Here is a 288,358-nt window from a genome sequence, read left to right as displayed (position 1 = left end):
GATCTAGTGGCCTATTCTGAGGTGCAGAGGGACTTATAGAGAATAGCATACATTATACAGTTGTACATAAGAAGGTTGAAGAAGAAGAAAGAGATAGAAATATATACCCGATGTGCAATTCAGTGAATAATCAACCAAATCAAAATGCAAACTTATATGACTTCAGAAGCTTTTTAAATGATTCAGTGGTTTCTGCTGATCGGATCCTCAGTGGAAGAGCATTCCAGAGAGATGGAACGCTATAGAGATATATCAATACATGTATCAAAGTATATTAATGTATCAAAAAAAAATTGAGAACATTGATGAAGATTTCCACTTGGAAGCACGGTTTGGCACTGTCTGATAAGACAGCACATACATTGTGCCTGTGGTAAAAAGGGAGCTCAAAACAGATAGGGAGTAGCATGGATTGTCATCATTTTTGTTTTAGAGTGGAATTATGCATTGTTTTCATTTGTTCTCCATGTTATCTCTGTATTCTGTAGCAAGGAGGATTCCAGTGAGAGGAAGGAGGAGAAGGAGAAGGAAATCCTTGAGGAAGCCGACTTCACCGGACTCGACTGGAAGCTCCAAGGCCAGTACGTCAACCCCGACCTCAAGGAACTCCTCTACAAACTATGAGCACAGTGCCAAAACTCTTGCCTCCTCTGTCTGTGTGTGTGTGTGTTTATGTCTGTCTGTCTATGTGTATGCATGTACGTACATGTGTGTGTCTCTGTGCATGGTGTGCATGTGTCTGTCTGTATGTATGCATGTATGTACATGAGTGTGTCTGTTTGCGTGTGTATGCTTGTGTGCTATGTACTAGTACTTGGTGCTGGTCATGATTGTAGTTTGTCAGTTTAGAGCTAAAATAAAGTTGTGCTCTGCAAACTTTGGACAGTGGTGTCATCCTTAACTATTTTTCAGTCAATCACAACCTCAAACTGAAAACCAGTAAAGTTAAAGGTAAAGACTCACATTTAAAGCATTTTAACTCTTTGCATGCCACAATGTAAACCCCCTGAGGACCACATTATTCTGAGACTGCAACACATGAGCACTTTGGGGAAAAAATTCTGTTTTTTAAAGCCATGTAACCTTTTTATAAAATTGAATATGCTAGGAAGGCAACAAAGCAAAATTGGAGAAAAGCTTTGATGTGATGTAAATTTTTTGATAACAAAGCTATGGCTATTTTTCTCACAAATAGGGAGTCTATGGCCATTTGCATTTTATACAGAAGACAAAAACATGAAATTTTTAATGCAATTCAATATGGTACGAGACAATGCTAGAGATGGGCTCTTTAGTATCACTTCATCTAGGTTGACTTTAATGGAAGATTCTCTATGTGCAAGATGAGAGAAAGTCAATCTCTTTGTGTGCTTACTGATACAGTGTATTTGGATAGAAATATGCATTTCATGAAATGGAGAAGAACATCTCTAACTGCTATGTATTCTTCAGGAATATTTATTTATTGTAACAAACAAAATAATCATGTAACCAAATACATATCGAAGCATTCTAAAGAGAGTTAGCAGGCATGAGTGCTGAAAGAGGGAATGAATAATAGTAATATTTGCAAGAAGAGCTACACGTCCCTGTACTTCATCCAATACGCATATTTTCCTTCTTGATTACTCTAAATGAAATAATGATGAAGAGAACTTGATACTGGGGTATGGTTCGAGTATGGGGTATGTAGGGCATGTCACTCACATGGACGTAAGGTCAACTATCTTGTTGCTGATTTCTAAATCAGTTTGGACTTAGGCTTTGTTTCAGAATATTTATGTTCAGGTCTGACCCCTTCCTTTAATACTTCATCATCTTTAGTCTTATCTTGTGGGAGATGCAGTCCTTGTCAGTGATATCACTCGCTCCAGCCTTAAATTTTGAAGTTCCACTTTTCATCAATATATTAGAATCACTAGCTGGCATAAGAATGAAATAAGAACCTTGTAAATATATTCAGTAATTTTTTTTTTTTTGTCTCTGCTCTGAAGGGAGATATTATATACCAATTAAATACCAAATTGAATACTAAAATGACTACAAATATTGAGTGTAGTGAACTACCAGACCTTTCATGTTTCACAAAAATCTGTTCCAGCAAACATATACATGTACGACTCACATATCAATTCTTAAGTGCTATTTTAGATTGTAGACTTCGTTGCATTTGAATACAGATACTTTGGAAATTAAATTCACGCAAGCTGCGTATCCTCTTTCATATTTTCTGATATAGCTAATATGTGAACATTCCATTTGGTCAAGTTTTGTTAAAGAAAGGGAACTATGTGATGTACGACTCAAGATTAATGTTGGAAATTTGCTTCCCTTGTACTGCTGTCGCATTTCGCACACTAGTAGATCTTGTCAGAAAGTTGTGTATCGCTGATGTAAAGATGCCTTGTGCTTTTCTCTCATTCCTGAGAGCTGGTTTTCTGTGTGATGAAAGGGACGTTTTGTGTTCACAAGGAAGTGAAAAAAAAGCAATCTATAGACAATTGTGAAAGGGAACAGGAGTCACAATGGTGCACCAGATACCAATAGGAGCGCTGTGTTTGTCTGAAGGAAGTAATTTGAGTATTAAAACACTGTAGGTGCTGGTGCCCAGACATATGGAATTTCAGTGTTTAATCCCTTGCCCCATTTCTGGTCAGTGATACGGACTCTAAGATGACCATTGCTGCTTTATAATATAACTGATTATAAGGTGATTGTTGTTGTTGTTGTTTTTTTTCCAGGGTGTTACTGGGTATGAAGGATATTCAGTTGATGTGTTGTAGCTGCTGGCCAGCTCAGTGTGTGTAAATATTTGAGAGTTTATTGCCTGGAAAATTAATGCTATAGCACAAAGAGGGAAATAGAGATATGATAATTAACACTTGTGATAGAATCTGAAGCTTTTGTACATCGCGAGGGTAAGTTAATTATTATGTCAAACAAGGGTTTTATATTTTGCAAAACATTGCAGTTGACAGTTTGGGTTTGTTGAGTGCACAGTGTGCTACTGAATTGCGGTTGATCTATGTCTTTCAGTTGTTTGCAACTCTCCGTGCTATGGATCAGGGTCATGAGTTGTGCTGTGGGACTCATCAGTTGTTTTGCTAAAGGCACTTGGGCCTTTTTATCACTGCCACAATTTCTGTAGCCTGCCCTCGCTTGTTGAACTCATCTTTTTGCGTGCAGTAAGACTTGAATGAGCAATAGCTTGCTTTAGACTCTTCTTTTTGTTTTGTTTTTAATAGATAATCTGTGTGAATAATCTTGTTGTACACCTAAAATGCCTCTTGTCATTAGAACAATGTGCTGACCATGAAGACATGATTATATGTGAAGAGAAGCAAACACATTGAGCTGACTACATTGTAGTTCAGGGTTTTTCCTCCTTTTTTCCCCCGAAGATTATATCCATGTATAAAATTGTACCTTGTATTTCGTTATGTAATGAACAGATGGTTGTTCACAATTGATGCATTTTACTGTGATTGTTTCTTTGCTTTTAAACTTTGTTCATTGGAAATTATGAGTTGTGATTTCATATTTTTTAATTTATTTTTACACTCAAATATTGAACAGTCTTGAGAGCAATATTGTTTGTTAGATGAACAACTCTATCTCAGTTTCTTATCTTTTTTAAAATCATTTCATGCAAGTGCCTCTATAGCAACAGATAAGTTGATTAGTAAAAGTGTTGTGAGGCAAACTCTGATGATAACCATTACGACTTCACCACAAAGAGAGGACTAAGTGTGGTGTGATCAGTGCCTTAATCTTGAAATGATCGTTGTTGAACTTGCAATGTGTGAAATTCCAGCTGTTTATTTTTCATACATATGCCATGGCGGTTTCTCAGTCATTGAGCTTATGGCATTTTGTTTTTGTATGTGTGCTCTACGATAATGTCATAGTTGATAGTATATCTCAGAATTGGGGGAAAGAAGATTAAAATAACAGTTGTATTATTGTCTCATCCAGTTCCTCTCCACTCTCAATCACATTATTCTCGGTTATAAGGGAAGACCTGCGGAGAAATTTGTACTTCATGTTTTTTTTTTTTGAGGGGGGGGGGGGTTTGGAGGAATTAATAGAAATGAACTTTAGAATGCTGAATTATTCATTATACTTACTAGCTGTTTCGTGCATTTGTTGGGAAGATCTTAAATACTACAACAACAGATGCTGAGCATGAGTAAGATTACTATCCGTCCACTGCATGTTAATATATTTCAGGTATTTATTGTGAGCAGCTGTTGCCAGCACATTTCTAAGATTTAATAAAGTATGAGCACACCAATAAATTACAAGTGTCACAGTTGATTTTTTTTCTTTTACAATTTGTATGTGCTTTCATTTAACTATGCCATGTGTTACTATGAGATTATCCTTTTTGTTTGTTTGGTTGTTGCTGTTGTTGCTTTTTTTCTTTTTGTTTGGTCATGTATCATTGTGACAACATCAACAGATTAATGAGCTGTGCAAGAAAAGATTTAACATAGAGACACAAAGACATACCAAGAGACATCCACAAAGACATACCAAGAGACATCCACACTCCTTGTTAGGAGACACGTGCCACTATTGCAGATTATACCATTGTCCATCAATTAATTTATGTCAATTCAACAATATCCTATTGTAACTCAGATATGTTTTTTTTCTCCACATTTCTGTTTATTCATGAGAAAGATAACTGAGTTTAAATTATCAATAATCAGTAATAACTTCACTGTATGCTGTACCTTATTATGAAGCACAGTGAAATGTATTTGCGATATGAAGTATACATATGTGACCGTGCACCTCAAAACGAACATAAAGTCGCACACACTGATTTTGCGTGAGGACTGAAAATAAGTGAAATGGGTCAACCTAGCCGAACTTGACTTTTTCATATTTTCTGAAAGAACGGGTCTTCTTTTACATTATGCTAAAATTTGGTATCATAAAACGGGCAGGAAAGTGTGTTTTTTTAGCAGTTTATCTCGAACATTTTTGGTAGAATAGTGTGATTAGGTGTGTCTTTAGAATCCCTTTTTCATTTCTGAAAAACCCTGTCCACACTCTTCACTTTCAACTCTAATTACTTTTGAAATGATAGTGCTACTGCTTTGAAAGTTGGCATTAATTATGGACAAAATGTGTTAATGAGGCATGCTTAATTTCAGTTTAATCTGATAATCCCTTCATTGTTGTTACTCTGGTGGTTTACTTCCTGTTTTTTGTCCCATTCATCGCACAGCCAGCACGGTTTGGTAAAGATTAAGCGCTTGAATAGACACTGTACTTCAGAGTCTCTTTTCTCAGTTCACGCTTTTCCTGAGTTTGTGCTTTCTTTCCAATATTTAGATAGGTTAGGAGAGTCCATATGATTTGAGTTATACATCATTTTAAAGCTTAAAGTCTGCTCTTTCAGAATATGGTCTTAATTAAAAATTCATGTCTGGCGACTTTGTGGTTGTTTTGAGGTGCAGGGTCACATATCATCTTTAAGGTTACACAACATTTTATAGGTCATTAAATTGTTTGCATTATATAACCTGGAGATGTTGATAACCATAAAAAAGGATTCATGTGTCAAATTTTTCCTATTTCCACAGATCTTTGAAATTACACATAATATACTGCAACAGACACAGACACACATGCACAAAGTAAAAAACAAACAAATGCATTCTTCACATTCTTCAATTCCATTAATCTAAAGAAGAAAATAATATACACATTTGTATTAAGGAAAGTATCAGGTATATACCTAATAACAAGTTGTAAAATGTATCTTGGACATGGCATCCCATTTACTCAAGAAAATTCACAAGCACTGGAGTTTCCTATCTCTTGTAAGGAACTCAGATTTCCCACAATCTGTAAAAAAGTAAGCTGCCATTAAAAAGTATGTTTCAATTTCTGTGCTGCACATAATACAGGTACTGCTAGAAATTTCTCATCAAAATTTTAGTCACCTCTGTCCAGCGTCTGAAAGTTAGTAGCCCAGAGTTACACAACATTGTGAGAGGTCTATGTAAGAATTGAATGGACTCGCTCATCCATTAACGTATTACTGGTATCAGTATAAACAGGCTCATTCTATTTTAAAGGTACTGTTTACCATTAGGAACAGTGATTTAAAAGATATTTGAGACATCATATTTGATGCATATGTGTAGGTCAGTTGTATCACAAAACATCCTACCATGTACAAATTTCACATCACAATAGAGCCTAAAATATAAAATATAAGGAAATATCACCATTTTCTGAATAAACTCTAACTGTAGATGGTATAGTCTAGATACATTTTTATTATAAGATTTGTTCACATATTGTATATTTAAAAATACTTGATATTGATTATACTGATTCAAATTTTACCATTGGTTGTTTTATTCCTAACTCACATTTTAGAACTATATTAAAGCACTAAAGCTGGGTTTTTGTTTTGTCTGCAAATGGTAAATTATGTCTTTAAAGTGATTTCTAAGTTTTAGAGAGAGGGGAGGGGAGATGGGTGGGGGGGGGGGGGGTGTTTGAGGTAGGCCTATCCAACATGGTGCTGTCCTGGATAGGCCTAATGTCATCAAACTCACAATATCAAGAAAAATTAGAAAGAATTAAACTATGGTGCATGTTTTCACTTGTAAGTGAAATTTTGCCTATGCTTTCACTTTGACCCATGAAACCATGAAACAATAACAATTAACTTGCATATGTGTGCCATTGCAATTGTTACCCAACTGAAAGCAGAAAAGGAAAAGTGCTGGAATTAAGGCCTAGCTTTTATTGTGATCATCAATAGATACCAAAACTAAAATGTGACACACTTGCAATTATTCTTATTAGCATTTTTGTTTTATAATGCAATTTTTGCCAACAGCATAGTATTGATTTTGTTGAACTTTGGAGATGTTATATGCAGTCAGCAGTATTCGAGGTGTGATGAAATTCCAGCTGATCACAGGATGATTTATGTTTTATTTGATTTATTTACCATTTATTCATGTGTTTTGCATATTTGGCAGGTGTATAGTCATGAAGGCTATATGCTTGAATTTTATCTAATTTCCACATGAAGATTCAGGGATTGCAGTTTTGGTACTGTATCAATACTCATAGTTTAGTAGGGCTTTAGTATTTTGTAGCTATATATAGGGCTAACATAAAAATTGTTCTGAATTTCCTAGAATTACAATTGTCTATTTTTGAGTTGTTGTTCCTCTACTTCTTTTCCAGTTTTGTAGCCCCCCCCCCTTCTTTCTGTTTCTGTAGTAAGACGTGGTTATTAATTACTACAGCACAGTAGGCCTATGTACCAAACTACTAGTAAATCACAGCCCATAAAAATGTAGATCTGTAAGGTCTCGAGACCCCTCCCCCTTTTTGCTCAGGATCGATGGGTTTACACGTAATCGATCACACATTCTTACAAGTTGTTTACGGATGTAACCACGAACGTGAGCACAGCCAGTAGCTGCAGCTACGTCTACAGTGCTAAAAACCTATCGAGAGTGCAGTGGCGTACCGTAACGTAGGAAGCGAAGCCTAGCCCCCAATCAGTATTTGAATTGAATTGCTGTTGTCTGAGGAGCGATTCAATATATTCAACGGCGAGGATCGGGAAGACCAACGCGGAAAAGGAGTTCTAGTAATCGTACTTATAGATCCTAGACGATACTTGTGGATATTTTGTGCTACGTAAGTATCTACACAGTATTTGAACAATCTAAATTCTATAACTGCTGTCATTATTAATGAACAAGGAAATAAGTGAGACGCGTACGCGAGAATGGAGTGTCGATATGTACAGCGTCGACAGGCACACATCAGTCTCACCACAGTCCCAAACGTGCGCGATAATGTTAGGTAACTTTGAGACAGTAATTATGTGATGCTTACCCTTTACAGATAATGAGATATTGAAGAATAGACAATTTATCAGTCAAAGTCAGGTAAGTAATTACAACTGTGAACCAGGATTATGTATTACGTTATCAATAAATATGATAAGACTGTCACCTAAAAGGGTCATGCTCTTTCACAATCATCATTGACATCATCGCACTCGTGAGAACAGAATCATGAGATTGCATTGCATTTGCCATTGCCTTTCTATTGGGAAGAAGAATTCATCGACCATGTTGACATGGTTATTTGTAATCGTATTTAGAATCTGATTGTGATGTTGGGGGCTATAGAAATCTTGATAGGTTCCTAGATTTCTATATGTAAATTTTACAGAAGACAGGCCAGCCAGTTTAAAACACTGCGTCTCTGCCAGAGACTGGTAAAGTTTACAGTTATTATTTATGTAATTCCCATTATTTTCTCCCTGATGTTAGCCGTTAGTCCATGGTAGGCCATGCTAGTTAATCCTCTCTAACCTATCGTTACCACAGAAATTTCTGAATAAAAAGAATTTCATTTTTTTTCTTCAAAACTTTTTTTTTTCAAAACTTTTTTTCTTTTTTAAACCTTGGAGAAGTTCCCTTTTGCGTGTGTGTGTGCTGTATGAGCTAGAAAAATTGGAAACATTAGCAGCTTTATGGAGGAAACTCATTGCCTGTGCCTAGTTATAGAGGCTGCAGAGCTAAACAAGTGGCATTCATTCGGTTTTTAGCATACATGTATCGACCTGAGTTTCTTGTTTCATGGCATTGGATTGTTATTTTCAACATGATACCGAAAACATGAAAAATGACATCTTGTATTGAAAGGCAAACACCAAAGCCTACGCCGATCAGATTATGTGAATAGAAAAAAATCATGGAAATAGGATGCTGAAAATTTAAGGATATAGATTACCTATCTAAAAATCTAAGAAAGTAAAGATGTTGTGAAGTTTTATAGATCAGGCAAACATAAATTTGCAATTTTATGATGTCACATGTATGCAGGTTCACTCCCATTTGCTCTCAGGTACATAGGCCCTTCATTAGAATAAGAAATGTTTGTGTTTCCCTTCAAGTAAGTTTACCATTGTAAAACTTATTACATGCATTGTCCATAGATAACGTACAATCATTGTAAAACATTTTTCCACAGTTAACCCTTGCAAACATTTGTTACTCAATACTTAAAGAGTTGATGCAATAATCCCTTGATGCAGCTCAAATGCGAAGCTACGTATGATGTACACTGGGCTGATGAAATTAGACTGTGTGTCATTTATAAGCAGGTGCCATTCTGTTATCCCAAATGAATAATAAAAAAATAAATAATAGAGAATTTTTGCACTTACTTTGTAGTAAGTACCAGTATGTACATGACACATGGAGTCAATTTGTATGTGATTGGTTTCACCCTCAAAATTTCATTACTTTCTTACTGTAAAACATGATATATTCGCGACATGAAAATTTTGCAAATTGGAGCCGACGGCCTTTCTCACAGCATGAAATTTTCGCGACTTACCACTGGCATCCATTGAATATTGTGTAGGTAAGAACTTTCGCATGCATTTTAATTTCGCGAATGTTGCTGCTCGCGAAATTCGCGAAATTTAAATGCACATGAACATTCCTCGTTTTACGATATATTCAGTAGAATGTGGTCAAACTTTCACTCTATTCCTTTCATTTTTTTTTCTATTCAACAGACCTATTTTTATGGTGGACTTCACCTATACATAAGTATGTATAAGTCAATCGTTCAGAACAATGTCAATTCTTTTTTTTCTCTTATCCTACAACTGTAGTTTTGTTTCCAAAACTGTATTTCTACACTTAAGTTAAGTGAAGTGAACTCAAAAAGAAGAAATTATGCCATTGGCATAAAAATTTTCTGAGATACAATGTTAAGTATCATTCAAGTTCTAATGGTCAACAGTTCAATCACCTTGCTCACACAACTGTATAGTGTCAATATATCATCATTGACAGCTGTCTTTGATGTACAAATTAGAAAATTGTGAGGCCATGATATCATTGCCCTAGCTAATTTGCATGGTGCTGTGCTTCAGTGCTTCATGAATATGCATGTATGTACTATAAAATTCCATAAAGTTCTGTCTTATTCCCCATATGTGCTGATATAAATGTCAATCCTGTCAACTAACTAAAAAAAAAAAAAATGTGCCAGAAGGGCAAGAAAAAAAAATTTGATAGTGATATTTGAGTGTACAAGTATGATCTGTTGACTGTTCAAAAAAAAATCATTATTCAGATCAAATTATCATCATTTTTTGTGATTAATTTGTTGTAAGATTTTCTTTCTTTTTTCACGGCATTTTAGAGTACTCTGAGTGATACTTACACAATGTATACAATATTCAAACCATTCACCTCATTTCATAAAGCCTGAACACAATAGGATATATTTGATACCATTACACAAATAATTTTACTAAAATAGATTGATCTATAAAATTAATTGAGTCTACAGTTTTCACTGCAATCACATGCGTTGTCTCAAGATCTGATGTTTTGAACACTTTAAAGATGATGTATTCCATAGAATTGAGGCATTGTATCCGAAAATGAAGGCTGCCTCATCCAAAGAAAATCTTTGGCTCCGTTTCAAGGCAATTTAACCGCTGCCAAGAGACTGCCTGGCTTCTAAATAAAGCATGATACAATTCAAAAACAAAACGTTAAGCTTACATTGCAGGATCAGTAACAACTTCGTCACCAAGTCGGGAGCATAGTATTAAATTTCATTCAAGGATAAACTTGTGCTATGTGAGAAGAATGTGGAGATCTTTCACACCCACTCTGTTAGTTGTGCCAGTAGATATTACTTTTATATTTATGCCTCCGCAACGAAGTGGCCGGAGGCATTATGTTTTCGGGTCGTCCGTCCGTCCGTCCGTCCCGTTTTGTTTTTGTCGATATCTCAAGAACCGTGTGGTGGTTTTACATCAAACTTGGTATGAGGGTATATCCTTGGGGGATAATACTTTGTGTGGATTTTAGGGTCACAGGGTCAAAGGTCAAAGGTCACAGGTTATTTTGTGGGGAAAAAAAATTGAAATTTCATGTTTTTCTCCATATCTCGCAAATGGTTCAAGGTATCTTCATGGAACTTAGTATATATGCTTGTACCAATGGGCAGTGATTATCTAGGGAAGTTGGGGGTCATGGGTCAAAGGTCAGGGGGTCAAAGGTCAAGGTCAACTCCTCAGAATATCACTACTTTCCTTAAAATGCAATATGCCTGAAGTTTTTTTTTTTTAACTTGATGTATGGCATGTATTACCCAATATATATTTTTGGGGAAGTTTCTTGCCAAAAGGTCAAAGGTAAAAAGGTAAAAGGTCAAGTGAAAGTGCTAAATTGCACTTTTTCCTCCATATCTCGAAAGTAACTCAAGGTATCATCATGAAACTTACATATTTATGCATGTTCAACCTAACAGTGATTCTCTTTGGAACTGTGAGGTCAAAGGTCAAAGGCCAGGTTTAGATAAAATGCTATTTTCCCATTTGATACTGAAATTATACTTTTTCTCAATACCTTGAAAATTACTCAATGCATAAACTTATAAAAGGGTCAAAAGTCAAGTAAAAATCATCTGTTCCCCAAATACCTGCACTCTGACATTTTAATCATTCATCCAATTGAACCTACAATGTGTAGTTCTAGGAAAGTGAACATTCAGCACATTTGTGTCAAACCTGTCATTTTAATATTTTGCCAATTGTGTGAAACTGTCATCACACATTGTCAAGACATTGTACTATAGACCTATTAGGAGAACCATGCATTATGGCGGAGGCATATCAGTAGCCGTAGCGATATATCTAGTTATTTTTTTGAAAGCCGAGTTTAGAACACTGTACATCTCACATTTGAACATGAGATGGCTGTAATGAAGAGGAGACATGAAATATGGAATTACTGTAAAACGAGGAATGTTCACATGCGTTTTAATTTCACGAATTTTGTGAGCGCCAAGATTTGCAAAATTTAGATGCACGTGAAAGTTCTTGTCTACACTATACGCATTGAATGTTAGAGGCAACTCGCGAAAATTTCATGCCGCGAAAAAGGCCGTCGGCACCAATTCGCGAAAATATCATGCCGTGAAAATATCGTGTTTTAGAGTATCGAATTATGTCAATGTAGTTTTTCTTCTTTTTTTATCGGACAAATATCTTTTGTGATGTACTGATTGTTAGGAAATATAAATATATTGACATTAATTTTATTTATGTGACAGAGATAATTATTTAGGTTTTTGAATTCATTTGTGCATGTCAAGTTTTCTGGCATGTGATAATGTTTTACAAGTTTACATTTTGTCTCAATTTTATGAAGACTGATTTTGATCTTACATTGTACATTGGCACTCCATACAAATTGTAATTCACTGTTTTCATGGTATACTCAGTCAGGCCTCTATCACTTGGTAGTAAGTCCTTGTAACTCGTTTAAAGCTTTATGACAGCTGTTCACCTGTTCAGTTGCAGTACGATTGATACTTAAATTTCAAAGATTGACAAAATAGTGAACACACTGTAGAAGATAGCACATACAATTTGAGCATTGATACATATGCATACTGTATGTATCATTATTTTTATCTTCAAATTAGTCTCCAGGAGCATAAAAACAAATTAAAGAAACTTTGAGTGCATACAAAACAATGTGGCCAAACAACAACTTAATGCCTGAGAATTATAGTGAAAGTATTAAAGAGAAATGGTGTACAGTATGATTGTGTATTAAATGTCAAAGTACTGACAAATGTTTTTTTAATCATTCTTTAGCAAAGATATTGTGTATTATAAATGTGTTTAGATTTCTTCGAGGTGGCTACATTTAATTTGATTTCTGGGATTTCTCACCTGAGCACCAGATACTGTATGCACTATGTGCAATTGGCAAAGATTGTGGACATTGCATACATTGTATTCAATCTGCATGCATTTGTATTCGAAAGTTAATTAGCATAATGGTAGATTTCGTCAGTCTGTAGTGGACTTGCTGAGTAGTGATTGCATGGCCATCAGTAAAACGCTGCTCCTTTGTATGCCGAGATGTTCTGAATCATTAGTTTAATCCTGTAGTCACTGAAGACTTAAAACAATCAATATTTCCCCATCTAAAGAAATGTACTGTTTAATGTAACCAGACGCCCTGAGTGATTATTGATTAGAGCCTTAAGTCAGAATGCTGTGGCATCAACTCGCATTCATTGATTTCAGATAAATAGTGATCTAGTTGTTTTTCACTCTCTCCATCAATAAACAGCTACATTTGTACATTGTACATCACACCTGTGGCAGGTACAGTAGTAGATGTTTATTTGCTTTATCAATACCAAGCCAAAGAAATATTTTCAGTGATCACATGGACCTTTTTGAAGAGTTTTGTTTTCTCAGTTGTTGATACTGTTATGATAATAAGATACACTCGGTTTGCGGTTCACCCTGTATAGTCCTGAGAAGGACTGTTGGAATGACAGGAGAAAGATAGAAAGAAAGGTCGGATAAGAGGTAAGAAATTGAGTAGGAGTATTCTTTCTTGAGTGAGTGTAGTCCTGAAAAGGACTGTGAACCAAGGAAATTAGAAGAGTTTAGGAAGGGACTCAACGTTTTGGACAGTTGACTGTCCGTCCTCAGGAGTACATGGTGAACCACAAACCGAGTGTATCTTATACTAATGATGCACAGGATAGAGTGTGTTAGTGAAGTGCGCCTCGTGCATGTCACACCATTGTCAATACTCTCGAGCGCGCCGCACCTTCACTAACGCCACGAAATAATCCTGTGCATCATTTGTTTTATAAAATGGGTCGAAAACTAACAGCATTATTCACGTACCTTTGTGGGTCAATACCAGTCAGCTACATGTAGCACTCGCTCAAAAGTCAAGATGTCCGAAGATGTTCGTCCCAAACATTTACGCACGTCGCACTCGGAAATCCCGCACATAAGTACTGTACGTACGTATAAGAGTATACGTACGCCACGTACTGTTATGCACAAGAAAGGCCGCCGGCTGTTGTGGCAGCCCGCGGCCCGAACTAGAAGTTGTTTACAGGATTGACAGCGCGTATACAGTAGTAGCGCGTGACGCACTTGTAACAACTGATTGAGTGCGCACTGCTAGTGTAAAACATTGTGACGTACGTCAGGCCAGGGAGGTGGAAGAGAGACTCTTCTTAGTGCATACCTGAAGAAAATAATGCACGCACTCGTGACTCATTTCAGCGCTTCCAATTGGCTACATTCTTGAACCCATTTTATAATATGTACTACACCATGCAAACACCTTCCTTCAAAAATCATCTGTTATAATAATGTATAGGGCCCACACTACACATCATATCTTTATCTCTCTCTCTGTCTTTCTTTATCTGCACATTGTAATTAATGTATAAACACATTCAATGATACAAATATGCATCAATATATTTGAATTATATGTTTTTATGTTTTTTTTTAAATACAAAAATTGTAAGTTTTTGTGTCATCCTGAACACAATGTACAGTGTCTGGCCCACAAGCCTATTTATAAAACTTGTGTTCAGAGATTATAACTTCCCAGTTTTCCCTCCCTTCACTTCGTGTCTTGCTGCACTGACACAACATCATGTGTATACAGTAGGGAGGGGGAAGAGGTCAAAGTCAAAAGTGTCTTCAGAGACCCACCCATTCAAAACCAAAAGATAGTCAAGGTTTGTTTTTCCTTTTTTCTCCCTTGCCTTTGTATTTTTTTTAAATCTTTCATTTCTTTACATAATATTTTACCTATTCTTTTGTTCTGTTAAAGCTATTATTTCTTCACCCTGCTGTGGCCAAGCTACAGGAATTTTTACAATGTACGTATAATACATTGTGTACAACATGTAATCTACCGAGGTTACTTGCCAAATTTGCCTTCCATAGGACCCCAAAAACAAAACAACAACCGAAAAACAAGAAACATGCAAGAATGAAATTTGTGGTTTGAAGTACAGGTTGTACATTGCAGAGGTACCATGTACTTTATAGATTTTTACCCACTCATTATTCATTGCACCAACTTTGCTCATTCTGTCTTTAAAATGATTGTTAAATTGTTGCCTCTCATGAGTCAAATTAATGGCCTTGAAGGTTGGAGACTTTATTCCTCCTGAGGGCATCCAGGTGGATACCCCATTGCCTATTATTTTTGTTGTCAGCCTAAAGCAGCATTTTAGAGCATACTCAATGTACAACTTGCAGTGCGAACATTTAAAAGGGCTCAGACTTCTTACATGTAGACTCTGCTGTAGACTGAAACTACACGGAAGATAAATTTCCTCTCAATGTTTTATTTTAAGGATTTAACAGAGGCCATTTCCAGTACCTTTCTCAATGGTTTAGACAAATTTCCTGTATGATCCAATGTACATTGTATATTTACATAGTCATACATTGTACCTGTCGAGTTGTAGTATAGATAACATCCCAAACAAATTTACGGAGACCGTTTGTATTTAATGAATGCAAATATACATGTATGTCACCTCCGGCTCACCAATCCCCCAATATCTAAATTTTCTGACAGTGATACACCATGATGTCTTCACTGTTCATAGTGCTCATCTGTATGATGTGCTCAAAAAAATAAAACTCACAATTTGCACTTGATATCATAACTATTTTCTCAGATACAGTCATTAATTAAGTATTAATTTGTCACCTTTGGTCCCAGAGCAGTTGTAAATCCATCGAGAAAAGTAACCGTATAATATATGCAGGTAATTTGTATATCGTGTCATTTGTGTCCTGGTATTTCATAGTCACTGAGGAAATGTTCAATAGTCTACTTGGCTGAATAGCAGGGATTTGGATTGCTTGGCATTCAGCCAATGATGCTGATAATTACTGGGACACGTTGCGCAGTCAGTCACACTCACTGTCCTTTTGTGTTCCCACTCAGGTGTGCGTGAAGCCTATACTAGCTCAGTGCTCGCCCTCGACGACCTGATGACACATTGCCGGTAAGCCTCCCCTCCCCCGTCCCCATCCCCATCCACATGCCACTGACACACCAGGCCTTCATGCTGTGCAGTCATTTGTCTCTTGGGATTCCATCATGTTTGGATGGAAGAAGAAGAAGAAGGAGGCCAACAATAAGAGTGGCTCATCTCCCTCTGGCTTCCCGTCCCTCAACAACCTTCTGAAGGGTGGACCACGGGCCAAGAAGTCCAACAAGAATGGCAAGACGGACGTTTACGTCGACGGCCAGACGTCCGGCAGCAGCTCCCCGCTCTCCACCGCCACGGGCTCTCCGGCGTCGTTCATCCGTAACGGCCCCGCTTCGCGCTCACCCAGCGTGGAGTCCGGACGCATTACGTCCACCTACGTGCACTCGCTGCCCCCACCGGAATACACGGAGCACATTCCGCCGGATCACAGCTCCCTGCAACCCCTGTCGAGCACGCCGAATCATCCCACCCTCCGTGCCACGTACACGCCGCCCCCGGGGTATGGCGTCTTGAAGCAGGTCAGCCGACCGAACTCGGCAGTTTCCCGTTCCTCCTCCATCCCAGTCACCTCATTTCGTGATGGGGAGGAAGATGTGGATTTTGCTGGAAAGGCGGCAAACAGCACCCCGGGGCGCCAGGATAGGAGCGGTTATGCCAGCAAGGCTATTGAGGTGTGGTCGGAGGAGGAGGTGCTAAAATGGTTGAATGACAGCGATTTGGAGTATTTTGCTGACCTCTTTGATGGTGAGTGTGTGATATCATTTGAAATGTTTAGATTTGTCTGATAATTTTGTCATGATTATGTCTGAAAGGAAAAAAAAATTATGATTATTTCAGTATTTTTTCTTTCTAGTGCAAACATTCCCATCATGTTTTAAGTACACTAAAAAAGTTTTATTTTCATTTCATAGTTTGTTGTGGAATAGATGATATTATTTGTATATTTGTGTTTTTTGTTGCTGATGCCGTGGGAAAGGAATACTGTCAGATGAAATCATCAGTGCATAATATACAAACATACAATAACCTCCTGCAGATATCTGTGCACAGGCCATAAATGATAAAAATATAAGCATACATATCCTTGTAGGTCTCTGCTCTGTGTTGGTTAGTGTACACACTGTACGGAGTATCATAAGATTCATGCATGAGCACACAAGGTCAAGTGTGTTGCTTAGGTGCCTGAAGTCCACAAGCATTGAAATTTATATGGCTGCCTTTGAATTATTGAAAAAAAAAATACATGTACCTCCACTACTGACAAATACAGTGTGGAGGTCTGTTAAATGTGTGAGGTCTATAAGAGCTTTGTGTATGTGTGTGTCTGTTTTGTATGTTCAGTTTAGCAATTTATTTGACAGAATGAAATATTATTCATTAAGCTGTGCAAAGTTGGATACTTTTGAAATACAATGTATCTGCTTTACTTCAAGGGCAATATAGAGCATGTTTTCAAAAGAAAAAAAAAGGAGGAAGATGGAGCTATTTCCAGCAAGTACAATCAACCAAAAATAAAGCTCTCCCGTCTATGACCCAATCCTTGTCCAGTATCCACAACTGTAATACTGACTCAAATAAAATGTTTATGTTATCATTATTACTGATGCATTGTGAGAATTAATCATTTTCCCATTCTGATAGGGGCTACACACATTGGGTCACAAAGTGTTCCATAGTTAGATACGTTACCCATCTTACACACTGTACTTGAAGTGAAGATAATCTGTGTATGAACATACAAAGCTAAAGAAACATTCTAATAACAAATGGCAATAACTATTTAAAGCTTCATTGGCCGTGAATGAAGAGAATTCATTTAATGGAGAGTAAAGTTGCACAGGTTTGTTTTTCTGAACTGCTTCTTCTTTCTTGTACTCTCTGTGAATAAGATCATTAATGCTTAATACATGTATCTGCCATGAGTAAGATTGTATGCTCAATCTGTATTTTTGTTATAATGATTTGATCTTTAATATTGACCGAGAGTAATACAGCATACATGTGTACATTCATACAGTCATGGAGAGTAATCATCAGAATAGAAAACATCTGAAACTGTCCTTTGAGCAGAAAAGAAAGAAAAGGATCAGATAATAGAAACTGGGAAAATATGGGAAATGCAACTTCTGTCTATTATTTTTCCAGACTGAATTATCAGTGTAGGGACCTTATAATACGTGCTTCCTCACCAATATGCAGCAGTGACGCCAGTTTAGGTGACAAATTATCAAGTGTTGTGTTCACTCCCTCAAAACACCACCACTCCCCAACCACCATGATACTTCCTTGATATTTCTGATAGTCATTGTCTTTCAGACTATTAAATGTTAAAGTGTACCAGTATCCTGGAAATCAATTTTGTGTACAGCTAGAATGTACACAAAAACAGGTTACCTGTGATATCCCCTAAAAGTATGTACACATTTCAATAGATCTAATCATATCATCTCTATATAAACAATGTGGCACTTGTGCTCCGCGCGTTACTTAAGTTCTGCTCCGTAAGCGCTGATACTAATGTTAGCTATACGCATACAATGTACATTTTTACTAATACTGGGATCCATTTTGATGGTTACCTGATCACGTGCACACATTGCATAGTATCACGTTCAGTCAAGATGTATAGTGATTACAATAAATATCTTGCATCAGAAAAACATGTAGAATTTAAAAGAAATTAACTTGAAATCTTGTTTAATATCCAACTCCAGTGAAACGTACATACTTTTTGTTTGTATAAATTTTCCTCTACGTATTGTATTAAAGTAAAGTTTGAATAACGAATGGCATGGTACACAACGCTAGGCATGAGCACATGTACATGTGTACCGGTATACACTTACTGTGCATTTGTATTGTATAATGCATTTTGTGTACCGGGTACATGGTATTGCTTCAAAAAGACCCCCGATTATACTGAAGCCAATAGAAACTACATTTTGTATGCCCAAGAAAAAATAAAGTTAGGAAAGGTGACCTCCCATAATTAACTACTTATGTATAATATTTAATAAGTAAGAAAAAAGTACGTCCTTGCCTGACATTGCCATTAAAGCGAATGAGTCTACAAATTGTATAATGCATGATTTGAAACAACAAAAAGAAATACAGATTTCCCCCAACACACATCAAAACGTAAGAACTGTATTGATACCCCTAATTCATCATAGATCTGTGAATATAGTTGAAGATTGTAAGCAAAATCATTATAGAGTGCCGAAGTGATGATGTCACAGTCTTTTGCCTTCTGAAATAAATAGCTTGGGTTGAAATCAAGTCCGAGCATGGTTTTGAAAGAAGCAATTGCTGTAATTCCTCATAGACGAGGGCAGGTGTGTTTTAACCAGTTTCCATGGTGATGAATGGCCATGACATCACACTTTTGGTACTCCACTCAAAGCCAGTCATCTTATCTTAAATCCTGACCTCTGGCTCATAATACTCCATTTTTCTTTTTTATACCGTATCTACACTTTGTATAAATTTAGTTTAAACAGTGTGAACATGTCAAGATAACCTGTTTTTCCCCCCAAATGACTGAAGTACAATGTACATCAAGGCTATTATGGTTTGGGCATCCCACACTGTGACGGATTTTTAAAGTATCTTCCTGTACATCTTAAAGCACCATCACATTCAAGGTGACATTAAATACTGTACAAACAGTGCATTTTTTTATGTAGAATGAAATGAACCCAAACTGACAAGATGGTGAATGTTTCATTAGAATCGGACGCTAAATAAGGAAGTAACAGGATTTCCAAAGTTCTGCATGTTTTCACGTAGCGGTGGTAATTAGTACAATAACCACAAAGTCAAACTGGATGAGTTGACGATGTCATCAACTGTCTCATCCCACTTATATTCACATACAAGTAATGTGCTTGGTCATATGCTACCCACATGAATAATGTACAGAATGCATCCCTTGTTAGGGTAGGGAAAAAGTCGAGACTTAAAGGGGAAAAAAAAATCTTGAGCTGGCCAAAGGGTGGAGGGATTAGCCCAATGTGTCCTTGAATGGAATAAGCTTGGTGTCCCAGAGATAATCTCATCTTTCAGTGGCTCCTGGAATACTGGTCCAAACATCGGCAAGGAAGCCGTGTAGGTACTCTAATCCTTAAAGCTGCAGTGTGAGGATGGTGCTATTTTCTGCTTTCCATTTCAGATTCTACATCTACATTTTGTGAAACATGTTTTTAAATGTTTTGATGACATAAATATGTATGAGTTGTGTTGTACAGTAGGTAATTTTCAGATTCTTCTTCTTAACATGAGACACTTTGTATACAAACACTATGTGCTGGTCTAGAATTGGTGTCTGATATCTTATTGCTTCAAATGGGGATTTTATTTTTATTTTTTATTTTTGATCTACATTTGTACAACATGTATGTAGTGAAGGATTTACATTGTGTATTTGTTCTCTCTCTGTGACTTACAGTGTAAAATCTTTTTTTTTCCCCTCACCCTGGTATAAATTTATCAATCAAAGATTTCTTTTCCTTTTTACAACTGCATCTTAATGCAAAATAAAAAAAGAAAAGAAAAAATAAAGAAGATTTTTTTTTTTTTTTTTAAATTTAGGCAGCAGAATCACAGCTAAGGAAGAACTTTGAAGAACAAGTTTTGGTGATTAAATGTGATATTGTACTTCATGCAAATGTGGATACCATTACACAAAAATGCAGATGATGTTGCATTGTGCAGTGAACTTACTTTTTTAAGCTTTGAATAAAGGATGATTCTGCCTTTTAAAATGCTCGATCAGCAGAGCGCGTGCGATGGAAGTTCACCTAGAAGTGAGTAAGCCGTCTGGTTTAGCCACTGATGGCTAAGAGGGGGATTAGAGTGAATACGTGAGTAAGTTTGGGCTGTAATCCTCGCAGTGATCCATGCAGCGGGCTGCCGTTAGCTCAGACGACAACAGACCCAGACTTGGATGTTAGCAGGATGTAGACTGGATAAAGATGTATAAAAGTTACAAGGCATGATGGAAATTTCAGAAATTTCAGTAGCAATTTAGTCTAGTGTTTTGAGTTTGGAGAACATGGATTATTTTAGGTGCTTTTATACATATATTATGTCTTCAGGATCATAACTGAATGTGCATTGTATTATTTCTAGACCATTAGATTGTGTGAGATTTGCACTCGTAGGTGAATGATTTTCAGAAGTCATGCAGGATACATTAGCTTTGACGGAAGTCAAAAACTGCTCATAATTCATTCTTCCCTAGGATAGCACAGCTTGAAAAATAAGTGCTCCACATGAGTGGTAATGAGTAATGTCCCCTTGAAGTTGACTGAAAGAGAATGTACAACTGTTTATTAGAAAGACCACATTTTAAAAATTTTTCATGCTGATTTGTTGATTAATCATTTCAGTTACATACCCAAAGGAGGTAAATTATTAAGGTACAAACATGCAGTTTTGCTCTACTCGCAGTAAAATGCTTTTGTAGAGGGTTTAAAAAGCACAAATTATGTTTCTAATTAATCATTTCTTAATATAATTTCATGCTGCCAGGCATTGAACTACTTGTACACTAATTGCAATAATAACAATTTGTATGTTCTGGTAAATCAAAACAAAAATTAATCCACAAAAATATGAACAAGTGAAGTTTATCAGATTGGCCTATTGCAAGAAAAAAATAACAATCTTGCAAAAGTTTCCACTTTCATTGTACTAAGAACACTTTCCGCCTGTCTTTTTCTATTGCAGGTTGTGACATCGATGGAGATTATCTGTCTCAACTCACGGAGGATGATTTGAGTAAGGACATCTTCATTAATACCAGTTATATTCTTATGAAAGAAGAGGTTATAGACCTACTGTTGAGCTCTAGGTTGAGTTTGATAGGATTAGGGAGAGAAATAGTTTCTCTGTTAGAAACTAAGCACCTAATATGTATGATACGAGTAATTCCTACATGAATGTTGATTTCATTCTTGGCACAGTCGTGATAAGATATATTCCCATATCAATGCAACCTTGCATCACAATTCAGAAAATGAAATTGTTTCATTATCAATCAGGGTTTTGTTGTTGTTGTTGTTGTTGTTGTTTTTAAAGGCATCCATGAAGGGATAACTAGATTATTTTGCAACTTTGTATACTCATTAAGCCCATCATATTCATGGTTATCTCAAGCAAATATTAGTGCTGCTGATAGATGAAAGATTGTGTACATTGTAGGGTTTTTCTGTACATTTTTCTGTCCTCTTTTATGTGCTTCATTGGTGGAAAATGAATACCCCTAATTACCTAATTTATTCTTTCAAATTCCTGGTCTAAATGGAAGGACTCCTTCTTGATGAAATTGCAGAAGAAAAAAAAAAGATCAACAGCATTAATCCATATCATGTGTTTTTAGGCCTTCCAGAAAATTGGTCCGTGCGACTTGGACTACGTGTGTATGTGCATAAATGCAGGTTCACATTCATAGCATGAACTTCAGATGCAGATGATGTTTTGATTGAAGTTTTAGTTCAAAAGTGTTTCCCCCGTACCGGATCTCCTGTAAGTACTGGTAAATGATATATGTCATGATTTTCGTGATGCAGAACAAGGTGAAAAATTGTAATTTGTGGCAATTCGTTTATACTTTCCTTTTTTTTTCATCAGTTTTCTGTGTCATAGTGACTTGGAGAAAATACTTTTGATATAAGATATAATTCAATGAGCATACATGTTTTGATTGAAGAGAGTGCGCTATCCTAGTAACATACTTGCCAACTAATAAGATTTTATCTGATTCAGTAAGATTTTTTACATTAGAAATAGCAAAATAAGATTTTTTGTCAGAGAAATAAGATTTTAAAAAAATATTTAGATATACCTTTCATGTGTATTTTCTGAAGATTTGACTGAAAGTAAGATTTTTAACTTCAGTTTGCATATAAAATAAGATTTTTGCTATCCACGAGTAAGATATTTCATCTTGAAATGTTGGCAGGTATGTAGTAAGGTATGTAATGGTTTCTTAGAATATCTGTACAATGAATATATTGAAAAAAACAACAACTCTTCTTTCTGTCTCTCTTTTGCTTCACAGTCGACTTAGAAGTTGAAGAAGCTAGTCTTCGACAAAGACTCTTGAAAGAAATTGCCAACATCAAAGAACAGAAACCAACCTCTCCTAATCAACAGGTACTGTATGCAACTGAGACTTCAGTAGCTAACTTCCATTCTTATCAAAGAAAATACAGTTTAGAATGCCTCTGTTTGTTTTTTATTCAGGTTTTTTTTTTCCATGAATCTATTCTTCATTTTGAGACAAGAGTACTATTTTTTCATTAAAGGAAAAAGAGCAAATTCTTTATATTAATGACAAAGGGAATGCTAATGTGATGACTCAAGACAGCACAATATCATCTTTTTACACTGAGTGTGTTTACGTAAACAGATGCCCAGAGGTCATTGACCAGCCCACCTGTCCGTATCTCATTGACTCATGGTCTTGTCACCTGGGAAGTGGTTTGTTGTCCCCTCCCACAGGATCATATTCTACACAAACACTTGCAACATTGGGATTAATGTCCAATAGTCAGTCTGCCCCCTAGCTACTGGCTTGCCACCAAGTCAATGTAAAACTCTTCTCTGTCTAGAGAGTTAAATCTTTTGGATTTAACTGTCGCCACCAGGTGCATGTAAGTATCTAATATCAGTCATGACTACCTGTTGCTGATTCTCCCTGGCATGGTTTTGGTGTATAATGACATGAATTGTATCACCAAATTCAGAACACATCCTTGAAGTTCAAGAATTTTCCAATGTTGGTGAAATCCATTTGTTTGTTGTTGTTTGATGGCAAGGGTACAATAGTTTATGATGTCACGGTTACACAATACTTTCTTATGAGAAATAGAAAGAAAATTCCACACAGTTTGATTTTTCTAGTATAATGAAAGAGCACTGGACTTTCCTCCCACAAGGCAGAGAGAGTATTAGCCTTGATTTGTGTCAGTAAAAAGTCAAGGGATTGTTAATTTTACATTTGTGATGAATTCTTTGGGATTCTATTGATATATTTCTTTTGTTGCTTTACTATCGTGACATCACAAAATGTTGCAGCGTGCCCATCCAATTATAACATAACAGGGATTCAACCAAGATTATTATTAAAAGCATTGTAATTTTTGAACAGATTGCCCAATTTTCCTCAAATTGCACTGACATGTTCTACAAGAATTTCTGTATTCAGTGAGTGACCCCTTTAAAGTTTGAGAGGATGAGATGTAAGCTGTCAATCAAATATTCTAGAAGCACAATATGCCGTCAGACAGGTGTGACGGACTTGTTCAGTAACGTGATGGGCCGGAGAGGTAGTTCAATCAGTCGTGCATCTGCCTTGATACTATCAGATGGCTTGGGTTTGAGGCCTAGTGAGTCTCTAAGCAGTGTTGTGTGTTTTCAAGCAATTTCTCTTCTAAGAGGCAAAGCACTCTGATTTGATGCAGTATGACATAAAATGGAGGCACCATTTTTGAGAGAGTAACAACCTACACACATAAAAGATTTATTCAGTGCAAGAGCATGGTGTATATAAAACCCAGTGAAGTGGTCTGTCCCAAACACACACAGAGTGTGCACTTTACACACCTGCCTTGTTGGTTTCATTGGGAAAGTTGCATATTAGTCCAGAAGAATATAGAGGTTAATAGCTTAAATCGACCTGATCACTGTGAACAACTCAATTGCTTTGTTACAGTTTAGAACTGCCCTGGCAGAGTTGAGCATGGCAGAAATTATTTAATTTGCAGTGTACAGAAACAGGCAAAGCTATTTAACACAATGAGGACGGACTGATTTTGCTACAACATGCATTTCCCGTTAGACACGTGCCCGAGTATACTTGGGACTCATCCTCAACGGGGTAAAGACATTTAGATATCAGCCTTCATGTCTTATTTTTTTGAAGTACAAATTATTGCATTCATTATTTTGACTTCTAGAGATGTTATCATATGTTCAAAAGAATTACACATCTTACTCCCAAGTGATATCAATCGCAACATTTGTGTTGTTATGTGTCTCAGTTTGCACTACCAGTCATACAAATAATATTGCTCTTATTGAGCAATGAAATTTTCTTGCTGGTAATCTTTTCTACTCTCTTTATTTTACCAGGCTGTTGATTCAGAAGGAGACGATTCCAGCTCCGTCCATTTTGGTGACACATCAGATGATGACCTCTTTCCCGATTCTCCCAAGTCGCCCACTCTGTCGCCGACGCCCAAACAGCACCCTCCCCCCTCGGCAGCAGGTGCATCCCCCTCCAAAAAGCTGATGGAGGAGAGAGAGAAGAATCAAAAGAAGGATGATAGGGTGGAGGCCCAGAGGGGTAGAAAGGACAGTGATCTGATGTCCGTCCTGAGTGGAGCATCTGTGGCGTCATCTGAATCGCGGTCGGGATCGGGGTCCGGTGCGGATGGTCTGGGCGTTCCTCTGCCACCAGAGCGGAGAAATGGCCGCAAGTTCAAATCACCACCAGGTTGGTGTTCAAGCAGAAGAATTAACTTGAAAAGACAAAAAATGTTCAGAGTGACGTCAGTGAAATCAAAGTAACATGTATATTTTGTTTGGCAAAGAATAAGTGTTAATAAGTGTGATAACAGTTTAAAATATGTATAACATTTGAGTTCTTTAATTGCACTTCCATTCAAAAGAGGCATAATTACAACATTTCCTGTCCAGAAAATTAATGTTCTGTGTCACTCTATCAAAGATAGAACAAAATACCAGTAATGATTTTTTTTTTTTTACAGTTTATGTGAAATAATCAACTTCCTCTGTGCTGAATGAAGTCTGATTGATAGAACATGTAATACCACACAAATTGGATAAATTGGATACAGTCATGATGTCAAAAGTTTCTGTCACAAATATGTAAACTCACTGACATTTCATGACCAAAGCAAACGAAGGACTTAGCATGTCAATGAAGTCAGGTTTATGCGACTATTTTGAGCTACTCATGGAATGCTATGTTTGCTAACTCAGTAATGTTGAATGACAGTAACTACCGTCTTATCAGTAGAATCATGGTTGTGCAATAACTCATCGATGAGTTGTTTCTATTTCACTGGTTTCATCGTGTATCATCTACCTGTGGTGCATGGTCATTGAGATGTTTCACAGAGGATTTAAGATGATCTTAAAGTTCAGATCAACTGAGGGATGCCATTAGCTTCCTGTTCAATTTTTTATGTAATGATTTCATAATCCACTACGAATTGGCATCTAGATTTCTAAAAAAAAATACTTTGTCACTTACACTTTTGTACTTCAATTTGTATGATCATGGCTAAATGATAAAGTCTCCAAACTTGTCATTGTCAGAAAGGAGTAAGAATTTCATCAAAGACGCGCACAGCATATCATTATCTTAGATTGATCTTAACTTTAAAGATCAATTTGAATCCTTTGTGAAACACCCCCTGTAATTAATTAGTCACATTGACTGCCATGTTGAATGATAGAGATGATGAAAGAAGGAGGGAATTTTATGTCATCAAAGAGCAGTCATCAGTGCAAGAAAAACAGGAGGAGTGAAAAAAAATTCTTAAAGTTCCAAACATTAATTTAAAAAAAAAAAGAGTAAATGCCTTTTGATGTGTCAGTTTGTGTATATAGATTTCACAAACATGAAAGAATACATGCCTGAAAGACATGTATGTATAGACATGTGAGCAGTTTGGTTGTACAGTACCTCTGTTCTGAGGAAAATGAATTCGTACATGTAGTATGCAGTCAAATTTGTTGTGCCATATTATACATATCATATGGTTTCATGTACCCATTATGTCCTCAAGTTCATGTCCCCATGATGACTAACTAGTTATTGTCAAGATCATTGGATCATGTGCTCTGGAACAACATTCATGACTAAAGTCTCTTGTTTGAATCTGCATGTAATTGCTCTGTCAAATGTAATGACCATGTGCTGTTGTTTTCTTTATTCAGTGGACACATCTTCCAAGCCAGTTGTCGTACCACAGGATAATCTTCCTTTTAGCAAGAAGAAGGTAGCCCAGTGGAATGAGCGTGACATCATCCACTGGTTGGATTCCATCCACCTGGGGCATCTTGCCCAAGTGTTTCTGGGTGAGTTGGGGGGTGGAATACTTCTCTGCCTGCATCCCCATACAATGCCTCTGTTGCTACTTCTATGGAATACATGATGAGGTCTGTCTGTACATAATGAGATACGTAATAAATGCAAACAAAGGGAAACTGACCAGAAATGTATGTAATTCATAGGTAACAAAGTTGGATTTTCTTTGTTCAATTTTTTACTGATTAGATACATATGACATTTCTGAGTAATAATCTGGCCTAAGAGGAGATGGTCTCTAGGGCCATCCAGCTACTTGTACCTACCAGATTATAACTTTGCCTATGACATGTGTCTGTGTGTGTTATGTGATTGTTGTAGCTCAACCCATGCATTGTATTGTTAAAAGTCCAAGTTCAAATGAAGGTGTATATCAAACAGTGTCATAATGAGATCTGTTGCAAAGATACTGTTTTAACAGAGTTGTTCACAGGAAACCTCAATTCTTCAGTTAAAGTTGTTATGATCAAGGTTTTCCATCTTACTATAGATGCACAATTTGGTCAGTTATTTGCTATTATAGTTCTGGCAAGCGTGTGAAGCAATATGTTAATTAGTTGTCTCTGTAATAGTTTTCTCAGTCCTTTCTAGTATCTTAATGAGCTGACATCAATACCATAGAAGAAGGGAGGTGCTGATTATTTGATTTAAAATGTTTGAAGAACATTGTATGTCAATGTACTGATCACCTCGGATAAACAATTTAAATCTTTTCATATTATACTGTGAAAGAGGTTTGCTGATGTTGTCAGAACTGATTGGATCTTTTCTACCTTCTGCCACATCTTAACTACATCTATTTGCCACTTACCTTATATTCAATCCTCTTTTTGAAATGGACCACTAGTAACTGAGACTGAATCAATAGATTGTTACATCACCCTGCCATTGAAACATATTGGTTTCTAATTTATCTTTGTCTGTTTTAGATCACAGGATATCTGGGAAGGAATTAGCAGATATTGATATGACTCTATTAGGTGAGTATCAAACAAGCATTTTAAAAGAACTTTAAAGAAAAATGAAAACAAGCCTGTTATGTTTGGGTTGTTAGCTTAGAGAGAACTTACCTAAAAGTGGATCAACCTTTTTCCGAATGAGCACATTCTCAATGAGTTCTGCTATACTGCAATCTGTGCACTTGAATGTTACAGTAACTGTTTCAAGTTGTGTACCATTAATGTTCTTTACAAACTCGCTCCCCACTCCCCGCAGTTGTTCATGTATTTGTAAATCACTTGTGTTGCTCTCAGCATTCAAATATGATTACGCTGAAACATGGTTACGATACTTGCATGGACTGCATGGCACACATCATTTGTGATACTATCAATGCAAGTAGTTTTCCTGTCACAGTGGAGCAAGTTTAACTTTATGAAGCTGTGTGTTGATTCCTCTGCTACAATGTATGTCCATTCTGTTGAGATTTTCTCTTGTTCTCAATCACCCCTTGCAGATGAAATGGAAATTGACTCTTCTTCGGAGAGGGAGAAACTTCTGTCAACCTTGTATGACCTGACAAACCCTCCGTCCACCACGGCGAGGGAAGATGTTATGAGTGAGTACTGATAATAATCATGCCGCAGCGCAAGTTTTAGTCCAAAAGGAGAACCTTTGTGGCACAGACATGTTTGGCGTAACTGACATTGATGAGGTTGGCAAATTCTTCTAGCAAAATTAGACAGGTGTTAAGAAAATTAACCCGTTGAAGATGAGTCCCAAGAATGCTTGGCAGGTGTCTATGGGAAGTGTGTGTTATAGCAAAATCAGCCCGTCCTCAACAGGTTAAAGTCCCAACACCTGTATGATCTATGAGTCTTCAAATATGGCCTCCTATGTAGAGTGCCGGATTCTTGTCATACTCTGTCCTAATCATATGACCCTGGTGTTGCTTGCCAAGAATTTCTAATGTTTTCTTCACAAAGCCACCCCCTCCCCCCCCCTCCAAAAAAACAACAACAACAATAACAACAACAACAAGGGCAAAAATGATGTGCATCTATACGTGTTATGTGTGGTGATGGTGATAATTGCTGGCTCATGTGAAATATCTTGTTTCTAAAGTAGTTATTATCCATACATCCTAAATTTTGTAGGTGTGATTAGCAACGCCAGCGGCTATGAGAGGCAAAAGTACATGGCAGCAGTCAGCATCCTCCATTCGGACGACCCTGACGACGTCCACTTCCTCCCGCCGGAGGACAGAGACAGCCTCCTGTCCAGTCCGGAGAAGATGGACGGCAGGATAGATGAAGGGGAGAAGCAAGAGGAGAAGGATGACAACAAGAAAGAGAGAGTGAAAGAAGAGACTCCTGATTACAGGGTAAAGAGGATCAGCAAGGATGAAGAGGAGGACTCGGACTCGGATGATGACTGGGAGGATGATGATGATGATGAAGATGAAGATGATGACTTTGTCATACAGGCAATTCTTGGGATGGATGAGAAGAAGGGGCAGAACCAGAAGACTGCTCCTGCGGTGAAAAAAGAAACTGAGAGTGGTAAAGCTAAACAGATGCCTGAGCCATCAAAGGAATCAAAAACAAGGAGGAGGAGCTCTGAAATTGACAGTGACTTTGATTTTGATGACAGCGATGATAGTGACCACGATGAGGATGAAGAAGGGGAGGAAGAAGATGAAGCAAAGGTCTTTGAAGAGACACAACAAGTGGAGGTTGTCAAGACGGCAATCAATCATACTGCCGAGTCTAATCCAAATATCACAGATGATGCAAAGAATAAGTCTAAAGCAGCCACACAAGATTCCAAACCTGCACCATTCACCAAACAGGGATCAAGAGACAGTATGGATGATAAGATGAGCTCTAAGGCCAACAACAAGGTCTTGAAGCAGTCATCAGTCGAAAGCAGTGATGGCAGCGGTAGCAAAGCAGTCGGTGGTGTTAGGGGTGTGGCCATTACTACGCAAGATGCAGTAGGTGGGACTAAGAATAGTAGCACCAGAAAGAATTCAACTAGTGCTAAGATGGAGGATACATCGGGGGATCTTCAAAGGCAAGATAAGAAAGCCTCCAGGACTGAAAGCAGCAGGAGTTCTGGAAGTGAAAAGGAAGAGAAAAAGAAGAAGGGAGGGTAAGTGAAAAACTTCAATTTAGCTTTGGTATTATATGGTAAATTTGTTTTTGCTTGTTTTGTGGGAAGTTTGTTTGTATGTTGTTTTTTCAAATCTAGATTGAGTGTCTGATATTTGATTGATAAGTTATCGTGCAATAAAGATCCCATTGTTCCAGCGTAGTTTTGGTTGTAGTGGATTAAACATTAAGAGAGCAAAGCTGCAGAAATTGGCTTGAGAAACTACATCATAGAGACATACTTACAGAAGTTTTGTTACAAGTGATGGTAGATTGTGAGCTAGATTGATGAACATTAAAAAAAGAGAAAAAGTTGTTATTTATTCACTTGTATATCACATATGTGGTCTTGTTTTATGTAGAACCTTCCTGTCTGTGATACAATCCATACCATCATATTGAAATAATAACAGAACACTGCACTAATTGGAAGTTGGGTATTAAAGGGATGGAGCAATTTCCCAAAGCTGTGCATGGGAAATATAAGGAATGCTACTATTCTAACATGCAACATTATGTATATGTACATTATATCTCCATGTTTTACTTCATGAGCTATACTCAACAGACTATTGCTGGATTTTTTTCTTTCTTTATAGATCTTATAGGCTAATCCAGGAATTAAAGACATCTTACCAAAATCTTGTTTTTGATTTCTAGTGTCATTTTGTGACTCTTGATGGATTATATTTCCCTGATTTCTTCCTGAATTCCACCCACCAGCCTCCACAAACTGAAGGAGGCTATCTCTCCATCCAACTGGAAGAAGAGTCCAAGAGACAGCAGCACAGTTCAGGTTTGGACTGACGTCGGACACTCCTCAGGTATGTAGCAGTCATCACCAATGGATGGATGGATGGATGGATGAATAGAGAGATGAAGGGTTGTAGTAATTTGCAATTATGTGTATATGTGTGTATGAAATGTACATTACTGCCTCTGAAATCTACCAATTGTATTGTCTCATGGCAATTTGTTATACCATGAAGTGTGTGAGTGATGATTATGATTTTTACATTAACTTAAACCCTATTCTAACTGGGCTATTTGAGACCAAGTTTTTATGGGGGGGGGGGGGGGTCAAATTTGACCCCCCCTTCAGATCTCGGCCGCCGATCGCGCGATTGCCGCAAAATTTTGCCTTAACATAGAGCCGGATGTCAACTACAAGATTACATGGTCATACAATAGAAAAATGTTGATTTTATATTTTTTGATAAATTATGCAAATTTACGCATGAAATCATATTTTTCATATTTTCACATATAACTCCATCAAAAAGATTGAAGGATTGCTAAATTTTTGTGTCAGAGTTCCTCAAGACACATCGAACAATTTTCTCGTAAAAAAATAGTGCAATCAAAATCAGTTTCGTTTTCTTTTTTATTGTTTCATTAATTTCTTATGTATTTTACTGTTTTTTCGATCTTTTGTTTTCTATTGTTTATTTGCCAAAATTTGTTGTAGGCACTTTTTCAAGCTTATCTACATTATTTATTAATTTATTAATTTCAATGGTTTAAAGTTGAAATAATCTAATTTATATCAATTAAACAAAAAAACAAAATTTGCATTGAATTTGCACTCGAAATCATGAATTTGAGCTGTTTTCGGGTTGACATGTATATGCAAAACATTGTGTAACTTCAGAATGGTGTACCCAGACGTCACAAATTTGGTCTCAAAATATGCGGGAGACTTCAATGAAAAAAGTCATGAAAGGACGCGGCAAAATCTTTGCGCGTTGCGGATTCGTGGCGCGAAATGTCGAGTTAGAATAGGGTTAGAATAGTTAGAATAGGGTTAATCGAGAAAAAGGATTCCTGAAACAGTAACAACTCTGATTCAAATTGTGATATGACAGGAGTACTTAAAGACCTTTCATTGCCAATCCTTATGAATCCATAATGAAATGGCTTTTTTTTTCATACCTTTCCCCTGCAGTGAAAGTTTAAAAAGCTCACAGTGAGAAATCAACACCAAGATTTTATTCAGTTACAATATGGAGAAGGGCTCTATGGACTTTATAAAAAAAAACAAAGAGAAAAAAGGAGAAGGAAAAATGACACTCTCTATTTTTTTTGTGTGTATGTGTTTGTATTGCTTTATGTTGTTTGCAAAGATATGTATTGTGTCCATTCATTTGTATCCAGGAGAGTCAGTCAGAATGAAGTGTGTGGTACAAGTACAATTGTACGTTGTCATTGATTGTTTCTGAGAGTATGACCGGTGTATACAGAGACCGACAGTGTCCCTATATACCTGTTTCTAGGGAGTGGTTCCAAGACCCTCATCATCAGACTGGAGGAGGAGACTATCACCCAATCTGTTGCGGTGTATTTTGTATAGTTGTCTCTATTAGTCTCTGGGAGTATGATCAATAAATGTTGAGACTCACAGTGGTTCTATACACTTATTTGTAGGGAGTGGTTCCAAGACCCTCATCATCAGACTGGAGGAAGAGTCTACCACCCAGTCCCTTATCGAGCTCTGTCTGAATCAGCTGGACCTTGCCGAGGATCCCAGACTCTACCGCCTGCTGCAGGCGCCCTCGCATGGCAAAAACAAGGGTATGTTTTCCTATATATGTAGTCAGTCGAGAACCAGAGTGATGTAACTCCATGGACAGTTTGTTGCATTAATGCCGTTTGTTTCCAAAATGATAATGTATACTTTTTTTCTCTCTCTCACCCTGCAGTGGAGCAGTGTGTATTGTTCTTCTATATGGTCAAATGATAAAATGATGGAAGCTATAATGTTGCTAATGTCAAATGATGAGAATGAAAATTATGATGATCATATTAAATATCAAAAACAAAAGCTTTCTAAGTTGTCAGAAATTAATTCATATTTTGATCTCTATCCTTTGATGCACTTCAAGAATGATTACATGTAGTTCTCTGTCAATGCCGTTAATTTGTTGACCAGGTAATGATAGAGAGCTGGAACTTGATGAGTGTCCACTTGCTGTCCAGCGTGGCTGGACGGACCCTGGAAACACACGCTTTGAGTTCAGACACAGGACCGGTCAAGGAGGTGCCATCAAGGTTAGTGTGTACAAACTGGTCAGTGGATGCAAAGGACAATTAATTTTTTTTTAGTATTATTGTTATGTTTTTTATTACAATGATTGGACCTTAATCCCATTCAATGCAAACATGTTGATAACTGGCAGTCACTCTTATGACTCATTACTTAGAGCATTTTAGTTGGTGTTATGGTAACTGCAAATATTGTAACTTGCTGTACCTGCAAACCTTTGTATGAAGTGGCTGCTTGTGGGACCATAATGTCATGAGGAGTTTTGCAGCCAGTCTTAAGGAAATGTGACCTCTCTGTGAACAGCAAGGAAATTGGCGACAAGAATAACCACCTCCTTATGAAACAAATCCCAGGCAGAGGAAGCTTGTCATAAAGAAATATGCAGCTGTTGTGGGTTACCATCAATGATGGCAGAATTTAGGCACAGATTTGTGAAGTTTTACAAGGTTTAGAGCATGTCCAGGACACTGGGAAAATTGAAATGTAAATGTAGTCATCGTTATAGTTTACAAGGTATGAGTCTTCAGTATACGTGTCCATTCCAAATGACCCCCAAGCTACCTGGTAGTAGCATTTGCATTCAACTGATTTCATCTTCCTTTTCTCTAACAGTTTAATCATTCTCTTACTGTCTGTTTCCCCACTGTTCATTACATCACCCAGCCCATTACCTACCTGTCACTTGCACTGTGCCCATTTGAAATAAATAGTCCCTTTTTGCACTTGTCTTGTTCTGTCCAGATTGTCCTTAGACTGCCCAGCCAGCAGCCAAAGGGCAAACTGGTCCACATCTCCCTCTCCACGCCGGCCATCGAGGTGGTCAGACTGGCCCTGAGGAAGTTCTCCATGAAGAATGCAGATCCTGGGCTTTTTTGTCTCCTGGAAGTGGACAAGGATGGTGGTGAGTGCAGAGTCCAGGATTGGCTAGAGTGCCTCATTTCAGCTATTCATTTGAGTGTTTACATGTACTAGCCCATTAGCCTAACCTACCCTGCACAACATAATTCTAGAGGGAGTAAACTGACGTTTACTGGAGACAGTTTGATTGCATTCAATACAGAGTTGTGTATTTATGTGTCACAGCTGTACTCTCCAAATATGTGACATACATTCCGTCATCCAGCCACTCGACATGATATCTATATGTGGCAGCTTTTTTGGGAAAAATATACCTTGCCACAAAAACAAAAACATGCAGAATCTATGCATGGTGATATGATGAAAACATGACTAGTTCTCTCTGATTTCCTTCTTGCTCTCTTACTGTTGATGGCAAGAATAATATGATGGATCTGACTATGAGATATATAAATATATTATTATTTCTCACTGAGACTCATCAAATTATTCATGATGTATGTTCATTATCACTGTTTTTAACTCTTACCTCCCAATTGCTACTTTTTTTCCTCCTTAATGCCAATAGTTCTTCCAGATTGAAGTTGGATCCAATTATACAGATAAATAGTTCGTACAGCTATAGTCCTTAGGTAAGGAAAAGGGAAGATCAATGTTTTTCCAGGAAATTTCTTCAAGACCTGTTGGTACTCCACATGATGTCATTTTATGCCCTCCATCATGTATTGTATCTGTTCCATCCCTGCACAGATGTTAGCGATGTAGCAGACGAAGCCATACCACTCCAGCTGGACTCTCATGCCTTTGTCCTCTGTGACCGTAGCAACCGTGAGCTCCACTGGACCACACAGGAGGAGGAGGAAGCTAACGCCAGAGAGCCAAAGGTCAAGCGACAGGACTCCCTCACGTCGAGGGCGTCCTCCAGGATGTCTTCTGCTGTGAGTTTTTACATCCTTCCTCTATATTGATGTGTGTATGATAGTAAGGGTAATGGTAATGATGATAATGATAACTGTGATTTTTATACTGAATAATTGCCATTGATTAATTTTTTTATGCACTTTACATGCATTTGTTATAAAAGTCATTGACACATGCTAGTGTATTACAGCACTAAAATAACTACAATCGTATGAGTTAAAGTCGTGGAATGAATGTGTGTATATATGTATGTGAGATGTTCGAAAGATATGTGTCAAAGTATTTTGCGTGTGTGGTGTGTCTCAAAAGATATGCTGTGAAGTACTTTCCTTTTTAACATAAGCATACTTATGTTGGTGTTGTTGAGTGTGTGCATATATGATCGACTGGTGTGTATTATCAAACAACTTGACACAAAGGCAGGGCATTTCTTCTCCCACTTGTCTAAATGTGCATTTTGGCAAGGGCCCTAGATATACCTGCCCAACAGAGAAATTAAGTAGCCTAAGGCAAGCATCCAAGTGATTTTGTAGAGCCCTGCCCAAATGGATGATGTACCGGTATGTGATGCAACCCTATTATGGCACATTATTTGAGTGGGTTGCCATGGTCCTTTCTGTGACCTCGTGGTAAATAATTGTATAGAAATCACAACAACAATGGTATTACTGTAATGCAGGAATGTTACAGGTACAGGTTAAAAGACTTCCTTCCCTATCAATTTTAAGCAGACTTTTCCAAATGGCAGTCATAGTGATGCCTTTACCTTCGATAAGAAAGCTTTAATAGGAAGTGTTGTACTATTGCAAGTAATGTACAATGTACCAATCATAGCAAATTAAATATTGTTTGAAGAGTTAAGTATTAGGGCTGGAATTTTCAAGTAAGTGTTTCTAAGCAACATACAGTGTAGTACAATGTATTTGTACTTTTATGGCTGTTTTGTCAGGGCTGCCTATACTACCACTTCACAATTTTATACCCAGGGTAAGACCACATGTACATAATAAACCAAGTCTTTTTTTGGTCGTCTGTGGGTTTTTTATTTGAGAATATGGAATGTGGAAATTTCCTACCCCAACAGATTAGCATTGGTTCATCCTTTGGGTCATCTGAGCTTCTGTCTTCCACTCGCATCGACAATGAAAAACTTTCCAAACTAGAACTGGAGGTATGCTACATCGTGAATATGCAAATCTATGTAAACACACATGTGTACATCATTGACCGGCTTACACCCACCCCTATGAATATTCATTCATTAAGCATTCATATCATATTCATGAAGGAGGCTAACCCCAGACACACATGCTCAGCTCGCATTAATCATTCTAACACATTCCTGTGCATAGTTACATGTACATGTACCCCAGTAAAATTTATTTTATACATTCTGATCCTCTGTTGTAACCTGTGGAACAGTTTGGGTTGTCCAGAGTTATGTACTTGATTATACACTCATTTAATACTGTATATCATCAGTACTGTAGCCCACTCACAAAGATGTATCATGATAACCAGTTACTGCCAGAAGGTAGTAATAATTTTGGGGTCACCTTCCACAATCCAACTCATCGTGCTAATTTGGAGATGTGCAGCATAGCACCATCTTCAGATATTGTATTAATATCAATATGAAGTACTCATCAATTGGACATAATTCTTTACCTATGATATACTATGCAGTCTCAATTTTCTTAATGAAACCATCATGCCTTGTTTGGTATTTTCAATACTGATTAAACACCATCGTAAATGACTTACAATGTATTTTAATTCTCGATGTTGCATGATTTGTCCTTAATTTTTCACTGCAATGTGTAGAAGTCTCTGTAGCAAAAAAAAAAAAAAAAGGATCATAAAAAAAAAATGTAGCTTTGCGTCTTCTGTAATGTTTATTCAAATTCACATCACCTTTGTCATCTTGTAGGTTAGCTTGTAGAATACTTGCATGATCCATGTCACACAGTAGCAAGTAAGCGCAAAAATAATTTCTCCTATAGCAGCATGCATGAAGCAACTCTTTCAAACATGGCAAAGACTTGCATTTAAGAAATTAATATAATTCAGTCTCTCTTACAGAGAAGAATGCTTGCCCAATTTTGCTGTATGATTGTATTTTGCTATGAATGTTTGTTACTAAAAGTCTTTTTTGAAGTTTAGAATTCTTCCATGAATGCTTTATAGATCATTTCTGCAATCTGTCACATAAGGCACGGTCAGACTGGCAAAAGATCGAGAAGTTTAAGATCGCCAAGTCTTTCTGTTCTTTTGTTGTCTGATCACACTTGCAAAAGATTGAGAAGTTTGGTGGGGAACGGCACAGGGGGAAATACTCCTAGTTGGAGTTGGAAGTTTCGCCAGAAGTTTCGCAGGAAGTTTTGCCAGAAGTTTGCAGTCACACTGGCAAAACTTCAAGATCTTTTGCCAGTCTGACCACGCCTAATGAGTCCACCTGTCTGTTTAATAGCTTGTTTGTTTTTCTGAGATACCTCTTGTATACTCACCCCTTGGTAGCTGAAGTTTACTTGTAAAACGGTGTCAGCTTCATGACCATTCATGCACAGAAAATTAGTATACAAATAGTGAATGGTCACGAGTGCAATGGTACGAGATTTCGCACGAGGTGAAAGATAGAGGCGCTCTATTCAACGAGGCGAAGCCAAGTTGAATAGTGCGCCTCATCTTTCACCGAGTGCAAAATCTCGTTCCATTGCACGAGTAAAGACCATACACTATTTGTTTTATACAATGTCCAAGTAGATCTTTTTGATTGGAGGATTGTTGGGTAGGTCTAAGTAGGCCTAGAAGTCTATATATGTATGAAAAATATAGCCATACTTACATGTGGATCCACTGCGATTCTCTTTCTGGCTGGCTTGTGCAATCAGTGTAGATTCAGGTCGCTCATACACATATATACACTAGCACTACGTTGGCCTACATACGCGCATGCATGTACCGCACACGTACACTGCGCTAGCTGCATGCGATCTCCAATATGCAACACACAGTACATGCAGTATGTAGGGGTACCACCTATATCTTGGCAGGGTACCTTCCCATTGGCACCCTGCGTATCATGGCTGTTTGCGTATAGAACAAAAATTGCGTGGGATTAAGCGTCATTAGCTATAAAAACAATAAAAACGAAGAAACGAAAATCAAACTCAAAAACAAACTAACAAACCAAACTAAACACGTTTCAATTACACATCCGCTCAGTGGCTGTGAAATTCACATGTATTACCTATGGAGGGGAGGGGGTGCCGATCGCAAGGTACCCTTTTAAGCTGCGCGAAGAAAACGGAACGCACGCACTAAAATTGCGCTAATTTAAAACAGAGATTCATAATCAACGAGACGGTCACGACATTTAAAACTGCAGTATTTATGGCATATTTGATGTAAGAATTAGGCGAATTTGTGTTATATTTTTAGAATAAACAAGCTACAGATCCTTAGGGTGACAATAGGTGGTACCCCCAATGCTACCGTACAATTTCTCGAACCATGGAATAGAACGAAAAAATTGAACCAAGTTGCACGCAAAAATAGAACCAAAATTGCACGGCGCGTTGAATGGAGTACTTATTGAATATCACGTCACCAACAATCCTCCAATCAGATTACAAGGATCTACTTGGACGTTGTATAAAGTCAGCTAGATATATGTTACTAGTAACAGAATCAATTAATTTAAAGGGGTGTGTGGAATTCAATAGATAGAGAAATGCAGCTATATATAATTACATTCATGGCTACAATGTGTACAGAAATAGTGAATTACATTGTGTTTGCCATGGCCTGTGTTTGACCTGTGGAGTTAGGTTTTGGCTATTGTTCGTGCTCATTGCAGTGTGGTCCTGAAAAGTACTGTGAATGCATAATACTGATGGATTTTCCTCTGCTTATTTGTTTGTTTGCTTGTTTGTTTTTTGTTTGTTTGTTTTTGTTGGAGAGGGTTGTATACAGATTTTTACTCCAGCTCTCCCTATTCCTCTCATGAATATTGTTTTAACTAGCAGCACCCGTGGAAATCCACGGGTCTGAGGGTTTTTTTTTTCTCTCATAATACGATTTTGCACATTTTTATTGAAGAAATAAAAAGAAAAGTCTTCTCATTCTTTCGTTAATTGTGCTGTCTTCTAAATGACCACCCTTCCCAGAAATTTTATAATACATTTTTGTAGTATATGCCAGGCGATCCGGTCCATTGGTAGGGATCATTCCCGCCACTACTTGCTTTTATTATAGAACTTGAGTTTCGAGGGGTTATTTGCACCCGTTGAAGTCCAACAGTTGTCTTGTTGCCCCTCACCCCTCCCCCCCCCCTCACGCACACACACATTTCCACCTCCGCAGGGCAAAAAACAAAAACATTCAGGGAAAAATTACCAAAAACGCAAATGAGATTCCCCGAAAGTTCTGCCCACAGGTTGTTCCCGTCGAAACGGGAAGATATTAACACTATGACTTTGATTACCCCCTGCTCTTGCATCCACGCGGGCACCCGCGGGAATCCACGGCTGGTCTCAAGGCCTCGGTTTGTTTTGTGTGTTTTTTTTTCATGTTTCTTTTCCCCACGTTATGAGAGAAAAATAAGATATTTTCGTCTTCATAATTTTGCTCCCTCCTTTTTGTTTTTAATCACCAAAACTTGGCTTGATATATCATATTAATATAGAACTACATCTGCTTCAGATTGTACATTATCATAATTAATATTAAGCCTACAATTATTGCTCCTATTATTGTTATTATTATATCATTATTATCATTATCCTTATCATTATTATTATTATTATTATTATTATTATTATTATTATCATCATTGTTATTATTTGGGGAGGGGGAGATCATAGTCATCAGGTATAATAGGCACCCGTGGGAGTAGGTTCTCACGACCTCGTATTTTTTTTCTTTAATATTTTTCCCATGTTATGGAAGAAAGAAGAATATATACATCACTGCATTCGTCTTCATTGCTCCCTCTTTTTTTTGTCACCAAAACTTGGTTTGATAGACCATAGAACCACACATTCTATTTCCACTTGCAATTTTAAAAATAGGCGGTCGGCAAAGCGAGGTTTTCCTCTACGTCCGCTCATCTTATGAATATGTATGATTACAGCAGCTCTGCAGTAAACGAATGGACACAGCTGCGCGTGTAATCTGATATGCAAGGGTACGATCGGCAAATATATTTAGCCGCGTCCTAAACAGTCTGCGTACAATGACACCGGACTTGAGAGCAAACGGCGAGCAAACTAAATGACGTACCTGAGCTGCATATAGTATTCTGCAGTTGTGCAAAATACAATTACAAATTAATTGTACATAACCAACGTTCGTTGTTTTCATTTTGGGACGCCAATAATGGCGAACTGTACGTAAATGCCCTTGTAGTCCATATATCACGCACACACAGATTCGTGTAACCATCGTCAATACATTCAGTACACGTAACAGGCGGAGGCAAAGGTACATCACAGAACTATATACACACAGTGTAGAGTGTGTATAGAGTTCTGCGATGTACATTGTGTGTGTGCGTGCGCGTCCGCCGGAAGATGTCAGAGATTTCGCTGCACCATCATCTTTAGTATCCCCCAGTGTCTCTGCAAGCTAAAAGATGGAAGATCGAGAAAGCAGGAGGCCAGCGCAGGTTCCGTGAATATTGAAACACTCGGCTCTTTCGTCACGCACAAAAATGCATTATGCATGTAGCTAATTAATTTTTCTTTTTCGTCCTCGACGTCGACACGGAGGCGGAGAGGGGACGAAACCCGCGCCATTCGATGTAGGATACTCTCCTGCGGCCGACGGCACCGGTCGCAACTGCCCGGAGCCGACGGCTCGGGAGGAGATAGAGAAACCAGCAACGCCTAAATAAAACAGGAAATACATAAGGCCGCGACAACAACAACAACTTCGAGTATTATAGTATAGGACTACAAATTAGATGCTTGATTCTCATTTTTGCCACTTGTAGAGTGTGAACATCTCCACTGTTGTTGCTCGTGATGATTGCATGTTCACACTCCACTACATCTCAAAACATCAATTAAAAAAAAGAAAAGAAGAAGAGTGTTTTGAAACAATTTTAAAGCAGATTGTCACTGATGCATACACTTAACCTCTTTAACACATTGAATTTGTAATATCAGGGAGGTGGAATATCCACCTCCTTTGTAATATTGTTAAGATCAGACCATGCCATTATTCAAGGACAACTTCACCTTCATAGACATGTGGGTTGCGTGTATGCAGCAAAATCAGTAGAGCACATCATTGAGAGTTTGAGGAAATTCGGACAATCCGTTCAAAAGTTATGAATTTTTGAAGTTTCTGCTCACTCAAGGCTGGATGAGAAGACTACTATAGCTTGTGATGTCACATGAGTACAACGATATAAAGAAAGAATAAAGAAAATTCAACATATTTTCACTTTTCTCACATAACAAAAGAACACTTGACTTCTCTCTTTCAGAAGGAAGGGGTAATAAAATTACCCTCAACATATGTCAGAAGCAAGTCGAAGAAATGTGCACTTTATTCAAAAAGTAAAGTTTTGTGAAATTCTCTTTTTATTTTCTTTATATGGTTGTACGCATATGACATCATACACTGTAGTAGTCTTCTCATCCAGCAATGAATACGCAGATACTTTAAAAATTCATAACTTTTGAACGGATTGTCCGATTTTCCCCAAACTTTCACTGATGTGTTCTACTGATATTGTTGCATTCACTCAATCCACATGTATATGAAGGTGGACTTGTCCTTTAAGGTGTAAACATGCATATTACTCCCCCTTATCTGACAAACTTTACAGTATATACATCATTTTTGCAACATGGCCAGTATTTATTGACAGGACTGTATTCATATTCCATGTCGATAGTGAGTTCTGCTTGCTGCAGTAGCATAGAAATTGTGACTTGTGTGGCATGATGTTTTGTTTGTTTGCAACTGCTTTGCTTTACAGTAGAGTAACTATTGTGACAAAAAAAAAAAAAAATGAAAAAGTAGTTCTGGGGTATGTTGAAGCTGTGTAGTGAACGATCAGATCTCTCTGACTGTTCCAAATGAAATGTTGCAACTAGTCCATGGGCCAGGCCAGATATTGGTACCACCTGAGGTGGCAAAACCTTTTTGGTGTCATTTTGTTTGTCGGGCATAGATATGCTTATCAAGCTATGATAGCATTTCCAAATAAGTAGCTTAGTCATAATAAATTAATTTTAAACCAATTTGGTCTCGTTGTTATATCCCCATACTTCTGAATCGAGACTAACCTCTATACAAAGAAGAGCACTGTCTTCTGTATGTTCACAGGTGTTCAGTTGTAAACGCGGTGCGCTTAGTCTTATTCAAGGCAGTGAAGGGAATATAGCGGTTAGTTTCGATTCAGAAGTATAGGGATATAAAAAGGAGACCAAATTGGTTAAAAATTCATTTATTATGACTAAGCTACTCATTTGGAAATGCTATCATACACAATGTAGCTTGATAAGCATCTATGCCCGACAAACAAAATGACACCAAGAAGGTTTTGCCACCTCAGGTGGTACCAATACCCCATTTTTCGGGTCTTGGCCCATGGTCTAAGCCACTCATGAGCAGCAGCAACTAGTAGCAGCACTGAGTCTTGTGCCAACCATCAAGTTGTATGTACTGTCTTAGCACTCACTGGCAAATCATGACAGGTATGTATGTGAGAAGGATAGAATCGATGGAACCATTCATGTTGCGTTTAGTAGGTACAAAAGCTTTAAGATGGTGCCACCTGGTATATAAGTCTTTATAAAAGGAGAATTTGAAATTGGAGCTGTGAAGGGTAGATGTGTGCATGAATGCCATTTCATATATTATTGTATAGTAACATCTTCTATCTTTTTCTATTTCTATCACTTTTTCTTTTTCTCTCTCTATTTCTCTCTATCTTCAATCTTTAATTTATATGTAATGTGACCCTCAGATGGCCAGTATAGAAGAGTCTCTTGTCCCAGCAAAGGATGTACCCAAACCTGTTGAACCAGTGGCCAATGTGTCCATTAGCCCCATACCTGAAATACAAGTAAGTTTAGAAGCATATTCTTAATTTTGACATTGAATTGCCATACAATTTCCAAGCCAAGCAACTTGCTGTGTGAATTATATTATCTGTGTGTTGTCTGAAAAACATGTTTGCTGGTATACTTTCGATAGGTTTTGACCCCAAAGTCCGTTGACCTGCACAAAGAGTTTGAAGCAGTGTGTGCGTTTGTGTGTGCCATCTTTCTCTGTATAAAGTCAATGATGTCAACCCCTTGAACTCTGCTGAGTGTGTTGAGTTTGTTGACCCCACACACGGTGAATGACCTCATGGTTTCTGCACACTTGCTGTAATGCTTGAATAATCATGTGCATTCAAGAGAGGCTGAAGAATGCATTGTCATGAACTTTACTCCAGGTGAAACTGTATTGATTTTTTGATAGTTGGCACAGGTGTGAAATGTTTTTATACAAAGGACCTGTAGATTTCTGTGCTATTATTAGAAGTAGTTGCACCTGGTTTAGCCTTGATTGTTTTGAAGTAAACAAGAAATACATGGTTATAATTGGCTGATGAATAGTATGAGGGGCTTTATTATTCATATTCTTAAGCTTGTGTTGCCTTCACTATAGAATAAACATGTTATTGCTGTGAAAGTCTTCATCATCACAAACGAAAAAATTATGGGGATTAGTTTTACACCCCAGAACTGTTGTGGTGTCTGTTTCACCATTTCCAACCTGCATATCAAGAGATAAATTGATGTGTAATGCCAAACAAATGCTCTGGAATAATTGCAGCCTGTCCCATTGAACTAATGTGGATTATTTTTTTAGTGTTAGAGAACCTGTGGATATGTGTTATGTGCAATGCAAAAAGTAAAAATATATAATATAAGATAAGATTTATATATTCTATGATAAAGTTTACAAATGTCTGTCTGGTTTAACATGGCTACTAGTACTCCCTATTGTAATTTGTCAACATTTGTCAGAACCTCAGCATTGTCAAGCATTTTTATGTCTTGTTTTTTCCCAGGTTAATAATGAAGTCTACAACTCAGAGACCCATGATATCTCAAAAGAACTGGAAGAAAAGAATAAGGAGGTATGTACACTGCAGATATGGACAGTGGAATATAGTTACTAGAGACTAGATTTTAAACTACACTCCTGCAGTGGTTTTATGAAAATTATTGGTGGAAAGTTCAAATCTTTATCCTTTACAGGTCGTCCACCCTTGAGTTTAGGGATCGTCACTGGCCTGACATTACCCTTCCTTTGTGCCTGTCACTCCATTGCTATAATCCCCCTTTTATGCCTGAATGACTCCCTGCTTTTGACACCCAACTGGACAATTTTCTCATCTTTGTTCTGTGTCCCTAGCTCCTCTGTTATAGTGTATGTTATGCTGTTATATCTGCAGTCTACACATTTTTTTTATGTATATGTATGGCTACTTTTCTATGTTATTGTCATTTTGCCTCTGACAAAGATTCTGGCAGATCCACAAAGTTCAGCCCTTTCTTTTTTACTCAAATCCTGAATTAGATGAAAAAGAAAACACTTTATGGTAGCTGCTATTTTTCTGTTTGTTTTTGAACAACTTGAAATCTTATGATAAACTCCTCCTCTCCACTTATTCAAGTTGAGGGCGCTGCAAGATGCCCTCGTTGATCTGGGGAACTCATACAGCCAGAAGAATATAGATGCCAGGTTACAGGCCCTGGAGCAGAGGTTGGCCTCTTGCCCAGTCACAGGTAAGGCTTTGATTTTTTGTTGGTGTCTTGTGTAAATCCGGGTCCGGGGCCAATGAAAATTAATGTGTGGCCACCAAATTTCCCAAAAGGTTATCTTTTGGTTGCCTGATGGGGCAGCTGAAATTTGAAACGAAATTTCATATTTCCTTTTATTTTGAGCCACTTTGTTTCTTTTTGGGACACCAAAATGTCAAACTCAATATATATTAATAGTGGCTCGAACAAGAGAGAAATGTTAGTGTCGAGCCCTGTAAATAATTGCTTGCATTTCATCTGTTGATAGTACATGTATTTACAGTGCAAAAGAATGAAAAAAAAGTGTGAAAAGAATGTCTGTAATCTTACGCCTGACTTTGCACCGTTACAGACTCCCTACCAGCCCAGCTGACTGAGCTGCTGGCAGCCCTGGAGGCAGCCAGCGTGGCTGTGGATGAGAGACAGAGGGAGGTGGAGGAGATGAGACAAGAGATTGAAGAGCTTGGTGGGGGTCTCGGAGACAGGTACGGCTAGGTCCCCCCCCCCCCCCCTTCCCCTTCCCTATTCTTTGAGAAATCATGGTCATTATAAACACTCTAGAATCTTCAGTGTATACATCCCAAAAGAGCTGGGAGGAGGTCTTGAAGACATGTATGGCTTGCCCAGCCCCACCTCCCCCCTATCTTTTCACTCAGAACAAAAACTCAGCTAGTAAATGTGTAAACTAAAATTGATGTTAACGGTTCACATGACACAGCAAGATGTCCTCAACAAGACAATTGTAAAATGTGTTCTGATGCAAGCAGAAAAATGACTTCAAGCTTGCCTTCTTAAGATTCATATACGCAGGTTGATTTTGGCAACTCCTGGTTTAATGAAATCGTAAGGACCAGCATTTTTTTTTGTTACACTGAATTTTCATTATAGCCAAACTATGAAACGTGTATATAAAGATATGTAGATAATTTTTGGACCTAAATTTTTACTTTGTTGTAACAAGAGTTTCATTATAACCGTGTTCATTATAACGGGAGTGCACTGTACTATCAAAGTTTCAAAGAATAGCTCACTTTTAATGGGGATGAACATCTGTCATGCACAAACTTTTTCAATATTGACATTGACATGTTAAAGTCACCAGTGAATGGTACAGGTATGGGTTGTATACAAGTTTGAATCTGTGTCAGAGTTTCTCATTTCGGTGTCATTGGTTCTTCTGTGCAGTGCATCAACTGGATACGACCTGACCCTGGCAGAGGTTGCACTCCTCAAGGCACAGTATGACCACAGCTCTCTCCTGGCTAGCATGGAAACGGCTGTAGCAGATTACCAGCTGCAAGCACAGAAGGTATGGACAGGATGGGTCAGACAATGAACACATATAATGAGGATCTTTCAACAGTTATGAATAATAGTCATAATTCATTTCATTATAAATAGTTGCAAAGAGAAAGATTTGTCCTTGTATAGTGTGAGGATATTGGTGACAAGACAAACTTTATCACAATATTTGTTTATTAAGTAATTTTTTTGGTTGTGATCTAATTGATCATTGTTATCACACAATCTTGTACTATTCACATCTTTTCTTCTCTTGGTATCATTACGAACTCTTAATTTCTGCAATTCCTGGAGAAATATCTGTAGCGTGGCCATAGTTGATGCATTCAAAAAACAAAAAACAAAATATACATAAAGAAAATAAGAGTATGGCATTTTGCAGTCCCTTGGAATTTGTTGCCATTCCATTCCCCAAAGCTATATCTCGGCTTTCATTTTTCTGCTTTCTTTTTCTTGGCATCCTTTCTTTCCTGTTTGTTTGTCTGTGTCTGTCTGTCTGTCTGTCTGTCTGTCTGTCTGTGTGTTTCATCTTGTGACTATCTCACACTCCCCCGTTCTCTACCCAAGGTGGATGATGCTAAGAAGAAGGCGGCCATGTCCCCGCGGGGCGTGCCCAGCTTCTACAACTCAATGCCCCTCCACCAGCAGTTCTCTCTGCTGGCCCTCCAGGCCAACGCTGGCTCTCAGGGCTTCCACTTCCAGCTGGCTGAGAGGGGCCCAAAGGGCGGGGTCTACATCCAGGGCTGCATGCCCGCTGGAGTGATGCGTGTCGGAGACAGGTTAGTTACTTTAACCCGTTGAGGACAGGCTGATTTTGCTGCAACAGTCATTTCCCATAGACACCTGCCCGAGTATTCTTGGGACTCGTCTTCAATGGGTTAATAAGTTGAATTCAACCCCTTGTTTGAGTTGACGTTGATAAACAGAATATGGTATTTAAGCCGTTATTTTTGCAAATTTTCGCGAATCACTTGGTCCGTGAAATTAACCACACATGAAAATGTCGCCATACACGAAGATGATAGTGCACTTACAATATCCTCGATGTCAATTCATGAAACAACATGTCTGTGACAAAATGTCTGTGACATCCTCTTTCACAAAAATATCTGTATGCAACAATAACAGCTTATGCAGTAAAATTAGACAAACAAAAAATTAGAGGTTTTATCAAAACTTGACTTAGAATAAAACGGTATAGAATTTTAGGACAAGAAAATTAGAAGAGGCAATGACCTCACATCTCTCATGTTGATTGGTAAATATCTTCCTTCTAAAAGCCATGCCAAATCATACCACTTCGTCAAACCATTTCTGAAGGAATTGTTAAAGTAAAAGTGAAAAAGTGAAGAAGCTTTTTTGAAGTTGACAGTTTAGGTGACATATCATATCATTCATATTCAATTGATTGACATTGAGTAATTTTGAATTTTTAGAGCTGCTAACAAATGATGTATGTCTTATTCATGTATTTTTAGAAATTTCTGGCCAATGGAAACCTGGCAAAGTTAGTACACAAAATAAACTAATGCCATTTGATAATGCTAGATTAGTGTGAGTGTGATTCTTACCCTTTATGTGAGTGACAATCAGAGTTTTTGAATGATTTCATGTTGCCTTGTTGATATGCAGGCTGGTGGAGGTCAACGGTCACAGCGTGCTGGCTTCAAGCATCCTGGAGGTCAACACGCTGCTCAACCGCTCCCGGAAGGCCCAGCTGGTCCTGATGCGGGAAGGGAGCAGTGACCACATGGGGACGGAGGTTGACCGGCTGACCATGCAGCTGGCCACGGCCTCCGAGCACTACGAGGCGTGCTGGCAGGAGAACAAGAGACTGTCGGAGACTGTGCAGAGGTGAGAGTTCAACCCAAAGTACGCCTTCCGTACCTTTCCCGTAGAGGGGCATTCCTCTAGTTTTAGAACTATCAAAATTACTTTGGCATTTATCTCTCTTCATTAACCTTCACTTTACATCAGTTGAAGAGAAGCATGCTGGCTAAAATATCTTTCATATCACTTCATGTCTTTTAACCCGTTGAGGATGGTTTGATTTTGCTACAACGCGCATTTCCCATAGACACTTGCCCGAGTATACTCGGTACTCGTCCTTAACGGGTTAATAGCTTGCTTGAAGTTTAGTTATATTCTGATTGAATATTCCAGAGCTGTCAGGATGTCAATGCTTTGAGTCAAAAAATCGAATGATTTTGAGAATCACCCCTGCTAATTAAGGCATCGAATTTAGCATTTATCTCAAAGAAAAGTGATCATAGCATGAGTCCCAAAGAAACGTGATCATTGCATGAGTGGTGGATAGTTGATTGTTGTTGGGTTTTTTTCAGCAGAAATTTTGTGCAGCTTATGATGATTACACAAGTTTGTATCCAGCTGGAAACAAAAGGGTGTGGACATGAATCAAGGTTGATCCCTCTATAGGGATTGATTTAATGTCAAGTAAACATCTTCGTTTTCACTTTCAGATTGCGACCCCTGCAGCACCAAGTCTTGGAGCTGTCTCAGCAGAAGACGACGATGCAGCAGCTACATCAGAAGGTTAGTTTCAGTATCGTGAGAAAATTTATTTAGAATGACTATAAGAGATGGAACATATATTACGCATATAGTGATATGTCCAACCTGTAGGCACTTTAATATATGTACACGTAGGTTCTTGCAAGAGAGTTTGACAAAAAATGTTTTATCAGTCGGACCAATGCCTATAATCATATGCTACAAAGTTCTTTATAAATTTAGATTGAGCATACTTGAAAAGTCTAAAAAATGAACCTCAAAATGTTCATGCAGCAAGAACAGAGTTTTTGTGTCATATTTATAAAATATGTCATACTTTCTGATTACATGTGTCATTTTCAATCCAATCCAATTCAATGACTCCATTCAGTTAATTTGTTAAACCTATCACAATTTAATAGTTTTTTTTTATATACATGTATATATAACTTCAAGTAGATATCAATGTAACACTTGTGCATCAATCAGTTATATCTTTATTTTACAGCTGCAAACCCACTAGCCTGTTTGCCCTGGGCTACTAAAGCTTGCTGTCTGGCAAGTAAAATAAATGGCCACCTGTCTGCTAAAAGTACAAAGATCTTGATATGATGCATCATGTGTTACCCCGGGGTACCATAGTACCCCGGGGTACCATGTTGTGTAGCGCCACCTCACGTCCACTCGAGGACAGCCGCAGAGAATGCATGCACTGTGTGTGCGTGTACAGTCATTCCCATGCCACACTGCATGTGATACTACGCATGCATAGTATACAGGTACTGTGCTGGCAATATAGCGTGTGCTTCAGTGCAGTGCAGTGCAGTGGCTAGTGTGCGGTAGCTCCCAACATCAAAATAATTTCCCACTTTTAGGCACCCAGGGTACAACCTTTAAAACAAAAATAAATAATGCAACAAAATGGCTGATTTTTATTTGGTACCCCGGGATGTATATCGACCATTCTGGCAAGTGGAGGGAATTTTGTTGTTGTTGTTGTTGTACTAATAACCTGAGATGTCTATCACAAGTGATTAGAAGACATCTATGTTTTTGTTTGTGTGTCCTTGTATGTTTGGACAGATTGAGGCGCTAGAAGCCAGGAACCAAGCCATATCAGAGGAGCTGAGGATGGCCCATGAGGGGAACGTCAACCAATCAAATCAAGCCATCAGTAGACTACAGGGGGACAAGGAGAGGTTGGAGGTCTGCTGCCAACAATTTTACTTCCCATTTATTTCTGTTATTCCTCTTTATCACATAATTTTTACACACATTATAATGCATTTTTTTTTTTTTTTTGTACTGGTGAGCCAATCTGTGGATGTACTTGTAGTTCTTTTATGTTTTCACAATGAGAGTATGTTTTCTTTTACAAAATTTGACATATCCCAAATTATATTCTTGATTGTAATTTTGCCCATAGTTGAGACAAACACAAAATTTGTGGATATATCCACACTACTTTCACATTTATAGTAGGACATTGAAAAAAAAAGAGCAAAAGAAAACAGAAGGCTCTATTGTAGATAGAATGTTAAAGGACAAAATAACATGCAGACAAAAATGTGAAAGAAGAGTTAATGGGTAGGAGGAGGAAGAAAAAAGTAGTTGTTTATCAGGAAGGGTTAGTAAATAGGCACAGCAATGCAAGGACAGAAATGTAGAGAAAATTATTTTAAAAATTGGAAATATAGACATGTAAAAAGGATGGAAAATGTGATTTTAAGGACATAGAAGTGCGCATGAGGCCTTGTCATCATTATTCACACATTTCATATTTTCATCGTCTTCATGAACTGTCACTATGCATTTTACATCTTGTAATATCAAAATCATTTTTTTTTTAATTTTCACCTACAGGCAAAGGTATGGCAACAAGACCAGAAGCTAAAGAAACTGGAGGCCGCCCTCGCCCAAAAGGTAATTACCAACCAGACGGGAATTCTATGCACATATGCATACTATTCAGTCAGTGTGAATAGCTTCTCTCTGAAGTGTTTACAAACTGCACCCTAATGTGATTTGAGATTGTGGATTTAACATTTGAAGACCAAGAAACATTTTGAAAGCATATGTGTGACGGCTATTGGCGAGTGAACCTAAACTTGATTCCATGGCCAGCCTGCCCATTTACTGCTGGTGCAAACAAAGGCCTGCCTTAATTCCAGTCTGTCATCTAAACAACTTCCCATGAAGGCCTGGTCAGTTGCCAAGATAGAACCTGCCCTCCCTAGATGCAGACTTAGCCATTTACATGGATGAATTAAACCTCACCCTGACTTGTGCCAGTGCAGGGCTGAGTTGAAACCAAGTGGTCATGTGAAAAGGGTAAGTGTGTTTACACAGTCATGCTACATGTCTGTAAATACTACTGGCTCTCTACTGATACATATGCAAATTCATTTTTGTTGCATTTTACAGAATGCAGAGATTACCACACTCTCTCAGGAGAAGGACCAAATCCAGAGCAAGAAGAAGGTCATTGACCTCAACCTCAATGCAGGGGTCAAGGCCGTTGACCTCATCGCCAATGCAGACAATGACACTCCATTGTGGGAGGTGCTCAAACCTGCTGAGAAAGTAAGAATTTTTCTACGGTTTATATGTGATAACTTTATTTCTACCTTTTTTACCACTGCTCCTTTATCGTCTTCTTCCATCAGTGGTTAAGGTTTGCATGGTGATATGATAATAACAATAATGCATTTACATAGCACATTTTCCATGTACATACATGTACATGTTCATTTGTGCTTTTTAAAGGGATTTTTCATGAAACACATGAGTTTGGGAATATTTTTTGAAGATGATGACGGATTTTTGGTTAAGGAGAGTTTGGTGTAGTTGATTCCACAGTTTGGGACAAGCAGATGACTGCTTTTTATATTCCAGGGTGTGGCCAGCATTTTTGAAGTTGGATGGGATGGTAATGATATGACAGAATATAGCTGTGATAAGGATTAGTCTGTAGTCTTGTTAGGTGGTCTTTCAGTGTACATGACGTCTTGACAGAGTGAATTATCAATTCTAAAGGAAATGAGCAATCCTCCAAATTGCTGGGTATTCATTATATTTCCGATGCCACACAGTTTGCTGCATAAACAGCCGCTGTACAAATTCAAACATTTGTTTTTAAAAAGCACACAGTTATTAAAAGTGACAACGGTCCGCTGTCACTATCGCTCACACTAAGCACAAACCAGAGAAATAGTAATTCAAAGCTTGTTTCCTTCTTTCGTTTTTGCATATTCCATTGGTATTTTTTTTTCCATTTTAATGATTACCATAGTTACCATAAGTCATCTCTTCCTCACAATTTGTTGGAATAGTAGTATGTTCCTCTCTCTCTCTTTATCTCTCTCCATTCCTCACACTACCTCCCTCACTTTCTCTTTTTCTCATCTCTCGCTTGCCATATCTCTCTCTCTACATTCTCTCACCTTCATTGTTTTATATCTCCTTTCTGTCTCTTTTATCTCTCACCCTCATTGTTTTATATCTCCTTTCTGTCTCTTTTATCTCTCACCCTCATTGTTTTATATCTCCTTTCTGTCTCTTTTATCTCTCACCCTCATTGTTTTATATCTCCTTTCTGTCTCTTTTATCTCTCACCCTCATTGTTTTATATCTCCTTTCTGTCTCTTTTATCTCTCACCCTCATTGTTTTATATCTCCTTTCTGTCTCTTTTATCTCTCACCCTCATTGTTTTATATCTCCTTTCTGTCTCTTTTATCTCTCACCCTCATTGTTTTATATCTCCTTTCTGTCTCTTTTATCTCTCACCCTCATTGTTTTATATCTCCTTTCTGTCTCTTTTATCTCTTATCCTCATTGTTTTATATCTCCTTTCTGTCTCTTTTATCTCTCACCCTCATTGTTTTATATCTCCTTTCTGTCTCTTTTATCTCTCACCCTCATTGTTTTATATCTCCTTTCTGTCTCTTTTATCTCTCACCCTCATTGTTTTATATCTCCTTTCTGTCTCTTTTATCTCTCACCCTCATTGTTTTATATCTCCTTTCTGTCTCTTTTATCTCTCACCCTCATTGTTTTATATCTCCTTTCTGTCTCTTTTATCTCTCACCCTCATTGTTTTATATCTCCTTTCTGTCTATTTCATCTCATTCCTACTCTTTCTCTCTTTTCTGTCTCTTTTATCTCTCACCCTGTTTCTCTCTGTCTCTAGGATGAGATCCTCCATGTCCTACAGGAGGAGCTAGAGGAGTCTAGCAGACAGAAGCAGTACCTGGACCAGCTCTACACACTCATGCTGGAGAGGGCGCCAGAGCTGTTAGAACACCTTGAGCAGGACTTTGAAGCAAGGTAGGAAGGGATACACTACAATGGCCTATTTGTCATGTAATGATAAGGTCTTATATATCGAGGATTATCAGTGTTGCCACTGCTCTATCAGAGGGCCCTGTACCATCATTGATACGGCTACAGGTTACTTAGAGTGCTGTTTGTGTATTTGTTGGGTATCTTCCACCCAAACTTTTTAATTTGGAGTTTAATTTGGTTTATCCATCCTTGTTGATATGCTCAAGTCTGTATCATTTGAATTTTACCAGATTGTCCATGTCAGAGTCACATTATCAACTTTATTCCAGAATCAGATCCCCCTCACCATTCTTTCTATGCCTCTGCCTGGAAAGGAGGTGGGAATATTCTGTTTTTTGCGATGTCAGTCTGTTTGTTCCTCTCTTATCTCATTACAGCCATTTGAGAAAATGAAAAATGCCAAATGAATACATGTGATTCCATTTTTGTCAAATGTCAGTGAACTTTTGCTTTTTTAAAAAAAATTAAATCAAATGTCCTTTCATTACCTGCCATTTGTATGTGTGCACATTTCCATCGAAAATGATATCATTTCCCCTAACTTTGTTGGCATTATCATAACAGCAAAAGCTACTAAACTGGCTGGGATAATATTTGTAGCAGTGGCATTCTTATTATTAATATTGATTGTGTAGTGAAGAACGTGTGCATCAAAATGTTCAATATCCTTCTCCCATTTCCTATAAAACAAAATGTGCTTTCATACATCTCTTCATAGAAGGGTATCATTTACTTGCTAGATACGAACTAGTCGGTGGACACACCGTGTTGTTCCTTGTTGCATAACGCTGATTGATTATCCTGCAAGTTTTCTGTGTGTTCCCCCCCCCCCCCCCCCCCCCCCAATGTCTGCAGTGAGCTGTCAGGTAGTGAGGAATTCTGCTGATCGTTGCTGTGGGGGCCAACTCTCTGAGAGAAGAGCATACTACATACAACTCTATTCCCAGGAAATTAAGTACATGGTGGATATCCTAGCATAATCCTCAGCAGTGGCAAATCCAGGCGGGGGTGCATTGCCCCCCCCCCCCCCCCCCCCCCTTTACGGAATTCCTGGATCCGCCCCTGCACAGCTTCACATTCCAGACTTCCTTAAGTCTCCCTGATTCTGCTGGAGGCACTCTGAAGAATTCATTTCTTCGTCATGTCCATACCAAAGAACATAAAGATGTCCCCAATTAGGGAATTATATTTGCCTATTGAGATGAGTGTAGCACTCAACTATTTATCTCTTCAGAATCTGCCTGATTTTGAAGTGTGAATGTTGGCAGCCCCGATCTTCTAATCCCAAAATTTTCATTTCTGTCAATCCAGCACAAATACATACATGTATGTTGCCTGAGTAGAGCAACAGTAGTAGCTTTTTTCACATTGAAAATATTCAGTGCCATCATTTAGAGGCCTGCATGTTTGATTTACTCTAAACAGCTTCTTGCTTTTTGTAACTTCAAAGTTAAGTGTTATAAGTTTGTCAGTACATATAACAGGGTATCTAAATGTGAAGTGTGTTGGTAATCCAACTATGTAATGTTGCTACAGAAAGAGGAACTGAATATAGTGTTAGCTGCTTTATGATATCTTCTTTTCTTCAGACATATTTTGTATAGATTTTGCTGATAGATACCAAGTCAAATATCTCCTGAGCCCTGCCTTGAACACGATATCATCCAATCATTGCATCGCATCAAAGCGATTAACCAAAGTCTTTTAACACTGCTTTCTCATTTGTCAAACTGGGAACAGGAGATGATTACTTTTTATTTGCAATTTATCACAATATTACATGTTATGCACCCAAAGGACCAAAATCTTATTCTGATTGTCGGACGTCACTTTTATTGATATCTGCCTTGTGTTTGTGTGGCATTCTATTGCTAGACAGAAAAATTAGATTAGCAAAGTCACACACCTTATTTAGGCAGACACAGACGCACATTCATGATAAATTCACACATATACACATATTTTTGGTGTTTCTATTGTTTGTATCGTGAAAGATACTGGGGAAAGTCTGATCATACATGCATGGACTGTTTATGAGGTGAACACACATTTCTAATTATGCTATGTGAGCGTAATAGATATGATGTCACAAAACAGGTAAAGTGGCAGTTGAATGGAACAGAATATGGAAGACAATATCTCAAGGTACTCTTATTTATGGATGGCCTCTTTCAGGTGATCTGATTAATTTGCGAGTCCTTTACTGTTTTGCTCTTAAGCTTCTGTGAATCTCGTGTTGACAGCTAAAGCCTGAACCAGTGTGCATTCAGTCATTGTTGCTAGGTGGGGCAAGGTTGCGCTAGCTTTCTGGTTGCCAAGGAATTTCTTTTGTTAACAGGTTATACATCAAAGTTCAATGACATAGGAAGTTTTCCTTGTTGCAAAACAGAAGCAATTCTATAATCTCAAGTCTGTAGAAAGTCAGAAAAAAAGAACACTCGAAAGAGTGATAGCAATATTTTCAAATCATATTGAGTTGATGCGTTTAGTTTAATGAAATGAACAGCCATACAAATACACAGCATTCACCACTGACAAAGTTATACTCAAGGAAAGAATGTGACATTGTGTAAATGCCACTGCTTTGTAAAAATATTGTTTGAAATTTGTGAATATCTTTGTTGAAGATGTTATTTATAAGAGCATGGGTTGTGTGTTTGTGGCTATTTAAGGTATTTCTATTGGGTTTCCTGTTGCATTGCTCTGTTCTAAGTGTGCTGAAATATTGATTTCTTTTCTTTTTCCCACCTAGTTCGTACATGTAGTTAGAAATTTAAAATGTGATACAGCGTATTCATTTCCCTCTTGCCTACTTGAAGGCTGTTGTATTTTGGGTTCATCTGGATTTAAGGCTTTTTTGTAGATCTCTTATTTATCCACACGGAGTTTATGTATTTTCATGAGCTACATCTTGTAGAAGGAAGCAACATCTTGAGAGTAGGTGTTATGCTGATAGGTAAATGGAGAAAGTATTTTGTGATATTGGTCATATTTGTGAGTGACTGAGAGAAATTATGCCAAATTCGTTGTGTAAATAAATTTTGAAGCTCAATCATGATACTGCCACAGTGACCATAGTATTTCAAAGTGGATGAGAACTGGAAAGTGATGAATATTGAAGCGGGTATATGTTTTCCATGACATACATACTGTTCTTTGTTTCCTATGATATGAAAAAGATGAGAGCAAAAATTTACAGATGTTTGTCGACTGTATGATATCATTTATCAGAAATATTATTGGATGTTCAAAACTTGCCCCGATTGTTTTAAGAGAAATTCGCATCTTGAATGATACATGCACAGAAATCTGTCATTAACCTGGTGTGCATGTAGAATTTTAGTATGAAATGTCCTAATCTATGCACTCAGTCTGAGATTATTTGATTGAACACCAATGGATTATAAATCTGCCAACAGTGTATTCTCAGTATTATGAAAATACGGCAATTTGGATATGAAATGTTTTGCAGAAACTGAAAAAAAAAGAAGAGATACATGTGAGCGATTTAGTTTTGCCAAGGGCATAACATTATTTTCTACAATCCACATCATTTAAAAAAAGAAAGCAAACAAAAAAGCTTTTCTTTAAGTGGAATTTGTGGGTATTTATTCACACAGCATCATCAAATACGATGATACACTGTGGGATAAGCTCTGTTCCAGAGACATAAATGTTGCACTGAAAATCAGGAAGAAGTGATGCAACTAAGACCCAGTTGAGTTTCAGGCGTCTTTGGCTGATTGACATCGATCAAGACTTGAGCTTATCATAGACCCATCTATGCTGCCATCTCCTCAGGAAATAATATTGGTATTTATGAAGCCGTTTTGATCGCTCCTTGTGGTGTTGCTTGCAAATGCTGAAAGAAAAAAAAATTGTCATGCCTGCTACCAAATTAGCTAACGTTTGGTAAGATGGCGTGAAAGTTATACATCGGGATTTTCCCATTTTTGACCAGCACACTGATATGGAAAAGTAATTGGAAAGGCTTATCAATAATGGAAAAACTGTGATGTAAACTACCCTGTAGTTCCGCTAGATTTGATTTTTGTGAGTAAAACAAATCAACTCCTCTCTTTCTGCAACTCTTTTTGACACATGCAGCCTACCTTGGTATGTTGGTGATGGTTGCTATGGTGCATACTTCCATGTAGGTGACTTCATTCATTTTCAAGTGGAATTTTTATTAGATTTATTGTATTCTTATAGACTTCCACTGCCATGAAGGAAATGCATCTGGCATTGAATTGTATTTATTTATTCATTTATTTTGTCCTTATTGCTTTTGTATAATTTGCAATGTATACATGATACTGTAAAATAAACGATATATGAGCAGACACTTGCTTTACTTGCAATCAATGTATGGTTATTGTGGCTTTAATTACATTTGAATCTAGGAACAGGGAAGGAGTGTGTATTTGTGCATGCATATAGATGGTAGCAAATGCATTGTGTGTATGTGTGAAAGCAAGGCAAAGAATTATATGGATGATGGCAAATTGTACAGAAATGCTTATACAAAGGTGTAAATGAAGGGTGGAGAGTTTTTTTGCAATAACAGGTCTCCAAGATTACAGTGCATAGGAGGAGTTTCATTCAGATCAGCCATAGTCTGCTGCTTGGACCATCTCCGGAATTCTTAATATGGAATATAAACCATCCTGGAATATGATTTTGCAGTCGCATTTTCTCACTGCAACTATGCACTTAAAGAAAAGGCATGAGAAGCAGCAGTAGTGGAGCAGCTGATGACATCATAGTATCTTACAGAGATGGCACAATAGCAGATTTAATAGGATATGACACAGGATGTCCAACAGTTACAATTATAGTGGCATTGACAGCATTTACATACTGTACTTTATGGAAAGTTGAGAAGACAATATTGCACATTTACAAGACAACAGGTCTCAATATAACAAGCTGCTTGGGATTACTGAAACTGCCTCATTATATCAGGGACAAAAACAACAGAATATGTGTAAAAACTACTGGGGCCTGCAAAATTACCTGTTATCTGATATCTCGCTATACAACTGTAGCTAACCTCGTTATAACAAGGTTCCACCATACTCACTATAATATTATGTATATGTCTCTGCAAGAACAAATACACAGTTACACACACGCACGCACGCACACACACACACACACACACACACACACACACACACTTATTTGACGTGAAACAATCCAAACTAAAATGTTACAAGTTTCCATTTCTTTATTCTCCACATTCAGATGTGATTGTGTTACATCAAACACGTTGATATTCAGATTTCTTTATACAAAAGCAACAGCAAATGGGCAATTTGCGCACAGAAGAGAAAAAAAATTGGTACAAAACAAAAAATCTACTTGATCGATGTTCTAAAAAATCAGTCTTCAACAGGTATTCATGAAACACTGTAATATGTAGGTAAAGCAGAGAAGAAAACTGCAGGAGACCTTCTAAAAATATCACATGATTGCAGAATGCAAGTTTCTTGTAGATAACAATGTGTGTTTTCTCAGTATGAAAACATAATGTTGATTACAAATCTTCACACAATATTCTCAAAATATATTGGAGCTAAACCAAGACATTGACTTAAAGCAGTTGAGGGGGAAAAAAAAAAGCAGACACATTAAGATTAACCCATTGAGGATGAATCCCCAGTATACTCGAGCAAGTATCTATGGGAAATGCGTATTGTAGCAAAATCAGCTTGTCCTCAATGGTTTAAGTCTATACTTTCTAATCTGCATATTCCGTGATTTTTTATTATTTTTTGAGCTTTCTGTAAACTTTAAATAACTGTAGCAGTGATGCATTCAAGGAGAAGTTCATGATCTAACATTTAGTTCTACATGTACATCCTGTAAACATGTTTGCACTACACTGACATCCTGACATAAAGCTAAACTGAGAACTGGTCGTACTCCTGTACAATTTATGTACAAAATCTTAGATTTACAAGGCATGAGGGTTGTCATGGCAACGATCACATTCTCAGTGCATCATAGTTGAACAAGGCATGCATATCTTATAGTCCGGTGGTGATAAAACTCATTGTCACAAATCAGAAATAAATCAAACATGTCTTTGTAGGAGAAAATATGACTTGAATAGACGCCACAAAACAAGAAGAAAAAGAAAAAAGATTGTCATGGAAATTTCTGAGGTTCGTGTATGGGTTAGCTTCATGGTGGTAATTGTCTATTCATGAATTGAATGTAAACCAGACATCCATGTCAAGAAATAAACTTAAATAGAAGCCACAAAACAACAAATGCACGTATATAATGAAGCCTGCATTCTTTAATATTCGCCGAGGTCTGTATTCCACGATATCTATTGAGGCTAATGTCTGAATTCAGTAGCAAAACGGCCTAAAAATCTCTAATCAAGCCTAAAATACTTGGTGCTTTCCCAACAATGCAATTACCTTTCCTCCAGAGTATCATACAAACCTGGAAAATATTTCAACTCAATGATCATTAAACTTGAACAATATTCAGTTGGCATGGACATCTGCTTACAGAAAAATCAACTTGAATATATAAATACACCTCACAACTCATCATGTCCATATATCAATAATATGCTTAACACTTAGAAACATAGGAATTCATGCAAGACATATAGTTTCATGACGGGGAAATAAAAATCAAGTGAAGTTTAGTTGGCATCAAAAATAAATCTATAAACGACCTCACATGAGTGCAAGGAAAGAAATTCTTTTCAGCATTAGCAATTTAAAAAAGAAATTGAAAAGATATGTACAAACACATGTTCATGCAATATAGGAACTGCATATCATACTGATTTCTTTACAGTGCCTTGGAAAAGCAGTTTTGGGGCTATAAAACAAAAACAGTGTATTGTATTGTAAAGCACCTTAAGGGAATATGTTGTTTATCTTCCCCTTGGAAGAATATGGATTGCGAGTTCAACCCCAATTTGAATTGCATAATAACCACAACAAAAAAGCAAAACAAACAAGCATACATGTACAAGAACATCTGCCTCAATTTAAGTACAATGTTGTACACACGCACTCTCACAGCACAGGCTTATGTGTTGTCAGAAGGATGTGGTTGCTCAGATTCAGTTTCAGTTTCGACAAGAGATTCTACTCCTCTTCAGTCACATACACTGTCCACCATGACGTTAATGTGTAGGTGTGGTCATGCCATTTCCATTAAGACCAGTCTTTTTCACAGTAAATGTATCTAAAAGACATACACAAAAATGGACTATCTTGTATGTGGCTGTTCTTCAATGGTATGGCACAGTCTGACTTACAGACAGACAGACAGACAGACAGACAGAGGGGACGATCACTACTCTGAAGAGTGACATCATCAAATCAGGAAAAGCAAGAAAGCATTACAGCACAGGAAAACAATTATTGCACAGTGCAAGCAATGACCTGGATTGAAACCCCAGAAATAAATTCCACTCACTGATCCAGTAGCCACTGGCACGTTTGATGTCACAACAGTGGAACCAATATTAAAAGAATAGTACAACTTTCTGTCCAGTACAGTCAGCGTCATATACATGTACATCTCTCTCAGCTAATTCACTCAAATTTACACCGTTTCAAACAAGACAGATGAAATACTTGACCCATGTAAGGCTGCAGCCATCTAACCACCTACATTGCCAGGATACTGCTGGGAACCTCCAGTACATGATGTAAATCATTTCATGGTTTCACTCATGGGGAAGTCATGTATTTCTTTCTACACCTGATCATAACCTGGTTTAATCATCTTGCGTAATTGTTTTCCCTGTCAAAAGGCTCGCTACTGGACAACGTTTCTTCTGAAGTCCACTGGCAAGCTACTTGCAATGGTTTCTCTCTGACCCGCTCTCACTGATATAAGGTACAACTGAAGTCTGTGAGGAATCTGTCACCATGGTAACGCATCACCAATTCTGATCTGACATTACCACTTATAACACCAAAAGAGTCTGATTGACCATGCAATTTTGACTTTTCTACTAAGTCATCCACCTCGGTGATCCAATTGGAGTCTGTTGCCTAGCAACACTTGAAGATAACGAGGGCTCCTTGTTGGCTGGGTATGAAAAGAAGCGATCGATCAATCACAATATCCTCTGCGATGAAAGATTTTCTTTGACACCTATAACTCCAGTCTTGACGTTTCATATGACCTCCTGTTTATAGATGGTAGAGGTGGGTAGGTTGGGCTTGTGGGGAGAGTTTCCTTCCGGCAATCACTGCTCGTCGATCAGAGGAGTAGAGTCCCCGCCCGCCTGGCTGGGCGCCGGCGTGGAGATGGACATGGGGCTGGGCTCATGCAGAGCGGGGCTGGGCTGGACAGGGGGGCGCATGTCCTGCTGCCGACGCTTGGCCCACTGGGCAGCCTGCTGTGCCCAGTCCACCGTGGCGGAGACGGCTGGCATGGCACTGCTGCCTCCACCGCTGCTTCTGAGATGCATGAATTGAGATTGAGACAGGAAGGTATCAGAAGAGGATGTGACAAAAAATTTCATATAATGATCTTTCATATCAACTGTTGTAGCTATCAAATTCTGATTTTTTTTTTTTTTTTTGTATCTGTATCACTATCCAAAGCAGTGTGGGGTTCGGAGGGGTTGAGAGAATTTCTTGTCTTTTTAATGACGAGGAAAGATGGTGTGAAATGCATACATTTCATATATGTGACAGTGCACCTCAAAACGAACATAAAGTCGCACACAGTGATTTTGCGTGAGGACCGGAAATAAGTGAAATGGGTCAACCTAGCCGAATTTGACTTTTTCATATTTTCTGAAAGAGCGGGTCTTCTTTTACATTATGCTAAAATTTGGTATCATAAAACGGGCGGGAAAGTGTGTTTTTTTAGCAGTTTATCTCGAACATTTTTGGTAGAATAGTGTGATTAGGTGTGTCTTTAGAATCCCTTTTTCATTTCTGAAAAACCTTGTCCACACTCTTCACTTTCAACTCTAATAACTTTTGAAAGGATAGGGCTTCTGCTTTAAAGTTGGCATTGATTATAGACAGAATGTGTTAATGAGGCATGCTTAATTTCAGTTTAATCTGATAATCTCTTCATTGTTGTTACTCTGGTGGTTTACTTCCTGTTTTTTGTCCCATTCATCGCACAGCCAGCACGGTTTGGTAAAGATTAAGCGCTTGAATAGACACCGTACTTTACAGCCTCTTTTCTCAGTTCACACTGTTCCTGAGTTTGTGCTTTCTTTCCAATATTAAGATAGGTTAGGAGAGTCCATTTGATTTGGGTTATACATCATTTTAAAGCTTAAAGTCTGCTCTTTCAGAATATGGTCTTAACTAAAAATTCATGTCTGGCGACTTTTTGTTTGTTTTGAGGTGCAGGGTCACATATTATCTTGAAACAAACAACCATTACGTGACTGGCATTCATGTTAGCTCTTACTTTCATGAACAGCTTATAATAAAAATGATTTTATAATATGTATATCAAGGGCTTATTTACTCGAAGTGTCAAATCTCTCACGTCTCTAATTGAATTTTTACCTCTTCATGATATAGAGTTTTATTTCCTACACCCCTTTTCCCCTTCGTATACAACAAAGACACACACACTGTGATTTTCAAACTAGATCTTTCATTCCAGGTGTTGAAAACTGGTGTATGCTGCATGCAAATTAATCTGTATCTGTGTGTGTTTGTGTGTATTTGTGTGTGTGCAAGAAGCATGTTACATGGTACAACTCTATCTTAGTGAAACCAGCACTGAGCCTTTTCCCCTGTAGTGACACACTCTCCTACTTTGACATTAGGGAGCTTTAGATTTTTTGCAACAGTGAGGTTCAGAGAAATAAAACCTCTTCTGAGCATGAGCAAAATCGCTTCTCAAAGGCACTCTATTTATACCTTGCGTCATCTGAGTTTTCACTATGCTCTCTGGGCTATATTTACGTCCGCTCAATTCACAACGCAGAGAGCTACTTGATGCAATGATCATATGGGGGTACCATTTTAATTTTTATAGGATGCATTCTCATGTAATCTAAAGCTACTTAACAGCATGACACAGGGAGAGAGAGAACATCCAACACAATCGTCTCAATCATCAACGTCATACACTAAATCTAAAGCTCCCTCCTATGAGTAGGTGAAAAGAGAAGTAATAAAGCTGTGTGTTAGCAAGAAGCATGTTACATGGTACAGTTCTATCTTAGTGAAACCAGTACTAATAGTCCTCCTTTTTTAGAGTATGCCCCACTTCAGTAAGTACAAATTTCTATCAAGTCCACTGCAAGGAAAAACATCAATGTTGAACAATTTCCCATAGGATGTAACCATGGTGATACGTACCTCTGTGGGGTCCTCGCCACTGTCCTCTGCATCATCTGGCTGGCAGATGGCGTGCTGCCTCCCCAGGACTGGCGAGGGGTGCGCTGGGACTGGTACTGGGGTGTGCCTGTGACGTTGGTCTGAGGGGTCATGCCTGCCCCCTGTGGGGTGCGCATGGGGTTGATCTGAGGGGTGCGGATGCTGCCTATCTGGGGAGTGCGGGCAATGCCAGTCTGTGGTGTACGCATCCCCTAGGATGGACAGAAAAGTTGGAGGAGGGTGAACTACGTTTGATCACATTCAATATTTCTTGAAGAATTCAATCTTGTGTGAGAAATATTTATCATTTTAATCAGTTTCATTTGGTTCATGGCCAACATTTCAAACTAGTGACATTGCTATCACCGACGCTTACACCCTGAGATTTTGTACTGAATATCAATCTCCAAACCTCAGAGTTGAAGCCCAAATAAAAGTTAGCAATAACAAAATGGCATATGACTGTTTGAACTATATTCTGAAGGGATTCTGTAGATTCTACTGAAGACTACCCCTGACAGAAACACAAGTATAATCATGTGGGAGTAAGAAACACAGACCTGTAGTTTCAGGGTTCAGTGGCTATGAAACTTAAGTGTATCTTCTACAGAATCAGCACATAGGATTTGCCGATTCACCACGTATATACAGGCATTCATCTACAGATTCATATCACCACATCATTTGATTTCCACAGTTGAAGTACAGCTCTTCTTCATCATGAAACCACTCAAGAATTAAAAATGAAGATCATGCAAAGTCATCAACCTTCACCTCATTTTCAATGTACATGACTATTCATTTGCTTATTATGACCTACAAAATTCCAGTGTAACAAAAATGCATACACTGTAACAACTATACATTGATGTCTTGTCTTGCCCACAATATCTAATGACAAATTGCCGCATTTCAATGTTGGAATCATCACCACATCCAAGAACAGAGGATCACTTACCGCATAGGAAGGTGTGGCACCCACGGGTGTGGCCAAGGCATTCTGTGGTGTGGGGTAGGAGTAGCCATACCCGTAGCGGCCAGCTGTGCCCACCTGTGGGGTCTGGTTGGGGGTCTGGCGGGGCGTACCCTGTAGCATGTTGGGAGTGGCATACATCCCACTGGTGAAGGTGGTTCCTGTCTTCTGGATCATTGGTGTGCCCGCTTGAAATTACACAAGAAAATCAATGAAGACATGTAAGATACAATTTGAGATGTGACTGATACCAAATATATTTTCATTAGGTAGGAAATGACATTATAAAAAGTGTGTGTTCCATGAAATCAATATGTATACTGACTGACATGTCACTTTTTTTGTCAAATCACTCAAGAACATATAACCAGATGTATAAAATTAAAACAATACCCTGATAGGCCGGTGTACAAATGTATTAAAGGCATGCATTTATTTATAATAATCATTACAGATCTTTCAACAAGCTATCTAAACCACTAATTGCTTCAAAATTGGTTCCAAAAGTTGCTACTGAATTTGTATGTACTAGTTGTTGCCATCTCAGGCAAGCCTTAGGTAAGCTTTCTGGTTGTAAGAAACAGCCTCGTCTCTTTCTCTTTCAAAAAAAGAATTATATAAAATGCAATTTAACCCTTTCTGTGCCAGCGACTTTGGACAGTGTGTATAATGAATGCTATGGGGTTTCTATCCCAATTGGCAGTCAATGCAATCAAAGGGTTAACACTTTCTGTGCCAGGGACTTTAGACAGTGTGTAAATTGGATGGGGTTTTCTGTGCCAATCAGGACTCACACCACTCAAAGGGTTAATTAGTAAATGTGCCAACTGACAATGACACAGAAAGGGTAGACAGTTTTCTGAGGTTTCTTCTGTTTGTTGCTGTCTGTGGCTAACATTGCTACAGACATTGAGACTCTTTCTGAGTCCATCCCTGAACGAGGCAGGAGAAGGGATCTTAAAACTCACTCTGCCATGGCGTGCCGTCGTGGGCCACCGACATCGGGGTCCTGTGCGTACTCATTGGTGTTGGAGTCACGTTCATGCCTGGGGTGGGGTGGGAGAGAGGAAGACATTATTTTCATTCCAAGTCTTCACATGGATCTATGGTTGGAACTCTTCTTCCCTACTCAAAATATCCAATACCTCATGCAGAAGTAGAGTTTAAAACATGCTCAAGAAGTTGAACAATTTACCTATTTTTCAATTCAATTCTGATTTTACTTCCATTATCATATTTTTTGTTTTCAAACGTCCAATAATACGAATCAGTTTCCCCACTTTCCCTCACATTTGTCCATGATTGCATTCTGTAACCGAATTGTATTCTGTAACATAGACATCAATCATAAAACAAAAAACATTGAACAAAAATTGAACTGTTGAATGGGTATTAGACATAGCGCTCAGGCGGTCACCACCAATGCTCATGAAATTCATCCTATCTCTGATGATCACATTTCCTGCTATGACCAATAGATGGCGCCCTTTCCTTACCTGGGATGGGGTCCCGGAAGTGCACCTTGAACCAGCGGTGGAGGGAGTTCACCGTGGTGAACATCTGAGTCCGGAAGCGGAAGCCATCCGGTGTGACAGTCACATACTCGTGCCGCACCTTGCTACGTGGCTGGTACGACAACAAGAACTTGCCTGCACAGAGAATGCGTGAAAAAGAGAGATTGAGACAGTTAGACAGACAGAAGGATAAAAAAACAGAGAAAACCAGAGATAGACAAAGCACACACATTATTATAAAGGGAGTGAATCTTTGAAGTTATGGAAGTATTGTGGACACTCTGAAGTATCAATCAGTCAACTTGACGCTTTTAAGTTTGCAGACTATCAAAATAAGATGTTGGGAGCAGGAAAGGCATCAATGTTCTGAATCTGAATCTGTAACACTTTATAACATCTCACACGGGCAAACATCTGTAGAATGTGTCTCTTTCTTTTTGCGACAGTTTGTTGTGCTCAAAAAATGCTTATATTACCTGTTTTTCAACTTCTCAAATATAACAAGGAAAAGTAGAAATTATGCGGTGCGTAATATATGTCCCTGCCGGAAGTAGCATTTAGTAGCAAAATGTACAATATAGGTAAAAAGATCAAGGTCAAGGGTCAAAGAAGTCAAAGGTCAAAATTCTGTGTAGAAGTTTTGAAGCCCTCACCTAGTGCCATCACATAAAGCAAACGGAATCGAAATCGGGTTAGAAATGGCGAAGGAGTAGCATTTGGTAGCAAAATGTACAATACAGGTCAAAAATCAAGGTCATAGGTCAAAGAAGTCAAAGGTCAAAATTCTGTGTAGAAGTTCTGAAGCCCTCACCTAGTGCCATCACTTAAAGCAAACGGAAATGAAATCGGGTTACAAATGGCGAAGGAGTAGCATTTTGTAGCAAAATGTACAATATAGGTCACAAATCAAGGTCAAAGGTCAAAGAAGTCAAAGGTCAAAATTCTGTGTAGAAGTTTTGAAGCCCTCACCTAGTGCCATCACATAAAGCAAACGGAATCAAAATCGGGTTAGAAATGGCGGAGTAGCATTTTGTAGCCAATGTACAATATAGGTCAAAAATCAAGGTCAAAGGTCAAAGAAGTCAAAGGTCAAAATTCTGTGTAGAAGTTTTGAAGCCCTCACCTTAGTGCCATCACATAAAGCAAACGGAATCAAAATCGGGTTAGAAATGGCGAAGGAGTAGCATTTTGAAGCAAAATGTACAATATAGGTCAAAGGTTAAGGTCAAAGGTCACAACTGAAATTCTGTGTAGAAGTTTCAAAGCTCCCATGTACTGCTATCATATAAAGCAAATAGAATCAAAATCGGGTTAGAAATGGCAAAGGAGTAGCATTTTGAAGCAAAATGTACAATATAGGTCAAAGGTCAAGGTCAAAGGTCACAACTGAAATTCTGTGTAGAAGCTTCAAAGCTCCCACGTAGTGCTATGATATAAAGCAAACAGAATCAAAACTGGCTCATAAATGACAGAGAAGTAGCAAATTGAACATTTTGATCACACACGGACGCACAGACGGACAGACGGACGGACGGACGGACGGACACACAGACACACACACGTACGGAGCCCGTTTCATAGTCCCCTGCTCGAACTCGTTCGGCGGGGACAATAAATTCTCAAAACAACAATTCACCGAGCACAAACGCTTTGCCATACTTACAAGGAAATTCCCTACAATGCAAGAAACACTTTTTTTTCATTCCTTTTTTCCCATTGGAAAAATGCACATACAATATAATTTTGAGGCAGGTGATAAAATCAATCCAATAAAGCACATAACATGCACAAGCAAATCTTACCCACAAATTAAATGAATACCATTCCTCATTATTAGAGCATTACAATGAATGATCGAATGAACGAATAAACAAAGGCACGAACGTACAAACGAATGAATAAATGAACAAATAAATAAAAATTCTCACTTGCCTGCGGGCATTTTGGCAAGACCTATTCTTTTTTCACATGTCCAACAGTGAATTCTAGTCACCCCTGGCAAGCATGCAAGCAGGGTTTTTAGCATCCCCAATCATATAAGACAATGACCAAATAAGACCAAGATCGCTGGTCTGAGGTCCGGGAAGATGGCAGTACCTGGGTAGTCCTTGGTAAAGCTCATAAAGTAAGGGATGCGATTGGGTGTCTTCTTCTTCTCCTGAGCCAGGAGCCGATCCATGATCTCCCGGTTGCCGCCCTCGGAGTCACGGTAGTACTTGTGGGAGGTCACATCCCGCACGAAGCTGGCCATCGGCTGGACGTGGCGGGCTATGATCTCATCCAGGTCCTCAAACTCCTGTTGATTGCACAATAAAAACAATATGCATAAAAAGTAAACAAACCTGTTATATACACACAAACAAAGGTTAATCATTTTCCCATGTCAATAAACCCTAAACAACAATTCATATGACAAAAAGATATGAACAAAAAATGGGTGGAATATCATAAGTATACAGCAATAACAAAATAATAATAATAATAGTAACAGTTATGTATGTTTATTGGTCTTTTTATTCCCATGCAGCCACTCTAGTCACTTCATCAAAACATACAGTAAAAGTGGATATTTTCGTGCGAATAATTTTTCGCACTCAGCCTGGTAAGAAGAGTTTCGCATGTTTTTAATTCGGCGGGATCAAGACATCAACTACGGAAACATATAACAAGCAAAAATATTCGCGTGCTTTCATTTTCGCGCTAGTTTCTGAATGCGCGAAATGTGCGAAAATTTCAACACTGCCAAAATTTCCACTTTTACAGTACTAGTCCTGTTTAAGTCAAAATCAGTGCAATATCAAAGCACATCTGCTTAATTCAAAAGGAATCCCTCTAACAGTTTGAGATGATATAGCATAAACAAGAAACAGACCATTCTTGTTTGACACAAATGCACAAACACATCCCGATTATTTTGCTTTTCTCCTGTTTCTGTTGGCAGACTTTCTCAGGATTGCTTTGCACCTGAGCTGTCATAAATGAAGAAGTACCTTAAAAATTTAATATCCTAATGTCAAAAGAAGCAGTGCACAAAAATATCATACCAAAATAACAACTACTTTAGGACAGGCATTGAACTCCTTGTCATAGGAAATCCAATAATCATACTTTTTTTTTTTTTTTTTTTTTTTGGGGGGGGGGCATATCTTGTAGTTTCAATTTCACAGAGCCACCAACATTCACACATCAAAATCATAGAGAGTCCACAGAGCTTTTGGGCAATAATTTGTTTCCTATATCCATTTCAATAGGTGATAGTACTTCCTACATCACAGAGACTGTCATATTCTCTCCTCAGGCCATTCACATTTTTTTTCCCCCATACATCCTCTTACAAAATCATCGAGACATGGCACATCTGCATTATAAAGAGTACTTGGAACAAGACTAGCTTGTGGTGCAGGTGCTCTCAGTCACAGGGTTACCCACCTCATCACCTATCCTCAGGCTGGAGCCAAGGCTAAAGTCATTGTCCTTGCCCTCCTCCTTAACATCAATGTGCTGGTAGATTCCTTCATCCACCTTCCACGTCACTGTAAGGTGGTCAGCTCCCTGAGGGCACAGATAGAAACATTAGTCCTGAGCTGTTTCTCTTCTTTGACAGCAAGAAGATACTTTCCTATGCACATAATTTGCATAAATGTTTTCGTCAACCAATCATATCACTGCTAGCAGGCTGGCTTTCAGGAGTTATTATAGGCAAAAGGAAGGATAAATTATAACTTTCATCCTCTTTCAGGTGGATATCATATACAGTGCACTCCCGTTATAACTAAATGCTCGAGACCGGCAGTTTTCTTTCATTATAACGAAATTTCGTTATAACCGAACAAATACAATATATAACGAAAACAAGGAAACCACGTATATATATATCATATTCCGTTTGCTGAATACTCATCATACACTGGAAAGCTATGTGAAATGTGATGGGATAACTGTATTACAATAATAAACGCAAGTTCCCCTCAGAAACTGTGCATGACACAAGGAGCGAACACACAGTGGTGTGAAGCGTTCACCCATGCAGAGACGCTATAAATGCTTTTTCCGCTACGTATTTTCGAAAGCAATTCGCATTCGCGTTATAACGGAGCACATTTCTTTTGTTTTTCTTTGTCTGTGGCGCTCGGAAAAGACTTCGTTATAACGGAAATTTCGTTATAACCGTGTTCGTTACAAGCGAATTTTGCACCATAGACTTTAATGGTGATAATTTTGGGACCAGAAGATTAACTTCGTAATAACGAAATTTCGTTATAACCGTGTTCGTTGTAACGGGAGTGCACTGTACACATCTGCTCTGCATATGTCTTACAAACAAGGGAGCTGAATAAGCATTGCTAATACGCTCACAGAATCTGTCTGAGTGTGGTTGAATGACAAAAAGACAACACTTGCTACTAAGTGCACTTGCTGATCAGGGACTCTAGAAATACACGAGTTGCAAAATTATTAGATCCTTCATTACTGTTAATCAATAGTAACATGATGACATTAAAGGAAGAGGAAGTCCAGCCATGCCCTAAAGAGAGAAATGAATACTGGGCATGGTCAGTTTGTGAGACATTACCTTGCTGCTCGGCCGGATGACCACGTCACCGATGTCTGACTCCCTCATTACCTTCTCAGCCTGCTTGTAGGTGATATTCTGGAAGGATGGGTGAGTGATCACTCTCTTCACGTAGGCTGTGGGCAAACAGAATGATTGCCATCAGACAGTGATCACCATACAGTAATCATCAAAGAGGATCTTAGACACCTTTAACCTTGTAAAGATCAGTTGATTTTGCTATCATACACATTTCCCATGGACACCTGCACGAGTAAGAACTACAATGTAGTCATCAATGGGTTACGCTAACTTCAGATTTTCAATATTAGGGTTCATTCAGAGAGTAATAACCCATGCTCATAGATACTGCACTACCTAACAGAGACTCTGCGTTTGCAACTGAAAAATATGGGCAAAACTTCCAGAAATTCAAAACTTACTTCAAGGTATATTTGGTCCTATCAAAGATCTCTCCAGCTGGTCAAAGATTCGCTGCTTTCAGCGCACTTATCCAGATTTTCAGTGCATCAACCAAGTAAAAATCCATGCTGATAGATGCTACAACCCCCTCTGAAAGGGCTTGTGTCAACATTGGAAAAAATGTGAGTGATACTCCCTGAAGCGTGAAACTTTGCAACCAACATTTCAGACTAAGTAAGAGTGATTCTACAGAGAAACATTTTCCCAACTGGGTGTCAAGACTCACTGCTGGACTGGGCAGCCTTCTTCTTGTCATCCTCAGCCTTCTGTTTGTCCATCTCAGCAGCCTCGTAGTCATAGTAGGTGTCCCGCGGCGGGGCCCACTCCCCGTTCCGGTCCTGCAGGTCCGAGCTGCGGCTGGTCAGGTCCACCTGGAAGCGCTCGATGTCGATCTTGATGATCCTGGCGTGGAGTGTCATGCCAATCTGGATGGACAGACAGACAGACGGACAGACAAGAGAGATACAAGTAGAAGGTCAAATAGTGACAGATAACATGCAAGAATAGAGACACAAAGGTACAAACAGCAAGATGGAAATGAAAAGGACAGACAGAGAGATAGATGGTAAACCATACAGAGAGATGGAATAACAGACAGACAGACAGATGGATGAATGGAAGAGATATAAAGAAAGAAATGATATAAGGAATAGAAAATCTTTACACCTCTGAGAGAACACATTTAGACTTGAGGCTGTTGTTCTTCATTTCGTATGACAGAATGAATTACAATCTATTTCACCAAAACAAAATTTACCGCATCTTTCTTTTCTCTCATTCACTTATCATTATCACTCATTTTCAGCAGGAATTGGGAAGCCGAAATATTTGACTTTACATCAACTTGCACTTTCCTAGCAGGATATCACATATGCATTATGAAGATCTCACTGCCCATGTCAGATCAGCATTTGAAAAAAAAAGAAAAGAAAAAAAAAAAAAGCACACAGCACCACTGTTACATGTTTCAAAAATACAGGTTTCCCCATATCATATCATAGACTCACCTTGACTCTGTCTTCTGGGTTTTTGACCTTACTGTCACTCAGCATCTTGGTGTGGATAAATCCTTGGATGCCATTGTCCAGCCGAACTTTTACCCCTACAGCCTGGCCGGGGCAGTTACCCGTGTCGAAATGGCTCCAAACCTAAAACGCATACATGAGGCAACAGAACAAGGGGTTAAAAAAAAATGAAATCTCGATAGAAGAACATTAATACTTGAGTAGAAATGCAATAGTCTTACACAAAGAATTTCATGGATTATAGACAAAGAACTTATCATCTTATAAGAAATAATATTTACCCATTGCTCAGATTCAGCTGCTTTTTCATCATTTTTTTTTCTAAGATTCATCTTTCAGTCAGTCCCTTCCCCATCCACTCCACAAGGAAAAAACATAATTCCCTAACTTTCAAAAATTTTGGTCCATAGTCCCATGCCTGTAAATTTGTATGTGCCCCCATCACAACCCATGAAGAAAAAGAAAATGGTCATGTCTAACCTGGTTGAGTTCTTCAAAGTAGTCCTGCTGACAGAAGGGGCAGAGCCAGAATCCTGTCTCATCGTTCTTGCTTGGGTTGGCCTCATCCAGCATCTCCCTGGTTGGTCTCCGCCTAGCGATGCCTGTCACCGTACACATCACCATCTTCCCTGGGGTGGTGGGCAGGCATTGGGGAGCAGAAGGGGTGAGAAGAGAGGGAAATCAACATTAATATCTTCCCCTTGAATCAAATGCTTTGGGGCCCAATTCTAAAGCAGACAACTTATCTATCTACCACGGCAAATACTACTTGAACCCCTGCGTAGCTCAAACATCCAAACTATGACCATAACAAAGACAAACAGACAACAATAGAAAACTACGCATAACAAAGCCAACGAAATGCTCTCTCCTCATTCTAAATATTTCTCTCTGACATCTTTCCCCTGTTTTCTTTCTTTATAGTATCTGATTGACCTGTTGATAATTGTTGATAATTAGTAGACAGAGTTGAACAAAACAACGATCCCAATTTCCCACTAAAGAAATCACGCTGCGATGCAAAGGATTGAAAAGTGTCTATTTAGCTCAGAGTAATTTCTCCAGCATCGTAAAATCCCTCCTTCTATAAGAAAAAGGGTCAAAACATCATGGAAAAAAATAAACATCTATCTTCCACATACCCCTGTAGAAAGTCTCAGGGGTCTCCTTGGTCAGCATGCTGAAAGCCTCCTCTGGGCTGGGAGGATGGAAGGGTGTCCTCAGGTCCTTGTACCGACTGTTCAGCTCCGCCCGGATGTCATACAGTGTGATGCTCCTGTTACCATAACCCTACAGAGAGACGTACAAATCAAGCTCTCGTTTATAGGCATAAGGCTGCAACTTATGCACATACAACAGACAAAAAACAGACAAAAAACTGTTTCCCATACACATCAAGATATTATACCAATCTATCCACAAATCAATACAAATTGCAGAATAAACAAATGAACATATTTATATGATTTTCAAATGAAAATTCAACATGCCTGTCTTTCCAGCTCCTCTGCAAAGGCATCGAGATCCAAGTCCTTGAGTTTGTCTGGATTCTCCAGGATTTCCTCCAGAGCCTCGGCTGGGTTGGCATCATCTGCAGCCTCGTCATACTCCAGGGCATCAACAGCCATCTTGCGGGCCCACTCATACGTCTCTGGGTGGATGCGGGTGCTGTCCAGGACCTCTATGTAAGTATCGTCGGCACTGCGGAGTGACACAAGAGATCACATATTTGGTCAATTTTTTGTTTCTCTTTTTCTCTTTTTCTCTTTTTTTTTTTTTTTTGGGGGGGGGGGGGGGGGGGGGCATTTCCCATTCCCCGCACACACAGACACACAGCTGAGATGTACTGAGTTAAGTAAGAAATATCACCGAAGCCTGTCTCTTGGAGATGACTATACCGGTAGGAACAGTATCCCAGTTTTAGAACAATAGACTAACAAGATCAGCACAGGTATACTCACACTAAATGGAGAATTCCAAGATATGAATTGCTCTCTCTCCCCTAGCACTCAAATGGTGTGATTTTCAAATAATAGAAGCATATTTCTGGACATTTAATTGTGATTCAAAAACTTTTGGAAACTCTATGGCCCAAATTCATGAAGGTACTTTAAATTTAGACCATGGCTTATGCAAATTTCTTCTGCATAAACGTGTGTGATAGATTGCGTACGCCAACAGACATCCAATAATAATCATGTGTTAATATGCGCAAGCCGAAGGTATGCCCATTTCATACGTATTTCAGACCATGGTCTATATCTAAAACACTTTTGTAAATTCGGGCCACAGAGAACTCACATTTTCTGATGCTTGAGGTAACAAGAGCTTCAAGCTCCACATGGCTCTTATCTGAACAAGTTAATAGACAAACCAACAAACATGTCTACACCGACAAATCCCCCCCCCCCAAAAAAAAGATAAATAATAACGGTTCTGGACACCCTTACCCATCACCAGCCGAAGCCGTGTCAATCTTGAGGAAGCCAGCACAGTTGATGAAGACCTTGGGGCCAAGCTCACAGTGGGTCACCAGCTGGTTTCGGTTGTCAAGCCGCTGGTTCTTCTGCTTTAGCTTCTACAGTGGTTCAAGGAAAGTGTGGACATAGCATATTAATGAAGCAGTGAAGCTAATGCTAGTCATAAACTACTTTATTCACTGAATGGGCTTTAGTCTAAGTTCTGAATTTTAAATGACTAATATATGGTATTTTCTGAAAGGCTAAGCATCGCTTTTACCATGCAGTACAATGAACATTTAATTTTTATGTCTCTGCTTAAAAAACAAACAAACAAACAAACAAACAAACAAACAAACAAACAAACAAACAAAAGACAACTTACTCTCAGCAGAGCATTGCCCTTCCTGGGCCCCAAGCCACAGACAAACTGGACCAGGGAGGAGGTGTGGGGGTGCAGAATGGCCCGGTTGATGTCCACGCCTACCTCGTTGACCCGGTAGATGAACTCTTGGTAGATGGCTTCTCTCAGCTCATCCTGATTCACTGCTTCCTATAAATTACAGCAAAAAGGACAACATTTGTCAAAGTAAAAAGTGTGTAACAAGCAGGACACTCTCTGTGTAATGTGAATGTTATTGGTTGCGGGAATATATCTCACTATAATCATCATCCATTACATGTAATGCTGATTAAATCATTAACCCTTTGAGAACGAGTCCCGAATATACCCGGGCAAGTGTCTATTAGAAGTGCATGTTGTAGCAAAATCAATCCACCCTTAACGGGTTAAGAAGTTCATAATGTTATTGTGACTACAGCAACTTTTGCCAGGATAAAAATACTTAAGCTTGTTTGACATTCACATTTTGTACTTGAAGTCCTCCTCTGACGCAGGGAGCGACTTGATGCAATGATCATATGGAGGTGTCATTTAACTGTCTATAGTGGTGTCTCCATGAAATCTAAAGCTACTTTTCAACACAACGCAGGGAAAGGGGAGGACGGCCAATGCAATCGTATGTCCATGCAGCAAATCTACAGCTCCATGTTGAAGTTTTCAGGATGCCTCTTGTAGAATCAGGAAGACTTGGAAGCTATGCTATTCAGTGAGTTTGCATGAATCTGTAAGATCAGTAATTCAGAAAAGAAAAAGAAAAAGGAAGGCATGGCCAAAATACCTGCTGGGGATGCAGCTTCATACAGAGGAGGTCTTCGTCAGGGTTACAGAGACGGGCAAACTCCATGAGGGGATCCTGGAGGCGGCGGGCCACCGAGACGGCCTGCCTCAGGAGGGGAGGGTAGTCTCGGAACTCAGCCTGGAGAGGGAGAGATACACAGACAGACAAACAGACAGACAGACAGACAGAAGGAGAGAGAAATAGAGAGGATCAATGAAGATCTTCTTTTTTCTTCCCACTGGGACATTTATTATTCTACATCAAACACACATTCATCAAAACACATACATGTAATACATCATAACATTTCAAACAAAATGATTTGTGAAGATCTTGAATCATTGCTAAAAAAAAACCTTCAACTACAACAATGGCTTGGCAATCTGGGTTCCAAATTCACAAAGCCATGAAAGGTACAGTCAAACCTACCATAGCAGCCACCTGCCATACAGTGCCACTAAACCCCATCCCTTTCCCATAACCGAGAAAAGCCACGTTTAAAGACCCATTCAAAAGGCCACTTGTCTATGACAGCCACTTTTGTCGTCTCCCTTGGGTAACTGCTGTAGACAGGTTTGACTGTAGTGTGAATAGAGTCCATTGGCTATGATAGATTGATCGAGCGTAAACTTCTCCAACATTTTCAAACTCCAAAATATTCCATATTTACAAGTATTGAAGTTTTGCAGGTTCTTGAGGGATTTAACATCGAATGGAGGCAATAACAGAATTTTTCTAGAATTTCAGAAAAGTCAGACATCCTGTGTACTAACCTCAGCAATCTTTGTGGCTTGGAAAGTGACGGACACGTTGCTGTCGAGCATCTGAACTTCGATCGGCGCCATCTGCTGCTCTGATTCCAGATCCTTGATGCAGCCTCGGATGTCTTGGATGACCGAAGTTGTAGCTCTGTTAGATGCATTAGGTGCATTGAGAAAGGAGAGAGTGGGGACAGGGGGATAGGGGAGAGAATATTGAGAAAAGAGTTTTCACCTCTGCGAGTCACAGGAGCTGTTGCCACTGCTGAAATTGATATTCCTGATAGCTAGCACTCTTCTTGGTCTTGCATTCACTCTTTAGTCGGCTTTGTAGAAAAACCGCCAAGCGCTACCTTATTCTGAGAACACGATGTTAACAGACATATAGAAGAGGATAAATGGCCGACAATTTCAACAAGAAGTATTACGACTCTCAGCGCTACCCACCTTTGAAAGTAAGAAATGGGCTTAGGCAAAATACAAGACACAATCTGAGGGCAAAAATAATAGATTTGATAGAATTTAGGGAGACTGAACATATTGAGCATGCTGGATCAAATTCTTCAAAAAAACAAAACAAAACAAAACAAAACAAAACAAAACAAGAAAAACCCCAAACATATTCCTCATCTCAAAAGCAAATAATCTTATTTCTATGTAAGAAAAATATACCAAATAATGTTAGCAACACATAGGAAACTTTGATCACTGTATGCTGTCCATTAATTTGAAAATATTCTTTCAAACAGGGTCTAGCTTTTATATGCTAAACATTAATTCTTAAACCAGCTCTTGAAATCGCATGACACCATCACACATGAAAAGGCCTGCACCCACCTTCCCTCCGATGCCACGGCAACCACATGTGGCTTCTGTTGTGCGATGAAGTTCTTGAGGGACTCCAGGTCAGCCTCCTTCAGGTCCCGGTCCCGCTGGTAGAAGGCCGTCCGCCGCCTCAGGAAGTGGGGCAGTCGCAGGAAATCTGTCACCTCCCCCTCACCATCAATCATGCAGCAGAATGCAGCGTTGTCCCTTTGAGAGGGGAGGGGTAGGGATAGGGTAGAAGATTTTAACGTCATTACTGGTTTAGAGTGAAAAGAGTGGAGGGCCGATTTTTAAGGATATATTCTTGATTCGCCAATAATCTCTGGCTACAGCCTGAAATGTTTATTCCAACTTACTGGGGACCAATCATAACAGACCTACCATCTGGCAACATTTTCGCAAACTCTGCACCTGCCTGGAGTCTGCAGATAGGAGACATGAGGTGATGCCTTTATTTAACCCTTACAAGACTACAACATTTACATACCACTGACATCATATGCAGCAAAGTTGCTAGAGATACACAAATGGTTGAAATATTTACAGCTTAATATGATGGAGAGGGAATCTGGAAATCTAACCTTGGAAGTAAGATGTGCTTCTCACCTGTGAGCACCAGGTCCATGGTGGCTATCTTTGTCAAGTTAGTATGTTCATAATATGTTCTTGTCCTCTCATTTATGTCACCACGGAAACCAGACATTTAACTTGCACATCAAGCCTCATCTCTCACTTCTTAAAGGGATGGTACAGTATTGGTGGAGATGAGAATGGGGCTTTTAACTTTTTGCGAAATTCCAAGAAAACACTTATGATATAGTACAGAGCACACCATTTTAACAGGAATTCAAAGTTTATTTGATGAAAATCAGGTTTGGAATGACTGAAACATCAAAAAACAAAGTAAAACAAAATGATCGTAATGAAGTGTGGGTCCCACACTTTACTAGAATCAATCTTTTTTGGATATCTCAGCCATTTCAAAACCAATTTTCATCAAATAAATGTTGAATTCCTCACAATATTTCATAATAGGTTTCTCACTATCTCACCAAAAATGTTAGAAACCTAAAATTAGGTCTCAACCAAAACTGTACGATCCCTTTAAGACCACTGGGGCCTTCGTACACGGCTACCAAAACAGTATGATTGGGTACATTGCCTGATTTCACTAACATAACTGGGGAATGGTTACGGGAGCTTTCAGTCACATCTCACCTCTCATATGTGACTGTCAATCCCAAAACTGCTTCACAAATCTCTTTCAAGATATTACAAGAATGCGCATATTCATAACTGATCCTTCATATACTCCAGAACAGGTATCTGATCTTTGAGGCAAGCATGGCTTCCAGAGTCTCGCCTCTCGCTAGTGAAGGCCATGCAAATGACTTCTTCACAAATCTCCATCAAGATGGTAAACTGAATGCACAAATGCATTACTATGCTTTCTTAAACCCAAGGACAAATATTTTATCATTAAAGGGATGGTAGTTCCGGTTGAGGTGGGGCTTCAGGTTTCCAACTTATTTTCTTGATAATTTGTTGACATAATGAGAAACCACTTATAAAACATGAAAGAACATGTAATTCTAGGAGGAATTCAAAGTTTTTTTTGATGAAAATTGGTTTTGAAATGGCTGATATCTCCAAAACAGAGTAATCCTAATAGAAGGTGGGACCCACCTTTTATTAGGATTCCTTTGTTCTACTTTGTTTTTGGATATTTCAGCCATTTTGAAACCAATTTTCATCAAATTAACTTTGAATTCCTATATAAATTGTATACTTTGTAACATTTCATACAGTGATTTCTAAGTATCTCACAAAAAGTTAAAAGCTGAATTCTCACGTCAACCAATACTATAACATCCTTAACTCGTTGAGGACGAGTCCCGAGTATACCCGGGCAGGTGTCTATAGGAAATGCGTGTTGTAGCAAAATCAAATCGTCCTCAACGGGTTAAGGTGAGCATGGTACCCATGAGACTCACCTCTCGCTGGTAAATGCCATGCCCATGACCCTCAGCCCCATCCGTCCCTGGCCCTCCAGATACTCCTCATCATCCTCCTCCATGGGTTGGTCCACCTGGAAGGGCATCACCTTCAGCCAGTTGAACATCTTGGCGCAGCATTGCTGTCAGGGGTCAGGTGACATTTACGCACAAAAGAGCATAAAACAATTTCACCCTAATTGCTCAAAAGATAACATGTAAAATAAATAGATTTTACTCTTAGTCTGTATGAAAGTTGTGGCTTATTCCACTCCTCTAAATAGACAATGACCCTCTTAAACCACAAACTGCTGTAGGGTCTGTCACAAAAAAAAAGAAGAAAAGCAAAAACAAACTTCACACGGTTAGATTGGACAAATCAGTATGGTAAACAAATGTATCTCTTTAATCTAAAAATATCCCTGACTAAAAGATGCTTAACAAAATTAAAGAATGTGAATGGATTTTCATGAATCTCGATTTTCATGTATCTCTTTAATCTAAAAATATTCCTGACTAAAAGATGCTTAACACAATTAAAGAATGTGAATGGATTTTCATGAATCTCGATTTTCATGTATCTCTTTAATCTAAAAATATTCCTGACTAAAAGATGCTTAACACATTTAAAGAATGTGAATGGATTTTCATGAATCTCGATTTTCACGTATCTCTTTAATCTAAAAATATTCCTGACTAAAAGATGCTTAACACATTTAAAGAATATGAATGGATTTTCACTCACAATAACTAACTGTTAGATATTTCCAGTTGACTTCTCAGAATACCAGTGTAATACAATAGGCCACTCTAAAACAAACTTTGCAGAAAATCAAGAGAAGATTCTGGAAAAGAAGTCACCCACGGATTCTAGTGTGGCTGCACTGTGCACATACAGTGCCGACCGCGGGAAACGTCACGCTTTTCCGAGATCTGGACGAGGCCACTGACGCGTATCCCCGCGGGTACCCGCGGGTATACGCGTTCAGTGGACGAGTCCATCCGCCCGCACGGATAATCCATCCTCGGGAATTTGCGTCTCGATTGACGCGGGTTGGACGAGGGTGGACGAGGGTGGACGAGGGTATTCAAGGGCACATTCCCGTTAAGCTTTATTTTGACCGCTCAATCAAAATACATTTCATGGAGTTCCGACTTTGCCCATTTTCATCAAATTCCGATTTCAGGGGCTTCTTTTCGATTTAATCACACTCTGATGTCCACTGCCTTGATTGTTCGCTACTTTCTAAAGAAGTACACCTGCGGAAGTTGTGCACATGCGTTCATCACTCAAGTATCAATAATTATTAGAACATATCGACATCGGTTACGATCATCTCGCTATTCACGACTTTTAACGACCTGCGCCACCAAAATTTCATTGCTGAAAATTCGGTGGCCCAATCGGGCTACAAAAAAAGTCGGATGTTTGCCTTTACTTTTGAAAATGAACAGCGGTAACAGTCGGCTCCGTAAGACGCAAAAATGAATGTCGCATGTTTACTTTTGATTTTAGAAATGAATCACGGTGACATTTGACTCCGTATGATACTGGAATAAATACCGAATGTTTGCTTTGGCGTTCGGAAGTGAATGATAATATTCAACTCCAAGACGATAAGATAAATGCCGGATGTTTGCTCTTACGTTCGAAAGTAAATAGCAATAACATTCAGCTCCGGAAGATGCTTGAGTAGGCTATATGTCGAATGATCCCTTTGACGTTCGGAAATGAATAACAAAAATATTCAACTCCGTACGATGATAAAATAAAAGACGGATATTTGCTTTTACTTTCGAAAATAAATAGCAATAACATTCGGCTTCGGAAAATGCTAACATAAATGTCAGATGATTGCTTTTACGTTCGGAAGTGAATAGCAGTAATATTCTGCTCCATACGATGCTAAAATAACTGTTGGATGTTTGCTTTTAGATTTCGAAATGAATAACAGTAACATTCAGGTGCGTTCGGTGGTAAAATTAATGTTCAATGATTGCTTTGATGTTCGGAAATGAATAACAATGACATTCAACTCCGTATATACGTTTATAAAATATACAATGTATATCTGATGTTTGCTTTTACGTTCGGAAGTAAATAGCAATAACATTCAGCTCCCGAAGATGCTAAAGTAAATGTCGAATGATCCCTTTGACGTTCGGAAATAAATAACAAAAATATTCAACTTCTTACGATAATAAAATGAATGACGGATGATTGCCTGTACTTTCGAAAGTAAATAGCAATAGCATTCGGCTCCGGAAGATGACAAAATAGATGTCAGATGATTGCTTTTACGTTCGGAAGTGAATAGCAGTAATATTCTGCTCCATACGATGCTAAAATAACTGTCGGATGTTCGCTTTTAAATTTCGAAATGAATAACAGTAACATTCACCTGCGTTCGATGGTTCGGAAATGAACACAATAATATTCAACTCCGTGTATACGATGATAACATGTCTGATGTTTGCCTTTATGTTCAAGAGTAAATGGCAATAACATTCAGCTCCGGGAGATGCTAAAATAAATGTCGAATGTTTGCTGTGACGTTCGGAAATTAATAACAAAAATATTCAACTCCGTATATACGATTTTGCGTTCGGAAGTGAATAGCAGTAATGTTCTGCTCCATACGATGCTAAAATAACTGTCGGATGTTCGCTTTTAAATTTCGAAATGAATAACAGTATACATTCAGCTGCGTTCGATGGTTCGGAAATGAACACAATGATATTCAACTCCGTGTATATGATAACATAAATGTCTGATGTTTGCTTTTATGTTCAAGAGTAAATAGCAATAACATTCAGCGCCGGAAGATGCTAAAATAAATAACGCATGTTTGTTGTGACGTTCGGAAATGAATAACCAAAATAACTCCGTATATACGATGATAAAATAAATGTCTGATATTCGGTTTTACGCTCGAAATATAACAATAACAATCAGCTCCCTTCGACTTTCGGAAATGAATGATAATAATATTCAACTCCGTACGATGTTTAAATAAATGTCGGATGCTTGCTTATAATTTATATTGCTATGTACTTTCGCAAATAAATAGCAATAACATTCGGCTCCGGAAGATGCCAAAATGATTAATGTCACATGATTGCTTTTACGTTTGGAAGTGAATAGCAGTTACATTCTGTTCCGTACTATGCTAAAATAAATGTCGGATATTTGCTACATGTGTATTACATTTCGAAATGAATAGCAACATTTGGCTGCGTTTGACGGTAAAAAACAAAACAAAAACAAAACAAAACACACACACACACACACACAAAACTGTCTGATGTCTGCCTTGACGTTCAAAATTCGGCCCCGTACGATATGATGAAATAATTGTCAGATGACTCATTTCACTTTCGCAAGTGGACAACAGTGACATTCGGCTCCGTACGATGATAAAATAGATGTCGGATGTTTGCTTTTATATTTGGAAATGACTAACTGTTAAATTCTGCTCCGTATACGACAGAGCTGCCAACCTTTCGAAGCACAAATTAGTACTCAGTAGCTCCAAAATTCGTATTTTCCACCAGAATTCGTATTTTTTTCAATCTCCCTCTTTTTGCTATGAGGCCTACAGGCTCTAAACATAACGTTATGACACATGCCGAAGCATCCAGTTGGTCACCAGCACGATAAAGATTCTAAACTACGCAATGTTCAGCGTTGATTGATTGCTTTCTCGCAATGTGTACAAGTGCAAGTTTGTACCTCCAAAATCTTTCTGGGCTGATTATGGAAGCTTCCATTTTCTAGCAGGGGACGGGGAATGCTTGATCTTCTCAAGAGAGCTTCTGTGTGAGCGGATGCAAAACTCTGTTCTGTGTTTCCAATTATGTACTATCAAAACATAATCATGCGTTGTTTTCAGGCTTTTTTCATTTTATTGGATTTTAAACATCAGTATTTTTCGAAGTATTCCAATTCCTTTTCCCCTGACTGGAATCGGAAAGTCTGCTATAACGATGATCGCAAAATGCCGCGCTGTGTGTGGAAGCGCCGATGTGGTGCAAACACGTGGCTTCATTTTCAAGTTTAAATGAATGCGCCATGTGCTCCTGCCTATAAGAGGTTACTGCAAGTTCGATGGATCGAATGCGCCATAGCTGAGCTGAGCTGAATGGCTTGTTTACGGTAAACATGCAATTTACGTTCGATATGAAGAAATCATTACGTCTTTCACGAGGGAAAAACACACAAAACAAACAAACAAACAAACAAAATACACCCACGAACGAATGTTGATAGCCAAAACTTTGAAAAGTAATAAGCAGTTTTGATGCGCGTGAACTGAAATTAATTGTCATTACACGTTGTATTTTGCTGTCTAACCAGGTGATGACTGCATCTCATTGGACCTTCTCGTAGTGAATTTGTCTGGGCATACGAGACCTTTCATGTATTTCTGTGATTGCATTTTTAATTGACTAAATAATCAATCCTTTTGTTATTGTTCAGGGAACATTAGATATTCGATCAAGTACACTATAATCGACTCTTCGATGTTCCCTACTATGCGCCAAAAGAAAGGCTATAGACATAGAACCATGATATCTTTGGAATTTTTCCTTTAATTCAACTAATGAGCTGGTTCTTCGATCGATATTTCCAGGATACTTACACGCTGTTTATTCCAATGCGCGCATTCTTTCGTCTGGCACGCACCTGGGTGTGGCACCTGCTTATGTGGAAATTTCCACAAGGGAGAGGGGTGGGGTGTCAAGTTTCTTCGAGCCGAAGAGACTGCACACACAATCTCTTCGCTTTTATTTATTGTCATTCGTGTTTTCGCCTTATTCTTTGCTGATATTGAACATTTAGATTTAACTTTACGAAAGTTGCTATAGCACATGGTTCGTTTTGTTGTGAGGTGTACGTAATTTCTTTTTTTTTTAATCATTCTTGAGAGGGGAAAGAAGAGTAAGGGGGAAAGAAGACTAGAGGGAAAGGGAAATAAAACAAACGTCACGTACGCTGAGCATTCACAGGAAGCCGTCTTTTTACACCAGTCACCAGCATAGTTATCATCACTATCAGACATCACTCAAGATCATTTTAGCCTTTTCCTATGATCAACATTAAGAAACACGCATAATCCCTCGAGATAAATACCTAGGAAACTCAATAATAAATACAAAGTATCAACACCTCCCAACAACACAAACATTTAGAAAAGACAGCAAATAGCACATCGAAGCGACTGGGATCAAACTCCGTCGCTTCGATTGCAGCGAAGCGGAGATATCGCCGTTACGAAAATAACAGTGCGAGACACTAAGAGAATTACGTTTAAATACTTCAAAGTATAAAGGGAACAGATAAAGTGATATAAAATGTAAGAAATCGTACTAAACGAGGTGTGAGAAACGACGGAAATAAAACGAAGTTTAGTAGTAAGCTTAGGCCCTAGCAAAAGTTTTGCAGCACCGAAAGCTACGCGAAAATAAACACACATATAAAACTCGGTATTGCGACGAGATCCTATGGGATCAAGTCAATAAACGATACAAAACAAAGGAAATTGATTCATTTTGACGGGAAAATAGTTTGTTATAAGTATTCTGTTATATGAGATCTCCTTTAATAGGCCTAGAAATAATCGAGTTTCCACGATACTCTGGAAAGAAAGTTCGAACGCTTTTCACCTGCACATATACTGCAGAGGGCAGTGCACATCAGTCATCAATACACGAACAGAAACTCACCTCTACAACTTCCTCGCAGAAAATGATGCAATAGCGTTATAAAAAAAAACAGACAACACTCTAAAAATCATTTCGTACTTGGGAGGCAAGGGACAAGAGGATGAAAAGAAGAGTTAAAGAAGCAGACATTGCACAACGGGACGCTTTCACCCCGCCTCATACGGTACTGTAGTGGCAGCTGGCTAATTGGGATACCACGGCGATCCATGTAAACATCCAGGGTCCGTAGGCGACAGGGATTCACACGCGCGAAGTTCTGTTCGGTGTACACAGTACGCAAGCAGCGATATGCGTGTGCGCACATTTTTCTATTCAGCGCTTTCCACATACGGTGCGTACGCGTTGCATCGATATCCCAGCTGAATACAGTAATAACATGGCACATGCGACGTGCGTTTGCTATATTTTTACCCATTATTTTTGCCCCACTGTGAATTCGTACTTTCTAAGGACGTTTTCATATTGTCGTATTCCCTTCGATTTTTCGTATACGAATTTTTCGGAACGGTTGGCAGCTCTGGTACAATGCTAACATAAATAACAGATTATTGCTTTCACATTTGAAAATGATTAATGGTATACATAGGCTCAGTATGATGCTTAAATAAATAGAGGATGTTTGCTTCACATTCGGAAATCAATAAGGGTAACATTCAGCTCCATAAGATGCTAAAATGAATGTCGGTTGTTTGCTTTTATACAGTGTATTTGAAAATGATTAACGGTAATATTCGGCTCCGTAAGGTTCTAACATACTATAGTAAATGTTGGATGATTGCTTTTACAATCAGAAATGAATAGCGGTAACTTTCGGCTCTTTACAATGCTAAAACAAACAATCTGGAAATGCTCCCACTTTCTCATCCCAAAAGTAAGCTATGACCACTCCCTAATAGCATAGGCATAAACTTTTATAATTATCTATAAGCCTATTTGCTAAATCTTAGAATTCAGAATAATGGTGATTGAGATGATCTACTTTTGTATTCATTTATTTTAGACATGGGTACCTGTCACGTCAGTAATGCTTAATAATTGTTTTTAGTAGGACCGATTTAGTTTTTCCTATGTTTTTCTTGATTTTTTTGGCCACCAAAAAAAAAATAGAAATCAATGATTTTGGTGGTCAAAAATAAAAATTAGTTTGGAGCCCTGCGATATCATTGGGCTCATCATTACTTAATCTTTCCCATGATACGCTAATATTTATATCATCAATCTGCCGACGTCATCCGACAATTCATGATTCAAACCTTTTTTTTTTTCATCGTCCGTAACCCAACTTTGAACACAGACAGGGTATTCTTTCTCATTCTAGAGTAATGAAGGAGCGCACTTTCGGCTGTGATCTATAAGTCCTATTATCATCATGAGTTCATGTCGCCGTTTAGTGATCTAAACTTCAGCTTTGCTGAACTGTTCAATGTCTTGAGCAGGAAGCGAAAACAATGGCTGGACTAAGGAACTTTCGTTTTTAAAAGGGGGAAATAAACAACACTGAAACCGAACAAGCCGGCCGAGCATTGTTTAGGTTAACCACGCGTGGTGATAATCGCGCCCATTGATCGCTCTGTCCAGCTGGCTTAACCCTATTCTAACTGGGAGGAGTTTTTACTGGGGGTGACCCCCCCCCTTCAGATCTCGGCCACCGATCGCGCGATCGCTGCGAAATTTTTCCTGAAGATAGAGCTGGATGTCAACTACAAGATTACATGGTCATACAATAGAAAAATATTGCCTTTCTATTTTTAATAAATTGATTATGCAAAGTTGTGCATGAAATCATATTTTCACCTATAACTCCATAAAAAAGACTGAAGTATTGCTAAATTTTTGTGTCAAAATTCCTCAAGACATATAAACCAATTTTCATTTAAAAATAAAGCACAGTCAAAACCAATTTCTTTTGTTTTTTATTGTTTTGTTAATTTCTTATGTATTTTATTGATTGTTCGACCTTGTGTTTTCTGTTGTTTTTCAAAATTTGTTGCAGGCACTTTTTCAGGCTTATCTACACTATATAGAATTGATTAATTTCAATGGTTCAAAGATGAAATACTATAATTTATATCAATTTAACCCCAAAAACACAATTTACATTCAATTTGCACACGATATCATGAATTTGAGCTGTTTTCCGGTTGACATGCATTTGCATAACATTAGGTAACTTCAGAACGGTGTACTCAGACGTCGCAAATTTGGTCTCAAAATATGCGGAAGACTTCAATGAAAAAAGTTGTGAAACGACGCGGCAAAATCTTTGCGCGTTGCAGAATCGTGACGCGAAACGTGGGGGGGGGGTCAATTTGACCCATTTGACCCCCCCCCCCCCCCCCCCCCCCCCCCCCCCCACCCAGTTAGAATAGGGTTAAGAGTATGCATATTGACCAAAAATAGTCAGAGGGATGCTAATTTACTCTTACAAGCTATCGCTACTATTTAAGTTGAAAACTGGAACTTTCTGAAAGGTTAAAGATGATCGTAAAATCAGTTCTGGCTACAGGATTTTATAATAATTATAATAGCATACAACATGTACCAAGTTTTCATCGTTTACCTGTCTTATCACTCCAAAGCAGTTCAGCTTAACTGTTGGCTTATAGAAGTGATCATCAATCGGTAAGGTTAGTCAGATGAATTCATGAATTCACTTTATGCATCACGGCTAATCGAACTATTCAACATCGTTGAAGTAACCATACTTTTTTATTTTCATAGTTCAAACTATTTCTTAACATTTATATGCAAAACGAAAGTACTCTACACGTTTTTCAAAATGCTCAGATGTAATGAGTCAATTCCACAAAGATTGCATTACAGCAACCTTTACTGACCTAAACAAGTTTTCTATAGAGCTATCAGTTCTATTATAATGGCATTCTGATAACTTCGACTGCGTTTTGAACTCGTACCGAGCACAGCATTCAAAACAACGGGTTCCTCAGGTCCTCTTTAGGTACTGGTATACTTGCTAAAAGCATTCTCTTTAGCTTCCATTGACAACAACATGCCATGGGAGGAGAATGGAAGCGATCAACTTTCTCGGTAAATGAGGCTTTTCGTATATAGCACACATTGCGTGCCTCTTTCTTTTTTTCTGTTTCTGTTGTTTCAAACTACACTGCAGCCGACACACAACACAAACACACCAAAGTTTACATTCAGGCAACCGTATTTTGGTATTGGTTAGAATCGAATTATATCTGTCTTGTGATTGGCTAATTATCTGTAGCAAAAACAAAACAAAACAAAACAAAAACAAAACAAACAAACACAAAAATGCTGAAAACTGCTTATCGAATATCAGTGGCGTGCCAAAGGAGTAAAATGGAGTCTATACTCTAAAGGGGCCTGAGCTTTTGATTCCAGAAGAATCTTCGTCAGAGGCAAAATGATAATCAGGCAGGGAAAGCAATCACATTATAAAGAAGTTCACACAACACGAACAGTCAGGGACAGGCTAGGGACACGGAACAAAGAAAACAAAAGGAGAGGATGGGAGGTCATGGGCAAGGAGGCCAACAGGTGAAGGGAGGGGGATTAAAGCAGGAGGGTGGATAGACAAAAGGCATAGGAGGGTCAGTGATAATCCTGAGTGCCATGGGGGTGCATCCATTTAAGAATGAATTTTCTCACACACCCAAGCTGTCGCCATTTATGTGTGTGCGATGAAGCGTTAACGCCGTCGCTAAGCAGGACTGTTGCATCATGGGGGGGGGGGGGGGAACGGGTTGTGAGCTTGAACATAACCTGAACTTTAAGGGCGATTTTCTTTTTTTTTCTTTTATGACTTCTAGGGATGCGAAAAGGGGTTGTTTTATATATTATTGTAAAGATAAAACTATACAATGTATGTAGAATTCAAGTATTTATATATACATGTGTAGACGTGCCTAAAATTTCGTTTACTGCGACATACGCATTTCGACCGAGCGCATCACGACCTGTATGGACTACGCACATGTATTCTTTTATCTTGCGCTCTGCTTTTGTGGGAATTTCTTCAAGCATAGGTGTCAGGTTTTCCTACGTTACGTCTGCGGTCATTAATTCCATATTTGTTAGTTTGTCTGCTTTCTTATTCTGTGTTTTATGCATTTTACTTGAACTTAAAGGTCTAGACATTTCGTTTGCTAAATGCACGCGAGTCACGTTGCATTGTATGATGTATTTTGTTTCGTTGACCATTCATGAGAAGCGTTTCTTTGAGCAAACTCTCTTTTCACACCAAAATCACTTATAGAAGGTAGTCATCCACATTGGTTATCAAAATAATAATTCCGTCATTTTCCTTTCGTTCAGAAACAGGAATCAGAATTCTCAACACGTCATCCACATTGGTTATCAAAACAATTCCGTCATTTTCCTTTCGTTCAGAAACAAAAATCTGTTATTCTCAACACGTTATTACAAAAATTACATCTCACAGCGATAATAGGGCCTACTAGAACCAACTCATCGCAGCAAAATGACACATTACGGTTACGAGGACATACACAATGCTTGAACAAATTACTTTGCTTCAAAATGTAGAAACAGATGAAGTGACATAACAAGAGAAAGGGCGCACCGAAAGAGGTACACTGTATCAAGATCAACTAAGATAAACTCTAACAAAAAAGAAGAAGAAGGAGGAAACTATTCCCCCCCCCACACACACACGCACCCACATACACACAAACGAGTAGATACACAAAGGTCATATGTTTACCTTTGGGAGCAGTGATTTAAAAGATGTTTTAGATATCACATGTGATGCATAATAGGTCCGTTGTGCAAAGCATCCTACATAATTTTTTGTAATAAAGCCTAGAATATAAGGAGATATCAGTATTTCTCTTATAGATTGTAAAGAACCTTCGGAATTAGGACCTTTGTTTCATTTTAGGATTAACGAACCTTCGGCATAACGAACCTTATTTCATTTTTTGATAAATGAACCTTTGGAATAACAAGTTACAAACCTCATATTTTCGGATTAACGAACCTTCGGAATAGCAAACTGTAACCGTTCACATAGTGTACTGTATTTTCGATCATACGGATTCAATTTTTTTTTTCCAGCGGTTGTTTCTATCCCTATAACTCACATTTCAGAACTATGGGGGTTTTGTTTCATGTACGTGGTGAATTAATACGCCTTTAACGCAAGAGCAAAAACATGGGAAAGTTTGAATGCTTTTCACGTGCACATCGTCACATAAAGAGAATCAGGTGCTGACGGACCATAGAAGTGTCTCAAAATCAATACTGCCATGCAGCTTGCACCAAAATCACAATTCTGATAGGTATTATCCCGTAACAGGGGCGGATCCAGGAATTCCGTAAAGTGGGGGCGCGTTTACAAAATTAAAGGGGGGCGCACGCACCCCTCCCCCATTTTTCTTTTTTTTTTACATTTCTTTTGTTTCAACAACAACAAAAAAATAAATAAAGGGGGGGGGGGGCGGGCGCCGGTTGCGGTCCTCCCTGGATCCGCCCCTGCGTAACCAAGTAAGTTTGAGAGAGAAAAGTTTGAGCCAAAAACACAGCGTTGACAAGTACTACCACAAATTGCATTTTAAATATGGTATATAGTACACAGTACGAGAAAGTATACAGCACGAGATCTCTAGTTTGATTTTCATTTCGCTTCGAATAGTAGACAAGCAGTGACAATCCGTCAAAGTGCAAACTACAGCTAGGGCCTAGCGGCACAGTTTACAGGTCTACCTTCTGTTCACTGCATGGTACACATAAACAAGAACAAAAGCGTTTTCTTCTTTTGCATGTTAGCATGGGGACGATAGTGAATTAAGTTCACCAAGATTCAATGTTTGTAAACAAGAAAGCAGCGCGTAGCAAAGACCTCAGATCGTTGTTATAGCACACGTGCATCTATTGTGGTAACATTTTAATCAACGCACTAACACCATCTGAACATACTGAACGATCATGCCACACAATCACTGTGAAGGGGAAATGTTCAGCAACAACAAGAGCACGAGTATGTAGCCTACCATATACTGTACGCGCATTCATTCCGTGAGTGCCAAATACAAGCTAGAAACACACGCAATAAAGAAACATTGCAAGTTCATGAACTGAGGGACCTTTTTTTTTTTTGTCTTATATCTTAACAAGATAAAGACGTTGTGATTTCGGGTGCTGTTCGTTATTCCGAAGGTTCGTTATTCCGAAGGTTCGTTTATCCGAAACACATAAATTCCCTAAACCATAGAGGTTCGTTAATCCGAAAACGAAAAAAGGTTCGTTAATTCGAACATTTGCGGCGTTATTTCGAAGGTTCGTTAATCCAAAAATGACATAGGGTTCGTCATTCCGAAGGTTCGTTAATCCGAAAATGAAATAGGGTTCGTTATCTCGAAGGTTCGTTGATCCGAAATGATATAGGATCCGAAATGATATAGGGTCCGTAACGAACCTTCGAAGTAAGTCGAGCTTTGTTTCATTTTCGGATTAACGAACCTTCGGAATAACGAACCTTATTTCATTTTCGGATTAACAAACCTTCGGACTAAAGAACCTTACTAACGAACCTTCGGAATAACGAGCTGTAACCGTGATTTCATATCCAATTTGTTTAATTGGACCTTTTAAAAGCTATGATTGTATCGAATCATTGAAATGAAATTTAACGGCCTTCTGTCCGCCGTATCAAAAGTGTGATGATAAAGGGGATGTGCGCATTGTCATTCGAAATACATGTAACTACATGTAACTCTACATTTAAGTAATTAGTCTGATTATTATATAGCAACTGATTTTGGGATTGATAGTCACTACTGACAGTTTTTATTCTCGTAAACGGCACCTGTCAATCTCACAGGCGTCAAGTCGAAGCACTCACACGTCATGAATTGACCATAACGTAAAAACGACAGAACTCTACACACAAGAGTTCTGTGATAAAAACACGCTGGGCACACAAGATGAGTATGTTGGAACCACATGGCGCACTCACTGCTGGCAGGGCAAGCACGTGCTTTGCTCATCGAACTGATCGTTTTTATAGCGATCATGATATCGCTGCACAGCAGAGATTCGTATTCCAATGCACAGTAGGCCTACTCTCTCTCTCTCTCTCTTTCTCTAAAAAAAAAAAAAAAAATGAAAACATTCACACTTGAAGGGGTGGATACATTTAAAACGGAGTCAATTTAGAGTGAAATTGGAGTGAATTTTGAGTGAAAATGTTCATTTTCACTCGGAGTGACCTCCGGGATCACTCGAAGATTTTGGAGTGCTATTGATGTAGCGCGATTCCGCTGCTTAAATGCATTCAGTTTTGCTCATAATCATTAATTTCATCCTTCTTTTTTTTTCTTGGAAAGCAAGCACTCCTTAAAGAGGGAAAACCCCGATTGGACAAATTGCGACGTAAACATGCATTGACATAGTTATGTGATACGTATAAACAATTTATCATGAAAGGAGAGAAGGGTACCTACAGTACATGTATCCAAGATAAACATTATGCATGCACGTGTAGTACCACTTCTCGGGGACTCGAGTGAAGTTAAACACAGCTTTGTTGATTACATAATGCCACTCTGGTGGTTTCGCCATACCCTTCTCTCTCTCCTACGTTTTCTTTGTTTTCTCCCTCTCTTTGTCTTTTTTTTTCCCCTACAAATCGTGTACTTTAAGAATAGACAGACGGTGTTAAACTTCAACTCAAGTGGCTTCTTAAGATCTGCGCCTCTTTCATCCATCTTAGGGACCGTGACACTATTGTGAATGACACAATTAAAAGCATCACACAAGGACTTTCACGCCTCGTTAGACCTTTAAGACTCAGATCTTTTTCTTTCTTTTTATGTGTGTGTGTGTAGACGTGGACGCCATTGGGAAATATCAAGCTCGAGACAATAAGTGGCCACTTACAATATAATGACCGACCGATGTTGAAGGTAGATTAAATCAGTAACTAAGTCAGAAATTGGGGAACCAGTAAATAAATAGGCAGCGATCGACACTTCGACGGTTTGCCAATCTAATGTGCAGCGATCGACGTCGAAAGTGTCAATCAAATACGTTATTTACGGTCGACGTCGAAGGTTGATAAAATCAGTAAGCAGCGATCGATGTCGAAGGTTGATAATCGGATGGGTGCTGTTCGTAATATTCCGAAGGTTCGTAATTCCGAAGGGTCGTTAAATTCGAAACACACAAATTCCCTAAACCTACAGGTTCGTTAATTCGAACGTTTGTGGCGTTATTCCGAAGGTTCGTTATTCTGAAGATTCATGAATCCGAAAATGAAATTAACGGAACAATATACCTTCTGAATAACGAATCTTCGGACTAGAGAGCCTTCGGAATAACGAACATCGGAATAATAGCTACCGATGTATAAGGTTGATGAAATTATTAAATAGCGACCAATGTCCAAAGTTGATTAGGTCATACCGTCCGACGTTAGTGATCGAGAAAACTATAAAGTAGCGGCTGATGTCGAAAGTTGATAAAATAAGGACAATTAAATCAAATAGGTATAGCGTCCATAATGTCGAGATCAAATAAAATTGAGCAGCAACGAAGTGTCGAAGGTTTATGCAATCAACTTGGTATCGCACGACGTCGAATGTTAAGCAAAATTATCTGATTTATCCGACATTTGTTTTAGCATTGTAAAGAGGCTAAAGTTACCGTTATTCATTTCTGATCGCAAAAGCAATCATCCAACATTTACTAGTATTTTGACACCTTACGGAGCCGAATGTTACCGTTATCATTTTCAAATGTTAAAGCAAACAACCGACATTCATTTTAGCATCTTACGGAGCTGAATGTTATCCTTTTTCATTTCCAAACGTGAAAGCAAACATCCGCTATTTATTTTAGCATCTAACTGAGCCGATTGATACCGTTAATCAGTTCCAAATGTAAAAGCAACAATCTGTTATTTATTTTAGCATCGTTCGGAGCAGAACATTACCGTTATTCATTTCCAAATTTAAAAGCAAACATCCGACAATCATTTTAGCATCGTACGGAGCTGAATGTTACTGTTCTTCATTTCGAAATGTAATAGCAAATATCCGACATTTATTTTATTATATGGAGCAGACTGTTACTGCTATTCACCTCCAAACGTAAAAAGCAATCATCTGCCATTTTCTGGGCATCTTCCGGAGCCAAATGTTATTGCTATTTACTTTCGAAAGTAAAAGCAAACACCCGACATCTGTTTAATCATCATACGGAGTTGAATATTAGTGTTATTAATTTCCGAACATCAAAGGGATCATTCGACATTTATTTTAGCATCTTCCGGAGCTGAATGTTATTGTTATTTACTTTTGAACGTAAAAGCAAACATCCGGCATTTATTTTTATCATCGTACAGAGTTGAATATTATTGTTATTCATTTCCGAACGTCAAAGCAAAGATCCGACATTTATTTTAGCATCTTCCGGAGCTGAATGTTATTGTTATTTACTTTTGAACGTAAAAGCAAACATCCGGCATTTATTTTTATCATCGTACAGAGTTGAATATTATTGTTATTCATTTCCGAACGTCAAAGCAAAGATCCGACATTTATTTTAGCATCTTCCGGAGCTGAATGTTAGTGTTATTTACTTTTGAACGTAAAAGCAAACATCCGGCATTTATTTTTATCATCGTACAGAGTTGAATATTATTGTTATTCATTTCCGAACGTCAAAGCAAAGATCCGACATTTATTTTAGCATCTTCCGGAGATGAATGTTATTGCTATTTACTTCCGAAAGTAAAAGCAAACATCCGACATTTATTTAATCATCGTACGGAGTATTATTGTTATTCATTTCCAAACGTCAAAGGGATCATTCGACATTTGCTTTAGCATATTCGGGAGCTGAATGTTATGGTTATTATTTTACTTTCGAACGTAAAAGCAAACATCCGGCAAATTACTGATACTTTTCAAAAGATTTTCGCGGATCGATTTCAGCTAATTTCCTTCATGTAGCCGATGGTTGACGGGAGAGTTTGATTTTCATATCATTAATTCCGCGCTGGAGCGCTCGGGCAAATGCGGGTGTTTAGACGAGCGTGAAAGTGCGGGCGACTTCCCTCGTCTGTACGCGTCCAAACGCCCGCGTATTACCTAGTACGCCCGGACGAAAGGGCTTCCCGCATTTGCCCTAGGGGTTTTCGTGACGTTTCCCGCGGTCGGCACTGTAGCTCAGCATCTACAGTCCTCATTAATGTGCCGGTAAATATTGCTTTACTTATTTCTTCACTCATGGCAACAATTCAACACAGCCTCTCAGTCCCATTTATAGGAAACTGTGTGGTTCCTATTGGCATACCTTAATGATGCCTTCCTTGGCCTCCACAATGAGCTTAGCCCTCAACTCCTTGGCCAACTGAGGGTAAAGGATGTTGTTGAGGGCCATCTTGATCGCCTCACTCCTCCCCCTGTTCCAGTCCTGCACCACGGTGCTGAAGCCGTCCACATAGTACAGTTGCTTGATCTCGTCATAGTAGGTCTGGGACTGGTAGGAACTGTGGAGAGAAGCGGCGGGAAAGGTCTTACATTGAATCATGTCAAATACTACATGTATGTATTTTTTAGATGGCAAGAGTGACAATAATGAATCAACCCTCTAGTACTCAGTACTGTGCAGATGGGACGTATGACAATAATGGAAAGTGTAATATAGTCAACCCAAGATTGTTAACTTTTTCTTCTTCTTTTTTAATGAACCAGAACACTTGAATTGGTGTCATAGTGGGAAGAGTGGGTCTGGGACAAGCATGAGCTGCAGGGAATCATGGAAAAAAGAATGCAGTGGGCTAAAAACTTGTTTGATTTACTTAATTAGCATTTTCCTACCCTTACTGAGTGCTTTTGACAGTAAACTGAATCTGGCTGAGGCTTGCACAGCTGGAAAGTGCAACAACTTACAAAGCGCGGGGTTGAACACATTTGAAAGATAGCATTGTCTCTGTTCATTGTTACCCCAACTGATCCTCTTGTGAATGGACTCTTGTTTCTACAGGGTCTAGGGCAATTACCCCCTGGGAAATTACCATGGACCCTTCCCCTGGCCCTAATCCTAGTCCTAATCCTGAATCTAATCCTAACTCTAACCCAAACTCTCAACCCTAACCCTAATCTTTACTCTAATCTTACCACTAACCTGTATTTAGCAGGGGGGAGGGGATAACTGTCCTGGGGGGTAATTGCCCTGATATGGTTTCTACCTCAATGTGGTCCTTCAAACCTTAATGTGGGGGGGGGGGGGGGGAGGTAAATTCCCATATAATCTTACCACAGGGAAATTTCTAAGGACTATTACCACCCTAATAATGTCAGCCTAAAAAGAAGAGTCAAGCACCGACTGACCTTCCACCCTGTGCCATGTCAATGCCCATGGTCATCTCGATGAGTTTATCCTTCTCTGCCTGGACCAGCTTCATGAACTGGTCCCCGAGGAGGTCCTTGACCTGCTTGTTCTTCAGGTACTTGCTTCCAAAGATGGGGTGGCTCTCATCGATTTCCTACGATTGCCCAAGAGAAATGAGTAAAAGATATCAATGCATTTAAAAGTTTTGAGAAATGAAGAAAACCTTAAATTTGACAGCATGTAGGTTTCGTATTAACTCACTCAATTCTTTTTTTTTTTCAAACGTTACCAAAGCAAAACAGAAAGAACAGAAATATCAATTTTCCAACTGCTCATGAGAGATTAAATAAAAAAATTAAGGGTAGAATGATTCTACAGCACAACAATCTATAAAGCCTTTTTATTCTTTTACATTTTTCTTTTTGTGTGATCAGCCAGACAAATGCTTACAGATTACAAAAAATTGCACGATGACAAATACACACACACACACCAACACACACAACACACAGACATCCACAATGTACCGATTGTGAGTTTGTGTGAATAATACCAGTAAGAAACAAAGATATGGGGAGGACAGCATACATCTCACTGTAAGTCACCTTGATTCCTTTCTTGGTGGGTTTGATGGATATCTTGGCCCTCTCGTAGTACGTCTGTCGTACACACTGCCTCACCAGTGGGTCGTGTGCAATCTGCAGCGCCACCATGTAGTTGGCCGCTTTCAGTACTGCATCCTCTGACTGAAATTTGCTGTGGAAAATTCCAAAGAAAAAGACGATTGATCATCAATTAAGAGGTAAGTGATCTAAAATGATCTTTTAATACTAGATTATATGCACAACAAATGCATATTGAGGGTTGATTGTGTAAACTGGTGCACGGCAAAGTGTAAACCATTTCCATGATAAAGTAAATATATTCAGCACAATTGGAAGTTTTCATTCAGCATGAGATTTTCCGCACAAATTTCATAAACACATGACCGATGTGTTGGCTCAGTGAGTAGAGCGGCTGCCCTCACAATCGGGAGGTCGTGGGTTCAAACCCCGGCCGCGTCATACCAAAAGACGTTAAAAGATGGGAGTTGCTGCTACCTTGTTTGCCGTTCAACAGTTGAAAAGGTTAGAGCAATGTCGATCTGGCGCTGCTCAGTGGCTGCCGGGCCCACGATCAATTGGGCAAAAAGAATTTCCATTCTCGGACAATAAAATTTGGAGTTTATATCCAAAACAATTATTATTATTATTATTATCATTATCAAAATCATGATGATTTCAGTAAAAAAAGAGACAGATGCAAGAATATCTTGAGAAAAACTGAGTAAAAAGTCACAGCTTACTTGCTGACGAATTCGGAAGCCGCCTCCTTGGTGCTCACTGGATGCTGATCGGGATCATGGCGCTGGTAGTTGTCCCTCAAGTTCTCCCCAAACTGCTCCGGAGTGAGGCCATATTTGGCAGCGAGACCAGCTGTAGAGCAAGACATCACATATCAAAGTTTTAACAATTTATCTGTCCTTTCTCGCAGCATCTCATCTCATGCAATTTCATTTCATTTCATTTCATTTCATTTATTGTTTCTGTATGGCACAATATAATCAACTCTGATCACTTTCAGAAATAAACATATGATTCATAATAATTCATGGCTGATTTTGCACATGACAGGTAAACAAATCTTAGTGACAAAGAACAAAGACATAATGATAATAAACAAAAAGTCAAGGTACCATACAGGAGGATCCCCAGTAAGCCGAGCTTGATATTGGGGCCTCATACACAGATAAATGAATAAACAGTTTCAACCAACTGTCGGTTCACTTAACTACAACAAGACAAACTAGTTTTACACAACAAAAACAGTTACATAACAAAACATACACGGACATGTACGCAGGTGATGCTAAGAAAGAAAAATAAAGAAGAAGGGGACAGCGATAATGAAAGATGGTGAGAAAGAACAGGAGACAGAGAGAAATAGAAAGACTCCTCGTTCGCTGTACAATAACACACTGTGCAAATACAACACTATTGCAGGTGCATACACCCTGTTGCCAGGTAACGGCTGGGTGTAGCAACGTACGGACCAGTTACATCTGTATATAAAAATAGAGAAACATTCCTCTACTTAATAACTGTACATGCCACATATTTTGCAGGATGGTATTTTGTGAATTGTGACTTGCGAGACTACTTCCAGAGTGGTTAAATTCGCCATAGAGAACAATGACGGACTGAGAAGAGGTATGACCACTTCTTGAGAGAACAATTACTGAATATCCCTTTCAGGGACAAAAGATGGTGCATCTGCCATATGATAGAAAGTGTTTTGAAAGTTGTTTTTTTCCAGGAACATAGGTCCACTCACAAAATTTGCAAAAACAAAAACATTGCAATATATATTGCATATATAGTGTATTTTACTAAGCAACAAAAAGAAAAGCATTTATAAAGCATCCACTCCCCACGCTCTCTTAGGAACCAACACAGCCCCCAATTATGAGCTAAGAATCTAAGCTTTTCGTACAAATCTGCCAAGTGGGGCAGACTTTCTAGAAGACTCTGTAAGGATCTAGCTGTGCCAGCATCAAGCCTTCCCTCTGCCAATCACTGATGATTTTAAGTATACTAAATGTAATGTTAAGAGGGTTGTAGCTTGGTAGGCACATCTGGCACACTGATCATTACTGGCAACATCCTCTGTTTTACAGTGGGAAGGTCTAGGGGGAATTGTGGACGCAAAAGCTACATTATTCTTTCCAGGAAAATCTGTCAACACATAGACTCCTAAATCCTTCCCGCTACAAGGAATGTCAGAAAAAAAAAAATGATATAGATGTTTCTCTTGTGCATTGCATTCTTTTCTCTCTGATTTTGTGCCGGTCTAATGGACTCCACTAATCCTCTTCATTCCCTTTCCAATCTAGCACAGGCAGTAAAATTCAGAGTTGCCAATTCGTCTAATTAGAACAATAAGGGCGTTAAGTTGCTACTACACCCATAGTGTTAGAGGCAACTTAACACCCTTCTCATTCTAAGCCGATGAACTTAAAGAGGACAAAATGATGATTGCGCAAACAAATCTACCCAAGGACCCAAAGGGTTAATATCTGGGAGCACGGAAGTGGGAAGAATGAAGACAGAGCTCAGACTTACTCAGCTTGGCATCCTGGCAGAGTGCATACATAGACTTCCTGCTAGCCTGCTTAATCTCATGACTCTTTACACCGGCCTCCTCATCATAATCATCGTCAGAGACCTCCACCTCTTGCTCCTCCTCGACCTCCGTCTCCACCTCCACCTCCTCCATCTCATCCTCCTCTGCCACCTCCCCATCCTCTTTGTTCTTGTCAGACTTCTCCTTCCCCTGCTCCTCCTCCTCCTTCCCTTCCCCCTCTCCTCCCTCCTCCTCCTCCTTGTCCTTGGTCTCGCCCTCCTCAAAGCCATCATCCTCTTCATCCCGCTTCTTCTCCATCTCCTCCGTATCCATCTTCTCCTCCGTTTCCGTTGCCTCCTCTCCCGTCGCCGCGGCGTCCTGCTTCTTCGCGTCCTCCTCCTCCGCCTGCTTCTTGTTGCTGTCCATGTCCTCATCCTCGTCATCGTCATCGTCTTCTATCCGCCGCTCCTTCCGCGGCGACTTCTCCTTCTTCTTCTTCCTCCACCTTCTGACCATCACCTTGCGCTTGATGGTGACGACTTTGAATTTCTTCTCCTTGGGCTTGGCCCGGAGGCTGTTATGCATCTTGGGCACCTCTCGGCCGTAGTACAGCAAGAAGTGCATGTACACATCCTTCAAGCTCTCCGTCGAGTCTACTGCATTTAATCTATCATTTAAAGAAACAAAAACAAGAACGTTACATAACAAGAAATCAAAAGCAAGTAAAACTTGAGACATCGTTTGCATGATTCCCCTTCACTCCCTCTTCAAGCTGGAGTTTAAAGCTGGAGTTTATATCTAGCACTGTTCAAATACAAATTATGTCGATTGAGGAAGCACACAGAACCTATTCTGCATACAGGGAAAGAGGTGAATCAATACAGATCAATCAACCGAAAAGCAACTAACAGCAAATATCTGAGGAATCAGTTTCCTGCAAGAGGCTGCAATTAATGCTTACTCTTTCAATGAGATACTATTGAGTCAACATCCACACAGAGTCACATGAAAAGATAATGTCGATGTGATACATGTATGTCATTACGGTGTATAACATATACCATACACTGTAAATGCTACCCAAAATGGAAGGAAAAAACACCAATATCTGATGGAAAAGAACCTTACCCACATTATTCTGCATAATCAATGCCACAAAAAAAAAAAATTGCACAATTCTGCTCAAACATCACTTTTGACACAATACTATGACCTCTGACGAGCAAATAAGTAAATATGACAACAGAATGAGTGATTTGTGAGGAGATAGGAACCATTCAAGGTTTGGCATATTGGAAAGCACATCTAAACCTAAATATTTCGCTATTTGAGGAGATGTTCGCAAATGATGAAAAATGCCTGCGAAAGCATGACTTGTCACTAAAATTTCAGCTTCCACCCCCCAAATAATTGCTAATTTAATATACCAGAGCACCAGTAACTTTTGCATTCAGGATTTTGTGTTATTGCAATGGTATAAGGCATGAAAAATTCCAATCTTATGTATGCCCACACATCTTCAGTCCACAACGTAGGTCTATGTGAAAGAATCTCACTATCTTTTTTCTTTTCATCCTTTTCATAATCTTTTTCTTTTTAAGACATGAATTGTCCTTTCAAAAACACCTTTCGATGTCCTGATTGGAAAGGGCCCGGAAGTCCTCCGGCAGCTCAGCGTCGAACTCCTGGTCCTTCATCACGGTGTCAAACTGGTAAGTCTGCATCTTCTCAAACAGCTTGCGTAGATTCTCCTTGCGGGTTTTCAGCTGGCACCACTGGTGGGGAGAGGAGGGTCAAACAGAGAGGAAGAGAAAGGGAAGGATGATGTCATCGGTGGCAGGAGCAGAAGGCTTTAACCCTTTCTGTGCCACGGACTTTGGACTGTGCATTGAATGCTATGTGGTTTACTGTACAATTCGGCTATCAAAGCACATAGAGGCTTAAAACCACTTCTGAATTTACAAACAGTTTAACAACTTGACAACCCACCAAACTACATCGATATTGTATACAAAATGCCTTGTCATTCATGTACAAAAAACAACAACAAACAAACAGCGGTACTACTGATCTACACGTACATCTTATAAAGCAGTCAAAGAAGAATGACAGATACATTTCAATGTTAGCTGTCTCTCTTCTTTTCTTTTCTTTTCTGGTAATCAGTGAGGTGGGTGATTGGTTGATATGCTAATTAGTATAATCTGACAAGCAAGCTTAGATTACAGTACAAACAAGATTTAACAGATACTGAAGTGTGCAATTCAGTATACAAACAAACATGCCTTTCATTATCAATATAATTATGAATTACAACAACAATTCAATTTACGATTATCCAAATGCCCATAACGAAAACAGAAGTTAGACTGAATTTCCAGTCACGCAGTGGTAAGAAGTAGACACCAGTAAGTTGTCCTTATCTTGTCACATCCTGACCCTGATAGTGGTTTGTCAAACTGGAAGATTACTCATTGGTAAAGTGTGGTGGATTATACCAGGTAATGACATCCCACATTGATCTTTACTTTATATTGAATTTACCTTGAATTTACCTTGAAGTGCCACACCTCCATCTTCACGTAGATAGATTGGAAGTGTGGCAGGGTTTAGAGAGCTTTGTAGCCCATTAATAATATTGTGTGAATGCAACTTGCCGCTCGTCCTACCTCCTAGATTTACCTCTCTTCAAATGAATGAGCACTAATTGTGGTCAGAAAATACTGTTAATAATCATCATCACACTTAACTCCCCGTATATAATTATGGTGCCAATTCTGACATGGCTTTTTTCTCTGGCAGCCACAATGGAAAGTCAGCACCTCACCTTCTCATCCCAGTGATAAACCTTATACAGGTCATTGAAGTTCAGCTCAGGTTCAACGTACTCTTTGCGGTAGAAGGCAATAAAAGGCACCTGTAGAGAAACATATTTTTGAAACAAGGACAGAATGGGACAAAAAAAAATGCTTGAAAACAATCTGAGATGTGCCACAGATATGCAGAAATAGCACATTTGTGTCTTTTCTTTTCACATAACCATGGCAAAACATACGTTCTAGCTCCCCAAGTATCTAATGTACCACTCATTTGTATGTATAATTTGCACAGTATCTCGATTCATTCACTGTACCCACTGCTGGCTTTGGTGATAATATTGGCATCTGAACAAATCAATACATTTTTTTTTTCACTATTCAATCTCCGAAGTCTTACCATGACTGATGAGAATAGGAAGCATGGAAGGGAGGATTTTAAATTAGCATGAATTTATGAACAGCATGACAGCATTACAACCTTAGACTGGTAATCTGAAGTGCAGTATTCCAAAACTATTCTTCTTCTCCTCATCCTCCATCTTCTTTTCCTTTCCTCTTCCTCCATCATCTGTTTTCTTATTATCATAATTTTAGGATTACTTCTATTATTATCATCATCCTCATCAATATCATCATATATCATTATTAGCACCATCAGTTATTTTCCCTTTTTTGCTGAAAGAATTACTTCTTGGCACATCATGTGGACGGTTCCTCACCTCAAAATGCTGATTTCTCATGAAGTGGAGCGCCTCCCTGATCTTTTTCTTGGTCTTTGGCGGTTTCCTCTCGTAGCCACTGGAGCCGTAAGCACCGTCACCCTGATCTCCAAAGTCCTGTTCAGACACACAAGGCAGTGTAATTATCAGACAAGAACAGCTCTCAAAGTAATTACACTCCCTTCTGTTGCCAACATTATAATACTGGTCCTTTTTTTTTTTTTTTTTTTTGCATTGCCAATCCTCACTTTACTTCAGGAGTAGCTTGGCACATCTACTGGCTTGCTTTGAGAGATGATCTGCACAAAGACTGTCTCATTGAATAAACATCAATCAATCCTTCTCACCATGGTACATATGTGGCCTACCATATGGATTCTTGCATTGGTATACTGGGGGAGGGGGTAGCAGGGGTAAGGGGTTAACCAAAGGCTAATGAAATCACACACAGTAAGTAACTACTATTCAAGTGCATGAGCACATAGAGGATTAAGTATCAAGTCAACTACAGCCACCAAAGTAATCAGGGGTGTAAGAATAGTTCAAGTGTGTATTCTGCACATACCAATACATTTATACACCCAACAAGAATAGAAAATTGAAGTCATAATTTTTTCTTCTGAGAGCAGAATGTTCATCCTGTTTTTCAGCTTTGCACACATTCCACACAAAATATGTACAATATGTTTTGGTTTTTTTCAACAATGAAATCATTCTCTTCTGCAGAAGTACACAGGTACTACAATATGAATAACACATGGCAAAAGAAAAGCATCAGTCAAAGATTATGGAGTTGATAATACCTGATTTGAGACAGCTGGGGTGAGGAAGGCCTGTTTGTAGATCCACTCAGCCTCCTCCTCCAGCTCCTTGTCATCCGCCTCTGTCATCGGCACAACCCTCAACTACAGAGAGTATGTGGGACCCCAAAGGAAATCAGATAGATAACAATACAGTCAGATATTTCCATTTTCATGGCTTTCAATACAGTGAGCATCAAGTGTTTTTTCAATCTGCAAAGTCAACATGCTACTTACAGGGAAAGGCACATTTTTTATTAACCTGCATCACAGTGAAGACATTGGTCAAATAATCATTTACATCTTATTAACCTGCACAGGGCACTCAAAAGTGGACCTGACACAGGATCTGACATATGAATCAAGCACAAACAATACTACTGTTGTTAAAGTTTGTCCCAGCACAGAGTCTCTTCCCCCATTGATCCCTACTGCCTAACTAACTGTGAATACAACATTTGTAACATATCTAATTAATATTCCAGTCAAAATTTACTCGTCAAAGTGCTCCACGATGTCTTTGGTATTATGCATAATATTGAGCAAGGGCGAGCAAGGGCAAGAAAACATGGCTAAGAAGGTTTGGCTTTTATTAGTAGTGAGCCTTAATGGCAGGTGCCAACCCGTATACCGAGCCTTACTGGTAATTGATAGTACTAGTATAAAAGCAGTTACAAATATTGATATCAAGCTCTAATCAAAGGCAGTTGTTCATATTTGTGGAATTCAAAGCCTCACAGGCAGTTGCTGATACCATTTTCAGATGACAAAAAGGCAGTTCTTGTTGCTAGTATCATAATTGATCGTAGTTGTTACACGTAATTAGTGTCAGGCCTTTACAGTACATTGCTAAAATTGGCACCAAGTCTCACCATAAATCTCTCTGGAAGGTCTGCCGTCTTGATCTCCGAGTCTAGATCCGTGAAGTGACCCCTCTCCAGCTCACTTGGCTCAAACACCTGGACACAAATAGAGAAAGGCAGACTTGAAACAAGGTAACCCGGTGGACTCTTGATCACTACCCAGAAGCGGATCTAGAGGGGGGGTTTGGGGGGGGGGATTGCAACCTCCCCCCCAAAAAAAAAAAAAAAAAAAAATCCGGGACCATTTTTTTTTTTTAACTTGTAATTTTTAATTTGGCAATGACCTCTATACCAAAAATAGTGGTGTTTTAGATGCAAGAAAACGCCATTTTCACACACAGATTTTCAAAAATTCTCCCTACTCTGGGAGGGGGGACACCCCCCTCCCACACTCTCCCCCCCTCGCTCGCTCCGCTCGCTCGGGCTTGGTCGCTACGCTCCCTCGCATACCGCCCCAACCCCCCCCCCCCCCCCCCCTTTATAAAAAGCTAGATCTGCCCCTGCTACCGATAGAGAGCAAGCAAGATGAAATCTCCTGCAATAGCTGACTCCCATGGGGTCTAAACAAAAAGAGGCTTGTGCAATATAGTTTGAAGGCAAACATCACACATTGGGTTGGGATGGTAAAACTACACATACAATGCATACTTAGTCAGAAATACACACATCTTTTATTTAAAAAACATCTTTTTATTTTCGATGATGAATAAGAAAGCAAACTTGACATCAAAGAAAGATATCAGTTGGCAGCTCTACAAAAGACACCAACACAATTGTGGATGGTCACATTTTAATCTGTCAATCAATCAATCAATCAATCAATCAATCAATCAATCCAAATCTGTCAATCAATCAATCAATCAATCACTCACTCAATCAATATCTGTCAATCAATCAATCAATCAATCAATCAATCAATCAATCACTGAATCACTCACTCAATCAATCAATCAATCAATCAATCAATCAATCAATCAACCAACCAACCAACCAACCAATGAATGAATCAACCAACCATCCAATCAATCAATCAATCAATCAATCAATCAATCAATCAATCAATCAATCAATCAATCAACCAACCAACCAACCAACCAATGAATGAATCAACCAACCAACCATCCAATCAATCAATCAATCAATCAATCAATCAATCAATCAATCAATCAATCAATCAATCCAAATCTGTCAATCAATCAATCAATCAATCAATATCTGTCAATCAATCAATCAATCAATCACTGAATCACTCACTCACTCACTCAATCAATCAATCAATCAATCAACCAATCAATCAATCAATCACAAAGACTGTCCCCACACTGACCTCATAGATGCTCTTCTTTGGTTGTCTCTTCTTGCCAGGGCGCTTGGCTCTCCTCCGTGGCTCTCCCTCTTCCTCAAGATCCTCATCCTCTTCCTCGTACTGTAGGTGGAATCAATTTTTACAAGATGCATGAGTGTTCAAAAAGCTTGCTTTATTAATTTTTTTCATTTTCTTCTTCAATTACTTCTTTGCTCTGCACAAATTTTGGAATACACTGTCAACCACTCTGATTTATATGCAACGTTATAACTATGTAGAATGTTAACTGAATTATGTAAATCATAAGCATAAAAAATTCACGACAAGTCTACTGTGCAATTAAAACACTTTTCAATGTCCAACAAAAGAATACTAAAAGCTTAATATCCTATGTTGGCAGTGCAAACCTTGCTGTATTCACAACAAAGAGGCAACATATGCCTGCTGTTATGCACATATCAGTAGGCTAACCTCATAACATGATGCTCTTCGCATTTTTAGCTTGTCCCTGATCATATTCACTTCACTGCTTTAATACTTCTGTGCCTGGCATTTCAGCCTTGTGATTTGATGTATAATTCGAAATCTACTATTGCACACTTCCTTATACAAAATGTGGATGATTTAGATTCCTAGAAATCAAGTTAAATCATTTTAAATCAAATCAATATCGACAATCACCTCAGAATATTCTTCTTCCTCAGCCTCTTCGTAGTCATCACCATACTCATCAAACTCTTCAAAGTCAAAGTCTATGCCAAAGATGTCCTGAGCTTCTTGGAGGGCACTGTTTAGGGGTAACAAACGCAAATATTGTGAGGAAGATCACACATATGACCAATATATTATGACAAACATACGACCCACACAGTCAGTTATCATCATTGTATTACTGTATCACATGTATTTTTTTTCTTCTTCTTTTCGTTACTGTTATTTTGGTTTGGCATTTTCTTTATGTTATTGTGTTTTCTAGTTTTCATGTATAATAGCATCAGTGCGCGTAGAATCACCTGTATAAAGCGCCATATAAATGCAATTATCATACTGTTGTTGTTGTTGTTGTTGTTGTTGTTGTTGCTGTTATAATTACTGTTGTTATTAATATTATTATCATTCTTCTTCTTGTTCTTATTATTATTATTAGTATTGCTATCATTATTATTACTATTATTATCATTATTATGTAATGTTACATAATATCTAGTCACAGTAAGATAAACTTTGTGAAAAACTGGAATGGCAACTGTGACAAGAATTAAGTTCCTATGGAACATGTATGGAACATCTCTTTGAGAGAGTCATAAGATTCCTGTTTTGTTCACTCTTCAATGGCAGGTGATACACACATTACTTGAGATTGAGAGACATGATGTAATAGTTTGTGATGTCACTTCAGACCCTCTGGAAAATTATGGTTCTGACATTCAATTAGTAGGCATCCAGGTCATAGACAATATCAACCTCATCAAAATGCAATGGGCATCACACCTGTCACAAATGTTATCAAAATGCAATGCATTCATGAAAATGAAAACACACTCACGAGTCGGTATATCGTGGGCGGTGCCCCTTCTTCTTCTTCTTTGTGATTGGCTGGCCTGCGTCGTCGACGATGAAGTCATCGGGATCTGTGAAAGAGCACAAAAAGGTATGGCATACAATCCTAACAGCAGGCAAAGAAAGATCATTTTTGATATGGTGGAATTTCCACGCGTGGGTCAGTACGGCTTGTCCTGAGTTTAAAGGCTGATTACTATTTTTACCAGGTATCCAACCTTAATACCCATCTTTTCCCCTTCCCCCTCCCCCCCCCCCCCCCCCAAAAGTACATACAGACAAATAAACAAAGTAAACAAATAAAATAAAATGACTAATGTAAGAGTATGACAGGTGAGACTCCCACTAATGTAAAAACATATTCATCCAACTTTTGAACAGCTAGCAGGGAATAGCCCAGAGCAGACTGGAGACAATTACAAATAGCTTGAGGCTAAAACTATAAACGAAGCAAAGATAGATAGATATACTTCCACTTTTCAGAATTTAAGTGTTTAACATCACAGATGATATCACATTAACCCATTGAGGACGGATTGATTTTGCTACAACACGCATTTCCCATAGACACCTGCCCGAGTATACTCGGGACTCATCCTCAATGGGTTAATAAGTTGCAGCAAAATGCACAATCTTTCTAAACATACCAAGACTTGTGAACGACCATTGCAAATTCATATTAATTTCAAATCAATATTCCTTTCAGTTAGTTCAGACTCGGGGAACAGGTAGAGAGTTGTACCAGCCAAGGACGCATGCAAACACTTGAATATTCAACTGTCCTTCTGCTCCACGTACCTGATTCCTCCTCTGAGTCCTGAAGGTCCGCATACTGGTCACCTTCCACTGTCTCAAGCAACTCTTCTTGCATCTCCTAGCAAAATCGAAAAAAAAAAATGCACAAAGAGAAGAAACATAAACTTTTGTACACTTGCTCATTTTCTGTCTGCCAGGTAATGACATTGTGAAAATTTTACAATCCTGTTCAGAACATATTTTGAGAGTGAATCACCAATCGAGGGAGTTTCATTCCCTGATGGTGAACTAACAAAGTTTTCTTTGAGCCTCCCTACAGTGATATGCACATAAAGAGCATGTTCTTGGTTGACCTTACGGACAAGCAACTGCAGGGACACCTAAGGAGCAGTACCAAACATTAAAATAAGTTTGCTTGATATGAATTTAAAAGCTTCATTTTAGTTATCTTTTACTCTGTTGTCCAGAGTGGAATGGTCAAAGGAGAGGAGGCTAGATAAAGGAGCTAAAAATAAGATAAGTTTGAGAAAGATGACATTCTCACTGGGTGAACGTCACCTTTTACGACTCAGAGACAAAGAGAGAATGTAAGGACTCACAGCGGAAGTGGGACTCAGTTCTCCTTCCTCTCCCTCGCCTGCAAAAATCTCCTTGGCGATCACATCTCCGTCGTCCAGCTCCCTCATCGGGCCTGCCCTGCCATCCTCGCTTCCGCTGTCCTCCTCATCAGATATCTGACGCACACGCCGGAATTTCTTCTGCAAATTCAAAATGGATGAAAGAGTTTGCCATTTGATGAACGGTCTTACTTCAACATACAATTGTATACACCATGTATTTTGATATTTCATTTTTTTAGAAATTTCAAGAGTCGGGTGCTATTCGTGAATTCAAGAACTGGCGAAATCATTAACTCTGATCCCGACGTGAACTTGACGCACACGCAAACATGTATTGGTACATGTATGCAGTACACAGTGCTTGAACAAGGAACGCAATATTACTGTACTCCACAATTGCAAATCAAACCCCCCCTGCAAAATGTCATGAAGTCCCGATTTGTGAAAAATTAAACTCAATAAATAAATGGTGCATACAACTTACATCATTTATGACCAGAATGGCCATTTCTGTTATTGGTAAGTGTCATGTGTACTCACAGGAGGTTTTACAGGTCTCACAATGGCAATACCTCATGAATACATTCATTTCAATAGATTTCAAACAATATATCTCAGCCATGGTACAGGCTATATACACCTCAGCTTCAATCAATGACTCAAACTGGAATATTTGGCATCCTAAAAACATGGATCACTCTCCAGCTAATTTCTTCTTCTTTTTTTTTGTGCAAACATACAGCTACACTCAAAATGTACCAATTTCACCACTACAAGGTGTACACAGCATTTGACCACTGACTGCTTCAAAATGTGTGGTAAAAAATCTAGGGGCTCTTTAAGTAAACTATAACTCCTACCACCATGGAATGTACATTGAAGATCTCTCAGAGTAAAAAACAAAACAAAACAGCAACAAAAACAAAAACAAACAAATACCAACCTCAAAACAGACGAACAACCAATTATCCCAAGAGAATCAACAAATCACAAACCATGCAAGATACATAAATATTTGCAAATAGCATTTCTTTGCATTCTTCTATACTTTTTACAAGACGTTTTGCACTTACCCTCTCAACTTTGACCCCAAGGTTCTCTTCAATGAGGTCGTAATCTTCTTCTGTCAGCCTTTCATCATACTCTTCTGCAAGGTGATGTAGAAAATAGTATACAAAGAGCTCAGAAAACCTTCCAGTTTCATATCTTTTTCTCCTTTTTCTTTTTGTCTTTGCCCTTTTAAATACTATTAAACACTTTAAATATTGTTTCTTTGAGGAATTTGCAGCAATACACAACATGTCAAACAAAGTAAGTTTATGATTTGAATACAGCTCAAGAAGTCAATTCTGTCATAAATCTGATAACCTTAAAGTTTTACTGTAGTTATCCAGTATGCCAATCAAAATCATACAGACAGACTCATATTTGTACATTGATATTGTATGTACTATGTGCAAACTTGCACATATTTGGAGAAGTTTACATATCAAAGTGTGATATCTTTCACAGAGAGCAGGTCTATTTTTTTTTCTTTTGGTGACATGAAATCATGTGTAAGAATTTGAAATAAAAATTCTTCAATCTAGCAATTTACAATGTACCTTGAAGTAGTACTATAACAAACATGCACACAGATGGACATTTTTTTTTTTGTCTATCAAGGTATGATATACTTTCAAAGAGAGATCTTATTTTCCTTCATTCTAGATGTCAAGTCTTGTGGCACGAAATCATGTGTTAATTTGAAATAAAAACTCCCAAAGTCCTTACAAATGAGACATGGAAATTGTCCAATATCTGAAGATGGTGTTAAGTTCACCATAACCATCTTTTCAAGCACCTTGAATTGCATTTCTCTACAGGAATACCCACAATGCTTCAGAGAGAGAGAGAGAGAAAAAAAAAAGCTGCTAGCATAAAGCCACATTACAGATTTTGTATAATGTCAAAAATCAGAATTGAAAGAAACTTGTTCATATTCAAATAGGCTGACAGTGCCAAATTTCCACATGTCATTAATGGAATTGAATGGCACAAAGATAAGAAAAGTACAAATTCATAATGATATCTCTGTTATTCTATAAGTAAAGTGACAAATATTACATGCTCTTTATGTGCGCTGTATACACATAGGACGGACTATCACAACTACGGTATACTGCTTTCATCAAGGGTGTGATTGTAATTGATATTAAAAAGGAAATACAGTGGGTAACAGGTTTGTTTGCCTACTACTTCTATAAAGTGAATTTGCCTACAATTTGTGTAGGGTGCGCAGGAAATAGTCCCATCCATAAATGTACGTGGATGGGCAGTCCACACATCTCATACGCATCACACATGACAACCACTGTACAACACAACTACTTGTCCACTGGTATACAACTATGATACAGAATGTTGACAAAATCAAACCTAAATGTCAGCTAATTCAGTGCAAAGTACAGAGAAGAAGGGCTACGCACTAACCTCTGTGTTTTCTCTTTTTCTTACGGCCTATTTCTCCCTCATCTGAGTCAGAGTTCTCCTGCTCCTCATCTTCAACGTCATCGTTTATTAGGTCCGGTACATTCTCCTCCTCATCTGCAAAAACAAGAATGTGTTGGTCAAGAAAGAATGATGTCACATTTGTACAAACAGCATTAATGTAGCTCTGAATCTTCATCTTCTTTTCCTTTTTATCAATCAATTCTTGACTTTCAGACACATGTCAATTGTATACCAGTACTTGCAAGGATAAGAAACTCTTTTTTTTCTGCTTCTTCTTCAGGAGAGATTATATGTAGATTGAACTAACTACATGTAAATTCATCAAGTTTGCACAAAAATCACCTGAGACAGACATCTTCATTTTCATCTCGAAGAAAACTGTCGTCAATTTACAGATTAGTCATGAATTTAGTGATTAAAAATACTTTTGATAATGCTGCAATTGACATAAACAATGATGAAAGTACAACTAAAATGAAAGGGAAGCTTTTATTCTCTCCTATATGAAGTATAAAAGTACTTAATAGCAATGAATGACACAATCTATAATAAAAGATACAGCATCAACACAATGAAAGGTATTGGATGGGTTAAGCAGGCAAACATTACAATGTATTACAGGACCCATGGAAGCAACATAAGGGGTCAATATTAACCTTCTTCTTCCTCCTCCTCCTCATCATCACTGCTCTGCTGGACGTCTTCTTCCTCTGATACCTCCGCCTCTTCCTCAAAGAAATCTGACATCTTCTAGGTTGGCACTATTCTTGGGTCAAGGACGAAAAGAGCTGCAAAGGGACAGAGAGCAACACAATTAGATAGCAGAATATGTGGACACTGATACAAAGTAAATGGTTTGAAAGTTTCCTGCAATGCATACAAGTGATCTCAAAACATTAACACCACGCTACTGAGAGTTATCCTACAGATCAGCAGAGGGGTTTGAAAAAAAGGAATGACGATAATAAATACTGAAGCTAAAATGAAAAGTCAAACATGAATGAAATTGCTTGTTATAATACTGCATATTCCTCAGTTGGGCTGATTCCTTGCAAGTTACGATGTACTTGCACTCTCTCTTCCTTCATGAGTACTTGTCAAATATCAGCATTTTCTGACTGTACAGAACATACAAGTTCCTATCAATACCATTTCATTTCACTCTCTAAATCCAAGTTTGTCCACAGAGTTAAAAATTATGCATACAATGGCACTTACTGTACACTGTAAACCAGTGCATACAATGTACATTGTAACTTCTCTGTAGTAACAACCATGCAGGCTACCTTCCACTACATGTACACATGTACATGTACATGTATAATGCACATTCCTATCACTGGTGAAGCAATCAAATCATTGGCCTTATGAAAATAAAAGTTTTCATTTTCTTTAACAGTACATGTACACCGCACGTATACAGTTGTATGTTAACAGTGCCCGATCAAGAGGGGGGTGCACCGGGCACGCGCCCCCTCTTTATTTTTGGTCTAAACAAAAGAAATAAAAAGAAAAATATCGGGGGAGAGGGGGGTGCGTGCGCCCCCCCCCCCCTCCTTTACTTTTGCGAAGGCGCCTTCCCTTTACGGAATTCCTGGATCCGCCCCTGGTTAAACTTACAATGTACACGTACATTATTCCCAAGGTGATTTCTTCAACTTATCGTACAAGACACACTTTTCTGGACACTGTTTGTAGACCCTACTACATGTAGTACAGGTCTCCAGTCATCTACATATGATCTACATGTACATGTATAGTACATGTACAAACTTGTTCTGAAATAATCTGTGATATAGTATGTTAGATCAGTGTACTATTTACTTCAACTTCTACAGATTGTACATTTTAATGTACATTTGAGTCAATATGTATACTTGGGTGACCCGCACCTCGTCATAGTTAATGTTTGCCCATAATTGAATCACATTTCGCCACTGAAATTCTTTGAAATCCAACTCACATACAGGAAAAATGCTGAAAATTCCAATGGAATCACAAGTTCACTGATCGATATTGAAAATTTGCAGCTATCGTCGTCAAAGGCGAACGATGCGAAAAAGTTGCGCGCTAAGGAAGGGGCCCGCAACTCGTCACCCCGCTCTCCCATAGACTTAGCACGTAAAAGACGTGTGCGTGTGACCGTGATGTTCCCATAGACATACACGTAAAAGATGCGTGCGGGTGACATATAACACGTATTCCTATAGCCCTATTAAAATTTCAGATTTTCGCGAAAAACTGTTCGGTTTTCACCACAATTTGCTTGGTTGTGGTAGTCCTGCCAAGTTTCAAGCGTACAGAACACAGTCCCGGGCATACATTTTTGTTCAGTGCGCTCAAAACGATTTTAAGCGGGGTGACGGTATTCGGGCCCCTGACGAGGTGCGGGCACCTGGCTATACAGTATGTGTCATACAAATTGTATCTGACAACATAATATTGTAGATGACTGCACTTCTCATGAATAAATGACTTTCTGAGATTCAGAGTTCTTTTTAGTTTGAACCAAACGGTACTGGTGCATTATCGAGCCAGCTGAGGCACATTCACACAATGATAAAAATTTTACAGTTGTCTAGAACATACTCAGCTCAGTGCTTGTATGTAGATGTACATGTACAGGAAGCAAGGTGGGCTATCACAGGTCATTGGATTGCTTCAATCTTATCTTTAACTTTATCAGGACATTACAACAACTAGAAAAGAAAAGTGGTATAGAAAATAGGCATTCTGTCAAGGTCCCCATACATACACAAGTGTACGCTTGAACAAGCGAGTAGCCACTTATTGTTACATGTATTTTTCTCTGGTGAGAGTGAGGCTTACATAATTGCCAAGGCTACCAGGCCAGGGCAAGTTGGCAAGTTGGTTCTTCTGACTTCTTTGTCTTCCAGCTATTCAAGTACAATTGTACAGACTGCCATTGGCACATTACCTTACTTGTCCTTGTCAAGTGCACAGATGAAAAGTGCACATAAAAAGATCACTACAAATTATACCTAAACACGTGCTGCTATTACCTGGTACTCAAGGGTTCAGTGATTTAATGATGTGATGATTATGGCTGAATAGTTAGTTAGAGGTTTAATGTTAGGTCTCCGTACATGATGCACTCAGCTCAGGGCAGGTAGACTTGCATTTGGCTTTTTGGAAAGGCATTGTAGTAATACACTACACATACAGTATCGTCAACGCGATAACCGCAGCGCAGTAGGCCTACAATGTACCTACAGCATCTATTGCATGTGTTCTGAATGCAACAGACAACAGAGCAGAGCTAGCGTTATCATGGTTATTGACGGTGTCTATGAGGCAAAAATACCTTTAATGTGTTGATGAATCAGAACCGTATACTAACGATATTATTCAAAATTCAGTCTTGTTCGAAAATTCGACATCCAAACGATAATAACTCTTTACGAAGAAATAAATAAACAGGAATATAATCACTTACGGGGCTTCCCAGCGACAGCGAGTGAGACGTAATAGATAGGTAATAATGCACAAGGATGGAAGTGCTACTTTTCTGACTCAACCTTATGTGGGGTCATGAGTGCAAAATCACATTCCCTCTTCCAGTTTGCCTATCGTTATCGAAATGGTAACACGATTTAATATGGTACATTAATATGAAATCATATTAAAACGGCCGTAGAGGTTAAAACTGACATTTATATAGAAAATTCGTGCACTAGTGCTAATTTTATCCTCCTTTTGGGATTTTCTGAGAAGCAAACATTACATTTGGTTATCACTCCTAATTATTGTTCCGTTTACCACTGATTGAAGGGTTCTGATTAGAATCTCTTTTCTTCGCTACTTGTAGTATATCATTCTGTTATTCACATTAGTAAACATGTTTTATTCTTCTTCCTGACACTGACTGATCACTAAGTAGAATGATGGTTATGAATCTCAGTGAATCAAGTCCAACTGCAGAGTGTTAAAACGTGTGACAATAATAATCTCGCACGATGACTAACATACTCAAAACAGAAATTGGATTAATTCTGAGCTCTGGCACAGCCACCACATGGGTGTAGTAAGCTTTTCACCCGGCATATGAAATCTCTTTATTATCATCTTTCACTTACGCATCTTGTTCAGTTCAGCATAGTTCAGTTCAGTTTATTTTTGCATCGTGTTTTCATGACTATGTAAAGCAAAATTTGACGATATTTTATAAATCATATAAATAGATATATTGTTTCAACGCATTAATACAGCTTATAAAAAGAAAAAAAAAACGTATAACGAAAAACATGCAACAAAATGTTAAATTGAATGTAAAGAATATACATGAATATTATGCAGTATCACTTAAAGTTGGAAATGCATTGGACCAATGATTCATAAGCGGAGTTTGATTATTACTTGTGCACTCTCACCTAAACTGAATGATGCACCAATTTCGTCTAAGTAGCACCCAAGACACTTACCAGAACATACACATGATGAATAAGAAATATATATATATTATATATAATTTTATTTACCAATATTTGAAGATTTTGAAGTACGATCTCTGTCATTAAGTACAAAATAATACCTTTTAAATGATATATTGGTCACTACATATCAAGGTACATTTTTGAAGTTATGGTCAAAAGAAGTAAAAAAATTCTTATTATTCTCTTTATTTTTCTTGACCTTTAATCGCAAATATCTCCGTTCGGCAAATATGGACTTATTGGTTTTTGCAAACAAACTCTTCATATATATATATATATATATATATATATATATATTATATATAATTATATTTCTTTCTTTTTTGGGGGGGGGGGGGCTTTCCCTTCAGATCTGTAATGTAAAATGATAGGCAGACTGTCAAATCATCAAATTCAATCTTTGCTTGTAATGTCAGTCATTTACTTTAAAACCGAGAATGAAAGCCATTAATGCAGGCATACCATTGTTCTGTACATGTATTGTAGTTTTGTAAGCTTTGCATAAATGTATTGTAGGAATGTAAAGTGAGTATAAGTGAGGGGACTGCACTCTACAAGTTCGCTTTTTAGCAGCCCCTCAATTTTCATTTCCATCAAGTCCTTAAAGGACAAGTTCACCTTCATTAACATAAGGTTTGAGAGAAAGTAGCAATATTAGTAGAACACATCATTGAAAGTTTGAGGAAAATCAGACAATCCGTTCAAAAGTTATGAATTTTTGAAGTTTTTGTGCAGTAACCGCTGGATGAGAAGACTACTGCAGTGTACGATGTCACATGCGTACAACAATATAAGGAAAATATAAAGAGAATTTTACAAAATTCCATCTTTTGAAAAAAGTACACATTCCCCTGAGTCGTTGCCGACAAATGTTATGGGTAATATTATTCCCCCTGCCTTTAGAAAGAGGCAAGTCAAGTGCTCTTTTATTATGCGAAAAAAGTGAAAATATGTTGAATTTTCTTATACATTTTCTTTATACCGTTGTACGCAAATGACTCACAAGCTGTGGTAGTCTCCTCATCCAGCGGTTCCAACACAAAAATTTTAAAAATTCATAACTTTTGCATCAATTGTCCAATTTTCCTCAAACTTTCACTGATGTGTTCTACTAATATTGTTGCATTCTCTCAATCCTTATGTTTATGAAGGTGAACTTGTCCTTTAATGAAACAAGATGTCTACTGATCAAGTGACATTATGTTACAAGAATATACTATCATTTTGACGTTTGCATGTATACTGTTTGGAAATGAAAATGAAACATGAATGAATAAATGAATGAATAAAATATGAATGAATGAATGAATAAATGAATAAGTGAATGCAATAACATCAGTAGAACACATCACTGAAGTTTGAGGAAAATCGATAATCCTTTCAAAAGTTATGAGTTTCGGTGCTGCAATTGCTGGATTAATGATACATGTATAAATAAGATATGAAGATAATTCAACATAATATTAATCTAATTTCTATAACGTACTGAAAATCACATGACTCACCTATTTCAGAAAGTATAGAGGAGAAACAATAAGATCCTTAACAAATATGTCATTAAAACCTAAGTCGAGGGAGAACTGTTTTATTTTTCTCTCTCTCTCTTCTTTCGTTCTTTAAAACAACAACAACTGTTTTCATGACGTTTATAGCAAATTAGAAATCTGTGGGAATCTTTTCTTTGTGTTGTTGTCTATAAAATGCTTGACGTCACGAATTAGTGAGTCTTTTTATCCAACGATGGCGGCATCGAAGTTCAATTCATAATTTTCTTAACAATCTACCCAATATCCCTCAAACTTCACTGATAATGTTCTACAGGGCTATTGCACATTTACTCAATCCATAATCTTTGAATGTTTTTCCCTTTGAACATAGTTTCCATCACTTCTCAGTCTCCTTGCGTTTAATTTCTTTAGACTTTGCTACGATTAATCCTTACGTTCTTTTCTAGACACAATTGCCACTTAAGAGGTACTACTTATGTCACTGAATGCCTTGTAAACTTATAGCTTGATTGATATCTCTTACTTTGTCTATACATTATACTCTGTATTTTCATTTTTATTTGAAGCGTTTGATGGCAGAACTGTTAATTTGAGATGTTTGCGATTAAAACAGTTGGAAAACACAGACAATATTGATAAAATATGGGATATCTTTTTAACATAACATCAAGAGTATTCCTTATCTTGTAACAAGTGAGGTATACCACTTAAAGGTTTGGTTTTGCTCTATCCTCAAATGATGAACCTCCCTTTAAATGCTAAAAAAAGATGACACTTAACCCGTCTTTGTTATCAAACTCTTCATTTGAACCGGGAGGAAAAAAAAACACAAACAGATAAAACAAAACTATAATCATACAATTGATGTTGGCACATAATACAAACTTCTGTAAGGATTCTGCGAAGAGTCCAAGTTCATTTTGTTGTTTCTGTTGTTGTTGTTGTTGTTGTTGTTGTTGTTGTTGTTCTTTGTCATCGATTGGACGGTAAACGTAAATGCAAAGCATAATCTTTTACAACATCATACGGTCAATTTATCGCCAGAGTAATGTTATACATTATATTCATCACAGTTTTCAAACAACTACATGTGTATGGACTTGACAAGCCTGCAACCAGGGGTTTTCGATTACTGTTTTTAATACAAACAACAATTATACAAACGACAAAAACAAAAAAGGAATAACAGACAGGACAAAATGAGACAAGACTAAACAAGTTTTAAGTTTACGGTTTTTTTTTTACCTAAGTCTTAAAACTTGTTTAGCCTTGTCTCGTTTTGTCTTGTCTGTTATTCCTTTTTTGTTTTTGTTATTTGTATTCTAAAAAGCAATCGAAAATCCCCTGGCTGCAGGCTTGTCAAGTCCATACACATGTAGTTGTTTGAATACTGTGATGAATATGATGTATAACATTACTCTGGCGATAAATCGACCGTGTGATGTTGGTTTGCATTTACGTTTACCGTTCAATCGATGACAAAGAGCAACAACAACAACAACAACAACAACAACAACAACAACAACAACAAAAACAAAATGAACTTGGATTCTTCACAGAATCCTTACAGAAGTTTGTATTATGTGCCAACATCAATTGTCCTTGATTCTTGTATATAAATATGGCATGCTTTTGGATAGCAATATAGATATACAGTGATATAGTGCTATAAGCAAAATAAACACATAATAGATAAAGATGCATAGATACAGAGAGAGAGAGAGAGAGAGAGAGAGAGAGAGAAGGAGAGATAGAGAGAGAGAGAGAAACATCATACATACAGAAAGCATATATAAGAAACATAAAGAGTTATACGACAGTCAAATAGATAGATAGATAGATAGATAGATAGATAGAGATAGATATAGGTATATAGAGATAAAGATTCAGAGAGAAAGTGAGAGAAGAGGCAGGTATATTTACTGATATTCGGTAACTTCGCGTGACAAACTATTTAGATTTTGAAATGCATCAGAACGGAGAACTGCCCAGCGATGAAATATCATCATTTATATCCTGCTCTCGGTTTTTATTTTAGCAAAATATCGTTCCCTGTCACAAAGGCCTATCTTCAACCAAACAGCAGAATGGGGATCGTCATTCATTCATTCATTCATTCATTCATTCATTCATTCATTCATTCATTCATTCATTCATTCATTCATTCATTCATTTTTCGTTTCCAATAAAACATATAAATGTATTACAGAAATTGAATACAAGTACATAAATTTCATCATAATACAAAATAAAGGATAAGTTTAGAAAAAAAAATTGTAAGTATACGAAAATGTTGGAAATGGGGAGGAATGCTAAAAACCTGGGCTTGTAGGGTGCATTCCCACCTCACGTAATACAAGAAATTATAATATGATCGATTGATTGATATCCGTTGAAAATGGATGAAACAAAGAAACTAAGACAAAAAGACCTATTACTAACCTAACCGATCCGAAACAAAAACCCTGAACAAATCCCTAAACTAAGTCGCGGTCATGCCGGAAGAGAGAGGAGAGAAAGAGAGGGAGAGAGAATAGAGGGGGTCATTACCAATCATACCCAGGTAATTTCCCAGAGTACGTGACTTTCTGTACTGTTCGATCGTGCTACTATTTTCATAGCTGTTTTGTTGGTTATAGCTGCAATATATAGCATTCATTGAGATTCACGATATACAATCTGTTGAATCATCTATACTTGATGCAGACATGATGCACAATTCTTTCACATTTCATCAAACAAGGAAAATAAATCTTGCCGGTTGTGGATCATTCAGATGAAAAAAAAAATGAAGAAAAAGCATTTTTAGTGTATGTATCATAAATCCTCATTATTGTGTGTCAAAGATTGGCTATTCACTTAAACGTTTCAGCAGGGAAACATGTTTATTGTATATGATATACGTTATGGTATGATATACATTTCAGATCCGTTTAAATCCAGACCCATCTGATGAAATCCCTCATAATCTAAAGAATTCCATTGATCTTATACGAACTGAACACATCTTTATGAAAGCGGGTATAGAACATCTGAATTACTTGTTCCGGGTAATTTTGTGTTCGACTCGAGAACGAGCCTAATACACAAAGTGGTCTAAACCCATTACGATATAGTATAGTCAATCTGACACCTATAGACAATACAGTCGTCATTGTAGAAGTAACATGCCGTTTAAATCGTGCCATTGGACATAAGCTCGGAAACCGAAATGACGTGACGTTGAAATTCGTGTTGTTATTCCGAGGAAAGAGAGCTCTAACTATTACTAAGAAGCATTTTCCCCGAAACCAAAAGGCAGCATGACGCTTCCGAATAAAAAAGGCCTTCCGAGACAGTGACATTGATACTGCAAGTTGCCTATCTGTTCATACAAAAGTTGGTGTGTGTGCATAAAAAATCCTCCATTATTTTATACTCAGCCATCAAAGACAGAACGCTTTGTAGTGGGTTATAAATCTCGAGACCAAATTATGGCGATAGAAAGAGGACTGAACTTCAAAAGATCCTTCTTAAGTGTGCATCAGCTCTTTTTCAATGCTCCATAGACTGAAATTCCATATACTCTCTAAGAAAAAAGGAGAGTGAAAATGTTCACTCTTCATAACAGAAAAGAGCGAGTTTCGAGTGAAATTGGAGTGAATTTTGAGCGAAAACGTTCATTTTCACTAATGCTCATTTTCACTAAATTTGGAGCGACCTCAGGGATCACTCCAAAATCTTCGAGTAAAACAATATTATTCAAACAAGCACAGCTGACTGGTACAGACCTAATCTGCCACAATCCATTATAGGCAGCTTGATCAGAACCCCTCCCATTATAATGTTTATCTTATCTGCAGGAGGAAAGTGGGGAAATATTTACTTGCATACCAGAAGTGAGACACGTCGGATGTTTCGTGTATTTTACAGATTTCCTTTCCCTGAAGGGGTGCTGTTTCTCTATAGGTCTGTTCGTTTGTTTATCGTCTTATTACGCGTTTCGGGATGACAAAGCACAGATGCTCTGGAGGGCATTTCATGAAGCATTTTGGTCGGATATTTTTCTGACAAACTGTTTCAAGCTACTGAAATCCTTGCATGTGATTGGCTGAGAGCAAATTTGTCCAACAACTTTGTCGGACAAAATGCTTCATGAAATGCCCCCCAGTTCTTCCATGATAGTCGTAATTCCGTTTTCTCATAACGCCCTCTATTGTTGGAAGCTGTCCCCGACTCAAAGAGATTTTTCTTTAGAACAAGAAATTAGGGGGAAAGAGGAAGTGATGTGTTTTTTTTTCAACATCATAGCAACATTCAATAAGCATAATTAAACAACACAATAAACAACGAACGAAATAATATGGAAACATAATTCGTCAGCCAAACATTGAAATGGGGAGAATCATTCTGTTTCGGTCTCAAATCGCTATCACAATAAATCACGCGATACGCCAGAATGTCCATAATAAATTATTTTCTAGTTGACTTTGTATGGCATGAGACAACTAAAGTAAAAGGATAACAGAAACTACTTCCTCAAATGAGCTAGAACCTATTCAGTTTTCTGTTTACAGATTGCTGAAACCAAAAACCTCTCAAAATTCAGAATGTAATCTGCATCTATATAGTTGGAAAGAGGAAGTTGTTAATCGGCTACCATTATTGTTATGCTATATACACCCTTGCATAGCAGCTCTCATCCACTCTCAGGGTGAACCAAAATTCAGTGGCTGATTTTATTTCATGTGTGTGTGTGTGTGTGTGTGTGTGTGTGTGTGTGTGTGTGTGTGTGTGTGTGTATGTGCGTGTGAGTGAGTGCGTGCGTGTACGTGTGCGTGTGCATACGTGCGAGTGTGTGTGAGACATGCTCGACCAGCATCATCAAGTAATTATTCTATTTCGGTCCTATTACATCAGTAACAGGTTATCAAAATCCTTGAGGTTTGATCAGGATGGCAGAAATAAAGTGCTATGTCACCCATCAAAATCATGGTCATCTTCATAATACATGTACCTTTTCAAGTGCTTGACTTCGGATGTAATGAAATAAGGATGGTCAGAAATAAGACTCTTATCAAAGAAAGGTAGCAATGTCAGAGGTATCAAATGGTGTCAGAGGCAATAGTTTCATAAACAGGTGTAATCATCCATGCCAAAAGGTAAAGCTCGACAGTCACTATAGTTACGGTTACTTTGCATGGACTAGTGTATGTATTTTCATGTTTTCTTTCATAAATTATGCTTGTTGATATCTGTGGCATTTTGATCTCCGTCATAAATAACTTTGACAAAATTGACCCTGACAATTTTACGTGGTACCTGTAGGCCTATACATATCTATCACATTTGTCTACATAACAAACATTATAAATAGTTTCGTTCGTGGTAGTTGTATTGATATCATTCACCTGTAAACGCTTGCAACATTTTTGGAGTATATCATAAGACCTATCCGTAACTTTGTAAAAGCAAATGCTAACATGAAGGGGAAAAAAAACGTCAAGACACCGAAAGTGGTATGAAAACATGACGGTCGAATCTCAGAACTTCATTCTTTTTTAGTGACTAAATACCTACCCTTTTTTAATATTCATAAATATTCATTCAGTTCAAAGACGATGACAATGGCTGAATATAAATCTTCGTAATTTTTGGTCTCCGTATTACTTTCATTCAATCAAAAACGTTATAATATTGTGCTGAAATTCTGAAACAGTAAAGGGTGAACGATTGAAAACTGCAAACAAAAGGACGAAGTTGTATGGCCAATATATTGTATATCAGCAGTTGTATGTAACATTGAAGCATGATCTATTATGTATAAGTTAATACAAATTAGAATAACCTTGCATGGTAATGAATAGGCACTTGTAATGGGTGGCCAATAAATCAAGCATGGCAGAATATGACATACATGATCGAAAGAAAATGATATGCGATGTGGGACTTAATCAAAGAAATGACGGTAAACGCTGTAAACATGGTCTGCTAAAACTTAACATTGTGATCCTCACACACATGACACACACACAAAAACAAAAACAACAACAACAACAAACAAACAAAAAACACCACACAAACAGCACAACAATGTTAACAACCCAACAACAAAGGGACAAGGACATAAAGTAGATATGACCTGAAAGTAAAACAGACCATTAACATCAATATTTGATTTTGATTCATGTATTAATACATTTACACTTTTATCCCAGTTCGCCTCTCGTTTTCTCCCCTCATTCAGAAGCTGGTTTCAAAATTTCTCACTGTATGCTTATATAATTATTTCATGTGTATTCTAACTACTTTTAGACGTTCATATACTTTCGTTGATGTTTATGGTCAATCGATATATAACGCCATTTTAATAATAATTATTGTGATTGCGCCTTCGTCTTCCTCTCTTTTTTTTTCTTCAAAATCATGTATCAAAGTAGGCCCCTATGTTCAAATTGTATAGACAAAGGCAGAAATCAAATCAAGCTGATTACATACACATATCATAAGAAAATGGTTCTGTTGCACCATACGATGCACTACCGCATGAGCAAACCAAAAGTGCTGTGTAATCAGGCATTGTGGTATTTTCATTTGGCGTTTTCGTATCATAATACTAAAAGTAACACTATAGTCAGAGGAGGATGTTGGTATTCACCACGCATAATTATAAAGTCTGGTGTTTTTTGTTTAGAATGTAGCTAGTGGCCCGGCATACACAGGGAGTATTCGCATATATATGTGTGTGTGTGTGTGTGTGTGTGTGTGTGTGTGTGTGTGTGTGTGTGTGTGTGTGTGTTTGCTTTACGAAGAATGAAATAATTTACAAAGAATACAAGAGTCACCTGTGCCATTGAAATATTATGCCCGGCCACAGAGACCGCAGATTATACACTGGACGCTGTTACGAGAAATTCCCTAGACTCGGGGACCATGACGATGACGTCACATTTTGGCTCTCCCTAGTGTAGAGAATCACTGAAGCGACCGATCGTTTCGTCATTCACGGTGGGTTTATCCTGAGACAACCCCGGTTATCCCGAAAGTAACGATCTTCGTTCATAGGCCTTCAGAAAGACTGGCGCTGCTTCACTTGGTACATCTGCAAAACTCACAATTGGAGAGTCTATACGGAGATATAGAAACACTACGAAATACTATATATATGTATATATATATATATATATAATATATATGTATATATAATATATATATATATACATAATATATATATAATATATGTCTATATATATATATATATATATATATATATATATATATATATAAGTCATTTACCTTGGGCGCACGGAGACCGCTACTACCGACGGTCTTCGCACTATATATATAATATTATATATCACGAAGAAATGAAGGAAAGGTAGCAAAACAACACTAGATAAAATAAGAGTATTAAAAAGACAAGCTATAGAGAACAACGAATAAACCCCAAAATTACGCGTATACAAACTGGTTGTGGTTATTAATGGCAGCTTTAAACTCTTCCAAAATACGTGTACATTCATCATGTCATCAAATTGATAATGACCAATCCGCTTTACTGAATAACCTGTATCACTGGCTATGAATGAAGCATACTTTTGTTCATATGGAATAGGAACTGACGTATAATGTCGTCTAAATCTTCTTCAATCTCAATCATTCGTGGTTGAAGTGAAAACCAATTCAATTCAAATATTCAATTGCCTTAGATTAAATGAGCAATATATCAAACGCACGGAACGATAACTGTCAATAAAGCAGGTCAATTACTAACTTCATAATGATGCAAAACTTTATGGCGTTTCAAAGTTTCACTTGACGTGTTTATTGGTTTATTAGTGATATTAGTCATAGTCAGTTTTACACATCACGAGGTAGTGATGTCATTGCAAGATATCTTATCGATAAAGGTTTTAGTTTTTTATTTTTCTTCTTGGACAACCCCCCCCCCCCAAAAAAAAAAAAAATTCGAAGAAAACAGATTGCAATATCCTGGTATGTACGTAGGCCTATGTCATTCGTATCACATTTGTTTGTTTGTTTGCTTGTTTGTTCAATTTCCATCTGAGAAGACGGCTGAATAGCCCATATTCAGCTACGCCAGAGCTGGACTTAAGCCATATGCACAGACCAACCAACCAATGGGAGAGATATGATGACATCACATTGTCTAATTTGCATAAATCATCGTGAAAATGTGATCACCGTCAGTGTTTTAACTTTCAGTATATCCGTATTTTTATGTGATTTTATAATCAAACTTTACGGTTTGTATGTTTGTTTGTTTGCTTTTATTTCTGCATTCAATCAGATGCAATTTGAATGCAAACTTCAAAAAGTACAAAGACAAAGAATAACAAGTGCAGTGAAATAAATCGATAACAGTACATAAATAGATTCACATAGGTGATTGCATTGAGCAACGTAGATACACAGAAACATAAAATAAAATATACAGTATTTTTCAGTAAACAACAGAGATAATTGAATGCAGGAGACCACCATCATAAGCGATTAAGCTTGAAATGGATGGAGGCCTCATAAAATGACTATCCAACGACATAACTCTCTTGGAGGAAGGTGATCAGGTGAGTGCAGTGCAGTTGCAGGTGAGAGTGCAAGATGCAGTTGTAGGAAGAAAATTGAGATTGACAATAAGATGACAATCTATACTATAAATATTTGTTAGCTCAATTGGTTTGGAGAATATAATTGTATCAAATATCGTTTAAGTGAAGCTTTCAAAGAATAAATACTTGAACAAGACTTTATATTATCCGGGAGATTATTCCAAATATCCGGACCCGAATGTCTTATAGATTTGTGTGTCACTAATAATTTGGGATTCAAAAGGTGGAAATTTCTACATATACGAGTAGGGTACGAATGGACAGAAGTATTGAACCTAAACATGTTATCAAACGATGATGGAAGTTGATGATGTATATATTTGAACATAATTACTGCTACTTGAATAATATTCAAATCAAAAACCTTCAATGTTTTAAGCTCATGAAATAAAGAATCTGTATGAGCCAGAAAATGCGATCCTGTACAAATACGTATAACTTTCTTTTGTAATTTAAATATAGAATTTATTTTGGTAGAGCCGCAAGTACCCCATACAACATTGCAATAACTTATATATGGGAGAATTAAGGAATTATATAATAGAAATAAAGTTGAACGAGGAAGAAAGAACTTCAGCTTGGAAATTATCCCTATATTTCTAGAAATACACGTTGTAACATAATGTAAATGCTCATTCCAAGTCAAACTTTCATCTATATATACTCCTAGAAATTTTGAATTCATTTTCTTTTCTAATGGGATATCATCAATGTTAATATGTATCAACGTATCTTCATTATGAGAATGAAGTTTGAAATGAATAAAATGAGTCTTTTTTATATTCAAAGAAAGTTTGTTAGACTTAAACCAATTTGATACTTTACTAATTTCAATATTTAAAGTGTCATTTAAAATCTTAAGATCTTTATGAGAATAAAATATATTCGTATCATCAGCAAATAGAACAAAAGAGAGAAGAGAGGATGTATTTATGATATCATTAACATAAAGAAGGAATAATAATGGGCCTAGAATTGAGCCTTGAGGAACACCACATTTAATTAAAAGGGGGTCAGATTCACAACCATTAAAAATAACATATTGTCTTCTATTAGTTAGATAATCTTTAAGCCATAAAAGTGCTTGTCCTCGAATACCGTAATGACTAAGTTTGGTGAGTAAAATAGAATGATCAAGAGTATCGAATGCTTTACTCAAATCGCAAAATATACCTGCAACATGTTCTTTGTTTGCAAAAGCACTCGTAATTTTGTCATAAATTTGTATTAGTGCTAAATCAGTTGAATAATTTTTTCTGAAACCATATTGATTGGGAATAAGTAAATCATACTTATTAATAAATTTAAGAAGTCTATTATAAACAATTTTTTCTAAGATTTTGGATATACTAGGCAATAAAGAAATAGGACGATAATTGCTAATTTCATGAGGATCATCTTTTTTATGTACAGGATTAACTTTCGCTATTTTCAGCAGGTCAGGGAAAATACCTTGTGATAAAGAAAGATTAAATATATAACTTAACGGTTCTGCGAGTGGATAAACTATTTCTTTCAATAACATCATACTTATTTTATCAGAACCACAAGATTTAGAGCTATTTAAAGATTTAGTGATACTAATGATTTCACTGGGACTTGTTGGGTAAAAATAAATAGACTCTTGATTTTGGTCAAAAAGATAATCTGTAAAATGAGCAGAAGTATTGCTAATTTTAGTAGCAAGTTCCGGACCGATATTGACGAAAAATGAGTTAAATGAATTAGCATTCATATTAGGATCATTTATTTTAATACCGTTTAATGTGATATCATCCGTTGGCGGAGAATCAGGCTTTTTACCTAGGACCTCTTTAATAATTTTCCATGTTGCATTAATATTCGAAGAAACCTTTTTCATTGTATCAGAAAAATATAATCTGCGGGATAAACGAATCAATTTTGTCAATTTATTTCGATAAACTTTATACATATTCAAATTAGATTCAGTTGGGTTACGAATATGTAACTTATACAAAAAATTACGAGTGTTTATGGATTTCAAAATACCTTTTGTAATCCAAGGATTTCTTGGTTTATTTCGGTTACTTTTTATTCTGCATAAAGGAATATTATTTTCATAATAATACAACAATTTATCATTAAAACATTTATATACCAAATTAACATTGTTAATACTATAAATATCTGTCCATTCCTCTAAACATAAATTCTGTTTCAATAATTCCACATTACGTTTTGACTCTTTATAGTACCATATTTTATCATGTAATTTATTACGACCCACTTTACATTCACAAATTGAAAATATTGGTAAATGATCAGAAACTTCAGAACATAATATACCCCCCATAATTGTATTATTATACACATTCGAAAATATATTATCAATCTGAGTTGACGAGTGTGGATTTATCCTGGTGGGTTTATTGATAATCGACATAAAACCGTATGAATACATTAAATGCATAAAATTAAGGGAATTATTGTTATCGGATGTAGGGGAAAAGTTAATGTTGAAATCACCAAAAATAAAAACATGTTTGCTTTCATTACCTATCTTATGGAGATATAAATCCAATTCATCACAAAATAATTCACAATTCAGATCAGGAGGTCGATAAATTAAACCTATAATAACGTTTTTAGAGATTGGGTTCTCAATTTCAATAAATAACGTTTCTGCATATCTTAACGTGATTTCAGAACGGATTTTGAACTGTAAATTTTGCGCAATATAAAACGCAACACCGCCACCCCTTTTTCCTTGACGATCAGCCCTAACTAATTTATGATTGGGTAAATTAAAGATATCTGGGGAGTTTTGATGTAACCAAGTTTCACTTATTCCAATAACAGAAAATTCAAAATTGTTTAAAGAGTGCAAAAGATTTTCCAAATATTCAAAATTTTTATTCAAACTCCTAGAGTTTATATGAAGAAGTGAAATATTATCTGAACTATACGATACAATATCATTGAATTCAAGGGGTGTGTAATATTTACTGTCGCGCATAGGCATAATGTCTGCAGGAATATCGGGGGTATTCACATGTGACGACGCCATTCCGTAATACAGAGATGTAAATTACCGGAGATTTGAGAGACAACAACTGCATAGGTGCTAATGTGCATTTTGCAAGTGCATACTACTGTGCAGGTGTGTGTGCAAAGTGCAAATGTGTGTGGGGTTTCAATATACAATACAAAATTTGGTACAATTAGACCCATCTTGGTCACACTTACAATAATTACTAGTACGCAATTACAACAGATCACCAGGGGATAGCCGGACCACTCAGTATAAAGGTGTTGTGTTTTAAAACACGTACAGACAGAGAATTCAAGGACCGTGACACTTGCCCATTTAAAGTTCAGGGAGACTTTCCCGTATACAGGGGGGGGGGGGGGGGGGAGGGGAGTAAAGGAGAGTAAACAGTAAAGGTACATTTCTTGCAACATCTGTATTGGCTATTGAATGTGGGACTTTTAACCATGCACCCATTAACACACGTATCAGAAAAAAAAACAGTACAAATACTGAATGGAAATCAGGGTGTTAATAGCAACCCGTTTAACATGCGTCAAACGCAGGTGCTACTTGCAGTGGCTTAATTACCATTGGAGATCAGTCGGCCGTGGCGCGAAAAAGCAGCCACGCCTCGTGTCGACACACAACATGTGAACGATTATACATTCATGGAAACTGCTTACTGTACATGTATAATACGGACGTCTTATCAATGGGTTCGGAGTTTCAACAGGTGATTCGTAGAACAAAGGGATTTTTTTTTTCCGGACAGTTCACAGGAGGATAAATATCTGCCAAAGCAGTGAGGGATGTGCTGTACTAAAAATAATAATAATAATAATACAAAATCGGAGTTCAATACCAAAAAGTGTGGGAGGTTTAAAGGAACCATCTACCAGTTATAAATTAAAAGAGATTAGTGACTTTCTTTAAAAATTTAAAGTTATGGGTTCAAAAACATTTTGAAACTATGAAGTGAAATATGTGGGTAGAAATGTCTGGCTTCAATCTATACGTGAAAAAATGAGGTACTATAAACTGTCACCATACTGTGGAGAATGACCAGGTGGTGGATGAGCATAACCTTGCAAAATTGAACCGTGTATCCCTAAAATGATGACCGAAAAAGGTTTTCTTTTTTTCCCGTTAAACTTTTTTGATAACCGCCATCAAAAAAAAAAAAAAAAAAAAAAAAAAAATATATATATATATATATATATGTACATATGAATGTATATAATAGGAAATAAAAATGGTTGAAACAAACCATGGTTCTATCATTCATTACACACAGCGTTGGGAGTCACAGTGGATCAACAAGGAGGACAGATAGCGGAGGCGTGGAGGGGAAACCTCGCCCTGACATTGGTTTACGCACAAGACACGTAATTAACAACACATATATTTGTAGTGATGTTACAAGGTACAATTGAGTTCTACGGTTAAATATCGAAAAAGGAAAAATGTATGGAAGCTTAGTTGACAATTGGTTGACTTTAGATGTTCTTGCTCAATAACAATAAGTTGTAAGAAAAAGGAAAACTGTCAACCAAAGAGCTCCGGATGGGAATGTGCTTTGACATTCCCATTCCCAGTAATGGTGGACTTGGCAATTGAAGGCAACCATTTTCAATCAAAGATTACGTAACTTTTTTACGAGTCAAAGGCGATGCTCGTCAATAAATCCAACAGGGCAAATAAAATCTTCCTGTATGGTAGCTTTTTAATGGTTCCTGGAAGGTAGTGACAAACATACATTCTTTTCATGGCTAATGTGTTAAATTATTATTTTTTCTTTATTTGTTATTTTTTTTAACTCAACCAACGCCATTGTGCCTTACATGATCCTTAGCCACAATAAAACCAATACAAGTTGATCATGGGAGTCAAAGTGTCGAAGTATTTGACCCCTCCATACGAACAGGAAAAATGGCTCAAAAGACCGATATAAAATATTAGATATAATTTTTGCCGTGGTGAGGAAGGGGAGCCACGCCCTGTGTCTATATTTTAGACGTGTGTGGATAACTGTAAAGACTACACATTTGTTTGTTTTTTTTATATATAATTATGGTTACGTTGCAGAAATAACTGAATAAAATCATTGGTTGACACAAATTCATTATACAAATTCATTACAAACTTTAGAGTTCCTTTATATGAAAACCAAAGGACCGTGGCCCTTGTCCAGTTAGGGAGGGGAGGGGGGGGGGGGGGGAGTAAAGGGGGAGTGAAGGTACATTTCTTGCAATCTCTGTATTGACTATCAAATACGAGACTTTTAACCATGTACTCAGTACCCATTAAAAGACACGTCGAAGAAAAAAATACTGTACAAATATTGAATGGAAATCAGGGTGTACAAACAGGAACCCGTTCAACATGCGTCAGACACAGGTGCCACTTGCAGTGGCTTGATTAACATACAGAGATATAAGTAGGTCGTGGTGTGAAAGAGTAGCCACGCTCAGTATCTACACTAAACATGTGAACGATTACACATTCTTGCAAAATTCTGATAGTACACATGCATAGAATAAGAACGTTACGTCAGTGGGAACACCTCTGACTTTCACAAAGATGATTTGCAAAACAAAATAATTTTGTTGGGCAAGTACAGGGATAAATGCCTGCCAAAGCAGTGCAGGGGATACTATACTGAGAAAATCGAGGTTCAATAACAGGAAGTATGGAGGTTTGTAAAAACCGTTTGCCAGTTATCAGTAAACTTCAAATTGATTAGTAACTTTCATTCAGAAAGTTGGAGATATGGGTTCAAAAAAGTTTTGAAACTTAAAGGGAAACAGGCAGGTGAACATTTCTGGCTTTACAATTAATACGTGAAAACGTAAGGTACTAATTGTTAACATTCAGCTCGCAGGCTGGTGGCGGATGAACATAACCTTGTCGATTTGAACTGTGTACCCCTACAGTGATGACAGAAACTGATTTCCCTTTTTTCTCATTAGGTTTTTCACCTTACCGGTTATCAAAATCTTTACAATATAATGTGATTTCTTTAAATATAATAATTTATGAAGTGAATCTCTATACATTGATTCACAGTGGATCAACGAAGAGGTCGGATAGCAGAGGCGTGGAGGGGAAACCTCGCCCTGACATTGGTTTACGCATGCACAAGACACGTAATTGGCCACATGTGGTGAGGCTAATACACAATTGAGTTCTATGGTTGAATATCAAAACAAGGAAAAATGTATGGAAGCTTAGCTGACAATTGGTTGACTTCAGATGTTCTTGCTCAGTAACAATAAGTTGTAAGAAAAAGGAAAATTATCAACCAAAGAGCTCCGGGTTGGAATGTGTTTTGACATACCCGGCCGCAGTGATGGTGAATTTGACCATTGAAAGCAGCCCATTTTCAATCAGAAATTATGTAACTCTCTTTATTTATCAAAGGATAATGCCTGCCACTAAATCCAACGGGCAAGACAGGGTATAAAATGGAACATTCCTGCATGCATGGCAGCCTTATTTAGCTGCTGAAGGGTGGTGACAAACATACATTCCTTTCGACGCTAAAACGTCAAATGTTGTTATTTCTTTTTCTTTAATTATCATTTCTTCTTAACAAGCTAACGCAGCTGTGCCTTTCAGTTGTTCTTCGTCACAATAAAACCAACACAGATTGATCGTGAAAGTCCAGGTGTCAAGGTATTTGACCCTTCCGAACGAACAGCAAAAATGGCCTAGAAGACCGATGTAAAATATTGACTATAGCTTTACCGTGGTGAGGAGGAGCCACGCACTGTCTATATTTTAGACGTGTGTGAACAGCAAATACAGGGATTTCGTGTTTATTTTGTTTGTTTTTTTATACAAAAGTATAGGCATGCTACAGACATTATCTGGATCATCGGTTGATACAGAGGATATACAAAATTCAGAAGGTAGTTAAATTAAGCTCGAACGTAATTCATCAATAACAATTCACAACAAATGAATAGATAATTTGTGATTTTAAGAAGTACTTTTGAATGCAATGTATCGTAGTAACAAAAGAAAGGAATGGAAGGTCATGCCAGTAGAGGAAGAAGATTCACGCACGTGGTTCAACATTTTTAAAGGCAAAGGACTACCTTACATTCGCCAAAAGAAAAAAGACAACAAAAATAGAAAGAAAAAAAAGGACCAGAGTTATCAGATAAACCTTACTCAAAACGACTGGACAGAATTTCACTACGAAAAATAAGACAACACAAAAAGCAAATATTTAAGCAGTCGTTAAAGTTAGATTACTACTGTAGTGAATGCATGCTTTGAACAAACCAATCTAACCTTGGAAATATTTCGGTGCTATAAACTTGTTGTTGTAGTGACAAATATACATTCCTTTCAAGGCTCATGTGTTTGACTTTTTTATTTTCTGTTAGTCAACATGAATGTGCCTTGGGTAGTTCTTAATCACGATGAAAGTCAAGGTATCGAAATAGTTGACCCCTCCATACGGCCAGTGTGCCTAGAAGATATTAAGCAGCCGTGGCGTGGAAGAGAAACAGCGTCCTGTGTCTGTTTTAGAAGTGTGTGAACATTATAACTACATGTTTTAAGCTGTGGGTATAAGCTGTGGGGATAAGATTATTGATTGATACAGGGGATATACAAGACTCAGAAATGGGTTGATACATGCTCGAAGTTCAAATAACAAATATGTTCACGTGACTTGTCTCATTAAAGCCAGACAATGCGGAATGGTTTATAGTTCCCCTTTAAAATTTAATAGAAGTTTATAATTAGATAAATGCAGTCATGACAATTTAACCAAGTGTGGAGAAGGGTGTAGGTGTGTGTGTGTGTGTGTGTGTGTGTGTGTGTGTGTGTGTGTGTGTGTGTGCGCGTGTGTGTGTGTGTGTAAGCGCCGCGTGGGGGATAACAGACAAACAGAATGAACAAAGATTAATAACCCCTTGTATACATTATCGTGTTCTGCAGTGTGTAACATTGCCGACATAACGGTGAACATACAGTATTGATTTTCATTGAAAATAAACATTGATAGTGTACATGGTTCCTTGACATTTGCTCCTGCGACAATAATTGCTCCCATGAAATATACCTGCACGCTAAGCCAAACATAAATTCTACCTACATTTAACACAAACTCTAACTCTAATCCTAATCCTCACATCAAACTAAACGTAAAACCCTATCACAACCCTAACCATTTTCGTCCTTGGAGAAAATAAGACCGGAGCAACTGCAGGAATAGGCCTATTAATGTCGTGTCACCAGTAGTGCGCACAGTCGTCATTGAGGTGTTGGCTGATGATAATCTGAAAAAAAAAATGGAAATGGCCCAACACACAGGCTTGTGCTGGAATCTAGGCTTTTTGCCAACTCAAAATGTTCTTCCAGACATTATCACTGGAATTTGTTTTACTTCGAAACTAGAACAGGATGTTTGGATTCCTTTCCATTATACTATCGCAAAGTTTGATAGTGTCATGAAAAATAAAGAAATCCTGCAATCCTCCTTGTGATTCATCAGTATAAGGAATTTACAAATTCACAGGCTCAAACTTGATTATCTTACGGAAGTTAAACCCCCTTTATTTCTCTAGTTCTATTTTTGTTTTGGTGTATATGCGGTTGCTCCCAATCTCTATGCAGATCGTGGTACATTTGAGTATTATTTATATGGCTCATCGAATAATGTCGTTCTATAATTTCTTTTAAACTATTTCTCAGCAATCCCATTCTTATGGGTTCTTCTTCTTTTCTTCTTCCTTGAGAATAACCACAGTCAGCTTGTCTGTCACAATAAACTAGCAAGTCCATAAATAATAAGAATAATATAATATTATATACATGTATATATATATAAATTATTCGATTATGCAAAAGACCATGACAGAATCGGTTTTTGTCAATGCTTACAGCGGCACGTAAAGCGGAAAAATGTCACGATTATGTAAAATCAACCTTAATGGATTTACTGAAGTTGTTATTTGCTGTAGTTATTACACTGTACATGATTATATAATGACGTCACGCAATATTATTGGCTATACGGGGGTGGGGCATTGATATCGATATGGGGCGGGGTCACTGGACAGGTGGAGGCCAGGCTGAGCTCTAATCGAACCCTTTCGGTTCTGCACTCACAACGTAAACATTCTTGCGTATGAGTGTGAACCACAGTAAGAGTTCTGTGGTGTGAACCACCGTGTCATGCATGTGATGAATAAAGTTCATTGAAACTTTGTACGAAGCCAATGAGTGGTTTATTGTACACCGCATCCTGATTCTGTTAGCAGACGAGCAAGTGTATTGGTGCAATAGTAAACACCGCCACCTCTTGGAACCAGCGCCTCATCGTCACACTCCCAGCCAAGCTTTCCTACCAAATGCTGCAAGGTTGTTTTTGCTTTGCATACACACTCAGGCATAATACTGCATGCAGTATACACACCTTCATTCACACACACGACGACACCAAACGCCACTATCACGAAAATGCCAATCTTACCAGTGTACCGCCGATCCGACATCGCGATTACATGCAGCGAAAAGGTATAATCACCCACCATTCTATTGTATCGTATTGGATGAGACGCTGTAGAGTTGGAGAGTTCCTAAGTACATTGTACCAAGTATTAGAACAAAAAAGCGGCCTGTTAAGCTAGGTGGAAGTGACAGGACCATTTTTCGCAGGAATACGTAGCCGCCTCGCCACGGTGACGGTAGTAAAAATGACGATCAAGGAGGATTTTATGGAAGCATGGAGAAGAAACTTCGGGGAGTTTCCACCGCCGGGTCTCATATTTCTGCTGGACACGACTGTCGCCGCGGCTCTCCCGTTCGCCAGCAAGCGTGCGCTCACCGACCTCCAGCTGCTAGAGGATGACCTCAAACTCACGCGAAGTCGCATCTTTAAATTGAGGAGCGAGATTAGACGAGAGAAATTCTGCCAGACATGGATCCAGAAAGAAATCATTAGGATCCGACGGGCCAACGAGGGGCTAGAATCTCTTGGTTCTGACGATGCCCACAGCATCGACCTTGACAGTGAGGATGGACTGAAGTCGAGAGGGGAAGAAAGCGAAGAGGAAATATTGGAGGGGGATTCGGACAATGAGTGCGACGAGGAGCACGAACACGTCAACGCAGGCTTGGATGCAATTCCGGCTGTTCCCCCGAGGCCTGCGCCTAGTAGATCGATCAGGACCCCGATCCCAATAAATCACGGAGACGATGACAGCGACGACAGCGGAGACGATTACGAAAATGTGGCCTTCATACTGGGTTCCTATCAGCACAATTCCATAAGCCCAAGTTCTCTTGGTAATGAGACCGGGAGCCATGGATCTGACACAGATTACGCCAACGAAGGAGATGACGACGTGCTCGTGCGGGCTGGGTCGTTTGGCAGCAGCCTAGACGACCTGCACATAACAACGGAGAAAAAGCTGGCAATACTGAGCTGCAGGAGTAATTTCAAACCGGTCTCGCCCTCCATAGGGGACTGCGACAAGTTGAGTGAACAAGGCTATGAGAGCTCAAGTACGACAGATGATGTTGTAAACAGCACCACAGAGACCAGGCATGATGCAGGTATGTTCCAGCTTGATACCCAGTAAATACTGGGTTACCGTGTATGTTAGTGCCATTTGTTACAGTCATTCCATGCAGTGCACCTCTAAACCAATTTAAAAGTGATGATGTTCATATAATACTTCTTCTTCTTCTTCTTCCATTAAAGTACATCCCTCTTAGTAGAGTATAGTCGTACTGAGTGCAGTGAGGTGCGCAGTCACGTTAACACGTGCAGTGCATAATACAGTGTTCACACCCAAAAAATAAAAAATAAAAGAGGAGGGCAAAATAAAAGTGCAAGTAAAAACTTCTTTTGAAATACCATGGTATCCTTTCTTGCCTGCAACAGCGACCACCCCTAGGGTCCGAGACAAAACAGAACAAATCAAAGCAAAACAAAATGACACCAACTGAGTATTATTTCACAAAAGATGCCACATTCTTGGCATGAAACATAAAAAGGACTTCAATCCCAGGAATCACTGTGTCTAAAGAGTCAAATCCAATCAGTCTTTCATCAAACTGAACAAAATTCATCTCATTAGCTCATTCTTCCTGAGCTGTGCTTTGAAACACTCCCTCTCCATATCCCATGCATATTGAGAGGAATATCCTGGTTGAAGACCTATAGACTATTAATCTTGATCACCACCAAAATCTCATTTATCCCACCATGACCTTTTGGGATTATGCTGGAAATAAAGAGATGTTGGTAAAGAAAAAAAAAAACCCACATACGTGAATATATATATATATATATATGTGTGTGTGTGTGTGTGTGTGTATGTGTGTGTGTTTAAATATCTTATGTATACACACATTCTTTGTTGAGAGATAGATGTCAATAAATTAATTTTTGTTCACATAAACTTAAATTTCATTTTCATTTTTCCTGCGGGGGGGGGGGGGGGGACAAGAAATAAGATGTGAAGATGGAGTATATGGAGTACATATATATTACTTTCTCTCTCTCTCTCTCTCAGTTCAATGATGGGAACTGAGTAGCAGTATAGTAGAATAAAAAAAAGAGGCAATGATCACCATAGGGATAAATGTAAAGTAATGAGTAGCTGATGATTTACAATCCCTATCAACTGAGGATGTGAATCTGATATCTGTTCAAAGCGAAAGTTCAGAGCGGAGACGAAACCATTCCAAACTTGCCAAATCCAGGCCCTGTGTAAAGCTTCTCCAGCTTTTGTACAGCAAACAACCTTTTAACCATTGAATACTTCCTCTACTGTAGAGGCATAAAAAGCAAAAAACAAATGTAAAATATCTCTATGGTTGGTTATGTGGACAATGCTTTGCCTTTTAGAATCACAAAAGTGTCTGGTTATTTTTCTAGTGAAACATTTCTGCTCCCCAGTAATATAGGAAAGAAGTAATAATGCATTGCAGTATTCTACATGTATGCACAGTAGGACCTACACTTGTATGTAGATGACATTATGTCTTTTTTTTTTGTCATGATTGATTGTATGCCACAACCTCCAACTGCAGTGTGCAATAAGGATTTCTACGTATATATAATACTGTGTGATCAACAGCAATTATCATGTCTTAATACAGTTGGATTATTTCTGTATTGACCATTTTGCTGGCATCATATCATTAGTGAGCTTTTCCTTTATAGAACATTTGTTTTTCTGTGCTTTTGATGGCACAAATCCTGGCTCCATACCATTTCCTCTTCCACTGGTTTCAAGGTCTTTTTCTATCAGTGAACTCTGCAATGAACATTTTAATACACAATGCCCAAACACGATGATCAAACTGCAGGATATTATCCAGATGTCAAAAGAGATTTTCTTTGTGACGTGATCACCGCAGCCACACGTACTACAGATCAGATCTCAGCGACCGTTTTGATAGCATAAGGTAACAGTCAAAGGTGTCCTTGCTGACATAAACACGGTCAAACCCAGTACACCATTGCACATGGAGGTACAGTATAGCGTGACGTGAGGTTGATACTGACTCGAGACTCTGGAAGAATTCTGAAAAACATGATGGTACTTTGTTGGCTGGTCATATAGTAGTGTGTTTACAAACTGAATATCGCCAGGGGTTTTTGTTTATAAATTATTTTTTCCCCCTGTTGTTACCATCTAGAGCAGGCAGTGCCACCCTTGATTGTTTGGTGATGTTTTGTGGCCAATATGAGTCCCTATCAGTCTACAAAATGGTGCACGTGTACTCTGTAAGTCTTCCCCTGGGTAAGCAAAGCAAATGCTAGAGATATTTCTTGCCTTCACTGTCAGAAGAGGGGCTTGCTGCACAAATTGCTTGACTGCTGCAGAAACTTGCACTCCTGCAGTTTGTCAATTTGCAAAATTATTTTTGGGATGAAGCAAACATCTTTAATGGCCAGATCTTATTTCTCAAACAGTTACCAGGTTCCCCCTCCCTCTCCCCCCCCCTATTTTTTTTTTTTTTTGGGGGGGGGGGGGGGGAAGAGGGAATTGGAAAAAAATGGGACAACAAATGCACAAAAATCAAAAGATTACTTTGAGTGATGTTATGTAAAATGTGTGTGACATGGAGGCCAAAAAAACAACAACATATTTTGCTAGTCAGACATCATCCATACAACACACAAATGTTAGAAAGCAAAAGCATGCAGTCTTCTTTGTACAGACTTGTATGTTGTATCTATTTGAAAATTTACTAACTGCCAAAATGCAGGGCTAACAATCGGGGGAACAGTTGTCGCAGGGCACCGGGGCACAAGATTGTCTCAGCTTGGAGTTGGGCACGCGGAGTCCTTTGTGTTGAGTGATGAGGGTATCTCATATTTCATAAGCCACCACTGTTTGATGGCTGTATTTGCTTACTCCAGACCTGGCTGGCTGGCTTCCTTACTCCCTCAGATCTCTGATGATCAGAGAGATGAGGGAAGGAGAGAGAGGGGGAGGGAGAGATGGAGAGGGAAAGAGATGCATCATGGGGGAGTGTGTGCTGTCCCACAGTGGAGGGAACCAGGGGAGATGTTGTTAAATATCGTGAATGGATGTTGATTTGCTCCATTTACAAAATGTGCATACTAAATATGAAGCCGGAGGCTTTTCTCTCCTCATCTGCCTCTCTTCATCCCCTCCTGCAATCCCCCCTCCCTTTTCGTGAGACCCAGTGGTAACATAAATCTGTGCCATCATACATTTTGTCTGGTCATTTGTGACCAGTGATGATAATCCACAAACTTTCCTCTGGTACCTGTACATGTATTCTGGGTTCAGTTTTCTAATGATCTACGTTTTTATCTATGGATAACTGCCAATCAGGTATCAGCCATTGCTACAAGTGATGCACAAAAAGATTGTATGTTCTATAAACCTACGTACAGTACTGTTTTTGGTTAGTCAAGTGAAAACAGGATGCAAGCTACTTTCCTCTGGTACGTATTCTCGGTTCAATTGTCAAATCATGTGTTTTTATCAGTGGATTCTGCCAGTCAGGTATCAGCCACTGCCCCAATCTGCAATGTTTCAAACAGTCCAGGCAATTCCAGCTGTAAGGGAAATCCTGGTGATAATTGGCACAGTCATACAGTTCACCTAAATTCAACCAGGCTGTGTGTAATCAGAGTGCCAATTACGTAGGTAGATACCAGAATGAGCAGTCATTTATTTATTTATTTATTTATTTTGGTAGTGATAGCAATAGGGATAGTAATAGTGTACATTTTTACTTTTTGTTGTCATGCAGTGACTGGAATGACTGAAAGTTCCTGGATGATGAATAAAATTAATGATTAGGGCGTGATAAAGCAGTCAGTATTACTCCCACCCCCCCCCCCCAGACTGAGTTTATTGTCAATTTGCTTTAATATAAAAATCTCCCAAGTCAAAAAATATGCAAAAGTTGGCTATTTTCATTTAGTCATTCATTCATTCATTCATTTGTTTAGTTACATACTGTAATATTCAGTCATTCATTCGTTTACAGACTGTATATAGATCATTCATATTCATTCATATCAATTCAGTCATTTTGGACATTAATTAATTCATACACGAGTATTCATTTATTTAGAAATAAATAAATTAATTCATTCATTCAGTTAGTGCAGGTCCATGTGATCTTGCCACTGAGCATTTTTTATTAGTTCAGGATGCTAGAATTTAACCCGCTTTGCCCACCTGCTCAGGGCAGTTAAAGATTCACTGCTTTGTCAAATCAGTGGTTTCTTGCTTGTTGAATGACTGTAAGGACACTTGCCAATACAATACATTGCAATGCCTGTGAGGGAAATGGGCAATAAATGTTATGATGTAACCCAGTTATCTTTCACAATTTACCCATGGAAGAACCTTATGCATACAATGAAGAATACAACATTATCACCATAGTAATTGCAATAATATGACTAGAGCCCTCTCAGGACCGCCACCACAGAAAGCCATCGACATTGTCTGTGTATGAAGAAAGTCACCACTGGTACAAAATGTAGTTGTAGAGTGAAATGAAATGTTGTTGTTGTTTTAGATTTATTGGAACTCTCTGCCGGGTGGGCAATCTGCTCCAAAAAATATAATTATTCAAATATACCTTTAAATTCAATTACAAAACCTATACTACTTCTAATTATTTACAAAAAAAAACTAATCACATTTATTTTAATATTTACAAGTGATATATTTACAAAGGAAGGAAAAGGGGACAGGGTTCCGGAAATGATGTCATCTGCCTACTCCTGCATCGAGAGAAATGCAGGGTTACGCCGTTCCCGTCAGCAAAGCAGGTATAGGACCCGTGAAATGAAAGTTTGTGTTTTAATGACTTACATGATGGGCATGTATTAAAGGGATGGTTAGAATTGGTTGAGGTGAGAATTCAGCCTTAAACTTTTTGCAAGATATTTAGAAACCACTTTCTGAAATGTTAAGAAGCGTACATTTGTACGATTCCAAGAAGAATTCAAAGTGTACTTGATGAAAATCGGTTTTGAAATGGCTTAGATATCCAAAAACAAAGTAAAACAAAGTGGTCGTAATAAAAGGTGGGTCCTACCATTCATTGGGATTGTTCTGTTTTGGATGTCTTGGCCATTTCAAAACCAACTTTCATCAAGTAAACTTTGAATTCCTCTTAGAATCATCCAATGTTCTTTCATATTTCATAAGATGTTAGATTGTCATTATCTAAAAAAAAAAAATCATCATCAAAAAACATTGGAAACCTCAACGCCATCAAAACCAAAACTGTGCCACCCCTTTAAGCTTATTCAAAAGTATTTTTTAAGCAAGTTTCCTTAATTGGAGTTTTGTAAGTCACCTTATAGGCCTACAATAATACGGCATTGAAAAAGAAGGATTGAAAAACATGAAGTTGATTTGGAGAGTTTTGCAAACACTTGTTTTCATGGGATTTTTTGTGAACAAGTGTGTAGGCCCTAAATGTTATTGTGAAGAGTAAATTGAATGTAAGTTTAGTTTATGTGATGGATTCCAAGAAATCATATTGTGTAAAATTAGCAGTGTTTAGGGAGTTGTTACTGTACATCCAGAGGTCTTCTGTACACCACACGAAAAAAAAAAATGGTCTGTTGCTTCTGCGAAAATGGGAAGCTGCCCCTGGTTTAGTGATGAGAACTGAGCAGCGTGTGGAGTTCCCCTGCCATGTGACTCACCCCATTATGTCTCCCGTGATGAGGATGGTGTTGCTCCAACAGAGCTTAAGAGGACAAGAATATCCTCACGTAAACACTCGAAGCTGCTTGCCCGTTGGTGCGAATAAATGAGTGTGTTGTCCCGAAGTTTTCGTTCAATTTCCGTTTGGTCGAGCACGCCTGGAGGAGGCGAGGAGGAAGTGTCGTAAGAGATGCCCGCAAGATGCTGCTGCACTCACAGAGATGAGAATGAGAAGTCCCCAGAAAGGTTGGTAAATCGCCGACTGTCAGAGTGTCAAGGGGCAAGGGGACCATCGTAACAGGAGCTTTTGACATTTGACTTGGAGCACCAAGCCTACAAGAGCCAGCGATGGTTCCTTCAAACAAAAAGGGAAACAGTCTTTCGAGTAGACCCATGGCAATAAAACAGATTTCACTGACTTAAATTTCAATGTTCTGCTGTGATACAAAAGTTGTTACTGACAGATAGAACACTTGCCTGAGGCTTTACCTGACTAATGCAACAGAAGGATTGATAGGGCCATTTTACATGACTTGAATAAACAAGGTTTTGCCACATAAAGTATGTCCCACGTGGAGAAGAAGTATCAATAAATTTTAATACATTTGAATCCAACTTAAGGGGAAAGAAAGCTGTGAAAATTCATACCCCAATAAAGACAGAAAACAAATGAAATTTGCCAGCATTCATTGGAGTTCATTTATTTCAGGAAACGTTCTCCCCCTCCCTACAAAAAACAAAAAACCCACAAACAAACACAAACTAACACACAACAACCCCAAAACAAAAACCAATTCCGATTTCTAAAGAAGTGAAGCAAGACATCAGACTAGTAAGAATGGAAATTGAAAAACTTCATAAACAATGGGGATAAAGAACTATACTACTTTGATGTTCGAAGTCACCAGTAATGTTGTCAGATATCACCATCTAAAGATGGTACTTTCGGTAATATTGCACATACAATGCAATAGATGAGGAATATTACCATGATTGCTATTTTTAGATCAAGCAACCATCTTCAGAGTATCATCAGTTATGAAGATATGACATTATCTTTTCATTGTACCATGAGCTAGAATTCCACAGTAATGACCAATTACTGTAGCTCTTTAATCGTTATGCACAGAGAGTTTTGAACTTAAAGGATGTGTACAGTTCTGGTCGATGTGTAGATTTAGCTTTTAACATTTTGCGAGATATTCAGAAACCACTCTATGAGATGTCAAAGAGCATGCAGTTCTAAGGGGTATCAAAAGTTTATTCAATTAAAATCGGTTTTGAAATGGCTGAGATATCCAAAAACTTCATGAAACAAAGAGATCCTAATAAAGTTGTGGCATGTCGCCTTTTATTATTAGCACTTTTTGGGATATCTCAGCCATTTGAAAACCAATTTTCATCAAATAAACGATGAATCTTTCTTAAAATTACATGCTCTTTCATATTTCATAACGGCTTTTCATTATCTCACTTAGGAATGTTCAAAACATGAATCCCTACCTCAACCAGTACTGTACAGTCCCTTTAAAAGTGGGAGTATTGAGAGAAAATGAAAAACATTTTATTGAGATAACAGAACGTGAAGATAATGATGGTGAAACCACTGATTCTATGGTGCACCTCATTAAAGGAAAAATATATTCACTGTAAATGATTCATTTGTTCTAAAATTGTATATTTATTACAATAGGTGGCATCAGATGGCATCATCTTTTTTCATGCAGCTTTTTTATCATTGCCTCATTGCCTGGTACACTTCAATTCAAGATGGCTGGCATCCCAATATACGGTCGGCCTGTTTAGATTGTTTGTAAAAGTTGACTTCTTGAGATCTCGCACTACAGTACGTTGTCACCCAGTGCACATCTCGCCTGTCTGTCCAATCTCAGAATTTATCAGCTAGTTGGACTTTCGAGTGGTGCCTATGATGAAATACAATATATGGCTCATGTGTCACTCCTGGTGAGAATGTCGGTCAAGAGAAAACTTGCCGTCATGTGACGTCATTGTCATGTTTTGTCTGTGACATCATCCTGCCCATGTAGAGCTCATCCTTCCGATTTTGATCACCTAGCTTTATATTGCTGCTACTATTTTTGGTCATCCATGTACAAATTGTATTCATTGTGAAACACATTGCAAAACTCTTTTGCCAGATCATATAGCTACATATTTTGACCTTCAGTGTTTTGGTGTTTGGCAGGGTTCAGAGGATGCTGAATTTCTGGTACCAAATTCAAACATTTAAAGGAATTTTTATACTATCTGCAAATCTTTGATACCCCTTGACTGTTTCTTTGTGCATGTGTTTCACAGCTAAACCAGATAGTAGAAGAGGGTTAGGAACACAGAATCCCAGCACAAAAAAGTTGAATACTTGAGGTAAAATCATAATTCATATCAAGGTAAATCACATTCCTTATTTATCCTCAAAACGGCTTTTACTTTTATTTCTTGATTGGCAGTAATGCTTCTTTTATGTATAAGACAGCTGAATACATGAGGACACATTAAGATTATTTGACTAATTTGCCAAAGTTTTCATCATTCAAATTTTCAAGTTTATTCAAAGTTACTTTGAACATATTTGCTAAATTCTTATTCCGTGTATGATTTGCTGGTAGATCTAATGCTTGGTATACACAGAACTTCTTTTTGGAATTTCAAAGATGTTGACAAGTTTGTATCAAGTATGTGGGTTCATGCTAAATCATGAACATGTCAAAGAAATGTTGTATTCTCCTGTTTGAGATCTACTGTACGAGCTGAAATTTTCGCGCACAGATATTTTCGCGAATTGCTACTTGGAGGACATTTGCGCGTGTTGTTAATTTCGTGGTTGCGACGGTCTAACTAAACGTAACTATTTGCGCGTTGTTATTTTCGCATGTTGTTATTTTCATGGTTCAAAGGCGATTCGCGAAATTCGCAAAAATAAAACCACTGCGAAAATTTCAACTTGTACAGTAGTTTATGTCATTAATGCCCTTTCATCAACACACTTCCAGATACTGGCTCTACACATTTTGTACAGTCTTTCACTTTCTCCTCATTACAGATCACTGCAAAAATTCTTTAAAATTAGAATTGCACTTTCTTTGGTTTTCAGGATCTACTCACTAACAAAGATGTTAAACATAATTTGATGGCAACTTGAGATTATGGACAGCTCTGCCACATACACGTGTACGAACCATCGTGGTGTTATGGGATGTTTAAAGTGTCTTGACTATGTATTATATACCAGCCTGCCAAATTTTTGGAAATTTTTGCTCACTCAAATTTTATGCTGCTGTTTACGTGTTGATTTAAATTTCCGGAGATAAGGTTATATAAAGATAGTCATCATCATTGTTGTTTTTCACCTACGTAGTTCGATGATCAATACAATGTATGGTAAGGTCAACAGTGCATTGTGGCTCGTTTTTATGGGCGTACATGTCGGCCTACGTACCTATGGAACGTGCGAGACTGGACTTTGGGTCACACAGCATCCCCTTCCGATTGGTGTTACGTTCCCCCCATATCCTGTCCATTCCGGTCACGCAGAGTTTGTTTTCCCATGATTTCTCTTTTTTTTTTGAGAAAATGAGTGAATCAACACTCAACAGTGCCCATTTTTTTTTTCTAAACCAGTGCTTGTCCTGCTACACTATTATAAATCCAGCAAATTGTTGATCTTGAGGAAAAAAGTTCCCAAAAGTTGTGAGTTTGAGTTTGTTACGTGATGTCATATATTTATAATTTAGAACTGCAATGTCTTCATTTGGATTACATCACTGGCATTTTTACCATGGAAGCAAAAAAGAAACAAACAAGTACTATGACTCAAAGTTCTGCTGCATCATGCATATCGATACATTTGTAATGAAGTGGCTGAATTTTGTTGTGGTAAGTGGTTGAAAATGCGTGTTTCTACATATTTTAAAATGTTTTTGGGAAATAAAAAAATGAACAAAGAAATTGTACAGAAAGCATGATTCATGACAAACTAGCTAAAGATTGAATGTGCCAGAAATACCAGGCAGCTGTGTTTTCAAATCAATTGAAGTTTTTTTGTTTTCTGTTTTAACGTTGGAAGTACTCAGATTGTCAATGGAACTTTGACTTTGGACCCTGAGAATGTACCAGAGGAAAAGTTGTTTTGATAGAAACCAGTTGAACTGTATGATCTAAACCGGACATACAATGTACATTGTAGCACATTGTAGCACTGAACAACACAACTTTTTGTTTCTCTTCTGCAGTGATATTACTATTGAAAGACAAGAGCTCTCGGTCTCAAATTTTCCAAGCTTTGTAAACTCTTTATGAAGATGAATAATAGCACAACTGCACTCAACCGTTCATTCAGAAGCAAAATTAATAACTGTGTGACAGAGCCATGGTCCTCTCTTGCTATGGTTCTACCGGATGTATTGGGGTGTTTTGTGTAGCACATAATGACTTTCAATACTGGTAGTAAAGTTTATGCTATTCCTTGCACCCATCACCGGCATGTTAGATGGGACTGCTGTTTAGCAAAATTAGTGGCAGATATTTAAGACTTTACATGACAGAAAGACAGTGAGCAAGACACAGGTCTTTCCTCTAGACCAGTCAAAAGTCTGGTTTCAGGCCTCTGGCATGCTATACAATGTATGTTCACTATGTGCTCATCTGTAAGTTTATCGCCCGATACTTTGCTGGTGAGTCAGCAGGCATTGGGATGACACCACTGACCCGCTCCCAGCAGGTGACCTGTATCTAGGAATGGGTGAACTCAATGCGAAAGCGGCTACGCCCTGGAGTTTGGGGGGGGGGGGGCATGATGATATCCCTTCCAGACTAAGAATTATATGAGTTGGATGCTCCTGGATGTATCTGCTCAATGAAAAGTCAGGGATAATTTGAATGAAATATCATTGTCCTCTCATGAGATAATTTGCGATTGTTCGCTAATGATGTGATGGGAGGCATTAGTTGCAAAAACTTTCTTGTTGGAAACGCTGTGAAAAATTAATGCATGCTGCCCATTTGCATTTACGGCACTGACATTATTCTCCACTCGGACATTCAGGAATATTTCCGAATGTTCGCAAATCGCACATTCACGAATATTTGGAAATAATCGACACATTGAATAATTGAATAATTGAATATTTGTGAATATTCACAAATTAACGATGTGCAAATATGCGCGCATATGTACGCAATGCGTTAAAATGCGCAAACATTTGCGAATATGTGGAAAATAATTCGCTGTCGGTACTGTATAAAAGCTTTGCAAAACATGACCATCTCTGGCTCCATCACCTCATTGTGTGTCTGAAATGGGTCTGGAAGATTTCATCACTTTATAACGAGCAAGAGTTTGTCTCCACGGATCACTGAGAGGTCAGAGGTCACTTCATAACTAACAGTTAAAGTCTGTCTACAAGGGGTGTCAGTCTTCAAGCTCTACATTTTTGTTGTTCTTTTTTAGGCTATTTTTAGGATTCGTGCATATCAATCATTAGTTTGATGTAAACCTCACACCCAGGCTGTCCCATGGGGACACTCATGCTGGTGTGGTAATGGTACTGTACAGGTATGATCATTAAATCTTTGTATGGATATAAATTGTGATAGAATTACACCATGTCAGTGACATACTCAATGGGGAATAAGCAAAAATAAGCAAAAATTAACTAGTGGTGACATCATGATAATGCATATAAAATCTGCTCTACAGCTTTGAATCATTATTGGGACAAATTGAGACAGTGGTGTTCTCATGAATCTCATGTCTCTGGTAAAAGTAAAAGAGTGTGTCTATTTAGAAGGAAGTGATATTTTTGAAATTTCACAAGCAGTTTTATTTTTATGATTACTCAGCCCAAATTATTCTGCAATTATTTAAAAGGAAGTGATATTCTTGAAATTTCACAAGCAGTTTTATTTCTATGATTACTCAGCCCAAATTATTCTGCAGTCTCAGTAATCATCACTTTTGAAGGAGATTTTTTATGTGCTCTAAAAAAAGATATGAAGAGTTTGTTTGCAAAAACCGATAGTCCATTTTTGAAGAGTTTGAAGTATGGTCTCTGTCATAGAGTACAAAATAATACCTTTTAAATGATATATTGGTCACTTCCTCTAAAGGTACATTTTTGAAGTTATGGTCAAAAGAAGAAAACAATTTCTTATTATTCTCTTTATTTTTCTTGACCTTTCATCACAAATATCTCCATTTGACAAATATGGACTTATCGGTTTTTGCAAACAAACTCTTCATATACAATGTAATATGGAAAATTTTTACTTTTTGATACTCAGCGTGTGACTTTTTATGATATTCAATTTTGCTCTTAGAAAATTCCATGTTTTTGCCATTGCTCTTTTGCCTGCTGACTTTGGAAATAGTCAGTGACCTCGGAAATAGTCAATGACCTCTTTTGGGTAAACTATAGGCCTACGTGTTGTTGACAGTCGACATCTGTATGATTGTATGTGGGTAATTCCATGGGGTTGGGACTGAAATTGTGACATACAAGTTGAAAATTCAAGTTGGGTAAATTGAAATTTTCTTTTTCCCCCTGATTTGTTACTCCCATTCTTCAACTTATTCCACTAGAAATCTGTTTATTACTTCGCACACTTTCAGTCAGCATGGGTAAACAGGTATGACAAATACCTACGTTACATGGACTTCATTTTGTGACATCCTCAATAATTTTGTTTTTAAATTGTGACATACAAGTTGAAAATTCAAGTTGGGTAAATTGAAATTTTCTTTTTCCCCCTGATTTGTTACTCCCATTCTTCAACTTATTCCACTAGAAATCTGTTTATTACTTCGCACACTTTCAGTCAGCATGGGTAAACAGGTATGACAAATACCTACGTTACATGGACTTCATTTTGTGACATCCTCAATAATTTTGTGTTCTGAAATGATAACAATGAACATATCCCAGTTTTTTTTTCCACCATAACACATCAACATATTATCTGACAGGCACATGAGATCATTATTAGTAAGATTGTCCATTCTGATATCAACTGCAAGACACTTTTATTTACATGTTTTTTCTACAAACCATTTACAATTTTAACCAAAGGTTTCATTTTTTCCTCAAGAGTGACACAATAACAACATTCTTTAAAAAACTACAGTCGAGGCAAGTGAGTTGTATGGACATTCAAGTGAAAACATGATTTTATTGTTATCATCAGGGGTTTTCGTACTACAACCTTGTCCACAGTATACTACCTATGTTACACGGACAGTACATGTCTTCGTAACATAGGTACGTTACGACATATCAACTGATTTCCTTTGTTGTGGTGTCAGATGTTAAAACCTACACACATAGACTTTATGTATGTTCCCATGAATAACACTAATGTAACAGTTCTTTGGAATTATACCTGCTGTATACCTTTGGAACAATACCTATGTTACACAGACTTCAATTCTTTGTAACTCTGGTATGAAAGAAGGTAGACTTAATAATAAGAAGAAGAATGATGTCGAGCCTTACACAATTTGACCTTATATACTCTGACTAACAACTTCATCAACTGTCAACTCAACTATGAAAACTAATAAAGAGAAATCATACAAGTTTTCTTGTCTTCTCCATGTTCTTTGTTTGAAGTTAATTTCTGCTCTTTTCTACAATGTCCATTTTCCCTCCGTGCAGTTTTCTTTTTGTCTAGTTTGTTATGTTCACTCTTCTTTGGTGTTGCTTTGTCAGCTTCCTCTTTCTGTTTGTGGAGTGCTGTGGCTGTGCCCTTTTCACTCTTTCACGTAGTTTAATCACGTAGCTGCGGCAGAGGAGGATCCATGGCAGATTCATCGACAAACTGGACAAAAGGTGTGAAGAGAAATAAAATGAAAGAATTAACAGAAAATTTGTGTCTGTGTACTCTTTATATTCCTGTTGATGTATCTGTGTATATGAATGGAATTAAATAATTTGGACAATTTTGCTTACCTTTCTACCTCTTGTCATACCAGTTGGCTACAGTTCCATGTGTACCATCCACCAAAAAAAAAAAAAAAAAAAAAAATATGGGTTACGCTTAAAATGATGTACAGCAGTAATGTTAATAATATTAATAATAATATAGCATGTAAAAAATCATTTTAATATTCTACGCTAATTTTTTTTTTTTTTTTCACATCTATGTAAGCTAGCAAGGCCAAGGGCAGGGCGCTGCCCCCAGTGTCATGGCTAGGGTTAAGGATAGGGTTAGGTTTACGGTTACGGTCCTATTCCAAATAGACCTCAAACAAAATACTAGGCCCCCCTTTTTTTTTACGGTACTCAATCCCCATCAAATTCAAAATTTTTGCCCTTTTTTTAGGATAGGATAGACCAATATTATAAGATGCCAATTTTGATTGCGGTACATATGGAACTATTTCCTACCAATTACCTACCCAAAATGAATACGAAACTGGCATTTTAGCTTTGAGACTTTACAGTGGGTGAACGTGGAATGGAAACAGTGAACCCATGTACTGCTTCATCAGAGCACCGTAAAGCCATCTAACGCTATTAACAGGTCAGTGAAATCTTGAAAGGAAAACACTGACATTGTAAATCTGTTCAAGAGAAAGAATCTAACAGCTCTTAATTCCCAAAATATCAACAACAAAATTGGGCAAACTCTTTCTTTAGCTCAGACGCAGTCGGGACGTCTACATATTCCAACTTCATAGTACCGTACTAACGTTCAGCACATCTACTTGGTAGATACGAATGACATAAGTGAGGTCCAAAATTCACAAGAATCGGGAGGTAAAATAATGTTATATTGCCGTGAAGATACACTGGACATACTTTTGTACGGTTTTCTAAGAGAAGAACACATGCTCCTTTTGCAGAGACGGGCATAAAAGGGGAAATTTGGCGATCACAATTACGAACATGAACAAGTAACAAATATCTCAGTATGTGGGACTACAGCGTGTTAACAGCATCATCGTCCACCGTATATTTGGCCAGTTTAGTGGTTTTAATATCGTTTTTTTCCTCCAATACAGTTTACAAAATGTGACAAAAGTTATTTACTTCGTAAAATAGCGTACAAGCTTACTGATTGACATCGGAAACATTGAAATTCCCGATCGGAAACATCGAAATTCACGTACCGATGTAACACGGACTACAGCAGAAAAACGGGTCTTGCGCCGTCCAGGTAGGTGTGAACGGGCTGTAAGTGGTCTTCCCGCCGTTGGGGAAGTACTGCCAGTGACGTAAATACGATTGCTGAAGTTAGTAGCTCTTCTTTTTGTCGCGAGCGCGACTTTCTTATCCGATGTTACACGAAGAGGCCGGACTTCGGACGGAAGTACGGTAATATGTTCTGTGTTTTCTCTTTTATTTGGAGCTTTTTGATGCTAATTTTTGGACAATAATACTCCTAAAATATGAGTCTAATTATAGAAATCAAGTTTCTGATCATATTATGATTATAAGTGTATGTAAAACCATGCAATACCGATGTTACAACAAAAATCGCCGCGGACTTCGTTTGTGACATCGGTATGAGGTTGCTTCAAGATGCTCTGGTGTTCTTATTTTGTGACACATGTTTATGTGCCTTATAGTCTTTGTAGAAGTCACCTTGCCTCTCTTAATTATGATAGGCATAATGCTGAAAGGTTGTGTATTTCTGTATTACATTGCCATGAAAATGGCATATATTTTTGTCACAACTGGTACCACAAAAAACCATGAGACATCAACAATGAAACAGTCACAGACAAAATAAATTTGTACACAGGCTTGTTTTTTATTCATCAAATAATTCTTCACACATCTCTCTCCAAGAATAACCACAAACCACAAGCAATTATTTGATAAAATTTTCAGAATATGACTTTTATTCCCTGCACAACATGAAAATCTAGAGCAGGCCCAACCCCATGGAATGACCCATGTACGTTTACAGTTGTGGTTAGTTTGGAGGAGAATCCTTCATTTAAAGTATCATATTATTACCAGTGTTTTTTGAATACTCATTTCACAAATATTCTTTCACCTGTCATATTCCCACATCCCATCAATTTCCAGCGGAAACTGCATGCCCAATATCAAGGAAAAACTATGTCAGGTATTCACACCTTGAAATTGACCTTGAGCCACAAAAAAAAAAAGGGTCAAGTCCGCCTCTGTCTATCTAGTAAGTGGACAGGAATGAAATAAAAAAGTGCATCGTCACATACACCTCAGTCAGTGTGTGGTGGTGCTGACCTTCATAGACTATACATACAATGTACATGGTGTACTCGCACCAATGGTTTACTCACACTCAATTCATTCTGCAATTGTACATGTCCTGTTTGTTCCTCGCCTATATTCTCTATTGTCATTTCATTGTCCGTTAGAGAGAGAAAGAACAACTGTTCCCCCCCCCCCGAAAAAAAAGAAGAAGAAGAACGAAATGAAAAAAAAATGCAAAACCGAAAGCAAAATTCCAAAAATCCCCATACACTGAGAACAGGAGAACAAAATCTGTGAATTTGTTTGCTGCTGTGATGGAAATGGCTGCTTCACATTGTAGTCACTTCTTTCAATAGGAAGGGAGACATTATAGTGTACATACATAATGCTGCACTCTTCAATGATGCAGCATTTTTATCTTATTACCTCCGCCAAGGGAGGAGGATATGTTTTCGTTACCGTTGGTTTGTTTGTTTGTTCATTCGTTCATGAGTTAGTTAGTTAGTAATAGTTAGTTAGTTTGTTAGTTTGTTAGTTAGTTAGTTTGTCCGCGTGCAAAATAACTGAAAAAGTAGTTAATGGATTGGGATGAAACTTGCAGGAAAGGTTGAGAATGACTCAAGTAACAAACGATTAACTTTTGGTAGTGATCCGAGAATTTTGGGGGAATTTATTAAGGATTTTTGATATTTTGGCAGGTACAGGTAGGGTCAATGAACTTGGGATTTCAGGCTGCGCATATTTGAGGTTGGCATGCGCGCACTAAGCGCGTGCTCTAGTTTCTGCTAGGGTGAGGCGCTCCGTGCAGCTGAGGGTATATGACGTAACAACGGCTTCTATAAGAAATCTGGCGACTTTCAGCACACAATGCTACATATGTACGTATCTATATGGGTGGAAATCACTGATATCTCTATGGAAGAACAAGATCAGTGGTGGAAATGAGCTGCATGCTTGGCGGAGGTCTGCGCTCTCAGAGTGCTTTTCTAGTTTATAATAGCTTTATCTACTATAGCTACAATGTACTATAGCTACACTATCTCAATAGCTATAGCTTTATTCCTGTGGGATTAAGTGTTCTTCCTCTCAGCCTTTTCTTTAATTGTCTTTCCCTTTTTCTTTCTATTAGGGTCTCTGCATATCATCAGTATTTGAATGTAGAGATTTAAGTGCAGCTTTCTTTTTCCAATGTGCAATTTGAAATCAGACAACACCACAAAACTTTTAGAATTTCATTTCCTTCTTTCAAGGAAGCTTACACCAGTTTGTTCATATGATTTTATGCTACATAAATCTATAAATGAAAGACCTGGGCCCTGTTTTATGAAGAGTTATAATCGATTATATAGTTGATTTCCATCATAAGTCTATGGCAGCATGTGTGTTACGGAAATTTACAATGTATAATCGATTATATCTTTTGATAGAATGGGGCCCAGGTAAACATGAAGTTTGATTGGACTTCAAATCTATGCCTAGAAACCATGGCAAATGCAAAATACAACCATTTCATGAATGATGAAGTTATCAAACAATGTACACAGTATTTGGGATTCCCATTCCCTGTAGCTATATCGAGCACAACTGTCAAAAAGAGTAGATTGCACTCTCAAAATGGCTTTGGTCATAAGTGGAGTGTAAAGAAGAATATTTTTTTTGCCTGTATTCATAGCCAAAAATGGCTACATACGTGGGATGAGAAGTATATCATGTTTATAGATATACAAACTGTACCAAAAGGTCTAGTGCTTGATTTGAGTCATAGTGAACTGGTTGTAATTACCGTGTGTGGAAGGTCATAACATATAGGAGATTGTTCCCAGAAGTATGAAGGAGAATACATACAGTGACATACACACACACACACACACATACACATAGATACATACATACTCACATGCATGTACACACAGTAGAAGAAGCGATTGGGTCATGACCTATGATAGGCCATCATACCGTGAGGTGATAGAGGAAGCGACACCACCAGGATTCTAAAGGTACCGGTAGTCATCTATTCTACCAGCTCACCCAATCTTTACCAAACTTTCTGGACATGATAATAAGACATTTTACAAAAATGGCAAGGGGCAATTCAACAGTGTGAACTGATAACTATGAGCTGAAACTACATTTGTTGCTAATAAGAGTGCTAGACAAACCGACTAGCCCTCTTGCCCAAAACAACATACAGGGCAATTCCGGGTCAGTTACCCATATGAGAAGAAAGAGTGAAATCTGATAAGCATATCAGTGAAAATTTGATCAGAATTGGATCAAAAAGTAGAGAAGTTATAAAATTGTTAGTATATCGAATGCAAATGAGTGAGCTAATGATGCCACAACCTCATAACTTTCAGTTGATCAACTATAAACAAACATTCAATTTTTCTGCTGTTTTAAGTGTCAAACATTATGTTACTCCTCGCTGAAAAATGTCCAAATAATGATCGATTAGACTATAGGATTTGAGACTGGGGCATAATTGCATTGAAAAAAAAAAAGGTAAATGGAAGATTTTGTGTACAAAACATATGGCGAGTTGTAAGGCAATAACATCATCAACTCATTTGTTTGCAGGACTGTTTAACTGAGAACTGGTTTGAGAGAATTAATGAAACTTTTTTCTGCTTTCATCCAATTCTGATCAAATCTTTACTGTTCTGCTAACTATAAACTGGTCCAGAATTGCCTTTTAAACTCATTGTTGGTCAAGTGGAATAAATGGGCCACTTGAATGTTTTGAGGTATGGGGCCTCTTGCCCAAATGAGTATTCATGGGAGATCCTCTGGGGTGCCCTGCCAAACATTTTGCATTAACATGTGGAAGTATTTTGTGTGATACCAGAAGTTTGCTCTCTTTAATTTTACACCTACAATTTGGACTCCTGGGTCACCAGGTAGGATGGGAATAGGCCAATTAAGGGCTTTTTACACTTGTAAATTTTTGCTTAGTCCCGTACCAACGGTGGGGCTAAGGGGGGGGGGGGGGGGCCTTAGCCCCACCGTTGGTACGGGACTATCCTTAGCCCACTTTCTGTTTACACTCGTTTTTGCCAAAGTTGGCTAGCCCCACCGATAGTCCGGTACTATCTGGCCCTGCAAAATAGCAGGGTTAGCACCGCAATTGCGGTGCCAAGCAAGTGAGTGTAAACAGAACGAAAAAATAATCCTGGGCTAAGCGACGGAGACAAAGTCTGACCCTCACTGATCAGAAACAAGGTAATCAAGGGCTGCCGGTGCGTGCATGTACATGTACAGTACACAGCGTAATCATGAATATTCATGTGGTTTGGAAAGTCCGGGGCTATGAAATACGAGTGTAAAAAGGACAAGAGATAGTACGGGACTAATTTGCCAGTGTAAAAAGCTGAAAAAATTGGTACGGGACTAACGATAGTCCTGGGTCAGAGAAAGTCCGGGGTTAAGAAACACAAGTGTAAAAAGGGCTTTAGCCTACAAATGTGAATTGAATGTTTTAGTGTTTAACGGTGTGTCTCCTATCTGGGAGATGTCATTCTACACTATATCCTACACTCTGCCCGGTTTTGTTTGATTTAAGTTTGTACTGTTTTGCAAATTATGTCATGACAGCAACGTCCTCTGAGGGCTTTCTGAATATTCTCAACTCTCATCCGTTGATGGCATGTATGATGTCATCATTGTGTCATATCTATGTCAAGATCAAAACTCCCTCATGGCAGTTCATGTGCAACTTATCAACAACATGTTCCTAGAATTTCCTGTTTGGTTGTTTTTGTTGTTTTTTTTTTGCGAATATTTTGTTGCCCTTTCGTTGCCTTTCCAAATATCCAATCCGCCGAATTTTGTTTTTTTTATGTCTGTGCACTTGAATTCCATGGAAAATGTGTTGGAATTGTCATTACATGAATACAGTAAACACATGAATACACAGAAGTTGCTATTTCATGGTCAAGAGTTGCACTTATTTGAGCATCTGACGCTACATCCGTTCAACATTATGAAAAGACACAACACCAAAACCACCTAAGTCAGAAAGTAGTTTCTTGGGCTAAATGAGTTCTTGATATTTACAGTGATTTGATGGTTAGATATAAATACACATATCAGCTTTGTGGTCTTGTTTCCTATTGCAGTCAACTACCCCTCACAATGCTTCATTAGGCTAGGGGAAAACACTTTTAACTACAAGTGTCATACCCTCAAATATTCTTACAATTCACAGTCACTGATGTACTGTGTAAGGCACTAGAAATGCAGAGACTCCAACCCCAAGCACCTTCTGATCTGGAGATTCTCCCGCCTGAAACCCCTAGCAAACGGGAGAATCCAAGTTTATGTGTGCGAAGCGCGAAGTTCAGGGTTATAGATGCTCTCTGGTGTTATCTAAGGCTTATTTTTGCAATAGCAATAAGTAAGAAATCCTTTCCAACGGGAGACATTGAGCCAGGGCGGGAGAAATTAAATCTCAAACGGGAGAACGGGAGATTTTGCAAAAATGGGTTTTCGGCGGGAGATCTCCCGTCGAAAACGGGAGAGTTGGAGTCTCTGGAAATGTAGTTAGTAACAATGTGTGTACGATACACTCAATGTATTGCATGTTTGATTTCCTAAATTTATACATTAAGCTACAAATGAAAAAGACATTTTGTTTCATGTGAAGTCCTGCTATTATTATCATTATTATTGTTTTTTTTTTTTAAATGGGGAAGGGGTTGTTTTATCATACTTCTGTGAAATGAAGTTCGAAGGGGCTTCCTTGTGTAGGAATCGGCGTGTGGTACATTGTAGGTTGGTAGGGTGGGCAGTCAGTTGGTCACTTATTGTCAATATTGGCTTGGATGCTGTAGTTTACATCTATTTACATCTTTATTTACCTACTGTATCTATCTATCTATCTATCTATCTATCTATATCTATCTACAAGTGTATCTATCTATCTATGTGTGTATCTATCTATCTATCTATCTATCTATCTATCTATCTATCTATCTATCTATCTATCTATCTATCTATCTATCTATATTATGTGTGTGTGTGTGTGTGTGATGTAAAGATTTGGAAAAGAAATTTAAATGATAACTTGTATCATCTAAAAACGTACAAGTAATGCTATGGGTCAGAAATTGACCAAAACGAGATCTTTGACACTTTATCATTCAGAGCAGAAAACTGATACATTGGGTTGATGTATGCCCTCAAGTATTTGTGACAAAGGTAATGAAACAGAATTTGAGTAGCAAACGATACCAGTAGAATTACAAATATTATCTAGCACCGCAAGTTATTAACTGTGTTCCCTACCCTGTCCATGCAGCTGTCCTCATCCGTAGTCTTTACTGACAGGAGTTTTGTTGTGGTTTTTTATTCTGAAGGCATGGTGATTTCTGATGCAGTACCTGTTGCAAAAGCCTTCCACTCTTACATTGCATACCAGTACTGCCACGTTAATGTCGGTCCTTACTTTCTCATACAGTAGAGCATGTTCACCTTTGTGTTCATTTGGGTTACGTTATGAGCTCTCCGCATAGATTATGACAGTTGTTGGCTGTGTCTAAATTGGATGTCACGTGGAGATAACACATATCAACTGAATGTTATTATTTTTTAAATTCTAATCATTATCTTCATTGAGAAGAGGATGCAGTGTAAAGTATGAAGACTGTCTTTGGCTGAACATTGACTTTGCTTTGTTTACCTAGATCCAAAATATTGGTTATCTTGGTTTTTCTTCCAACGAGGAAGTTTGCCTAGCCTTGGTTGCTGAGCGGCGGGAGACTGATCTACACTGCGCCTGTGAGAAAAAAAAATGTGTTGGACTGTCATGGAGCGGCAGTCGTCCTCTGTCATTTGATCTGCCTTGGTAATATGAGGCCGCTGGGCGATATTTACGAAGGCTGATTACTGCATGTTATTCCCAGATAATGCATCATGTTGTAAAACTTGCGTGACCGTACTGCATCATACCACTGTGTCTGAATTGCATCCACGTTTACGTAGGCGGGGTCATCAGGCTGACGCTTTTCTCTGTGAATGCGTCGTTGGCTACTTCTCTCATTGTTGTGTCGGCAGATACTTCATCACGGGCTCTTGTAACAGCCTAATAAATCTGGCCAGTCAGTAGTCCGTGTCCCTATGTTCTGCTGTATGTGTGGCTACTCATCACACACTGAAGGTGCAACGATGTTTTGTGCTTTGATGGAATGAGTGAAACCTGGTCGACAAGAGGCTGTGGCTGTTGTTGTTGTTTGATCGATGAATGCTCTCACAACAAGCCTCCCAGACTGTTTTAAAAACGTCTGTCACTACAGAAACACTTTGGTAAATGGCGTCGCGGAGACTATGCTTCGTCAGTCTATTTTCGTGGATATGAGGATCCATCCGTCATAGTGTGGAGGAGAGAGTCTCAGAGCCGGAGACTCGGGCTCGTTAGCTCTCGCATGAGATCAGGAAGGAATAAGACTTCCAACACGGCCAGATCTTTCATACCTCGTGGGAAAGAAATCTGTGCTCGGGGGAGAGCAAAGGCAATGGTTGCGATCTAAGATTTGGGTGTGTGCAGGGGAAGGATGGAAGATGGGGAGGAGGACAGCCTCTTTGTCGATTGCGACGAAGACCTCGACACCTCGCTGGGGACCACGGACTGGATGAAGGAGAGGGAATGGTACCTGAACCTCATTGAAGAGAGTCTGAATGGTAGGTGCCCCTGAATCAGTGAGAAGGATGCACCAGTGGTAGACACAGCTGGGGGAAAACACTTGTTGATGGACTTTAAATGTATTAAATATGTGTATACACTGTACGTATGTGTGTTTGTATATTTAGTGATTACTAGTGTACAGTGTGTGTACATTGCATCTGTGTTTATTTGGTACATTGTATGGTTAGTTTGGACAAGGAGTTGATACCTTCTTGGTTTTGAAAGCTACATCATACTTATATGTTTGGTGTGATGTGAATGTTTGTATTTCAGTGACATGTGAGTGTGTTCAACTGTGGCATGCGCTGTGTTTTGTTTGCCTTTGTATGTATGCTGTCATAGTGTGTGTTGATAGAGAGGTGTGCGTATTTCTATGGTGTGAGATAGTACGCATGTAGGATACAAAATAAGTGTACGTTGTATGTAAAGAGAAGGAAGTTGGGAAGGAATTGTGTTCAGGCTAGTTTTACAGAACTTTGCAACTCATGGTATCTTTATTTTTTAGGGAACTGTAAGTGTTGACTAATTTGATGTATAGATGGTATTCAACATTTTTTGAATGATGTGGAATCCATTTGTGCCATGATTTTTTTATTTCTTAACACGGAGGATTTGTTAATAATGACATGTACTGCAAGTGCCAATTCAATATTGCCTCATTTGATCTACAGCTGTACCTGTAGGCGTCAGAGTATGATGATAGTAGACCTAAGGTTATTGACAGTATCATGTAGGCTTTGAAACTTTACCAGAATACAGTTCCATGACTTTCTTACTTTATAAGTCCAGTTTCAACGAAACCATCCCTGTTCTATGAGTTTATAGTTAAAGCTCAGTTGACCACAATGAGAATTTCCACATTTAGATATTATACTGCACACTTACACATAGTGAATTACTGAATCATAATTTGACAACAGTTTGAGCGCCTGTATGGATCTATTCCAAAAGAATAGTGATTTGAATCCAGGGACTGATTGTATTGTATGCTTTTAGATGTGGACTTGAGAATACCTCTGTGGAGTTTACTGTATGTGCACTTGTAATATTTCAGATATTTCTTTATCAAAGTCCTGTCCTGGGGACAGATGATTTATAACCAATCATTATATTTCTCTTTCTGTGTAATACAGCCTTCCCTGTGCCAAGTTTCTCTACACAACAGACTCATCTCCCATTAAATGAAAGTGATAGTTTTAACTGTACCCTGTCGAGGTAGTCGACATGGCTACTAGTGATATAAGTACTACTGAAAGTTATGCACATTCCCCCCCCCCCTCCGATTACATGATCGCAATTGGACTAAAATCATTCAAGCTTATATTCTTGTTGGAATGCTTGTGTTTCCCTGTAATTGTCTGTGCATGTATTTGTGTGTGTGTGTGTGTGTGTGTGTGTGTGTGTGTGTGTGTGTGTGTGTGTGTGTGCGCACGCACGAATGTGTACATGTGTACATGTTGGTCCCCAACAGTAGTTGTTGAGACTGCAATTAAGCACACGATATTGGAGTTTTGATCACTCGTAAAAAGTAGCAGGCCTACAAACTTCACAAAGTCATGGGAACTTGAGTTTGGTCTATATGGCATTGTTTGATAGAACCTTGTGCATTTGGGCTGAAAACCTCCCTAAAAGGTAGTGTTTATCATTGGGAGCAGTGATTTAAAATATGTTCAAGATATCACATTTGATGCATATGTACAGTAGGTCAGATGTGTCACAAAACATTTTACCATGTAAAAATTTTGCAATAAAACCTAGAATATAAGGAGATATCACTATTTTTTGCTCTAAACCATAGCTGTAGGTGGTTTAGTCTAGAAACATCTTTATCACAACTATTGTTCACATTTTGTATATTTAACGATACTTAACATTAATTATATTGATTCAAAGTTTTACATAAGTTGTTTCTATCCCTAACTCACATTTTAGAACTATTTTGAAGCACTAAATTTGGGTTTTTGTGTCATCTGCAAATGGTAAATAATGCCTTTAACATCACCACAAAAATTTTTCATTTGAGTGCAATTTTTGTAGCTCCGCACAGTTTACAGTAATAGTTGTGATTTACACTGTGAGTTGCATGATGTCAGTTTCACAGTTCCAGTCCAACGGCACATGTGCAGTTTTTGCATAAAGGTCACAATTTTCCCAATATTTAGATTCCATAGTTGGATGTAAAGGTCAGACATTACAATTTTGAGTGTTATATATTTTCCTGATATATATTTTCAATAAGGATGAGCCTTCTGAATAGGGTACATGTATTACCGATGCAGTGATTGTGACCTTACCTTATCACGTAGTGTTTTCTCTGAAGAGATGGCCTTCTACCTTTAGCTATTGGATTCAGCTCGTGTCAACAGTTGCAGGGTTGTTCAAACTTTTTGTTTCTTCTGTATGAGAAAAGGACACTGCACACAAATCCTGAAATGGTCAGCCATTATAACAGATATCTCTAGCATTCTACAGCTGTACCTCTCTTGCTGGAGAACTTTACATGCAAGATTTAGTGTTGGACACAGGGATATGAGAAACCCTGCCATTACCATTGATGATCCATTTGTCAATGGCATTTTGTGATCTTGGGACTGAGGGGGGTACCAGATCAAGATCGGGGGGGGGGGGGGGGGGGGGGTTCATCAACTTAGTCAGCACTGACAAGTTGCCATTCACTGACAATATCCATAGTAACAGTCAGTGACCAGAGCCTCTCAGCCAATCAAAACCAAGGATTTTGCTGAAATTGTCAGTGACTGACAACTAAATTGTCAGTGCTGACTAAGTTGATGAAACACCCCCTGATGATGAAATATGCATGTTAGGGGAAGGGGGAGAGGGGTTGAGGTTGGGATAAAGACAAGAATAGACAAATTTGTTGACATTTCAAAGCTGATTTGTATTTATTATAAAGGTTTGTATGATCAAGCTTTACATCAAGTACTTCTTTGGAAGCTACCTGATTGTAGTGGGCAGTATAAATGCCCCTCCTCCTTCATGTCTGGGAAATATTACTGTTAACCCTTCCTACTTCTCCAGAATTTTGCTGCCGAATTATCACCCTGCATCATTGAATTGCAATCTCTGCATTATTTTACATTTTCTTATTTCATGGAGGAAGGTTAGACAGAGTTTGTTGAATTCAAGTCTGTACTTAATCTGAATAAAGTATTGAGGAACTCATATTGAAGAAATTAGCCAAAATTTGCCATGTTCAGAAACATTCAAGACATTCTTCAAGTTCTGCAATAGAAACAAATAAAAATGAACAACAAATATACAAACTACGAATGAATAGCATAATGACTTATACTACCAAACCACAGAAATTTCCGTATTGAAACTTGTTGAGAGTTTTCATAGACCCTGTATTCCAAGCTACCTGTCCAGTATGGACACCTGCTTAAATTGGTTGCTTTTCCCATTTCCTTTGGTTTTCCCATTGGTCGCTTTTTTCATTTCTTTCAGTCATTGGTACATATAGGTTTTATCAAATTCATAAAGCATCTTTCTGAAGTCGATGTTTTTGGCTTGTTTGTCTGTATCTTTTACTTAAAGGTGTTTTTTCTTTTTTTTTTTGCTTTTCAGCCTACAGTTATACAGCAATTGCTCAATTGCAATGAGGACAATGTGGTACTGTGCTTAGACTAGTACTTTTCCTAAAATAAAGTCTTTGCTCATTTCATATTTGTATAGAATTATATTTAGAAACAACAGCTGTGTTTGGTATTAGGTGATCGTCAAGAGGAAAAGAAAAAAGAGACACACAAAGATTGAAAAAAAAAAAATCCGTATTGAAACAAAGACCTCAAAACAATGATGTCGCAAGTTGATCTCTGTGCATTGTATTACACGGTAAACCGTTCCTTATGCCCTATTTGTGTACACCAGCTGGTTTGTACTCACGTATCATAGCAACCAAAGCTAGCACGTGAGAGGGGCCCACTGAGTGGGAGTCAGTGCCTTCTCTATCGCCTCCCTTCCCCTCTCTTCTTCACTTACCCCCTCCTTACCCCTTCCCCACTTCCCATCCATGCCCCCCAAACTTGACCTAATTGGATGATTAAGAGTGTTAACGTGATGAGGGAGATATCCATGGTATCTAGCCAACACTTGTAATCTATACTGTAACTATTATCTCTGATGGAAGAGGAGGGGGAGAGTAAAGAAAAAAAAAGGGGGGGGTTGGGGGAGAGAAGGCCCCCAAACAATAGTCAGAGAGAGGTCTACAGACTATATCTGGGTTCTTGCCTCTTCCTCCGGGTGCCTCGCGCACTGCGTCTCACCGTTTCACCGCACAGTGGCAGAGACGTGGGCGCTGACAGCCGTTCTTGCTTTTAGGGGGATGATCACGTTCAGTTTGCCTTGCACTAAACTTGTGGATGGATGTGCAATATTTTTTATTGGACAAGGATTGCTCGTGTTGAGTAAGGGGGATACATAATGAGTAAGTACACCAAGTAGTGCTTTTATTCATTTTGGTTTATTTTTATTATTTTTTTTGTAGGGGGTGTTTCTAAAATTTGTGAGTGTTCTCTGTGTTGTGAGCTGTGCTGTCGAGTTGATGATTTAGGGTGGAATTTCTCCCAGTATTCCCCCTTTTTTTCTCGTCAGAGAATGGTCATCACATAGTTTGCTCACCAGGTACAAAGGTGTATGAAACAAAATGATGGACTTTGAAAAGCTGATATTACTCTGGGTGCATTTATCAACTCACTTCTGGCACAGAATTAAGGTTTCCAACAACTTTCAGGGAGTTTTACAGCAGCTGTTAGTGTAAAGCTGTTTTGATTATGGGGTTAGAAACAAGTTTCTGAAATGTGGAAAAAAAGTGTCATCTCAAACCCATTTGAGCCAGAAACATGTTTCTGTGGAGTTGATAAACACAAAGTTGCTTTAAATATGCCTTTCTAGCTTGGACCTGCCCACACCAACCACTGCCAACTACACATTCGGGCTCCTTGGGTCAAACTGCGCAGTGGAGCTGCACAGTGATAAGGCCTCCATATTGACTCTTGACAGAGTTGATAAATTGTGCAAAACTCGAGAAACGCGATCCTAAAAGCATTTGCAAATGTGGTTTGATAGTGGTTATTAATAAGTGTTTCAAACATGAGAAAGTTGATATACGCAGCCCTAGTCACAGGAAGTATGCTAATTCTTTATTTTCTGATATGCATTGCAGGAAAAAATGATACTTGTTTAACTAACCCCCTATTCAGATGCAAGCCAGTTTATATACCAAAACTCGATAAAGAAACGACGTATAAAGAATCATCATATAGCCGATAGACCGTTCAGACGCTAATTTTGACCATTCTGGAAAAACGTTGTATAGATGTGCAGTTTCTCACTGCGCATGTTGTTATGGCCATGAGTGACAGGTACAAGGTCACCTTTCGTGCTCGCTCCCATTAAGCCCCGCCCAGTTATACCGTTCTATGGTCGCCATACGTTCAGATGCACAATGGACACGGTGGAACGCTGATTCGTTATTGAGTTCTAGTTCGAAATGATGCTCTGAACGTCGTTTCGCTATACGTCGTTTCGTTAGTCAGCATTCAGACGTATAAATTCATCGTATAGCTATACTATTTTGGTATAGCTATACCGTTCTAGTATAGATTTTTTGTGTCTGAATGCCCTGTAAGATAGTCCCCAATATATTACCCGGCTCAACAGAGTAGCAAAAGACCACATGAAAACATTTTTATTTGATGTAGTGTCACAAATAGAAGTCTGACAATTCAAGATGGCTGGTTTTCATGCTTGCATGCGTTTGAGACAATGTAAGGCAAGTTCATATTTGGTCTATTATTTTGCATTACCGTCACGCAGGAACACTATCCTCAGACTCCGTGAGCCTCAGTCCGTCGGTGGACTCTGTCGAGGAGAAGGATGCCCTCTCGGACCCCAGCCTGGCCAGGCCCAACGAAATCACTCTCACGGATGGCGTCACGAACTCTGCAGACAAGCCATCGCCGGCATCGCTTGGAGCCGGCACACCGGGCAGGGTAAGGAGATACAACATGTCCGCCAGTTTTTTAGAAAATCCAGGATGTGCAAAGACCAGTGACCTTCTTATGAACTGAGGCCACTGAGATATAAGACAGATATAAGTGGTCCGGGGGACGGAAAACCACTAGACATATATGTACATGTATCTTTGCAAGCTTCTTTCCTTTTTCTGTGTGTGTGTGTGTGTGTGTGTGTGTGTGTGTGTGTGTGTGTGTGTGTGTGTGTGTGTGTGTGTGTGTGTGTGTGTGTGTGTGTGTTGATAGTTGTTTTACAGACTAACCATGTTAGAACTGTCCTGCTCTTCATACCTTCATTGTGACTTTTGGAGTATCAAATGCAGACAATATAAAGATGAGCAGAAAGACATTACATTGAATGGCTCTCAGAGTTATAAGATACGCCCTTTTGGCTCTCAAGGGACACTGGTGTACAGTATAAGGATTGTTCAAAGACAAGATTCATTCATTCATTTATTTCATTTATTTGGCAAAATATAAAACAATATATACAAATCATTACAAAGAAACAAATACATGCTTTCTTTAGTAATGGCTCCTTCACAATTTCTACCCCCGAACTATCTGTGCATAGTGTTTTAATGATCTTTGCCTAAATCAGTAAATGGTGCCACTGAGAAGTGACAAAAGTATTGATTTGATTTTCAATAGGATAAAATGCAATCTCACACTATTATTTGAGTTGACTTCAATGAAAAACAGATTATAAATCAGGGGAATGGAATGAACCTTAGGGTCTCACAAAAATCAGACCAAGAGTGAGAAAATTATGGCATTTTAAAGTCATGTGCTTTAACTGAATCAGCAATGTCATCACCCTGCCATTTTCCCAATTGGTTTGTATACAAAATACTATTGGGATGTTAGTAATGGTTGATTTTGCCACTTTTATTATCAAGACACCATGATTTAGTGCAAAGGACACATTAATAATTTTACCGATTTCATTTAAAAAAAGGGAAATCCAGTGAAGACCTTTGTATATTTCGGTGTGAGGTGATCTGCAAACTCTGCCAAATTTGATTATTTCGTTGCAATTGATATCTCAGATTTGTGAAAATAAAAGGCAAGCTTCAAAACCTCTACCATACAGTACAATTAAATCTGAAATTTACTTTATCCTTTTGAGCCAGAATTGAATACATTGTATGGATTTGAACTTCAAAATAATAAATTTGCAATAGGTATCTTCAAGTCATCACAAAGACAAAGTTTCTGTGATCTAAATACCATATTAAACATCTGAATGATCATAAATTTATTATCCTAGCCCTCTTCCTCATGATTTCCATCATTGCAAATTTTACATTGTCTCTTCAGAATGAATTATAAGAGAGGTGTTGCAAACAAAGGTATACTGCCTGATAGAAAATGATAAAAAACAAAATAAACAAGGCCAGAAAGAAGACAGACAGGGTGGAGGTTCATTCAACCTTTTACAAAACACTTCTTGCTGAGAATAGTTGTGGTTTCTGGAGCAGCAGCTGCTCAGTAGCAACCAATCACCTGGCAACATTGAAGTTGTTGCTATGGTAACTACAACATGATTGTGACTCATAATGCTTACCAGTCATCCACATGAAATGTGGCTCGGGTTAGGATAAAGAAAGCAATGAGCCTACTTCAGTTCTAGCATGCATTTTAGAGTGCTATCATGAACTGGGTGAGTGGGTACAGTAGACAAAAACCTTTCAAGAATAAGTAGAGTCAGGGTATTGTTTTACCAAAAAGATAAAATAGTCTTGAAACTTTTGTCCCACTGTAGCATAATTAGTTTACAATGATATCCGCATTGTCTCTGGTGTGATTGTGACGTAGAAAGGCCTAGGTTTTGAAGCTACAATCTGCTGTTTCCTTGAAACTGTTCAAGAGCTTAGGGACGATATATCAGATAATTTTGAATGCAAGATGCTTGGCTCAAATTGGAAGTGAGGGCCTCATCTGAAGTCATATCATCATGCATTTCCGGAGAGCCACCTTTATCTAATAACTCTCTTGAGTGCCATATTGTCAGCTTTGCTTCGACTATAAAGATTGACGAAAATAGACAATCAGCTGTGCGTGCCATCCTTGAACCTTCTTCTGAGGGGCTCTGAATGGCAAAATGCAGTATTTTGTTCTGTGTGTATCTGTGTGTTTGTGTTTGTTTGTGTGTGTGTGTTTGTAAAGGAGATAAAATGTTTTTGTGTTTTTTTTTAAGGAGATAAAATGTGTATGTGTATGTGTGTGTGTGTGTGTGTGTGATGTTATAAAGGAAGGGGGGGGGGGGTTATTTTAGGGATGGTACCCATGTGGAGAAGTAATGGTGTCAGAGTACTTTTTCCCTGACTTGCCCTTGAACGTAAGATTTACCTTGGCTTGAGACGTGATTACCAAGTGCTAAAGATACTTTAATTGCAAATGATGCTGAATTTGGAAAGATATGTTTAGTAGGGATTGGAACCTTCTGTGGGAAATTTTAATAAACAATGTACATGAATGTATGACATGTGTCACCAATCAATCGACAGTCATGTCCTATTAATAATCTTGACTTCCCTTTTCCTTTTGTTATAAAAAGCCATGTAATAATAGCTTTATTATTGTAGAAATGTGTGTGCTCATACAATCCACCCCCAATGGCTCTCACTTGTGCTAAAATAGATAGGATGCATTATATACATTTGGACACACGCACAATTTTTTTACAGTTTTATTTATTTTTTTACACATATTTTTTCTGTGATGCTATTTCTACCACAAGGCTAAATCTTTCCTCTATCATATACATGTAGTTTTCATTTGTATATTATATTTTCCTTTCTTGCAAAAGAAAAAATAGCAATATGATGAAAGACCAGGGCTATATGTTCTTTCTTGTTTAGAGAGAGAGAGAGGGAGAAAGAGATCAATCATACTGCAATTGGAAAAAAAAAAGTGTTCTTGTATAAATTCATTTTACTGCTTTGCTCATCACAAGTGAAAATCCCTATGTGGGAAAAGAACCCAACAGAGGTAATTTTTGGTTTATTTTAAGCATCCTGATTCTACACAAAATGCATACACACACACATACACACACACACACACACACACACACACACACACACACACTTACATCATTAAAGGACAAGTTCACCTTCATAAACATAAGGATTGAGAGAATGTAGCAATATTAGTAGAACACATCATTGAAAGTTTGAGGAAAATCAGACAATCCGTTCAAAAGTTATGAATTTTTGAAGTTTTTGTGCAGTAACCGCTGGATGAGAAGACTACTGCAGTGTATGAAAAACTTAGATGTCACATGCGTACAACAATATAAGGAAAATATAAAGATAATTTCACAAAATGCCATCTTTTGAAAAAAGTACACATTCCCCTGACTCGTTACCGACAAATGTTATGGGTGATATTATTCCCCCTGCCTTAGAAAAGAGGCAAGTCAAGAGCTCTTTTATTATGCGAAAAAAGTGAAAATATGTTGAATTTTCTTTTACATTTTCTTTATACTGTTGTACGCATATGACTCACAAGCTGTAGTAGTCTCCTCATCCAGCGGTTCCAACACAAAAAATTTTAAAAATTCATAACTTTTGCATCGATTGTCCAATTTTCCTCAAACTTTCACTGATATGTTCTACTAATATTGTTGCATTCTCTCAATCCTTATGTTTATGAAGGTGAACTTGTCCTTTAAGGAACAGCTTTACTAATGTATTCAAATTTCATGCATACAAATCTTTACTTTTTGGTTTTCCTGAAACCAGAAAGTGCGGTGACTTGCCTGATATAACAACATGTAATGCATGCAATTTGCATTCCAAGTATTGAAATGCATCAAGTGTGAGCACTTGGATGAAATAGTTCATCACAAGGTTCTCAGAGGAATGTATCCATCAATATTTTAAAGGTCCTGTTTACCTTTGAGAGCAGTAATTTTGAAAATGTTCAAGATATCACTTTTGATAAATATGTGTAGGTCAGTTGTATCACAAAACATCCTACCATTTAGCCATTGGGTTATGAAAGTCTAAGCTCGAGTAAGTAGTATGCTATTTCGAAACATTGGGCTGATGTTGAAATGCCTAGTGTATACCTTGCTCCATCTAGAGCTAATGAAATTGATAAGGCCTATATCAAACTATGATGGGACTCATCCTATACTAATGGTTGGTGGTGAACCCTCATAATACCATGAATTTCAATTTGCGAGCAAGATGTTTTGCTAGATATGATATCAATACTTTGCATGATGTTTCATCATACAGGGAGATTCAGTGAAGCTGTCGACACCAGAGGTGGAGAGTCTCAGCATCAGACGCCTCCTGCTGAATGGTATCCTGGAAAGTGAGAGGAAATACATCAAAAGTCTGGAGAAACTGCAGAAGGTAAAATACTAAGAAATGGTCACCAGTCTGTTTTTGTTTTTTGTTGTTTTGTTTTTTGTTTTTGTTGTGTTGCTGTGTTGCCAACATGGAGTAGTGCCCTAAATGGAGAATCCCTAAAGATATTTCATCAGTTCTTGCCTTTGAGTTATGATATTATTATCATTACTGTAGTTAAACATACACATGTATTATAGTTGTAGGAAAAAAAAAGGAAAAAGAATTTGAGTGAAATGGCTACTGGTGTAATAATGTGTTTAGCTTTGTAATGAGGAGTTTTGTGTTATTATTGTTTGCCTACATTGTATTATAAGAAGTTTAAAAATTGCTCAAACACTGGGCTGTCCATGTAAATACAGGCAAACACCTCAGAAGCATAGGATGTGTGATATGATTACCACTACTGGATATATCGCATAATTACAGTGGGTCGTATTCACACACCAGTGGAGGGCATTAACCCCATGGAAGACTGAAAGTCAGGGACGCAACAGGACATGGGAGATAAAAGCCTTTCTCTCCCTTACATCCCCCCCCCCCCCCCCCCCCCCGCCATTTGTATTCTGGGAAAGACTGTCGGTACCACAGGAAATTAATCATGGCTTGTGAATGTGATGGTTAAATATGTTTGTTATATATCATGTCATGGTCGGGGCAGACTATATCAATACCCTGCAATATTGTGAGAGAATAAATTGACCCCAAAACTGCCCCTCCCCCCCCCCCCCAAGTCTAAATCCATGAAAATGTAGGCATTAGCTACAGACAAGATCATTCTTGTAGGCAATATATCATGTAATTCCTTTATTTCTGTATTTTTATTGCCTGTTTTGGTTGTGTTTGTTGTTAATGTTGCTCGACCCATTTTGAAATACAGGATGTGCTGGATCCAGAGTAATTCAGCATGGTCTATGAAAGTGTTGCTGTAACTGTAATCACTTGATTTGACATCTTCAAAGATGATTTACACTACCAGCACTAACCGTGGTACTTACGTGTTGAAAAGGCACACAGTTTTGCTGTAGATTGCTACTGAAAAAGTAGTAAGAAAGTCGTAGTTTTGCCGTGGTTCTTTGTGTTCGTGCCTTAGTGTTGAATGCGTCGTTGTTAAGAAGTGAAAGAGGCGTAGATAAATTGTTAAGTGGTTGTAGATCAGGGGTGGATTAGTGAGGATTTAGTCGTACGAAAGTCGTAGTTTTGCCACATCACAAAAGACGACTTCCGCATCTCCGCTCTCGCGACCGAGAACGCCGTCTTTTGTTATGCAGTGTGAAAATCGGACAATAGACCACTAGCTATTCACGGCGATAATCCGTCTTTTGATACCACTTCTATTTTCCTCAAGGGCAGTTCCCTCAAAACTACGACTTTTCTACGAACAGCCAACTACTATTTCATGACTTAATTATCGGCTTAAATGATTCTCTGGACTACTAATATTGTTCTAGCCATCAATGCATCGGCAGGTAAAATCCATTCGCGCACACAATGTGGCTTCGTTATTGCGGCTAGCTAGTATAGGGGAATAGCTCTCAGCTTTTTACTAATCGTGGCCGCGCCTCAAACGAGTACGAAATGGGGCCAAGTTCGAGCAAATCTGACGGAGAAGAATAGATTTCTTTTGGCGGTCGTATACCTACAGTTCGAGCTCATCTGGTCAGCTAAACGAGCTGGTACAACTGTTAATTGTATTAGTATACCGCAACCGTTTGTACAGTCGATCGAAGTACAGACTGCATACATTCATAGCGCTGATGCACCTGATAAATTACATGTACCGTAATCGATGGTCCGTCGTACTGTATACACACGGTGCGCACATGCATGTGACAGTCCATTTTTGCTCATCGTGTGTCAAGGCAACAACGCACGTCGTGCATCCATAAACGGGGGTACTAGTAGTCACGTGAGAATTCAGCGGTGGTCGAATTTTACCCAGGGAAACATCAGACGGGCAAAACTTCGAGATCTTATAAAGATCGCGATGTTAAACTTCTCGATCTTTTGCCAGTCTGACCGTGCCTATTTTGTATACACTGCATTCCAGTTATAAATAATCGAAGTCCTAGGGATCGGCAATTTCATAAAAAAAGTATAACGACATTTCGTCTTATCGAACGAATACAGTTCTGAGTATGTTATGAAGAAAAAAAAAAGACGGCAACGATACGTATGATGCGTAATTCAATGCTTAGTAATATTTGGTCATATCAAATACGCTGCACTGGATGAAAAGGCAATTTGAAACAGATTTCAAACAGAGTATAGTTTGTACTTTCATGCTTAGTTTGAAAAAAAAAATGTATATAAAAGTGAAGTGATGGTTAGGAATGTGTTTATAGGCCTGATTCGTTATTCCAAAGTTCGTCGATTACGAACGTTTACGAACGTTCATTATTCCCGACGTGTTTCGGAGGATCGTTCCGAAGATTCGATATTCCCAGGATTCGTAATTCAAAAGCTTGGTTAATCCGAAAATGAAATAAGGTTCTGCAAGGCGTAACTTTGCTGTAGAAACGAAGACAATGATTTAGATTTGTAATTCCAAAATTGTGTCTGTGTACTCCTTTCTTTTTTTTTTCACGTTTGGATTCACGAATCTTAATTCATATTCATATCGGCGAATCTTTGGAATAACGAAGATTCTTATCATTTTCGGATTAAAAAACCTGATTTCATTTTCGCAGTGATGAACCGTATACGAATGACGAACCTTTGGACAAACGCCATAAGATAATGTTCGTGATAACGATCCCTAATATTCACTTTTGATTAATACAATGCAAGTTATCCACGGGGAAAAGTGAACGAATATAAATAACAAGCGTTCGCTCATGCAGTCTCCGTGAATTTCTTCTTGTACAATGTAGGAAAGCGAGGAGTGGCATCTCATAGGAACGGAGCATGTTTCTTTTGTTCTTTGCCAATGACGCTCGGAAATGACTTTGTTTCAACAAGAATTTTGCTGTAACCGTGTTCTTATACAAAAGTGTTCGTAATAATTTCACACAATTGTTTTTAATGTCGACAAATTTGGCAACTTTAATTATGAATTACTTCGTTATCGCAAAATATCGTTATTATAACCCTCTCCATTGCAGCAGGAGTGAACGTCACACGCTTAAACATGAGCTCTTCAGAGAATTGTAATTCATGCACACCATAAAATTTTTTTTACACACACTATAGATTCAATCGAAATGTAAAAGCAGCCACCGATTGTCCCGCGGTTATTTCCACGTTTTCTTATACAATCCACGATTAGCAGAATGATTCCCCTCAGACATCTTTGACACCTACTTTCTCCCTTTTTTCTTCTTTTTTTTTCTCGAGATCTGATATATGCGACTTCTGTACCTGATGCGGTTATCCCTTATCAGTGACGAATGTCAACTACGCGAGTAAATTGTATACATCATTTTTTCTTCAGCTTTTTTTTTAACAGCTCCATGACTATAATGGACGAGTTTGGAATATGTCGACTATTTTAAGAGACACGCGTGCAAGATATGATTTCTACCAGTCGCATAGCGCGAGGGGCAAACAGTCTACGATTTTAATCATCAGTTCGAAAATGTGTATCTTGTCGGGCACAAATCTATAAGGGTGCAGTGGAAAATGAATGAATGCGTTTTTAATTCATGTTTGCCTGTATACATTGTCATTTCATCTCTATATCCCCTTCAAGTTTAGTTCCAACTGGATTTCGAGAACATTTTGCTGTCTCCTGTGTCATGAAGTCAGTTTTCATAATATTATTCATCAAAGTATAATATCAAATATTTTCATAAACAATTAATGTCGTCGATGAATCGATCATAGTCGGAAAAGCTTACATAAATTATTATCATAAAGGAGGGGTTCGTTATAATGGATTATTTTTTTCAAATTTTATAGGAAAACACTCATCTCTGTGAGAAAATTTTAGAGCTGTGTGTCCTCTTTGGTCTGTGCAGCTGGGGGGTGTAGACGGAGTGGCAACTCTTCGTAATTCAGACAAACACAATGCATATTCAATGCATTTTTATACCATATAAGATGTCCAACATTCATAGGCTACGTTAATGAAGTCATGCCCGACACCACTCTGTGAGACGAAAAACGCGCTTCGAATTTCATTGAATTACAAGCTATATTTTACCGGAAAATCTTAAATGAAATGCTCGATTTGGAATTCATAAACATGTATTTCTAGTTTCTTCGAAATGCCATTAATACTAGATTTTTTAAAGACATTTATAATTATCCATGATGCAAACTTTTTGCTTACATGTAATTTTTGATTGTTTATCATATCTGTAATGTTGTGATTTTTCAAAGAAAGTGCTCCGCCGAAGTATGTTCTAGCGTGTTTTTTAAACTCTTTGGCGTCAAAATCGACAGTTTTACACTGCATTTTGATTCTCTACTCCAATTCAAGTCCTGCTTACCGCATGATGCACTCTCTCTTTTCAAAGCACATGGCTACGCGTAGTGTTGAACGCGTAACGTTCTACGGTGTCGAGCATGACTTCAAAGGAGAGTTGTTTCTTCTTCTCGGGCCACCTTCCCTGGTCGGTGTAAGCCACACGGCTCTACCTTGAAAGGAAACTGTTCTCCTTTTGTTCTCAGGGAAGATGTAGAGACGAACAAAGATTACACCTGTCGGCATGTGCATTGAAGCGTATGCTCGGTGGTATACCTTCGTCGACATAATTATTCTGCTGTTGTGAACTCATTAAACGGAGAATTGGTTAATGAGTTAATACTCACCTCATGCAGAGATGAGTGATAAAGCTCAGGGGCGGATCCAGGAATTCCGCAAAGAGGGACGCCTTTACAAAATTAGAACGTGTCGGGGGACGAACGCGCCAACTCCATTTTTCTTTTTATTTCTTTTTTTTTTTTAAACCAAAATAAGGGTGAGGGGGCACCCGGTGTGCCTCCACCTGGATCCGCCACTGAAGCTGCACACATTTCCTTACGGGGATTATCGAATACACTAACCTTATCCAAGCTGGGCTGGTCTCAAGAGTCTCTCACTGAGCTGCGAACGTTTGCGAACATTGTGAATTTAAACTTTCGTCTGCAGGATTCGAAAACAGTTGCAATCAAATTCTAAGATATATGGCTTGCATTGTCGTGCATGTCGCCAAAAAAAATTTGTAGACCTATATGACCAAACGTCTTTGCAGCAAGACGAAAAGAAAACACTGTTTAAGACGATGAAAATCGTTTGCGTATATACAATTTCGAATTGCAACTGTTTACGAACCTTGACTAAACCTTAAATTAGTTATACGTATGTAAACAGTCACCGCCAAGTGAGATACAGTGTACATTGTATACTAGTAGGCCAAATAGGCCTACTCCGTACGATGAAACATCTTTTTGCCATCCCTTGCTTCAAAAAGATGAGCTGTAGGCCTACATACAAGCCTATTCGGGAATGCGCGAACAGAAATCGGCCATACTGACCTATTGTTGAAAAATGAATGAAAATCAAATCACTCGACTTTTGTTTTACAGTGTTTTGTTTTTTTACAGTAATGATAATGATACTAATGATTTAAAAAAAATAATAATAGTGGCCTCTTACAATGCACTGAAGTCCATCAAGAATGATGCTCATGGCGCTGTTACATAACCAGCATGAACAGTATACCGTATAATACAACCATAAAATAATCAAATACGATAATTTATCAGAACAAATTAAATACAACAAAAAACAAAATGCTTATACATAACGAAATTGATCTAAAATATTGAGAAAACTGTATGAACAAACAACGTAGTATATATACGTCTTTTGGTGAGACCGGGCATTTTCCTCTAGTGCTCCTCGCCTATGTGTGATATGGAACTCCCTCCCATCTTTTCTACGTGAAATTGACTAACTGGATCACCTCAAAGCCTCTGATTTTTTTTTTTTTTCTCCAGGCATTCAATTGCTAAGGAGTCTGCGCGTTTGAATGTTTCTATAAAAGATATATGGCGCCATACAAATGCTGTTGATCATCATCATCGTCGTCATCATCATCATCATCATCATTTCTTTCTTTATTGCGTTTAATCTTTTTCCTGTCCACTTCAAAGTAAAATCGTGATTACGAGTGTTCTGTGTTCATATTCGTAAATTTTTTCCAGTTTGCTGCAGTAATTTCAAGAAAGTTGTACTCATTTCTATATGCCTTATTTGTAGGTCGATAATGCTAATCGTATTTTTGAAGGTTCGACAATTACCACCCCCCCCCCCTTTTTTTTTTTTTTTTCTTTTTTTGTAAAGGCCCTTATACTGGTACAGACGAGGACGAAGCGCGCTGGCTAACGCAAGAATAACACCGAGGTTCGATGTGAAGTACTTTTAATACATTCATTACGCAAGCAGAGAGAGAAAAAAAAAGATACAGATGTACTGGACATTTCTTACGAACACGCGGCGTTCAAACAGAAGAACACGCGCGCATAATTATCATTCCTTGACAAAAGAGCCTGGGAAACAGCGGAGGAATGAACAGTCTTCCCAGCTAGTCTCGAGTCAAAGGCCTCGGGCATTGCAATACGAAATTATTCTATTCTCCTTTCTTTTACGTTTGTAACATAAACCAGCGAATACCGGTAGTCAATAATTCATCACACATAATCATATCAATCTACCCCTGCAAAAAGACTAGCATGTAACTACATTCCACATGACCAACGAAAATACACGTGGCCGTATGCTTAGGCAAATGTAGCTTAGCGACGCTGAACTGTTGTGCTGAATACACAAGGCATGGCGCGCAAGCAAACCAAATCGGATTCTCTGTGGAAACATGCTGAATGTTTCGGGTGGTAGACAGCGGCTCTGCTGCAGATAGGTGAATTCTGCCATCTACTTTACACGGCATGATCGTGGCAATGCAACTCTCTTGTAATCTTATGCTCAGAAAAACAACAACAAAACAAAAACAAAATGTATATTACTTCTGAAAACTGAAAGAAATTCGAACTTGCAACCTTGTAGTATTAATCACAACACTATTCAAGTAGACCATCGCTATTTACGATTTCGGCAGAGGACTTAATTTCCTTCCTTATCGAACGCATACGAAAAATGAAGTACCGTCCGTCGCAATGTTGGCAATGAAGCCAACACGTGGCGCGGTTAGAAGTGGAAGCACGTGTTTGCGAACATTACGCACAGCAACAGCTCGATAACGGCTACACATATAGGCCCTATATTTCCCCAGACAGATTTCAGTTCGTAGGGTAAAACGTCTCTGAAACAAACCAAAAAATAAATAAATAAAATGCTTTCTGTGAAAAAAAAAATTAAAAGCTGAGTTTCTTTCCCCACGTGTAGTGTCACGATATATAGAGGAATGGTACAGCCATGTCTCACCTTATTACGCTATGCTTATAATTTCAAGAGTTTGAAAACATGCAGATAAAGGAGAAGATGAGTAACCATCAAAGTTTAAATCTCCTTAGCATGAGTCACTAGCTTGGGCAATTGAACTAAACAAAAGAATTCAAACTTAAGAATGGCAAGAAAGAGCGGATGTATGCTACAGACATCGTAATTGCTTGCTGTCTTTATTATAATAGGGCCTATTAGGCCTACAGGCCTGGCTCATGTTTGGCTCATCATCACCAAAGAAATCGGCACGAATTAAGGACAAAAGAATTTTTCTCCTCTATGTGCGTATAAGCACCGGCAAGATTAGGGTCCAGGTCAGGACCGTTCGATGGGATGAAAGGTTTGACCGCTAAAAGAAAGATGACCTTTATACGGAGAGACAACACGTACGACAATGGGCCGCTTTCCAGAGTCTGTCCGACGCAACAACACTCAATTCGAGCCAGGGTGGCCATTGTCAGAAAAGTGCCACAAATAATGAGTGAATGAAGTCGTTGTTAGAAAGTTCAAAAATAGTTGATGATGGTATACTTAACAGTATTATACGTATATAGGAGGAAGGGCATCAGGAACAAATATCCAACCATTTGAAGTTCATGCAAGACGCAATGTATATGGCATAATGCCTGATGGCTGCGATAGCTTGTAAATCGTAAAGTAACATCGTAAAGGTAAAAACGGACATCGGTGCCATGCGAACCTTTTTTTTTTTTCACTTTTGAATCAAAAACATATGTAAGAGTGGTGGAAAGAGACATAAAAACGTTGTTTTTATTTCATAAAACTGTTTTCAATCTAGTAAAACGATTCAATAGTTTCAGTCACACGTTTTTGCAGAAAACTCAAACATCACATCTTTTTGTCAGTGTATATGTTCATATTTTGAATAAGCCGAACGGAGGGGGAAAAATGTAGGGCATCTTTTGTCTTTTGATATCCATTTCAGACGATTATGGTCAAAGTCTAGTAATTGATGGCATTTTCTAATCTCATTCTAAACACGCATGCAGTGACAATTTCGCTATCCGACTTTCGTCACAAAAATCATTGATTTTTATCTTTCGGTGGCCCGAAAGAAAATTCTTGTGGCACGAAAAAAAATAAAGAAAAACATAAGAAAAACGAAATTGGTCCCACTTAACACAGACAAATGCATATTAAGTATTACTGAAGTGATAGGTACCCATGTCTAAAATAAATGAATAGAAAATTCAATCATCTTACCGATATTCTGAGTTCTAAGATTTAGCAAGTATAGGCTTATTGATCATTATATAAAATTTGTGCCTATATTTAGGTGGTCAAGACTTACGTTTGAAATGAGAAAGTGGGAGCATTTGCAGACGTTTTTAAACATCAGACATTTGATTTATAGCATTGTAAAGAGCCGAAAGTTACTGTTATTCATTTCTGATTGTAAAAGCAACCATCCAACATTTGTATTTTAACACCTAACGGAGCCGAATGTTACCGTTACTCATTTTCAAATGTATTAACCGACATTCATTTTAGCATCTTACGGAGCGGAATGCTATCCTTATTCATTTCCGAACGTGAAAGAAAACATCCGCTATTTATTTTAGCATTTAACTGAGCCGATTGATACCATTAATAATTTCCAAATGTAAAAACAACAATCTGTTATTTATGTTAGCATCGTACGGAGCAAAATATTACCGTTATTGCTGTCCACTTCCGAAAGTGAAATGAATCATCTGACAATTATTTTAGCATCGTACAGAACCGAATGTTACTGTTTTTCATTTTGAACGTAAGGGCAGACATCAGACATCAGACATTAACTTGGCCATAAAACGCAGCTGAATGTTACTGAATGTTACATTTCGAAATATATATTATAAGAGCAAATATCTGACATTTTAGCATCATGAATATGGAGCAGAATGTTCAACTGCTATTCACTTCCAAACGTAAAATCAATCATCTGACGTTTATTTTGTCATCTTCCGGAGCCGAATATTATTGCTATTTACTTTCGAAAGGATATTAAAAGAAAATATCCGATATTTATCTAATCATCGTACGGAGTTGAATATTATGGTTATTCATTTCCGAACGTCATAGGAATTATTCGACATTAATTTTTGCATCTTCCGAAGCTGAATGTTATTGCTATTTACTTTCGAACGTAAAAACAAACATCTGGCATTTATTTTATCATCGTACGGAGTTGAATAGTATTGTTATTCATTTCCGAACGTCAAAGCAAACATCAAACATTAATTTTACCATCGAACGCAGGTAAATGTTACTGTTATTCATTTCAAAATGTAAAAGCAAACGTCCGACAGTTACAAATGTATTTCAGCCTCGTATGGAGCAGAATATTACTGCTATTCACTTACGAACGTATAGCAATCATCTGACATTCATTTTAGCATCTTCCGGAGTCGAATGTTATTGCTATTTACTTTAGAAAGTAAAAGCGCATCCGATATGTTTTATTAAATCATCGTACGGAGTTGAATATTATTTTATTCATTTCCGAACGTCAAAGGGATCATTCGACATTTTTTTTATCATCTTCCGGAGCTGTATGTTACTGCTATCTACTTTCGAACGTAAAAGCAAACATCCGGCATTTATTTTATCATCGTACGGAGTTGAATATTACTACTATTCTTTTCCGAACGTCAAAGCAAACATTCGACGTTTATTTCAGCATCGTCTGGAACCGAATGTTATCCTTATTCATTTCCGAACGCAAAATCAAGTCTGACATTAATTTTAGCACCGTATACGGAGCTGCATGAATCTTGACCGTTATTAATTTCCAAAGGTATAAGCAAACATCCGACATCTATTTTAGTATCATACGGAGTCGCATATTACCGTTGTTCATTTCCAAAATTAAAAGCAAACATCTGACATTTATTTCAGCATCTTACGGAGCCGATAGTTACCGCTGTTCATTTCCAAAAGTAAAGGCAAACATCCGACTTTTTTTTTGGTGGCCGATTTTCCCGCAAAGAAAATATATCTTACTACAAAATCGGGATATTCCTCAACCTATTTCTGATGCAAACATATCTAAGTTTTGAAGGGAAGCTGTAACTGCCCACCTGTCATCACATACGACGCCTTATCGATTTTATTTTCTTGACGTTAACAGACATTAATTATGTTCTACCAGCATTCGAAAGACACGAGATTTTCGCGCTGTTCAACAAATCCGCCGATCGGCGACCGCGAAGCATGGCTCCACAAAATTGGTGACACCGATAGTGAATCCTATTCCCATCATCTTTAGAAATTTACGCACGCGTCGATGCACCAAGACAAAAGGTAATTAGGACACCAGAGTCTGCCCCTCTGCTGGAAATCGCCTATAGTTCCTATTGTTTGAATTTGTATGGAGCGAGCACAAAGGGAAGGATTACAGTAACAAAAGGTCTTGCTCATTATCGTCTACTTTCAATCAACGGCAAAACTACGACTTTTTTACAACCTTTTCAGTACCAACCTACAGCAAAACTGTATGCTTTTTCAACACGTAAGTACCACGGTTAGTGCTGGTAGTGTTACGTCAATGATCGCAGCACCAGAGGGTTACAAGTATTAAACAGAGCTCTCGGATATGCACAGACTGTACATAGATTTCACATACTGTTAGTGTAGTATGTGGAAACCATAGGAAAATATATGGCAGAACTCTTTTTTATTTTTCAGTCGCATTCAGACAGATGGCACACTGTGTAAGTGACATGTGTTTAGGGAAAACTCCGACATCAACACTATTCTACAACCCAACTTGCCAATCACATTCTCACAAACAGAATAACTGAATAACCAGTAGGCATGCATCTTGGTGCTATGTTGTTGATGTTTTTTTTTTTCTTCATAAAATAAGAAAAATAGTATTTGGTGCACACTTTTATGAGTTTAGATTATACTTCATCTTGCTTGAGCAAGTATGAAAACTTATTTTTCACATTGTTCATTCTTTTCATCCACAATGCGCAATTGTACTACTAGCCTTTTAGAACACATATTCTATAATGTGCACAAAAAAAGATTAGTTTCCAAAATTGCATTAAGGCTTTATATTTAAGTGAATGATGTATTCACCATTAATTGCCTGATGTAGGAAAGAAGCATTTGTTGAAAGTTGGAGAGATGACACAATTATTATTATTATTATTATTTTTTTTTTTTAGGGGTCAACAGTGATGCAAGGAGGTTATTAACCTCAGAACCTGCATTCATGCCAACATAAAGATCAATAGACTGTGGTAATTAACCGCCACTTGTGTACATACGGATAGAGACTGTGCCATTGTAAATAGCATGTCATTATTATTGCTGGTGGTAAACTGCCCAATATTTTTTTTTCAGTTTACCCTTGCTGTCATACCTGGGTGATGGTGATGTGGTCATGTGTCATTCAACTCATTCCAAGTTCAAGCTTTTTTTGGTCCATCTGGCTTTGTACACAGAAGCAGTTTGGAGAGAGAAAGTGCAGAAGGTTGGCTACTTTGTGTGTATAATGCAAATATGCTGTGGCATTTTTTTCATCCTGATCTGCACAATGAATGGCTTCGTAGAATAACATGCGTGATTCCAGCTACCCAATTCCAAAGGTCAAGCCATGACTCCTGGAATGCTAGACAAGTGTCGTGGCATGTTTGCTTTTCCACGTACAGTCACAGAGACTCCAACCCAAAGCACCTTCTGATCTGGAGATTCTCCCGTCTGAAACCCCTAGCAAACGGGAGACTCCAAGTTGATGTGTGCGAAGCGCGAAGTTCCCAAGGTTCTAGATGCTCTCTGGTGCTATATAAGGCTTATTTTTGGCAACATACAATAGCAATAAGTAAGAAATCCTTTCGAACGGGAGACACAGAGCCAGGGCGGGAGAAATCAAATCTCAAACGGGAGAACGGGAGATTTTGCAAAAATAGGTTTTCGGCGGGAGATCTCCCGTCGAAAACGGGAGAGTTGGAGTCTCTGCAGTCATTAGCCGCTCAAATGTTCGTACAAGAAAACAGAATGACACGGAAAAAGAATCAGATTATCATATAGTTACTTCAGAAAAATGAAAGTAGTTGACTGTCTGTCATTATTACAGGTCTTTTAAAATGTAGTATCCCTCATTCTGCAAATCTTCATGTGAATCTCAAATAAGGGATAAAAAAAATGAATTTGTGAAAAATAAGAAATTCAGCTCAAAGAAATAGAATGAATAGTGTGAATATCAAAGCGAATCAGTTTCATTTTGGGTAAAATTAGAGGAGAAGTATATTTAGAACAAAGTAAAAAAGTGATGATTATTTGAATTTGAACATGACGGGCAAATTTGTCTTGAGCGGAAGGCTTTGATTTGATTTCTCTCTCACAGCACTGGTTTCACCTTCACACAGAACTACAAAGATCACACACATCAGCATTTTAATACTTATTACCTACAGGTATTTAGGGTATTGTAAATGTGGTATACTGTGTGTTTATTGTTGGGGGACGGTGATAAGGTGTGTATTGGCTTCTGAAGTACACAGCTGAGAGTATATTATAGCAGTAAACAGAAGACAATTTTTCTTTAAGGGGGAAATTGCTTTCTGGGGTTTAGAGTCCCATGTGAGTATTAGTTAAACACTGCACTCACGTTTTTACTATGCATGCTAGGACATGATTTGAATTAGTGCGGCAGCTTGATTGTAAAACCTTTTTATCCCCATTGGCAGCCTGTTGGTTTACAAAACACCAGTGGTTGTCAGTGAGTAGTGGACTCTGATAGGATTAATTAACCTTCATGAATGAAAGTGATTTGCCCGTGTCCAGGATGTTGTACCCGGTTTCTGCGTATTTCCACTGCCGAGACTCTGTCTGTACATCCTCTGCACTTTTCTCTTCCTTTTTTGATCAGAATATTTAGGACAATGCAGTTTGGAAGGGTTCTGTAGTTTGATTACATAACATGCAGTGAACTGTGATGCAGGACTCTAGTGTACAGTGGCTTGTAGTAGTGCAGTATCAATGTAGGATGGGTCTTGTAGTAATGCAGTATCCGTATAAAGATGGGTGGGTCTGTTATCTGTGTCACAGGACTCGGGTGAATATCAGCAGTTCCACTAATGTGCAGTATTGATGGTGTCCTTAAAATGCTTAGAAGAGAGAAGAAAGCAAGAAAGACTCTCAGTAATAAATATGCTGTAATATGTGTGTTTAAGCCCTCCAATGGTTTTGGTTAAAATGCTGATAGTTCTTAGATGGAAAGCTACAGGTGTACCTACCGACTATTTTGTCATTACTTCTTTAAATGTTCTATTGTCTACAGGTCATAGCTAAAGGTATGAAAAACTCCAATTCCAAAAAGATATTCAAAGATCAGTTCAGAATATATCTTTTAGGCAAATATGGTGCTGTTCAACTTGTATTCAGTGGAAGAGAACGATGTTATGGTTTTAATATATCAGTTTCAGTTTCTTGTGCACATTTTCCACATAGCACTTTAGAATATCATCTGGAAAGTTCTATTACTTTTGAATGGGTCAACCTTCATAAGGATATTCTCTTATCCTTTTTGGCTGTTTCGATATGAACCAACTGCCAGGATAGCACTTTGTATGCAGGAGATCATCTCTTGCTTAAAGGGTGCATTCATGAAAGTGGGGGCTCATTAAAATTTGGTCTGAATACAGTTTTTTTGCGTCCAAACTTCACCTAATCCCACATAGCTTGATGTCTTATCTTAATTTGATAAGAATGTGAAGTAGACACCAAGCATTGTCATTCTTTTTGTTTGTTTGTAGTAGTTTACTCAGAACAGGAGGACTTGACCTTTCAGTTTTAAGGGAAATGTTCAATTTATTTGTTGTTTGTGTATATTGTTGAGATTGAGGAAAGGTTGATGAATAGAGTGCTTGGTCACTATACAATGTACAGGGTATAGAGACATTGGGGGGCTGTATTACTGCTGTGTGTTCTCAATCACTTCGGCAAAACTATACAGGAAATGGTAGCAAGATATTGATAAATTCTCAGTCATTCGATATTTTAACGTTTTGTTTTATTTTGCCTGGCAGCTGACCACATCCATGTTCCTGGAAGAAGATCATCCTGCTTGATTTGAAAAACAAAAAAATAAGTACAGAAATTTCATAGCAAGATAAGTAGAAACTTGATTGGTCTCACCAAAGTTGTGATCATCATGCAGTATGTGCAGACCATCTTTTGTCTATGGCAGGATGATATCATTTTGTTCCCTCATCATCTTTACATCAGTGTACATGTCAAAAGACTGAAAAAGTGGACGCATTGTGCAGATTTGTGTTAAAAAGGAATAAACTTTCAGATTTCCTACAAAGAACTTTATCTTCTGGTGGCCTGATTGGGCAACTAGGATTCAAAATCTATTGATATGTTTCCCTTTATTTCAGGCCAATTTATTCTATTTTCAGGCTACCACAATTTGAAATGTAAAGATATTGGAGGCACGGACTGGCCCCTAGGAGAAAAATTAGTGTTGAGTCCTGGTATTGCTGCACAGGTAAAGGTACATGTGTAGAGATACTGCTTTCCACCAAAAATATGCTGCAATGCTGTTTACAAGGTTGGCATCCCCATTGCATCTATCTTTGTCTTTACTGCTTTTCTGTCTTCTGTTCGCATACACTCCCACCCCTCATGCTCCCCCACCCCACTGATAATATTATTATCTACCTGTCAGGCAGAGATCAGTGAACAATGATAATAATGTGCTGCCGGAGCGTAGCACTCAGCTCGCAGCACGTAAAAACCCAGGAGCGTTTCTGGGCGCAGGTTGTAGAACCGATATAGGGACTCCTAAACGACCTTGTTTATTATATCAATCAATCTTACATTCCTCTGTGCACAGCAGGGAATTTACTAACAATTGGCCTAAACTTCGGGGGTTTTGTCAAAAAAGGGGCGGGTATACCTGTGAACTTGCAGATTCCCATAGACATGTACTGTATGTATCCAGTGCAGGCATAGCTGCTAGAACACCTTACACTTGGCAAGCCTTACAAAACATGTTACTTGTCTGCTATTGTCATTTGTTAGTTTCAGCAGCATATTAATCTTTTGTTTCTTGAATATTCCTTGTTTATGATCAAAGGAGGAGACAATGTTATGTTTAGAGTATGCCTCTTTGTGTTGAATCTTGCCATGGCATGTAGAAATCTAGGTGGACTGAATGCACCGTTATACAAACACAACATACATTTTAGCCGAGCTTGCAATCTTTTTTATAATACCTACTTGTCGTAGTTAATTCTTCACATGGCAGATTAAAGAAATACAGTTACATAATTCTGTCTAAGTTGAAGATTTGTACAGTGTATGTGAAATAATGGGCTAAAGTTGATGGAAAAAGGAAATTCCCAGTTTACATTCAGAGCTTTATACATAAAATAGTTATTCTTCTGCTCATATTCCAAAGTTGATTGTACTCTTTCATGTGAGCCTGGATGTGACATGAAAGGTCACCTCCCTGGTATGAGCCCTTTTCTTGTTCATATTAAGTTGTTCATTACAGTTGCAGAATTCTTAAAAGCCTTTCGTTGCCAAATTTATAATCAATCTTTAAATTGGGCATTCATTTTAGAAGAGCGGAGTACATTTTTACCTCTGAATTTGGGGAATTTTCTGAAGTAAATTTCCTTCTGATCTTGAGACAATTTTATGAACTCAACCATTTCCAGAAAATTTTCCCCAGATATAATTGATCCATTGATTGATTTTGCACTCCGTTTTCATACATGAGCAGGCAATTGAACAAAGTTATTGCATGATATTTGAATCCAACAGTAGAAACTTGTGAAAACAGGTAGATGATTGGCTTAAATGCACAACATTGTTTTGCGTGATAATACAAAATGAAGATGTATTATGCATTGGAATTCAGAGGTGCCAATTTAGTGATTACAGGATGATGATGATGATGATGATGATGATGATGATGATGATGATGATGATTTTTTTTAAGGGAATTCCCCCATGACTTCATGAGATCAGGGAGGTGTCTCACCTCCCTGATGAGATAAATTTGCCATTTTGTTCAACTATTTGAATTGCAACCTCATCATGCTGTGATATACCTACCAAATATTCATAATGTTTACTTTGGCATGTACAGAATAAGGCAGAAATGATGTAAAACCCATATTTTGTGCTAAATAATGTAAGTATTCTCTCTATTGGCCTCCCATCAATGTTGTTCTTGCTCCCTCAAAAATGTTGAGTATCCCTAGCTATCATCGAAGCTGCTTTGCTACTGGTATCTTTGGTTTCTAAGCACTCATTGTTGATATTTGCTATAGCACCACAATTTGAACTCCCGATGAATGGTTGTTGCCTGGTTGTTTAAGCTGTTTCTAGAGCTGGTATTTACGATCTAGAGATAGCACAAGATGTGCGGCACCTTCGATAGAAGCTGAAAAGTACACTTTGAAGGCATTCTGTTTTCAGGATGTATAGAGAATGAATGGATGTCGAAAAGAGGCTTATAATGTCTTTATGATGTGACACTATGTTTATGTTGAAATCAATTAGCGTAATGAGCATATTAAAGACTTTTACTGCAAAACAAGGTAACTTCATTCTTGTGAAGGTGAGGTATTTGTGGTTAAAGCTGCTATAGGTACAAAGTGTACAAAGTACAAAGAAAAATAGGAAAATACTTTATCACAATCTTTAGATTATTCCTTGCTGGTTATGTTACAAGTGATGTATCACTGGAAAGGTTTTATTTCACTCTATCTGATGGTGGACTTACTTTAAAATGTTTATGAATGGTGCTTAACCCATTTTGCAATGAAACTCTTTATATTATTGGTTATTCTGAGTTTCATATTATTTGTTATTCTGAGTATCATGAGGTTGAAACTTGGATGTACTTCCTGTTTATCAATATTTAGCTGTATGATGGGTCCAAAGTTTTATAATTTTGTATTGTTCATGAGGCAAATGAAGTGAAAGTCTGGGGACATATATGTCACTTGTTGAGTGGGGCGTATGTCACTTGTTGAGTGGGGCGTGTGTCACATTTAATTTTAGACCCAGTGCCATCTAAAAGGCATAGTGTATTGAGGTTTGTGAACATTGGTGTGAGATATTCTGTTCAAATTGGTAAACAGTGGCAATGGAACGAATTAGAATGGAAAGAATGTAAATTATCCCATCTCCAATCAGTAAACTGCTTTGTATTATCAGTATTTCCAAACAAAGCATGCATAAGTATCATATACATTTTCTGTACATGTACATTGCTCATGGCATATTTTATTTAAACCTGGACAGACAGCCAGGGAATAATTTCCACTAAATAATTCATTGTGTTAATCAGGTATAGTTTCTAAAGTTTATGAAATTATAACACATGATAGCATATACATGTAGCTTCAGAATCATTCATATTTCAAACAAACAAGGTTAGTTTGTAGAACAGATGATTGTATTCATATTTATACAGTCATGCTTTGTCATTCTTTTTTTTATTTGTCTCAAGAAAAAGAGGGAAGTTCATGGGGGAATTCTGATGAATTCTGAATCCAGGTATGTTATACTCAGCTGCCTCACAAACAATGGCATGTTGTATTGAGCACTGTGTAAACAAACCTAATGTCCTTTGTACTTCCGCTTATTGGTTGAAAGTCCTGAGCTGTGCATTCACCATGAGTCCGACATTAGACTTGCTATATTAATGTTGAACACTGGATATGTGAATTCATCCCTTCATTTCCTGACCTTTAACCTATCAAGTCCCAGTAAATTCTACTATGCAAATAATCATCCTTAGTCAATGAATTGGCATTTTTATCTCTGAATTTTACTACATATTTTATATTAGAGATAAATTATATTAAAATATCACCAGATCTGCACAAAATATAGAAATTTACACACAAAAATGCCAAATTGAGAGATAAACAGGACATTTCTCCTCAGATATATTGCCAATTTAAAAACCAGTGATGCACTTGTAAATATAAGACTGAAAGGAGGCTTTTGAAAATAATTCTGAAGAACAAAACAACCCCACAAATGAAAACAAAAAGGGCTCAAATCAGAATTTACTACCTGCAAACCTATATGTTTATGCTGTACTATGAGCATATTCTTTCATGATACATATTTGTACAGTATTTACAAGGCAGTATCGGTGAACAGGAAAACAAAAAATGCTATTATAAATTAAAAAGTGGTAGGAGAATTTTTACAAAAAAAAAAAAAAAAATCTAGATGCTTTTTGTCAAAAGTTTTAGATTTGACCACCGTGTTGCCAATGGGACCTGCTATAGAAAGATCTGCATAACTTTTATCCAGTAAGCCAATAAAAGCTCAGATGATATGGAGCACATGTAAATGTGGTGCTGGTCAAATAATGCAAGCACACAGCAATATTACAATGCAGACACATGTAGAGAATGGTCATTGAAGTAGCTTGTGATTTTGACATAATGCATGATTTTGACAGTATGTTGTTCAGTTCGGGAGCAAAAAAAAAATTCTTTGTTATATCTGACAAATTCCTCTTGGTGTTTTTCCTTTTTTTCAGCCTAAAGTTTATCTCACAATGAAAGAAACTTTTCTTTCCCATAGGTTGGAATCTAGCATGTAAAGGTTTTGGGACCCAACGATTTACCCCATTAAAATGGACCCTCGTATCCAACCTTCCTACAATGGAACTGCCCTGTATTACAGCAGTGGATAGTATAAATTACAAGTAAAAGATGTAGCGCCAAAGCAAAGATACGTGATTTAGATGAGATAGATTCTAGGGCTTGATGTGTTGATTGATATCGTTGTTCATTTACATTAGGAAATACACCATTTGTGCACACCCTGTCAGAAGAATGAAAGTGTATTCTGTGTCACCTGCTCACGATAAGAATGAGTTTCACCATGATGACCTGTGTACATTGCATGGTGCAAGGTGATCAGACATGACTTGAACTTTATGTCTACCGAAAATGATAAGAAAATGACATTTAGTTATGAAGATATGAGCAATCATCTGACATTATCTGAAAATCATGAAATGGTGCCTAGATGACGTCACAGATAAGTTATTGACATGAAAATGTTAATGTCGTTAGATATTGATATGAGATATGTTGACTGAAAATTTCATGTTAACTGGTCACGTCATTGTTGAGATATTTTGTTTACAAAATTTGTCAGAAAGAAATAGGAATAAACAATATATGAAGATTTCCAGCGAATAAAATAGGTGATACAATGTTAGCGTATCACCTAACAAATTTTGACACGTATGGAGAGGTATATTCATGGAGCCAGTTGTCTTGTTATGGCCTCAGAAAATGCCTCACAAACAGAGCATGACTGCCATTATCAATACCTGAGAGCGCATATTTTTATTTGCATTTCCTGCTAATACAAGGTCTCTAGAACTTTTGACTATGAATCTCTATTTTGGTAGGAAAGATTAGGGCAGACTAGGTGAATACAACATTTGTGTGAGATCATTAATCCGCACTTTGAACGTTGAGATAATGTGGAATTCTCGAAGACGTGCGGGTCATAAGACCATGTGGGAATTTGAAAGGTGAAGTCCCTACGCATTGTAATGATGGGATGGAATAATCAAAGAGCTGCAAAGTGGCTGGGTGACAGACTCTGTGATACAGTCCTTTGCATTATTTGAAGTAGTATTGGCTGTTTTCACACGTACCAAGAGTGCGTAATTTGAATCACGATTCTAATGAAGCATTTTAGCCGCGTGTATACACTTTACAAACTGGATTCATGGAGGCTGATTTGAATGGCAATTCCAATTGTGATTCAAATGTTACAGAGGTGCTTTCTAATCACGATTCTCCAGAATTATGGAATGAAACAGCCATGTGTATGGATTGACGTCTGTATTTTTTTTTTTTTTTTTGGGGGGGGGGTGGAGCTTATGGTGACCTTCTAACCACATTTGCAGGGAAACAGCACTCCTCAAATGCTCCTATTGCAATAAAAAAGTGCACACTACTCACCACTCAGGACTGATTGGAACTCAGAAAGAAGCCATGCCTTCTGTCCTCGCTTTGAAATTCAAAATTGCAGAATCTGTGAAGCCTTCCTTGGTGTATAGACAATAATTCTGATCGTGATTATAATCGTAATTGTAATTCAGCCTTGCAATTACTTTTCTCAAGAGGTGTGAAAACGATCATAGTATGATATGAACATTTCCTCCTCTCTCGCTCCTTCCCACCATTTTCCATTCACATCGATTGTTTAGTGATATATCAAAGGTCGAGAACATAATGGGCAAACTGGGTCTATGTGGGAAGTCTCTTGCCTCCAGCAAGAAGTACCTTAAAAGTTCACTGTACACCTGGAGGTAGTGATCATGATATTGTTGTAATGGCAAATCAAATCCTCGACATGGAGTGAAAATGTCAGTGTGATGAGTAGTTTCACAGGATAAAAGAACTTGACTCTACTAATATTTTATTACTCTCTGAACCCATTTACAGTTGGAAACTCTGTTTTCTTTGCTTTGTGTGTGAGCTTGTAGTATTTTAGAAGAAGGAAAAAAGCTCCACTTTCTCAGTGGATGGCTTTCTTTCTTTTTGTTTCCTCTTTTTGTCTGTTTGTTTATGTGTCTGTGTGTGTGTGTGTGGGGGGGGGGGAGGGGGAGGGGCTCTAGCATCACTTTGATCAAGCTTTCTTCAACTTCCCCTTGTGGTTGGTGTAGGGGATAGAGCATAAATCTGGAGCTTTCACCGTGCCAGTATTCCTCCCTGTTCCATATGGGCACAGTATGTTAGACCCTCTGATCAGTTAGCTTTGTCTGTATGTACCAATGGTACAGTAATTGCTCTCGTTTGGCCAGGCCAAGAAAGCTGAACAAGGGGGCTCGTAGGTCATTACTAAGGTGTTAGTTTTGGGTCAGGATTTGGTCAGCTAGTGGCCTGATGTTGACAGTCCGCTTCCCTGACTCGAACTGATGGTAATATCAGTCTGGATGACTCAGGCTCATGAAATAACTCTTAAGTGAGGGAAAATGGAGAAAAAAAGGGAAGTGTTAGTGGCTGGCATAATAGTCATTTGTTGAGTATTGAATAAGAATGAAATAAAAGGCAGTAGAGTCATAAAAGGAAAAGTGGTTGGAAAGCAATATGTGCATGTGTGTATGGGGGGGGGGGGTTGGAATGGCTCAGTAACCTTTGTTTGGTCATGTCCACATATTATTGAAGTGGAGAATTATCATACAGTCAAAGCTCAATGCAGAATAAGAGATGAAGTTACGATGTCATTTCCATACAGGAGTCATATTAGCATGTCTTCAAATTTGTACTAAATTTCCTTTTTTTTTTGAATGAATGAATGAATTGAAAAAGAGATATCTTTCACAAGGGTCGAAATACTTGGTGATGGTGACTTTTCTTATAGGGGAGTTGTAGTTTCACTCGATTGTCGATCCCAAAAATGTGCATAATGTTCTTTTCTTTTTTCTTTTCTTTTTTTAAAAGAACAGTGGAAGAGCTCTGAGGTGATGACATTGATGTGACTTTGATCACTTTCCGCTTTGTTGATATGTGTAAAACATCAAAATTCCATGATATTTCTGAATTTTTGATTAGCATCTTTGTCATGAAAATTTCCTGTTGTAATTGTGAAAGTTAACCCTGCTTCATAAAGTCAATCTGACCACATAGTGGAATTCCTCTGTATGGTAAGATCGGCATCTGACATTAATCCATTTAATGTATTATCACCGTCATCGTCCTAATCGATCTTGCCCTCATGTTCAGGTGATGGAGATCTTCAAGGCCAGCATCTCGACCTCCAAGCCCGTGTTGACGGAGGAGGAGTACGATACCATGTTCTTCCGCATCAAGGAGCTGGCCGAGGTCCACCGCCAGTTTGTCCACCACATGGAACCCAAGCTGGAACACTGGACACCAGAGCAGATGCAAGGAGACTCCTTCAAACTCCTGGTGAGTCTAGCAACTGCCAGAAAATATATTCTCCATGAAATTATTGATCAATATCGATTGATATATTCATTGATTTGCATTTTAAGCAATGATACAGGGACATTGCTTTTGGATCTTTCTAATCTTAAAGATGGCTGAACAAGATTTCGTTCATGTACGCATTTAATATTCTGTCAGAAAATTTTCCTCCTGGTGGTATTTGGTTCTTTTTTCCCCTTGTATTTTCAGTTTCTCTTGAAACTTCCAGTAAGCCATGTCTGGTAGAAATGTCCATCATCTTATTAAGCACACCAAATATTTACAGCCAGGGTATCTGTTACCAGTCTCTGTGTTGTATTGATTGGTTCTCTGTTTATATGTTTTTTTCTCTTTGTTTCATCATTGTTTTGGTTGTCAGTTCCTAAAGTATAATATTTATCACTCTTCATGTAAATTTCTGTAAGGCAGCTGTGCCAAGACTAGATACAGGGCTCACTTCTTCTTATTCAGCTAGTATCTGTAGTGATTCTGTGACCAATATGATGCAAGCTTTGTTTACTTACACATAAAAAGACAATTTTTAGAGATTGGTAGGTTCCCATCCACAAATTTTTATTTTTCCAACACCACTTGTGCAAAAGTAAAGCAGTGAAATCAGGAACGAAATTAAAATCACACACTAGTTAAAGTATCTTCAAGTCGGGAAAAGAGACAAGTGCTGGGTATTCCCACTTGTGTTCCAATCATCAAGAGCAGGGATTTTATGTTCATTGCCACTTTAAATGCAGTGCCTTTAAGCAATAAAGCCTGACCATCTGTTGTGACAGCTTTTCAACACAGCACGAGTGACTTGAAAGAGGCAGAAATTGAATTACCCGCTGCAGGTACAGCGATGAGAGAATACGTGCTCCATCGAAATCTTGTCGGATTTTATGGTGTGACGAGGGCAGCGTCATATCTTCGATGATGATGGGATGATGCCCTGATGCTAGCTCGGCTTGATTCTTTCTTTTTTTCTCGGGGTTGTGCAATTTGCGAAGTCGCTCGGCGTCAGCGGGCGGGTTCAATAACACGGAGTGACGCCGAGGAAAGAGTTCGTTCATTCATAAATGCCCTCGTAGCTCCGTAGCTCATTCTGCCTCGCATATGGGTATAAAGGGTATTGATGGTTCTTGAAGTGGTGGTCAGATTAGCATTTGTGTGTGCATGTGTTTGTGTGTCTGTGTGTATGTATGTGTGTCTGTGTTTGCTTAATTTCCATTCTGTGTGTATCCAGGCTTTGCTAGATAGGAGAGTATGTTTGCTTCTTTTTTCCCAGCTCATCATGACGTGTGTGTGTGTGTGTGTGTGTGAGTGTGTATACTGTATGATCTCAGTTGTGGGTATTTGTGTGTTCTTGATGTAGCCAGCCAGAGTGTGTTGTTAGTTCATTGATTAAAATTACATGTTGTAAGTACAAGATAAATCCTATTTGTAGGCGCAGAAGAGAACATTAGCATAATCCTACGCATAGTGCATATTTTGCGGTTTGTTTCTATTGGGGCATGCTGAGGGTTTGTGTATACACAGTGCCTCCTTTGTCATCACTGACAGTCCCTTAGAGCTAAAAAAATTGTGTCTGCACTGTAAAGGAGTAGGTCGATACCCTGCTTTTATATCATCCAGAGCTGGATAAAGCCTAGCTAGCTGGTACATAATTATGTATATTTTTAAATTGTGAAACAAAGCAAAGCAAGCTTGGTGGTGAGAGGATTGCATTGATGGAAGCATAAAACAAATGAAAGAATCAGTTGCTTCATCTATGATACAATTATCTTGCATTTAATATGAAAGAAAATGTCAAATAGGATGTGGTAAATGATTATTGTAATCAATTAAGTTAACTTGATACCATAATAGATACAATCATAATGTTTTTACAATGTGTTTTCATTACCAAGTGCACTTTGATGTAAAAAGTCTTGTTCTTGATAGCCCCACATACCTGTATCACTGTGTTGTAGTTGTTTTTATAGCATACCATGTACTGTATCTTGAACCTTAGGCCATCTTAACATTTGTCAAGAGATTAGTTTCTCCCGAGTTTTCCTTCTATTTGGTGTTGTTTTCCTATGTTTTCTGTTCATGAGGCACATGAGGTGTGCATAAAAATATGTACACAAATGTGATATTAAAAACAGCCAGTAACAGCATTGATACTTTGAAATAATCTTGAATCAAAGGAGCTTTATGGGTTTGCTAAGTTTCACTGTTAATCAGATTATCCCTTCCAAGTGGTTTCTGTGTTTTGAAATCATTGTGTGTGTGTGTGTGTGTGTGTGTGTGTGTGCACGCACAACAGAAAGTGAGTCAGCGCACTTCAATAGACCCTTAACTTCAAAGCCTTTTTCCTCAATATTAACAGTTTTAGAGTTTGGTGTTTCTGTCGGTTCAGACCATCATCCAGTTTGATCAGTTATACAGACTGAACTTAAGCTATTATATAGTTACCACCGCTTAGTCAGGATGGCCCAGGAGAAGAACCTTTGACTTAGATTAAGCAATATAGCATAGTGTAAAAGAGATCAGTCATCTATGACAAGGCATTCAATACAAAGACCTGTGCATTGTATGGCAACTCTCCTGACTGTCACTGACAAGATCAGACTCCTAATTATCAATCATTATTCATTCATCAAAATAACTTGTCCTCATAACTTTTGATGGCACAACTTTTGATAGTAATTCAGTCAACCTCATCAACTGAAGTTAGGACTAGGCTGGCTCATGAATTTATCCCATTATGTTCTCATTCAGAATGTGATTGGCAACAGAATGTTATGAAAGACCACGCACTGCCAGAGTTAAAGTACAGTATGTTCAGGTTGGTAAAGCCTGGTCATACAGTCTGACCTCTCGTATCCGGCCTCCCTTTATCCGGATCTCTCTATGATGTGGATGCGATCTCGGCGTGATTTTTTTTTTTTCGTTCTAATAATTACGGGACAAGGGGGGATTTCACACCCAAACAAAATTCCTACACAAACTCACATGACTTACATATTATTATTCCCAACATAATTTCTATGCATTCACATCAATTTCTCAGCTAAATACCTTTCATTTGGTAGATACCTGCGTGTATTAAACACTGAATTTCCCATATCTGGTCAAATTCCTTATCCAGATGAGCGCCGGTCCTGACATGTCCGGATAGGAGAGGTCGGACTGTATATTCCCTTTATAGAAAACAAACAAACACAAAAACCTCGAACAAAAAACAAATATTCGTATTGTCACAAGATAGATTGTTTTACCTCATGTTTGTGCCACTAAAATTATGCCTGATGAGTCTTATTCCTCCTCTCCAAAATTAGCCTAATCAGGTGCACAGTGTGATGGTGTTGCCATGGTTATGAAATATGCAAAAGAAAAGAAAGAGGAAAAAAGCGAGAAGCTACCTCCCATGATGTCATGGAGTGTGTTTAATATTTAACTCTAGCGGTGAAGGTAATCCGCGCACCATGAAAGGGAATTATGACTCGCTGTACTTAACATCGCACTTTCCAAACAAAGAGATTTTGATGCCCAGTCTGACACAGTGAAGGGATCTTGCCTGGGTGTGAAAATACTTAATGGAGTGAGAATCGGTACTATCATTAGGTTATTGGGGAAAAAATATCAGAACCAACCTTCCCTCCCCCATTCCTATCTGAGGCAACTGTATCATGAATCACTATGGCAGAATCTGAGTAATGCTTTGATTGTGGAACAATGTGGCTAATCTTTTTTTATTTATTTGTCTATTAAAATCTATGGATTTTTTATTCATTGAGCTGAGCTATATAACCCTACATGCTATCAAAGTCTGTGATATTGTGTTGGTGCGAAGTTTTGAAAAACAAACAAACCAGGGTTTAAAGTAAGTGGTAAATGCTTTTCAAAATCAGTTAAAATCAAGAGGCTGGAGCTTTATAGAGTTTACTGTTGCAGTGAGAAATTTTCCCAAGTGGAAAATCTCCCTACAATGAAAAGTCATCTTTTGCTTAGCAAATAATAACTGAGGTGAGCAGTTAATGGTGTCACTGGGCAGTGTTGTGATTCATGAGAACCAAATTGAGCTTTGATTGACTAAACCTCCAAATGATTAGAGCCAATCGCTTCTGCATGAAAGACATTCCACAATGGCAACAACAACAGTGCTACCTTTTTTTGCGTACGGAATATCACCCAAAATTGTGTGCATTATGTGTGAATAGTGCACTGAATATTCTAAAAACTGTGTTTTGACTTTAATGACTCTTGGGGCAGGGGGGGGGGGAGGGGGAGGGGGAGGGAAATGGTCACAATGTTTAAGGGGACCGATGATTTTAGAAAAAATAATAATTGTGACATGCATACTTTTAATGACATGTTTCAATTACCTATGAATTCCTCATAAAAATGTATATCGCAATAAATACCCTGATCCAATAGCTAACATTTGAAAACGTGAACAAAAGGCAAATAACTATTTCCTAGTTTCATTCTTGTGTTTTTCTTAACCCATTCTAAACAGCATAGTCAATGCCATTAAAGAAAATCAATGGGTAATGAGATCATTTGCAATCAAAAAGTTTATGTTGAATGATATTATGATGTTAATTATGCAGAGTCGCCATTCAATGTAGTCAGATGATTAAATCCAGGCAGGGGTTATTGTTGAAGTACTTCATGGTCCTCTGAAATGAAAACAAAACTGAACAATACACAATCAAACAATATGTACAACTCACACTGGAAGTTTTGATCCCTAGTCCTATAACAGAACTAAAAGGTACTTTCAGTATCATTTTTTTTTGCAATATTTTCCTAGTGGCAAGAAAACACAAACACAAAACAAAACAAAACAAAACAAAACAGAAAGAATAGATTGGTTTCCTGTATGTGTATTGCACTTTCAATTTACAAAAAAAAAAAAAATGTCTTTGTTTATCATGAGCATTCGCTGTCAGCCATGTAGGGTACCATTCTCTGGGTTTCAGATTGTGACAAGGACCGAGCCTTACTGGGGGATTATTTACGTTGCTGAGGGAGTGTTTTCCCTGGTTGCAAACTCTACCACTCAAGAGTGATGACGCTGAGAGGTGTGATGCTGATGCTTATGGGAATAGATTCTTCAATCAAGCCTCTTTGGAGACCTCCCTCTCCTCTTACCCCACCCCTTCTCCCTTCTCCACCTTACTCCCGTCATTCACGAAAAATGATTGAGATAAACGAGCGCTGCGAGCCGTCCTAAATTTCGCATCGTATTTCAAAAATTATTCAAAGCGCTCCCTCTTTGTCGCTGGACCATGATTTTTGTTGCGTTAGAGGAGGGTGAGGAAATATTTTCTCAGTCAGATGATGCGGATGGATTGGTAAGTGGCAAATGATGGAGGCGTGGTGGGGAGGGGGGAGGGGGAGGGACGAGAGAATGGGGAAGAAGGGAGATGGAAGAGGCAAGGCCAAGTTTTTGTTCCCAATTTTCCAGGCTGACAGAGCAATGCGAAGCATCTGATATTGCAGAGGCTCGCCCGTTCATCACGTCGCGGCAATCAGTTTGCAATAACTGCCGTGAGTCAGTCATTAGCAGCATCACAACTGTTTCCATCAAGGGGGTCCCCCTTTCCTCTTTTTTTCCCCCTCCCTATTTCCATCTCTCTCCCTGCCTCCAGAGATGGGAGGCATCCTCTCCTCCCACTGATGGGAAGATGATGGTGATGATCATCGTGATACCAGGTGGATGGTCTCCATCTCTCTTGGAGGGAGTTTCAGACTGATGTCAGAATTGTGTGTTATCCTGTTTCTAAACACTTTAAAATTCTTAGAGGGTGTTTCAGACACTAAAGAGATTCTCTGTTCCATGCAATAAGTTGCAACAGCAAATTATAGTCCTTATGAATGTGGTATCATGAACTCCTTGGCTCTCCATATGGCAACTGTAGAGATGATTACCTTGGCTTACAAGATGTACGATGATTATGGCAGAAGTGAATACAAGCATGATACAAGGTTGAGCTAGGCTTCACCTCCTCAAACATGGTCTGGAGGTCACACCACTTGGTCTACAAACCCAGACTTGCAGCTAAAATGATTGGAGATAGATACGTTTGGATCATGGCTGGCCAAACGCAATGTGAGAAGTGTATTTGATAGAAGAAATAAGTCAAGTTTTGCTTTCAGACTTATGAACTAGATAACTTGTTTTAGCCTGAATTGTGTGTTTAAACACATTCACAAAACCAGTACTTGTGCAAGTGTGAAAACCCCACACAGTCATTTTCCTCCTCTCTCTCTTCCTTCTGGGGCAGGGGCGTATGTTTCCCCAATTACGGCCTGAGTAAACATATGAGTCTGAGAGCAAATATGATCACAAAGCCTCCATCCCATCTCGTAATCCTGTAATTAGGGGAGAGGGGGAAATTTTGGCTTCCCCTAAAAATGTTTTTAATGCACTCAAGCGTATCAAGAGATAGCCATTCAGAAATCTATATGGGTATATTTCCATTACTGTTTAGAAAAAAAAAGATAATTCCCCGACTTTGTTGTGAGTATGCCTAGGGCTTGATTAATGTAGAAATTGGTTTAACAACAGACTTCATAAGAGTGATAAAAATAATTTACGTAGGTATATATATATACAGGTTACCTATCTCTATATTTTCATTATTTTTCTGGGAGGGGAGAAGGACATCCTAGTTTCTGTGATGGTTGATTAGATCCCAGATATAGTGAGTCACATTTGTAATTAGGAACACAGTGGATTCTCCATTCCGGGAAAATTGGCTAAGTGAACACTGTGTAATGGGTTGGAAGGGATGGAAAGTAGGGATGGTGTGTATAGCACAGGAGTCAATTAAGTGTAAGGAAATCATCAAGAATATTCTTACCCCAAGCTTTTTGATATTTTTTTTTTTCGGGGGGGGGGGGGATTAATTTAATATCCGTAACTCATTGCAAAGGGCGTGCTATTACGGATATCGAATTGTAGCGTGCTTGAAATTGGTGTGCAGTGATGCAATAGCTGATGTGACCGCATCCCAGTGATTTATGAGGTATCTTAGTAAAAATGTGATTTTTTTTTATACCACTTTCCTCTACATCCTTGAAAATGAAAATATGAAAAAAAGAAACAGTCCAGGTTTTTTTCCTCATAGTTGTTCTTTTTTGATGATTCTCAGTGATGTAACAAAGGATGGTAGTCGTGGTGGTCTATACACTAACTCTAATCTAGCACTCAGCATGTTAGAACTCTCTGCTGTGTTTTGTTGCCTTTTTTTTATAAGCAGTGAACAGAATATGTAGATGATATTACTTTAGAAGGTTAACATGGTATTCACAGTTGTGCTCAGTATATATATATATATGACTCCGATTAAAGGATGTGTACAGTTCTGGTCGAGGTGAGGATTTAGCTTTTAACGTTTTGCGAGAAATTCAGAAACCACTCTATGAGATGTCAAAGAGCATGCAATTCTAAGGGGTATCAAAAGTTTATTTGATGAAAATCGGCTTTGAAATGGCTGAGATATCCAAAAACAAGGTGAAACAAAGATATCCTAATAAAAGGCGTGGCCTGTCGCCTTTTATTGTCATCACTTTTTTGGATATCTCAGCCATTTGAAAACAAATTTTCATCAAATAAACGTTGAATCCTTCTTAAAATTACATGCTCTTGCATATTTTATAAGAGGTTTCTCATTATCTCACTTAGGAATGTTCAAAACATGAATCTCCACCTCAACCAGTACTGTACCTCCCCTTTAATGCTTATCTTCAAAGTACTGGTATGTTATATGCCATGAATAGAATCTAATTCTACAAACAGATCAAAGAACCCCAGCATTTGAATGTTAATGACCTCACAAACTCACACATTCAGTTCAATTCAATTCAATTCAGTTCAATTCAATTCAATTCAATTCAATTCAATTCATTTATTTTCATACTTCTCATATATGAATATTACATCAGAAGTAATAATACAAGTTCTTTTACCTTGTAAACAATGTGCAAAAAACAAACAATATACATGGTAAAAACACAGCAATTGTAATGATAACTGGTCGAAATCAAAATGGGGTTGAACAAAGAGAAGCATGACAGGACCTACATGAAAGCAAGCTTGTTTGGCTGTAAGCCCCGAGTAATCAGTGTTTGCCAGTATCGACTGTTAAAAATTAAGACAAATATGTTGTTATCATGATACAGACAGCCACATGTCATTTCTGTATTACTTGGCCCATTTTATTGATATCCAAGAGAGATTCTAACTTTTGCCATGGAAAAACAAAACAAAACACGAGGTAGTGATGAATTGCACAGGCAACATTTGGGGAGATAGCAAGTCAGTATCTATGGAGAGACTGTGACAAATTTTCTTGATCTTGATGCTTATTAGATGATTAATGCATACCAGTTCGCAGTGGGGAAGAGCCAAAATACACATTATAAAAAATCTTGCAATTAGGGTAATTGTGACTAGGTCATTGATGAGGCCTTGAAAATCTGTAATTATCAAAGCAAGCACAAAATCATTGGCCATTATGAAATGTAAACCAGCACTCCATTGCCAACAGGGCATCAAGATGTTGTTTATTTTTTCTGTAGTCTTTTACATGAATGTGAAATACTTACAAAATTACAGCATTTTCTTCATCTTCTTCTTCATCTGCTTCAATTCATGAGTAGGTTTTTCAAATAATATTTTAAAGGAAAGAAAGAATTTGTGACACTTTGCCTTCTGACTGATGTGTGTGCCATGACGTATGTTGTATCAAAGTGATGTGCATTTGCCGTCATTTCCTTGTTGCGCTGAGTGTGAACTAATGTCACTGCCATCCCCACTGTACGTGAGGCCATGAGGCTAGAGCTATATTTGTGCCCTCATTGTTTCTGCTGGTATGTTTATGAGCTCACCTCTTCTTTTACCTACCCCACCCCCACCTCTCCACCCCTCCCCCTCCCTGCAGGATATTTCGTCTATTGTTCCGTATGAACATTTCGTCTATTGTTCCGTATGAACGTTTCATCTATTGTTCTGTATGAACATTTCGTCTATTGTTCTGTATGAACGTTTCGTCTATTGTTCCGTATGAACATTTTCATGCACAAAGCAGACCCCTAGATGTAAATTTGACTTCAAACTGTGTGTCATGTTTTTGAATGATATTTCCTTTTGTTTTTGCAAAATGCCATTCAGCATTTATCTTGGAGATGAAATAGACTCTTTTCTGGCTTCTTTGAAGCTTCTGTTATATGTGAAAGTAGGTAAAAATAGGTAATACTTTCATTAGATCTGTATTTATACATGAATATTTCAATCACTAGGTTTAATCATTTTGAAGAGGCAATTGCCTCAAAGAATATCTTCTGTCTTTAAATTTTGTTTTCTTGTTTCAATACCCAATAATTTCTACTGTGATTTTATTTGTAATTGTTATAAAAATGGGTGTTCTATTGCCATTTCCAGCAAGTGCAATGAGAAATATGTTATATGGTAGCTGGTCATAAATTCTTTGGTGCATTTATGTGTATATTGCATCTTTTATGTAGTAGGAAGCATTATCTGAAAATGTTTATCATGTGTCTTTGCGCATGTGTATCTAAAACATACAGCATGCATGCACTGTGTATATTGTGGGACTAGAAACTCTCTATTCACAAGGCAGTACTGATAAGCAGCAAGAAAATGCTCTGATAGAGTCAATTTCATAGCAAATCCAACTTTTTGTAGTCTTTTTGTCCATTTGTTTCTGAGCTACATGTATGTACTGTGCAAGTGCAAACTATTCATGTCAATAAAGTCATTTTCATGTACATTTCTTTTTTTCTTTTTTGCATTTCACTTTGCATAAACATAACCTTACTTCAAACCCACCTATATATTTTTTCTTTTTAAATATCTGCTCTCCTGCTGTTCAGGCAAGCCACTTTGACATCCATGAGGAGTATGTGACGAACTATAAGCGAGCGATGAGCACCCTACAGCGCCTCCAGTCGGAAAACGAAGTGTTCCGCAACATTGCTCAGCAGGCCCTCAAGCTAGAGTCGGGAGAAATGTACACACTCGAAGGTAAGAGCAGAACTGACTGACTGACGAATACACAACAATTATTGTCGTCATCGTGGGCACTTCTCTTCTCTTTCACCTATCTACTATAATCCTTTTTCTGGTCTTTTAGAATTGGATGCACTGTTAATGTGCTCTGCGAGTCTATTACCATTATGTGCACATACGTCTTTCTTTGACCAAATCCATGACCAAATGATAATGATGAAGATGGTGATAATGGTGATAATAATGTTGAATGTGTTAAAAACAAGAGAGTTGAATGATTTGTTCGCAGTGATTATAATGTTGATGATGGTTATGATCATGATGATAAAAGTGTTAATGTTTATGGTAGAATTAGTTTTGCTGTTAATGATAATGATAGTGATGGTAGAAATTTTGACACTGGGTATGTGAAGACCTTGTTCAGTTGTGGTAAGAGTTAAGAGTATTTTATCTAAAGTAAATGTTTACATTTTGTTCAGAGTGTCATATTAAGCAAATTTGGTGTCGTTTGAGATCAAATGGATGGGTAAACATAATTGAACAAAAGGCACAGAAATTGATGAATGTATATTTGGTAAAGGAGAAACGTAAAGGACATGCACTGTTGTCTGTGTCATGTGTCAAGCACAGAAAACTCAGCCAGAAAACTGAAATATATCACAACATTTCATGGGATGGCGGTTGTTTGCATGTGGTGCACCGTAGCTTCGAGGTGTTAATACAATAAAAGTGTTTTCTGTACCACTGGACGCATGCGGCTTCTCTTTTGTGGAAGTAGAAATCTCGTTTGTGAATCAGAGCCGTAATTACATGTTAATTTTTGGCAAATGCTGAAATAATTATCAGACCCAGTTCTTGACGTTTTCTAAGATGGATCAGCGGGAGGGTGGCCCGCTGCTAACAGTCAGAGTGAGTTAATGATTAACTCACTGGGCGGGGGATTTCTCCCTCTCTCCCGTCCTCTGCTGCTGAAACTGCCAGACTTAATGGTTTTTACCAAGTACTCTGTGGTATCATGAATTGACATTTGATTCATATTTTTATTAACATTGGCTGTCATGCAGGTATTGTGGCTAATGCTTCTGAGATGACATTGATTTTTTTTTTGCGTAAAAAAGAAATGGAATATCCATATATTTATTTACCAACAGCCAATACAAACAACCTTAATCTACTGGATAAGACATAGAGTATAAAATATAGTCCATGAACTTGTGGCATTATGATGATGCAGGGTAGGGAATCAAGTCAAGAAATGCTATCATACACAGAAGTTTTATGAAATTCAAATAGTTTTGTGATAAGTGGAAATGGGTTTGTTGTTATCATGACAATTTCATTATTCTGGTTATCATTATCATTATCATCACCATCATCATTATTCTTAGAACTATTTATTAGCATCATTACCATGGTATTGGTATTATTTGACTGACATATCAAGGTTAAAAGAGCAGCAGCTCTTTTTTTCCTTCATCTTTCTATTGAAATAAGTTTATGTAATTAGTAAATTGTAAATCAAGCTTGTACTGTCAATAAATTTACCAAAGATCCTACAAAATTGTCCTTTTTTTTGAAAGCCAGACATCAGTCAAATATGATAATTAATTATAAAATATAGTAAATTTGTTAAAGAGAGTACAGATCAGCCTCCATATTTTTCAGAAAGGGTCTTCATTTTAAGGTTTGATGTCATTGTTGGTAACCTTACGCAATTACCAATGTTTGTTAGCTCATGAGGACAGAAGATGCTGTTATTGCGACTCTCTCTCTCATTTTATGGTGGGGGTAGTCGGGTTTTGGGACTACATTTTGGAGGAGTTTGAATGAGATCTGCTTCCCAGACTCTCTCTTTGGACCTGACACAGAGACTTAGGAATGATTTCTCCACGCCTGTGACCGATTTCAGATTTTGCTTCAAACAAGAGAAATGCTTCTCTCATACCACCTCAAGGATATGCCTGTTTTTCACCTCTTTCTCGTTAATACTAATGATGAAATGATACCAGTATTCCGGCTCTCAAGTCGCTATCAAGTGATCATTAGTCACCAGAGATGGCAATTGCCTTCCTCTCAGCACTTTGTTCCATGATTGATCGCAGAGTGATTTTGTTTTTAAGTACCTTTCGAGACATATGACTGTAAGATACAAAAAGAGAAGAAATGTCATTTGTTCATAAATCATTCAGAAATACCATTACAGTTTTACAGGATGTAAATCCTTGAAAAAAAAAAAATTATGGGGGGATGATATGAGACTTCTGATGGGATTAATTCCTTGAGTCGGGTCAAAATATGAGATCAGTGAGGAGTTGCACTGTGGATCATGCATTTGGGTGGTGAAAATACACACGTAGAGCAGTGTGCCCAGTGGAGCTGATGAATAATTTTTTTTTCTGTGTTTATTTTTTATATGTTTTAGGGATTTTTAAGTGGTGCAAATTTTTATGAAGTGAAACTGCGTGACAGCTGTGCTGAGGCCGATGAGTATTTCTTTTTTGTTCATTTGTGCCAGACTATTTTTGGCTAGATGTCATCCAGAATAGGTTAGTATTTTAGGGCAGTAATCCATCATTCGTGCAAAGAGATACATCACAATCTTTGCAACAAGAGGCCAGGTGCAGTAGGTAGTAATTCTTTTATGGCACAGAAATAATATCTTCCTTTGTCCTAAAAAGCACCATAGGCTATTCTTTAAAGTTCTATAGATCTATAAATATTTGCATTTATGATTTAAGTAGCTGTACAGATAGTATCAACACATTTTTCTTGATGATTAACATTTAAAAAGACATTTGATAATTGCTGATAGTTGAGTTGTATTTATCACTTTGTATGAAAACGTGCTTTTGACCAGCTGCACATATTTACAAAAATTAACATTTTTCTTCTCGCATATGAGGTACCATCCGTATTGCCGTGTTGTAGAATTAACATGCCAATCACTTTCAGAATTGTGTTTTTATATATATATGAGGACATGAGTACAGAAAATTCCCAATAGAAATAGTATCATTTAAAAGTGCAATCTTGTGATAATATACATGATTTTATTGATATTGCTACTAATTCCTTCCTGTAATTGAATTGAATGGACTTATCATAAGTTAAATCTTATGGTGAAAAAAAAATGGTAAAAATAGGAGCAATGCATCCCTCCCCAGCAGTGAGAAGAAATCAAATGCAATGGATCCAGAGTCAGAAATAAATTCTGTTTTCAAATACCTTGAATTTTCTTTCAAGATGTGGTGTTTTATATTCATGAAATCTGGGACATCTTTTAACCATTTAAGTTAGCTTTTCTTTCTGTCTGTGAGTGTTTTTTTCCCCATTCACATGTGATATAGCATCAACAAAGTAAGGATTGTGAATTATTTTGGTGAATTTAGATTGATACTTGCAAGTGGGATTGACTTTCCAATTACATATCAGCAGTGAGAATTTTTATAGACATAATTTCGAGGTGTAATCCTGACTAAATTTAGATTGACTATGAATCAGGAGGATGTCTATTAGTTACCCAGAAGAAATTTCTAATGGTTTACATTTTCCTGTGCCCCAGCTGCAGATGTGCAAAAGTTCTAATGGAAGACTTAGCCAGCCATGAAAAGCAAATAGTCTCTGTGGCTTAAAGACAGTGTTCACGATTCTGTTGGCTCAGTTGCAGTGAATTGTCGAACTTGACTGACTGGGATGTCTGGTGATAATAAAATGTGTGATAGAAAAAGAAAAAAAAAAACACAATACCAAAGTCTTTAGAATATACTGCAACTATCAAAATGTTTGTGAATGAATATCACTGTATTATAGATCTGTTGATCAGAGGAGTCATTCTAACACTACTTACTGTGGAAAAATTCAATAATGGTAAATTTGGTCGTCCACAAAATTTTGCTTTACAGTTAGCATTGAGTTCCAACCCTCTTTCGCTGCTTTATATAATTTCAAGGCTCTGGTAGCATAGGGCCATGCAGCTATGATTTTTCAAACTCTCGTTTAACAGTGGCTTTCTCATCAGCCTCTGTTTTGAAGATGGAGTTGGTGTCAGTCAAGCCTGAAACGAAGAACACCAGGGTCTTGCTGCAAATTGCTTAGTCTTGCCCCCTTCTTGCTTATGGCCCTGTCGCATCAGAGTGTTCGAAACCAACAAATGCCCAATAAATTCAAAAATTTGATGATACTTTCACATCCTTTGCTAATACTTGAATAGTTTTTATTAACATGATTGACGTTATTTGTATTCATTAGTTGTTTGTAGGAATACACAGAGATATGCTAAAGCCAATTTTTTATTTTGAGGTATCTCTGCAAATCCCTATTAATAACTAATGAAATACAAATAACGTCGAACATGTAATAAACTATTCTAGTATAAGCGTTGCATGCGAATGTATCTTCAAATTTTTGAATACGTTGGGCATTCGTTGGCTGCAGGCAGGCTTTAGTATGACAGGGCCAACAATAAAGTGCCTTTTAATACAAGTAGCAACGAGAGCAGATACTCTGGGAGTAACGATGAAAGATTCTGGGAACTTGAAAAATAGATATGTTTGCATTCTTCCACAGTTTCAAATGGGCCCTGTTTCTTTGAGGGAGAGTGGTGCTCATATTTTCTGTTTTCATTTTCCATTTCAGCCATGCTGTACAGTCCTCTACAAGGGATCACCAAGCTCACCATGGTGCTCAATGTAAGTACAACGGGATGCTCGTCTGTTCATTAAATTACCTTTTTGTCTTTGCCTGCCAGTTTGGTCAGGTTAATGTTATTCTATTTTCTTTTTACGGATCAAGGGGGGGGGGGGAGGACCCTGTTTAGAGTCCCCTTGTCATCTAGCGTGAGGTAGGCATATGTTTCCTTGGAAACCAGTAGGTGGGCCTTTCACCTCGAGAGAGGTGGCAGTTTCTTGTGCGCGCATTTGCGTGCTCTGCCACAACCTGGGCAAGTCACGGAAACTGGCCCCAGATTGATAAAACTGTGTGTGGTTTATTAAACCTGTGTATGATCCAAGTTTCAAGGTCAAAAGTTTACATTGTATGCCAAGTGATCTCCATACCATTCAGACACACTTGTAAGTTGATCCATGGGCATACTGCCTTGTATGAAGAGCTGATCATTGGATAATAGATCAAGTTACTAAGGTCACTTTACTCTTCATCATTTATACCAAGTCTCTCTTTATTTTTGTGATTTTCTTTTTGTTGGGGGAGGGGGGGGGAGGGGATGAACAGGAAGGGAAGATATTAGTTCCGTGTTGCAAGTTGTCTCAATTTCCATCAAATTCCACGAGAAATTATAGCATGTACCGTTATCAAAACACCAACATTCATTTCAAAGAAAGAAATCACACGACAAAACCCCTTCCCCACGAGGATACATGGAAAGTTAACATGGCAAACGAAACAGTAGCCACGGTCACACTGGCAAAAGATCATGGAGTTTAAGGTCACGATCCCAAAGATCTCAAAGTTTTGCCAGTGTGACTGCAAACTTCTTGCAAAACTTCTCGCGAAACTTCCCACTCAAACTAGGGATATTTGAACGCTTGCAACGGAAACTTCGCGATGTTTGTCACATGACCAGTCCACCACCTGGATATCGGGCGGTGCCTCGATGGAAAACACCTGTGTGCATTGTTATATCACAATCGTTAGCTGTCAGATGGCGCGCTCTCTCCTCTTTTTTTGTGCGCATGCACTAGTGACCAAAACTCCTCGATCCAAATATCGCGAAGTTTGGCTGCCAGTGTGAACAGACGGAAAAAGATCGAAAGACTTTGCAATCTTTTGCCAGTCTGACTGTGGCTAATGGGAATTGAGTAAGAGAAGAAAAGCTGTGGTTAGACAAAAGTGGTCATTGCATAACTGTGATGTGGAAGGGTTTTTATGAACTAAAAAAAAAAAACACCATGAAAAATAAACTTGTAAGTTGTACAATGAATGTGGCAATGTAACCATGAATATGGATGGTTGAATACAGCCACCAAACAATCTGCCTTTTTTCAAACTTCAGTGACGTTAAAGGGATAGTACAGTATTGGTGGAGATGAGAATTGGGCTTCTAACTTTTTGCAAGATACCAAGAAAACACTTATGATATAGTACAGAGCATACTATTTTAAGAGGAATTCAAAGTTTATTTGATAAAAATCGGGTCTGGAATGACTGAAACATCCAAAAACAAAGTAAAACAAAGCAATTGTAATAAAGTGTGGGTCCCACACTTTATAAGAATCGCCCTTTTTTGGATATCTGAGTCATTTCAAAACCAATTTTCATCAAATAAATGTTGAATTCCTCATAGAATTACATGCTCTTTCATGTTTCATTTAAAGAGGTTTCTCATTATCTCATCCAAAAATGCTAGAAACCTGAAATTAGGTCTCAACCAAAACTATACGATCCCTTTAATGCGAGCCAACCTGCGACAAAAAGTTCACCAATGTTTGCCAGAAAAGAGGAAAAAACAGAAACCTGTATCTCCAAATTCTGCACGTATACAGAAAAATTTGTTACAGTTTACAGACCAGTACCATGTGTGTATAAACTTTATTGGCAGTTCTTTGTCTGAACTACCCTGAAATGAACCACCAACGTTGTACTTGTACTTGACCTAAATAAGAGTAAAAAAAAAAATGCACTGTCGCTAACGAGGGGAAACCATTCATAGTGCCCTGAAATTGAAACTGCCATCAAGCCCAAAAGATCGTTGGGCACTTAGCGTGTCAGAACATCATGAAGCAGCCACTTGTGGCGGCTCGGTTTCACAGGATAGGGAAGTTGTTGGAAAACCCCAAACCAAATAACTGTTGCTTCCCCAATCCACGCGCAGAACTCAAAACTTCAAGCTGTTGTTTCTCTGCAAGACAGAACCGCGTTAATGAAGGAAACCGATCTAAAAGAAACAAAAGCAATATCCTGTCCCTCAGTTACAGTAAAAGAAAGCTGTGGTAAAATATGTCCTTCAATCTCATAGATGTATTCAGGATCATTGCTAGTGCTGTGCATGAAGAAATAACTGGTGCATGATTATGTCATTTTCCGTCCAGGAGCTCTTCCATTTAGAAGGGATTTACCCCAAACAGAGTAGAACTTTCTCCCCAAAGGTTTTATTGACTAGAAATGAAACCATCAATCAAAATGAAACATAGATTTTATTGTAGAGTCAAATATTTTAGCACAAATCAGACAGTATAGGAATGTGACTGAGGCTTCTTGTACTGTATCTGTACTTCACTTTGTGTGAAACTCTTGTACTTGCTGCATTATTCCCAACCAGTGTATTGTTGTGTTCTTACATCCCTTACCTTCTAATCTCCACTGCCCCCTCCAAAGAAATAATAAAATGAATAAAATTAAAACAGACATGTCACATCAAATGTCCAGCTGGATGGCCTTGTGAATCTATTTCAGTCTTGTGATGGTGTGGAATGATCTGTGTTTCATGTGACATCGAGTCAAGAGGCAAAGCATATGGCAAGCCAAATGGGCAATTACAGATTTCACAGTTCTGCTCTGTGCAGCAGAGAGGTGCGCACCAGATCAAAGTCATTGACGTTTTGTTATCTGTGGCTCCTGTACATTTTTTGTCGCCCCCCACCCCCCCTCATAATTTCCCCCCATCGTTCAATGCCATGCAGCTGCGTTTGAGCGTGACTCACTTATGTTCTCCCCGCCGAAATAAAGTTTGATAATTAATGAAGGTGTTACTTCATGGTGTAGGCTCGTTGCCAGACCCTTCTCTGGTGGCACGCTGTGTTTGACCAGCTGCCAGACGGCAAACTTTGTGCCATTAAGGGGGTCACTAGACATTGCATTTTATTCAGTGTTTCCCTGGTCCGATCTGGGCGCAGGTTTGCAGAAGATTTTTTGCATCTCTGAGGTACATTGGTAAACCCCCCTGGCAAACCGTCCCAATTTTCCACTAAGTTTCATTCCATAGATCTAGCATTGGTAATAGCGCAGTTCATAACTCATTCTAAGTTTATTCTTGTTTACCATTGAGGAAAAAAAAAATCCATCTCCTCTCATATCTGCGTCTGTCAGAGCGTTAGTATCTTTCAGCAAGTTGTAGATGTTCTTTTTTTCTTTTGCTCAAAGTGTATGCATATGATATGATCGTTAATTAGTATTTCATTTGGGGATGTGCAAGTACATTGTACTATATTGTTTGGTAATTCATCTCATGTCTTGAAGAATATAGTACTCAAAGAATTACATGCAGTGAGAATTTGACCTATAACTGACCTTCTTTTTTGAAAGCTGGGAGACTGACCTGTGATTTTTTTTGGGGGGAAAAGCAGACAATAAATGTAGAAGGCTGTGACCATTTCACTGCCAGTCTTGCATGAAGTGAGCATTTCCTGTGTTATACCTCAAAATAGTGGATATAGTCCGGTGATTGTGATGTGAATAGCATTGTATTCTTCTTGTGCAGTATTTCAAATTCGAGAAATATAAATGCTCTCAAAATCTATAGTACTGTTTCTCCCTCCATCATAAAGAAGTTGCTAGTTTTGTTGTTTTGAGAAACCATCTTTATATTAATTACCTACCTCTCCAATATACCAGCTTATGAAAGGAATCTAACTTTCAGGATTACAAAAGGGACACACAAACTTTAAGTGGCTGAGAGGATGTCATTTAATAAGACAAACTGACTTTCGGTAATACCATTGCTGCATGTTCATTTTATCACTTTGGATCTTAATTCATAGCTCTCTGTCTTCCTACACTGACGAAGGTCTTCACTTGGAAACATCTTTCTCTGAAGAATATTGATATAAACCTCACTTCTTTTGTCTCTTTGTTTCAATTTCTTTTCCTTTTTTTTTTGAAAGGGGGCGGGGGGATGGGAGACTCCGGAAAGGTTTATAAGATGGGCATAAGGGCAATCACCTTCAGAGAGAATAATGATGTGGGATAGAGAGATAGAAAGAAGAGATGGAGAAAGGAAAGTGAAGAGGGTGGAGCCATACGATTCTTATGCTCAAAGGTAGATATAGTCAACCACGCAACAGACAGGCAATTTCTATTTTCACACTGGCCTGTAAATGAATTAAATTTTGCGGGGTGAGGCATTGGTGTAGCTGAATCTGAGGTGCTGAGTAGATCTTCTGAGTCAGATGTCGCTAAAATTGTCTTTGCTACTACAAAGAGGGAGGTGTCCGCCAAAAGTCCGGGATGATATCACACCGATGATGTCACGCTATTTGCAATTTGTGCGTGTGTGTTGGAGGGTCAATTGCCTTTAGATTGATTGATCAATCTATATTGTCTATAATAGACTGATCTTCTAGGGGTAGAGGTTTGTCAATGGGAGCATGAAAAGGTGGAATCTTCCATTGATTTAGAGGGAGGGAAGTTTTTTGTTTGTTTGTTTTGTTTCAATATAATCAACATTGTGCTGTGCTAAAAAGTGATACATTTGTTTATGTGACATATCATATATAGGTGTGACGAAGGAATGACTGCTCGCAGACGTTGCAGTATGTTCACTAATAGCCTTTAATAGTCTGCGAGCAGTCATTCCTATACATAGAATAATGCAGCACCCACAACGTACGAGGTCGAGCCCACTTCACCTTATATATATTTATAGCAAAAGTAACAATCCATTTGGAATCATAGTTGCCAAATTGGGCCATCAAAAGATAAATCTGATAGTCCGACACCAATTTTTAGTGGCCCTGGGCGACTGGGCCACTGCCCTGTTTATTTAGATATTATATACAATATATACATGAGATTTAGAATCATTTAATGTTTGAAAACACACTTAGATTATGAAGTGTTATTTCTTTGAGTGCACTTGAGTTCAAAGGTGTCTATATATTTGTTCTAATAATTCTGAGTGGAATAGGCTTTTAACCCACTGAAGACCAGTCCCGTGTATTCTCAGGCTGGGGTGAATGGGAAATGCATGTTATGGTGCAAAGTCAGTTAATTTTTTCTTGATTGCTTCCTCTCCTCAAGAATTATATATTTTTTCTGTTCAGTAATACTTTTAACCTATGTAACATGTTCCTGTTGTGTGTAGTTAATCAATTACTGTAGTTCATAGATAGCCTGGGAGATCTACCAAAAAGAAATTTGGTGTTGATACGCATGGACGCTGTCCTCATTCATTTGGTGGTGATTATTACAAAAGGGGCGTCTGGAAGGCAGACTATTAAACCCTGAACAGTTTAAATAAATGCACTTTATGACATGGAAATATCTGGTTCATGTAGTTTTTAAAAAGAAATAGAATCTAAAGAAAGACTTCACAGTCACTACAAAGTCTGTGGGACACTTTAACAATAGCGGCATGTTTCTTCCCCCCTCCGGCCAAAACAGTCTACAGCAGCAGTGTGCTACAGTAACTACTCAGAGCTCACTGTGTACTCCGAACTGTCCATGCATGGATTCTAAAAGTCCTGTGGATTGTGATGCCCTTGTCCCCTCAAAAGAGAACACTATTTAGTGAGAAGCATGGCAGGACACCGAAGCTCCTTTTTTTACCCCCTTTTTTTTAAAATGAAAGAATCCATGCATGACCAAAGGAAAAAAAAAGGAAGGAAAAAAAAAAAGGTGTGAAGATATTTTGCCACTGGAGAGCTGTCTAAATGTAGCAAGCATTGAGCTGCATGCTGGACAATGTGGAAGACTTAAATCTGCGTTGTCCAAATGATCAGAGCAAGCAAGCCTTCAATACACATCTCCATGTGCTAAACAGACAGGGAATGAGACTGACGAGATATTTTCGTGCACACATTTCATGCCCATTCCATGCTCTACAAAACTGTGCAAATGTTGTGCTCTTGCAATGCAAAGTAGTTCATGTCTTTGCCAGAGTTACTATTTGCCAGAGCACAATATTGTTTACAAATTTAAAAAGCTGTTGATAGCTGGTACAGCGTTGATGTTTGTATTTGGTGACAATACGTATAGGTGAGAAAGAATTGTATAGTTTAGGCTGACATGGGGCTTCAGGTTTCCAACATTTTGTGAGATAATCAGAAACCTCTTTATCATGAAATATAAAAGAGCATACAATTTCTTGAGGATTTTAAAGTTTGTTTATGGATATTGGTTTTGGAATTGCTGAGATATCCATAAACAGGAGGTCATACGATGGTAATTTCATAAGTGGTCTCTAATTATTGCACGAAACATTAAGAGTTGAATGCGAATCTCAACCAAAATTATCCCATCCCTTTAAAGGGCCTGTACAGTACTGGTTGAGGTGGGGACTCATGTTTTTTACATTCCTAAGTGAGATAATGAGAAACCTCTTATGAAATATGAAAGAGCATGTAATTTTAAGAAGGATTCAACGTTTATTTGATGAAAATTGGTTTTCAAATGGCTGAGATATCCAAAAAAGTGCTAATTATAAAAGGCGACATGCCACAACTTTATTAGGATCTCTTTGATTCACTTTGTTTTTGGATATCTCAGCCATTTCAAAACCGATTTTCATCAAATAAACTTTTAATACCCCTTAGAATTGCATGCTCTTTGACATCTCATAGAGTGCTTTCTGAATATCTCGCAAAACGTTAAATGCTAAATCCTCACCTCAACCAGAACTGTACACACCCTTTAAGAGTTGAATTCGAACCTCAACCGAAATTATACCATCCCTTTAAAATCTGAATACCCCATCCCAACCAAAACTATAACTATGGTAGTTCAGAGATGCTGTACTTCCCCAAAGAGCTACCATGAGACACACCTTGATAGAAGTAAAAGTTTATGTATTATCTCCACATAGTTTCTCAGTGTAAGCAAGATACACCAAGTCACGATTTTCACTGAAAATTTCAATGCTTTCAATTTGGATTTGTTTTTGTTTTGTTATTTGAATGTGATCTCTTTCTAAACTTGCGTGCATTGCCGTGACTGTTTGCGTTTTCAGTTTTAAGTGGTCAGCCTTATCTGTTTATTCATTTATTTGTTATTTTTTAATTTGTTGTGGAAACCTGTGGAGAGGGGAAATCTGTAGTTTTGATTTTGCCATAGTACATTTCCTCTTGTGTCGGTCCATGCTCCTTGTTGCCCTGTAGTCAGCTGATACTGGCTTCTGTTTCTCTGCGAGGTTAAAAACCGTAGCGGTCGTAAACATTTCACAGAGGTTGAATGCACTCTTTTTCTTCCTTGGCTTGCGATTCATTACAATGAGCGTTACTGATTTGCACGGTAGCATCATATTTACTTTCGAGCTGTGTTAAATTTTTGGTAATCCCTGGGATAGCAGCAGCAGCAACAACAAAAACAAAGCAGTGGAAACAATTACTAATTAAAGGGATCGTATAGTTTTGGTTGAGACCTAATTTCAGGTTTCTAACATTTTTTGGTGAGATAATGAGAAACCTCTTATGAAATATAAAATATGAAAGAGCATGTAATTCCATGAGGAATTCGACGTTTATTTGATGAAAATTGGTTTTGAAATGGCTGAGATATTCGAAATAGAGCGATTCTAATAAAGTGTGGGACCCACACTTTTTTACGATCGCTTTGTTTTACTTTGTTTTTGGATGTTTCAGTCATTCCAAGCCTGATTTTCATCAAATAAACTTTGAATTCCTCTTAGAATGGTATGCTCTGTACTATTTCATAAGTGTTTTCTTGGTATCTCGCAAAAAGTTAATGAGTCCATTTCTCATCTCCACCAATACTGTACCATCCCTTTAAAACCAAAACCAAGCAAGGGTCAAGGAACTTTGCTTTGATGGGCTCAACAATTGGAATGAACATTTATGCAGGTAGTGTCCAAGACAGCAAAATTAGCTGTGCAACCCAAAAGTATGGAAATGGCACTTCACAATCCAGGCCCACATATTCATTTATTATGTGTTTGTTCTTTTGCAAGCAGTGATCTATAGAAAGTGTTTTGATTGTAATGCTTGATAGACAGGAAATATACTGCGGAAATTAGGAGTAGTGTCATATTGTAGTACTTATTAGAGATAAAGTTATATATACCATGATATATTTGTAAAGTTAGTCACCACTCCTTTGAAGTTTATTCAAGTGTGTACTCTTTCTCTATTAATGGATATGCAGTCAAAATATCAAGAAAATTCCACAAAATTTCATTTTTATATGGAAGTGGGCATTTCCTCAACTTGTTACTGACATATGTCAAGGGTAATATTATTCCCCTGCCTTCTGAAGGAGGTACATGTGTATAGAAAGCTCTTTCATTATGCTAGTAAAGTGAAGATATGTTGAAATCTCTTTATATTTTCTTTATATCACTGCCATGCGATGACATTACAAACTGTTGTAGTCTTCCCAATCAGTGATGGTGCACTGAAACTGTAAAAATTCAGAACTTTTGAATTGATTGTTCAGTACTCCTCAACCTTTACTGAAAATGCTTTCTACAAACACTGCTACATTCACTCTACCACAAAAAATAATTTGGGTTTCGTTCTCCTTTCATACTTCATTCATTAAAGTCACTTTTTAAAAAAATACATGAATGAAATCTTATCTCATTCATGTCATTGTCTAGTTGATTGTTTGATTGTTTGATTGTATGTTTTCAGTTCCTCCTGGAAAGGCGATATATACCTGCGTACTGATGGGGCTGCCCTGTTGAAATAAAATGGAATATATATGTGAATAAATAAATGAATGAATAAATAAATAGATAAATAAATAAATATATAGATAAATACATACATAAATAAATATTATATGTTTGTTGTGTTTTAGTGGAAGAACACATTGATACCGTGTTTTCCTCTCTTTAGTTAAGTTTATTTCAAAGTTGATTTAGTTTATTAGTGAGTTTATGACTAGATTCATAGATGTCACTTTGAATGTCAAAGTTGAATTTTACTTTGATACATTTTTCTCTCTCTCTGTCCTTCACTCTTGCTTTCCCCAACCTCAATGTTGTGCAGGATTTGCTGAAGCACACACCAGAACATCATGAGGACCACAGCATCTTTAGCCAGGTGCTGGAGAAGACCAAGAGATTCTTTAAGCAGGTGGATGAGGCTACCAGAGAGATTCACAGCACTAAGCAGGTAAACCACAGTCATTCATTCATTTATTCATTCATTTATTAATTAATTAATTAATTCATTCGTTTATTCATTCATTCGTTCATTCATTTATTCATTCATTCATTCATTCCCCCTTCCTTCCTTTCCTTCCTTTTGTCCCTCATTTTTTCCTTTTGCTTTCTTTTCCTCTTTTCCATCCATTTTTCTGTCCTTTAATTCTTTTCTGCTTCCTCTGCTACCATCCTCTGCTACATTTTTTCTCCACTTTCTCATTATCTCCTCCTGCTCTTTTTCTTTGTTTTCTTCTTCTTCTTGCTCTTATCTTCTCTTCTTTGTCTTTCCCCTCATCTTCCTCTTCTACTTTGCTATTCTTTCTCATTTTAATACATTTCTCCCATTCATTCTCTCCACTTTGTTTCAGTTTTTCCAATTCATGTGTGACATGTATCCCTCGCTATCTTTACTTTCAGTGCCAGAAACCCTCCAATTTTTTTTGTTTGTGCATATGATGTATCTCTCTCTCTCTCTTTCTTTTTCCTCCCCATCTCCCCTTTCTCTATCTCCCCTTGCTTCTGTCTTTATCATCTCCTCTTTGTGGGTTTGCTCCTCTACACATTTTGGTCCTTCTGCGTGCTGTAACATTTGTATTATTGGTTCGTCACCATGGCAACATCATTACTAGTCTTCGCTGTCTTCTTTGCCATTCTCCCTCCATTTGTCCCCTTTCTTCACACTAGTCATTCTCCTCCTCTTTCACTCACTCTCGTCTCTCCCATATCTCATGTTTCCTCCAACTACTATGCCTCATCGTCCTTCCTTTTTTCAGCATCATGGTACAATATTTTCTTGTGTTGGGAATGTTCACTGAGCCCAAATGATAAAGTGCCAATGGTAGCGGTGATGGGTGCAGTGATGTTTGTAGAAGAGATGGGTAACCACCACTGGTACTAGGGCATGGTGCCATTGTCGGGCGGGGCCGGGTCAACTGCGTCAATGGACCAACATCCCGTGGATGGATGTGTAATCCATCACAGTTGCTCCCCGTCTGTTGTGGTCTCTCTCAGTGAGATAGTGTAACGTTGTTTATCTCGTAGACAGACGAGAACTTCCATCTGCCGTTTCCTGCTTCCTGAAGTTCATTTCAACAGCAGGGCCAGAGGATCAAGAGAAATGAACCCGACAGAAATCCTCTCTTGCCAGAGAGCAGTATATGTATACAGTGGTACTAGACATGAAAACACAAACCCTATTATGCTGTATAGCGTACATGGTCCAACACAAAAACACATGCCTGTACTATATTCGTGTACATGCACACACCCTAAGTTGAATCCATGGGGTCTGATTGCATAAATGTAGTTCTAGAATGAATGTCTACTTCTCTGGTACTAAAAAAGAAAATGTATATATATATAACATATATATATATATATATATATATATATATATATATATATATATATATATATATATATATATATATAAATAAATATACTGCATCCAGGAAAAGTGCAGCATTTCTGAGATTACTTGATCGAGTTATTGTGAAAGGGGTAACAGTGTAAGAGTGTCACGTGTCAAGTAGACTTGTAACATCTGCTTGTATTCAGATTCTACCCATCCCTGCCAGTACCCAGTAAGTATAATAAAAGCCCATGGTTTCTTTAATTTTGACTTCTCGCACTTGCCAGCAAGTAACCTCAAGCAAGCTTGCCTACATTAGGACTGACGACTCCTAATGCAATGTTTATTAGCAAACCTCACAACACACATCTAACAACCATGAGCTGAAATACTCCCCTTCCTTCTTTCCCCTCCCCCCCCCCCCCATCACATGAGTGGCATGATTGAATAATGACGCCCAATTCAAGTTATCAAATGTGTTTTGATAAACTGTAAGCCACTAAACTTGATGTACTTGAGCTGTCACCGGAGGGGGTGTGCCTGGCAGCGAAATGAACACAATTACTTCCCCATACCAGGCAAATTTCAGCAAATTACTGGACCCAGTATACGTGTGCAGTAGCTTCTTGGGAAAGGGCTTTGGGAACATTTACCCTGATAGAGAATTATGTGCCTTAGGCAGCTGCCTCTTATTGCATTTATGTTAAACAGTGTTTGTAGCTTTTTTTTTTACCAATATATTGCAGAATTTAAAGTAATGTCATGATAAGAGGGAGAGATTAGATACCCACCTCCAACAAAAATGAAAGATAAGAAAAAGAAAAGAAACATTTTTAAGTAAACAATAATTATGAGATTATTTGTAAAAATTGTTATTAAAAAGTTTTATTGTTTTATGTCAGAAGCTGAAATCAAATAACCAACTATTAGAAAGAGAAGGATAGATGTGTTTTATGTATGTATATTATGTATGTATGTATGTATGTATGTATCAATGGATGGATAGATAGATAGACATACAAACAGACAGACAGATGGTCAGAGAGACGGAAAGATAGTGTTGGTGAGAGTTATTGGTAGATACATGAAACATATACATATATATATGCATATATATATATATATATAATGAAGATATGTTTTGGCTAGTTAGATTGATAGGTAAATTGATAGATATTAGCAGAAATATTTCGTTGGAAGTATAATAAAATATTGTTTGATGGATAGATTGAAACACCAATGCCCCGAGAGATATTGACAGAGGAGAGAGAGAGAGAGAGAGAGAGAGAGTGACGGATTGTGTGCGTCAAAGTTTGTACGCTGCTCAAATATTAAAGTAATGATAAACACAAACATGACTCGCAGGTGAGGATGAATGGCTGTCAGGAAGGCGGACCAATTTGGACCCATCCAGCGATGTTTGCACTTGGGGCTGAGAGTGCCGAATTTGATCAGTGTGTCATAAATAGATTAAGGGGCAGGGGGAGAAATTTGTATGGGGAACTAAAGTACAAGCAAATCAAGTCATGAAATAGTGGTGAACAACGACTTATTCACCACCCCAAGGTGCACTCATGCCCCCCCTCCTCTTAACCGTATTTTCCCTAATTGCCTTATGAAATAGATATTGTGCTATGTTAACTGTCATGCCAGAAATCAAATAGGTAAATGATTATCTTTGTGTACCCCTCTCCCCTCCTTGTATGTGGGTTGGGGGGGGGGGGGGGGGGACACCAATCTGTTTTTGAAGACTTTATGCATCCAGTCACACTGACAAGCTTTTCTGCCATGATGTGTTTGTTATGCTGGAAGTCAAAGGGGTAAACAGTCAATCTTTTTTATCATTTGTATTCAGAGATTCAAAGCTGATGTGAAACATTTTACCCCTATCTGTACCAGGGACTGTGGACAGTGCGTGCAGTGCTATGGGGTTCTCTATGCCAAACTGCACTCAACACACACAATGGATTGAGCATCTTGTCAACTAACAAAAATTTTGGTTCACTTGAAGAGAATAGAAGTAGACATTCCATTCTTTCTTTTTCTTAATTATCAAAAATACTTGTACACACAAAACAAAAAAAAAGAAAAAAAAAATCAGCCTTGATCGCCACATTCGGTCTACAGAAGATTACAATCAGGTGTTGTTGATTGGGTTAGTTCTTCCACTCCAGGTATAGATCTGAAAAGACCAGAACGTGTGGAATTCCCCCACTTATGGTATAGCTCATAGGGATTACAATGTGACATGCTTAAATGCTCACACATCTAATTCTTTTGTATGACCCAGATGTATGCTTAGTACATCAGAGACTAGATCAGACACATTATCTCCCCCTGTGAAGAACAACATTTTGTTGGGGTTTAGTATGAAACATGTATCTCTGGCTTTTTGGCAATGTGATCATGTCTAGGGTATAAAGTTCAGATATATTTTGTCAAATAATAGGGGTCCATTTTTTTCCTTGTCGTAGGGGCTGTAGAAATTTTATGAAGCTCTTTACATAAATACATGAAAACACTTTTTGTCCTTTTTTTTAATGAAAAAGGGCATCATTTTGTATGTGTACAAGTACTGTAAAACGAGAAATGTTCGCGTGCATTTTAATTTCGCGAATTTCGCGAGCGTGAAGATTGGCGAAATTAAAATGCACTTGAAAGTTCTTTTGTACACTATATGCACTGAATGCCAGTGGCAGTTCGCGAAAATTTCATGCCGCAAAAAAGGCCGTCGGCTCCAATTCGCGAAATATTAATGCCGCGAATATATCATGTTTTACAGTAAAACCCTGAAAGGTTTTGATTGCATTAAGTTCATTGTTTTGACAAGTTTTGGCAAATGAGTTTTGTAAGCTTTGTTGGGACCACAAATATGTATTTAGGCTGGTAGCCTACTTTGCTCAAGACTTTTTGTTTTCAATTTATGCAGCTTAGCATGATCAAAACTAAATTTGTAGGATTTGCGTTTTCAAATTATAAGCTGCAATTCAAAAAAGAAAGAAAAAGAAAAAGAAAAGAAAAGATAGAAATAGTGGCTTATCCCGTTGAGGTTGAGTCCCGCGTCTACTCGGGCAATCATCTATGGAGACTGCATGTTGTAGCAAAGTCAGCCTGTCCTCAAGGGTTTAAATTCAATTTTAGAGAAACATTCTTCATTTATGCTTTCAATTGTAGTCACTATAAAAAGCTGACAGGAATGACAGCAACTGTTGATAACTCACAGTAAGGGTGCTTAGAGTTGAAATGCCTTCTTATCATACCCATAAGCAATTTTAGATGTCACTACAACTAATACACTTTATCACTATTTGCATATTGATACCAGACTCATCAAATACCATCCTGTGTCAATAACAACATTTTTAGCAGATGGCTGTGTAATACACAGTAACACTTAATCACTGTAGTTTCAATGTATGATAGTCATGAAACCAGAGAGATGCCTTTTATTTCATATGTTTTTGAATTCCGATTGAATAGATGTGATCAAAACTAATCATAATTGTTGTCAGAGTTATGTGGGATTAATAAAATTTTTGTATTGAAGCCACTTCTTGAAGCAGACAGGAACTTAGGCAGGGTCTTGGCCTTTTGGTTCCTTTGTTGTCATTTTTAACCCTTCCTGTGTCGGGACTTTTGACAGTGTGTACCATGCCCAGTATCAGTCGGCACTCATTGTACACAAAAGGGTTAATGTCATGCAAGCTCTTGACATCATACAGTGGTACACCAAAACCAAGTTCCATCTTGCTATTGTTACTGCTTCACACAGCTGTCTTTGGTACCCTATGCACCTATAGGAAACAAACTGGCAGGATTATCGTTTGTAAAACAGAATAGCATCATAGTGTAAACATATTCATTGTGGGGGACCAATTAAAGCCTTCAGGCTTGTTGGGGAAAAGGTCCCAAAGTAAATACAAGACTTTCTCAACTTAAAATAATATGGTACAAAATATGTAGAACATAAATGGAATACAGGCTGAAGAAGGAAAATGATAAAGAGTAAAATACTGGCAGAATATATACAAAACTATGATGCTATTAAATGTGGAAAGTGCATCTAAAGCTGTTTCTGAACTACTGCAATGATTTGCAGTTTTTCAGTTCATTTGGTAAAGTATTCCACAAAATGGGACCTCGATGAAAAATTGTTACTTGACTAATTCAGTTTGGTAGAGGGGAGGATGAAAATCTTGTTGGTTTCTTGTACCATAAAAATGAATACTGCTGTTGAGATGAAAACATTGTTGTAAGGGGGCTGGTAATGCGCCAAATAAATACTGTTCCATAAAGATTCCTTTGGAAGCAGATTACATCTTGAATATAATGTATTCATTTTTTGGAATAATGCAAAGGTTTGCGACAAACTATGTACAACTTCTAGAATACCTGGTACTCAAATGGAAACCTTGCTTTTCAATACAGAAGGTATCAAACATATATGGTGTGATTGTCACATGGAGTTGATACATTGTACATATCATCCACCTGTGTCCCACATATAGTAGAAAGAGAGAGAGAGCAAGGGGGTGGGGGTGGGAAGAGATGTGTACAGAAAGTGTGATTTGTTTCAGTTGATGTATGAAATGAGTCATAATCATAATGCACTTTGCACACCATCTGGGGGGCGTTTCATCAATGAGTTCGTCGGAGTTTTCACCGACAAATTTGCTATCAGCCAATCAGACGCAAGGATTTACACTGACAACTGTTAAAAGCTAATGAAATCCTTGGTCTGATTGGCTGATAGCAAATTTGTCGGTGAAAACTCCGACGAACTCGTTGATGAAACGCCCCCCTGATCCAATACTTGACAGTGTTCAGGGGAGAAGCAGTGCATTGACTTTGTTTTGCTTCTTCTGTTATAGCTGTCATGCAGATGAATGTACCAGGTACGAGTACAAAGCAACGAATGGGCTTCTGAGTCAAAAGACAAACATACGTAGTACTTGGGTGTTTTTTCTTTTCGAGTTTGCAATATTGGTAACCTGTTCCTTGTGTGCTACAGTGATAGCATCTAGAAATATGAGCCAAATACTGTATTACCGTAGATCATTTTAATGGGGGGGATTGAGATTTACTGGTAGATCACTCAATAGAAATCGGTGCTGGTTCATTATCTTGCAATTCTATTCAGACAAAAATCTCCGCAAACATAAATCAGAGATAGTGAAAAGGTGATACTTCTGTTGCGACTGATTGACAAATTGCCCTTCATTGACGTAAATGAACACCAGAACATCAGTGTTTGAATAATAGCCATGATATAAATCATAGGCATACATACATGTACTCACTCGGGTGGGACGCGAACCAATGACCTGATTGCTAGACAGGTGTCATATCCAATAGTATACCCTCCGCAACGATTACTTTAAAAATAGAGAATCAATCCAAACACAATTTCAGGGTATGAAACTATAACTCATTGCCCACATCTTACAGAAAACCCCATTCAATTTGCTTCAGTGGTCAAAGAGAAATGAGGAATTTTGTAGAGCATGTCAGGAATCCTTTCCCTCCAAGTTCTGTCTATTGTGTTTACACATTGATATGCAGTTCTAAGAGCATGCAAGTGCTAGACCCCGTTTACAGTGCGCGGCTCGGCCGCAGCTCGACCCAGCCCCGCTTCAGTGTAAACGCGCAAAAGGCCAAATGCGAGGCCAATTTTGGCCTCGCTCTGGAGGTTGGTCTCTGGAGGTGGTCTCGGCCGCGGCCAAGCCGCGGCAGAGCCCGGCCTTTTCTCAGTGTAAACGTAAACTGGGCCAAATGCGCGGCCAATTTTAGTCTTGCTTCCAAACCCTCTGCCTGTACTATTTCGCTGTTCAGAATATTAACCCCCTCAACGTCGAAAACTAGTATAGTTTAAGGTGGTTTTGTCGTGCAAAGGATTTTTTCCTTCGGCAAAGGCCTTTGCCCGAACAGCGACTTCGTCGCCACGGAATTCATTTGGCAAAGGGTCTGAAAACCAGACAATACCAAATTGCATTTGTTTACAAGCAGAGCGCCACTACGACAACATACTGAAAGGTTTGAATCAAAAGCGCGGCCGAGCCTGGCAGTGTAAACGGTCAAAATTGCGGGGCCCGGCCTCGCAATTGAGGCTGGGCTCAGCCGCGGCTCGGCCCAGCCCCGCACTGTAAACGGGGTCCTAAACTTGGAAGAATCAGACTCATGACTTGCTTTCCAACAATCCACATTTCTCTGTGACCGCTTAACCAAATTGACTGGGGTTTTCTGCAAAATAGAGCTAAGATGTTATATTTAATCATATTGGGTATTATCAATGCAAATATCCGATTGTAATTTTTTGGGGGACATAATGTAATCAGTGATGGTTCCAAATCCTATTTCAGCGGGTATGTACTGCATTTTATCTATTCAAAATTGAGGATTTTTGCATCAAGTAGGTGATACTTTTGGATTTTTTAAAAAAGATGATTCTTTGTGGCAAAAAGTAACAATTAAATTGACTGAAAAGAGATGCTTGCGTATTAAATTCCAAACCACGATTAAACATCAAGTGTTTTCACTTACTCTGTCACATAGACTAAAGTAACAAGAAAGTGCACCTTGGGCATTTTGGGGAATTGTGACAATTGAATATGAAAAAAAGAGACAGTCCTTTTCTTATTGCCATGTCACATAGTAGACATGAGTTCATTGACATTTGTAAGCGGAGACCAGAGGGTTTTGTGTGTTACTTCGTGTTGTTTTCCAGCGCAAGCGTGCAGTAGAACTACCAACCATGATGTAATCTGGAGTGTCTACTCATTTCCAAATAACTACTTTCTACATCAGGTTTTTTTATCCCCCCCCCCAAACAAAACCAACCAATTGTTGGGGGGGGGGGAGGGGGAATCCCCACCCAAACCCCCTCCTCCACCTCTTTGGAGTTGATGTGTTTATTCATGCCACTCAGCGCAGCAGTATGTCTGAACCTTGGCGTGCGTCACAGTTTCAGACGTGAGCGGTTGTGCGGTGTCAAATTCACATGATGTTCTCATAGACAATGGAAATATGAGACATTTTCACATCATCAGCTATTCTTAGGGGCAATTGACGCATGTGGGATAGATCATTGTTCTTCCAAGACTTTTTCTCACAGAAGTCGAACCAAAAAGCAGGTGCTAATTGAAACATTTTTCATTTCAACACATTCTTGAAGAGACTCTGAAAGAGACATGACGGTTGACAAGGTAAAGATTTACAAACTTTTTGCTTCTGGCAGAGGTTTCTGGCATGTGTCCAGTTTTCTAAATTTCAAAAATCCCCCTCATTAGAATTACCAAATGTTTGTGACAGGCATAATAATCATTGGTGAGTAAAATATTCAAAGTGGTCTGTAATAAGCAGGATTAAAAGACAAGTGGGATCCATCTGTACATAGTGGCAAAATGATTGATATTGATGACGTTGGGGTTATATCAACCTTTTTAAACCTTTGTTGACCTTTTTAAACCTTTTTAAATCTTTTTTTTTTAACCTCCTACCCTCACCCCCATACAATATTGTACAAGTTACAAGTTTTGTGCAATATTGTACAAGTTACCCATGTCACAGGTCATGCGATAATGATTTGAATGTAGGTATACGGAGTAGTAACTGACTTGATGCTTCATGTGTTACATTCCCTGCTTCACTTTTCTTAATTCCATCTTCTGGTGGCGTCTTCTCCTTGCTGGTACAGAAGAGAGAGCTCCTAAGACAAGGTTTCTTGGTGGAGTGGACGGATGGCGGCCGCAAACTGAGGAGGATCCTTCTCTGGTCTGACCTCATCATCTGTGCCTCAAAGCGCCCTGTCAGGTAAGCCGTCCATCGTAGCCCTCTCCCGCTTTCCCCTGTCCTTTCCCTCCGTGCACCCTTAAAGAATAGCTGCATTCACGCACGGGAGTTTAATATCGGTTTTCGCATTGCGATGCAAAAAAATTTATTTAATTTGCTGTCGTTTACACGTGCTGCATAGGGCAAATTACTGCAAGGAGTTTCATATTAATGTGACCGTGGATAGCCAAGTGTGTGAACCTATTGCGGCAAATTCTTTTCTGATATGGGATAAAGAAATAGACAATATGGTCCTGTGTGCTAACAGAGACCTGGCGTTGTGTATGTGTGAAGCTTTGAAAACACTGGGGTGGGAAATAAGGCTAGCAGCCTGAAAATAGTAAAAACCAGTCTGTGACTAGATTTCCCACACTCAATATGTCTCATGCACAGTAGTTTTAGAATTAAGATTCAGCAACAGTCATTCATAGAATAAAGATTGAGTAAACTGTTAATCAGCATGGTGGTATTTGTCCATAGATCTCTGTTGGTAGCAGCAGTGTAATTCTCAAAAATTTAATGTGCTGAAGTACATGCTTTCTTTTTGTCACGTATTTGAACATCTTCATACTGCTTGGTCAACAAAGTTTGATGAGATTTCTCAAGTTAAGCCACCGCCATGTCAAACAGGGTGGAAATCCCATGTGTGCCTTGAGTGCTGATTGATACAGAAAACCCCATAGTGTTGTACACACTGTCCAAAGTCCCTGGTACAGACAGGGTTCAGCTTGGTGTGGCATGGATTGGTTTCGCTGTCTTTAAAATAGAAAGTGCTGGCTGATCATTGATGAGGGTAATACTTGCAAAACATGCTTTACCACGATTGATCCATTGATACATTGTAATCTCATATCTTGAAACCGTGCTCATGCAGTGCTGCTCCTTATCGACCTTGGCCGCCACAAATGATAATATTTATGTTGATGAACAGTGAATGGGCTGGTAATAATGTAAGGTCCAACAACAGTCCTTTCAAGGACTCCATACGCATGGTGTAAACACAAACCTCCCTCTCTCATTTACATTTTATGTCACCATAAAAACTTTCAAACAACAAATAATGTAAGGTATTTACAGGTCACACAATGCACTGACAAATTGAGAAGAAATTGGGATGTAATCATTTGTAATGTTGGCCATATGTCATATATTTTATATTTTATCCTCTCCCCTCCACTTTTAACTCCCATTACAGTGGAATGTTCCAGCGCGACAAAGGGCAGTATGATTTCCAGTGGTACATCCCACTCACCGAAGTGTCACTCACACCAAATGACCGCAACGAAGGTATGAACTCCTTAGAGGAGGGATGCTTTTTTCCATTATTTTTTTCTCTGCATCCCAATAACATCTAACATATCTAATTTTAAAAGAACTCTATATTTAAGAATTTTTAGATGAAGAAGTTAAAGGGATCATATACTTTTGGTTGAGACCTAACTTCATGCTTCTAACTTTTTTGGGTGAGATAATGAGAAACAATATGAAATACGAAAGAGCATGTAATTCCAAGATGAATTCAACATTTATTTGATGAAAATTGGTTTTGAAATGGCTGAGATATCCAAAAGAGAGGGATCCTAATAAAAGCTGGGACCCAACTTTTATGACAATTGCTTTGTTTTACTTTGTTTTTGGATGTCTCAGCCATTCCAAAACCAATTTTCATCACAATAAACTCTGACTTCCTCTCAGAATTGTATGCTCTGTAATATTTCGTAAGTGATTTCTTAGTATCTTGCAAAAAGTTAGAAGCCCAATCCTCATCTCCACCAACACTATACCATCCCTTTAAGGACTTAATCCTTTTCACATCACTAGGCAAAGTGATTGAGGATTTGTATGATATATATATTTTATTACAGTAACAGAACAGTCTACTGATATATTCCAGTTCAAATTTATATCTACTATTTTCCTGAAAGATAACTATTGTACAGCTACTTTTTACTTTTCAATATCAACACAGCAATGAATATCAAGTGCATGCGAGCTGGATTCCACCCCAATACTGAAATGTGTAGAGTAGGATCAAGTGAAAGTAATAGTGCATAGTGCAATTTATTTGTGAACTTGAAAAAATACTGTGTCAGAAATTGAAACGATTCTTATGATCAGTTTTGATTCCTTTTGATTTGTGATTGTGCGTCCTATTTTATTCTGGTATATGTTAATATCCTTCTGTCTTCTATTCAAGCTACAAGTATACTTTTGAACATCTCTATGTTGTATGCTCCTAATCCAGTATTACCCTCAGTAAGATACATGTAGCACTGGCACAATACGTAGGGAAATGATATGAAAAAAAATTTATGCACTTAATTTGTCGAGGAGTGGGATTTTGAACAATCCGTGTTGGCATACTCCTTGTTTGACAGCTGAACCAAAGGTCATCGAGAAAAGCAACGAAGAGCTGAAACAGATGAAGAAGGAGATATCAGAGCTCCAGGAGAAAATCAAACGTGACAAGGCAGCGGTGAGTGGACTTATTTTCTCTTCTTGGAGAGGTGGACACATCAGCTACTACTGTACATGTACCTCATGAAGATGATTCTCATAATCTGCTTGTGTCTATGTGAGATGCTGGAACGAATTTTTGAGTGAACCTAGATTTTGCAGGTGCACACCCTGTTGAACTCACAAGATTACATCTTGTTAATGGCTGTGTAGGATTTGGGGATTGGATATCGGAGAAGTTTTGAGGTGTTGTTAGATGCCATTACACTTCAGCATTTACGAGGGAAAATGCAGGCAGAAATTTTGACCACATTGGGATGCAAGACCAGACTGTGACAATAACACTGCCAGCTCCTTTTTCTTCTCTTCCTTGTTTAAGTATGGCACCTGTGTAGAATTCTTGTATTTTAGTGCTTTGAAAAAAAACTTCTCTTTGAAACACACTATTGAGAGGTAGTCATGCTGAAGTACCTGTAGATCTCGCATGTAGATACAGCAAATTGAAAGATCTCTTTCACCAATGTATCTTTGCATTTCCGTTGGAAGTGTTTGAGCTTAATAAAGTGAATTTCTCCAGAAGACCATCCGTGCTGTCTGTGTGTTGGGACTGCGATCTTTGTTGGAAATGATATTGATGAATGTTTAACATGCATTTCATTTCATCTGTTTTTTCCACCCACTCCAGAAACAAACAAGAGTTATCCAGAAATGTATTGAGCAGAACAGAAAAAGGATAGCAGAACTGGTGAGCTGAAAATTGAATTTCTCATTAATTTGGAATATATTTCATGATTTTGTTTCTCTTGTTTATGTTTCATGCTGAATTTGAAAAAAAAAAATGCCAAAGTTTCAGAAATCACGATTGGAGCAGTTTCATGGCAAAGTTTTGCATGGGGAAAACTAAAAAGTCTGAGAAAAGATGGCACAGAACAATCTTTAGCAAAAAAAAAAAAAGAGAAAGAAGAAAAGAGAAATTCATCATCTGATGGGTTATGTACTTTATGTGGCTGGCAAAATGCAGGGAGCTCGAGTTTCAGCTGGAAATCGATTCTCGGTTTCATGTGTCGATTGATAATTTTCTATGGTTTCACGTGTAGTGTAGTAGACATCAACTGAGAACATTGTAATAGGGACGGTATGATCAATTATGCGAATAAGGATGGTTGAATGTAACGCGAGATTATTTCTTGGGGTAGAAATTCAAGCCAGTGACCTTTTTCCACATTCACTAGGCGAGTGTTGAGTTTTTGCAGTGGGTTGTATTTGGGGGCGCCAAACTTGCATTGTGAATTTATCATGCACTATCTGTGCCCACTGTCATTTTGCGTGTGGATTTGTGTGTGTGTGTGTGTGTGTGTGTGTGTGTGTTTCTGTGTGTTACAGATGCATATGTCTGTAATTCTTTAATGCAAGATGCAATTAAAAGGGGTAGTCCCTCCGCCCACCCCCCCCCCCTTCACTTGCACGAGCATAGGGTTTAATAGAATGAGGTTCCTCTCGTGGCAGACACCCCACTTTCAAGTCATTTGCAGTGGTGAAAAGAGTGAAACATTAACTAGAAATGAAACATTCTGGTGGTAAATTAAACTTTGGGTTGTCACTGATGCCCCCCCCCCCCTCCTCCCCATTAAAAAAATGTATCATCGTTAATGATAAACATCCGTCCCATCATGGCATGACACAGTACGCTGTTTCTGTTGTAATAAAGTGTAATATCTGCTTTAATAGTTTAGGCCACTCTTCGAAAGTAGGAGCACAGGAAAGGACAGAAAATAGAAAAAAAAGGTGATATTCATGTAAATACTTGTGATGTCATTCTAAAGTGTGTCAACGCTGAAATAATATTTGCTCTCTATGATCGTCATTTCCTCGTGTTGATATTGCGACGTGCATTCTTCACTGCACTTCCCATGTAGTATGCCTTTGAAGTTAGCTAGAGATGGAATCATGTGTAGTAATCCATGTAATGCTACCTTTGAATGGAAGCTTCTGTTAGAAAAGTGTTGCCTTGCATGCTATTGGGACTTTAGAGACTGTCTGAGTTTGTACTGAAAGAAAAGACACACATTTGCAATGAGACATCAGCAAATTACTTGCTAGAAGAAGAGATTATAGTAAATAATGTCACCATGCAATATTGCTTTCAATAGGTTTAAGTTTTGAGGAATTGCATTGTGTGGATTAGTTTTTCAATGAGGAGAAAAAAATATGGGAGAAAATATCAATTATACTCTATGACATGTCTGTATGCATTTGAGGCATGGGTTTAAGAGTGTTGTAGGCATTTTTGTGGGATGACTTTAACACAAAGCTGCTCAGATAGCCAGAAATGCATTTAATGCCTCTGTGGATGTCATAAGCCTGTCATTTACTGCGAGGATGGGCAACCTTTCTCCATAGAATATGGCTTGATCCCCCCTTTAAAGCCCCACAGAATATCCACTAAATACCGTGTCCAGTCGGGCCTGAAAACCTCTGGCTTGCATACATGTCTCTACACACTTTCCGTACCCTTGAATTTTTTCTTTGTTTGTTTTGTTTTTTTGATAAAAGATTTGTTGATTCTGTTTGTATGACATTTTCGTTTGTTCAAATCGGGGTCACCTGTGCTGCGGGTGAGAAAGTGATCACACCCATTCGCCATGGTCGCTCACATGACGTCAGAACCAGTTTGTGGGACTAATCGGTGCATATCACTGTCACACTGTCTTTCTGTCTTTGTTCCCTTAATGAACTGAAAAGATAAGATATTTGAAGTGTACACAAAAATGTCCATGCATTACGCATAACTTATCTTTGACAGAATAATTCTTCATTAATGAACAGTAGTAAGTTTTTAGACTGAAATTTGTTTCTGTGATAGAACATATATCCATGTATGTAATTCCTTTTAATATTATGTACATCAGCAAAAAACAAACAAAAACAAAACATCTGTCTGCTTCCCATAAATTATGCTAATATTCCACACGGGGGATATAAGCATAATTCATGGGAAGTGGATTGATGGTTTTTCCCTTGTAGATAAGAGAATCAGTTTTGATTCTGATGTTCTGCCAAGTTATGGAAGAAATTTGGGGGCTGTGTAGGAATTGGTTTGATACCGCAAACATACAATCTATTGATGTCATCCAGTGTATCCTGTGCAGTCTATTCTGGGATGAAAAATGCTAAAAAGGATAATTTTCATCTCACAAAGCTACAGTGGATGAAGACTGTGGATTGAATTCCTGTCAACTTATGGACAAACACGTGCGATACCGTTAATGGCAAATTTGGTGGAAAAAACTTGAAAAGATGGGAGTATAAATTCTCTACTGTTACATGGTATGTGTTCCTGATGTCTGGCCCATTCTGTCTGTTCCTTTCAAGAAGAAACAAAAATAGCACTCGGTGTGCTGTGGCTGCCTTTTCAAATTTAAAAAAAAAAGTGTGTGTGTGTGTGGGGGGGGGGAACATATCAAAACATGAAACATACATGTACTGTAAATTTTGAATCCTTTGGGGTTGTTTTGATGTAACACCGGGCGGTGCTGAAGGACTTTGCACTAGGGTTCAATTGAGGCGTTCCATGACACACCATGATAGTACAGTTCGTCTGCCTGGTTCTTCCCTTTTCATTCTTTTTTTTTTCAGGTCATGGATAACAATATCACGAGACCTGTGGAAGTCAATGCAATTTTTTTCCCCTTTTCAGTCTCTGTCTAAATCTGTGCTGGGGAGATGGGGTTACTAGAACAGGGTCTATTTTTGCCCTATCCACACCTGCACTGATTGGGCATGTGTTTGGATGTCTCAGTGGGGGAAATAGATTCATGTGTGTGTTATCTACTATATGATAGTGATTGTTAGATTGTATTTTAGTGTGAGTGTGTGTGTGTCAGTGTCTGTGTGTCTGTGTGTCTGTGTTTCTGTCTATTTTCTCTCTAGGGGAGCAGAAGAGACAAGGCTTGGTTTAGAGTGATGTGCATGCACCATGTGTTATTCAAATCAAACAAATTCATGTTTTGAGAGGTATACAGAGGGATCCAGCTTTTTGTCTGAGGTGTACATGCCTGTCTGTTGTATTGCTTGAATGTGTGTATTGTCTTTTTTTTTTTGGGGGGGGGGAGGAGACTTTTTAGAAATGATATGTCATGGTATGTGTTGTCTTGTAATTTTTGTTGACAAGAAGAGACCTATTTTAGGCTGAGGCACAGACAAGCTAATGTCTCCATGTGCTTGCGTGTCTAATGCTAGAAATAGAATGATACATATGTACTCCTATTTTAAACTTCACGATTTAATGTTATGTTATATTTTTTTTTGGCATCTTTTGGGATTGGATATAGGGAAAGGGGTAAGAATGGATGCTGGTAAGGTAGGGGCTATACTGTATTCTCAAAATGATCATATTGCCCAAAGTCATCCAATTCTAGTAGTTATGTATCATATGTTTCATTTTGATCCAGAGAATTGTATACAGAAAATGATGGAGCTGAAAGTATAACGTGTTCTTGAAGAGAAAAATCTCCACTTGTCTATCCTCGTCTCACTTTTTTCACACTTTCCAAAGGCAGGGAGAAGTGCGGCCTGTCTATGAGGGTTGCTACAACTCAATTATTGCTGATGGGGGCCAATTTTGATCAGCATTCTATTCATATGATTCACTGTAGATCCTTCACAAATTTGCAAACTATGTTGATCACCATAATGGTTATGAAACCTTGAAGTTGATGTGTAGTTGTGTGCAAATTTGACTGCTCCATAGTAAGTCAGTCCCAAATTATGCAATAGTCTTGTACATTTCATGATGGTATTGTTACATATTGATGACTTTCTGTTATTTTTGTTTGTTTGAAGTGTAGTAGAAGTCCAGGAGATAAGCTAGCTCTTTTAAGTCAATCTCATTGACTTCAAAATTCACAGCCATGTTTCTCTGTGTGTGATGTTTCATTATCGAATGATGCATGAAAATGTGTGACAGGTGCCCAAAATGTTCGGGAAAAATCCTTTCTTAAAATGTATGGAGGCAAAAAGTCTAGCCTATAAATAGCTTCTTTAATACTTTTAAATGGAGAAACGAACTGTTTGGGATGGAACAAATTTCTGAAACTCATGAAAAATTATTTTTTAGGTCTTTTATATCATAATTGGTGGCACTATCCTAATGTCAAATTGATAATCATTGATATCTAAGCTGAGGATATTTCAAAAAGAGGCATATGCCTACATACCATGCATTTGTTACCTTTTATTCACCCCACCTATGAAGGAATCTATCTTGAGTCGTTGTAGAGTTTCTGTCTTGCCTTCCAATCTCATTCTTCAATCTTTTTATTTTTCTTTTTTCATGCTGCATACAGGAAGTTACCTATGTGCTTGAGTCCCCCAAGCTGCCGTTCCATCTGTACCACCACACCGGGAAGGTAAGGATATCATCTTGTAGCCATGGCAACGAGCTCTTGTGCCTTTTTTGGTGTGTGTGTGTGTGTGTGTGTGTGTGTGTGCATGTTGCAGTTTTTCTTTGGATTCAGTTGAGTTCTTGGGACTATCAGGAAGGCAGTAATCGTCACCTGCTCTTCCAGCGAACCTTTTGTGAGCTCTTAGCAGCAGTATTTTTAGCACAAGTTTCTCTGTGACTGAAACAATTTTTGGATGTTAATGGTACCAGTGTAAGTCTGCTTTCGTAAGAAGCAGGTGGATGTGGTTTTCATCTGGGTCTGTATCACAGCATACAGTGATGAACCTGCTCACTGTGTATGCAGTGTTTAATACTCTGTAGTGCAAATTTTTTTTTGGGGGGAGAAATTTTCCTAGCACAGCAAACAAAGAAACAAACATATACTTTTGTAAGCTTCCTATATATCAAGTGAAGCAAAACATCATTTAACATTGTTAAAGTATAAGTCCTATTGATTGCCCTAAGACCATTCATTTGGCATTGTCAATAACTATTGTTGTAAATCTTCTACGTTATGTGAAACAAGGCGTCATTCAATGCCATTTCCAGTCATTAGACAAATTGATTGCCGTAGTGTTATCAAGGGACAAACTGCTAAGCACTGAATGAAGACGTAGCCATTAAGAATATCTTCTTAAATGATGATCGAAACTTATCCTACTTATACAGTCCATTACCTTTGTCCTTCGTGATTGCTTTTGTCGTAATTGGTCGTTGGCAAGTCATACGCTTTTGTTTTCCTGATTTCACAATCCAGATTGTGTGCTCAACGTGTTTAACCCGTTAATATGCTACAGTGTATGTTTGCTGATTGGCACACAAGCTAGAATGTTCTCTGTGCTCATTTGTACAGATGTCTGGAAACTAATTTTCAATGAATAGAGATTACCTCATTTCTTTAGTCCCCATTCTGTCATCATAGCCTTCTAGTTGGACTGAGCCACATTGCTATCATACACCCTGAATGCACTTGCTATTAAAACTTTCCGACTTATTAGGTCAAGTTTGGAAATATTACTGAATGCTAATGCAAAAGCTTAGTGAGAGAAGCAAAGTCCGACTCTGTGTTTGGGAGTATACAGGGTTAATGCAATGAGAACAACTTATGGACATTCCTTCCTCAATCATTTGTTTTAATACTTTTAATGTGCCCTTGGCCTGGCCCTTTAAAGGGACTGTACAGTACTGGTTGAGGTGGGGATTCAGGTTTTGAACATTCTTAAGTGAGATAATGAGAAACCTCTTATGAAATATGAAAGAGCAAGTAATTTTAAAAAGGATTCAACGTTTATTTGATGAAAATTGGTTTTCAAATGGCTGAGATATCCAAAAAAAGTGATAATAATAAAAGGCGACATGCCACAACTTTATTAGGATCTCTTTGTTTTACCTTGTTTTTGGATATCTCAGCCATTTCAAAACCAATTTTCATCAAATAAACTTTTGATACCCCTAGCTGAATTCACCCTGAAACCCAGTGCAGAAGAATCAATAAAACAGACTGTGAAAGTGTGTGGAAAATGAAACAACAACAACAGCAGCAGCAGCAGCAGCAGCAACAACAACAACAACAACAACAACAACAACAACAACAACAACAACACCACCACCAACAACAACAACAACAACAACAACAACAACAACAACAACAACAACAACAACAACAACAACAACAACAACAACTTACAACAGTTATCTAAGTTGTCGAATGTGATAGTGCTTGCTAATTCAGCGTGCTGCTCACTCTTGATTGGAAGTCTTCAACAGTTTGTGATGTCATCATTGAATCTCTGCAGTTGTTGTTCACTGCTGCAACATGTGACCTTTCAGCTTTCTGTTTTTCTGTATTTTTATTTAGTGATATATATTTAATTGGATTTTTTGTTTTGTTTGTTTTAATCGGTTTCCCCAGATATAGTTGGTCTTAAAAAACATCCGTACTTTAAACTTCCCCTAATCTGATTACTCACGGGACCTGCGGCTGTACAAGCTAATGCTTTTACGCAGGCCCCATCATATTTTTTTTCGCATTATGACCACAGTGTAATTCGCATGCATACAGACCTCGTGTTTATACCAAATCAAACTTCTGTACATTCTGATGAAGTCTCATCTGAATTATGTTTTGTATAATTTTCGTATTTATATACTTTATTGTGATATATGTGAGAAATATGAAAATAAATTGAAATGAAATGAAATGAAATCATACTGGTAGATCCCGGTGGTATAAAGAAAATCTGAGAGGAAACTTGACAAAGGTTTATTTTTCAAGGACATCAAAAAAAGCATGTGACGGAACTTTTCCAGAATGCAGAGAGAATGATATTTACCGTAACATGTGTCAGTAACATGTCAAGGGGAGTGTTCAGTTTTCATGAAAAATAAAGATTTTTTAGATAACTTTCCTCATTTTGTTTATATCATTATGTAATTGTAACATCACAAATCTTATGCATTTTCAATAATACCATCAATGCTGGAGGTGTGCTACATGCAGATAATCAGTTAATATCTTTAATGCATTAATGTATCTTTTGAAAAGATTGTCCAATTATCAGGAAAAATGTTAGGCAAACCTTCCCCTTTTAAAAGTAAAAAAGGGCTATATTACGGCAGAGTGTCAGTGTATGTGACAAATTCGAACAAAGTAAACAGGCAACACACAATGTGCACTTAAGTGAAAATTTTTGTTTTGAATCAACAGAAAAAAAAATCTGGCAAATAAAAGATAAAACAAACAAATTTCAAAACAAGATACAAATAAGACAAAAAAAACCCCCCAGTCCTTTTCAGGGCTACATACGCAAGGTATCACCACAAACCTTCTATTCCTCATTAGAATCACCATGCATACTATCAAACAACATGTGTAAGCCTATCTCTGTCAATCATAATGGAAATTACACTCTGATATTGTAATCGCTCTATTGATACTGTAATCAACCATCTTTTTAAGTCAGTTTTTCACTGATTAAGTAATTATATTCAGAATTTCCAGAGTTTGTAATAACTCAAGTATCCTTCATCAGGCTATAACTGTACTTTTAGCATAAAGTCCCCCTTAGTTTTGGCTACCTTAAAGAACAATCAGGACTGATTGCCCTCAAGTGAAATGACCAGCCCAGCATGTCGGTATATCCAGAGATCTCTATTATTGTGTGGGCTGAAATCTGTGGGAACCATTGTTGAAAGTCCTCTCTGCAGTGAATACAGCAGTAGCTTTCTTTGCAGTATTAAAATGCTTGTGGTAAATCCCCCATTCATACTCATGAATTCCTCGTTCTTTGGGTTTGGGAAAGCTCACTTCAAAGAAAATGGCTAGATTCCCATACTGAATTCAATGTTGTTGAGCATTTCCAAGGTATTATTAAGTGTGTGGACTTGCCAAAGTCATCAAAAACAGGATTAAAAGAAAAAGGCATGATGCATTACGTTGCCCTTGTATGCACAAAACTGCCAAAAGTGTTGATAGGATTAATTGATTTGTTTGTATATCACAAAATATATTCTGTTAATGGATTGATAGCTTTTTGGGGTCTAAAAAGAATTCTTCTGTTTGAATATTACCTGCACTCATGTTACGTACATGCGAATGATGTGTTACAAGCATCAGAAGATTCTACTAATTGACTTACGTTCCTTCTTTGTAGTTCTAGGAAGCATCTCCCACCCATCAGACTAATGATTTTCCTTCTTTTCTATCTCTCCCTCTCTTGCAATATTTGCATCACGATACAGTCTGAAGACAATATTCTGTATCAGAACAGGATGTTTCAGATTGTAAATTAACCCTCTGGGGGTCATAATCTCTTGAGTGTCATTAACACTGTGAGCTAACAGCTCACCATTGGTAATGAGATGGGTCATAAAGGAAAATGCAGTGAAGATTTTCCTTGGATTTCTCTCCATTTTGCTTTCATTGTTTTGATTTCGTTCGTGGGCTGACGTCATCTCCAAACCAGTGTCTCTGAGAAAAGTGCGATAAAATGTGTGAATACCGTACTTGCATTGTTACGTTATGGCCATAAATAGAATTATGATTTGGCACGTTTAACTTGTGAGTCATCAACTTCAGCTACAATAGCCTGATTAATTAGCAAGTTCAGATTAACGGATATTCCTTTTTTAGGATGTTGAAACAAGCTATTCTATTTACACATACCTTTTCCTACTAAATGCCTTTATATTAGTACTTTAAATCCGGTTTGTTTAACATTGGTTGTTGTTATGTTTGGCAAGCTCAGGTAAGCTGGCTAGTTAGTGTAGCAGCCTCTATCAAGTGTGGTGTTAATGAATTTTGAATATGCAGATGATCTGGTTGATTAGTCACTTTCAGCCCTAAGACACTCCCCCTTTTCTTCCCACTCAATGCTTTTGTTGACTGCTGTCTAGAAACTTTCTATCTAAATTTGGATCTGGGATATCGTGTCGAAGATTTTCCCCAGCTCTGATGGCATCTCCAAGTCCCGATGACTCATCGGTTCAGTGACACAGAATCTTATTACCGAACAATATTTCCCATGATGCTTTGCTACTTAAGGCCATTATTATTGATGAAGAACTCTCCACAAAGAGAATTTTTTTTTATTGTTTTTATTTTTGTGGGGAAGTATTAAAGTGAAATCAGTGACTCAATAGACATAATTGGTTAAAGAGCAGAGAACATTCTGTATGTTGCCCTCCCCTGTCAGTCATCATTTGTGCAATATACTGATAGTCAAAGAGGCCAAAGTTTCTGACTTTTTGTCTAATTTTACTAAGATCTTCAATGATATTTGACTTTGATCTTGCTACTGTTCCCAACAAGCATTTCGTACTCGGCATGACTTGTGAGCTCTGGGGGGCATTTCATGAAGTGGTTTGTCATATATCTTTTTTTTTCTGACAAACTACTGTAAAAGTGGATATTTTCATGTGACTAATTTTTCACGCTCAGCGGGGTAAGAAGAGTTTCACATGTGTTTAATTCCGCGGAATCAAGACATCAACTTCTGGAACATATGGCAAACAAAAATATTTGCATGCTTTTATTTTCGTGCTAGTTTCGGGTTGCGCGAAATGCGCAAAAATTTCCACTTTTACAGTATTACACACATGCAACAGATATCCTTGCATCTGATTGGCTGAGAGCAAATTTGTCCAACAAATTTGTCAGACAAAATACTTCTTGAAATGCCCCCAGACGTTCAAGTAATATCAATTTTTATTGACCAACATATCTTTTATCTCAGTTTTCCATGATGTCAAGGTATTGAATTGTTACGAATAGAAACAAAAAGATTGCACACTGATGAATGTAAAGTGGCGTTTACGCCTGGGTATAATAAGCATAATGCATGCAGAACATCCAATGTGTTGCCAGGTATCTCATAAATGTCACATTCAATAACTGCTGTTTGTTGGCCCTGTTAATGATTAGTGAACTGTCGCTGTGTTACTGTTCTGGCAACTCACGTGAGAACGATGTCTTTAATCATCATCTCCCGAGTGTTCTCTTCTTAGAATTGACAAGATGTGGCAGTAATATTTCCAACATGTAAACACTCTTCCGTTATTTCCGAGAGAGAGAGAAAAAAAAGGAAAACTGCAAAGCAAAATGATGAAGATTTATGGGGTTTATACGATGAGATGTTCAAAGTCGCTTATTCAATATTTTCAGACTTGCATAGTAAGTGTGTGCTTGTCACATTCTAGTTTTTGCCGGTAGCTTAAGATATTCGTGGATCTTTTTTGCAGGACCTTTGATCCCTGCAGGAATTATGCAGTTTGGTGTTTTAAATCATCCCTTACCAAGAAGAGACCATATACTTTTATTAAGCTCTGCCAGTGAGATTTTGTTGATAAAGCTGATTCTTAATACACTATCAGTAGTCTCATCTTAAAGATCACTGCGCCTTGCACCATGCCAATTTCAAACCAGTGCTTCTGTATCAAACATTAATTCTTGCCTCCTTTGAGCCAGTTACACCCGTGAGTCTTGATGCTCCATTTCCTCTTGTGACACCAAGCCTTATCCAGCTGGTTTTAGCTTCCAGATCCCCTTCTTGTAAACCCTGACTTGAGATTAGCAAATGATAAAAAAACCCCAACATTTCTCCGAACCCTGCCAGTCCGTTTTTTGTGGGGTTTCCTCCTCTGATCAGCAAGTCGACATTTGAGCGATGGCGGAAGATCACCTATTTTCCCTCTATTTTTATACACATTTTTTTCACGCAGCTGCTGTCATACCCATATGAGATAAAGAAAGAAATCCTATTCCTGTAAATCCAGCTTTGGGCTTTATACACCTCATGCCTACCCCCTCTCCCTGTCTGAGCAAGTCATGTGTGCTGCCTTTAGCATTATCATAGAAGTGGCATCCGAGAACATAACGTGGAAGAAAGCTGTTTACCAAACTTGTGACCCTTTCAATTTCTCCTTCTGTATACAGCAAATGAGGTTGTATACTCTGTGAGAGAGGATATATTCATGTGAACAAAATGGCTTGCTATAGATGACCATAGACTTGAATGTTTGATGATCTACTACCAATCAAAATGATATTAATTTCTTGTTTTTTAGGTAGCAGTACTGTATTTGAATTTGCCTTTTGCTCAGATTTTGCTTGATTATGCTTTGTTGCAACTGCCTTAATTCCAAAAGCAGTTTTCTCTCTGGGTAAGCATCCCCTTTAACGTTAAGAGATAGGAACCCTGCCCCCCCCCCCTCTATTTTTTTTTTAAATCCCTTTTTGAAATTTGGTGTTCACTTGCATGGGAAAGAGATAATTCATGCATAATTTGATTCTTACCCATCTTCTCTCTTTCTTGCTGTTCTCTCTGTCTGTCTGTCTGTCTCTCTGTCTCTAGACATACACTCTCCTGATGTCATCAGACTACGAGAGGTCTGACTGGAAGGAGGCCATCTTGAACGCCAAGAGGGAGTGCCGGATGACGCCCTCTATCACCCCCTACCACATCAGCAAGCTCATCCCAAAAACGAGACGGGTAAACATTTGATTTGCATGTGCATATTCAAGCATGCGTCTGACTTAAAGATGAAGAACAGAGACATGTACTATGCGAAAGCTCTCTACGGCATGTCAAAAAATAGAGACAAACTGTAATGGAGACGAAGTGTGGTATAGCATCAGCAAATATCTATCCAAGCCTGTGTTTAGGGTAGTGGGTGAAACCGTGTGATCATGCTCATTTTTGTTGGTGTGTTTGTTTGTTTGTTTGTTTTTTCTGTTGTGATGTTTAAACATCAACCAACAACCCATGCGCACACTGGCTGTGAGCAAGACTATCCTTTACTTGCTAGAATATATGTAGCACGCAGTAGGTGGTCACTCACACACACACACACACACACACACACACACACACACACACACACACACACACACATGGACACAGACCAAGACTGCCTAAAGCTGCCCTGTATATGCCGCTCCCCAGAACCTGTAATAGCTCTGAGAGCATCAACAGGTGTTCTAAATGCGATCGCACCGCATCCTGCGGAAGATATTAATTTGGGCAAAACCGTCCCATTGGGAGATAGAAACAATCGGCGGTTCTGACCAGGTGTTCATTATTGGTCAATTAATTACTAGGTCTTCTCTTTGTGTGTTGTTTGTTGGGTTTTTATATGTTGGGTTAGGGTGTTTGGTCATCTTCTTAAAGGAAAAATTCCAGACAAGCATATTATGACTAACCCTTTTTAGACCATGATTTAAAAAGGTTTGTTTTGTATTCTGTACAAGTGGGTTCAGAAAGAATAATGATGGGGCTTAATAGAGCTGTGGTGTGCAAAACTTATCTCCACTGTTTGTGAGAAAAAAAACAGTCACAGATATGAATGTAAAGGCACACAAACTGTAGTTGTGCTGCATGAACAGCAACCGAAACTTGCTAGATATGACCTCGGGTGAGCAAAATGAAATTGGCGACTAATAGTTTCGGGTCTTCAGTGTTTTGTTCTCGATTCTCAATGCCACACTACTCATTGGGTGGGGGACAGAAAAACGACTGGAAAAGCAGCTCTTTGGATTACTGAGCTCATTCAAGGGATGCATCCCTCATTTCCAAAGCATTTTTCGACTTACTTCTGTGTTCTGAAGTAAACTTGAAAGTCCTGCAGTTTATTCTTTCATGTCACATGGACACTAAAATGTCATTTTGCAATATAGAGGGGTATTTTCCTTGAACTGTACTATACTTTGTCTTTGCAAGACTTTGCCTAGTTATTTTCAATTGTGTAATGGAAATAGAAGCAATTTCCAAGATTTTTCACATGAAAATGAATAGCTTGAATCACTGAGGACTAATCCTTATTTTGTACAGATTATTGAGATAGAGATAATATGATTGCATGCAAAGAAACAATTATGAGCAATATACTTTTTAGAATACAAATACAGCACACCTGCCAACAATCCTTTGATTACCTCTTTCTGTCTTCCTTATTTCTGGCTTTTTTAATTGTGTGTTTTGGGGGATTTTTTTTTTTTGGAAAAACAAAAATGTAAAGGAGACCAAAACCAGATGTGAGTCAGAAACAAATATTGTCACGTAATCAAGTTGCAGATTAACAAGTGTGACAAATAACACCACACCCAGATACTTGAAGAGAGCTCATTTAATCACATTTCATTCTTGATATAGTTTATGAAAGGTGATTGAAATTAGTCTTGATTACTTGAATGTTTTAGTTTGCAAGAGGAGTGCTAATTGCCTGGCTGCAGAACAAACATGAAATGTTGAGTCTCCCCAACTGGGAATCCCCCCCCTCATACTCTCCAACATATTTGACACAGAAGTATCAAGTCGTCAAACTGCCTCTCTCTGTACAGTGTTATGTATTTGAGTTTCTGATGTTTGTTTCACCTGTTTATGTGCTCATATATATTTATATGGTTTGTTTGCTAATGATGTGACTATCCCTCGCTCTTAGCACAGTTTCATATTCAATGCTATGACGTCTACATGAATAGAAAAGAAAGAATCATAGATACTAAGTGAACCATAAAGCGCACCTGTGATCTTGTGACAAATTTTATTTTATGATGGATATCACCAGTCTAGTTTCGAACACGTCTTGCCATTCAGGTGGTAAATTTAAAGCAGCAGTATAGTAATTGAAGTCTGATGAGCGAAAACTAAAGAAAACGTAGAAAACTAAAGTCAACTTAGACAGGTGAGAAGGTAGAACGTGTATGAAAATTGGACATGAAATAAGATGGTTTTGAAAAATCAGTTAAAGCGCAGCTTTTCAAAATAGTGATACATGTATCATTTACCAATAACATGGAAATCGGGCAGTGTAAAGGTATCGTCCTCTTGTATATACTTGTACATGTAACTCTTTAGGTGTAAAATGAAATTGTAAGATAAAATTATTTTACAATTCTTTAGCAGCTATATCCACCTTCCCTGTACTAAAATAAGCATGGCTAAAATGTTGGAAAAAGGAAATTTAGTAAAGATTTGTGTGCAAGGAACTGGTAAGATCATGTTGTTGTCCCCACACCTAATTTGTATCATGTGATGGCCCTAGTTATCACTGCTTTTCGAAAATGTGACACTTTGAAGTGACTTGGCTGTATCCTTTTGTGGGGGGGGGGGGGGGGGGGGTCTTTATTTTATGGAAACTTCTGCTGCTCTGTCTAATTTTATTCTTATTTTCTATCTTTTTTAAGTCAACTTGAATGCAGAATAAATATTGAGTTATAAAAACTTAGTCAACTTCACCCATAAGGAGTAGGAAAGTTTGCCTTGATACTTTAAATGCATATATATAACATATAACATAAAAACCTAATAAAATGTGTTCAAGTCTGGTTTAGAAAACAGTACAGGTACTTGAGCATAAATGAGGCAATCATACGACAGATTATTTCCTCTTGAATTATGTTACCATAATTTGTCCGCACTCATCTATACCCATGTTGATGTATTTAAGTGTATACAGTGTCGCAGACAAGTCTTTCAGATTTTGCAATAATGAAATGTGTCCATCTATATCTATGGGAATGCAAAAATATGTTTCATCCATTTTTTTAAAATGTATCTGCTAGTGCCAGGTAGTTTCCTTGTAAAAAAAAAAAAAAAAGTTTTTCTGTTTCGTTTCCTTTTTCTTTTGAAAGTGCTGCACTTGATTTTAGTCAGTTATGTATGCATGTATAGTCTCAAATGAACCTCCTTTACACTTAGTAGATTCATTACATGAATGATGCAGGCAAAATATATTCTTACCTTTTCTATGGAGAGAGAAGAGGGGAGTAAACCAATGAACCTGAGAATGTCGTAATCTGACAGGTTTTTGTATTCCTGTTGGTTCCCACTGTAATATATTTTTGACAGTAGTAATAATCCTTAATGCAGTGTATGCTGCTCATTGCTCTTTGACCTTCTTTCTGGTTTGAAGGCTTGGGAACAAAGAGATAGATAGAGAAAACAGAATGAACAAAAGCAATCCAGCAACAAGATGCGATTACTACCAAACACTCACTGGTAGGACCAATTTGAGGTCCTGGCCTAATGATGTGTTCACTTTCCTCTCTTTCCTTCCTATTTCCTTCCTGCTATTTTGAGTTTAATCCCCAACACTCTTTCTCTCTCTCAATCAGGGTCGGGATTCGTACGTCAACATCAGCTCTGTCCTGCTGAAAGACAGTGAGTATATATATGCAGTGCTACTTGTACGACCATCCTGTGTTGTGTGTTGGTGTTGCCTTGCATGCATTGAGTGACCCACAGTATACAGTTAAAGGGATGGTATAGTAATGGTTGAGACAAGGATTGGGCTTTTAACTTTTTGTGAGATAACAAGAAACCACTTTTGAAATAATGCAGAGCATACCATTCTTAGAGGACTTCAAAGTTCATTTGATGGAAATCAGTCTTGGAATGGCAGAAACAGCCAAAAACAATGTAAAACAAAGCGATCGTAACAAAAGGTGGGTCCCACCTTTTATTAGGATCCGATCACTCTTTTTTTCAAAACTGATTCTCATCAAATAAACGTTGAATTCCTCTTGAAATGACATGCTCTTTCATATTTTATAAGAGGTTTCTCATCATCTTACCGACAAATGACAGAAACCTGATGTTTGGTCCCAACCAAAACTATATGATCCCTTTAATGTACCTGGTGGTCTCTGTGCTGAGACTATGTGGAATTAGAAATCCTGGCAGTGATGGTCTAGGTAGCTTATAACAACTGGGAAGCTATAACCATCATACACACTGCCAGATAATAGGCCTGTTAATTTTTGTGGCCGTTGGTCCCTTCACTTATCAGAGTACAAAGGTCACAGTATATTCCCTCCACTCCCCCCCCCCCCCCCCCCCCCCCCCCCACCACCACCCACGTGACGATGGAAGAGTCGTTTGCGGTGATGACCAGGATGTTTGCGGCATATGTTATGAGTAGACACAGACATTCTCGCTGACTACCACTGGCAGAAGGCCACAAAAAACATAAGAGAATTCCCACAACAGAAAACTCAGTGTACACTGCGGTATACATGAGTTGCCCTTGTGCAGGTACAGTCTGTACATCTACTTTGTGGGATTAGGTGTATGAAAATTCCTTACCATCATTTTCATCGTTACCAGATTTCCATGATGAGTTGTATTAAACCATTAGCTTATAGAGGAAGGGGAACATTTTCTGTCAGAATTACCATGTCATGTTTAGTGTCGCCATAAACTGTGGCTGTAGAGTCTGCACTTTTCTGTAGGATGCCAAATTGTTTTTGTAAGAGCAGGGAAGATTCCACCACGCTAGGGCGCTATGATGTCAAATATTTCCCGGTGTCAAATATGTGAGACGTACCAGGAGACTGCAGCTATATGGCTAATGCGACACATGTGCAGGGATGCCAAGTTCAAAAAAATTTTATGAGTGAGTTTTTCATGACTAGGCATCTTGACGCGCGAATGTGCGCGCGAGCGAGGGTGTGGGAGGGGTAAAACCCGTTTTCCCCCCTGTGGCCTCCCACGGTAGGGAGCTTTTTCAATTTTTAGCTCTTAATGGTGCGATCAGGGGCATACTTAAGTGACTATTTTTTACTTATTTTGAAAGACGAAAGGGAAATATACCTTCAATTGCAACTATCACTGTAATCCTTTGAGCTATGCTCCTTATTATAGGCCCAAGCTGCAGACTTCGCCTGATGCGTGAGAAAAATGGGTGCCATGCGTGAGATCGTGAGACGGACCCTAAATGCTTGTGTCTCACGCAGAATGCGTGAGACTTGGTAGCTCTGCATGTGTTCAGAGAAACGGCAATGAAAATGATTTGGCAACATTTTCTGTAGTCATGCTGAATTGGCTTTTCTTCACATGACCAAGATGGAACAGCCACAATGGGCATCTCGGGGATATTTTTTCCTGCTTTAATACTATATAAGTGCAGAATTCTATCCCAACTGTGACGTGCATAGGTATGCTATCATACTGTACTTAAAGGGATGGTATAGTTTTGGTTGAGATGAGGCTTCAGGCTTCCAATATTTTGTGAGATGATGAGAAACCTCTCATGAAATTTGAAAGAGCATAAAATTCTATGAGGAATTCAAATTTTATTCAATGGAAATTGGTTTTAACATGGCTGAGATATCCCAAAATAAAGGGGTCCTAATATCAAAAAGGTGGGACCCACTGTTATTAGGACCACTATGTTTAACTTTGCCTTTGGATATTTCTGCCATTCCAAAACCGATTTTCATGAAATAAACTTTTGAATTCCTCTTATAAATAAGATAATTTTATGCTCTTTCATATTTCATAAATTGTAATAATTGTCCTGCAAAAAGTTAAAGTCTGAATCCCCATCTCAACCAAAGCTAGACCATCCCTTTAACATAGGGGGAGGCCCTTGCTTGCATCATGGTTGATAAAGACAGCAGGAAAGCAAAGAGGTCCCAAGTCAAAATGAGTGATTCAGCATGACGGCTTCCTTTGCCACATGTCATTTTCACCCTACTGCTATCTTTGGATTGATGTGGTGGAGATTACCTTATATAGCTCTGTGTGTCAAAAGTTTGACATGGCCATGCTCTGGAAAGACCAGACAGAATTAAAACAGAAAGAAAAAAAAAAACCCACGCGGAAATGAACATACGTACATATTACCAAACTAGAAATGACCTTAGTTGTGCCAATTTCAGGCCTATGCACCTGATTGATATTGTGATTGATATCCTGGCAATAAATCGTCTGTCATTGAGAATGCATGCTTCAAGTCATGAACTGTCGATGTTCATAGAGTGTGTCCATAATTTAGCAACATGATGTCAGCAGAGGAAATTTTCCCATGGATAGTTAGCCACCATATTGTTGTGCAATGAACAAAAAAAAAACAGAAAAAGAAAAAAAATGGAAAAAACAATGCTTCCATGCCACTGTGAGACAGAGTAGCACCATTACCAATGGTGTGATATCAACTCTTCAGCTGCATCCACTTTGCCTATGATTTAGTGAATACTATGATTTTTTTTAAATCTCTTTATTTTTTTGACCAGCAGATCAAACTTATTTTACTGAATGTGTACAGTTGCCATGTTGTTCAGAATGAAAGCAAACCACACAAAAATAATCATCATTCTACTTAAATACAATCCATGTGTGTGCATGTGTGTGCGTGTGTGTGTGTGTGTGTGTGTGTGTGTGTGTCTGCCAGTATGTTCCTAAAGATTTCCCTGTAGAATTGAGGGCTGGAGGAACAGCCAAGGTGACGAGAATTATCATTGCTGTTTCTCTCTTCTCCGACCAGCCGATGAACTCATGACGGGAATGTTGTATGTGACTGTGAAGGAGGCAAGAGGACTGACCGTTCCCTCACGTAAGTCAACAACCATTGTCCTCTTCCCCTCCTGTAATGTATGGCTATTTGGACAGAAAAGTAAATCACCCAATTAAACATGCTACCAAAACGTAGTTGCTGATTGACAGTGTGTTCAGTCGCTTGGAGGCACCAGATATGTACGTATGTTGAAAAATGTAAACCTAAACTGAAGACTTGATATTCTGGTCACTTTGAATTAACACTTATCTAGTGTAATATTACAAGTAGTTCTTTGTTGATGGATTATGGACATACACTTGTACAGTGTAATTAAAAAGAATAGCTGACAGAGTTTTTACTTTCACTCTTATCCACTCGCTTCTCAATGCCTGCATCTTTATTTTTGTTTGTTTTTACACTGTTTGTTTTTCTTCTGCATCTTTCACTTTTGCTCCTTTTTTTTTTTTGTCGTCTGAATTTTGTCTTTGCTAGGGACAACAACCAAAAAATAAGTACCAGTTTAGTTATGTTGAATAATGCTATACAAAGTCTAGGCATTCAATTTTAGCTATTTGTATTTGTCATGACCTCATTTGTTCAGAGGTGTACTGTTGCCTAGAGACGGATGCGTACGGGATCTTCTCTCTGATGGCCAAGACGAGGAAGACGTCGAACACTGTCAAGCCAAAGTGGAACGAGGTACACCAAATCACAGCTCCCCTTGGGGTTGATGTCACACCTCAGGATTGCATATTTTAGATTACTCATGCAATGAAGAAGCTGTAGCTGCATCACCTGCATTTAAAATCCAAATATATTCCCCCATCCCTCCCCCCCCCCAAAAAAAAAAAAAAAAAATCCGCCAGTTAAAATTCTTCCATTATACACAATAGAAAAATGACCAAGAGAAATGATGTGTGTTATGTTTTAGATTTACTTTGGTAATCGTTGTATTATGATGATACTAGAACAACTATTTGGACCAACCCTGATGTTAGCATAGTACAAAATGTGATTTATGTTCATGATTAGATGATCCCCGTTAATTTTGATTTCTGGAAAATTTGATAGCTCTCTATACAGTAATTTGAAAGCACCTTACGTACTTACTGAAAGCATTTAAAGAAAGCGCACAAGCATTTAGATAAAGTTTTCATAATTGTCTTATCTCAGCAAACGTTATCAGAAAAAACTTGTGAGGCTTATAGGAGAGGACTACTGCATTCTCACAATTTTTCTCATAACAGAACACTATCTCAAGACAATACTTTATGGAAAATTAAGATCAATCATCAGGTTTCACCTCTACGCATTTTTCACAGTACCTGCCCTCTCTCAAACTTTTTGTCTCACAACAGGAATTTGCTCTTGATGTGGATGGGGCACGGACACTCCGTATCCTCTGCTATGACCACACCCGGGGTCTGGAGGATGAGATGTATGACAGGGGTGCCATCAGTCTCCTCAAGCAGGACCTGAGGGGGGCAGAGCCCAGGGAGTGCACTGTCCAGATGGACCAGGTAAGAAGGGTGGGGATACAATTAGAGGGGGGTGGGGGGGGGGGGGGCGGCAATACTGTAAAAGTGGATATTTTTGTGTGACTAATTTTTCGCGCTTGGCCGGGTCGGAAGAGTTTCGCGTGTTTTTAATTCCGCGGAATCAAGACATCACGCACAGGCACATATGGCAAGCAAAAATATTCACGCGCTTTTATTTTCGCGCTAGTTTCTGGTTGCGCGAAATGCGTGAAAATTTGAACACCGCGAAAATTTCCACTTTTACAGTATGTGGTTGCTGCATTTCATCAGTTCTGATCGCAAAACCAGATTTTGCTTTTGATATGTCTTGTGTAGTTCCATTAATATGATCAAAACACAAAACTTTATATTTGAGTGACTGTATTTGATAAGAATTGATATGTAATCCCATGAAGAAAATCAATACCCGGTACTCAAACTTAAACCACACACTATGGTGAAGATTTGCTAGTCTGTATTGAATTACACTCTTCGATGAAGATTTACAATATGTGTATGCCTCACCCAGATGAACAGAGTGGTCCAAATGACATGGACAAAAGTGTTTGGGAGGAAACTGCAGTTTGAGTGACACAAAGTCATCCCACATGGCATCCCCCAGTGGCCATAAAAATGGTGTCAAGGACATGTAGCCGTTAAAGTTGCCTGTCTTCATGTCCTTGTATCCATGCATGTTTGAACTAAACAACTCAGTCATTAAAACTGGACGACTCGTTGTCAAAATTCAGAAGAAATAAACTGATGGAGAGCAATCACAATTAAACTCTGAGCCTCCTGTAACTTGTACTTGTAAGTTTTGAGAGGAACATACCAGTACAGGAGAAGTACAGTGCTTACTTTAGCAACTTTCAAAATTCCCTGTGAGAATCCAGCATCATGTCCATGTCATACACTGGAGTGAACTAAAGGTGAACTTCAACCATCTGGGACTCAGGATCCCCTTTCTTCCTCTCTGAAAACTTTGAAGGCCTCCAGGACCCTCAGCTTACATATATTAGCTTTTGCTAGACTCCGACCCATTCAAACAGGAACACAAAGAGGCAGGCATCTAGGCTAAGGAGAAAGAAAGAAAGAACAGGGCCCAAGTTTTGTGGGGGTCCTCTGCTCAATACTGGAAGACATAGCTTAGAGAAACAAAGAGAGTATTACCAGCTTCTTTCTTTCTTCAGTGGGGATCCTACTCTTGAATCCTACTCTTAATCTTCATCTGTAATAGCTAAATTGGATGTAGAGGGTAACGGCTTTCAAATAGCATGGGAAGGGTTTTTTGATAGGTGTTTTTGTTTAATTCTTTTCGGGGGGGGGGGGGGTGGGGGGGTGGGGGATATATTACAGGTTTTAAACTTGATTATGCTGTGATACAATTCTACAATTAAATCTTGGTCGTGCAGTACAGTAAAGGAGTCCCAGGGAGGAGATCAGGGTTAATATAAACTGTATTGAAAACAATGCTGTGTCTGAAATGCAATCTTTCATACATAGAATAGTCTGTTCTTGTCAACTGTTCATGTGGTAGTGGTTCCCATGCCTCTACCCTTGGGCTAGAGCTCAGAGCAGTTAAATACTTGTATCCTGGATTGGACACACAATGTGTTGCTGCCAGCAGCATCATGCTCAGTTGATATGATTTGTTGTGGTAAGCTTGAAGGAATACTTCAGCTGGTCCACAGTATACCCTGTGCTGGAGGTGGGAAACAGGATTTTGCTGTGATGCATGGTGTAGATAAGAGTTCTGCTCAGTTTGTCACTCCTTATACACATTTAAGAGGGTTAGGCTCTAACGTTTTGCCATGCTGCAGTGGAAATAGAGACTGTGTCTGCTGGAAGTCCAGTCAGGGATCTGAGATGATTTGGTGAATTGGGAGAGGAGGAGGGTATCGATTCACAGGTGGTAGAGTTTGTACCTTGAGTGCATCCTATGGCAGGAGGAAAGACTGAGGACCGGTGGGTAGCGACTGATGGTGTGATCCATGCTCCATCGTGGTAGTGATGTAAATAGTGCTCTGCCCGAGACCACATCCAGGGTGTGTCATTTCCCACTCAACCTCTCCTTGATGATCTGCGTGTAGCTTTGGATCACCAGAAAGTGCATGGACTCTTTGCAAGACAGCATCACTCAGGATGAGAATAAAAATGTCTTGAAACTATTAGTGAAACTATTACGGACTGTCTCAGGACCAGAGAACCATCGTATAGCACCCTAGGGATGCATCCAGTCTGTGGCATTACATCCAAGATTTCAAATTGACTTCACAGACTAACATAGAAGAGACTTGCTTCATGAATTCTGATTTGCTAATGTATCATCAGTGGCATTAACACGTGGATGGTTCTTTGTAGCGCCTTGTGCTCTGAGTGGTTGTTTTATTGTGTATTTAGTCTGGATCCTTGTTGTGATGAGGAGTTTGCTTTCTAAGGTATATCACTGTCTTCATCTTCTGTACAATTCAATGTGTATGTGTAATATTATACCACATGTGATTATCACCAACTCATACATTGTAGATGAGGCACTATAAATCTGCTCATTTTCTTACCTTCCCCTATCTCATGTCCCTGCTCCTCTCTCTCTCTTTCACCTTTTCCCCCTCTGTTTCTTCTCTTTCTCTCTGTAAATTATCTATTTTGCTATCTCTCATTCTCTATCTTTGTACTTATTTGTCAATCTATGTGCATAACAATCCATTTATTTTTATGTCTATCTATTTTTATCTCTTTCTATCTCTCTATCTGTATATCTGTCAAACTATCTATATATCTCTCCAATCTATTCATCTACCAATCTATCTATCTGTTTATCTATCTCTCCTGCTGTACCTTCCTCTCATCATTGGTCATGGTTCCCTTCCCCTCCACAGCTCCAGGTGGATGTCAGTCTCCGCTTCGAGTCCTCGGAGCGGACCCTCAAGCGGGTGCAGTCCCGGAAGAAGATGGGTGTGTTTGGGGTGCACGTGGGCACCCTGGCTAGCCGGCAGGGCAAAGACATCCCAAACATCATCACCATGTGTCTGGAGGAGGTGGACAAAAGAGGTGAGGTGTCAAGGGGTTTCCCCTCCCTTCAAGTCTTATGATTCCTAGAAATAGGTGTTGTTGGTTCCAAATGGAAAAAAAAAAGAATGTCAGAAATACGATATAGAATATAAGGCTAATCGAACTCCCGTTTAAAATAAAAAAGGTAAAATTTGTTGGGGGGGGGGGAAATAAGACAAACATGAATGTAGGGCCCATGCCTCAAAATCAGAGGGTAGTCACCCACCCCCCTCCCCCAATCTTTTCCAAGTTGAGATTAATGTTTTGTGAAAATCAATATCTCTTGGAGATGCTACTATTGGTTGTTAAGTTGCTGACATTGTAGCCTACATTTTGCTTGTATTATGTGACACTGTCCAAGACACAGAGGTCCCCCCCGTGCGCATCCCTGGTAATAAACCACTGCAGTGTTTGATATGTTTCACTTTTCTTCTGTCAATTGTACATAGGTACTCAGGAGATGGGTATCTACAGAATATCAGGTTCATCAGCAGACATTCAGAAGCTGAAGAAAGCTTTTGAGCAGAGTGAGTTTTCTTTTCTTTCCCCCTCTCCATCTTGCTCATTCTCATTGGTTTATGACATTTTGAGATGCAGAGTCAAATAGTCAAATAGTAGACTTTATGAGATGGATGGATGACTGAATAGATGAATGTTTGATGGATGGATAGATGGATGCCTATGGATGGATAGATGAATAGATCGATGAATGGATACTATTTTTAGATGGATGGATGGATGGATGGATAGATGGATGGATGTATGAAAGACTGGTAGAGATAGATAGAGGAGATAAAGCCTAATAAAGTGGCCAAATATTGATATCACAGTTTGGTTTTCTTAGATTCACTAGACTTCTAGATTTCTAGTGCTGTATAGTTTGTTCTGCTTTATTTTCAAAATCATTCCACAGAAATAGGAAGCGACCCAGCAACCAGATAAACTATTAAACCTTTTTAGAAAATTTACTTTGAATTTTAGATGTGTAAGTGTTAATAGGTGTCCAGGCATTTTAGCACATTAGTTCAACTAAAAAATGGCACAAGAATATATGGCATGATTAAAAAAAGAATTATAATTTCTGCATCTTTTTAGACTATGTCATTTTGACAAGAGGCAGTTATGATATCAAAGTGGATTTCTAAACAGTTGTTAAATGTCTAGTTTGAGTGTAGCAAAATCACATGGTTTTGCTACTTCTCCGTTCTTTCTTCTGTATTCCATTACATCAAGGTTTATGGGATAATGTTACATCCTTCATGTTTACAGTTTAGGGACAAACCATAAAGATTGTTTAATAGCTAATTCATATGAGGGAGGGAGAGGGAGAGAGAATAAAAAATGTAGAGGATATAGATTCCCACTGACATTGCTTTGTTATATAAGATATTGACTATGCTACATGTAACAGACCAGTTATGTTAATCTCTGCAACTAAGCAATGTACAATTTGAATTGGCAATAGTGCCTTACTTGAGTCTAGTTTTGAGACTAATCTTGTGAGTCTGAGAGGTGTAGACTACGCTCTCACTTCTTCTTCTTTTTGCTGAGGTACAAAACCCTATTGTGTGTGTGGCTCACACACCCTATTGTTTTAGTGAAAGCATGCAGCATTGACCATACTGTGTTCAGGGTTGTGTGCAGTCATCAAAATGTGGCTGGGGGACCAGTGAAACATTCTGGAGCAGGATGATGGATGAAAGCTAGCATGTCTTAGCTCAAAGGTTCCAGAAGTTTCAACAAAGTTGTGGAGAAACAAGAGGCCTGAACTTGGTGAGAAACCTGGGTTACAATGCCTGGACTATGAAAATGACAACTTTGTTATTATATAGTTGTACAATAAGTGACAAGTGTGAGTTTGAAGCATGATTTGTCAAGTTGTGTAAAGAAAGGTTGTAGTCAGTGCTGCTGAGGGCAGCTGCATTACGCAGAGTTACTGCATAAGCTAAGGTATGGTACCGATGGTGCAGATAAATGTGTGTGTTATACCTGGCAAACTAGAGAGTAACTTGTCACAATGCTATGTCATATATGAAGGATACTGGTTGGCTTCATGATATTAGAGGGAGCTTGTGTGATTACTTTTGGGTGACACAGTAATGTATGCTCCAATGCAGGCAAGCCGTTCATGTTTATGCATAGTGTTTCCATTGGAAGTTTGATGCTATGCAAGTATAAATAGTCACTGTGTAATCACTGAAACTTTGAAAGGTGACTGATTATAGGTGATAAGTGATCCGGAGTGATTGTGTAGTAAGAAATAAGGGAGATGAAGGAAGACAGGGTATGCTGTTTCATTCCTTTCCCTAGGAATAAGGTTGTAGTTTTATGGCATAGGTTGCAGTGTGAGTGAGAATGCCATATTTCAAGAGTCACTTCATGCTGTGTTCATAGTTTAATGAGAATGATGGAAATAGAAGGTATGACAAGTATCCTGTATGAGGTACACCGTACGATGGAAACGGTATTAGCTTTACCATTCAGGCATTGAATGATGGTACGTCATAGCACTCTACATGGGGTATAAGGTAGCCTTAGATACATGGTATCGATCCATCACCCAGAGAGATGATGAACTAGTTGTATCTAGGTGTAGTGGTGCAGTGTACTAAAATTCGAGAAGTATGCTGTATCGGCTATAACATACACCTACATTGTATGTTACTGTAGCATCAATGTGTTGTATATTCTTCTCTATGGAGAGTGTGCCAGATGGGATATGTTACCATACTCGCTGGAATGTATAATACGGATGACACTGGCTAGGTGTTTGATAGGAGTTATCTGTTATGACAAATAGAGTCTGTGACTCAAATTATAGTGCCGTTAGGTACAACAAGACACTAAGACATTCATGTTATTTTTATGTAATGTTGATACTACAGAGTTCAAGTTCACTGAGTGGCTTGGAAGTCACTGCACGGAGTCGAGTCTCGAGAGAGCTCAAGAGGGGTGAGTTGTAGTAGGGCAGTGATAAGCATATAGGCTAGCAAGCTCAACACTGCTTAATTTGTACACAGGTTGTTGTTAAAAGGAAACTTGTTTCAGGAAGTTTTTGGTCAGTTGAAATGTGCTTTGTTTAATACATTTCAGAGTTGATGTTGTACGATACAGTATATTGGTGTTGATAGTCCTACAAGCCTGTTTGCTGACAAGGTAATATCATTAAATTTGTGCTGTTTGTAGTACATATAGCAGGCTGTGAGTTATTTTGCATATTATGAAAGCAGATGTTGGGACATATACACTGAGTCCAAAACAATACAAAGCAAAATAAACAACAAAAAAAGGGGGGGCAACTATATGCATGTGGTTGAAATAAATCAGAAGGGAGTACATTGTATATTGTGAACTTAAAGAATAAAGATGATTATCAGTGTAGATAATCTTCAGTGACAATGGTATAAAATCATATTTGTACAATGGTGTATGGTAATGAAAACGATATGGATGGAAAATCATAAAACGTGATATTGATGCTTCCATTACAGTTCACATGGATTGGAATGCTGAAAAGCATGAATGAACAAAACTTAAGCATCAGTTGTGAAGTATGTTACAACAATATGCAGTTTGTAGGTATGTTACATGGCCATTGTGTAAGTCATGGTTTGTTCTTTGTTGTTGTTGTTCTTTTCAGGGTTAAGCCACCCTCAATTAAAGTCTGCCACTATACTGAACAAATGATGGAGTCCAATGTCATTTGTCTCAAACCTGCTGTGTTACATTTGGCGTAGTCGGCAGGATAGTGGTTTTGAGGGTGGATACCTGGTTTGTGCATTAGAACCCCCTCTTGAGGATGTTCGGCAGGAGACTGGAGGAGACTACCAAGGAGTGGAGCGTGGTGCCTGAACTGGACTAAGGGGAGTGTCAACTGCTGCCTGGGTTCTACTACTGGACCACGGGGATGAGCAGACTGTAGAGAACAGGACAACGGAGACAAAGCCTCTAACTTTGTGTTGATGTATCAGAACTGTCTCATTTTGCTAGGTTGTTGTTGTTTGAAGAAATAAAGCAATTACATGTGATTGTTGTTTCATTGCTATCAATAATTATCTTGGTAGGGGTCAGTATTGCTTTGTTTGTGTACCCTTAGCTATTGGTAGGCCATGTCTACAGAAAAGAAAGATGCAGGGAATGGAGAAGGAGATGGTGTGGATTCAGTGGAGACACTGAAAGAAGAACTACAGAAGCTCCAAGCTGAGCTTCAAAAGATGAAATGTGAAGATGGGTTCTCGGGCGCGAAGGAAAAAGGGCCGCCAGTCGTGTATGTCGCAACAGACAGACAAATCCGACGCTTTAGTGGCGATGGTGGTCTAGAGGAGTGGATGTCAGATGTGCAAAGTCTTTTGGCAGATAGACCACACCAGAGTCCTAAGGAGAAACTGCAAACCGTTCTCAGGTACACAAATGGAGCGGCACGAATGGAGTTGACAAGTCGGGAGGATGTCACAACCGCAGCAGAAGCCTTCCAGGTCCTAAAAGCAGTGTTTGGTGATGTGGGGACGGAAGCGTCACAAAAGAGGAAATTCTTCAGCAGAGTGCAAAGGGGAGGAGAGAACCTCATTGAATACTCACATGAGTTAATCCGACTTCTGCAGACATGGAAAGGACTGGGTAGTCGAGATAAGGATGAGACTCTCATCTCCCAGTTCATTGAGGGAGTCAGTGATCCGGATCTGCGTAGAGAACTCCTCCGCCGATCAAATGAGCAGCCCTCCACCTTTGTCCAGCTGCGAGACTGGTCCGTGCAGTGGGAAAAGCAAGGAGGAAGTGTAAGGAGGAACGTCGCTGCCCAGAAAGCCGAAGTCAACGCCCAGGAAGCTGGAGCAGATAGCCTGACGAGGGTTTTGGAGGTTCTCCAGAAGCAAAGTCAGTTGGTATCAAACCTCCTGTGCCAACAAGAAGAGCACAACAGAGCACTCCATCAGCTCCTGGGGCAACAGAAACCACAGCAACAGCAAAGCCGCCCACGCTGGCCCCCAGGATGTTTTCATTGTGGAGAGATGGACCATATCAAGAAAAACTGCCCACACCTACAACAGCGTGATTTAAAAGGGTAGAGCCCGCTACTCACCAGGAAGTAGCGGGCAGAGTTTCAAACAGCAACCCAGAACACATCTTGAGCAAGACCATAGGAAAATGTCCTCAGACAAAGGTACACGTACAAGGTGTAGCAATGTTGTGCTTGTTGGATTCAGGGTCTGAAGTTTCAACTATCACAGAGAGTTTCTTTTGTCAGAATTTCCATGGACACACACTCCAAGATATCCCTTTCTTGAAGTTGACGGCAGCCAATGGATTGGCCATCCCATACTGTGGTTATGTGGAACTGGATGTCACAATAGGTGAACATACTCTACATGATATGGGATGGCTAGTTGTTAGAGACTCTGAGAACAATGAAACGCGCAATAGAAAGGCACAGCGTCCGGGAGTCATAGGAAGCAATATCCTCCGGATAATTCGCTCTTCCATCCCCTCAAAGGTCTTGGACGAGAACTTGGTTTCCACCCTGTCCTTGTATGCGGAAGCTAATGACATGTCAGCAACTACACAGAGCGACCAACCACACGGATACACTAGAGTATTGGGGAAACAGCCGCTCCTTATTCCAGCAGAGAGTGTGAGAACAATCACAGCTTCAGCCCGAGGACATGGTGAGACAATGCTCATCGAAGAAGTAGAGGAGAGTTACTCCCATCTCCCACGTGGAATTAGTGTTCCCCCATCAGTTGTTCGCTCCTTGCATGGACAAATTCCAGTGACAGTTTACAATTTCTCCAGAGAGGACCAATACCTACATCCCCGCACACTTCTCGCAAAAGTGAGCTACCCTCAGGTAATCCAGAGCTACCCCAAACATAGAGTGGTGACAGTATCTGCAGAAGAAGTCCTTGTTCAACCAGGTCCCATGCCAGAAACTGGAAACTTGGAGGAGTCAGAAACTGATGTTTTTGCTAAACTGGATGTTGGAGACATCAGCCCAGAGGAGAGAGATAGGTTAAAGACTCTCATTGCTCAACATGACAAAGTGTTCAGTAGGGGAGATCATGATATGGGCTATTGTGACAAGGTGAAGCATTCCATCAAGACAGTAGATGACACACCAGTCAAGCTTCCATACAGACGTGTTCCACCCAGTCAATGGGAAGAGGCCAGGGAGTTTCTCGAAACACAGTGTTCCATTGGTGTGATTCGTCCCAGCACCTCCCCTTATGCTGCTGCAATGGTACTGGTTAGGAAACCGAATGGAAAGCTAAGAGTCTGTGGGGATTTTCGCATGCTGAATGCAAAGACAGTCAAGGATGCCCACCCCCTTCCAAGGGTAGATGAGGCTCTGGAGGTGCTGAAGGGAGCCAAGTACTTCGCAACCCTCGATCTGGCCCATGGATTCTGGCAGTGTGCAATTGAAGAGGACGACATACCCAAAACGGCATTTCGAGCTGGTCCTTGGGGCCTATACGAGTACACAAGAATGCCCATGGGCTTGTGTAATGCCCCAGCAACCTTTTCACGGTTGATGCAAGCTTGCCTAGGAGACGTTAACCTACAGAGCGTAGTTGTCTACCTTGATGATGTACTGGTATTTGGCAAATCCTTCGAAGAAACCCTGGAAAGGCTTGACATGGTTCTACACCGCTTGCAGGAGTTTGGTTTGAAGATCAAGCCAGAAAAATGCCATCTCATGAAGAAGAAAGTCAAGTACCTAGGCCACATTGTTTCAGAAGCTGGAATCAGCACTGATCCCGACAAGGTAGCTGCTGTACAGTCATGGAAGATCCCAGAAACGGAGACAGAGCTGAGATCATTTCTGGGATTAGCCAGTTACTACAGGCGATTTATCCAGGGCTTTGCCTTGATTGCCAGACCTCTGCATGCCATCCTGGGTCCCACAACCAAGCAAAAGGCAAAGCGAAAGAAGTCTAGCACAACTCATGACAGCCGGCCTTTCAAGGAAAAGTGGACCAACGAATGTACTGCATCCTTTGCCAAATTGAAGCACTGCCTCACGTCCAGTCCTCTGCTAGGATATCCTGATTTCCAATCTCCCTTCATTGTTGAGACCGATGCCAGTTTCGAAGGACTGGGTGCCATACTGTCACAGAAACAGGATGAACGAACAGTAGTCATAGCGTACGCCAGCCGTACCCTCCGTCCAACTGAACGCAATGATGCCAATTACAGTGCCATGAAATTGGAACTGTTAGCGCTTAAATGGTCGATCACAGAAAAGTTTCGGGACTACCTTCTGGGAAACGCGTTCACAGTACTAACAGACAACAACCCCCTTGCCTACCTAGACACAGCCAAACTGGGAGCCACGGAAATGCGCTGGGTTGCACAACTGGCCCAGTTCAACTTCAAGGTGAAGTACCGGTCTGGGAAAACCAATCGCCATGCTGACGCTTTGAGTCGTAACCCCATCCCATTGGAGGACGATGTCACAGAAATGGACCAGACAGACGTCTTATCTGCCCTGACCATGACCAGTCGAGTCTCGAATGAATTGAAGTCTAGAGTCGAAGAGTTGATGACTGAAGCTACATCAGCCCAATTGGTATCAACAGTGACAATAGATGAGGTGAAGACGAGGTCAAGCATCATCAACCCTGTGGGATGTTCATCCTCTCTTCCAGGTTACAGTCAAGATGATATCCGGCGATTGCAGGAAACAGACCCCGATATCAGTCAGTTTCTTCAACTCAGGGGGTCTGGACACACGCAGAGTGCACATACCATGAAGTCCCTACAGAAGAATGTTAGGTGCTATGCTCGGGAAACTGACCGCATTGTTTCCGTTGGTGACGTGTGGTTCCGTGAAGTCACATTCCAAGGACGATTTGTTCGACAACTGCTGCTCCCGACTTCTCTTAAGGGCAGAGTCCTCGAGGAGTTACATGACAATCTCGGCCACCAAGGAGTAGACCGTACCCTGTCCCTGTGTAGGAGCCGCTTCTTCTGGCCAGGCATGCCGGTGGATGTGGAGCAGTACTGCAAACAATGCCATCGTTGTCTGGTTGCCAAAACCAAGCCCAAGATTCGCCCAGCCATGCAGAGCATCCTAGCCCGGAGACCTCAAGAAGTGATAGCCATCGACTTCACGGTCTTGGAAAAGTCATCAAGTGGACTTGAGAATATACTGGTGATAACCGATGTGTTCACTAAGTTCTCGCAGGCTCTACCTACCCGAGATCAGAAAGCACGGACAGTAGCAGAGGTCCTAGTCAAGGAGTGGTTTGTACGCTATGGGGTTCCAAGACGCATCCATAGTGATCAGGGGCGTTGCTTTGAGGCGGACATCATAAAGGAACTGAGCCACATGTACGGCATCAAGCGGAGCCGAACCACCCCATACCACCCAACTGGAAACGGGCAAGCCGAACGATTCAATAGGACAATGCACAATCTGCTCAGAACCCTGGGAGACGACCAGAAACGGAAGTGGCACCAGCATTTGCCTGAACTGGTCTTTGCATACAATGCGACACCCCATGCCACAACAGGATACACACCCTACTTTCTGTTCTTTGGTCGAGAACCTCAACTACCGATTGACCAGCTTTTCAGACCACCTGAGGAAGATGTTACTGCCTCCAACCTAGATGACTGGGTATGTACTCATCAGAGACAACTAGAGGATGCCTTCGAACGTGCCTCTAAGAACTTTGAGAAGGAAGCACATCGCCGACAAGAGGCCCAAAAGACAAGTGGATCTGATGTTGACTTGGAAGTAGGCCAAAGAGTGTTGTTGCGTCAACAGGCCTGGAAAGGAAGGCACAAAATCCAGGACATCTGGCAAGGCAAGCCATATCGTATCAGAACTAGACTGGATCCAAGTGGACATGTATATGAAATTGAACGTGTTGATGGATCAGATGGCATCAAAGTGGTGAATCGCACTGACCTGCTGATGATACCAGAGTCCATGGAAATATCGCCGGGGTCCAAGGAAGGAACTCCTCCTGATGTTGCCCAAGAGCCGGTGCAACCTCCAGATCAGATCCCGAATGGGCAACCGAGTGACTATGACATTGCCCAAGCTCTGAACAATTTAGGAACTCAAGTTGTGTCTTGCCCACACACACAGAGAAACCCAGCACAAGATCTGGCCCAATCTACTGATGGACTTGCGGAGGACTTCAACTTCCGTCACCAAGGTGGCCAGACCAGGGACCAACCCCAGACGGATGGTGGGATCGAGGGTGAGACTGACTTCGAGACTGATGTTGTGACTGATGGTGAAACTGATAATTCAGATGTGGAATGCATGCATCAGCTTCCTATGCCCCGGAGATCATCACGATCCACAGCCGGAAAGAATCCCAATCCATACAATTTACCGAGATCGGTAATGAGTGAAGAAGTTGATATTTCCATGTTAAGTCCTCGAATCCTGAATGTATTCTGGTAATCATTCAGAGTAAATACCTGGAAATTTTTGTTGTCTTCCCTAGGCAATATATGGATTGTCTATTCAGCATGATGACCTTGTGTATATTCTGTGAAGATTGATTGGTTGCTGGGACAGCAACAGTTTAGCTGGGGAGAATGTAACAGACCAGTTATGTTAATCTCTGCAACTAAGCAATGTACAATTTGAATTGGCAATAGTGCCTTACTTGAGTCTAGTTTTGAGACTAATCTTGTGAGTCTGAGAGGTGTAGACTACGCTCTCACTTCTTCTTCTTTTTGCTGAGGTACAAAACCCTATTGTGTGTGTGGCTCACACACCCTATTGTTTTAGTGAAAGCATGCAGCATTGACCATACTGTGTTCAGGGTTGTGTGCAGTCATCAAAATGTGGCTGGGGGACCAGTGAAACATTCTGGAGCAGGATGATGGATGAAAGCTAGCATGTCTTAGCTCAAAGGTTCCAGAAGTTTCAACAAAGTTGTGGAGAAACAAGAGGCCTGAACTTGGTGAGAAACCTGGGTTACAATGCCTGGACTATGAAAATGACAACTTTGTTATTATATAGTTGTACAATAAGTGACAAGTGTGAGTTTGAAGCATGATTTGTCAAGTTGTGTAAAGAAAGGTTGTAGTCAGTGCTGCTGAGGGCAGCTGCATTACGCAGAGTTACTGCATAAGCTAAGGTATGGTACCGATGGTGCAGATAAATGTGTGTGTTATACCTGGCAAACTAGAGAGTAACTTGTCACAATGCTATGTCATATATGAAGGATACTGGTTGGCTTCATGATATTAGAGGGAGCTTGTGTGATTACTTTTGGGTGACACAGTAATGTATGCTCCAATGCAGGCAAGCCGTTCATGTTTATGCATAGTGTTTCCATTGGAAGTTTGATGCTATGCAAGTATAAATAGTCACTGTGTAATCACTGAAACTTTGAAAGGTGACTGATTATAGGTGATAAGTGATCCGGAGTGATTGTGTAGTAAGAAATAAGGGAGATGAAGGAAGACAGGGTATGCTGTTTCATTCCTTTCCCTAGGAATAAGGTTGTAGTTTTATGGCATAGGTTGCAGTGTGAGTGAGAATGCCATATTTCAAGAGTCACTTCATGCTGTGTTCATAGTTTAATGAGAATGATGGAAATAGAAGGTATGACAAGTATCCTGTATGAGGTACACCGTACGATGGAAACGGTATTAGCTTTACCATTCAGGCATTGAATGATGGTACGTCATAGCACTCTACATGGGGTATAAGGTAGCCTTAGATACATGGTATCGATCCATCACCCAGAGAGATGATGAACTAGTTGTATCTAGGTGTAGTGGTGCAGTGTACTAAAATTCGAGAAGTATGCTGTATCGGCTATAACATACACCTACATTGTATGTTACTGTAGCATCAATGTGTTGTATATTCTTCTCTATGGAGAGTGTGCCAGATGGGATATGTTACCATACTCGCTGGAATGTATAATACGGATGACACTGGCTAGGTGTTTGATAGGAGTTATCTGTTATGACAAATAGAGTCTGTGACTCAAATTATAGTGCCGTTAGGTACAACAAGACACTAAGACATTCATGTTATTTTTATGTAATGTTGATACTACAGAGTTCAAGTTCACTGAGTGGCTTGGAAGTCACTGCACGGAGTCGAGTCTCGAGAGAGCTCAAGAGGGGTGAGTTGTAGTAGGGCAGTGATAAGCATATAGGCTAGCAAGCTCAACACTGCTTAATTTGTACACAGGTTGTTGTTAAAAGGAAACTTGTTTCAGGAAGTTTTTGGTCAGTTGAAATGTGCTTTGTTTAATACATTTCAGAGTTGATGTTGTACGATACAGTATATTGGTGTTGATAGTCCTACAAGCCTGTTTGCTGACAAGGTAATATCATTAAATTTGTGCTGTTTGTAGTACATATAGCAGGCTGTGAGTTATTTTGCATATTATGAAAGCAGATGTTGGGACATATACACTGAGTCCAAAACAATACAAAGCAAAATAAACAACAAAAAAAGGGGGGGCAACTATATGCATGTGGTTGAAATAAATCAGAAGGGAGTACATTGTATATTGTGAACTTAAAGAATAAAGATGATTATCAGTGTAGATAATCTTCAGTGACAATGGTATAAAATCATATTTGTACAATGGTGTATGGTAATGAAAACGATATGGATGGAAAATCATAAAACGTGATATTGATGCTTCCATTACAGTTCACATGGATTGGAATGCTGAAAAGCATGAATGAACAAAACTTAAGCATCAGTTGTGAAGTATGTTACAACAATATGCAGTTTGTAGGTATGTTACATGGCCATTGTGTAAGTCATGGTTTGTTCTTTGTTGTTGTTGTTCTTTTCAGGGTTAAGCCACCCTCAATTAAAGTCTGCCACTATACTGAACAAATGATGGAGTCCAATGTCATTTGTCTCAAACCTGCTGTGTTACACTACATACTAATAGTAATGATAACAGATACCATGACAACGGCTCAAAAACCTGTCAGCTGTTTGTTTAATGCTACAGCAGGGTGCTGCTGTGTTTACGGGTAAATTCTTATGAGTGCTGTGTGCAACAGGGTTCACAGGAGTAACTATGTGTGTGGGACATGTACCATCCATGCTGTCATGCTTTCCAGTCATACAATTTGTGGAAATCTTGCCATTAATTTGTTGTTTTGCAAACAAAGCTACAGACATGAGCACGGTCCGTAAATGGTCTTTGACCTTGAGTGGACAGTAAACATTGACTGGAATTCAGAAAAGTGTTTGTAGTTTGAATTAGATAAAGAAAGAAAAAAAATGAAGTGAAGCATACACAGTGGCAATTATCACATGAATGCATTACTCATATTTATCTGGTTACAGCAGCTGCAGATACAGTATATATCAATTACTAATATGTATATTCAGCATCATCCTTTTATAATCATAGCCACACCTATTTAAAGGGAGAATGATTGTTAATAACAAACTGACATGTTTTTGTGTTTGACACTTTTCATATCCATTTTGACCATAACCACATATTGCAAGCATTTTATGATATGTTTGTCATATAATACTGCAAAGTAACAGGAGTACAGATTCAATTCTGTGCTAAATCTCATTGTCTGTACAACAGAAATGAGTTGTGCTGGTGCAATTTCACTTGTGTAATAGAACCAGATAGGTTTAGATATATTTAGATTTTTTTTTCAAGTCGATTTTGTGCTAAATTTCATTGTTTGTATAGCAGATATGAGTTGTGCTATTGCAATTTCACTTGTGTAATAGAACTTAGATAGGTTTAGATGTATTTAGGTTTTTTTTAAATAATCCCTTTACATTTTCATTTTTTCACCTTAAGTGTGAGAAACACACAAAGGTCACTTTGATCCAAGGCCAAATACAGCCCAATGAACCAACAAAAATGTACATGCTGTAGATCACTGATTCTAGAAGCTGCTAGAATTTGCCACGTCAGTATTAAATTCTTCTGTTTGGTTGTTTTTATTTCCCCACATATTAGTAATATATTTGTAATGTGATACACATGCATGTTCTTTTAAATAGTTATGATGAAAGTGTACACTGCCCAGTTTACTTAGCATTTGTGATATTTTGATTTGGACACACTCAAAGGGTTCCTCACAAATCAAAAAAGAGACAAATTTGTAATACTTAATATATACAGTTTGCCATCATAATATTGTTTCTTTTTTATAATGTCAGATTTTGTTTTCAACATTTTGTTACTGTTATTTATTCCTTGTTTGGTAGAAAAGAAGTTCCTTGTCATTTTCTTAGATGGTAGTCCTTTTCTACTGAATGGCAAGAAAATTTCTGCTACTGAAATGACAAACATACTCCAACTCTATGGTATCTCTGATTCATTTTCATCTAAACATAGTTTATTTTACTTGTTAACCTTTCCATCCTTTCATTTCTCACTCGTAATTTGACATATGCTAGTCCAAAGAGTATATCAGAACGTAACATTTTTGTTTGATTGTTTTTCTGAATGATCATACTGTCTAATACATGTCATCTGCTATCTGCTATTCCTCCTCAACGCGTGTATTTAACACTCTCAAATAAACAGCATTCCATGATCCGTCTGATGTGAATGAGATCGGTATGTTTAACCTACTTCATCAGCATGTATACGTTTCTATGTGCATGCCGCAGTGAAAATGACTTTTGCGACTGACATTTTGTTTGTGATTTCCGTCAGATTTCTGTTGTTTTAGTTGTGCGTATGCACGCCATCCACACAATGCATTACCAAGGAAAATGCTTTCCCCATACCCGTCACGCTGTGACTAATCATGTTTTTGTGATTATTCCTTGGCATGTCCCCTTTTCATTTATGTTATTTGCCCCTTTTACTTTTATGTTATTATCATGTTATTTTTATGTTGTGCTCAAGTGTTCAGACCCGTGTGAAACATTCTTAAATATCACTGTTTGCTGTAATAACATTGGACCAGATTTGTATTACATCCCTTCTTCCTTCTGATTTTAATATATGCAGTGTACTTCAGTGCTTCTCTGTATGAAATTGAGGCATGGTAGTACGACTGATTGCATGTAGCCATATTTGGGTTACAAATGAATTGATTTATGTTTATTTAATTTCATTTGGGATTTTACAGTTATATTATTGATATGACAGACTTAGAATTATTTACCTTCATTTTTATGCCCTGTTCAACAAAGCTGTGTGTCGATTGCATAAGGTAAAACTTTGCACACCAGGGCCTAGTTGCATAAATCTACGGCAACTTTACAATTAATGGTAACTCTGCAATAAATGGTAGCTACCATGGCAACAATATTCCACAGCCAATCAAAGCCAAGAAAATCATTGATGGCCACCATTGATGGGAGTTACCATTTATTATTAAGTCACCATAGAATAGATTGATGCAAGAGGGCAATAGAATTGTTCCTCCAAGTGTTTCCGCATGGATACTTGTATCAAGCAGTTTCACAATATGGTGGCCTTCCCATGAAAAAAGTAGAGTTCATATAAATTGACAGGCATAGTCTCCATAAAGTCTTTCGTATAATTGATCATACATACAGTAACTGCATTATCTTTACTTCAGACTTTATGTTTTGCCTTTGTGTTTTTTTTTATCTGTTTTGTTTTTTATTTCTGTTCCGTGTATTTTTTTTGTCTGCAAATATGTGAGATCCTTAAATCTCGTGAAATTCTTGCGATATAATTGTATGATAACAGAGGGGACATTTCATTTTTTTTTTTCAATTCAGTTAGTTCAGCAGCTCACTTTCACTGCTGACTGAATGTAAAGTGGTTCACAAGAATTTTGGGTTTTAATTTTATCGCTTTCAAATGTTTGTATTTGCTGCCTTTTCACTTTACAGTTTATTGCTTGATGAAAAGTGAATTTGAACTTATGTTTAGCTGCTCAAGTTTGAAGATTTTATTATAATTGTTATTTTTTTTTGCTGAGGTATATCAAGCCCTTTTTGTGTCTGAGAAATGAGTTATGATTTACACTTAGTATAATTTCTGTGTTTCTATGTTTACCTTTCTGCACTGCTAAGTCACTTTTATGTTGAACAACACACATTCTTAGTTTGCACTAAAAATCACTGCAGCCGTGACAACAAGAAGCTGTGAGAACAAAAGGTTTTAAAGACTTTCACTGACAAATCTGAGGAATCTCTATCAGCCTGATAGTTTTAAAAGATGCATTAGACTTTGCATAATGTCAAAGAAAAACTCAAAAACTTTGTTTTTAATGGGGGAGGGGAAGGATGGCCAGAAATTTTTATCTAAAATAAATTGTGACTGTTTTGCAAAAAGGTATTTCTGTTATCCATGAGGAAGTGGTATATATGACTATGATAACATATCTACATGGTATGTTCATAATTTCAGTAGATTGAGGTAAGGCCATGACTCTTTTGCAGCTTTCATATTTTGTTTATTGCCAATGAAGTGGGGGTTACAGGCTTGTCTCCTTCCCAGTGCATTTATTTCGTTATTTCTCTTGAGTTGTGGTAATCGTTTTAGCCATTCACCTTATCTTTTTTTAAATGATATGTACCAGATATCCCCAAACATTCCCCATTTCCATACCCACCAGCTTGCATGTTGTAATGGTATTTGAAGATGTCTTACATGTGATTACTTGGTGGTTTGTGTTTGTTTCAGAATTTAGTTGACATAGCATGACCCTTCACGGGCAGTAATGCTATGAATGCAAAGAACAGTGTACTCTCCCACACTCGCACAAAAATCTTTCTCCCGCTCTTTGTGGCAGGTGTTGTAAAGTTGTGAACTCGACATATCAGTGAAATACTTTAGAAAGCATCTTTACTTCAAGGATCTTTTAATAGAAAGGAGTCAGAGACATTTATAGAGTAAATAGAAAATTCCTGTAGCCCGTCACACAATCTCAGATGTTTCCGACTGGGATATAAGCCGTATGGAGTCATGCCTAGAGACATAGATAAATTTTTCGAGATACACTGTTCATGTTGTGCCTCCAATACAGAAGAGAGCAAAATCATTTGCCATCAGATTTACAGGTCTGTGTGCTCCCTTGTACATTTTCTCCCGGGTAACAGAGTTAACATGCAAAGCAGAAATGTCACTCTTTTGTTATTTCATGTTTCATACATGTGTCACTTTGAATATATTATCACTCATTACTGCATGGGCATGTACAGGTGTGATAGCTATTATCCCTGCTAAAAGCAGTACACTGTATATGAAATATCAAAAAATACACCTGTATGTCTTTGTATTGGTGTTAAAACAGATAACGGATCTGCTCATAATTTGTACACTTCCCTGTTACCATGGCAACTTCTCTCTCTCCTTTCTCCCTGGCAGATCGTCGAAATGTTGCCACCATGCTGAAACAGAGTGACATCCACGCCGTAGCCGGTCTGCTGAAGGCCTACCTCAGGGAACTGCCCGAACCACTCTTCACCCACGCGCTCTATCCGAAATTTGTCGAAGGATTACGTAAGTTTGTTTGTTTTTGTTTGTTTGTTCATTTTCCATCTGAGAAGATGGCTGGATAGCCCATATTCAGCTACGTTAAGCTGGTCTTCTATGGGGGTCCAGTTGGATGTGAGGTGGGGACCACTTCACCGGGTTAAACACCCTGCTCTTTACGATGAATGAAGCGGGATCCTTTACGTGCATGAGTTGTTACTCTCTCATACACGGGACCTTCATTTTATGTCCTATCCGAGGGACAAGTCAGATGACTGAAATCTATTTCTGACTGAAGCAAAACAAAGAGCAACACATTTCCCCCAGTCTCTGCTTTCTGTGAATTTACCATTACTGTCTTAGAGAACTTGTAAGTTTCTACTGTGGGAGCCAGGCATTATGCTGTCTAAAAGAAAGCGAGCAATGGAAACGTTGCTGGTGGCTTGTCTTTGCTAATAAATTGGTTCACATACTATTTCATTTGCAGAGTCTGTATGCATTACAGCAAGAGGGGAAAAATGAATAGATTGATCAAGTTTGTGCTTCTTGTTGTTTCTAATATTAAGCAGTCTTCATATGCCACAGTGTTTGCTATAATGCTCTGATGTGGCATCAGAGCTGTTACTTTTACTAATTTTCACAAGTGTTGGTATTAATGGTAAGAATAAAGTATATATTCATGGATGTGATCCATTGGGCTGGAATGGCAAAGTCTTTGTGATGGTGAACTAAATTAATCTCCTTTGATAGTTCATTCAATCTTTTTAGAAAGAATGCAGTACATAGTGAATTCTTTTCTAGAGTTCCTCCAAGACATTTGAACGAGAAATGACATTTGTCGAAAGAAATACATGAGTTCCTATTAGCCAATATGGAAACTCACCAGAGGCCAACAACAGGAGGGCCTACTTGCGTAGATAAACTCATACTAAAGATATTTTATGTGTCTCACACTCCCCTATTAAAAAAAAAAAAAATATATATATATATATATATGAAGTCCAACTGTAAATTGCTTAAGATTTTGCTGTTATGAGGATTTGGTCTTGATATGACTTGATCATTTTCAAACATATCTCCTGTCGTGCCTACTTTGCTGTATTGAAATAGAAAAGATTTTTTTTTGTTTTTTTGTATGTGGTTTACCTAAGTTATCATATTTAGGCTTAGATGATAACTCTCATCCATTTTGTCCTACTCTCTTTTGTCCCTTAGAACTCACTGACCAGTCAGCCAAGAAGAGGTGTTTCTTGTCCCTCCTAAAGCAGGTCGTTGAACCCAACAAGACCATCATCTTTCTCATCTTTAATCACCTCAGGAGGTACGTAATGATGATGATTATGATGATGATGATGATGATGATGATGATGATGATGATGATACTGTCACGACTACTGCTTCTACTATTACTTCCACTACTACTACTATTGTAAATAGTAGTAATGATTATAATTTGGTAAAAGTTGAAACTTTTTTTTGTGTGTGATTAATTTTGCACTGTGGACCAAGTTTAGTGACCTCTGCTTCTTTTTCATGATTTCTTCCAATATTAAAAGTAATCATGTGTTGTCATTAGTGCTACAGTTAAGTATAGCACAAATTAAAAAAAAAAATCACCATTGTGAATCATTTCATATTTACAGCTATAGGAGTGCTAGTTGGTACATGTGGATTAGTAGAAAAAGCAGCAGCTGATGCAAAATACATGTATCAAAGTACCATAATGATAATGATAACAGTGATAATGATTATGGTATCCATAATGATTATGTTAATAGAGGATGTGGTATTATCTCCCAGAGGCATGAAATGGTGTGTGATTTTATCCTGTTGTTTATTTTATCTGTGCGTACATTCCTTATTAACATATGTTTTACCAGGGATAGAAGATTGAGTTTTGAGCCTCTGAAGTATATATCGGTATGTGCACATGCACCGCCTGGTGGCATCGCATGCCAAGCTTTCTATACACAACTCTGCAGTCCGACATATTGTATGTCATTGAGGGAACTCAATCGATACTTTCTGATGTGATTGCAAGGTTCTCACATCCCTCTCTCCCTCTCTTTCCCTCTCCCTCTTCCATTGGCCCCATAGAATTGCCAAAGAGGAGGAAAAGAACAAGATGTCGCTGCACAATCTGTCCACTGTCTTCGGCCCCACCCTACTGGGCCCCGCCGTCTCCCAGGCCGACCGGGACAAGCCGGACATCCTGGCTGAGATCATGGGCATGTCCAGTGTTATCTCCCAAGTTGGCATCCTCCACTTCTGCCTGGACCACTTCACCGAGGAGAGCCTGCAGAACTTCACTGAGACGGACCTATAAAACTTATATCGCCATGGCTGGAGTTGAGAAATACATGTATCTGGGGAGGAGGGGAGAGGGGTGAGGAGTGAAGGGGATGGGATAAAAGGAGAAGGGATTGTAAGTAGAACATAAAATAGGATTAGATTTTCAGTGCGCAAGAAGACATGGAGTCATTGGAGCGATGAATCACCTGCAGGCGTGCCTGTTTCCATGGTAACACATTTGAAGACACCTGATTGGATAATTTTTCTTTACAACTATCAGTTCTTCTTGGTGATGGGCAGTGGTGGGATTTCTTCCTGAACAGTGACATCGTACGAACCTGATGTTTTGATGGGGATGGCAGGATGGGAAGGGGGTGGGGAAGGTAAAGAAGTGTGACCCTGTCTCCATGGTGATGACCTCACACTTCTGTTCTGTCTTGGGTCAGGAAGTACGTTCCCTGCCCTGTCCATGAACAACACAGGATTGAGCTGGAAAGCCAAGGCATGGTAGATAGTGTGTCCGCAGAGAAAGTGTGACTTTGTTGTGAATAAGAATGACAATTAAGCTAGTTATTAAGTCATTTATTAAGCTATGGCATGAAATAAGAGGCAATGTTTTCAGTGGTTCATTTTGCATTCTTGCATGTTTATTCAGGAGATGCATATATCTTTTTTAATCTCTCTTTGTCTCTTGAAAGATAAATTTCTGCCAAAAGGTTTTGGAAGCTTGCCTGATATTGATGATGCAGGCAATGTTGTTTTATTTTTTGTTATTTGGCTTTCTTTTTTTTTTTGCATTGTGATTGCAAGCTGTACTGACTCCTACGTATGCTGGCCCGTAACGTAGAAGAAAATTTTCCCCATACTGACACATTCTGTCAGTACCAACCACCAAGTTCCATGTATGATTTTTGTGGAAATCATTGCAGCATACTCCTACTCCTGATATGTTTAGCTTTTGCATTTTTTGTACACCCTACCAATTCTCCGTTGGACTTCTTAAACTTCCTCATGTGGTAAACCTATTCTCGGAAGTGCTATCTTGTGTCTTTGAACATATCAAGTTTGGAAAAAAACAAAAAAGCCTTTTTTATATTCAGTGGCCTGATTTGCATGAGAATGCGTGCACGTCTGTTTGTTTGTGCATTCAATGAGTGACTCCACTGTGTTCTTCATTTGCATATCCCTGTGCCTGCTCTAAATCATTGATATCACTAGCCTTATGAGCACCATAGAGTGCATTTAGAGTGATTGCATTTATCCTACCATTTTCAGATGGGGAGGGGATGGGGTCATAATGTATAGAAAGCTTAAGGTTGGAGGCTTGTCTATTAGTCACTAGATTTAGTGAGAAATGTTATGTTATAACGGTTTTTATTAGGTAAATTCTGGATTGCTGGCGCTTTGAAACTGTAAAATTTTGAGGCTATGATAGTTTGAAATTGACTGAGGTATGGAGAGTATGCAAAAAAAAAAATTGTGTGTGTAGGGGGTGGAGTGGGGGATTGGAAAGTGCTTTTATCATAAGGGATATGATAATGCTTTCTGTCAGTGTTTGGAAAAAAACAACAACAATACACCTGGCTAAACTATTAGAGAATGAGATTTAATGCAATAATGATGAAGGTGTTATGGTAGTAACCAGAAAACACGCATAGTACCTGAAAATACCTTACTGAGATTGACTTGTGGAAGAGAATTTTTATTGATAAGTGCTGCAGATTCCAGTCTGTGGCTAAGGACAACGAAGACTGTCAGATGAGAGGAAATATGTGTAAAGGTTTGGTTTAGTGGTGTCAAATTTCCCAAGGGCGTGGTTAAATGCAGCAGAAGTCTGTTAAAGGGTGTACAGTTCCCCCCCCCCCCCCCCAACCTGGTGAACCACTTGCAACCAAAACAACCAAATGCAATGCTAAGAAGTGTATTATTTTGTAGCTGTTAATAGGGGAATGAACTAATGACAAGCAGACTGAATGTGTGAATAATAATCATGCAGATAACTATTTGCAAGTCTAGCCTTCATTTATGGTGCTTAATCTTTGCTATTGAGCCAGAAGTTGTCTCACTTTAGCAAATAATCATTTGTTAATCTTTAATATGTGTGTTAGCTTTTTATAATCTGTGATGAAACCAAAAGGAATCCATTGCAACTTCTTTTGAAGCCCTCTTTTGTAAACATTTGAATCCTGTTATCTTCTTAAGAGATTATATATATTTTTTATCACATACATTCAGACATCGGCGAAGAAAAGATTTGCCATCATTCCATCATTTTGTACGCAATATGTGTATTATAATTCTGTTTTTTTGAAAGGTTGGATTTGATTTAGCAAAGGGAAGTCAAATAGATTAGGGGAATGCCTTGTAGTGATGACAGTATTCTGTGTTGAGTGATGTTTATGGTGTGAGGTAACCATAGAGTTACAGACACACACAGTAAACTAGACAGGAAATCTCCATGTTTCTCATGAAGCTCATGTTAGATTTTTCAAACTTATTCGATTGAAGACAGTTAAGATGATTCATTCTGTACACTGTACATGAACAGGATTTCCTTTCTGCTTGGTGACTGGATGAAGTGTGTTTGATGCCATGCCGCTATTGTCAAGAAATATCTTAGTCAATACACCATGGATTGTGTGGGCTATTTATCACCATATCGTATTAATATATTCGTTACAAATACACAAGAAGGTAATGGTCGTTATCAGGGCTGTAATTTATACAATTTAATTTCTTCAAGTAATAATGGGTCATTGGCTCAAAAGACATTGAATGGTTATTTTAAGATACAAAATGAAAATAATATGATGTGGGATAAGTCGAAGATTTTTATCATTTAGTCAATGTGGTAGTTTGGTGGGATGAAGGTAGATCTAAGTTTGCTTAATGTAGCTAGAATTCTGTGTATAGTGTACATATTATAGAATTTAATGTTATATGTATTGTATTTATAGATTTTTCCGTCAGAAATCATCGTAGGATTACAACCTGCGTGATGCAAGCCAAACAATGCAGGAATATGCGGGAGAGTTGTCAGCACAAGTGATGTCCTTTGAAGATTGTTGGGAGGGGGAAGAAACATTTTCTTTTTGTGAAGAGAATGTGATGTCAGTGAATTATTTGACATCAATATATGTGACCAATTAAGGAGAATATTCTAGTTATTTTACATCTCCTTAGCCCAAACAAGAACCTTTCATGACAAAATTTAGCATGTACAGGCTCAATACTTTTTGAACGCAAATTCTGATGTGACAATACATGGGCTCAAATGTCCAGAAAACTTGTTCCATGTAGTCATCTCCTTGTAGTTTTGAAATGAATGCATATTTTGTGAATTGCAAAATTAATGATGTAATTGTTTTAGAAAATCGTGTTATTACGTTATTTGTATGTAAATAGGATTTTTTTAGATACGATGTTTTGTTTTGTACCTGTCAGTATTTATTCAGATCGATTGAGGACATGTCTTCTCTTATGTTAATGTCTCTTTTCACGCCTCTTGTTCAATCTTCAAGCTTGTCATTGCAATTTAACTTTACTCTGTTGATATTTCATTTCCAGGGATCACAGAACCCCTTGTTTAACACTCTCCTGATTTCTGTCAAAATAGGAAAAAAAAAAAAATCTTGAAGGCTTTTTGATGAAAGGCAAGAACTAATAAAATTTTGATGGGAGACATTTTTTTAAATGTTTTGTAGGGATATGTATTTATCATGCTGGCAAATGTCTCATTTTACCATGGCATTTACAAGAAAATGCAACTCATAGTTCCCGTTCTGATGACTTGAGGAAACACACTCATAAAAAAGAGAAACAGAGAGAGAGAGACAGAGAGAGAGTGAGAGAAAGATATTTTATAAGTATTTTAAGGAATATCATTGTATAGAGAGAGTTGTGTATACATATATATTTCTTGGTAATTACATTCAACTAGCTGCTCATGTCAAGTGAAGTGTTTTTATTCTTTGTTGTGTATATTTCCAGACGTAGTTGCGTGTTTATGTAGACACACATAATCATGGTGGATTTCAGTAATCCAGGGATTAGAGGGGCTGGTTTATCTAAAGTCATCATAAATCACAGTGATAATTTTATCACTATCACAAGAACTGTTCATAGTCTGCCATGTACTGTACTCGCATTGTTAGCATGAAATTATCTGGATCCATTATTGTTAATGGAAAGCAGTTATCATGGGCTTCATTCAGGCACAGTAACTTATGCTAAGTGTTCCAGATTGGTGTTATGTTGTATGATTTTACATAATATATGTTTATTTACGACTGAGTGAAAGTGTTGTAGGGTTGTGACTCACAAATGTGACAGCCACAAGAAATGTTTACAACATTTGAAATAGGTAAAAATTGTGATATTTGAAATTGAACTAAAACCACTATGCTGTGTAGCATATGTATTTATGCATGATATTTCAACAAAGAACTATTCTTGAAAGAGTTTTGATGTTTTCAGAAGAACCTCATAAGTAAGTTTGAAATATTTGTGAAAAATTCCCAAGCTGGAAAGCAAATTTACCAATTGCCTGTTTAGGCGAATAATACTCTTGGTATGGAATTACAGCATAAGATAAAATGTCAAGTGTGAGAGGAAAAGTGGTCGTTTATGTTTGGGTTTTATGTTAGTGAATATAAGGCTGTTGTATATTGTAGATATTGTTTGCTTTAATAAGTTGATCAATGAATCTGTGATGCTCTTTTATAATGTCGATCTTGTGGTTTGACTTTTCATTTCTATTCACCTCTCTTCCATTTCCTTTTCTTCCTCTCTCTTTTTTTTTTCTTCTTCCCATTCAAGTCCTCCGTAATGAATACTTTACTGGACTTCCACATTGCCATGGATTATTAGAGAGGGGGAAAGCCAATAAAGTTTTGTATACTCAGACAATAATGGACACAAATAAATAAAACTACCGCGTATTTGTAAAACCTATTAGTCTATCTCTGTTCTATAGTGTGTACTGTTTTGCGTGCATTGCAGTGATGACAGATCGCAACTGTAATATACTTTTAATCGTAATATCAAATTTGTTACTATAGGGTTGTCTAAAGTTTTACCTCCAAAGATATCCCATAATCTTGATTTCTTGGGCTGTTGCAATTACTTTAAAGTGATGGCATTGTTTTGGTTGAGATGGGGATTCAGGTTCTAACTTTTTGCGAGATTAGAAACCACTTTTGACTTATATGAAATATTAGAGAGCATACAATTCTAAGAGGAATCACAATCTTATTTGATGAAAATCGGTTTTGAAATGGCAGAGATATTCAAAAGGAAAACAAAACAAGGTGGTCCTAATAAAATGTGGGTCCCGCCTTTTCTTAGGACCTTTTTGTATGTTGGATATCTTAGCCATTCTTAAACCGATTTTCATCAAATAAACTATGCACTTTTTAATATTTCATATATGTGGTTTCTAATTGTCTCCCCAAAATTTAGAACCTGAACCCCATCTCAAAGAAAAGTATACCATCCCTTTAAGGTGTAGTGTATAGGTCACACAGTTAACAACATTGTTCTTTTTCTTGAAAGTATTGTCGATGTGCTAAGCATTATTTCTTAATTACTTGGAGACGTCAATATTAATCTTTAAATTCTGGCGGTAATAACACAATCTGATTGTTCAGTTTATGAGCTGCTCATTCATTTCAGTCACATATCTGCTACATATCAAAAATGCAAAGTATGTTGAAAAATTCGTACCGACAAGAACTTTTTCTAGCGTTCGGAATGAATATTTACAGTGTTTTCCGTAAATACAGTGTATCATAAGAAATCTGGCCACTTTCTAATCTTTACTATTACCAGTTCATCGAGTTCTAAACATTATACCAGTAGGACCAAGTCTTTTTATAGAAACTGAAAGCAACATCAACTCATTAATCAGTGATTTAGCTCAGGAAGAATGTACCGACATATTATTTTGATGGTGATAACGGAGAAATTGCATATGAGACGGGTTTATTCTTCAATTACAAATTCCCCTTGTTGAATGGAAAACTTTAAAAGAAAAAACAAACACACAGCCATGATGGAATACTATAGGGGTCTTTGATACACGTTTATTAATACGTAATAAATCATAGGCTTACAATCAATCAAAGCTTTAGAAAAATAACAACGACCATAATATGTGTGATTATAAACCAGTAGACACAAATGAGCATTTGAAAGTCAATTATCTCGAAATTAGATAATTTAACGGTAATTTAGAAAGTGAGTGAAGATAATCTTATGAATTTTGTAAAATGTAAATTAGTGTATCTCTTAGGGTAGACGAAAGTTACTAGATACCAACATTTTCATCAGTAAAAATCTGTAAATCCTAACAATTTAATGATTACCGGTATCTGCCGTTAGTCCGAGTTTAGAATCGAATGCAGATCCCGGTATAATACCACCAATTTTACCAGTTATCAACATACTCCTTGGAAAGGTTCGATATTTCCTTGCCCTTTTAATGATCACGAAATTATCAACTTTGTCCAAATCCTGAAAAACAGCTTACCAGAGTAGCTGCGATGGTGTAATCGTTGAATATTTTTGACACAAATAATTATATCATTATATCGCAGCCCCCTTATCCCCGCTTCCAAAAGGAGTAATTCCAAACTTTCTCAAATTTGTCAAGTTTATTTGCACATATTTTCAACATCTCAAAGATGATTGAAATTATTATTTACAGGCCATTATAAGTATTTTAAATTTCTTGAGAAAATTATTATAAACGGGTATGCTACCTTTTGCAAACTAAGTATTGGTATACCTAACCAATTTTTGCTTCAGAAGTGGGCACTCAATCGAAGTTGCAATTGCCCACATGTGTGACAAAATTGAATGCTCTGTCAAAAAGGAACATGTAAGGATACACATGGAGTTATTGAAAGCATACTACAGTATTTACCATGATCTACTTATCCATCAACTTTTAATTCGAATGTTTTAAAAAAGCAAAGCTCTGCTCCGGCTCCTAAATTAGGGGGTAAATAATGCACTGCTTTTTAAGTCCATATTGTCCCAAAGACTCGATAAAAGTGGTGTACCTCAAGGTTAATTGGGTAATTTTGTATCTAAAGTTCACACAAAGATATCATAAAATCTTCCCCATTTCCAAGTTTTATCAATGTTGCTGACGATAAAGCCATCATTTCTTCACATGATATGGGAACTCAGTCTAATCGTTTGTGTATTTCAGCTGACCTATACTGCAATTGTTTGAAGGTAATAAGTTATATTAAACTATAATAAACACTCAAGCTCACTATTGATGAATTTCATCTGTGCGAGTAATAGTCGACCAATTTTTAAGGTGTTACTATAGATTCCCAACTATCATGGAATATACATAAAATCCTATCAACGGACACTGTTAAACTTTCAGAAATATATCAAATATCTAAACGATCCCTTGTCAATTTAAAGCTTTAATAGAATGCAATAGTATTTCTAAAGCGCTTTTCTTCAATTGTCACAGCGCGCTATGCTCGACAATAAGACATGTCTGAATATAACATTAATAAATCTTTACAATTCTTAATTAATAACTCATATTTCTAATTCGTGATTGTTTAGGGGAAAACTGCAATACTATAAAGTCATTGCTATTAGTAGGGTTAAACAAAAATATTACTATTTCTATTCATACTAATTCCACATGAATATAGCCCATACTCCACAGCTGCAACATGCAAACAGATCCAAGATATTCAAGTTTTACAAGGTTTTATTCATGCACAGGTACACGATCAACTCCCCCTTATTGATCCACAACATATTTCACTTAAAATGAAGTAGGGCCTACCCACATGTATACAAGTACAGTAAAGCCATGCAGACAGTGTCGGACAAATTGTTACTTCATCAACCCCCAAACAGTTTTTTTCCCCATAAATCAACCAGACATTATATTGGCAAATGCCTTAAGCACCCTTTCCGATCACCCTAATAATATTCAATTCAATTCATTCCCATTGAATTTCCATCCAACAACGACAAAAACAAAAACCCAAAATATAAATTCAAAGTATATATTGAATAAGTCATAATTTGTAAGAACACTACTCACGCTAATCATAAAGTTTGATACCAAATAGTGGGCAAAATAAATGAATAGAAATAATGCATTCTTTGCACTTGTGACAAAATAATATAAAGCGACGGAAAAGAGTGACCTACTGAAATGCAGAGCTTACAACCAATATCACATTACATCCAAATCTATAATTTGTAATGAAGGCTTCAGTAACTGAAATATAGGTTGTAGATAATATCAAAACCATTGTAGATAGTACAGTTTCAAAGTAGACAGGACATAAAAAATTGAAATGATAATGATAATAATTATGATAATGATTACAATAATGATAACGTAGTTTATTCTTTTCTCTTTTACAGCACATCTTCAAAAATATATACTGAATATGGTGACTTCTACGGAGGTGTAAACTTTTCGCCACACACAATCATGCGTATCATTTAGAATATATTTCCTTGTACTGTCTCAAATACGTATACAAAGTAGTACATTCTCTCATAGACGTCATAGTAATATCCAATGGTGTTGCAAATTCATCTAAATTACACACACCCACACTTTACATACACATAAACAAGAATACAGTCATCTAGTCCATCTCTAATTCTCTGCCTTTGGATTATATCATGTATAGTACAGAAATGTAAATATAAAAGTAACTAGAATAATTCATTTGGTTATTTGTTAGGGCTCCATCTTAAGTCCAGCTCTGCCTATAATGATGTGGTCTTCAACACTGTTTTCTCCCTGCCTTGCTTACGATTGCATAGCATGCGATATCAATAGCTACTTTTCTGTACCATAATTAGAGACACTGTTAACTGTGGTCATTATTCGCTAGTGACATTAGATATTTTCCTATATACTACTTGTATGGTTTTGTACCTTCTATTATATATATATATATATATATACATTGCATGTTTGTTTGTTCATTTCCATCTGAGAAGATGGCTGGATAGCCCAATTTAGCTATACGAGCTGGTCTCCCATTGGGTCCAGTTCAATGTGAGCTTCGGGCCAGCCACACGAGAGCGGCCCAAATTTGTGGTACTCGGGCCCGCAATTTGTGGGCTTACGTGAGCGCTGCAAGAGGAACGCGCTTCAAAATTTTTTCGTAGTGGCGGTGTTTATGCACAGAAAATATTTCTCTGGTGCCCTGCAGCTCGTCTGCATGTGGTGTATGTGGTTCGATCGGGGGTAATCCTTGTGCGTATTATGTAAACTGACCTCATTATATGCCGTTATAAAAATTTCATATAAAATAATCATGGTAGGGCCTAATACATTGTACATAAGCACAGGTCGTATGGCGCCCTCTGGTAAGGGGGGAATTTTAGGCAAGTAGGGTACCACAGGTAGAGTTCTGTGGTAGGGTACAAGTCTGGTTTGATTATATACACAGGAAACATTATATTGCGATGGAGGCACCGTTGTGGAGATAAATCCCTATTATAATGGTGTGTATCCATTAATCTGAATTAAGTCTTTATAGCCGTGAATATAGGATTCAAAATATTTCATTCTGTAGTGTCGTGAATATTGGGATGTATTTCATGAAGTCAATATTCTTATAGGCCTGCGAACATCTGCTCAAAAAGCGTTGGGAGAGAAGGTTGATATTCAAGCGCTGCCCATCGGACCGCGGGGTATACGCTCGTAAAAACACGACAAGCGTGGGCCTGCATATAGGAAAACTGCCCGTCAGCGAATATGTGCACCGAAATAATACACTCTGTTGACTCATCGGTAACGTTCGCAACGGCGTAGCCAGGATTTCATCTTAGGGGGGGGGGGGCGGTTAGTCTGCGAGGGAGCGAAGCGACCGAGGCCGAGCGAGCGGAGCGAGCGAGGGGGGGGGGGGGAGGGTGTGGGAGGGGGGTGTCCCCCCTCCGACGGTAAGAACTTTTTGCATTTGGATGTTGTAAATGGTGCAATTTGATGCATGTTTTTGCGCGTTTTATCGACGTGAAACAGTCCCGCTTGTTTGTGGTAGCAGTTTATTTTGATGTAGATTATCATTGAACAATTTGCCTATAAAATGGTATAATGTAGATACACTTCCTGTATTAATTCTTTTCACTGAATATCACGAACGCGACTGAACCCGAGCGAGCGGAGCGAGCGAGGGGGTAGGGGAGGGTGTGGGAGGGGGGTGTCCCCCCTCCCAGGGTAAGAACTTTTTGCATTTTGATGTTGCAAATGGTGCAATTTGATGCATGTTTTTGCGCGTTTTATCGACGTGAAACAGTCCCACTTGTTTAAGGTAGCAGTTTATTTTAGTGTAGATTATTATTGAACAATTTACCTATAAAATGGTATGATTTAAGTACACTTCTTGTATTAATTCTTTTCACTGAATATCATGAATGCGACTGAACCCGAGCGAGCGGAGCGAGCGAGGGGGGAGGGGAGGGTGTGGGAGGGGGGGGGGGGGGTGTCCCCCCTCCCACGGTAAGAACTTTGTGCATTTTGATGTTACAAATGAGTGACCTAATGAAATGCAGAGGTTGTAACCAATTGATATCACATTACATCCAAATCTATAATTTATTATGAAGGTTTCTGAAACAGAAATATATGTTGTAGATAATATCAAAACTATCTTAGATAACACAGTTTCAAAGTAGAGAGGACGTAGAAAATTGAAATGATAATAATCATAATAATTATGATAATATAAAAATTATAATAATGATAACGTAGTTTATTCTTTTCTCTTTTACAGCACATCTTCAAAAATATATACTGAATATGGTGACTTCTACGGAGGTGTAAACTTTTCGCCACACACAATCATGCATATCATTTAGAATATATTTCCTTGCAATGTCTCACAAACGTATACAAAGTAATATTCTCTCATATATCCAATGGTGTAGCAAATTCATCTAAATTACACACACCCACACTTTACATACACATAAACTAGAATATAGTCATCTAGTCCATCTCTAATTCTCTGCCTTTGGATTATATCATGTATAGTACAGAAATGTAAATATAAAAGTAACTAGAATAATTCATTTGGTTTTTTATTGGGGCTCCATCTTAAAGGGATACTACAGTATTGGTGGAGATGAGAATTGGGCTTTTCACTTTTTGCGAGATACCAAGAAAACACTTATGATATAGTACAGAGCATACCATTTTAAGAGGAATTCAGAGTTTATTTGATGAAAATCGGGTTTGGAATGACTGAAACATCCACAAACAAAGTAAAACAAAGCGATCGTAATAAAGTGTGGGTCCCACAGAATCGCTCTTTTTTGGATATCTCAGCCATTTCAAAACCAATTTTCATCAAATAAATGTTGAATTCCTTATAGAATTACATGCTCTTTCATATTTCATAAGAGGTTTCTCATTTTATATCACAAAAAAAAATGTTAGAAACCTGAAATTAGGTCTCAACCAAAACTAAACGATCCCTTTAGGTCCAGCTCTGCCTATAATGGTGTGGTCTCAAATACTTTTTCTCCATGCCTTGCTTACGATTGCATAATATGCGATATTAATAGCTACTTTTCTGTACCATAATTAGAGACACTGTTAACTGTGGTCATTAATCGCTATTGACATTTCCTATACACTCCTCGTATGGTTTTGTACCTTCTATTATGAATATATACATTGCATGTTTGTTTGTTCATTTCCATCTGAGAAGATGGCTGGATAACCCAATTTAGCTATAGGCCCTACGAGCTGGTCTCCCATTGGGTCCAGTTGAATATGAGCTTCGGGCCAGCCACACGAGAGCGGCCCAAATTTGCGGTACTCGGGCCCGCAATTTGTGGGCTTACGTGAGCGCTTTCGGGCCGGCTGTAAGAGGAACGCGTTTCAAAATGTTTTCGTAGTGGCGGTGTTCATGCACAGAAAATATTTCTCTGGTGCACTGCAGCTCGTCTGCATGAGGTGTATGTGGTTCGATCGGGGGTAATCCTTGTGCGTATTATGTAAACTGACCTCATTATATGCCGTTATGAAATTTTTATAATGATGGTAGGGCCTACTACATTGTACATAAGCACAGGTCGCATGGCGCCCTCTGGTATTGAAAAGGGGGAATTTTAGTCACGTAGGGTTCTGTGGTAGGGTACAAGTCTGGTTTGATTATATACACAGGAAACATTATATTGCGATGGAGGCACCGTTGTGGGGATAAACCCCTATCATAATGGTGTGTATCCATTAATCTGAATTAAGTCTTTATAGCTATGAATATAGGATTCAAAATATTTCATTCTGTAGTGTGAATACTGGGATGTATTAAATTTCATGAAATCAATATTCTTATAGGCCTGCGAACATCTGCTCAAAAAGCGTTGGGAGAGAAGGTTGATATTCATGCGCTGCCCATCGGACCGCGGGGTACGCTCGTAAAAACACGACAAGCGTGGGCCTGCATAGGCCTATAGGAAAACTGCCCGTCAGCGAATATGTGCACCGAAATAATACACTCTGTTGACTCATCGGTGACGTTCGACTCCATTCGCGAGTTCGCAGCTGTGTGTGTACTTAGAGATCAATGATAAAGTTGTACACAATGTTCGTTACGGGGATTCACGAATGTATCCGAGTCGGGTTAAGCCTTCCCATTGCAAGGTATACCCCTACGCTTTTAGGTCTATAATGATATGCAAGAATAACGACTAATCAATCATTACCATGCACTTAAAATGCAGATTTGACATGGTATAGACTGCTCTGCACTGCGCCCTCATTGCAAAAATTTCTGCACAAACATACAATGTTCTCGTACTCCTGGTTTACTTCGTTATATTCTTTTTGCAACTTTTCCTGTAGTTTCATCAGTCCTTCACTGGTAGGTGCACGACGTTCCTTCACCAAAGCGTTTATACTCAGAACCAAACTTGCGAGGGTTAATGGAATGGAGGCGACTACAAGGGCTCTTGAAGCGAAACGACCGACCGCCGTCAGTGTCTCACCAGCAGCCATGGCTGTACTAATCCCATCGAGGGCTCCTGCGGCGACACTGCCTGCAGATATCGCCCTCGCAAGACCCGCTGCAAACGTCCCCGCCTGCACCCCTGTCTGGACAGCATAACTTCCAACAAAGATGAAACCTTTGATTTGAGCCACGGACATGCGGGGAACTCTTTTCCTTGCATGTTCAACTATTACGTTGATTTCCTCCATTGCCGCCTGAGCGGCTTTGTATTTTTCCTCATCTTCATTTATGATCTTGAGAATTTCATTTCTCTTCACTTTCTCAATGATAACTCCAGTAACGGCAGCGCCCGTGGTTGTTACACCGCCTGCCACCATAATCCCAATGCCAACCAGAGCTGCCGGAGGGAAGAGAAACCCTGCAATCGTCAGGCCGATACCGACCGCTGACACCCCAGCTCCAGTCGCTTTGGCAATATGAACGTCTCGGTAATGCTGGTCTATTTCCTCGGCTATCTCATCAATCATGTCTATCAGATATTCCCTCCCGACAAGCCATGACTTCACACATCTATGAAACTTCTGGACGTGTGCCGACGCCGTCTTCACAGTTTCTTGAATGAGTAGCTTTTCCAAGCTGTCTTCCATGTTACACTGCAGAGAAAATCATGAGATGTTTGTAAATTCGTTTATCTCGGATCTGTATTTACGGACAAATATAATTATGCATATTGATTTATATGCCCATCTTACAGCATTCATTATATACCTCATTTCTAGAATCCTCTCATCTGATTGGTTAAAAGGGGAGTCATGAAAATAACTGTGCCCTATTTTTGAGTTACTGTGACCGGGGCCCGGGCAGCGTGTTTTTTTTAGACGGCACAGATTGGGGAAACTAAAAATGTATCGGGGACCCTATCCCTAAACCTAACCCTAATCCTAATCCTAACCCTAACCATCAAACCCTAACCCTAACCCTAACCCTAACCCTAACCCTAACTCCAACCCTAACCCTAACCCTAACCATAACCAAAAACCCTAACCCAACGTTTTTCCCATAGGTTTAACACGCGCCATGCCCCAATCTGTGCCGTCTTTAAAAAAAACGCGCCCGGGCACAGTTAGTAAATAGGTTTGGAGACAGTCGCGACCCCATACACATAGATCGCTCATATTTACGCACCAATGATACGACCGCCGCACATTCAATCAGCGTGCTGTAAAAGAGACTAGCGGACTGGTTTGGAGACAGTCGTAACCCCGTTACTTTGTTACGGTATCGGTAGTACACGTACACTGTACACATAGATAATCACTGTTCGCACCAATGATACGACCGCCGCGCTGTCGATCAGCATTGATTACGAGTGCTGTAAAAGAGACTAGAATCTATATTTTCGGTATCTATATTTCGGAATCTATATTTTCGGTATATAAAACAAATAATGACTGCTTGATATTCGGGGTACAGTTAAAATTATGTAGGCCCTCGGTGATGTGAAAACCATAACCATGCCCTCAGCTTCGCTTCGGGCATAGTTACGGTTTTCACATCACCTTGGGCCCATAATTTTAACTGTGCCCCTCATAGCAGTCATTATTTTGTATACTATTCACTGTTTCCGAGTCATAGCTAAAAATCCCCTCTATTATAGAAGCCCGTCAATCCCACAGCCACAATGTTTTAGGTTACCGGGATAGTTTAAAAATGAGTAGCTAAGGTAAATGGAAGCAAAAATGGTATAGCGCTTCAGTTTCTGTATTCCTTGAAAGACTCCGATACGATCTCATGGCATTCTCTATACATGTCAATCATGATTAACATAATCTTGGTAGTTATAAAGCTTCTTCATAATGTACAAAGACTTTTAGACAACTCTTCTTGTTAAAGCATGCATGGGATTTTACAGAACTGCGATACAAAACCAGTTTGTACACTGACAATGTTGTTAATCTTGTCATTTACTAAAGAGTGTGTAATACATTGTCGCAAAAATTGATAGTAAGACCAACAGCACAAAGGGTCATAGGGCATATTATACACATTTTCTATGAAACAGTTGGTGCTACCCTGGATGCTACCTCCCTTCAGTCTAGAATCAGAATTTACCTGTAAAGAGTTTATGGATATAAAATGTACAGCTAAACTCTCTATGCCAAAAATAGAATTTCGGTTTCCATTTTCTTAAACATGTTAAAAGAAGCTTGGTCTTATGTAAGGGGTACTGTGGTAAAGTGGTTGAGAATTTTTACTCTTTTATGAAGATCTCGTCAGGTGACTTTATCCTCTGACGAGAGGTTTTTACCCCATTGTCCCTCCCGACACAGCAGCTGTGGAAATGAGTAGCTGGCAATGGCGTAAATGGCAAAACCTCTAGAAGAATATGCGGTGCTAGCACTAAAGAGGAAAGCCTGTCTATTATTTTATCATTATTATTGTTTTTGAAATAGAGCCATGTTTGCACGAGATCACGAAAGACATCGGGAAGGTGTCTCCAGTACGAAAGAATCCATGGTGATTTCTTGACATGCCATTTCCGAAAGGATCCATATATTGCTATTGCATTAAGTATACTGATATTTTCATATTACTATCCATTTGGCACCATATGTTTAACACCAGTTTAGTGATAGTAATTCAGCTTGCTATTACCATGGACCGGTCCATGCTATTACCGATGGGTGTTACAACTTCCATTATGATACGTTTTAATAACATAGCGGCTACACGTTGCACTTACGCCAATAAGGTCGCCCATCTTTCTAGATTTCGTCACTGCGATGTTCTCCTGGAATCAAATGGAATCAAAGGTTTTATGAGATACAAGTACTGCAGTTTTTGAGAGCACATTCATTTACAAGTATATCAGTTCATATACTGTATATATATATATATATATATATATATATATATAGCGAAAACTTTTTGAGCAAAGAAAATGGGTTTTCATCGGGATTCGAACCCGAGACCTCAGGATTACTAGACCGGTGCTCTACCGACTGAGCTATTGAAAGCCCTAGATCGGTGTTCGTCCCTCTCTTTGCTCGTGTGGTCAGAAGCTATAGTGTGTGTATGTGTGCAACACACACACACATTAACCTGACATAAACCCAAATGATATAAATCAACTTTGGAATAAATGTGAGGGATCGCCGAAGCGATGCAGCTTTTTGTAATATATTTTGAAACAAGGAAGGAAAAACTGACCAGAAACAATTGTAATAATAAATAGCGAAAACCTTTTTAGCAAAGAAAATGGGTTTTCATTTCATGAAAACCCATTTTCTTTGCTCAAAAAGTTTTCGCTATTTATTATTACAATTGTTTCTGGTCAGTTTTTCCATCCTTGTTAAAAAAAATGTATATATATATATATATATATATATATATTCATATGGTGGACCTCTCAGTTCTCTCCCCCCCCCTCTAAACATAACTTAGTATTTTGCCGATATATATGTATATTTCTATTTTTTAATGTTCGTTTCGCACATTCTAATGTATAGTATGCTTACATGATACCTTTTCCTGATCTATTTTGTGTTATGTTTTTTTCTTTCTTCTTCCTCTGCAAATCTTCTTCTTCTTCTTTTCTTCTTCGTACTCCGCCCGTTTTACTGTTAAGATATCTGTGTAATGACTGGAGTGATTCTGGGAATAAGAAATGAGATTAAACACTTTATCCGTTTATGCATTGTGCAATTGCTTTTTAAGGAACATTTCATTTTATTATACTCAAGGAAATCAATACATGATAATTTTAGATATGTGTGTGTAATATAACGTATATTTTTAATGATGTATAATGATTATGTTTAAAGACATTCTAAGTTTGTTGTTATCACGTCACATGTGTAGTTATTTTTTGAACTTATGTTTTGTCAGTTGCAGTTTTATCTGTAAACCTTTGTTTTCAAATGTCATGCGTTGTATTTGTATGTTTTTACCCATTTGCAGGGCCCTCATTGAAAGCAGTTTTATAACTGACGAGGCTATCCTGATTAAATAAAACTGGAAATAAATAAATAAATGATAATGAAAATGAACGAAATGAATGGAATTGAATTGAATCAAAGTAGTTGATCGGTACCCATGATATAGGTGTCGGATGCGCGTGTCCCTCATAAACACTTATCATACCAGGATTTTATGAGGCTCATCAATTAATTAAAGGTTTCCCCGGTCAATTTTAACTCATATTATTGTCATTCCAATTCATGAATGTACGATTGTCATGAAACCGGAGAGATGCCTTTTATTTTAATATGTGTTTACGGAATTCCTGGATCCACCCCTGCAGTAGACAGTGGTAGAAATGTTTGGTTTTCTTGGCGTTGAATAAATTGAAATTGAATCGAATTGACGGTTCTCCTCCGAGACAGACGGAAGCCTCTCTTTAGACACGACTCTGTGTGTGTGTGTGTGTGTGTGTGTGTAATGAAAGCAATTATGGAACGCCGCGCCGTTTGCTCTAAACACTAAATGCTCTTCCATGCGCCGCGTGAGCAGGACTAGGATGTCGTGGAAACTCCACACGACTCGACAGTGGCAAATTTTTATAGGGCCCTAAATGATTTCAAAAGAATGAATATATATATATATCTCAACTTAGGGAATGACTAAGTGTTAATGTATTACATGGGGCATAATGTATATTGCAGGCCAGGGGCATACATGCCCACTGCATGTCCTTGGTGACATTATTCTTTGAAATAATGAAGAATAAATTCACAAACTGACAATTATTACTCATAGGCAGCCACCACAATGTGCACACACATATACACACACACACAAACATACACGATTATCGATTGGCCATATTCACACACACATACACACACACACACACACCCACACGCTTCACCTGCGTGAAGTGGTTTGCGTGAATTGCGGCGGGGGAGGATGAATTGAGGATGCATGAAAATAATAAAATTAATGTTCAAAATCGCAGGGTTTTAAGCTCCTTGCTCACACTGTGTGCCATCTGGCAATCCTCTGCGATGCTTTGTATCGCAGGAAATCGCGCAAGTGTGAGGCGGGCTTCTCTTCCCACCTCCCTCGCTTCTGGAATCACTACGTTAAAAATACGATGAGTTGCTACGATGGTATGTGAAGCTAGATACTAATCCTGCAAAGGAGAGCAAAGGCACGCGATACACGGGTGTTGCGTTGAAACGCATCGCAAGCTGTCTCTGATTAAAATCGTGTGATGCAGGCATTTATAGCGACCTACTGTAACGTCTTGTCTAACGGCGTTCCCTACAACCAGAGAAGCTCGCCAGCTGCTCATCAGTACGTGGTGGTTTATATGGCATATTACCTCATTGGCATACGCAGATTGAGGTATCGATAATACAGGCCCCTAGATAGTGCATGATTACCGGGGATCTTACAAGAATAACACACATACTCAAAATAAAAATTTTGCAATACATAATGCGAAAAGTGAGATTTTACCTGTAAAACAGGAGGCGTGAAACGAAGAAATTTAAGGTTGGTAATACACACCGTCGGTCATTCCCTTCCGTGATTTGTCGATAGAAGTTTCTTGTGGCTATCAGAAATAATTAGATGGACTATATCTGACGGTTTTATGAAATTTCAAAGGCAATTACGGGGAAAAAAGTAGATAGGCCTA

At 38.3% G+C, this 288,358-nt stretch overlaps 4 protein-coding genes across 4 annotated transcripts in view; 3 read left to right on the top strand and 1 right to left on the bottom strand.

Annotated features, from left to right (window-relative positions):
* The window catches only part of LOC139738132 (uncharacterized), a 17,325-nt gene extending 16,701 nt beyond the window's left edge, over positions 1–624 (top strand). The window contains exon 12 of the mRNA XM_071648793.1: positions 489–624. Within this exon, the coding sequence (XP_071504894.1) occupies positions 489–624 (136 nt within the window). The remainder of the gene's footprint in view (positions 1–488) is intronic.
* Positions 625–15,859: 15,235 nt separating this feature from the next.
* On the top strand, positions 15,860–53,789 carry LOC139738131 (uncharacterized). The gene is made up of 27 exons (XM_071648792.1): positions 15,860–16,635; positions 21,622–21,672; positions 22,955–23,049; positions 25,030–25,393; positions 26,866–27,006; positions 27,946–27,996; positions 28,473–28,574; positions 29,113–30,109; positions 30,832–30,932; positions 32,533–32,679; positions 33,038–33,156; positions 33,893–34,052; positions 34,760–34,944; positions 36,015–36,101; positions 42,915–43,013; positions 44,010–44,078; positions 44,619–44,730; positions 45,098–45,230; positions 45,931–46,054; positions 46,615–46,826; positions 47,680–47,901; positions 48,528–48,600; positions 49,642–49,764; positions 50,422–50,481; positions 50,983–51,141; positions 52,749–52,885; positions 53,759–53,789. The coding sequence occupies exons 1-27, from the start codon at positions 15,999–16,001 to the stop codon at positions 53,787–53,789; spliced, it is 4,791 nt and encodes a 1,596-aa protein (XP_071504893.1). The 5' UTR covers positions 15,860–15,998.
* Positions 53,790–61,139: 7,350 nt separating this feature from the next.
* Positions 61,140–114,677, bottom strand: LOC139738130 (transcription elongation factor SPT6-like). The gene is made up of 38 exons (XM_071648791.1): positions 114,648–114,677; positions 111,847–111,978; positions 111,170–111,283; positions 109,771–109,844; positions 108,677–108,835; positions 108,120–108,195; positions 107,308–107,392; positions 106,443–106,548; positions 105,783–105,881; positions 104,465–104,551; positions 103,596–103,697; positions 102,793–102,909; positions 102,082–102,171; positions 100,881–101,029; positions 99,254–99,921; positions 97,438–97,567; positions 96,698–96,848; positions 96,092–96,246; positions 95,052–95,247; positions 79,017–79,159; positions 77,035–77,229; positions 76,213–76,348; positions 75,440–75,577; positions 74,644–74,811; positions 74,250–74,377; positions 73,290–73,500; positions 72,942–73,089; positions 72,280–72,428; positions 71,782–71,922; positions 71,001–71,199; positions 70,313–70,428; positions 69,169–69,291; positions 67,837–68,035; positions 65,722–65,874; positions 65,194–65,271; positions 64,211–64,413; positions 63,235–63,464; positions 61,140–61,353 (listed from the first exon to the last, which is right to left on the bottom strand). Exons 2-38 carry the CDS (start codon positions 111,935–111,937, stop codon positions 61,140–61,142), a joined length of 5,721 nt encoding a protein of 1,906 aa, XP_071504892.1. The 5' UTR covers positions 111,938–111,978; positions 114,648–114,677.
* A 20,693-nt stretch (positions 114,678–135,370) lies between these two features.
* Positions 135,371–269,780, top strand: LOC139738125 (active breakpoint cluster region-related protein-like). Its single transcript, XM_071648786.1, has 23 exons — positions 135,371–136,328; positions 164,663–164,838; positions 169,110–169,229; positions 191,364–191,549; positions 201,453–201,603; positions 206,224–206,276; positions 215,487–215,612; positions 224,689–224,804; positions 226,018–226,109; positions 227,201–227,298; positions 227,965–228,024; positions 232,625–232,687; positions 239,574–239,711; positions 243,335–243,380; positions 246,487–246,555; positions 247,100–247,197; positions 247,857–248,018; positions 250,895–251,066; positions 251,516–251,593; positions 264,578–264,610; positions 267,347–267,481; positions 268,670–268,775; positions 269,552–269,780. The coding sequence occupies exons 1-23, from the start codon at positions 135,467–135,469 to the stop codon at positions 269,778–269,780; spliced, it is 3,369 nt and encodes a 1,122-aa protein (XP_071504887.1). The 5' UTR covers positions 135,371–135,466.
* Positions 269,781–288,358: the final 18,578 nt, after the last annotated feature.

Source organism: Diadema antillarum, unplaced genomic scaffold (genome assembly GCF_040938485.1).
Source record: "Diadema antillarum isolate AM-2024a unplaced genomic scaffold, OU_Dant_1.0 seq00000723_RagTag, whole genome shotgun sequence".
Lineage (NCBI taxonomy): Eukaryota > Metazoa > Echinodermata > Echinoidea > Diadematoida > Diadematidae > Diadema > Diadema antillarum.
The sequence above is the reverse complement of the archived record's forward strand: the minus strand, read 5'-3'. Positions and strand labels throughout refer to the sequence as shown.

Bases quoted from the DNA above. Each gene is read 5' to 3' on its own strand.
- LOC139738131 (XM_071648792.1), top strand. From the start codon at position 15,999: ATGTTTGGATGGAAGAAGAAGAAGAAGGAGGCCAACAATAAGAGTGGC. The intron at 46,827-47,679 runs GTTAGTTACTTT...GTTGATATGCAG, and splicing joins GTGATGCGTGTCGGAGACAG to GCTGGTGGAGGTCAACGGTC. The intron at 47,902-48,527 runs GTGAGAGTTCAA...TTTCACTTTCAG, and splicing joins CTGTCGGAGACTGTGCAGAG to ATTGCGACCCCTGCAGCACC.
- LOC139738130 (XM_071648791.1), bottom strand. From the start codon at position 111,937: ATGTCAGATTTCTTTGAGGAAGAGGCGGAGGTATCAGAGGAAGAAGAC. The intron at 104,552-105,782 runs GTCAGTGTGGGG...ATTTGTGTCCAG, and splicing joins CAAAGAAGAGCATCTATGAG to GTGTTTGAGCCAAGTGAGCT. The intron at 101,030-102,081 runs GTGAGGTGCTGA...TCTCCCCACCAG, and splicing joins TTTATCACTGGGATGAGAAG to TGGTGCCAGCTGAAAACCCG.
- LOC139738125 (XM_071648786.1), top strand. From the start codon at position 135,467: ATGACGATCAAGGAGGATTTTATGGAAGCATGGAGAAGAAACTTCGGG. The intron at 215,613-224,688 runs GTAAACCACAGT...TTGCTGGTACAG, and splicing joins AGATTCACAGCACTAAGCAG to AAGAGAGAGCTCCTAAGACA. The intron at 243,381-246,486 runs GTGAGTATATAT...TTCTCCGACCAG, and splicing joins CTCTGTCCTGCTGAAAGACA to CCGATGAACTCATGACGGGA.